A 288,358-nucleotide genomic window follows, 5' to 3' on the forward strand; every position below is an offset into this window, starting at 1 on the left:
TCTATGTCTCTGGGAACTGTCCACAGTCGTGAGACAGCTAGGGAAACGTTCTCACTTATCTGTGGGTGCCAAAAGATTTATGCCGTTCCAAGGACTCAGAGACACTGAACCCAGGGTGTCCTCCATCACTGGAGATTGGAGGAATGATAAATGGATGACAACACCCTAACTCCTACCAGATGCTGCCGGGCCCAAACCCAGTTGCTGGACTCTTCTCTGGGCCCTTCTTGGGACAGGAAGCCATCAAGTGCTAAATTTCCTCTACCCAGTTTTTGCTGTCTCATCCACAGTCCTAGCAGAAAAGTCCACAAGCTAGAAGCCACACAGCCAGGCTAAAAACTAGACATGTTTTCTCATTTTACTACGTGGTCAAATGAAACAACTAGGATGCTTTGAATCTGTCAATTTCTAGCATTCCACTCCCGACAGACATTTGCTTATAACCACAATAACTAGACATTGTTTTTTGCAGGCTTTCATCATTTTCACATTATTATAAATTATGGCAGGAATACCAGGCAATCAGACTTTCCACCTGTCAGCCCCTGACATTCTGTTTCCAATCTACAGCCCTTTTACCAGCTTTCCCACTCTCCCGGTGTCAGGCTGACCAGGCATCTATTGACTGAGCGTGAGTTCCCTGGAGCACTTTTTAGCTCTTTGTTAAAGCCGGCTCTTGTCTCTTCTGGGTTCCTGGGTCACTATCTGCTGCTGGTAGGTTTTTTTTTTTTTTTTAAGCTGGAAGAATAACAGTTCTGAGAGCCTCTTCAGGAAAAAGCATCCTCCAAATCTTCCCTGGAGGGAAGGAGATCTCAGAAGAAAATCATCTTTGGATTCAGTGGTCATAGGGAGCGTCTTAAATTTTCAAAGCCACAGAAGGTCACAATGTCACTGTACGATTCTAGGTTTGTTTGCGCTCAGATAATGATTTCTCCCTCCCCAAACACAGGAGGGACAGACAATATTATCTAAATGTACTTGCTACAGTTTCACCCCAAAGGCAGGGAGAGTAAAATCGATTTCCTGGTGAATTAAGCCATTCTAAGTGATAGTCAATCAGATGTATCAATTATATACTGGAAAGTTCTTAGACACTTGAGATTTTTAAATAAGATAAAATACAGATTTGAAGATTAAATGTAGTGCCAATATTAAAAGACAATGCAAATGGTATATATTAATGGCATTAGGAGAGAAAGCAATTATCATTTACCATCACCAACATTCCCTAAAGAAGAGACATTTTTATATCACAAAAGGTAGAAAATACATGATGATAGTGTTATCAAACAGAGGTCCAAGGCGGGGGGGTGGGGGGCAATACTTGGCCCACCGAGGGATGCCAAAAAACTGCTACAGAACAACAGGGGTCCCTCCCAAGGAGGGTATACTAATACCTACTGGGCTCGTCTGTCCACCGCCAATTGGAAAGACACCTCTCAATGCCAGAGATTTGTGAAAAGGAAACGAAAGGTTTATTTAAAGCTATTCAGGCCTAATGCCTCCATTAAAATATCAAAGTCCTTTAGGGTATACAACTACACTCACACACACACACACACACACACAGCGCTTCCTCCTCTCACTGTCCCAATTCCGGGTACCGTAAATCAGGAAAAGAGCACATGTCCATTTTTCAGGCCGCTGGTATGGTCAGCTGTGTTGATTGACATCCAGGCAGGATCTCCAATTAATCCACAGTCATGTGACACCTTCCACTGGCAAGAGTTCTTTGTACCAAGTTCCAGTCAAAGTCTCTCCCACTTTCCAGGCCACATGGCCAAAGGGAGCACCCCAAAGCCACGTGGGCCTCTTCTACCAAAGCTGCAGGAGTCTGTACTCCACCAAAAGCGCATGTCTTTCTTTTTCACCTGGCCGCAGGGATCTCCATTCTGGCAAAGCTGCGTTGTCTTCCCTTTCACCTGGGAAAGAGGGAGTGGTCTGCACTCTGCCAAAACCACATGGCTCTGTCTTTCATGACTGCAAGAGGGTGTCCTAACTCTGCTGAAACCGCATGGCTCTCTCTCTCTTTCACCTGGGCAAGAGGAGGTCTTAACTCTGTTGAAAACACGTGGCTCTCTCTTACATGACTGTGGGGGTCTGCGCTGTTCCAAAACAGCGTGGCTCTCCCCCTCACCTGGCCAAGAGGCCATCCTCACTCTGCTAAAGCCACATGGCTCTCTTTTTCACCTGGCCAAGAAAGGACCCTTACTCTGCTGAAGCCACATGGCTCTCCTTCTAATGGCTGCCACGTCTGGGTTTAAATCCCCGCACCAATCTTCCTTTGCTGCCCCATTTTCGACTCCTCCCACAATCAGTTACACCTGCCAGTATTTCTGTGTTTTTTCCAAGTTTACTGGGCTGCCATCCTGAGTCTGGGCAGGTATGGCCCATGTCCTGGAGCCAATCTTCTCCAAGCTCCCATGCAGGCGCTGTAACTCAGGGGACCTGCTCCTAGTTACATCTTGGGTGGAAGTCACTCCCTTCTCCCTGGCTCAATGAATGGCCACAGCTATTTAACATATCAATGAAACCAATTAAAGACCATTCCAGAGGTTAGCTGTGAAACTGTTGCTATGCAAAACAGCTCTCAATGGCCCTGCTCCATTTGTCCCTTCCCCCAACTGACACCTGGGGGTTGGTGAGGACATCTTAATATTTCATGGACACCCAGAGCTCTGGACCCCATTCCAAATCTTTTTTAGGGCCCCTCTCCTGACTGCACCCTGTTACAATAGTGTATTAAATTATGTACAGTTGGCTTTCTCAACATTGTTCTCATTTTCCTCATTTTGTCACGGATAGCTTAACATGTAGTCATGGATCACAAGCAGATCATGGACCTATGCTTAGGAAGCAATACTGTATATCTGTAACAGGGTGCAGCCAAGAGGGGGCCCCCCAAAAGGGATTTGGAATGGGGTCCAGAACTCAAGGTGTCCAGGAAATATTCAGATGTCCTCACACCCCTCCCCCCATAGGTGTGAGTTGGGAAAGGTACAAATGGAGCAGGGCCATTGAGAGCTGTTTTGCATAGCAACAGCTTTGCAGATAACCTCTCCAATGGTCATTTAACATATCTATAACCTTTAACTGGTTTCATAGATATGTTAAATAGCTGTGGCCTAGCTCTGAGCCAGGGAAAGGGAGTGACTTTCACCCAAGATGTAACTGGGAGGCAACTCCCAGCCCCGTTACAAAGCCTGTGTCAGAGCTTGGAGATGATTGGCCTCACACCATGGGGCCACACCTGCCCAGACTCATGATGGCAGCCCAGTAAACTTGGAATAATACAGGAATGCTGACCAAGTGTAACCGATTGTAGGAGAAGTTGGAAATGGGGCTACAAAGGAGGACTGGCACAGGTATTTAAAGCCAATGTGCCCAACATGGCAGCCATTGGAGAAGAACCACTCAGCTTTGCCAGAGTGGGGACCCCTACATCCATGTAAGAAGAAGAAAGAGCCGAGTGCTTTTGGTGGCGTGTAGACCCCTGCAGCTTTGGTAGAAGAGGATCACACAGCTTTGGGGGCTCCCTCTGGCCGTGTGGCCTGGGAAGCAGGAGAGACTTTGCCTGGAAGAAGAGTGAAAGAACTCTCTGCCAGTGGACCATGAGAAGGTGCCACATGGCTTTGGAGTAATTAGAGATCCTGCCTGGATGGTGACCCACCAGACGATGGCAGGAACCTGAAACATGGGCGTGTGCTTCTTTTCCTGAGTTACGGTACCCCAAATTAGGGCAGGGGGAGAAGGAAGGACTGTGGGCATCTGTAGTTATCCTAAAGGACTTTGCTATATGAATGGAGATATTGGGTCGCTACTTTTAAGTCTGTATAGCTTTAAATAAACCTTTTCCTTTTCACAAATCTCTGGCATTGAGAGATGTCTTCCTCTGGCAGCGGACAGATGAGCCCAGTAGGTATTCGTATACATCCTTGGGAGGGGCCCCTGTTGTTCGGTAGCAGTTTTTGGCATCCCTGAGTGGGCCAAATATTGCCCCCCTTGGGCCTCTGCTCTGTCACATACCTTGTCCATTCACAACATGACCAAAGTCCCTGCCCTCTGAGTTGAAACGGCAGCAGGATTTAGAAAATGGTCATTTTCATCTCTGCTGACTCAAGCGAAAGTACACAATGACATTTTTTATTCTGTTAATTAGCGAGTTAAAAAACAGATTTGGCTCTAAAGGTGTCATTAAAAATCCTCCTTTGCACTCCAATCTTCTGTCAGAACCCACCCTTGCTTCCCTGAGTTCTCTTTTCCCTCATGTATATGGGTTTTTGAAAAATCAACTTTCTTGGTTTAAAAAAAGATAAGAGAACCACCCAATCCATTCTTACTCTTTCTACTTAAAAGCAAGTTTACATTCCGTGGAGCAGGGACCCTCATGTTCTAAATTTGTTGTTTTTTCTTTTAGAGGAATGTAGAGTTGCTATCCAAACAACCTGGTCAGGCTAAAGGGCAATCTTACAGCTAGAACTTGGCTGAGTGCTTTGAAAATTTCCTCCTTCTTGATTTTCTCAGTAGGTTGCCATTTCCCCTGTACCAGCTCGCTTTCTTGGGGGAAGAACACCTGACCTTTCAGGAAGTATAAAACCCAAAGGACTACAGATAACTTCTTTCAACTAGTTGAGCCTCTTTATCATCTCTTTATTAGGATCTGTTCTTTAAAAAAAAATTATCTTTTGCAATGTTTCATTTGGCAGAAAATAGGTATTCCAGATTTGTTACAAATTACCCATGAAGATAAACAGACCGAAAGCATTTTGTTTAAGGTGCTACCTTTCATGTTTCTCTTCTTGGGCTGGTGCTTATAGGAGATGAGAGAGCTGAGAAAAGGTTTGAGCACCAGATACAGAGTCCCAGACCCCAGGAGGTTTAAACATTTAAAAAGATGTCCTTATTATTCTCATGGCTAGTGCATTGAAAACACGGCCATTGTGCCTCAAAGTGTGAGGTGAATGCTCTTAAAAATGCATCAGTGAAAATTTTCAAGTTTCCAATTGAAAAGAACACGGAGGCTGAAATGAGGAGGGATAAGGTACATTTTCACACATGAAGATTTTCATTTTCATACCACATTGTTAGAAAGCAAATGAGGTTAGCTGGTAAAGTTGTTCCTGCTTATGCCTTGCATCTGTTCTTTGAATGGGTTCTGAGGGATCTCCGAGCAGGCTCCCACACTATGTCACAGAATAGAGCCGCCCATTGAGGGCCTGACACAGGACCTGTGCTCCTGCTATAACTTAGCACTGTCATTGTGACCCAAGGAGAAGGTGGGCAGGGGATGAAATATGGAATTTCAGTCCCCAGATATCACACCCCAAATTATACAGACCATGGCTAAGTTAACACACCCTCTTTCTGTTAGCAAATCCTTCCTTTCTCCTTTGCATTCACTCCATGCATGGTGCACAATGTCGCAGGTAAAATTCTGAAATCATCTGGGCTGCCCGAGGTATCTCTCTGCTTAAAAATAAACTCCATAATGACAATACTAACAAGGGGCATGCATTGAGTGTTTTTTTAGGTGCCAGGCACACAACTCAGTACTTCCTGTGCCTTAGATAAATTAACCCTCACAGTTCTACTATTACTGTCTTCCTTTTACAGATGAGAAGCCGAGGTTCAGAGGAATTGATATCATGGGATTATTCTCCATCTAGGAGAAAGACCAAGAACAATTTTGAAGTATGCATTTTTGACTTTTGTAGTCAAAGTGAGGGTCTGCAGAATTTACATGTATAAGCACAAATCTACATTTACATCATTTTTTCCAGGTGTTTTCTGAATGCTATTGGGATCATTGGAAATGGGTGGGAAAAACAGAAAGTTCTGGTAGACAGAGAACATCCTGGCCTCCATGTTAGCACGTACACCTACTGCCCAGATCACGGTGCCTCCCCTTCAGCTCCTTGGAGCTATTCAACTCCTTCCACAACATCTTTTAGCCTTCTCAGCCTAACTTCCTCTAGGAGACTTCCCTGTCTTGCAAACTCAATTCTTTACTTTGCATCCTCCTTGTTCTCACTATAGCCTAAATCTGCACTTGAAATGTGGCTTCAGAAATGGGTTTTTGTTTATTTACCATCACTTCTAGTTTCTCAGTGGGAAAATATGCTTCTTAAAAGCAGTGTTGAGATCTTCAATTTCCATTGCCTTCCCCTTGACCCCGACCACACTCACTCTACTGTTTAGCTCTGGGCTGAGTAGTAATTGTGAAATATGTACTTTTGTCATGTGATCATTTTAAGTCTTAACCAAAGGGAAGGGACTTGAATTTTGGCAAACTGCATGTAAGTTGTAACTCTTCCATTGGCAGTGTAAGGCAGTATGTGTTACAGAAGACCTTTCAGAGAAGACAGGACCCATTCTGGACTTTTGTGCAGATTCTACCAAAAGGCAGAATAGTCTCCACCCAACAAAGAATGTGGGGTTTTCTTGTTCAGAGATACATGGAAAATCAACTTGTACAAAACCATTAAGCCAATAGAAATGGAAATTTTAAAAACTTCTGTGCTGAGGTCTACCTATCACTTTGTGAATTTGGATAATACTGATTGTTTTAATCAGGCTGTTTTATGTTAAAAATCTAGGCAAATTTAAACACCCTTCTCTTATCTCCTTTTTGGCTCACAACTAAAAAAAATAAAGTTTTTTTAAAAGAAAAAAATCTCCATTCTATCAGGACCTGTGCCAACAAAAAAATACTCAAATAAGAAATATCAACATCATGAAATACTGAAAGAGGGATTTTATATTTTTGGAGAAGTGTTAAAGTGTATGTTTTACTTTGAAATGAAGTTGAGCCAGGGCTCATGCGATTAATCTGCTGAGTTTCCTGAAGATATCCTCTAATATCTGGGGAGTGAAAAAGTATTTCCTGTACCAAAAGCATTTTTAATAGCTCTTCTCATGAGCAAAGAATGGTCACCCTTAGTTCCCAGTTCAACGTGCCAAAATAGCTGGGAAAGTTCTTTCCCCTTGTTTCAGCGTTAAGTCGAGATTTGAAAAATGGAGACCCCTTTTTTTTTAATCAAAGGATTAATATCCAGGTCATGGGTAATAGAAATCTCACCAGGTTTGGTGCATTGGGCTTATGAAATTGAAACAAGTGGCTCTATTTATTATTAATAAAAATAGATGGTTGTGTTTAAACTAAATATCAAAGTCCTGGTTGAGTCTTAGGGATCATGATATAAGGCCCCCTCGCTGCCCTTTTATGATTTTCTGCAGAGCTCGTCCCATAATTTATAGCGTTGTAATCAGCAGGGTCCCATAGATCAAGGAGTAAGCAGGGTAAAATACGTTTTGTTAAACAAAAATTGTGAAACACTTCATTGTGGAATATAAATTACTATTTCTCTTTTACTTTTCTGGTTTCAGATTTATAGCATTTATCTGACACCCATTTTTTCAGGCGGAGGAAAATCCAATTACTTACCTTTATTAAATAGAGAGCTACGGTTTAAAAATATTATTACTGGATGTTAAATCCTTGAACCTGACACGAAAGTTGTCCTTGGGCAATGTGGTGTCCATTGGTTGTTAGTACATGTAACAGTTATTTTCCCACAATGTGTTTGTATAGAAATTGGCAAGGTAACAAGTATCATTTAGTGACTGCATCACAGAGCTAAATAGTTAACTTTCTTTTATTGCAAAGGAAACTGGATGCTACAAATAACAAACTTTTGGCTATAAACCTATTCTTTTAAAATGCTACAGCAGTTTAAATGGATGAATAGATAACAGGCAGACACACACTAAGTTTAGAAAAATTCTTGGGCTGGTTTTTCCCATATTTATCAAACTTATTTAGAGTCATTAAAAATCTGGTAAATTATCTGTGCAATGCTTTGCATTATTGGATCCAAATGTTCAGAGATGTCATTAATTCTAGGCTGTGTGAACATAAGTCTTGAAAACATGAAAGGAGTATTTTCTGGCTAATTCAGCATCCTGGATCTCAGCCTAACATGGGATGCCACAGTGACATTCACTTGAATGGGTGCCACTGGCTGAAGGAGTAGATAAGAAACTCAAGAGGAGAAATTGACAAAGACGTTTTCATTGCCGTGAACCAATTACTTAAGGTCTGGCTATGAAGAGACTGAACTGTGTGACGGTGAGAGAAACCTAACACTCTAAAAAGAATCGAGACACTCTCAATTACTTCTGAATCATTTCACATTCTTAATCAATATGGATACTACATACATAAAAACAGCATTTGTATGTCTGTATTCTCCACACAGCTAAGTGTTTTATTTGCATCATCTCATTGAATACTAGCAAATTATTCTGTGAAACAACTATTCTTATCCCATTTTCCAGATGCGGGAACTAAGTCTTAAATGATCATAAATTGCTCCTTGAGAATCCCAAAATTGTTCCTCCTCAGAGCTGGAGCTGTTAATTCCTGCCTTGTGACACCCTTAGCCCCAGAGCTTCCTCCTTGCACAATTCTGTTAATTGGGTTTTCCCACAAGGTTTCTAATAAACAAAAGGAATTCTACTTTTGTTATGGCTTTTAGAAATTCACCTAAGTGTCTTTGTATCTTTCAACAGAACAATGCCTGTTAATGGTTAACATTCGTTTTCTTTCTTTTCAGAAGATAAGCTGATCCCTGTGGATCAAACTTGCCAAAACTTGTGTAAGTTCAGTTACATTTTTCTTAAAAGAGTTTGAAGGTAAGTTGGAGTAAAGTGGAATCTTCGGTCAGTTTTAGAAGGAAGGACGGGAAGGACCTATGAATCTATGATTTGCTATCCTTCAATTCCAGTCACTGTGCTGGGCACTGTGGAGCGTTTAACCTGCAGAAGAAGTTGGTTAGAAAGACTTCGTGAACCCCATTGAAGAGAAAGCTGACATTCAGAAAAATGAGCTAAATGCTCACTTAGTTAAATGAGGCCAAATCCAGATCATCTGACAATGAGGCTCCTCTGTATCCTGTTCTCCTTCAAAGTAAACCCACAGACACATTTAACATTGACTATTTCTCTTTTTCTTTCCTCAGACATTTCCAGTATCTTGTCAATCCACTCCATACTTCAGCACTGCAATCTTGCTTTCTTAAAGGGCAGAGGAAAATATCAGGAATTTATTATGAGAGAAGGATTATAATGCTTGAAAATAAACATTCATAAATTAATTTCACCAAATGAGCCTGATTTGGTGGACGAGGTTGGAAGTTATTAAAGGTACAGAGACCTGACTGAACCGAATGTTGGGAAGGTAAAAGCTATTTTGTAATTCAGCCATAATGCTTTGATTTGCTGTTAAACAGTTTAGTGAGAACTGAAATGCATGGTGTACCAAAATGTATCTTTTTCCCCTGTGCTTTAGCTTATGGTGTTTTAGTATTATTTAAGTTTCAGGTAGTGAAAGAAAATGAACAGAAAAGCAAATGTACTTCATAAAGATTGTTTCTCTTTTCCTTCATATATTTTCAGCCTGTTTGTAAAACAGCACAATTTCATTAATTAACACACTCCTAAAAACCACCATTTGTCATTGTGTTATTCCCGGGCACTGTGTCTATAGTGTTATGCAATGTGAGATTTTTGCACAGTGTTACTCAGCCAGGACTGTCAGCCGCTGATCACCAAGTATTGGCTGTGTCTGTCACAACTAGATCAGTGTATAAGTCCTGTGACTTCAGATGTATAATGCATGCGATATATAAAAATGTCCCTTCTTAGATAAAATACATTTGCTTCTCGCTTCTGCTGTTAGTAATAGTATTTAGCCTGTCTTCCGGTTATTTAAATCAATGCCCAGAGGCACAGAGCAGTCAGGTATTTCCTTACATTATAAAGAATACCCCCGAAGTATTTGTCTTTTATGCCTCCGTGGCTTTCGCTATTTAATCATCTTCGTTAAAGAAAAAGTTACTATGCAACATACCAGTGGGTACTAGAATTACCAGGGGGATCACCTTATAAATTATATGCTTGTCTAACCGGTGTGGTATATACCTTAAAGTAATATAAAATACTATGAAATGTCAGCTGTAACTGAAAAAAGAAGCTTTTAAAGAAAATTAAAAAAAATAAAAATCGAATGCCTTGGTTCATAAGATGTCTATGGGAGCCGTTAAGGATATCTCAAATTTATGAAATTATTGTTTCCAGAGTAAGCATGAATCCTCTTTACCTCAAATATCATTCTCCTCTTTGCCAGGAACTCTGACAAGCTGAATAAATACATGAAAGGGGGATCGTGGCAGCGGGTAGACAGACTGGTGACTCATGATGGGGTCAGAGCCTTTGTTATTTGCTTAGAAACAGAGCTCCTTCCCTGGCTGCCGTGGGGAGGAAGTGATGATGGAGAATGGTTAGTTTCAGAACGCCGTGGTCCGGGCAGCTGGAAGGTCGGGGGTTAAACATGTGCTGTCTCAGCTAGGCTGGGTGCAATAACAACACCAGGCAGCAGGAGAACGATCTATCAGGGCAATTAGTCAAACCAGCCTTGTGGTAGCCCAGATAGGGCCTGGCTCTGTTTGCATCTGTTAATCAGTTTGAGATAAGAATCCTTGTGAACCTTTCTGTTACCTTGAGAAAGTGGACACCTGGAAGGTAAACAGAAGACAACGGGTGTCTTTAATGTTGATTTTTAAAAATGACTTTGGCTCCCAGATGGGGTTAAATAATTTTTATTTCTGCCTGTTGAAAAGATGAGGAAGAATTTCTTTGCTTCCTCCCCTGCCCCCCACCTACTTCTTAGGCTGTTCTCTCAGAAATTACAGAATGAACTTCATTTGATCAGTGTGGAACTTGGCCCAGATGCCCTAGGAAGTGGGAAAGATAGTTTGGGTTCTTATGGGTTTATGTTTTCTCCAAGGTTTTTCTGTAAATGCCACATTTGGTTAGTCCATAAACTGATGTAGACAGTCAAACATTTACTTTTCTTGGTCCAGATTGGCCTGATTTAATAGTTCTTTCTGTTCTTCTCTTGCAAACTCCTTGAGGAGACTGAGAAAACCTTCTGTTTGTCCTGATGCTATCATGACAAGTCACACAAGAGGCAGAAAATTATGAGGGGATTTTCATAGCTACCTGTGACTAATTTTAATCAGAGCAAAAACTCAGAATTGGAAGCTTTCAAGATGGTAGTTGAAGCTTTACCTTAAACAACAGTTTTCTGTGCCCTGAATATGCATGGCCACACCTCTATACCTGTGTTCACGTGTTCTCCTGTGCCTAGATTATTCTATTTCTACCCGCTTGGGCAAGGGGAGGAGTGTGCCTAGGTCTTCAACAGCAGCAAGAAAATGGAGGGGTACATTTGGGTGTATCTTTTTTCACCGAATTAAAGCTTACTTCATGATTTAATTATTCCATCTCATATTATAATTTCTGATTATCTTCAAATTCCATTTCATAAGCTATACTCACATTCCTTTTTTCCAGGAAAGCAGAGCATATTTAGGTAGGAAGGAATTCTTTCTTCTAATCTCACTTGTCCACCACAAGCCTAAGAGGCAACTACCCAGCTGTGTGAAAAAATCATTTTTATCCCTCCAACAGAAGCTATCTGTGTGATTTGGGGGAATTTAACTTCTCTGAACCTCACTTTTTTCCCATCTGTCATTTGAGAATAAAAGTGGGACCTACGTCATGTACTTCTCATGTGAAGTCAATGGAAACGCCCACAGAGGCAGTTCACACGATGCTTAAAATATGGGAAGCACGGTCTACAGGGCCCACCCACAGCCCTTGCTCTGCACCTCTTTAGCAGACACATTGAACTAGAGGTAGACGAACTTTCTCGTGCTGCCGATATTCTAAACTTAAACTTACACGACGACAAAAAAAAAACAAAAAACTCATGGTTTCCGTGACAAGATTATTTCACCAGATTGAATGTTTCAAACATTTTTACTATATTTTTAGAGCGGTTTTAAGTTCACAGCCAAATTGAGTAGAAGGTACAGATTTCTCCCATGTACTTCCTGTCCGCACATATGTATAGCCTCTCCCATTAACCACATCTCGACCTACAGTGGTATACATGTTGCAATGGATGAACTGAGTGACACACCATTGTCACCCAAAGTCCATTATTTATGTTGGAGTAGAACCCAAATTAAATGTTTAGGGTTTAAGGTACACTCCAAATATCTAGTCACTCATTTAATTAGTCAAGATTGTGTCTATTTACTTTTCTCTAAATTGCGATGTTTATTGTGCCAATGAGAGATGACCTAGGCCTGCGAGGGCCTTATGATCTAGTTTTTACCCTAATGTTATGCTTATTGTGTTTTTGTAAAGGACATATTATTCTGCCTCCCATACAAGGCACACTTCTGCCAGACCCATATTCTACAGCTGCAGGTTTCCTAGGGTTAGGACTCGTAGGTTTCTGCCAAAACATCGAGGGATGTGTTTTCTGAAACCTACTATTCATCCTTACAGTAAAAACCGAAAAAGACAATTTAAATCCCAACTCTGATCATTTTCCATAGCAAAGCAATTTTTAATTGAATTTATTGGGGTGTCTTTGGTCTGCAAAACCATAAAGGTTTCAAGTGTACAGGTCAATAAAACATCATCTGAATACTGACTCATGTGCCCATCAATCCAAGAAAAATCTCTTTTTGTCCCTCTTTTTCCCCCTTTGTCCACCCTCACCTGCACCTAACCCCACCTCCCTTTTCCTCTGCCTATTACCACACTGTTGTCTGTGTCTAGTGTGTCTATGTGACATGAATGTATGTGTGTGTATATATACACAGTTTCATTAACAGTATACACACACACTCATGTGCATACACACACACATATATTTTTTTCTCTAAATTCCTTCACCTCCATTCATCTAGTCCCCCTCCCCTCTGACAGCTATCATTCTGTTCCATGTATCTCTGCCCCTGATTCTATTTTGTTCATCAGTTTATTTTGTTTATTAAATTCCAAATGGAAGTGAGATCACATGGTGATCCCCTTCTCTGATCACATGGTTTGTCCTTCTCTGATGGGCTTACTTCACTTAACAAAAGGTAAGTTTTTTGTCTTTTTTTTTTATATAGCTCTGTACTATTCTATTGTGTATACGTACCACAGCATTTTTATCCACTCATCTACTAATGGGCACTTGCACTGTTTCCAGAACTTGGCTATTGTCAATATTTCTTCAATGAACATAGCGGGGCACATATTCTTTTGAATTAGCATTTCAGGTTTCTTCAGATATATTCCCAGAAGTGAAATCACAGGGTTAAAAGACAGTTTCATTTTTAAGTTTTTGGGGAAAACTCCATACTGACAACCCAATAAAAAAAATGGGCAAAGGACTTAAAGAGACACTTCTCCAAAGAGGACATACATTTGGCCAATAGACATATGAAAATCACTCAATGTTATGAATCATCAGAAAGATGCAAATTAAAACCACAATGAGATATCACTTCACACCTGTCAGAATGGCTATAAACAATAAATCAACAAATAAGTGCTGGCAAGGATGTGGAGGAGAAGGAACCTTCATGCACTATTGGTGGAAATGCACATTGGTGCAGCCTCTGTGGAGAGCATTTGGAATAAGAACTTTTACAAATTTATCTAGATAGATGCTTGTTTCATTTTTAAGTTATGTTTAGATTCTGAGAACCCATCAGAGGCCAGCTACAACACACTCTGCTTGAGCACAGAATTTGGAACAATCGGATTCATTTTGGCCCCCAAATTTTCACTCAGTTCTCTTTGCAAAACAGGAACTCTTGCAAAATCTTGTGCTGACAGCTCCATTCTGGGCTAGTCAAGGGCCCTGCAGACACTGAGAAAGTGAGCCCGCTGAGGACAGGGGCACTTGCAGGGATGAATAGCAGTTTTCATGTCTGAATCTGCCAGATAATCTGTGCAAGCCTCACACCAACAGGAGACTTGGTACCTGTCTTTTCAGAACCAGTTCCCTCATTGGAGAGTGAGGAAGGAGTGCAGCAGGTAGAAGAGAAGCTGGGTAAAACGGGATCAACACAATGCGAACTGAGCCTCTCTTGCCTTCTTTACTCCAACCACTCTGCCTTTCCCAGAATGCCTCAGTGTGGCGGGCTTCTTTCTACCATGGGATCTTAGACACGCTCACTCTGCCTGTAAAGGAAGACTTCCCTTTAATTGGATTATAGAGTTCTCTTTTTCAGTTCTCATTCTAATGCCAGTTAATTAAGAATCTCCTGATCTCCAGACTAAATCTAGTATCCCTCTGTCTTTCATAATATGTCATAATATGTTAATGTGATTATTCAATAATTATTTTTTAAGGTTTTATTTATTTATTTTTTAGAGAGAGAGGAAGGGAGGGAGAAAGAAGGGGAGAAAAACATCAGCGTGTGGAGGTCTCTTGTGCACCCCCTACTAGGGACCTGGCCAGCAACCCAGGCATGTGCCCTGACTGGGAATCCAACTGTTGACTCTTTGCTTTGCCAGCTGCTGTTCAATCCACTGAGCCACACCAGTCAGGTCTATTCAATTAATTCTTGGTTCGTCCTGTAGAGAAGTTCTCATGGCTCAATCTTGAGGTTCCTTGGCTTCGTGTCACTAATACCTGGTATGTGGGAGATGTTCTTTAAATGCTTGTTGAATAAATTATGANAAAACATCAGCGTGTGGAGGTCTCTTGTGCACCCCCTACTGGGGACCTGGCCAGCAACCCAGGCATGTGCCCTGACTGGGAATCCAACTGTTGACTCTTTGGTTTGCCAGCTGCTGTTCAATCCACTGAGCCACACCAGTCAGGTCTATTCAATTAATTCTTGGTTCGTCCTGTAGAGAAGTTCTCATGGCTCAATCTTGAGGTTCCTTGGCTTCGTGTCACTAATACCTGGTATGTGGGAGATGTTCTTTAAATGCTTGTTGAATAAATTATGAAATATCCATTCTGGTAAATTTAATAGGAAAAGAAACTGTAAGTCATTAAATATTTACATTGACTTTTAAAAGCATATAGTTACGTGATTGAACCGGATCTTAGAAACTTTAGTTTTGATACAGTATAAAATGAAATGAAAATAAATAATTTTACCATGGAAAAGTGACTTCACTTGTGATTACAAACTGTATTCCACTTTTGGTAAATTAACAAGGTTAAAGTAAATTTAAGCAGTGGGAGTCGTTCCTCTCATCATAAAAATATAATTATCTGGCTTTTATGATTAAATAGAGCATCAGACAAGGTTCTCCTTTAGTCTTCATTTGTTTTCTTAAACGAGCCAAAATAAATCCAAATTTCACTTGGATCTGGACTGAATTTTCAAGAATAACAAGTATGAAAGTATTCTAAATGCTTTAATCTTTACCTATAAACTGGGCAAAGTACACATACATTAATTCTTGCTAATGGTTTCTGTTTTACAACTATGGAATCAAGAATCTATTGATCAAACATGACGTGTCTTTTGTAAACACTTTCTGTCCAAAAAATGACAGTGGTGCAAGAGACTAATGAAAATTTGAAAATTTGTAACCCCTGATAATTTTCAGATAATTTTTGGCTCAGGGTCAGCGCAGTGGTTCATTGGAATGATGTGGAAAAGTTGCTGAAAATCAGACTTCAATGTTGGTGGGTGGAAAAAAAATGTGTAACTCAGAGATTTAGGATGAATCAAATTATTCTGGGGAGAGAAGATAAGTTCGAGAAATCCTTATCAAAAATCCTGACCTCTGAAATGATTTATCAGGTAGAAGACTCTAAGATAGCTTTTGATCTTTATTTCATAGCAGCTGTAGAGTGTACCATGTTCTGGGATGAGTTATCACATCTAATTTCTAAGCATTGCCATGTATGGGATGAGCAAGAGCAGAAAGTATAGGTTCAAAGGAATAAGAACTATTGATAGAGTAAGATAGGAAGACAGCTGCAATATGAAGCTGGTCAGGTAAAATGTGATGGAAGAAACCAGTGTCAGGATGGATGAGTCAGCTAATGACCATAGAAACAGTTGCATCAGGAGAAAACCTTGCAGATATAAGTCTGTTCAGCAGGGTCAGGAGTTAATCCGACAGGGGAAGGGTCAGCCTGTCCACACACTCCTAGGACAATGGATCAAGAGGCTTTGGGAAGCAAGCTGCTGACACTGTAACTCATTATCACCTTTCTTTATCTATTTGCCTTTAAGAAGATTAACAACCGTGTTAATTTTTAATTGGCTAATTGCTTAAATATATATACACACATATGTATATGTATATATTTGCACTTTAGATTAAATAACACAGAGAAATGTAGTTAAGAACATGTCTTTTTTTATTTTTTGCTCTGAGCGTGGGTTGCTAGATCTCCTTGTAAGAGATTAAATTCCAACTCTAATATATTTCTGAGATTTTCGTTTTAGATTTGGACATCATTTAGGTTTTAATCTTGTCACTTGCTCAGTGCTGTTCATGTATTATATAATCCACGTCCTGTAAGGCAGTTGGCCTTGATAATTCAATATTGGTTGTGAAGAGGAGCTCCCCAAGATGGTACTTTTAAGTGACTAATATAATATAATACACTGTTTTTTAAAAAGATTTTTGTTAATTTATTTTTAGAGAGAGGGGAAGGAAGAGTGAAAGAGAGTGAGAGAAACACCAGTGTGTGGTTCCCTCTTGCCCACTCTCAACTGGGGGCCTGGCCTGCAACCCAGGCATGCGCCCTGACTGGGAACCAGACCAGTGAAGCTTTGATTCACAGGCCGGTGCTCAACCCACTGAGCCACATCAGCCAGGCCACCATATTTCAGTATAACAGAACTTTGCAAAATGTTTTGATATTTCAAATTTTAAAGGGCACAAACTCATCATCGGGCACAGATAGTTATACTTCTGGAGATCAAAGTAGCTGGGTTATAAGACACTAATGGTNAGCGAAAGAGAGTGAGAGAAACACCAATGTGTGGTTCCCTCTTGCCCACTCTCAACTGGGGGCCTGGCCTGCAACCCAGGCATGTGCCCTGACTGGGAACCAGACCAGTGAAGCTTTGATTCACAGGCCGGTGCTCAACCCACTGAGCCACATCAGCCAGGCCACCATATTTCAGTATAACAGAACTTTGCAAAATGTTTTGATATTTCAAATTTTAAAGGGCACAAACTCATCATCGGGCACAGATAGTTATACTTCTGGAGATCAAAGTAGCTGGGTTATAAGACACTAATGGTCTCAGTAAGATTCTAGGGTTAGGAATTTGCATAAATTCATATCTAGCTGCTCTCATGAGTTTCAAAGAAATCTCCAAGGACTGAAACTTGAAATACATGTACTTTTTTTTCTAGGCCAGTTGAGAAATGAAAACAGTCCTAATTATTTCAAGCCCAAATAGTGGTATACAGTGTAATTAACTCTGATGTGTGTTTCACACCCAATTAGAGGGTATTTTAGCACCAAGATAATTAGGCCCAGCAGCACCTGAGAAGTGTAATCAAACAAGTTTATCACCACATAGTATTGTCCCATGATCTTCTGCACTTTATGTTGTGCATAAAAAGGATGGTCAAGACATCTGGGAAAATGTTGCTCATTATCAAAATTTACTAAAGCCTCAATCCAGTTCAAGGTACTTCTGTTTATTTAACAATCCCTAACCTTTTGCTGTGACTTTATAATCCTTGTGTTCTTTTTACTAATGATTCCTTCATTGCTTATCAGAATAATACAAATTCATATCCCTGGGTCATCTGTATCCTGTAATATTTTCTTAGTAATGGGGATAACCTATTCCCCCTTTTCCTTTAGATTACCAAAGAATAAAGTGCAAAACTGGAGTTGAGGATATAACCCCTATTATGGAATTTTCAGACGCCACAAACCACAGGTTTGAAAGATCCATGCTAGATGCTTGTGTCTAAGGGTGTGGTCTGTGGACTGGCAGAGTGGAAACTCGGATTGGAAATGCAGATTCTTAAACCTTGCCCTAGGCCTACTTTCTCTGCACTTTGAAAAAGATCCCCCAATGATGCTAAGCATATTAAAGTTTGAAAAATATAGTCTAAGTGAATCAAGGAGTCCTTTAGAGCAGGGGTGTCCAACTCATTTTCACCAGGGGCCACATCGGCCTCATGGTTGCCTTCAAAGGGCTGAATGTAATTTTAGGACTGTATAAATGTGTCGACTTCTTAACAGTTAAGAGAGAGCTTGGCACTGCCACCAGGTAGAAACAAGGTGTCAGGCCTGGATGAAACAAGGTGGAGGGTGGGATTCAGCCTGTAGGCCTTGTGTTTGCTGCCTGTGCTCTGGGGTGAAGCCCGCGTGTCAGTATGTCTTCATAGTCCTGGTAGCCCAGAACACATGACGACATATGTGGGAGAAGGATAAGAAGGAAGAAAGGTGTGGAAGAAAGGCAAGAAGGAAGAAAGAAAGGCAGGCAGGTAGACTGTGTATCTGGTAGGCATGGGTCAGATGCTTCAAAAGAGATGGAGCCTTCAAGTACTATTTGAACACAATTGGTGTCAAAGTTCACCCCTCTTACCTTGATCCCTATTCTTTCTAGTCCTGATGTTTCAACTTGCTGCTAACTCAAGGCTGTATTTAGATTCTTAGCTCAGCACTCAGCCGTGCCTTGTGAATTCTGACCCTCCACCTTCAACACTGTGGGAACCTGGCTTTCTAGGTTTAGACAAAGACAAGGCCACAGTCATCACTCACCTTTATAGGTTTGTCAAGGAGCAGTTGCAACACACTTAACCCTGCCAGTTTACATAAAGGCAGTTTTAACTTTGTGGGTTTTGTGTTGTTGTTGTCATTATCGAATGTAAAAGATCCATAGAGAGAGAACAGTGAAGCACAAGATTTTTAGGGCAAGCACCATCATTCCTTGCCTGGAAATTAGGTGAAGGATTTGCTTGTTGTGGCTTATACTGAAAAAGTTAATGAATGAGCAAAACATGAATGTAGTCATTTCTGAGCAGCAAAGACAAGCTACTGCTTTAAAAACCACCACATTCCTGGACACTTGAGATAGATGTATTGCTGGGGGATAGGAAAAAAAGAAAAAGAAAAAAATCTCCTATGTACTTCAATAGAGTCAGACAGCCTTATAGTCATGGTGGACATAAAATAAGGCAGCAAGAAATATGTTTAAAGTTATGTTTACTCCAACAAAGTAGCAAAATCTGCTTTGAGGAAAAGAAGTTCTGTTCCATATGACAGCCAGGAGCTGAGTGTGTGCCTGTTCATATTTCATACAAAGTCTCAGTTTTGGGGGGCATAAAATGTTTACTTTTCAATACATATAGAGACACATCTTTAGTATATTTATTACTCAGTAGCCACAGGTTTCATGTTTGGCAAATTCTCGTAGGTGACGTAAGTGGGGAGAAAGGTCATGATCTAGTTCCTAGTGATTTGCCTACTGTTGCTGAGTTTCCAGGAAACCAAAATGGTGGTTTCCAAGCAGTAGTTTAGCAGTGGTTTCCAAGCTTTAGTTTCAGTAGCCTATTCTACTTCTCAGTAGAAGAAGGAAGAGGAGGAGGAGGAGAAGAAGAAGAAGACAACAGAAAATGCATCCAAGGTTTAGGGCTTTGAGTCTTGTAGACATTTCCATAAGAAGAAATAAAGTGCCTAAACATTGATCTTTAGTGTAAAACTTCTAACCTGATGTCAATCTCCCGGTGAGGAGGGCACAGTATGCCATCCTGGGCAGATCTTGGCAGGGATTATTTCATAGTTAATAAGCGTTTTGATGCAGGGAAGTGTCAAAAGCCCATTGAACATCTCCCCATTTCCTCTACCATCCTGGATGGCTTTCTTCTACAACCATAGAGATACTTGCAGTTGAATTTGCAAAGCCTTTGGAAAGGTTTCCTCTTTGACTCTTTTGCCTTCAGTGTGTTCGCGCTCCATCTCTTGACTTCCCAGATTCGTGAACAGCCGGAGCAGGTTTTAAAAAGCCCAACAGTCCTTGGCCAACGTAAACTAATTTTCATGGAACATCAACACACTTACTATGAGCTACAGTTTCTCTGGATCTGACATCTCCACTCCCCTTCTGTGCATGACTCAAAGCATAGACTTAATGCTTTGGGGCTCCTGGGAAGCCATTCTCAGAAGCAGATGGGCTAATAAATGTGCACAATATCTCAGAATCCAAACAGAGAGGCGGGTTTAATTTTAGAAGCTACTCCCCAGGAAAATATAGAATTTTAAAACATGACTCAGTGAAAGCCTCTTCAGAACTTTAATCCTTGAAATATTTCCGTGGGTGTGTTGGGAGGGTGTACTGCCAGTAATAGAATATTCTAGAATGAAACATTTAGAGTAGAACGTGTGGGGAGCTTAGATTCTGATCTGAGTGATCATGGTTGTTTAACACAATAAAGAAACATTTTATACCACTGACATACAGAGAACTACCCGATTTTTGTCTTGCTGGTGCAGATTAAGTATGAAACGCCATGACATTTGGAGACTTACTCTTCAGTAGGCTCACTGCTTACAAAGCCAGAGTCTGGGTGCTTCTATGGCTCGTATACAGCTGTTTAAACAGAGTGGGCTTAGACCAGTGACCTGGAGGAACATTTGCACTTGAGCTTGCTTCCCCCAAGATTCAAATAAAAGTTTTGCTTTTTAAATGGTGGAAAAGGGCACTGGGACTACTGCCTCAGCCGAGGGAATAGAGGAGAAATAATAATAATAATGTTGCACAGATGTGAGCATGAGCTTCCAAAAAGTTTTAGAGCATTTCTTCTCCTGAGCTATCCTCTCATATGCCTGTCTGATCCAGCAGGTGCTGTGCTCGCAACAGTGGAAGACAGTTCATCAAATTCCTGTGAAAATAACCTCTTTCTCTCCTACTAGCACGGATGCCCTTAGATTTTTACCTGCAAGGACAATCTTGGCATTTACTCTGGGTCCCTGGAGTTAGTTTAAATCTTTGTTTTGTATAGATATTTTGCTTTGCCTACCAATTGTTGGTGTTAAAACCTTCAGAATGGGTAGGGCAACCAATACAGTTAAATGCAAATGAAAGCCAGCAGCACTGTGCTGAGGCTTCTAGTTCCACCTGTGTTGTTACCTGTCCATGTGACAGAGAACAAGCCAGCCCATCTTCTGTGGGTCTTAGTGTCCACAGGTTGCTGAGATCCTGCAGAGGTTTACAAGTTTATTCTTTGCTAGGTTTAGGGGCCCAAGTGACCCTAGGAAGTTGTCTACAGGAAGTAAACTTTCTTATGGGCCCCTTGCTGTGTTGTATCTAAATCTTCAAGCTTCTTAATCAATCCTTTCCTTGCCAGTGATTTTTTTTTCTCTGCCTAGAAATTTCTGCAGATCTTCGTACCTCTGCATACAGTGGGGCCATGTTTCAAGGCCAATGCTTAGCTGTTAGCTGACTGGATAACCCCTCTATTCCAATGAACTGGGAAATGCATGAAGGCCGGCATCTTATACCTTCAAATGAAACAGTTGTCCTCTGAAGATAGAGGCTTCGCTGGCTCTAAGGTGGAATTTAGAATATCCCAGAGGAAACCTGGAGTGGTTGAAAGCCCTATGGTGGTTGAAACACACTGAGGTGGGCCGCCTCCTTTAATATTGGCAGGAAGGCACAGTAATATGGCCATCCTCAGAAGCAAATGTAAGTCAAGAGCCCTCAAAAGGTTCATTAACTTTGGTTGTTATTTCACTTCTTGCAGCTTATCCTTGAGAAATGACCAAGGACCAGATAATTATTTATTTGGTAACAATGAAGAAAGAAATAATAACCCTTTTTGATAATATTAAAGCTAAGTTTGTTGAGTACCTGCTACGCGCAGCACTATGAAAATTACCTGCTCTACCTTATCTCATTTAGTTTTCCCAGCAAGATTCTGAACTAAGTATTATTTCTCTCCTAACATTAACAGCAGGGAAAAGAAGACTAGGGGAGATTAAAATATCACGTTTAAATGAACACAGCTAGAGAGCTAAAGGTGGTGGGGTGTCTGACCCCGGATCGGAGCTCTTGGGCAACGCAGGGTCTCCGCTGCGCATCGCAGACCCCGACTCTGATGCCACACCCTTAACTCCAACAGAACTCTGTTTTCAAGAACACTCGCGGCCACATTTATCCAACAGCTCCTCCGCTTTGCCCTAGTTAGATGTCACTCGAAGTCCCTTAAAAACAATTAAGGTCAGCACGACAGGAGGTACTTGGAGGAGGAGAAGACGAGGGAATGGGGCCCCAGAGTGTTACCTGCCAGGCACATGGTAGGAATGGATTTCCTGATCCTCTTCTGAGAGCTCTTTGCCTAGTTATGTCCAGCATTTGTGAGTGGAAGTGATGTATTTCTCCTCTGGGCTAGCATTTAACTGCCACAGGAAACCCTTCAGAGTGCTCTGTGCACTGCAATTGCACAGACCATGGCTGCTCTGTCTGTCTTGGTCCCAGCATGAACATGGCAATGATGTTGGACAGAGCCCCAGTCAACCCATGTGCAGAAGAAGTAACCCTTGTTTATTCAAGCCACTGGGATTTGAACTGGCTTCTCCTACAACCTTACCTAGCCTATCCCAATGCAAAATAGCAACATTCTCCTCCACAGCCTGCTCGTAACTGGCGTGCTGACTGAATGTTTGAGCTTCTGATCTCTTATCTATAAAATGAGGCCATTAAGACCAGCTCATCTTATAGATTTGTTGCTAAGGCCAAATGAGATAAAGTGCTATATAGATAGAAGATGTTAGTCTCTGAGATGTTTTGGTCCTTTGTGGTCTCTGGAATTGCATCATGCAGGAATGAAATTAGTAATAATTTAAGGTAGCTTTGCAGCTATTTAAGGATTGTGGATGTGTTTTAAGGCCTACAAACATTTTTAACACTGAACACAATGACAAGGGATTGTACTTCCTTTTATAAAATTATATTCTTTTGAGACACACTGAATCAGATGATGGGGTCTAGTATCCAGAAAAAAGTTCAGAAAGAGGTGGGCTATTGTCCACCCTGAATGGTCCCATGAACATCTGACTATGGTCTGAAGTGACAGCCTCCTGCCAATCAAATCATAGTTAAAATTAATATGCATTGGAGATACGGTATTTTAAAATAATAAAAAATTAAAATTATACTCCAAAGATGAAGTTAATCAGTTATCTGAGGGTGCACTTTGCATCTTAACGGTATTGGTGGGCATAGCACTAAGTGACTTGATTATAACTGGAAAATAATTGAGCCTTTATTTTTAAAAGTCCATCTAAGATGGTTTTTCCATCCTGTGATATTGTGGATGCATAGTCAAAAGTTGCTTTTAAAATAAGTTACAGTTAAATCGAATTCAACAAATAGCTTTTATGAAGAATTTTCCATGCCGATGAGAATATGGATTCTTTCCTCCCCCAGCTTTTTAAAAATATAATTTATATATAACCTTGTGTTAGTTTAGGATGGAATACAATGTAGTGATTTTATACATGTAGGTATTAGAAAATCCTTATCACGGTATGGCTAGTTAATATACCCATTACTTCACATAGTCACATCTTACGTGTGTGTGTGTGGTGAAAACTTTTCAAATCGATTCTCCTAGAAACTTCCAAATGGACAGCACAGTATAGTTGATCATAGTTACCATGCTTTCTGTTACATCCCCAGAACTTTATTATCTTATAACTGGAAGTTTGTATCTTTCAACCACCTTCACCCGTTTCTCCCGCTCCCGCTCTCCACCCCTGGTTATCCCCAATCCGTTCTCTATTTCTGTGAGTTTGGTTTGTATAGACTCTACACATCAGTGAGACCATGCAGTATTTGTCTTCTCTGTGACTCGTTTCACTTAGCATGACGTCCTCAAGGATGGCCAGATTTCCTTCATTTTTATAGGTGAATAACATTCCATTGTGTATACACAGCTGATCCTTGACTTACTAAGGTTTGACTTAATATTTTTTTTTTTTACTTTACTATGGTGCAAGAGCAATATGCACTCAGTAGAAACCACACTTTGAATTTTGACCTTTGATCTTTTCCTGAGCCAGTGATATGTGGTACAATATTCTTTTGTGGCGCTGGGCCATGAGATAATTTTGCCCAACTGCAGGCTAATGTAAATGTTCTGGGCACTTTTAAGGTAGCTTAGGCTAAGTGAGGAGGTTTGCTGAGTTAGGGGTTTTAAGTGTATTTTTGACTTATAATATTTTTAATTTATGATGGGGTGTAAGCCCATCATAAGTCAAGAAACATCTGTACACTGCATTTCCTTTATCTATTCAATCCTCAGTGGACACGTAGGTGGGTTTTATATCTTGTCTATTGGGAATAATGCTGCACTGAATGTGGGGTAGTGATGTCCCTTTAAGAGAGTGACTTCAGTTCCTTGGGTCATATACCCAGAAATGGGGTTGCTGGATTGCAAGGCAAGTTCTATTTTCAATTTTTTAAGAAACTTTTATAACTGTTTTTTTTTATAGTGGCTACACCAATTTACAGAAAACCTTGGCCTTGATTCTCAAATTTTAAAACAAACGGTCCATTTTCTCTGCTCAGCTGGCACTTAAAATTTATGGGTGTTTTAAATATATAACCTTGAATTGCATGTTATAAAACACTCCAATATTAGAAATTATATCCATTATAGATAATCCTGGGGGTCATTCTACTTACTTTGCCTTTTAAATACTTTCATTATATCTTTGCATAAAATTAAATAAATACAAAATTATACCCATTGACATGGTTAGCTTAGGTCCCTCTTCACTTGTTTGTGCTTCAGTGCCATGGTGCTGGCCTTACCAACCGCCGATCCCAGAAACAGCCAGATGAGGCTTACCTTCATATTTCCTATAGAGCTAGAATTAGTGATAAATCTATCTTGCTAATGATGCCTCTGTGTATCATTACATGTAATGAAATAATTTCCAACATTTTTTTAAACCAAGGTATTAAGAAAATGCATTTCTGGAAATAATAAAAATAATTTAAAAAAGGACAGACTGACAGGTATGGGGGAGTTGGGAGTGAGGGATTGAGCAAAAAAGATAAGGACAACAGTGTGGCGATTGCTGGGGTGGGGAGGGACGCAGACAGAGCTGGAAGCGGTAGAAGGGAGGTAAAAGGTAAGAAAAAATACAATAAAATATTTTACAAATTAAAAAAATGTGTTTCTGGCAAGTTGGATCCGTAATTGATACGATTTTTATATGTATGTTTGGAATACACTAGATTTGTTTATACATTGTGAGTAAGATACTTACTTCCTGTGAAGGTTGTTTTAGAATATGACAGTAGAGAGTATTTCATTGAAATGAATGCTATATTAATTTCCATGGAAGAAAATCTGTGTAAATTATTATATATTTTCTTATCCCCCAGCTGCCAGGAATTTCCAATTCGAAATTCAAGTGGATGATATTATTTCTGTCACCCCTGATGGCTGAAGCATTTACACCACTTTTTAATTTAAGACTTTAAGTTACTGTTTTTATTCTAATGAGAGTTGTCTTATGAAATATGCCTTTTACTGTGTATCTTCTCTCAACAATTTTGTAGTGAGAAGAGTCATAACAAAAGAAATAAAATAAAGTCACACTGTCCCGAACATCTCATTTTGTCATTCAGTAGTTTTTATGCTGATCGTTAACATCTGCACCAGCGCTTGAAACATTTCAACACATTGTGTTGTTTAACATACATGGTCCTCAAGGCATCTTAACATTCAGTAAACATTTAATGTGCAATCATTTTGTGAAATGAATAAGGGAAGTCACAGATGAGCAGCTTAGACAAAGGTAAGCCAGAGAAAAATTAATTCCTCAAGTGGTACGTTGTCTTTTAGTGAGAGAAAGAAAAAGTGCCACAGATGTATTAGTAAATCATTTACAATGACGTATGGTGGGGGGCTCTGCTGAAGATGTACATTTCACATGTAAAGATGAAATAAATCCTCTCAGTTTGGGATTTATACATCAGCTTGAGTGACTCCCCCGCCCAAAAAGAAAAGAAAAACCACAACAGCCCAGCATCACAAACTGAGTCTCCAGCTGTTGGCATCTCACGTAGCAATCAATAGTCCAGCTAAACATTAACTTGGAGTAAAGCCGTTATCTAGGTACCTTCACTTCTGCAGGTCTGAGGAGGTCAATCTTGTTCTAGGGAGGACAGCATCTGTTTTCATCAGCGCTCTCATTAAAGCAAAAACAGCCACCTGAGCAGCCTGGCACACTCCCCGTGGGTCCCCTCCCCTGCTGACCAGACCACCGGTTTGACTCTGTTGGCTCCCTGAGATCTCTGAGACTCACAGGTACTTAGGGTCAACTTTCAACTCTTCAAGTACAAATTTCCAACCCTGGAAAACACCAAGTAGCCTATTTCTTATTAGATGTCTCCGGTGAGGCGATTTATAGGGAGTTAAATGGATTGACGTTTCATTTTTCAATAAAACAAGACCTCAAAGATGAGACTGAAACGTGAATGAATTTATTGATTTTTTGAAAACACACCCTGAATCTCTCTCTCTCTCTCTCTCTCTCTCTCTCTCTTTCTCTGGAATTTCTTAAAAAAAAAAAAAAAAGACAACTGTAGAGGATTTTTAGTCATTAGTGCATAAGCAGTCAGATACACTATAATTATTGTCTTAATTCTAATATAATCTTGTAGTTTCTGCCAGAATCTACCATTCACAGTAATAAACATCTACCCACCCTGCTAGTGGGAGTTTCAGTACAGAGAATTAGCCATCTTTTGACTGTATTAAGAATTTTTCAAAGTGTAAATAGAAATACCAAGTACAAAAGGGATTTGCTAAGCTATTTCCTTGAGACTGGTGCTTGAAATAAAACTCTTGAAACTAGAAGCATATTATTGCTCTGATTAGTCATTTGTTTAGTGATGCAGTTTATATTTTCTCCTCTTTATCCTTTCCTTCTTCTGGTTTTGTTCCCCTCATAGTTCATGAACCATCTGGGTCCAGCTAAAAGTGAATTCTGCCATTCAAAGAAGCAAAGCTTTTGCTAAAATCAGCTGTGCTTCTGGTAATAAAGTTTCTTTTGCTAAACCTCTTTTCATTGAATGAAATGCAAAGAAGTCAAAGGATTACATAAAACTTTATTCTATATTGTCATTAAAAGGCAAAAGACCCTCTACTTTTTAAATATGCTCACAGTTTTTTAAAAATTAAATTTGTTTGGGTGACGTTGGTTAGTAAGACTATATAGGTTTCCAATGTACAATTCTATAACACATTATCTATATATCACATTGTGTGTTCACACTCGAAGTCAAATCTCTTTCCATCACCACCTATTGGCCCCCCTTCACCCTTAACTACCCTTCCCCCCTTTCCCTCAGGGAACCACCATACTGTTGCTTGTGTCTATGAGTGTTTGTTTGTTTGCCTTGTTTGTTCATTTGTTGCTAAAGTTTTTTCTTGGCACTGTTACTCAGCTAACTGGTGACAAGTTCAAGATTTCTCAAGTTTATACCCAACTACCCTCTCCCCTCACACTGCTCTTTAAACTGGAAAATAGAATGGATTCAGAATTCTTGTCTGATTTCTTAAACTCTAGATCTTTGGTAGCTAAGGAATGGCATTATTATTTCTGAAGTAAATAACTGAGCCATCCAAAAAATAAAAACAAAAACATGTAGAGAGACATAGAACAATGTAGCACTTCCTTCCTTTCCACTTCTATAGTGACTCTTAGTAGATTTATGCCTCTTTTTCCATAAAGGATATAATGAGAAGTTTTTAAAGCAGTCATTATCTTTATTTTTTCATTTTCATTGAAATACAATTTTCATACTATAAAATTCACATGTTGTAAGAGTACAATTCAATGATTTCAAATAAATGTACACAGCGTGTAACCACTATCACCATAATCAGAGTTTAGAATACATCCACCATATTCCAAAGTTCTGTGGAGTCTATTTCTAGACAACTCCCCAGGGAGCGAGCGTAAGGCTAAGGGGGAAAAGAAAGGTGTTTCTGGTAAGTCCGTCAGTGCCCTTTTGAGGGGTGTGTAATGAACAGTGTGAATGCTTGGACAGTAAACTTACAGTGAACTGGGAGCAACTGAAGGGTCTGAGAAGCAGAATTATTTCTGATTCCTAATGAGTAACCATGCAGAAGATAGCAGGGCCTGAAGCTTCATGGGATTCCCAGAGGCTGGAAAGGAGCGCTAGTTTCTGCACAGTGCTAACACTGGACTGGACACTATCCTAACCACACAACATGTAGGTTCACTCACACGGTGCATGCGCTGACCCTGAGGGATAGCACCTCAACCACCCCTGTGCTGCAGATAAAGAACTGAGACCCACACAGAAAAGGAAACTGAGAGGAAAGGGGTGAAATCGAGATTCAAGCCCAGGAAGTCTTACTTTAAAATGCTCAGGGGCACTACCTACTCTACATTTCTCATCAGTGTCTCCTGGCTTACACAATGTGACTAAGTAAGGGGTAAACATTGTAGAAGTTGGAGCCGGCTGATTGGCCATAGTTAAGGTTCTGGGACCCAAAACAAGCAGAGCAGGAAAGAGGTGGCCTTGTGCAGTGCTGAGGCTGTGTCACCCTGTCTGCACGGCTGGTTATACTAGCAGGGGCGTTGGTCTACAGTGAAAGGTTTTGGTGAGTGTGAGAGCAAAGCAACTTAGGCAAACACAGTGCAACCGTTTCGTGCCTTGGGTCCAGTCTTTGGCCAGGACCGTGGTCTCCATTTCTGAAAACAAAGCAATAACCGCGGATGACTGTGCATCCATGTTCACTTGATATTTTCATCTACCCCTTTTCTCCTGATCTGCTCAATTAATATTTTCCTTTTCCTAGACTCCCCCTCCCTACCCAGCCCACTCTACGCTCTTTTTCCAGATGTGTGACAACCACTTCTTGGTCTCTAAACAGATTTCAGGCTAATTCGTTTAATGGCTATGGGTTCTCTTTTTTGCTGATACTGGAAGATTTTAGAAGTCTAAGGAGACTGCTAGGGAAGCCGTTCCATGGGAACTCAGAGTTCCAAGTTTCTGAATATATGTCCTGGCGGCTTTGCAAACTCAAGTACTTCCTGGAGTCTGGGGCCAAAATGGGAAATGCAGCTGGGGCAGATGTTCTGGACTTAGAGTGGATGTCTTCATTTTAAAAGCTGGGAGATTCAGATCATTAATGGGTCTTGGAAAAGCGAAGCCAGGCAAAGCAATGGGAACACCACCAATAAATGAATTTCCACATGCTCGCTGCTCTGGCCCTATTAGGGTTGTTTTGGCAACAGTGTGTGAAAGGGCAGCACATTTGACACCCGAAAAGCAAGAGGAAAAGGAAAGGGAGCTGGGGTAGTGCCGACAACTGCACACGTACGTTACCAGTGTCCTGCTGGAGTGACATGCCTGCTTGGAAGAGCTGGTTCCGGGAGACGGAGCCGCCCGTCATGAATGATCTAAAAACATCATAACAAAAGTGTGCTTTTCAGGAACAGAGGGGCAGTAATATTCATTTCCGTGTTACTTCTTTCCAATGAAGTAAATACCCAGTTCTTATTAAGTTTTTCAATTAAAACACATCACAAAATATTGTTGCTTTTCTGAGATCTCTAAATCCTTCTGTAGGAAAAACAGAAGTAAACTGTTCCCCACTTGACAACTGTATAATTATTTTTCAGCACATTGCTTAGTTTTAGCCCTTACTCTGTGAGATAAAATGCATATTTTCTGAAACACAAATGGTGTAGGACGAGTATCTCAGATTTGGGGGGGAGTGGTTCTTAGATTTTTAACCATAATTAAAAAGTTTACCAAATTTTTTGTTTGAAAATTGTACCATACAAGGTAGGAACAATTTTCTCAACCATCAATTAAAACCGTGACTCTGTGAAAACAACGATTTGAAAAGATATAACAACAACATGCAAATAGTCACATAAATTAATGTTTATTGGGGGTTTTCACTGTACCGGGCTGTGTATTGAGTACGAAGCTCTTTGAACCGGGATCGCTAAATCTGGCTTCTAGTTCTGATTCTCTTTCTAGCTATCTAACTGTAAGCACATTAAATACCTTTCAGTTTCTTGATTGCTTCATCTGTAAAATTAATTTATTTTATTAAGGTGCCTCCAGATCAAAGCTGGAAGCAGCAGAAACCAACCCTGGGTCATTTAAACGGAAAAGAAATGGCGTTAGAGGGTACAGATTAGAGATAGTTCACAAATCCTTAGGGATGGCCGCAGAGCTGAACTTGGACATCAGAAGCAGAAACAACACTGGTAATCAGGCTGGGATGCTGCCCCTTTGAAGATAACATCCCTCTGTCTCTTGGCATGAATTCTACCACCCTGCATGACCATGGCTGCCTCTGGAAAGAGTGTAGCTGTGACAGCTGCCACCACACTTGTCTCCAAGGATACTGGACAGCCCCTACTTCCTGTTGTCTCTGGTTTGGCCCAGGACTGCCTCATCGGTGGGGCCAAGGTGCCATGACTCTGCTTCTCCTGCAGAAAAGGGAGGGGAACGTAATGCGTATATCTTGTTTTGCTTCCTCCAAAAATTAAAAAAAAATGGTTCCAAATATTTTTTTCCAAAGGAGTCCAGTATTTCACAATAGAAAATATGCTGCTAAAAGAAGCATTTCAAATTCTGGCTTCTTGTAGAATACTCATTACAATTTGAGAAATGGTGTTTCTGAAGAAATTCTGAAAATTGAACATCATCTTCTTATATTTAACAGCAACTCATTCCACTTTCATCTATGTCCTGGTTTATAAGATAAATTATAAAGTCAACATACTAACAATGAATAACATTATGAGTATTTCACATAGGTGGAGTACATATTTATGATTCATTGTTATATTCATATAGAATTTTATTTACCTCCACTTGGGTTTATCTATGGTGTATGCTATCACCCTGGCAGTAGTCCCCGGGACAATCTCAGCTCCTTTTTATGAGTAAGAAAATTGTTCCTTGGCGAGGCTGTATTGATGTTAATGTCTCGGTGGTAGAGAGGGCAGAGACCATGTCCCTTTCTGATTACCCCAACCCATGAAACGGACTCACCACCTTCACATTCATCGAAGTGGAATCTCACCTTTAAGTCGTGAGAGCAGCCTGAGGGAGACAGAGTGAATGTGGCTGAAAAGTAAAAGGACATTTCATCTGTCATATCCTGGGCTCTAAACCAGAGCTTCTTAGTTGGGGGTGGGGGCATCCCTCCATGCTTGGGTGTAGCAGATGGGTGCTCTTTCAGTTACCCAGCTGGTGGGGAGCTGCAGCCTTAGCCTCAGGTGGGCAAAGTGCCCACCCTTGTGTCTGTTGTGCTCTATGCTCTGATGGGCAAAAGCTTGGGAAGCAGGGTTCTAAGCTATCAAACAGAGATGTGTCAATCCACTTGCAAGATGCTTCTCACTCATTTATTTTTTCACCTCGTTAAACGTTCTGATGTTTCAGATGTGGTGTCAGATGTGACAACAAGATGAAAAGACCCAGCTCCTGCCCCTGGTTAGTTTATTGTCCACTTTGGAAGGCAGGCAAGCACAGGGGTAAACTCAGATCAGATAAGGCTGTTCATTGAAGCAGCTACAGAGACGTGGGGGGAACCTAGAAAAGGGCCTTAGGCAGGTTTCATGGCAGGGGGTACACGGGAGTCTTCTTGGAGTAGATACCATTGTAATTGAACCATAAATGTGAAGAGAATTTTCCAGGCAAAGGGACATTGAGGGAAGAGGAGACCATGTTCTATGCATAATGAGTAGCTTTGCAAAAACTTGAAGACCCTAGAGGCCTCCCACTGTTTAGGGCATGCAGATACTTCAGTACAGCTGAAATGTAAGTTCAAGATGATTAGAGCTCAGAGACCAGGCAAGCAAGGACAACGTCACGTACGGACTTGTACACCATGAAGGGCCTTCTGTGCTAAAACCACAATCCTGTAGTAATAAGTTAAAAAATAGATTTTTCTATCTTGTTTTCAATAACATTAGTGCTAACGGTCTAAAAGTTGTCTCAGTTTATTCCAATGGAGATGAAAATAATAGCTAATACCTATTAACTATTAGCTACATGGCAACTACTATCTTCAGTACTTAGAGCTATTCAGTAATTTAATCCTCTCAACAACCGTGTGAGGTAAGTATTGTCTTCATATTGCAAATGAGGAAATTAAGACAGAAATTTCCCCCTAGGTTATATAGCTGGAATTTGAGCCTAGGCAGTCTGCTTTCCATATCTTTGCTCTTACAGGTAATACTACATCCAAGGTACAAAATACCGCTCAAGACATCTCTGTGATTAGAATAGACTGGCTCGATGAGTTTGTATGAATTAGGTCATTTTGAATTGTTTGGAATTGCAGGCGGTAGAGAAACATAACTCATGCTTTGGAATTCTTGGGCTTCCTATGATTATAATAAAGCCATTCAATAATGAACCATATATCCCTGTTTCCTAGAAAGATTATCTCCTTCATGGAACATAACCACATTAAGCTTGAGTTTATCATCTACGTACACACCAAAGAGGATAATTGTTGGGAACTGCCCTGCCTGGTTTCAGAAGCTGTAACCCACTATGGCTAAGGCTGAGTAAAAAGGTCTTGGGACCATGAACCACTAAAGAGACAAAGCTTATCTCCCTAGCAGAGGCACTGCCTCTGCCCCCTTTGACTTCACCCAGCTTGGCCCAGGGAGGATGACTGGTTAGCCAATGATGAGTAAGATTTCTCAAGGGAGGGATGACCTAAGATAGGCACAGTCATGAAAGGGCCCTCAGGGAAGGACTTGGGGGACTATAGAAAAAGGGAACCTTGCCTCTCAGCTTTGAGATAGCCTGAGTCCTCATTCTGTCTGCAAGAAGTCTCCTAATCTCTTGGCTGCCTCACTTTCCCTGCCTGACTTAAACCTGAAACAATGACAGACGGTGGTGCAGCCCTGGGCAGGAACAGGAAGTTCCCTGGGGCTAGAAGGCCTAAGGAAGAATATATAAAGTCCTGTGAAGCCTGCTTTGCTAAGGATGTTCTCAATTTTCTGATAAGGGTCCAAACATAAAATGAGTTTGTTTCCCAAAGTTTTATGGCCCTTTAGCTATCTGATCTTGACTCAGAATAAGCCCTCTTAGTTCTCTCAGTGTTATCTATCGTTTGATCATTACTGCCTGACAGTGATGAATGAGGACCTTCCTTGAGGTAATGCTCCCAGAAAAGCAATAAAAGCTCATCTAGGTAAGGGGGGGGGCGCTCTCTCACTCAGAGAGTGGCCATGCCAGCCCCTTTTCTCCCCAGGACTTCTGCAATCCGTGTGAATTTGTTCGTCACATCCACAGCACTGCGGACACCGCTGGATGGAGTCTGCAACAGATAATATCTTGTTAAATGAGATGATTTGGGGGCAGTGTCATGTGCATTACTGAGAATGTAACCTATGAACCAGAATCTACAAAGTGAGACAATTTCAACAATCACATGGTGTAAGTTGATGGGACTTCTACTGAAGTTTACTTGTAAAACAATGGGAAATGTGCTATATTCTCAACAATTTAGCCTCAAGTTGATCTATTCATTCCTTCATTGATCCTTTTTTTTTTTTTTAACTAAACTTATTTTGGGTTAGCTTGTGTCTGCCACCACCCTGGGTCTTGGGGACAAAGTGATGAAGAATAAAAGGTCCCTCTCCTCAGAGGACTTTCAGTCTCATGAAAGAGCCAGAAAGACATAAACAGAAGTTATAATACAACATGTCAAACCTTCTGACTACGCAATGTATAGTTGATTCAGGAAGCCCCAATGAAGGAGACCTCTTCTAACCTGCAACTTCAAGGGAGAAAATTATAGTCATGAGGATGCCTCCAGATTTTGCCAAAATAAGCACTGGCAAAACTTGAAGCTGAATAGAATTGGTTACTAGAGGAGGACTCTAATCCTTCCCCTCTGCTAACATATCCCACTAATTGGGCAAGTTGATGAGGCCATCTCTAATTGTTTTTTTTTTTTTCTCCCTCTGGCTACCCTCTCCAGATCCATTTCCATAACATTTAAAAGCTGGGTCAAGTTCAGTCTGGAACTGCAGAAGCCCCTGCATATCTTCCAGGAGCAGCCTTTCCATGGGTCGTCATCCCAGGGATGTGGGTCTTTGTTAGTTCATTAGTCCTGGCATGGGGGCAAAGAGAGTAGGGCCTCTGCCTGTGTGCAGGGGCCAACACAAAGCGTGTCAGCATTTCCCCAGATCTTCCTTTGATACCATTGCTGGACACATACTGGAGTGAGGTGATTTTCCTGAAGAATTGGAGCTAATATTTTCCCATTCCACTGTTCCTTCAGAGGGTTTATATAGCCCACTGAAGGCTCCTAAGACACACGTGTTTGGTTCACTATCAAAAATGTTATTTTAGAAACACGTGCAAAGAATTAGAAAAAAGATCGTAATAATATGTTCTCATCTTGATGGTTGTGGAGGTTCTAGCTTTGTAGATTATTTCCAACAATGATCTTATGTTCATAAAAGTGCAGTTATTTATAAGTGGGCCTTTTAATATTGAGAAGAGATATTACAAGTAAGTTCCCATTTTACTGTCTCCACTCTTGTAGCTCATTGCTTCCTAAGTTCCAATTGCTTCCTGACAGTTCAGATTTTTTGGGAAGTATCTTTATGGTCCTCCAAATAAAATAAAATAAAATAAAATAAAATAAAATAAAATAAAATAAGCAAGTGCATTAGACACATGATTTGTCCTGGAATTGCAAATTTCTCTTCTCTAGCCAACTTTCCAATCATTTAAGGCCTGAGCCTCATCCCAGCTCCATCGTGAAGCTTTATCTGTGCCCCTTGTGATTTGGCTTTATGATGCTGTCCTTACTGGTGGGCTCTGTTACAGGGCAGAGTGAGTTTTGTGGTCTTCATCCATCAGGGTAGGTGAGGTTGAACCGTGGGAAGGAAAAGACCCTACATGTCAAAGTTTATAAAACAGAAAAGTTTGTTTTGCTCCCATGCTGCATTGCAGGTGGACTGGGGACTCAGCCCTGCTTCATTCCACTTGAGGACTCTGGTTGACAGTGACACTATCACCTGGGACCTTGCCAGTTGCATGGGCACAGGGAGAAACAGCTCCTACACTAACACTGATACGCTATATTAAGGAAGGGGCACATGTCGCTGTGCTTACAACGGATTGAGTAACACTAGACCTATGATACGTCCCAAACACAAGGGAGCCAGGAAGCGCAACCCTACTGTGTGCCTGCAAGGTGGAAAGCCAGAAATATTTGGTGAACTGCGCCAGTGACAACCATGGAGCCTTTTCGACTGGGGTTTCTTGCACACTTACTAGTGACACATCTTACTCTGGGCAACTGGCTTAGCTGCTTAGCCGCTCAGTGCCTCGCCTTCCTCCTCTATAGCAGGAGAGACTTCATTCTTCTCCAGTGGTTTCTTAAAAACCGTGGGCCACAGAACTCATATCACAGATATCATTTGCTGCTATGTTACCCTTTGGTCCTAAATAGTAACGTGAAGTATCTTATTTCCCCCTAAGAAATAAGCTTGCTCTCTTGAATTGCGCTTTTGTATCATTAAAGAAGCGTTAGAAGTTAACCTTCCAAGTTGTCAACAGAACTGACAAATGAAATTGATTCTCTGCTCTTTGTTCCTTAAGGGAAGAAAGAAAAAATTCAAAGGGGCATGGACTGAATTCTAGGGATGACAGTTAGAAACTCACCCTTTTGTCTCAGAAAAAAAAAAAAAGTGTCACGCAAATATCTCACAAAATGTCCCTTACGGTTCAATGTTTTGAAAGGGTTATTTCAGATAGCTCATTCTTCTCAATAAAGTAATTATGTATGAATCAATGATGGTATTGGGTACTATGTATTCGATAATCACGTTCCAGTTTCTGCTCAGTCATTTTTAATTGACATCTTCATTGCATCTGTTGCTGAAGAACAGATTTACTCACTGTTTGTTGTCAGATCGATGAGCTTTACAAGCAGTCAGGGTAAAGAGTTACAAAGCCCATGTTATTCCTCCCTGGGCATAAAACAGTCGGTTGGCTTCAAGTCCAAGTGGGGTAAATTATTCATTTTAATAATGTTGATTTAGGCCCACCTGAGGAGACGGCCTTGCTGATCTACCATAAAAATGGTATGATTAAAGATTTCTTCCACCCCAAATCTTTCTGCAGTTATTCAGGCTTTTGTGTGCCACGAGCTCAATAATTTTGTCTACATCCAAAGAGCAGGCGGGGTCATAAATAGTTGTCACTAATTGAAGCTCAGTTTATAATTTCTTATCCCCATATTTCAGACACTGGGTATTCTTTAACCAGATGTGAAATTTACGGCACTTCATGGCACTATTTAATATTGAGTTTTATTTTCAACATATTATAATGGTCCCTGGACGAACCCTTTGCCTAGTCATCACTGCTAAGCACGTTACAACATTTTCGAGTCCGGGCGAGATTAGTTTTCTCCAGTATGAGTGTATTTTGGATTATGTCTAATTAACCATGTCCTTTCAACTGAGATCATATTGACCTGATCATTTATTGGCATATTGATCCAATTTAGACGAGGCAGAAGTGTTATCATGCTTTCTTTTCCTTGTAGTCAGAATTCAATGATTGATTCCAGAAGAAAGGGACCGCCATGGTGCTGAAGAAAAGTAGGAATAGTGAGATGTTGTGGGACCAGTTTTTAATTCTCAGCTTGGTTTCCGCATAGAGCCCTTATGTCAGCTCATATGCTATTTGCAACTATATTTAGTTTTCCAGCTTCTCAGGCCATTATGTCTTTGCCACGCTGTTTCCCCTGCTAGGAAAGGCTGTCTCCATATCCTCTCCTAACTCACTCTGAGTCATCAAAGTTGCAAAACTCAGCTCTTGCAACATGCCTTCCAGAACTTGCTTGAATTTCCCAGTTCCACGTCCTAATAGATAGCTCAGGAGACAGCATCTATTAACAATTTATGTGTCTAGAACCTAGACAAGAGCTCCTTTGAATTATTTAACTGTTTACAGCCATTTCCTGGCCATGGAATGGACCTAATAAATATTTGTTCAATGAAATGGTGAACACCAGTGAAGTGTGACTTTAAGTACAACGTTTATGGGAGACATTCATTGTTAGCACATATAGAACACTTGTGTGCTAGGCAATGTTCTTTGCATTAAAGCTGTTTTAACTCACTTAAGACATAAAATTTTCTATGAAATAGATACTGTTATTATCCCATTTCGCAGACAAGATAAGTGAGGGACTGAAAGAAATAGTAACATGTTCAAGGTCACTGAGGCACTAAAAAGTAGAGCCAGTCTTCACACCCAGCCTAGCACAAGAGTTAATAACAGAAACCTCCATGCTGTTTCTTTTCGGAGTATAAATGTCTAGTGCTCAATTAAAAGGCAAAGTGAAAACAAAGTTTCTCCTTTCTGTACTTGCTTATTCCTAATAGCTTTTTTTTTTTTGGTATCGCTCATGTGAAAAATAAAGCAGTAACATGTTTCTGTATTTGTAGTAGCTTTAGTAATTTGAGTTTGTAAATTTGCTTGGAAATCCCTAGTGATTAAATATTAATCAAAGCCATGGAAGCTTCCAAGCAACTGCTGTCACTGAAAGATCAACATTAGTTACAATTTTACTTGCTGACAAGTTAAAAATGAGTTTATAGAAGCTTTTCTACCTCCTGGAAATATGTTGGCCTCAGAGCCCATCCTGGGATTCTTAAGAAATTGTTTGCACTCAACTTTAAAGTAGAGATACCTAAAAGTCAGCAAACAAGCAAAAAAAGTGATTTTCTTCTTTACTAAAGATTTACAAAAATAATCCTTTAACTATGTAATCCTACAATTATTTTCAAATCCAAACAATTTCCTTCATGTTTAGATAAATGTATTTAATGGATACAACTCAATGCATCTCTATAGTAATTTTTTTAAGGAATGTTTTTATTTCCTTTTGTTAGATTTCCAACATATTATGTTGGAATATTTATGAACAAAAAGCGCTATTAAACTGTGGAAAGTTTAAAATGTTCACATTTGTTAACAAAATACTTTTAGACACAATACTTTTAAACACAAATGTGCCGCGATACACTTGTGCTGACAAGATTCATAAACATGTGTTTCTGTAGCTCACTTTATTAGTTATAACTACTTCAGAGTATGTTACTTAAACTTGGATCAGTTTCACATCATGACTCCTTTTCTTATCTGTACAACAGGGGTTATGATATGACTTTATAACATTAACATGTTTAAAACAGCACCTATTAAGAGAAAGAAATAAATGACTGCTATTGTTATTATTGGCTTCAAGCAAGGTGATTTCATATATAGACAAGCATTTGAAAAATGACAAACATCTCCTTGAATATGTCAGGTTATCTCCTGTGACTGCAGGACGTATTAGTCTGCTCAGGTTGCCACAGCAGAATGCCCTTAGGTGAGTTAAACAGCAGAAACTGTATTTTCTCACAGTTTTGAAGGCTGGACGTCTAAGACCGAGACCACAGAAGGCTGTTTTCTGATAAGACCTCCTTTCCGCCTTGCAGAGGGCCGCCTTCTCACTGTGTCCTCACGTAACCTTTCCTCTGTGTGCCCAAACTCCTGGGGTTCCTTCCTTTTTTTTTATGAGGACACCAATCCCATGGGATGAGGGCCCCATTTTTATGACCTCATTGAACTTGCCTTACATCCTTGAAGGAAATACCTTCAAATACCACCACATTTGGAGTCAGGGCTTCAACATATGAATGTGGGGGGAAACACAATTCAGTTCATAATAAGGTAAAACATTATTTGGGGACACTAATAAAAGTCTAAATTGGGAGGCCTGGGCTATGCCACTAGGGTTCCTAAGTGGTCATCTGATGTCTGTTTTAAATAAATGACTTTAGCTCCTGTTTCGAATTCCAGCCATTGATGTCTCCCTGCCCCCAGCACAGTTCAATGAAACGTCCATGGTATTTTCTATGACATCATGACATTTTTGCTCGGCGCTAGGGAGTTGGATTTCTACTTGACACCAGGAAGTAAGCAATTCAGAAACTGGAGGGTGTAGGGAACAGCGGGAGGTCTGTCTGAACGTGCCACAAGCTTCGAGAATGTTGTTGGAATGGCTTTGCCAACACAGGAATGGCTCTGGAGCCGCACGCCAGGCCTTCATTGGGGTGAGTGTGAAATTCCTAAGCATTTAAAAAGAGCAGAATGATATAATGAGCTCCCATTCTACAAACTGAGTCTTGCACACAATTATAATAAAAAAGATTTGTGTGAGGATGACTTTGAAAACGGAGATTAAAGTGTCTTTGACCAGGAAGCAATAAGGACTAATTTCCGTTGTGCAGAATTATCCATTTGTCAGTGAAATCCTAACTCCCATGCTTAGATTCCCATTGTTCATGTTGTAACTTCCCAGAGTCTCTGTTTAGTTATGATGGCAATTTGTTATTTCATGTAATATTAACAACTCATCACATAAAAAGAACAGTGAGATGAGTTTCTGAATGTCTGCAAGTAAATGCTGAATTATGGTGAACTCCTTATAGTAATCTTCTTTAGAAAACTTCTATTTTTCCTTCTCAAGTCTCTCTATATTCAATATAATGTTCATCATCTGCTTGTGTTTATGTTAAGCCTCAAATGAAACTATCATTTTTATTTTCTTTATGATGACCAGAGATTTTATTTTATTGTCATTTTTCAATTACAGTTTATACTCGATATTATTTTTGCATTAGTTTCAGGTGTATAGCATAGTGGCGGTACAATCATATACTTTACAAAATGGTCCCATGGATATTTCCAGTGCCCACCTGGCACCTTACACAATTATTACAATATATTGACTATATTCCCTATGCTATAATTTACGCCCCCTTTACTATTTTGTGACTGCCGACTTGCACTTCTTAATCCATTTGCCTTTTTTACCCATCCTCCCAAACCTCTTCTCTTCCAGCAACCATCACTCTGACTAGAGGTTTTATTTTTATTTTAAGTACTGTTATGTCTTTATAAGCAACGTAATCTACTGGCCTTAATGGTATCTTACAGCCATTAGTCCTGCAGGTAAATTAGAAAAAGCATGAACTACTTGTTATCTATAGGAAGTCCCTGGCGGACCACATTTCATAAATACCGAAGAGCTCTATTAAAATAACACAGTTTGGTCAACTTTATAAAGCAAAGACATCCAAGTTGGTGCTCTAGTTAATAACAGATAAATGTTACTGCATAGGCATTTAATGAATGCGAATGCAGTGCTTGAGCATCGTCATTGATTGCTGATTTTCAACAGTGCTTATGGCCCGGCTCTTTCCAACACGGGCCCTCTCTGCGACCCTCCTCTGCCAGACCTGACAGACCCAAGCAAGTAGCGCAGAACTTGCTCCAGAAAGACCCTCCGCCAGCACATTTCTAGCGGCTGAGTTTTCTGGCAGAGACCTGGGGAAACGGAACCTACATTTCTCTCCAAGAAAAGATGACTAGGGCCATTGGGAGAAGAAATTGAGTGTGAGAAAATTCAAGTAAATGCCAGTGTGACTCTGGCCTAGTGCAGTTCGGTCTCTGGCTGTGGAGTCAGGACTCTTTGACTAGCATTTAAGTGACAACGGACCCAATGGTAACTGTAAACTTTTTTGGTTGTTGTTGATGTACTTTCTGGTCTCCTGGGCTTTCCAGCGCCTCTACCCCAAAACTGCGTCTTTGTTCTAGCCTCTACCTTAAAGGCCACTTTTTCAAGAGAGCACTCATCTCCCCAGCATTTGGAATCATTGTTTTATGACACAATAGATGGAAAATTACGTGTATGCTTTATCATGATCTTTGAAAGAGAGCGAGCAAAAAGAGGGATGACTAAGCAGGGGATAGTCTGGTTTGGGAAAACCACCCCCCAGTTGGCAATTGTTAGAGAAGGACTCAGCCCTCTGGCTCTACCTTTCAGACACAATTAGGTGACCTAGAGACAGATCACACTGAGGCTTAATCACCCACAAGCATGCCTGGATCAGCCAAATCCAAACAGTATGCAGGAAGAGCAAATATCTATGACTGCGTCAAGCAAATTCTGCCTTTTTTCCCCTTTGAAACGCTATTCATTTAAATTTCCTATGAAAAAGCATTTAAGACTAAATAAGTAAAATGCACTTCTTTTAGCTACATATTTTTATACATTCATCTGTGCCTGTTTTATTCATTTATTAAATGCCTTCAGTGTGACTGGTGCCAAAAGAGGCACTTGATGATGAGTTAGGAATGTTTATACTTATTTGCAGATGAGCAAGTAAAGGCCAAGACAGATTAAAAGGCTTTCTGTGAGCCACACTGCTGTCTTATGCTAAAGGAAGTACTAAATTTAATACAGTGTCTGTACATTTTCCATGAAATTTTTACTTAGGCCTTGCCCCCTACTTTGACTATTGTTCTCTAGTATTTGAGAACCTTGTTCACCTTGCCTATCATACAGCTCCAGTGTCTGAGATTGAGAATAACCCATGTTTTCAATATCAGAGGAGAGGAATGGAAGCCCACTGGGTCTTTGATCCCAGCCCTGAGCCATGCACCAATCCTGGGAGCCCTGATCCCAAGTGTCCTTCCTGCCGTGCAATAGTTGCATCTTTATCATTTATTTAAATCAATTCTTTTATCTCTAACAAAAAGTTCTAACTGCTAGACTGAAAAAAATAAAGAGAGTACAATGATGGGAGAAATAAAATAAAAGTTTTTAAAAAACCTTCCAAAGATAATCCCACGCTGACCATATTCTAGGTAGTAAGACCCAGGTATGAGGAAGCTGTGATGGCTTTATACAGTGTGATTTACTCCCAGAAATGCTAGGGGACTTGTTATAAAACTGTTCACTTCACAACACAATGTCAAGTTCAGGTACTGGAAAACAGAGTTGCAAAGGGTCCAAGGTGGAGGTGTTACGAACTGAAAATTCTGTCGATCAGAATGTATAACTCAGGCTGTCCTCAGAAGGCATCGCATGATATGACTGACTTGGGTTTCAATTTCCCACCATGGAACAAGGGGTGCAAGACTAAATCCCATTGCATTTGCTATATCAAGAGCAGCTTGTAGACATCTGTTTCCAAGGATACCAACATTAACACATAAATATTAGGTTTGCTCCATAAAGAGTTTTCATAGAACTCAAAATAAGATGTGACACTCTGTAAACCCATCTATTGCTACTAATGAAAGCTAAAGTTTTTTAAGCACTTACTATTTCCAAAGACTGCTGAATGTTTTGTAATGTGTTACCCTATGAGAGCCTCACACCTTTGTGAGATGGGACTCTTAGTACCCCCTTTATTCCCATGAAGAACGTGTGGCTTGAAGTTGGGAAACAACTGGTCTAACATCATTGATCTACTAAGTAGAATTTAGCCAGGATTTGAGATTGGGCAGGGTGACTTCACCTCTAGGCTCTGCTATCGGTTGTAACTATTATACTACATATACGCATTTCTGTGTTACTTATACAACAAACAGATAGCTTATCTAATGATTCGTTGTATGTTTTTGGGAGTGTTGCTAAAACTGGAAGATCTGGGCTATCTTATCAATGAAAGAAGTTAGAGGACACCATAATCGTGACTGAGATGGGAGGCAGGGAGGAGTCAGAGGTGGGAGCACTTCGTGAAACAGCTGAGGCTTTGCTTTGGTGTCTTAGTCACAAGTTATCATGAGCACACGCGCAAGCCTGGGCTAAAGGAAAAGGAATTAAAGAGAAACCAAGTTGGTCTTTCTCCTTGGCACCTGGCATACCACCCATGAACCTTTGGTGATGTTGGAGATAGGACAAATGAAATAGTTAGCAGCAGATAAAGCACAGTTTAAATTCCATTCTACCATTTTCTAGCTAAGTCTTGGTTTCGTTATTTATAACATTTTGATAACAATGCCTACTTCATAGTGTCATTTAGGGGAGTAGTATATATTTCTGTTTGTGTATTTATCAAGTAAATTGCTTGGTACAGAGATGAAACAATAAACAATAGTTACATTGCATATATGCTCATATTAGTCATAATTATGCAATGGTTTTTTTATCAGGTATTAGTAGCTACTATTTGCTTGTTAATTACCACTTTATTGCATCATATGACTTTCCAATCTCACCTGGATCTTAATGCCCTCTCTATGAGTTCAGTGATGTCTTTTCCTCCATTTCCAGTTAGGGGAATGTATTAATTGTAAGGTCATGTAGTAGCATGCTACTATTTCCCCTGAAATATTGCCATCTCTTCTCAAATTGTGGCTAAAAGAAAAGGCTATGATATTTATCTAAAGCTGTGGCTTACAGTCCCAGTGAAGAGACTCTTAAACCCTCCTGGTTTTTCTTCTTACTACAGGCAACCTGGAGAAATGCTGGTTTAATAGGTTTAGCTTTAAGGTAATGGGCTTATAAAGAAAGAACTGGACTAAAAAATAGCTTAAGGGAACTTTTATCATGAGATGCATAATTTTAATCAGTTTAGATAATTTTTCTCAGTTCATGATGATCCCCATATCATATGAAGTCTTAATGATAAAAATATAACATATATACAACATTTAGCATAGAATCTAGCATATAATAAATGCTATTCAATGCTAGCAATTATTAAACTTTGTCTTAGTTAGAGAGCTACAATTATAGTTTCTTAAAGAGTAATGATATATGGAGGACAACTTAATGCAGGCTGTTTTCCTTCTGTACCAGCTTTTAAGCTATTGTCTCCCCTAGGTTGAAACTTATCCAGGTCTATTTTGCTTTGTTTTTCTGGGGAGAATTATACTTCTTTGCCAACAAGTTTCTGTTGTGCTCTGCCAATATGGGGCCCAGGAGGAAGATTGGAAGGCAGAAGGAGGAAGAAAGAGTATGGTCTCATCTGTTGTTCTCAAAAGAGTCACCCTTGAAATAGCTCTTCCCACTGGCATGGAGAGTAGGTCCAATAGCTGCAATCTGTGAAGCAGTCCTAGAGCATCCTCAGCTATATCAGAACCATCTAATCTAGGCTCTGAATCCACGTTGTCCCTCCTCCAAGCTCCTGATACACCAACACCAACCAAGCAGGGTCCCCTCTGCAGATCTCTGGGTCCAAGCTCGGCAGCACCCTCCCTAAGCTTCTGCATTTTAATAATACCACCCTCTTCTGTTTCCTCATTGAACCTAGGGGAAACAGTGGCTTGCCTCAGTAATTACTTTTATGAATGCACAGTGTCCATATTTTGCCTCTTATTTCCACAATACTTGGTTGACAATTCCTCATATAAAATCCCTCTGTTATAATAAAGAGTGGAGTTTCCCCTGACAACACCCTGACTGATAAGCCATCTCATGTCCCTCCCAGGGTGTGATGTCCTTATAGCAAGCGTTGCATAGGGTGATAAAGTCCTGTATTATGTGCAAGCTAATTCTAAATGGTGCCCTATCGGTTATAGAATGTTAGAATCTTTAAAAGTTACATCTGTTTTTCTCACAATTGTGAATGGGAGAATGCTTATCTCAAGATCCTTTAAGAGTGCTACTACTTAGCACCTTACGACGTAAGACAAGTTCTCTCAGGTTTACAGTGCCCCACAATACTCTTGGGGTGAAAAAAGGCCATATTCTAACTTAAAATCTGCCAAGAAGAGGAAGGTGAAGGTTTTCTTTCTTTTTTCCTTGTAATGATTTCACTAAAGTTTAATATATAATTTCTAAACGATTGTGCTAGAGACTTAGGGTCCTTTCTGGTATGTTTTCCTATTTTTATTTGTACATTGTTTGGAGTTTATTATTGTCTCTCTCACTTCCCCACTTCCCACCCCAGTTTAATTTAGAGTCACAGATTCTTTTCTTTTTTTAAACTATATTCCTGGTATGGGCTTTTGTGTTGTTAGAAACTAAAAACCTAATGTTAATCTGGCAACTATAGCAAGAGTAATGATTTCAGCATTACAAATAAAAGCATAGCAAATGTTGGAAGACATTATGGAGGAAAAAAGTGAGCCAAAAGCTACCCACATGAAGAATGACTGATCTTAAAATCAAATGGGATTCTCTTTTCATAAAATTCAAATAAAACCTAATACTACAAGAGTTTAAGACTACCCTAGGTACGCACTAGTTAGTTCATACTTAAATAGCTTATGTACAGAATTAGTCAGAAAACCCAAATCTTTCAAGTTGAGCCAACTATGGGATGGAAATGTACTCTTCATGTGTCATGGGTAAAAATAAATTAGGGGTAGACTGGGATTTCCATTTAGTGTAATCAGTTGAGATGTGAATCTAATCAATAAATATTTGAAAAATATTTAAAACTAAATCTTGTGGAAAATATCAATGTTTATCAAGGGAAATAAAAGCTGTAATATCACTTACTTTGGTTAAAAAAAAACACATTTGCACTCCAGTGGGGACTAAATAAGTATAATTGTAATGGGAAACAGAAATTCTTCCTTATGTGATATCCCAGTTTTAAGTCAGAGTAGAGCCAAACAAAATTAATTACAACTCTTTGGCAGACTATGCAAAGTCACATTCTGTACTTTCTATGGATGTTATAAAGAATGACTATTACTTGGCTTCTTCTTGAATACCTTCATGGAATGTTTGAGTTTACTAGTCAATTAGTGGTAGGGCCCACCAAATCACCTACCCACTGGTTAAAGTTATTGATGTACTAGTATGTTCCCTAGTATAGATAAGGACGTTCACTGAGATTCCTGGAATTACCCTATTCTTTTTTTAAAATATATTTTATTGATTATACCATTACAGTTGTTCTATTCCCCCCCTTCATTCCCCTCCACCCTGCACTCCCCCTCCCCCACCATCCCCCCCCCTTTAGTTTATGACCACGTGTCTCAAGTTCTTTAGATTCTATATTTCCCCTACTATGCTTGTCCTCCCCCCTATTTTTACCTACCATCTATGCTACTTATTTTCTGTAACTTCTCCCCCCTTCTCCCCCTCCCACTCCCCTGTTGCTAACCCTCCATGTGTTCTTCATTTCTATGGTTCCACTCCTGATCTAGCTGTCCTCTTGGTTTGCTTTTGTTTTAGGTGTGGTTGTTAGTAACTGCGAGTTTGCTGTCCTTTCACTGTTCATATTTTGTTATCTTCTTTTTCTTAGATAAGTCCCTTTAACATTTCCTGTAATAAGGGCTTGGTGATGATGAACTCCTTGAACTTGACCTTATCTGAGAAGCACTTTATCTGTCCTTCCATTCTAAATGAAAGCTTTGCTGGATAGAGCAGTCTTGGATGTAGGTCTTTGGATTTCATGACTTGGAATACTTCCTTCCAGCTCCTTCTTGCCTGTAAGGTCTCTATTGAGAAATCTGCTGACAGCCTGATGGGAACTCCTTTGTAGGTGACTCTCCCCTTATCCCTTGCTACTTCTAGGATTCTCTCCTTCATTTTAGTCTTGGCTAATGTAATGATGATGTGCCTTGGTGTGTTCCTTCTTGGGTCCAACTTGTTTGGGACTCTCTGAACTTCCTGGATTTCCTGGAAGTCTATTTCCTTTGCCAGACTGGGGAAGTTCTCCTTTATTATTTGTTCAAATAAGTTTTCCACTTGTTGCTGTTCCTCTTCCCCTCTGGTACCCCTATAATTTGGATGTTGGAACGTTTAAAGATGTCCTGGAGGTTCCTAAGCCTCTCCTCATCTTTTTGAATTCTTGTAACTTCACTTTTTTTCTGTTGGTTCATTTCTTCCTTCCTTCTGGTCCACCCCCTTGATCTGAGTCCCAGTTTCATTTTGATCACTATTGGTTTCCTAGACATTTCCCTTCATTTCAATTAGTTTAGCCTTCATATGTCCCTCTAATTTGTGACTATAATCAACCAGCTCTGTGAGCATCCTGATCATCAGTGTTTTGAATTGTGCATTTGAGAGGTTCGCTATTTCCTGGTCACTTAGAGTTATCAGCTCTGGGGCTTTGAGTTCTTGAGCCATATTTTGGACTGTTGGTGCCTGTTACATATGAGGAGCAGAGCCCTAGGTGTTCACCAGGGCAGGGCCACTCAGTTGCTGGCTTGTGATGCTGTATGTGGGGGCAGGGTCAGAGGAAAGCAATGGGGACCGCTGAGGCCTGTGGGGTCCGTCCCACTGCTCACTCCTCTGCTGGTTTATCTATGCATGAATGTGTGATCACAGCCAGGCCACTGCCGCAAGCCTTCACTGGGTCTGCCTGACACAGGGCTGCCTGGGCGCCTGGGGTCGGGGGATCTTTCTTGCCTGTCCCTGCTGCACTGCTGGCCCTGCCCCCTTACTGGTCCGGTTGGATGGTTGGTTGTTGTCGGACTTCCGTATAATTCAATTTTTTCTTCTTTGGCTGCATCTTTGTTCTCCAAATTTTTGTTCTATTCAAACTTGGTTGTGGGAGAAGGCACAGTGTTTCCACCTAGGCCTCCATCTTGGCGGAAGTCCCCTATTCTTTTTCATTAATTGATTAGATTTTTGTCAAAGAAACATGTTCTGGTAAAAGTACAGCTTTTTGGGGGATTAAGATAGGTTGAAGTCATGTCTCCCACAAAAGAAAGGATATACCAGAATTATTTAGGGTCTCGAATGAGATTATTCTCTAGAATATAGTCTCCATGAGGCAGAGATTTTTGTCTCATTCTGTTACAAGAGTCTGTAACAGTGCCTGAACATAGCAGGTGCTTGTAGTTATTGAATGTGAAGTCTAAAGATCTATGAAAATATTATTTTCTACTAAGATACTATTATGACAAATTTGTCATTGGCTGTTACTGAAGTTAGATAGATCATTTCTATGCTTTCTTTTAAAATAAATCCTACCTTGAATTTGCATTCTGCTAGGATATATGAACATTTTGAAACAAAGAAAAAAATGCTGTGGTATGGAAATAGGTTATTCCCAGACTAAATCACATTAAAGCACAAAAGGGTACTAGTTTTCTGTGTTTGTCCATGTGTTTGTGTGTTGGCATGCATGCTAGTGAGTGTGTTTGTGAGAATGGATTGCTGCTGTTTTGGTCTTAAGTCTCTCAGACAAGTTGAGACACCAAGCTGTGGGACCATAAGAACCGTAGGACCATCCAAATATATAGGACTTGACTTCAGCAAGTTTTAATTCAGCAATTTCCAAGATCACCTGTTACTGAAAGTTTAAAACAGAAGGGAAAAGTAAAAGAATGAGTAAAAGCAAACAAACAAGAAAAAAACATAACATTTGTGTGTTAGGTAGAACCACGTTCTCTAATCCTGAGGTATAAACAACGCAAAATGAATTCAGTTAGCCTTCTGTTTTTATGGTTTGATGTTAACTGAATCTTTCATCTTCTCAAGTTTCTATAAGTTATATTCTGTATTTGGGAGCACCGAACCTCTCTTCAGTCTAAGAATTCTTCTCTGTACACTTTGCAAGAGGTCATATATTTTGTAAGTTTGTTAGTGGGAGGTACTGATTCCTTTATTTGATCTTTGTATATATGCAACTCTCTCTAGAAGCCTAGTATACTACTTTCCATTAAGTAGGCAGCTAGAAATGAGGGATGAAGTCTTTAGAGTCAGACATAACCTTCTGAAGATAAATTGAACTCTTTCCTCTCAGCAGGTCGTATTTTAGGAAAGTTGATCAGGAATGAGAGAGCTGAACAGAGTCAAACTTTGAATGTATCTAAGCATAGAACCTGGGATGTAACTGAACCAGTGATCTGTATAACCATACAGATTCAGGAAAACTTATTTTTAGATCCAGACCCCAGATTCAGGGGAGCTTACTGGATGGAGGTCTGAAGGTCCTAATGGATTCCCAACTTATACATTATGACTGCTTTGCTACCCCTGAGGCAAAGCGACCCAATGTTTACATTAAACTTATTACTGCATTGTTCTGTTCTCAGAGTGCCCAGCAGTCTCTCAAGAAGTCTAACTTAACCTCATGAAAGGTATTCAGTCCAAGAACATCCATCTAAGTAGTTGTAAGAAGGTATATTAAAACCATAATTTGTAGTAGAGGTTAAGAAAGTAAAATAACACAACTTCTTGGAACTGGGTTGAAACTGGTGTCACCCAGGATATTATACACTAGTCTGATATCCCAGGTATTGGCAAGAGGTTAATTAATTAATTATGTTTTTACCCATGCAGCTGTAAAGGTAGACCATTTTGTACAAGAAAATTCAAACAAAAATCTAGCTTTAAAAAAAAAATCCAACCTTTTCCATATCATCCAGTTTTATACTCTGTCTTTTAATTATGGCCTTCTAATGGATGCAGGACTCCGAAGAAGATGGAAATCAGAAGTGGAGTCCCCCATTAAAGTTTTAGAAACATGTTGCTTTACAGCTTTTTTATTCCTAATGTGTATTTGGGGCACCGCTTGCCTTGGTGTTGTCTTAGTCTGTTTGGGCTGCTATGACAAAGTAGCACAAACTAGGTGGCTTGCAAACAACAGAAATTTATGTCTCGTAGTTCTGGAAACTGGGAAGTTCCGAGTCAAGTCTTTAGCCCAAAGGCTGCATCTCCTAATGCTGTTATCTGAAGGGTTGGGATGTCAACATGAATTTTGGAGAGACACCAATATTCAGACTTCAGTAGTTATCATCTGTGGTTTTAACTAATAAGTTAGGTACCTGACCCCCAATGCATTCTGCAGAATTTGGATTTTAGGGATGTACTAGTTTCAGGTATACAGCATAATGATTAGATAATCATATACTTCACAAGGTGGTCCTCCTGTTATTACCAGTACTCGCCTGTCATCATCCATAGTTATTACAATATAACTGACTACTATGAGTTACATTCCCATGACCATTTTATAACTGCTAATCTGTACTTTGCAATCCAATCACCTTTGGCAATCATAAGTCTGTTTTCCGTATCTGTGATGGACTCTCCATTTTTAACAAGCACTCTGCCAATACGTTCATTAACATTCAGGGACCAACAAAGAAGTATCTGTTGCCCTTAAAGCCCGGGCAGTAGCTACGAAAAGATCTGTTGCTTCTTTGGCCCGCAGTTATTCTACCCCTGTGGATGTAATGGATATATGTTATCTTTTTCCTTTTCTCCTTTTTCCTACTCTTTTCTAAAATTATCTGTAATTTTGATCAGAACCCTTTGCCACTCTCTTCCAACAAGATAATGGCACCATGCGGTCAGTTGTAATATGAGGCTTAAAGACAATTTAAAGATGAGAAGGTTTACTACTCTAATTGCCTGCAATAAGGAAAAGGTACCTAGAAAGTGACTAGGATCACTCACCACACCTGGTTTGTCAGGATGCATTCAGTTACAAGGGGAAAAAAAAACAATTCGAATGAGCTCAAGCAAGGGGAATGTTATGGGAAGAAAACGGGGAAAAGTCACAGAATCCAAAAGCAGACAGTAGATCCTCACTGTCTGGAGAATGGCCAGCCAAGCAATTTTTATCATTCTGCTCCCCTTCCTTTATTCCCTCCTCTATTTTCTGCTTTCTTCCTTATTGCTCCCCATCCTTTCTTCTTTCTTTCAATATATCTGTATTGAAAGCCCTATTACTGCTCTAGGTGTTGGGAATACACCAATGAACAAAGCACAAAAATCATTTTTCTTATGGATTTGATCACTTCTTGTGTGTGTAAAAGACAGTAAAAAGAATAAATAAACATCTATACTATAACATGAGGTTACTGATGGGTTTTATGGAGACAGGAAGACAAGGAGGGGAGTAGGAGGGCCAGGAGATGCGTAGGCAGTCATCAATTACAGTCTGTCAGCTGGATTTCCGTCCCTTGATTTCTGTGGCCATTAGCACTTGTTCTCCCTCCCCTACATCGTTGTGTTTCTCTCCCCACACCCTTCCCTCAGTTCCAGCTGTGTCTGTGCATCCTTCTATATACTCATCTTTCATCCACTTGGCTCTATTCCGTGTGGTCTTTTAACTCAAGTGTCTATCGCTTACTGCAGTTAACCTGGGTATCTCTCAGTACACAATCCTGAGAGGCTCTGACAGCTTCAGTTGGGCTCTGTCTGGACACAGCCCTGCTACACTGGCATCTGTCCACAGGATACTATTCAGCCAGTGGATGGATTCTTCGCTAGCTACGTATTTTTACTTCATCCGGTGGATTAATCTACTGAGCCTTGGAATTGCTCGATATAGAATACTCTGCTTGAGATATATGCAAGGTACTCTTTTTATTCTGTGTGGCATTTATTATTTTGGAGATGAGGATTACAGATAAGAACCAACTCCCTTTTTCTTAAAGGGGAGCAAGACAAGGAGGCAAGAATCACACATAAGTGTTGGTAGACTAAGATTTATAGAGGGGAAGGAACATGGAGAGTATTTGGAAATATTAGTGCATGATAGTTCCTTAAAATGTCCTGATACCCTTTAATTTAGGATATAAATGTTTAACAAAAAAGCCAAAACTTGTTTTTTTTATTTTCAAAGAAAAATCTTAAAACTTTATTGTAGAAATAACATAGGGAAGGGAATTTCAGTTTGTGTTTGCAAGTCTCAGGGTTTTCATTGTATCAAAAGCCATGGATATTGTTGACTTGGGTTTTAAGTAATTCAGTTGGAGATAAAAGTGCTCTCTGTTTTTGTGATCACAGAGGAGAAGAATCTGTTTGGGTTGGGGGGGAAGGGAGGAGTCAGTGAGGACAGCAGACAGTTGTGGGGGTAGTTGAGAAAGGGCTCTGAACTCGGCTCCTTTTTCCCCTTAGGGATCACGTCTCGGAGAGCTGGTGAGGACCTGGAGCCAAAAGGTCATCCAAGAGTCCATGCCTCACCTCCCTGGATGAAATGTGGAAGATGAAAGCCCACTAGACTCCACTTTCCTCAACTGTTATCATGCCCGAGTGATTGGTAGTGGTAGAGTAGAAAAAGTGGCCTCTTCAATTTAGACAGACATTTCTGTACTGGTCCCCGTGTTTCCATTTACCACAGAGTGGAACCAAAGAACATCCAGAGGTTTCTTGGGGATTTCCACCATGCTGAGGGATGTGAAAGTAGCTGATAAGAAAGATTTCAAGCAAATTCATAGAGAAATAAAGAAAGCTACATTCTCGCCACACCTGATCATGAGACCTGGGAGGTTCATACCCAAAACACACATCCAGTTCTACATGAGCTTCACTTTGAAAAGAAAGTGTTTGCTATTGTTTTATCAAGGTTGATTCATCACATCTCTCTGACAAATGGTGCATATTTGACAACTCCTGCACATGGTCCCAAAGTTACTAAAAGCACAGTAACTGGAGAAAACCCACATTTCTTTTCAGCTAGGTTTTATTGGGGATTTTATTTTTATGAAATAATTCTGATTATGTATCACAAGTTTTTGTAAGCAGGTGTTTTAATACCTTAGCCTCTGAGCCTTCAGTACTGATTCTCCCATTACTTAGATTCTCACATCTAGAATTTAGTCTGATGGGCTCAGACTAGAGGTTAAAAGAAACGCTCACACCTCTTTTCTTCCACGCCATCTCTTTTTATTCAGATTTTGTTTAAGTTTGGATGCAGCTAGACTACACCTGCCTGACAAGATGCGCAAGCCAGCTACTTTATATATCCAATTTTAAAGTGCTACATACATGTTCAAACTTTGCAATAAGTCTTTAAACATTCCATCCTCACCCCATTCCACCAAACCCACAAAAGCAGTAGGAGAGAAGGTTGTGCCTCTTTTCCAGTAATTATGTCCAGGCAAGACCTTGCCTGGCCCCCGGGATACCACGTGAATGGGAAACAAATGCATTCCAAATTTCTGAAACATGGTGCACAAAGCCTGGGAAGGGAAAGAGGGAGTGCGTTCCATCCCCATCCAGTTAGTTCTGCCAGACCTTGCCTTTGTTCTATTTTCTCTCTCACTGAGATTAAAGTGCTGATAGCCCCCTTTTAAAAATGATGTCACTTTCTTTCTTGCTTCGTCAGAGAGCAGCCTCATTACAAATCTTCTGTGCAACTGATGGCTTTGAAGATACAAGGCGAAGGGGAAAACACATTTGGGGAAGGTATGAAACTCAAGAGACATGTTGATTGTGAAGCCAGGAGAAAGAGAAAGGACCAAGGAAGGAGGAACAGAGCCTGGATATAAGTATCTCTTCCACATTCTCCCTTACACCCACTGAACAACTGTTTTTATTTCCTTCCTAGTTTTATCCTAAAGTGATGGCATGGGCTAAAACTAATTTTGTGCTTTCTCTTATGGGATCCATACATTTTTGTAACATTATTTCAGGCAGGTCACTGTGGGCATGTTTGATGTCCAGGGCGGGGAAGGCATTTCCTTGGGTAGTTAGGGAAACAAATATATTTGGTGCTAAATCTGATTTACTATAATTTCTGATCACTGGATTATGTAGCAGTTTACAGAAGAAGCATTTCAGATGTAAAACCAGGTTGAAAGCATAATCCAGATTCTAATGTTATTTACGTTGTTTAAAATTATCAGTGATGAATGCAGAGCTTGGGAATTCAAAGACTTCTTATCCCAGATGGAATCACGGTGAAGGCGTGACACATTAGGGTTTGCTCACACGGGCTAATTTACTAAAGTGTTTGACATCTAACAATTCAAATCGTATACCACTCTTAATGCTGATAAGAGTTTGTGCAAGTAACAATTTTATCTCTATATGTCAACTGGGTTTCCGCTTTAAGAAGCCCTCATCTTTCCTACGGATGAATGTTCCTGAACAGATCAAAAGGTTTTAATTTTCCAAATGTGTTTCTGGATTAGGGATGGAGTGAGAAGTTGCAGAAAGGTGAGTAGTGGGTAATGGGAGAGGGCAGGACCACCGAGACAGCGTTTGCCAGACTGGAGCACAGACGACAAGGCGGGATCCTTTCTTTCTCGCCTGTGGATCTTCTGTCCTCTCCCGTCACGGTCACTCACCTCCCGCCTTCCCTTTGAAGTAATGACAGAAATATTTATGATGATATCCTGCATGCACACGGGGATGGGATGCACGTGGCAGTTGTGTTTTTCCTTTTCCACCCCTCGTGCCTGCAACATGCCAGTCATCACATTTACACTTTTTAAAAGTTTCTCATTGGTCTTGAAGAAGCCATTCCCCAAAGCAGACACAATGTTGTTATGCCACTGTCCGTGCCTCCTCTGTGATATCTCCATTGGCTCCCCACGACCTACAGGTTAAAATCCCAGACACTTACGCTTCCACCTTTCGGTTTCTTCTGCTTCTTCACTCTTGCTTTTTCCCCACGTTACCGCTCAGAGTTTACTTGAGTCCTCGTGACTGTCTGCTCCCTGAGTGCACTTGGCTCTTTTGTCCCGTTGTTTCTTCTTCTTTCTTTGACTGGGTTGCCCCCTTGGCTCTTCCACATCTAATGAACATCTCCATTTCCTTTCGGTCCGTAAACACGCATGAGCTCTGCCGTGAAGTCTACCTCGCCCTGGAGAAGAATTGACGACTCTCTTTTCTGGCCACACCTTACTTTCTATTTGTACTTTAAGTTTAGTATCTTTGCTGTACTTTTTAAAAATCACCAGCCATGATTCGGGTGGTAGAATAAACCCAGTAACTGCAAGCATGCCTACTGAAAAGTCAGCGATCACTTTTTGGAAGCTTGGTGAGTAAACGAGTATATAGAACCTGGAATTTGAATGCAGGCAAAAGGAATTCAGGGCTGTATGCCTGATTTCTTAGTTTCTTAGGTAACGAGGTAGCCCTTTCCTTAGAAATACAAGCCTAAAGAGGCTTGTAATCAATAGAAATTCATACATAATAAATTATTTTTTGAAAAGACCCAGATAGAAAGGTTTGGGGAATGCTATCACTTGTGATAACAACAAGTCAATGCTCAATAATTTCTCTTATTGATTATTGTTCACGGTCTGTGACCAACTTGTTTCTCAGAGCTCTCTGCCCCACCTGTCTGATTCTATGTGTTAAGCATAAATAAAACATATCAATGCAAAGCAAAAGTAGCAATCAAAATGTTTTCAGTGTACATGAATAGGTTCATGGCTTCAGATTTGAAAATGACTCCCTGCTGGCAACGCCCTTCTGCCTTTGATGCTCTGTTTCTGTTGTTTGCTCTTGTTTTCTTTTTGCAGTAATTGACGGAGTGGCTGAGTCAATCCTGAGCCTTCAGCTGGCTGCAGTTGAAACTGGATGTCCCCATGAAGCGGGTGTCCCAAACCTGGGCAGGCGCACTGTGCAGAGTTGAACCTCTTCTGAGATCAGTTGCGGATGCTGTAGACCAAGGTAGCATTCATATATTTTTTATATGTCATGATTTTCTCATTCACTCAAGCATTTTGCCTATCTACATCTTTTAGGACTTTCTGACTCTCATGGGGCATCTTGTATTAGAGCCAGAACAAGCACACAAATGACTAGTGTCACATGTGGAATTTCCAAAATCAAGGTCTCCCTGAAGTCTGAAAAACTAAAGAGATCATAGAAATCCTCAGACTGTTGCTAGAAAAATGATAATTATTTGGTGATCCTGGTATTAGAATAATGTAAGTGCCTACTCTAGGCTCTATATTTTTATAAGAAATGTCTCTTTAAGCTAGAAGAACCTTTTGACAGTGGTAGATAGTATCACAATTTTTATTTGAGGTCCAGTAAATTCTTTCCAAGTACAGAAGTAAGGGGCACAGGGGTTCAGGGCCAGGGAAGATGGAATCCGATTTATACTGCTGTCCTGGGTCCAAGTTTCTCCACTCATCAAACAAACTTTAATAAATGGCTGTCCAAAAGTTTAGGCAAAACAAATATTGGCCATGCCATTTGCCTGTTAAAAATAGCAAACTTTGGCTGACAGAGTTTGAATGGATCAGGGTACTTTCTAAGTGCTGTGTTAGAATTTACTGTAGTCTCCCCAGTTTCTCATCTTTTATCATTATCCCAGGGTGTGTGTATCTGACGAAAGAAAACTGGTTAGATCCTCAAGCTCTTTTTCCATTTCATTATCTGAAAGAAAAAGAAAATATAATTCAAGGGGTTATGTAAAAATAAGGTGCAATTCGTAGAGAAATGAAGAATGCCACATACTTAGTTCTCAGAAAATATTTTGGTCTTAGTCTGGTTTCAACAAGTTGCAGACCAGATCCAGGCGAAAAGTTTCAAGTGCGAGTTGTTTATTTGGGATGTAGTCCCTGGAAATACTGAGTAGTGAAGGGAGAAAGTGGAACAGGCGAGGGAAGGCCAGGAAAAACAAAGGAAATGTGCCTCACAAAGCAATTCCCGACGAGATGGAGCGCAGTATAGTTCCGACCAGTTCTCTGGAGGGCAGTGTAGTGTGAGAGGCTCAGACGCAACCCACCTGGGGGGATGAGGCAGCTGGACTGCTTCACACCAACTCCCGTCAGTCACTTACCAAGGGAGCTCCCAGGGACTTCCCTTTCCTGATACGTCTACAGGCAGAATAGAATGGGCTCAGAGGAGACACAGAGCCCTGGCAGTTAGAGATCAGCCCTGCAGGCACCAGCATGGTAAGACCCAGGGGCACATGGGTCTGACTTAGACAGCCTTGGTTCCATCTGCTGACAACATACATTTAGTCAACATTTCGTCAGAAGTCACCTGAGTTTCTCAAATCCTAATTTGTACTGTGGTGATGAGTGCAATTGCCCCCAGGAGAAGGTGCACTGCATTCCAAACAGGGCGGCCAGCAATATCAAGATCAACACCACCATCGTCACCTCTTACACAGTTCAGGGTGGTTCAAAGGTGCCGATAAGAGCTCACAGTGAAGTACCATGGAAGGCACCGAAATCATAGTCAACTCCTGAAAAGCAGAAGCAGCGTTTGCATAACCGCCTTAGAAATTTATCAGTTATAATGCAATTATTACAGAGTCTTGTGACTCAAGTTGAAGAATAGAAAATAAGTGTTCAATCTGTATTTGTGAAATAAATAAATAATAATAATAACATTTCTTGAAGAATAACCTGGGCCACTTTATTTCTAGAAAGCTTGAATACACTCTTTGGGCCAAGCTGCATTACCTGTAGACTTACTAGGAAATGTGTATCTTGACTTCACTGCTAGAGTTCAGGAGATTTATAGGCATGTTATAAGCAGCACTTTTATCACAATAGGCTCTTTAAATTTCTGTGATGCTGTGGTGAAATTTTCTGGCCAGAGCTTTTTCTAAGGCCATTTTGTATGCTAAATTGCAGTCACTCAGGAGGTGGTATTTAAGACCGTTATGAATTTCACAGGGCTAATAAGACAACCCATTAGCCAAGAAATCTTGGGGAAGTCAGTATGGAGAGAGGAGTTCTGGCGCATCAGAACAGGCAAGAATTTCCCCATGAGCTCACTGATTTCAATGGCAAATTTTAATTGAACCAGTAACAGAAAGAAATGATGTTTGATGCCTTCAACAATTACACAATTTCAGTTTCCCTTTGTCTTGTTTTTTTCTCATTCACATTCATATTGTTATATGCACTTCCAGAAACCATGCCAGATCATTTTTTAAAAAGAAATAATAGTTTCTTGATCTGAGAGTAGTTTATTATAGCAAACTTAGGGATTCACAAATGTCAAGAGAAGGCAACGCTTGTCTTCTGTGATCTATATTTTCTTCTCTTTTTGAGATGGGTTAGTACTAACCTATGAATTGCAAGAAAGATATAACACTTTTTAATGTAAACTGAGGTGATTGTTCTAAACACATGATTTGTTTATTTTCAAAGCATAGCCCATTCATGTTGCTTTATGCTAGCTTGGGAGTAGATTTTTACTTCCTGTTCTTCTACAGATCTGTTACAAAATTCTAACCTCTTCATCCGATGAGAAGGTGTTGTTTTAGCAGCAGGAGAATAAAGGTAAAGCGGCTCCACTTCAGTTTTTTGTTTTGCTCTTTTCTGTTCTGAAACTCTTCGGCTATTTCTGTTCATGGAAGATGGAGAAATGTCTGCTCGGTGCCTGATGACAACTAAGTTCCAGAAAGCACTTGGACATTTTCCGGCCCGTTGCCAACTTCTGGTGGCAAAGAGAAATGACTCTGATGAAGGCAGGAGTCCTCCTCAGTTCTCCACCCTTTTCAGTCTTTCACAGCAATACCTGCATGCCTACCCCTCCCAAAAACCAAACAAAGATTGGCAGCATTTGGAATATCAGAATAGAACAGGAAGCGAGATTTCTAATAGTCTCTCCAAATAGGCACTTGACAGATCCAGCTTTCTGATTAGGAATTTTAATTGAATGGAACAGAGACATGCTCCTATTGTCTGCATTGCATCAGTAAATCTGCATGGCAAGTGACATTTACAAAAGAAACATTTGTTTATTGATCCATCTCTTCTTTGTCGTTAAGCCATAGAGTTGGGTATTTGTATTTTTGAGCATTAATTTAAGAAGCTCCATCTGTAAAACCATGTCATTTTCCAAAGAGTGTTACATTTCTCTTCTATTTGTACTTTCAATGTTTGTCACAGATGGAAAGCTTCATTTTTCAGTGGAATTCTTATTTATTATCAAAGACAACTTTTAGGAGGAAAACAACACTTTTTTTAGACAAACCCAATTTGTTTGCATATAAAATATGATGTTAAGATTAATATTGTACTGTGTTTGCAATACTGTGAAAATACTTGGATCTTATTTTGACTAATTATGTATCTCAGCTTATCCTATAATAAAACATTTAGCTGAGACATGTTTTTGCTTTGCACTTTTTTTTTTAAAAAGTAGAGGTGTGAGTTTTCCTTTCTTAACTGTGTTTGAATTTAAGCGATAAAATTACTTTTGTTAAAAAATGTACCTGCTTTGAAAGTACCTTCCCTTTTCTTGTTTGGACTTCATATTTACTCTAGAGATGGTTGCAGGTCAGATAAATAGGATAGCCATACAATGGGCTATGAGGTGCTTTGAGATAAAGGTAATGGTTGGTAATTATACATATTGTTTAAGGCATAGGAAATACACTGCATAGGCTGAATATGCCCTGAGAATTCTTTCTGGATGGACCTCAGGCTAAGAATAGTTTTTTTTTTATGTTTTTAGATGATTGAAAAAGAAATACTTCATGACAAACATTGCATGAAATTCAATTTTACGTGTCCATAAATAACCTTTTACTGGAACATAGTTATACTCACTTATTTACATATTGTTTAATGACTCTTGTAGTATAACACAAAAAAGCTGAGTAGTTATAACAGAGACTATATGTATGGCTTACAAAGCCTATAATATGAACCATCTGGCCCTTCACAGAAAAAGTGTGCCAACTCTGATATCTCTCTCTTTCCTATCTATACATACATAGATATAAATACATAGGACATACATCTACCACTATATGTATCAGACATCTAAGTAATCTACCTATGATCTGTTATAGATCTGTCTATACCTACACGTCCATGATTTATTGATGATCTATCCTAGATATACCTATGATCTTCATCTATATATCCATGACCTAAGTATCACACTTATATACCTCTGTGACCTATATATTTATACCTACATTGATACCTATTTATCCACAGGAGACAAAGAGAAGAGAGATTCATCATTCAATAAACACATTGTACCTATCATTTAATCTCAACTGTGCAGGGACATTTTTATACTAGTGTGGAGAACTAAGCATACAGTGATCGATATTCTTGTCCTAACTTACATTTCATGTAAAAAAGATGCACAAATTGGCAGATAAGAGTCTCTATCCTGTAATCACATGACCCCATCACTAGCCCGTCTTCATCTAGATAGACGCCAGCAAGGATGTGGTTTGCACCACTAGCCAGACACTGAAGCTTAAATAAACTCTTCTCAGCATGCCTTTTCTCCCGCTACCGCACAGACTCACACAGTCTCCTAGAAAACCTGAAATCTGCTACTTTTGTAAAAAGATACAATTTGTGCAGTAGGCGTACTGTCACATTCTATATAGACATTGGTGTAATACATTCACAAAGATAATCAGTTATTTCTCTTCTTTGCCCAGAGATGGAAATTTATTTGATTCCATAAACACCTTCTGATTTTATATATATTTAAAGATTTTTATTTACTTATCTTTAGAGAGGAAAGGAAGAAGAGAAGGAGAGAAACATTAATGTATGGTTGCCTCTCGTGAGTCCCCTGCTGGGAACTGGCCTGCAACCCAGGCATGTGCCCTGACTGGGAATCAAACTGCGATTGTGTGGTTTGCAGGCCTGTGCTCAATCTACTGAGCTAAGCCAGCCAGGGCTGATTTTAGATGTTTATAGTTGAGAATACAAAGCTAACTGGTGAGTTGGGTGTTTGTTACTTTTAAAATGCCCTCCCACTGCTTCTAACAGCAGAATAGCAAATGTTTATGCAGAGAATCATTATTATTTGCTGCATGGCCAGAACCACTTTTCTGAACTTGGAATGTCACAGAGAATAGATTTTGGGGGGTTCCTGCTCTGACTGCCTAGTAAGTACTTTTTGGAGAACAATTCAATAGAAACATTTCATCACTTAACTTACAAGTAGTTTGAACTAATAGTAAAATGTGAGAAGATACAAATTTTGGTGGTTAATTTTAAAATCAATGTTACTAAAGACCTGTAATTACAAATATTTAAAGTGACTGGATGGTACTTTTCAAAATTAATGAGAAAACTTACTTGGTTTTCACAAATAATCATCTTGCTAGATAGTTCGGGCCAATAACAAGATCTGATTAGTATAGACATTGTGCTATCGTGTAACAATTTTAAATACAATGATGTTACAGAGTTTCAAAGGCAAGAAAGTACACATTCAAATTCTGCTAAAATAAATATTTGAAAGTACACATTCAAATTCTGCTAAGATTGCCATAGAGGCAGGTTTGTATGTTCAAAATAATTTTTCCGTGTTGAATGAGTTGAAGGTAAAAATCTACTCCTTAGGTCTGAGAGTTAAGGGTAATCTTTCAGGAATGTTAGCAGGAGGCAAGAGAGGAAATGAGGGGATTTCAAAATATTGCCCAGTCCTGGGAAGACTGAACCAAAGCAAAGACAGAGGACACCCCTCCAGGAGTTAGACTGTTCTTCCCCTACAGTCCCTTCAACTGATCCGATGTGGGGGCCGAGGCACTCTCTACATTTCATCGCCTTGCAGTTTCTCTTCCTACTTTACCTTTTTACCTACAAACTCTCTAGAACACTTTTAATGTGAATACAGTGACGATGACTCTTGTCTGCAAGCTACTGGTCCCTCGCTGGTGAAGCACTTTGTCCAGTGCTAGCCAGGCCCTTTTGATCATTTTGCCACAGGATATCAAACTATTTGACGTGCTGTCAAAAATGATACTTACTGGTGTATAGAACAATCTGTTCGGGCACTAATTTTTTTTAAGTGAAAACTGGTTATAGATTTATCTTCCTAAAAGCAAAATTAAGTGTTACAAAAAGTAAAGTTTAGGAGAAATATTACCAAACAGTATTCTTTGAATTCTCACAGCATTCGTATCTCTAATGTCTTTTTAAAAAAAATACTGCTCATTTTTAAAAATAACTTTTATTATTATTTTTTAAGATTTTATTTATTTATCTTTAGAGGGGAAGGGAAGGAGAGAAGGAGAGAAATATCAATGTATGGTTGCTTCTCATGAGTCTTCTGCTGGGAACTGGCCTGCACCCCAGGCATGTGCCCTGACTGGGAATCGAACTGCGATTGTGTGGTTCGCAGGCCCGTGTTCAATCCACTGAGCTATAGCAGCCAGGCATCTCTAGTGTCTTCTTAAGCATAAAGTGTATATTAAAATTTTCTTTCAAAACCAATTAATTATAAGAAGAGCAAGTCACTTCACAAAACAGTGAAAAACGTTGATTTACATATATCTAAAAAATCTGCTTCTTTGAACCACTTGTATGCATGTGTTTTAATACCGTGTTTGTATTTTCTTATTAAATCCTACCTATGTTGTTTCAGATATATACAAATTATATTTTTTGTCCTATACAGTTAGGATAAGTTATCCTATAACCATGCACACACAGCTACCTTCTTTTCAAAAAATATAAAATTCAAATTGACTTGGAATTAAAAATTCCAAGAATTCAAAATGCTTTGGAGTTAAAAGGCAGTTTTCAATTGCTACTTGGATTTGAATAATAAATTCTTTAGGTTGATTAGGACTGAAAAACCACAGACTTCTAAGATAAATCAGTTTCATATTTATTTTTATTATTGTTATCCCCAGCTTCTCTTCCAAATTACGTTTTTAATAAATTTGATCTATAGCCATTTTGAAGGGTGAAAGCCATAAACACACCTTTCTGCCTTAATTGCCTTTATAAAGCACTTACTCAAAAGAGCAGTTTTTCTCCCCAATTTTGTCAGCAGTTTTTATAAGTGAATGTGCCAGCCTCCCAGGACTCACTGAAGTCACTTCAGAAAATTAATCACATATACTGTAGGGCATTAATGTGTTCTCCCTTGAATTTCTATTGAAAAATAAATAATTGCCTTTCGGGGGAGGTTGTACGAAAACCACAGGTAGAATTAACAGTCTGGTTTCTTTATAGTAACTCACAGATCATCTTCTGTAAATCGTGGTCATGCTTCCAGGTGGAGGACTGAGTGCTGCTGCCCGTAACTTCCAGGCAGTGAAGGAACCACACCTTTTGCCGTGGAAAAACAGGCTCGAGCAAGTTTTCTGCCCCTCCTGATGTCTGCACTGCCCCCTCAGGTGATCTCACCTGGAGTCATGAACTCACATTCCGTCTGCGTGCACGTCACTCCCTCATCGGGATCGGCACCCAGATCGCCCCCCTGAATTCCAGTGCCCACAGCGCTGCCCTCTCTACTTAAATGTCTAACTGGCTCCTCAAACTTGGCACAATCAAAGTGAAACTCCCGAGCCCACTTGAATCCTCTCTCCCCAGCGTGCCGCAGTCCACAGCCCCAACATCTAGTACTCAGACCCCAGATCTTGAAGGCTTCCTGGACTCTTTTTTTTCTCATACTCCTCATCTAATGCAGGGCTCCGATGGACTCTGCCTTCACGGTACAAACGTGTACAGGCAGAATGTGACCATGTCTCAACACCTACTCGGCTAACACCTGGACTAACCCACAAACGCCTTTCACCTTGACTGAAACAGACTACTGGCAGATGCCCCTGTCTACAGTCAATTCTCCGAATACCAACTATAGTAATTTTGATGATATTTTTAAAGTAGGCAATTCCACACTCTTACTCAGAACTTCCCAGTAGCCGTCATCACACTCAGAATAAAATCTAGGCACCATGTGCGACAATGCCCATGGGAGCCAACCGCAGTCTCTGCCTTGTGCTCACCTCCTTCCATTCTCCTCCTGGCTCATGTGGCTCTATGCACCCTGACCATTCCTACCTTGGTCTACTGGGTGCAGGGTGGGGTTTCTCAGGAAGGCAAACAAGGTACCGATGAAGACCACAGGCTATGCGGTGCGGGTTTGGGTGCATGGGAAGAGGTAAGTGCAGGTCCAGACAGAGGGGCAGGGAGAGGATGAACTGGATACACTGAGCATCAGGGGCAGCTCAGAGGATAGTGGCACTGGGCCCTAAACACTGCTGCCTGGACCACCCGGAGGAAGCCTGATCTCTTGGGATCTAGGGGTTCCTAGGAGACAGGCAGAGGAGTCCTAGGATGAGAAATATCTGGGTGCTCAAGATTCTGGGAGACCCTCATGCCAGAATCATCAATAGGTAAGGAATGCAATTGATGTCACCTGTCAAACGAATGCTAATCCTCATGGACACTCCCTTTTTCCTGTTTCCATTTCTACTGTCTGGAATGCTTTTCCCAAGGTTTTGGGATGGTTCACTCTCCTACTTTCTCTTTTAGCTGAAATGTCAATTCCCAAGGGAGGCCATTTAAAATCTAATTTAATTTAACCCCCCTACCTATTCTGTCATGCTATGTAATATCACCCTTCTAAATTTTTCCACATAGTTCTTATAGTTTACTTGACATTTCATTGTGTGTATTTACATTTCATTATGTATTTTATTTTATTGCATGTTTTGCCTCTACTGGTGGAATGGTGGCTCCTCCCAGTAAAATGGGAAGTAGGCTCTTTTTTCTCCATTGTATCCTTTCTGATCTCTTGGTAAGAACAAATCCCCCCATGTGGAAATGTTTGATTCCACTACCATGGAGATGGCCCCTGGATCCCAAGAATGGAAGTATAAATTAAACCTAAACACCTCAATACTAGGCCCAAGATGGCAAATGTACTTCTTGCCTCAGTCACAATTTCCCCAGAAATTACAAGGACGCAAGAAGGTAAGAGCAAGGGAAAAGGAGGGAGAGAAATTTTGAAGTGTTGGTATTCTAAGGGCTGTCAGTTTTGAGAACACACAGATTTAAAAAATCAGGTATGAGCATTCTACCTTCAATGGCACATGAAAAATGCAATTGGACTAAACTGGAAAGTGAAGTTGGGGAATCTCTTTATTTATAATTTGCATGCAAACTCAGTAGTGGCAATGCACTGAATGCTAATGCCCACCTAAAATACTTGTGTTGGAATCCTAACCCCCAAAGTGATTGTGGAGAAGGTGGAGCCTTTTGGAGATGATCTGGTCATGGGGACAGTGCCCTCATGAATGGAATCAGTGCCCTTATCAAAGGTCAGTGAGTGGGCTGGCTATCTTTCTACCACATGAGAAAACAAGGTGAAGTCAACTGCCTGCAACCTGAAACCGGGCCCTCACCAGAGCACCTTGACCGTGGACATCCAGCCTCCAGAACTCTGAGTCATGAATGTCTTTTGTTGATAAGCCATAACATATGAAACGTCCTCATAGCAGCCTGAACTAAGATAAGTGATCATATCTTAGCAGTAGTAAAAGTCCCGGGGGAAATTCCTGCCCTGCTCTGTTCCCCCCCTCCCCCGCCCCAGTTCCAGAAGATTCCAATCAAGGGAACATATTTTGGAGAATGGCGATAGGGAGCAAGGGATTCTCTATTTCATTGCAGTAGATGCACAATTAAAAATTATTTTTAGGATTAGTGATTAGTGACCAATAAGGTGTAGGAAACACCAGTCCTACCTTATTATTTGTGTGTTCTCAAGGCGTCGTGTTTAGGAACTTACTGCTCATCCACTGGGGGTGGGGGGTGGGAGGGTGTTCAGACACTCACAGCAATGCCTCAGCTTCTCCGCTCACGGAAACGGGACAGTCACAGCATCTACATCACATGGTTGTTCAAACAGTTAAAAGGTGATAGGAAACACGTTAGAGAAGTATATGGTCTGTAGCAACCTCAGTAAACATTAGGGATTAGCATTATTAATACATTAATATAATTATAGATAGTGATACAATATTAATAGAAGTAGTACTTTAGATAGCTTTTAGAGTTTTGTTCATGATTATTTGCATTCCTAATTTGCTTATATTCGTTTTTGCTTGGGGTATTAAACTGGTGTTTAAATTTCCATAACTTCTGGGTTAATTGGTACAAAACCATTCTGTATTATACAAATCACTGAAAGTCAGCTACAGTCAGTGTGATAATTATGTTAATTTCAATCTCTAAGAATGACTTGAAATTGGTATTTACTTTTGATTTCAAGCTGCTTATATGTAAATGTATATTTATAAATATTTACATATTTTCATGGATTTTTTTTACTCTAGAAATATCAGAAAATGAATAAGGGAACACATTGCCAATAAGTATTATTATGTGTCTCATTAATATTTTTCATGAAAGAGCTCATTTTATTTCATAAAAAACTTTATGAAAGTGGACCTCAACAAAAGTCGCATCATACCTTACATATTACTTGTTCATTGATTTCTAATATGATATATTTAAAGTTTTTATGTTAGTATTTATAGTATCGATTTGACTGCTTATTTATGCGCCCCTTGGAACTTACAATGATCACGTGTCTTTACAACCAAAGTAGAGGCACCATCTCATCACGGGGGAAAAAAGGATTGGCCTTAATGGAAATCCTCCAAAGTGACCTTCCTGGATTTCTCAAGGAATGAAAAGATTCCACAGTCACCTTTCTCCCAGTGATCGCTGCGTGAGGACAGTGAATGAGTGTTACCTGGAGCTGCCTGATGGCGTACGTTAAGGATAACTGCTTCTTTAATTATGCATAGTGGCAGTGATATATTTGAAGCGCAGCAAAAGAGAAGTCAAGTAACACTTCATCTACTTTAATTATGTATTATTCGGGAAGAATTATGTCCCTAACTAGAACTTGAGCTCCAAATTACAGCTCCGCGCCATCAGCATGGGTGCTTAACCCCCAGCTCAGCTCCCAAATGTTCAGGTGGTCAGAGTGACACTTAGTGTAATACTGTAAAAGATCCTTTTTTAACTGACAAGTGAGGGGAAATGGTGCCAACATTTCTTTCTTTTTCTTTTTTTCTAAACTTGTTGCTGTCTCATGCTCCGCAGACAATACACTCATCCTTCAACTATATAGCTTCCATATAATTGTATTTCCCTTTATTTCTCAGTTTTATGTCTTTGTTTTGAAAGGCAGTGGTGTGTAGATAAAAGCTTAGGAGTAAAAAAGACAGTGAATTAAATTTTACCTCTAAATTTGTTTGCTGGGTGACCTTGGACAAGCTACTTAACCTTCTTAATTCTCAATGTTCTAATTTGTAAAATGGAGATGAAGACTTTTTAAAATAATTTGGTTGTGAAATTTGAACAATAGCAGATACAAAGATCATCTGTCACTCTGTGCAGTTTCAATACATCTTGCTTTCTTTTTCTTTTATGGTGTTGTACTTTTCGCCATGTTTGGCTGTATACTTGTCACATATTTTAAGTTTACTCATCTCTTTTGCTTTCCTTATTTCCAGAACAATCTCAGTTGCATAAGATATGACGGGGCCCATCGAGCTTATCTTTGCCCTTTTTTCCCATCTTTATATTTATTTTCTTTCAAATCAAACATGTTTTTTTCTTTTGGAAAAATTCTGAAGATATCACAATAGAAATGAGTAAAAAATAGTTTCACCCCAAGACCTGATTAATTTACTTTATTTTCCACCTTCCATGGGTGATGGGTTAGAGACCCGATGTATATCATGTTCTTATTCATTTTCACCTGAATGGACGTCACCTCCCTGCAAGGTTTTCTTAACCTAAATGGTGTGAAATAACCTTAGCCGTGTTGTCCTCTGCTGTGAACCAGACTGCAATTCACCAGGCACCTTATGACCCAGGAATGCAGGGGCTGTATCACGCCTCCTGTCAGACTCAGTTCTCTTCCAGCAAAACTGTTTTCATCATCACAGCCATGTTTGCCATTTCCAGCTTACGGTAACTTCTCAAATGTATTTAAATGTATCCTCTTAGGACTCTTTCTTTTGTTACATTAGCCGTTTCTCTTTGACTTGTAGGATTTTTAAACTCAACTAAGACCTCCAGTTTAAGGTCAGACGTCTGAGTCCGGGCACATCTCTCTTTATCAGCTCCCTGATTTCCACGTGTCCTGGTTGTGGAATGAGGTCTCATACCGAATCACTGAGTTCTTTACCTTTGATCTCTTTCCTGGTAGAAATCCACGTACTTCAGTAAATCTTTCTTTAAAGTTGAAACAGTTTATCCGATTTCTCTTACCACTTTTTTTTTTTGCCCATCCACTTTGATCTCCAAATTCAATACACTCTCCTCTCTTCATGAATGCCATAAGACGTCTGTGAAGGGAGTCCTTATTTTAGCCTTGACTTTCTTTTCTTTTTTCTCCACTTTGACCCTGCCAATACAAATGACCCTCACTTTGCTCTCTGATTTGTGCTCCAACCTTGCATCCTTATGTTCTCCCCACTGCTCTCTTTAAATAGATTCGAACTGGGAATGTCTTGGCTGCTATTCTTTCTTTCAGCCTCACTCATTCTCCTCGGAGAGCTTCCTCCAGCACTCGCTTCTCCGCTACAGCCTGATGTCCTCACGAGGGAGGAAATGTGTTCTCACCTTGATTTCCCCCTGGTGTTTGAACCCCCTTTCTGTTCCGTGAGAAGGCCATCATTGTGCAAATGGAGTTCCTCATGTATCTATCCAGCAGCTCTCGGGGAAGCTATTAGAGTAATGATTTGAGGAGGCAAGCTCTTCGGTTTTCTCTTACATGTAAACATAACCGTCCTGTGGTCCACCCTCTATAGGTATTTTTCCAATTTTTATGAATGTGTATGTTCATGTAAACATTTTAAAGTCTGTGTCCATTTCAGCCTGACTCTATGCATTTGTATTCTTTGTTTAGTTTTATTTTTTTTTAGTCTCATCAAATTATTATTTAAAAATGAATCTCTTGTTCTCCCCCTATGCGACCATTTTTTCCTTTTTAAGGAAAGTAGTTGATCTGTCGTGTTTCTCAGTGCCACTGGCAGGAGCGAGAGTGTGGCCGCAGCGGAGGAAGTCAAATTGGAGTCCCCTTTTCAACAGTTCATGTCCAAAATCACCAGACTGTCTGCTTGCCCTGTTCAGTGAATGCAATGGCTGCACCTGTGGTTACTTTGGGGGCCTGTCTTGCCCAGTCCCTACACATACAATAAGACAACTTCGTTTACTCTAGGCCCTGAAACTGTAACTCTGGATTCTTCGTTTAATTATTTACTCTCATTATTTGTTTGGCTCTGACATGCTCACATTCACCCTACTTGTCTTTCATCATTTACACAAAACCTCTTACCCCCTTTCCATGTGTGACTCCTTGTAACCAAGACATCCCTCACGTTTATGAAGAACAATATCTTTTTCTAATTTCTTTTTCTTGTTTTGGATTTGAGTTTCATTTATTATGGGCTTACCATGTTTTTGATTTTCCTTTCTTTTATTTATTTAGTCATAATTTTGTTTCCTCTCTTATTTCCTTTCTTTCTTTGTAAACATCCCCCAAACTTATTTCTCTGCCATGAACATTCGTCCTCCCTTGGAAGAAGCTTGGCTTTTTCTTTTTCATTTTCTTTCTATACCAGTTGATCATCACTGTATATTTCTTGTGCTTTGTTTTTCTTTTTTCTTTCACCAATACAGCTTGAAATGATTCTCTTTTAATATTCTCTTCATCTTACCTGAAGTTACTTGCTTTCTCCCTCTAAGAGTTCCTGAATAATTTGTCAGTGTGTTGAAGTCTGAAACTGAGATTATTCTAACTATATATACCTCCCTTTTATTACAATGTGCTTCTTTGAGATTTTGCATAGATCTGCAAAAATAATCTTTCATCATAAAGATTATAAGGTACAATAAGAGCAGCAGCGGGTAATATTTATGGAAAGCTTACTAATTTTACTGTTGACTAATATTTACTGAGCACTTACTCTATGCAAGTCATTCTGCAAAGTGTTTTACCTGAAAAACTTCCCTGAAGCACAGACTATCAGCCTGTCAAATTATAGAGAAGAAAACTGAGTTTTTCAGATGAAACTGGGCAAGTTAGGATCTAGTTTGTTGATGGTCACACATGAGTAACAGACTGAACTAGAATTCAAACTAAGCAGACTTTAAAACCTCACAGGAGCAAAACTCCTAACCCCACCCCACCGAGTGAACTTCCATTAGGCACCACTATGGTGCAGGGCAAGGCACGACATAAAAGTCTAGTGGCGATCATTCAGGTGGAGAATTTGGCAGCGTGGTGAACGCACTCATGAAGGTGGTGCAGTCGCCCCCTCTGTTTCAGCTGAGAGCTTTGTGTGATTCTTGGGAGCGGCTTGGTGTTTGTCAGAGTTTCTGCTAAGTCAAGACAGCTAGAAATCTGAAGGTTTGGAGTGTCAAATTTCACACTAGAAAAGTTACATCTAATATTTAAAAAACAATTAAACGCAATGCCAGCAAACAAAGACATCTACATGCGTAATACAATGTATGGATTTTTAGGGGAAGTTTCTCAGGTAAGAGGAGGTGCCGTCCTGGAGACGGAGAGCACAGCTGGACCAGCAAACGAAGAGAGGCTTGTACCTCTTCCGATACTGCTCTCCCTTTTCACAAAGTCACAGTACACGTTGGATGAAAGTGATCAAACTATTTAACTACATGCACAGCCAAAGGTATCAGTCAGTGTTCTTTCCATCTGCTACCCTCTTCTACTCGGTCTTCAAGCTTAGATATTTTTTCCAGACCTTTTGTTAACTTTCTTCTAGTATGTGATATAAATAAAAGAATATAGGCAAAATGTAAGGAAAGAAACAGAGTCGCTACAACTGTGAACTCACGTCCTAATTTAACTGGTAGAATTTTACAAAAAACTATGTAAGCTAACTGTACAGCAGGCTCCCATTTCATGCTTTCCTAACACACACTGAATATACTGTATACTACATATTAAATTTTTTACATATTATTTCTTAGTTATTTAAAGCTAGTTTTAAATTTGTTTCTAATATACTGCCTAGTTTTATTACTGTTTTTGCCTTACATATAAAAATGTTATTGTTTATGTAGAGTTCTGCATTGTTTATTTTACCCTATAGGTACATTTATGTTATCAATATACCATTAGTTTTCACTGCTGCATACTATTCCACTGTGTGAATATGCCCCAAACTGTATTCGACTATTACTGTTTTAACAACTATTAAATGATTCTTATTTAATGATTTATTTTATTTCTACATTTTATGTGTACAATGTTGCTAAGAATATTTGTGTACCTGTCTCCTGGTGTCTATGTACAAAGGTTTTTCTTCGCTATGTATTTTGTAATGAAAAGGCTGAATCTTAAAACATTGTTACTCAGAGAATGTTCTGCAGGTCAACAGTAGCATTATCACTCTGGTACTTGTTATAAATGCAGAATTATAGGTCCCGTCCCAGACCTACTGAGTCAGAAACTACATTTTAACCAGGATGCCAGCATAGGTTTCCTAAGACAGTCTCTTCATTTTATACAACTATCTGCTTATGCAACAAAACAGTTTAAGGAGGAATGTCCTTTTCAAAATACTTAAAACTGAGAAAATTCAAGACACGATTACTTCATTATTTTGCCATCTTAATATAAAAGAGGTCACCTGTGTTTCTTTTTTTTTTTTTAACTGGCACCTCTGGATACTATTATGTAAATGTAAACCAGTTTTCCCACCGGCCACTCCATGTGGATGACATCTTGACCCACGTTTCCAGCAAAGCCTGAGCTGCCCTTTAAATCAGCCCAAATGAAAAGCATATAAAGGCGATGAACTCATTGCTCTTTAGACACATTTCGTGTTTTTCCCAGCATGTATCTTTTGGTTATAGATAAAGTTAATGTGCTTTTAAGAAAACTATAAAATAGTTAGATTATTATCAATTCTAACTTACATCTGGGAAAACTGAGACATAGAACTGTTTAATACCTTTCAGAGGTGACAAAAATAGCTACTGACTGGCTAAGAGCAAGAAGTTAAATTTTATTTATAATGGGCTCTCTTGCTGAGATGCCATGATGTTTGAATTGAAGTCTTTTCCCCACTAACTGCGTGACTGCGGAGAGTCTCCTGAATGTCTTTGAGGAAGCAAAATATCCCATATTTTCATTTTTAAAATGATGGCTTATTATTATTATTATTTTTAAGATTTTATTTATTTATCTTTAGAGGGGAAGGGAAGGAGAGAAGGAGAGAAACATCAATGTATGGTTGCCTCTCGTGAGTCCCCTGCTGGGAACTGGCCTGCAACCCAGGCATGTGCCCTGACTGGGAATCGAACTTCGATCATGTGGTTTGCAGGCCAGCGCTCAATCCACTGAGCTACACCAGCCAAGGCCCCATATTTTCATTTTATTAGAACAATGTCAACTCCTGAACTTGGTGTTCTGCACAGTAAAAGGGTGATCATCCTGCAGGCAACCAAAAGGCAAGACAAAGTTACAGGATCTCGCTCCACCACTGACCTCTGTCACCCGGGGCCATCTTCACAGTTAGTATCTATGGTCTAAGTAAAGCAATGGGAAGTCACATGGACATGAGCTCCTGTAGAGGGCCTAGCACACCAACTTCTGTCAATGATGTGGCTATAAAGGAGACTAAAGTGGTTCTGGCCAAATATTAATTAATGAGTAGAGCTAATTTAAGTACAGAAAGAAAAGGCACCTTAGTAACATCTGTGAGCATATTAGAACTCCCATGCACCAATCACGGGGAGAAACGTGGTAGCCTTAAAGAGCAAATTTGCTGAGTCACAACTTGCTCTTGACATTAAAGATCTGGAAAAAATAAGTATTTCTCTGACACATGTGTATCTTAGACAACAGCAAGATTGTGCAGAGGACATAGTTTAAAATTAATCTTAGAATAACTTCTACGTTTATTGATCAAAAACTGAAACTGTTTCTTAAAAAGGAACTGTGCCAAGTATGAAAGTTGAGAAGAGAGAAATCTTCTAGGTGTAGGTGAGCCAGGTCAGCCAGGAATATATCTCGGCAGAGCAGCAGGAAGAACACGCTTTGTGAACAAGACCTTCCCTTGCTGCTCAACGACTTCATAACTTTCAGAGTCCTCCAATGGCCTGCACCCTCTCTTTGGGTATTTTTTGCTTCCTATTACAACTATTTACACATCTGTCATCAGACGGTGAGCTGTTTCTAGTCAGAAACTGTGTGTTTCTTCCTGAGTTTCTCAGCACTAGCTAGCACAAAGTCTGTTTCTGTGACATAAATATACATGTTTACTGGATGAACGAAAGTATCTTTCTACATATTTATGTTTATATTCACTCCAAAATATTACCTACTTAATTTCCACTGATGTCAATATATATTTCAGTTTATACGAGTCCACTTTTCTCTTAGAATAAATCAAGCCCTGTTGTTTACTTACTTATTTATTTAAATGTTTTGTTTATATATTTTTAGAGAAGGGAATGGAGAGAGAAAGGAGAGAAACATCAGTGTGTGGTTGCCTCTCACACACTCCCTACTGGGGAACCTGGCCTGCAACCCAGACATGTGCTCTAAACTGGAAATCAAATGGGCCACCCGCTGGTTCACAGGCAGGCACTTAACCCACTGAGCCACACCAGCCAGGGCATAATGAGTCCTGTTAAAGGCTCAACTGGAGGGGAAGTGTTCCACACACACAGCCACACACACTCAGACTCACACTTTTCTCTCCATGGAATTAATCAAATACAAGTTCACAGTGACCAAAGGAACTAAAAGTTTATTTAATTTCAATCTCTAATTACTATTCATAAATCTATTGTATTTGATTATAAGGTCCTTTAAAATGTATTAACAGCAACAAGTAAAGCATTATGGCCAGTACCAATGTACACCTACCCCTCTCCTGATTACTGGTTGGACTGCTTGGAAATCTTACCTTCTGTCTCAGCATGTATAGACCTGGAGACTCTTGTGCCGGGTGAAATATTCCAATCAGAGAAAGAAAAATCCTATATGATCACACTTCTGTGTGGAATCTAATGAACAAAATAAACTGATGAGCAAAATAAAAACAAAGGCATGGATACACGGAACAGATGGACAGCTCTTAGAGCGGAGGGGTTGAGGCGGACTGGATGAAAGAAGGTGAAGAGATTAGCCAAAGACATGCATAAACCATGGATGCAGAAAACAGTGCGGTGAAGGACAGAGGGAGGGGGAGCAAGGCCTGGTGAAGGAGTCAAAGTGGGGGGAAATGGGGACCTTTGCAAGAGTGTCAACAAGAAAAATAAAGGGAGAAAACTTCCCAGAAACTCGATTGCCTACCTATAGAAAAAGCAATGTTGAACTAAAAGTAAAATTTCCAAGTTGTTTTTTAAAAACGAAACTGTCCATGTTGAACACTAATTCCCTTCGATGGATTTGCTGCCTGTAACAATGGCATCTATATGCAAGAGACTAAAATAAAAACGTATAGGAAAGAAATGACGAGTGAAACCTTTTAAAGGAATTCTTTTTTTACAATCCCGTTGTTACTAAATCTTGTCAATAATTGATTTTGGGCTCAAAATGCTCAAGAATAAAAAGTTTCCTTAAGCATTCTTGAAATTCTCAGTGTTGTCAAGGAAGTCGTTGGGATTAGTGGATCGGATGTGACAATCTAAGGCATGATTACTCTTTACAATAGAAAGCCAACAAGAGCTTGATACTATTTGAATGCTTCCTAAACCCTATTTCAACACGTCTCAAATTGAACTCACTTTTTTTGCTTCAGACATGTTCTCTTCCTTTATGGTTCTTGTCCCCATCAATACATTACCGTTCTCCTAATCACTAAAGCGAGACAGTCCTGGATTATCTTTGATACCTTCTTTCTCATCACCAGCCACATTCAGTGGATCAATCATACTCCGAAAATTCTCTCTTGGCTTGCCTTTCTGGCTGCCACTAGCTCGAGTCTTTGTCATATTCTTTTCTACTGCAGTAATCTCCCAACTGGCCTTCCCCTGTTAACTCTGTTTTTTATAAAACTACTGGGTTTATCTTTCCAAAACACTAATGTGCTCTCATTGCTTTGCAGGTGGAAACATTTCAAATGAACTATTTTTAAAAGCACTTGTGTCACCCAATTACAATCTGGCACCCACTGGTTACATCTGGTCAGCAAGCATGTTTTGTTTGGTCCATGGTGCATAAAAAATATATTGGTCAACATTTCATAATTTGGAGAATTGTCAGCTGATGTTTACTGCTTATCTTAGAAAAAAGAGCAACTGGCAAAACTGCATTGCCATTTCTCCTGCTGAGTTAATTGGCTGTCTCCACATTGCTCCCACTGTAATTCTTTGCTAAAATGCAAGGTCTATCCATTTCACTACAATCCTCACCCTTCCCTTTTGTATGTCTCCAGAGCAATGAAAGTATCACTCAGCTATTAGCTCTCTTAACAGTTTTACTGAGTTCTCTTATAACCAACCTACTTCCTCCACTAATGAGGAAGTATTCTAATGTCCATGTCTCTCTCAGCACAGTCCTCCAGGCCCTTTCAAGCTGGCTTCCCCCTCCTCTTTTCATTCAATCTTTCTCTATTGCCCACCTTGTGCTTCAGCCACATCAGATTGCTTTGTGAGCCTAGAACACACACGGGCCAGGGATTTAGAGTAAAGGCTAGACCCAGACAGCTCAGCTATTTTGGACAAATCACCTAATCTCTCTCTGCCTTAGGTTTTTTTGTTTGTAAAGTGGAGATGATTGTGCCTACCTCCTGTGATCATAACAAGGATTTAAAAGAGTTAATGTGTATGAAGCTTTAAACACTTCATAGTGTTTAGCAAATTTTAGCAGTTGTTCATGTTCCACCAACTATTTCACTCATGATTCATTTTATCTTTTGAGTCTTGAGCATCTAGCAGAGTGCTGTACAAATATTCAATGTTTAGGAAAAGATGATGACTTAAAGGAAAATGAATTCTTTGATGAACCAAATAATTATGAGTCGAATTAATCTTAAAGAGCGTCATGCACAATCTACTTGCTGAAAAAGTAAACAAGCCAAGCTACCATGACAATTACAGAATTTCTCTAAGGACAATTACTGTGCCAGGGCAAGGGCCAGGCTGCCAACATGGTGACTCTGAGCTTGGGCTTTTTTCCCTGTTTTATACACATACATTTGTGAGGAGCAACTACAGTCAGATGACAGTGCTGTCACAAAGGCAGGGCTCCCAGAGGTAATTGTCTGGGTGTTGTGCTGTACACATGAAGCCACTGCCACCAACCCACGTGGGAGGGAGAAGATGGTGGCAACAGCCATATTGTTGGGGCCTATAGTTCATAAATTCCAGCACATCTTTGGTGTGGGGGAGTCAGTAAGTCATCTTTCTGGTATTATCCCATCAATTCCTCTTCCCTCCTTATCACTGCATCATCTGAGTCCATATGCATGCAATAAATATTTGCTGAATGAGTAATCAAGTACAAGTAATATGTATAAGGTTGAACAGCCACACAGAAATGCTATTTGAAGGTGGTACCTTCTGAGTTTTCTTCTTGGCATCCATTTAACACACTTCCTGATTGGATGCCTTCTCATCACTGATGAACACAGGTTTGCTTCAATTCTACAGAGTCCGTTAAGTTTTGTGAAGTATCTCTTAAAATTTGGATCTTACATGTTCCTCTTTCGTTCCTGAAAATTGTTTTTTTCATTTTTCTGCGACTTCTATTCATCTTTTAAAACACAGCTGAAATGTCTCACTTTCTAGCACCCTGGCTTTTAGTAGGTGCCTTTGTCTTTGGTTTCATAACCAGCCTATCTGTATACCTTTCTTATATCATTTCCTGCTATTATCTCCACTCATAAGACATGTGGTCCTTGGTGGCAGAGAGCTTGTCCCACTAGGTTTTATGGCCCCAGGACCTAAGAAGTGTTAGCAAATTATAAACACTCAGTGAATATTTGTTGCACAAATGTGTGGGCCAAAAGACACAACGGTCCCCAAAAGTTGGAACTATAAAGATAAATTATAAGGTAAAGCAACAAATTTCCAGATGCAGGTAACTCCTTATTGCCAAGGACCCATTGTTGCCTGTTTATACACTTATCTTCTTCTCTCTACACTCCCTTCTGGACCCAGTAAACAGAAATGACTACTTTCCAGTATAACTTTTCTACCTGTGCCCTAAGCTATGTTTTCTACTTTCTATTATAAACTTAGTTTGCCACCACCACTTCTAATGTTCCCTTTTTTAGCACTAAGCATTTTTTTCAGGAAAAGAAAACTTTTACTTTAAGTGGAGGTTTGTAGTTTCTCCCAAAACTAAGAGCCAGTCTTGCACGACAGGCAGTATTTCAACAGTATTTGGTCACAAAATACATCTAATCTTGAGACCACCTCAATATTGTCAAGTGCTCTTATGAGCATAGGATAAAAATGCTTCTGTGTGGGAGGTTTGGATCAGAAGCCTAGGACGTGCAAGTTGAGAGAATCTGTGAGTACGGAAACATTTAAAACACCCAGGGTTTCCATGTAAAACCTATTAGTTTGGAGAAGGGGAGGGGAAACGCTCTTCATTTCCAGCATCAGATTATCTCATAAGAAAGTAAACCCAAGACTAGGTGAGAATTGCGTGGCTTCCTCTGTCAAGACACATTGCTGCTTATAGGCTTAGAGATGCTGCCAATAAAATATTTCTTCAACCCCGGAGGTTCTGCAAGAATAGACTCTTGGATAAGATTATTGTTAACAGCACAAGTGTTGATATAGCCACGAGTTAATAGCTGCTGGCGAACAGCAGACCTTTTTGTTCTGTATGAAGTTCTTCCTTTACTAGTTTGCCAAACTAAGCACATTTGGGGTGTTTTCAAAGTGGCACACAGGACGCTGATTTATTAATCACACTCCAAGAGTGGGAGGCAGAGACTCCTGGCTTGGAAGCCCCTGGAAATCCAGTCCTTTCTGTTTTCAGTTTTAAGCTACTGGGTGATATTTCCCTGCCTAGAAATTCCTTCCTTCCTCTTCTTGCTTCCTCAAGGGCATGTACAGTTCTCATCTCTTTGTGCTAGAATTCAAATGACTGTGTCAACTAAGTAGACCATTGAGTGAGATTGGGAGAAAAGGGGGCATTTAAAAAATAATAATAATTTACTTTATTCCAATTTAGTATACGAAATAGTTAAAACTTACCTTCCAAACTTTCCCCAGTGAAGAAAACCTCCTCTTTGGGTCCACTTGTGTATGCTCAGCTTTTGGCATCCACACACTTATCTTTGGTAGTTGGGACATAAATGAAATCACTTAAAAATTCCCCCTGGTCTTATCTTGCATGAGTGCAGTTTGGCGACAGATTGACTTGGGTGGGAGGTCCGGCTGTAATTTTGCTAAATAGGAGACTGTGGGCAACTTATATAACTTCCCGAAGCCTTGTCCCCCTCTTCCCTAAAATGCATGTAATTACAAACCTACCTCCCAGAGGAGTTGTGAGGCAAAACTTGATAATATATTTTTAAAAATCTTGGCATGGGAAGGAAATTTCTTTATAATCTTTCCTCTGTTCTCCACCCCCTCTCCTGTTGCTCACTGTTCTACCTTCTCTTCCTTCTCTTCTTCCTCTTTTCACTCCCCCCTTATTTATTCTCATTTCCCACACCTGAAGTAAATCCCTTTGAGGTACTTCCTTGTATAAATTCCTCTGGAAAATGATTCTCCTTTTGGTATATATGTGTTTCTAAAGAAGAGAAAAGCAAGAAGCTTTTTCTTCTAGCCTGAATTCTGTTTTCATTGACAATACACTAATTTTTGGTGTGATTTTCCTGAGGCTTCTAATTGAAAAGGGCTCCAGGTTTTGGATGACACAGAGGTGGCTGGCTTTTTTGCTGGACAGAGGGACTCACACAGCTGAACACCTAGTGTAATGTCAAATGGAACGATGGCCATTCCTCTCTATTTTCTGGACCTCTATAAAACATCCTGTTTGTTTTGAAGGTCAAAGCGTGTTCTAAGCACTAATTGCATGCAGACTATATAAGGTTTGCCCACTTTAGATTTGAGGCTTCCAAGGTCAATCAGGTGACAGAATGCTGACATTCTGTTTCTTCTGATGCATGTATAAAACTCAGATATTTCATTAATTTCAAGCCTCCACAATATGCAGTTTTATTTTCCTTTATAAGCATCTTTCTCTCCAGTCCCACCTTTGCTTTGAGTGTTGAGTTTTCCTTCTATTCTCAGCCTTCTTCATCCCTTTACATAAGCCCACATAGCCCTTGGGTGATCCTTAGTACACTCATTGTTTAAAACAAACAAACAGAAAAGCAGACAAATGGGCAAATAAGGAAAAGCACTTGTGGAAAGGGTCTCCTTTTATTTAATTCTATCCCATTTCCAGGACTCTGTTCTGAGACTCTGCTTTCTCATATTTCCCAAACTCCTCTCATCTTACCTATTTGATGCATGGTCATGACTCCCAAGTGCAATTCTGGCTTTAATATTTTTTTTTAAAAAAAGAACCTGATGTTTCTTCCTGGTTAAATTACATCCAGTCACTGAACTAAATGCCCTAGGTCTAGCCTGACCCATGTACAAAGAACATGAACTTCCCCATTTCTCCAGGGCCAGCATACATACCAGGTGTGGCTTTATCTTCTAAGCAGGAACTAAATACCACGGTCAGTACTTGACCCCACAGAGACCTGGTTGGCCCGTGTGTGATCCCAATATCCTGTCCTCTTTTTCAACTGAGTTTAGATTTCTTCAAACATTTCCTATATTTGCAGTTGCTTTCTTTTCCTTTGTCACAATTACTTTTTAAGGCTCATGTCTTTCCCACTCTGTCACTTTTTTCTCATTTCTTATGGGTATGTATGCTTGTACTTCTCACAAAGTCAAGGTGAAAGACAGAAACACTTGAGATCCATACAAAAAGAATTGCAAAAAGAATGACAATCCATGGAAAGTATAGCTCACTGTAAAAATAAAAAATATACTCTTTTATGACACCAAACACCCTTGTGGAAGGCCTCTAGTCATATGTCCATCTCTCCACTGACACAGGGTAGGAGCTTCGAATCTGATTACCAGATGCCCGGATGGACTCTTTTGCTTCTCTTAAAATTGTAGCTGGACTCAGGCACAGAATGAGGTTTGCCATGCATGAAATGATTTCACACCGGGGCTTAACTTGGGCCAGCTTATGGGACATTTCTATCCTTGTGAAATGAATTAGATATATTTTCATATATCACAATAGTCATTTGGATCCACACAATAAAAGTAACACGTTAATGGATGGGTAAGAAAATTACATCCACACAAGGCTGCAGAATTTTGGATTCGGCCTCCAAGGGAAGCCCGGGAGGTGAAGCAACTAACCAGGTCAGCACTGGGGTCTTCATCAATAGCACTCATTTGAACCCACCGATGTGGGATTTTATGCTCTGGGTTTTTGGTTCTCACATCCACTAGCTGCAGGGCCTTGAGAGGAAGACCTTTAACCACTCTGAGCTTTAGTTTTGTCATTCATACAACATTAAGTACTAAAAACTACCTCAACTAGGTGATTTCTTTGAAAAGTTCTTTGTATATTAATGTTTGATTTATTGAGCCGTGTGGGTTAGTGTATGCAAAGCACCTACAACAATGACTGGCAAATAGCAAACAAGTCACAAAATATATCAGTTTTCATCATCATTAGCAGTGTTATCACTACTGAATTAGCTTCTTGTCCATGCTGTCCACAGAAGCAGAGGCATGCTTTGAAAATAGCGCTGCTCACTAAATAGGAAGAGGTCTAACTCATACACAGGATTTTATTTCCCTGGCTCACAGTAATTCCACATGTTTTTACAAGAAATTGTGCTTTTCCCTTTAGAATTGTTTCATAACCTGTGAGGAATCAACACAGTCCCCACCTTCCCCCCCCCACCCACATTCTTCCTAAGAATAGAAAATAGCTCTTAAATGCTCACTCAACTTCCGAAAATACACAGAGACTAGATTTTTCATGAGAGATCATACGTTTTCTTGGAACTTTACATGTTTTCTAATAACTGCCTCAGAAATAACTGCCAGATTTAAGGACATTCTTGAAGAGGGCGCAGTAGGGGATGAAGCTGGAATGAAAGTTCCTGAGTGTGGCTGCCTGTGTGTGGTCTCCCCTCTCCCTGGGGCCCCACCCTCCTCCTCCAGAAGACTTGCCAACCGAGTTCTACCAAGGGGAACTAATCTCCCGGGTGGCACGCTTTCCCCAAAATGTGAGAAAATGCATGCCTAGGAGAGAAGAGTTTCGGTTAGATTGGCGAGAAGAAATGGGACAGAGTTGAACTTCCTACCTTTCCCAGAGCACCTCCGCATTCTGGCATTTGATCAGACTGGTGTGGTAGTTCTTTTTTTTTTTTTTTTAAGATTTTATTTATTTATTTATTTTCAGAGGGGAAGGAGAGAGGGAGAGAAACATCAATGTATGGTTGCCTTTTGTGCATCCCCTGCTGGTAGTTAGCCTGCAAGGAACCGGTTTGCAACCCAGGCATGTGCCCTGACTGGGAATCGAACCGCGATCGTCTGGTTCGCGGGCCCGCGCTCAATCCACCGAGCTACGCCAGCCAGGTGGTAGTTCTAATAAGAGCAAACTGCATCTATTCAGCCACTCACCAAACTTTTTACTGAGGATACACTATGGAGCAAGCAATAAAGCACAGGGTACAGGTCCCGAGGCAAAGAAAGCATGCTATGCCGTTGCTTCTCTTAAAGATGGTGGAGAAAGGCCGAGCTAGAGAAATGAGGCATAATGGTAAATCTTTAAAATGCGTGGGATAAGGGGATGCAGAAGAAGAAGTTCTAGCAGTTTCTGGGTGAGGCAAGATGATGTGAAAAAGAGGCAAAGTACTTTTAAGCAAAGGAACATAAATGCAAAGGTGAAGACCCCAAGCGGCGAACACAATAAAAAAAAATGGAAATAGAAGAATTATCACTGGGATCCTGATCTGTGCCTTCAGGGAGCTGGTAATGCTCATCACCTAATACGGGAAGGAGGAGTTGGGCCGGAACATAATAGCTCCATTTTGCTCTTGTTCAGTTTGAGAAAATGCTGGAATTTCCACGCAGTCAGCAGAGTGGAGTTCATAACAAAGTATCAGGCCAAATATTGCATTATGAGGATGGACATACATGGGCCAGTCTATATGCCCCAAGTATACCTGTAGAAGTCAAAATCAAATGACCCCTGAAACCATACTGTAGGTAGTGCAGTGCAGAGGATAAGAAATTAGACCTTAGTGTTATTCTGTTTGAGTTCAATTCCCATCACCGTAACTTACTGGCTGGTAACCTTGAGCAAATTATCTAACCTCTGTGAGCCTCTGTAATTTTATCTGTAAAAGGGGAGCAACGTTGCTGCCTACTTTATCTTACTATTGTGAAAATTGAATAAATTCATACTTTCAAAGAGCTTGGACTAGTGTGTGACCCAAAGGTAAGTGTTAGTGTTGATAGAGATTATAATAATGAATGAGAGACACCAAAAATTGTCTGTAGTGGTAAAAACAAGAGCATTAGGAAAAGAACTCTGGAGAGCCCCAACATTCAAAAAATAGGAAAAAGAGCAGACAAAAAAAGTGTATAAAACAGAAAGAGAAGAATAAGGAGACACAGTTACTTGTGCTACTGAAGCCAGTGGAGAAGACCTCTTCTGGCAGCGTTTAATGGCGGCAAATGCTGATCCACAATTTAAGTACGATTAAAACCTAGGTATGTCTTTGGATTTTTCAACATTTATGTTTTCAGTGGGATTCTCATATTTTCATCTGACATTACACCGTGGCCAATATATACACTTTGTGTCTCCCTGTAGTCCTATTGCTTTAGTCTGTGCTGCCCCATGGGATAGTCTTATGTGGACATCTAAATTAAAATTCAATTGAATTGAATTGAATTGAAACTTCAGTTTCTTAGTCACACAGGCCACATTTCAAGTGGGTATGTGGCCCTTGGTTCCTGAATAAGGAGCATAGACACAGAACATTGTCCTTATCACAGAAAGTTCCTTTGGACAGTGCTGTTCTAGAAAATCAAATAAACTCCACTTCTCTCCGGTCCTCATCACAAAAAAGAGCTCCTGATGCTGATCGTATCATCACCCTATTGACCATGGACCTAGTGAGCACATTCTTCAACAGCTTGCTTCCCTATGTGGGTATGGTCTTTTATTAGTTCTCACTTTGGGGTTCCTGTCTTTTAATCTGTAACAGCACTTTAGGTCACCGTTCTTGCTTCTGAACTCCTCTTTTTTAAAAGATTTTATTTATTTATCTTTAGAGGGGAAGGAGAGAGGGAGAGGAACATCAATGTATGGTTGCCTTCCGTGCATATCCTGCTGGGAACTGGCCTGCAACCCAGGTATGTGCCCTGACTGGGAATCGAACCATGATCTTGTGGTTCGCAGGCCTTTGCTCAATCCACGGAGCTACACCAGCCAGGGCTGAAATCCTCTTTTTGTTTGCCACAGGTCCACCCTCCCTTGAGGAACTTGGAAACACTCCCTTGCCCATTGGTTTGGGAAGCACTATGCCCATCTATTCTTTGATGAGTTCTGTATTCTACCCCTAACATACAACCCCTTCAGAGTCTACCTCTGTGCTGCTTCCACTTTACTGTAAGTCAAGGTAATATGACAAAGAAATTCAGCATGTGGGCTTTGGATTTAGATGAAGCAGCTGCCACTGCATTTGACATGTGTGAGGTAGACAAGATTCCTAACTTAATTACCTCATCAGTGAAATGGGGATGGAAACAGTGGGTTTTATGAAGATTGAATGACACAAATCTGTCAAATTAGTGTGATACATGCCAAATTGCATACTGTTCTTTTTTTCCCTTCTTCTTCTTCTTCCCTCCTTCCTCTCCCTCCATCCCTCTTCCCTTCTTTCTTTCTCTCCCTCTCTGTCCTTTGCTCTCTCTCTCTTATCTGTTCCCAGGACAGTGGCAGAGGTTGTATTTGATTTCGAGTACAGAACGCTTGAGTAAGCAGTAGCTTAAGTGAAGAGAGGTTTGCTATGTGCTCCACGCCATGAAAGTTGGAGGTAGACAGGGGCTCGCCATAGTCCCCGGGCTGGCTGACTTAGTCAGAGCCATGACCTCTGATTACTTGGCCTTTCCTTTATGCTTGCCTGATTGCTGCTGCAAGGCCAGCCTTGCAGGCTGAGGAGGACACAGGTTTTCCCAGAAATACCCAAGGAATCTGGAAGGTTGGCTTTAAGCTACCCTCACCTTTCATTGCAGAGAAGGGAGGGGAACACTGGTGAAAAAGGAGCAAGACAACCTATAGACTCTATGAGGCTAAAATACGAACTCTTCTGTGTCCACTGTTTCTCCCTGTCCCCACTACTCTGGCTCCTCTGTGACTTCAGTTCATAGAAATTTGTATTACTCATCTATATGGGTTTCCACAGCAAAAATTTGAGTAACCCTTTTCCCCGTCGCTTTGGGAACCTCACTTCAATTTCTTGTAATTCATGCTGGTATTTTTTACCTCCACCACTCAGGTTCAACAATATATAACTGATTACTTGATTTAAGGAATGTTTCCATCTGAATACAATTTTTAAAATGTTTTATTTTATTTTATTTTATGAGAGAGAGGAAGAGAGACAGAAAGAGAGGGAGAGACACATCAATGTATGCTTGCTTCCCGAGTGTCCCCTACTCAAAACCTGGCCCACAACCAGGCATGCACCTTGGCTGGGAATTGAATCAGTGATCCTTTTGCTCGAGGGCTGGTGCTCAATCCACTGAGCAACACCAGCCAGAGTTGAATATAATTTTTATTAAAGCCTCTGGAATCAACAACTAGTTATGTCTCCCTCAAAATATGTGACTAATGGCCATGTCATTAGTTCCTCCCCGTGACTCTGACTAAAATGTGCAGATTTAACCTGTTCAACTTAGAATATAGTTTTTAACAGATCATAACACAATAGCACAAAAGGCCTTTTCATAGACTCAATATCAATAGATTCCAGTTTGTAATAATTTATCTTCTTTAAATCTTTTTCAATTTATATGTTTGTTGTGTCCATTTTCAAACTCAGACCTGTGTATAACTGTTTTAGTATTATATGCATATATATGTGTATATATAATTTGTTGATATATTTGTATATCATATCTTGGAAATGGTGAATACCAATAACCTTATTAGATATAATGTCTTTATTTACTCTCATAACTCTATTTTTTGCTATTTTTAAAAAAGAAAAATATATATGGAGCTCAGAGACAGCTTGATGTATTAAACACTCTCTAACTTGGGGACCCTGTGCATGCAGTACCATTAATAGTGTTGTGGTGCTGAACATATATATTACACATGAAAAGTCAAGACCCTTGAGCAAGGCACTCTGAAGAATGTTCAAAGACACACCGTACTTTAACTTCAGCGGTACCAATGCCAGAGTTAAAAACATCTGTGCAAAACAGTTTTCCACCAAGGACTGTTGCTTTCACAAGGAAAACCTGAAGAAAACATCATGTGCTTATTATGATTACAGCATGCTGCAGAATTTCTACACTTCTGTGAGGTCAAAAGTATGTAAATTTAACTTCCTTCCCGATAAGATGTCATTAAAAGCTGTCCCAGTTCATGCACAGTGGACATTCCCAGAGGTTTTGTGTTGAAAGAAGGACATCATAGGCAGAGCCATACAATACAGTTATATTTTTACAGTTTTTAAAAAACCTGTCTCCAGTTAGGATAAAGTGGGAACTCAACCCATTGGCTTACAATCAGAATTTCAGAAACTATTCTTTTTCATACAACAGAAAAAGTGCTTTAGAAGAAACTAAATTTTAAAAAGTAAATAAAAGAATGTTACCACTTTGCATGTCAAGGCTCTATCACAGAGTAACTGGGTTCCCTTCCCAAAACTCTGTCCTCATGAGGTCACAGAAGATTTGGGGTCTTATGACTAAGAATGTGAATGCAATAATAGCCCTATAAATTATTACTCCTAAAAGGGATGAACTCCCATAATAATCTACAAATTTTATTGGAATGCAACGACTAATCTTGCGAGATGCATCTGGCTTGATGCTTTTCTAAACTCTAGTCTGTGCTGTTCCATATTATAAGCACCAGACACGTGCTGGTTTTCAAATTTACCATTTTTGAATTAATTCAAATTGGGTAAAACCCAGTTCCTTAGTTGATATTCCACTGTCAATATTTCAAGTGCTCAATAGCCATCCATACATGACTACCATATTGATTATTGTTATAGGACATTTTTGTTATTATAGAAGGTTGTGTTGGGCAGTGCTGGTCTAGCATCTGTCCACTTGGTTCATGATGATTTTATCTTAATAATGAGTGAAATAAAAACAAGTATGAAAAACACTCACAGAAACATAAAGTTTAGGTCTTGGAGGAACAGGAAAAATGCAGGGTTTGCCACAGATTTATGACCTTTTGCAGGTGAGGTCATGTCATTTGTACTTGTAAGGTGAAGTGACTGAGGTCAAGAAACATCAGGTCACTGGTCAGAATTCACAGAGTGAAAGGGCATCAGATGAGAGATTTGAACTTGAGACCTTTTTTTCTTACACAGTGTTTCTTTTGTAATTTTACACTGCTTCTTTTTCATCCCTCATAAACTTTTAAAAGCCGAAACCCATTTCATTGACTTACTTTGATAATAATTATTTGTGAAATTTAAAGTGAGTAAGACCATGTCTATAAAAACACATTCACATGAAAGCCATAAACAAAAATACAAACTCATTATCATATGTAAACCATAAAAATAATTGTTAAAATTATCGAACATTATTGCTCTATGCACCTCAACACATACACTTGAGCATTTCATTTCACTAACATAAATAATAACCATATAAATTAGCATTATTGTGTCAATTTCATTGATGAGGAAACAAATTTTAGAAGGTGAAGCATGCCTGAGGCCACTAAGCAAGAAAGCAGCAGATGTTCCAAGATTTAAATCTAGGAGTGTTTGACCCTAAAACCCATTTTCTCAATCAAAGCACTTTATAGGTAATCCCCTGTGAAGACTGAGTGTGCGTGTGAGGGAAAAGGTTCTCTAAGTTTTCACCCATCTCCAACACTGCATAAAGGGTGTGTGTGTGTGTGTGTGTGTGTGTGAGAGAGAGAGAGAGAGAAATATTTTCCATATATTTCTGCTCAAATTTCCATTTAGATCGACTTGTTTCAGGGGAACTAATTCATGCGTTAAAGGTGATAGAAAAGGAGAGGAGGTAAAAGAATAAGGATTTATTAGTTCATTAAGCAGGGGGTTATCAAATATAAAGAGCAAACAGCTCTTCGCTGGTCTCTCCTCTCTAACTTCTCCTATCTCTCTCTCTTCCTCCTCTGTCTCTTGTTTGTATGTATGCTGAAACAAAATTAGTTTACAAGGTGTGGGAATATTTATATCCAACAGAAGATGTCAGATTTTATGAATAAGAATGTGAATGCAATATTCATTTTTTTCATTCCAAAATGAAACAATGAAAACATATTTATGGAGTATTCTTACATTATAGGAACTGTGTCACGCTTTAGGTATACTAAGAGAAATTCAACAGTAACTGTGGACTAAGGCATACCTAGCATTTAAGATAAATGATAAATTTAAATAATCCCAAATCAAATGATAATTTAGTAAAAACTCTTAAAATTTGAGACTTCTGGGATGAATGTATGCTGAGGGATTACAGTCAGTATATGGACCATCAAGCTGTTTATTAAAATAAATATTCATTCTACTGAGACAGCCATTGTTGTAAAAGGAACAAAATGACAACTCATTTTCAGTATGTACCTCATTCTATCCTGACTCATCCTGGGTTAATGCAGGAGAATATACAGAGAATGGCAGTACCCTTCAACTTCACCATATGTTTCCTACGTGTACTAGCTAATGTTGAGTTTCCTTTTGATACATGAATAATCTAACTCCTACCTCAAGTTATCTTGAAACATAATGAAATAGATATATATGTTAGCATGTGTCCAAACACATTGAATAGGCCCATCATTTTTCTCAGTACGAAAATATTAAAATAGCATTATGGAAATATGAAGAATTTTGCATTTGAATGCAACTTTTTTGTATTAAACATTCCCAGACTCAAAAGTTGTCTCTGGCCTAATTGATTCAAGCAACAAATGGGGCATATGATCCAGACAAATTTATCCATCAATATCCTTATTTCTAGGTCAACTGTAAGCTGAGCATGTCTGCCCTGTTTTCCAGATGACCACTGAGAGAATTCATTCCTTTAGAACTATTTTTCATACTGCTGTATCTTTCAATGTATCAAATGTGGAGACGTGATGCTTTCAAACCATGTGCAAGCCATACACCACTGGCTCAGAGATGGTGGGGATCTTCTTTTAGCAACTAATTAGCGGGCCTGGTCTCCCACCCCCCCCCCCCCCCCATGCTCAGAGGAGGAAGCAAGGACCAAGATGGCAGGGAAATGTGTTCTTTCTGTTTTTACCTATTATCTTTTCATAAATCTATATTACAATCCAATTTTAAAACCAAGTTTACGCTATTCAATTTTAATTTAAAAGAATTTGAGGAAATTCATATTATACCTTCGGAGTACATTTAGTTTAAAATGTTGAAAGCGAACACTTTCCTTGTACACTGCTTGCCATTCTGGAAACAGGAGCATGCAAACCAACTCTTATTTTTACTAAGTGACTACCTGGAATTGCAGGTTTCTCAGAGAGTCAGAAAGTGAAGCCCACACACCATAGGAAAAGATGTGTTCTTATGACGTGACAATTTATCTTCCCAAGGCTTTCTAACCATTTCATCTCTATAAAAAATCTAATACATTTAAATATCATCTTCCCCTGCAATATTTCATGGATTTAAAAAGAGACAGCTCTCAAAATAATATTCTGAGAAAGACGAAGAAGTATGACAATCAGTTAAAGTCACTCTCAATATTTAAAAATAAATAAGGAAGGAAAAACTCTATGAGCAATCATTGGTATTTATTTCATTTTATTTTTTCTTTGTTTTTACTGTTTTCATTATTTTTACCATAGCACATTTAACAGTATTGTTTATTGTATTTTTAAGTAATTCTTAGGCAGTGTGATTATATGGATTTCATTTTATAAATACTTTTTCTCTTTTTTAGGGGGTGGGGAAGAAGACTCTTGAAGAAGGGACAATTAATTTCAGTTTAAAGGACTTAAGTAATGAAGAGATTATGCCTCAAAACACACACACAGCTAATCTGAAGGAGGCTGGTATGTGCTGTCTAGCGTAGTCTGGTCATACAGAATGTGATGACCACAGTGGTTTCATCAAACCCTTCAAATGGTTGGTACAGAGCCAATTCTGACTGACCACTCCAAACCCATCTCTGTTCTCTTTCAACTCGCTACTCAGCCAGTAATGCAGTGACCACTAGTGTGTTCAAACTTTATAGTCTAGTGAATGAGTAGAATGAATACTAGTGAATGAGTATTTTTAAAGTGTTTCAAATAATCATGTCATTTGGTTAACAGTCCTTGGATGTTTCATGATCTTGATTATCTTAATCTTTGGGATGACCTAAGTTAACAGTGTAAATCCCTCCACTAGTTAATTCATTTGGGTGTAGTGTGGATGGTCATCATTCTCCAATGTCATAATGGTGAAAAGAAAGTTTTACATCAAATTGGGTGAGTGAAATCTAAGGAGCGATAAAGGTTAGTAGAGCAGTCAGATTCATTTAATAAGAATATTAAAGATATGTAGCCTTAGTTTGTACTTCAATTTGGTGAGTATGTAAGAAGAAATTATTTGTATGTTTTTGTGAGGCTTTCTCAGTTCAATACAACACTCTAACATGCGATGGCTTTTCATATTCTTCCCAAAAAAGTGAGAATACCTCTACTATTTCATTTATCTTTTTAGCATCTTTTAGTGACTTGATAATTAGATGCAATTTACATATTAAAAGTTAATTTTATAAGCATTAGTTTCATTTTGTACTTTGATAATTATTTAAAGATAATGTATCGATGAGAATACTTGTTATTTGATTTATGTAAAAATATGTGAGGGGATTATAATTGATTTGCAAAATTAAATCTAAAAAGTCAAATGTTTCTAGTATTTTATTTTTTAATGCTACTCAGAAAAAAAGATAATTGAAATAAAGCAGTTACCACGCCTTACATCTGAGGTCTAAATTATTCTTAAGTGTGTTAAGTAATCAATTTTTTTGACTTTTAAAAATCAACTTATTTCCTTAGTGCTGGGAAATCTAACAAAAAAAAATAAGATTTGTGATTATCCCAAGCAACATTGATAAAAAAGATCAAGCAAAATCTTAAAAACTTCAAATTTTTATTTTAGAATCTTTAAATGAACATACAGAATCACTGATGAATTTTCTTGGGACTTAGAATTTAAAAATTATTTTCTAGGCTTTCTTTGGATTTCATTTCTGCATGTTCTTATTTCAGGATAGTTACACCATTCTTTTCATTATCCTTATATTTATTTATCTTGTACTGTGTTTCCTCTTTGGGCTTTTGACTTCTTCTTTCATACCCTGAATACTCCCAATAATGTGGCTGCAAAGAAAGGGCTCTTCTTAGAATATATAAGTTATTTTTTTCAGTTGTTTTTCAGTGAAATGCAGGAGACAGGAACAATTGGTATCAGTCAGGATATATATAAAAACAGCTTAAATTAATAAGCCCTTTGAACTTTTTATTTTAACATGAGTGGCAAAGCTATACACGTGAACCAAATTTTTTATAAGAATGACACGTCTATTTTAAGTTGATTGACTAACTTGTGGGACAATGGCACAAGTACTAATTCATATCTATAACAAGGTCAGTGAAACTCTTTCCGGAAGGGCTGTTAGGCTCATCCTGTAGCAGGAGAGGCAACATTACACAGCAGCCCCCGAATGTCCACCTTGCTCTGCCCCAAAGCAGTTCTAGTATGAGAACTCCACCCAGGCTAAGAAAAAGAGCCCAAAGTGCTTGTCGTTCCATAGGGCCATGTTGGAGCACTTTGATGATGGGATTCAGCCAAAACTCTTTGAAGGATTGTGGCTCTGGGTTTCTATGGTAATGAGAATTCCAACAAGGCAAGAAAGGCATTCACCAACAATTTTATAATACTTCTGCCTCTGGAAATTACTTTCTTTCTCTCGAAGAAAGAGACCCTGATTCAAAAAAAGAAAAAGAAACTGTTGTTAGTTTTAGGGAGAAGATAAAATATATTTAAGATTTGTTTAGACATTAACATGGATGGGATGGAAAGTTCAAGGATGAGTAGGTTAGTCTAGGACAGCAATTTTCAACGGGTGTGCTATAAAAAATTTTAAATCATGCAATACCCAACTATCTAGTCAGGAGCACTGACCTCTTTTCTCTCCCATTGTCAATTTTTAAAAAAATGACAGTAACCGACACAACAATAGCTGTCCAGTGTGAATAAATCCAAATTATACCTATTTTTTCCAAACTGGCAAGAAATATATTTTTGGTGTGCTGCAGGATTTTAGCAACTGGTTCATATGTGCCATGAGAAGAAAAAGGTTGAGAATCACTGGTGAAGAAGAAGAGCCATGAATTTCAGCCACTAAAGAACCACTTAATACCCATCCACGTTCCTCAACCACTGATGCCAAGTGTTTTAAAGGTCAAGAACACCTGATCTGTTTATTTTAAGAAAATTCTCATCTGGATTCCAGAAGGGAATTTAGGAATAAAAATGCTCATACTTAACATAATTTCTATGGTGAACACTCCCAAACACTTTTGTTGGTCACAGAGACCTTGCTACTTAAAATCTCTTTGCAGGCAGTCCAGTGAAATTAAGGTCCTCAAACAAAATATCATCAATTCTGCTAACATTTATAGATTGCATTAACAGTACAGTGCAGTACAGATACAGTACAGTATCACTTTCAAATTCAAAAACCAAATGGATGTGGAAACAACCTTCTTAGGAGACACTTAACTGCCTTAATCAACCTTAAGAGTTGAGTTTCTGATACAGATTTTACTTCTTATGAGTATTTTTTTTTTTTTGCAGGCCAAGGCAGGTTTCCAGTTCTTTGTTTTTGTTTTTGTTTTTGTTGTTCTCTTGGCTGTGACACAGCACCAGGCTGCACCTCAGTTCAGTAACCTTGGTACTGGCGTTCTGGCTAAGAAAGAATTCAGAGCCAAGACTCAAGTACAAGAGAAAATTGAGTTAGAAAGTCACAGAGGTAGAAGAAGTGAGCTGTAGAACACGTGGGCTTAGGAAACAAGATACAGAGGCAACAAAGGGGCCTTGGACCTTTGGAGAAGGAAGAAGGCAAAGAAAACACATCTGAAGGAAGAAATGGAGAAGGGCTCAGCAAGCTCCACAGAGAAAGCCATCAGACCTAAAATGCCTTGTAAGTACAAATGCCTTTACAATGAAGCTCTGTAGGAAACTCTGTAGGGAATTTTAAATTGCATTCAACTTTAGAAAATACTTCTGTATATTTATTTTGGTGGAAGATAGAAAGGGAAAAGAGGAAGGTATAACAGGGATTACGTGGGCTCCTGAGGGTCGTAGGAGGATTTGAACACACGCAGAGTGTGACTCCAGGTTCCACACTATCTGACATTTTGAAGACAAACTTGACAAGAAATGATAATGGATCCAATATCAACGAGAGCATGGAGGAGAGTTAGTGATCTGGATGGATGTGTCCTGGTGCTTTCTCCAAGGTGGGAAGACCTAAGGGTCAGAGTAGAGTAATTAGCACGCGCTGAGTTTGCCGTACCTATAAGACATTCAAGTAGACATTAGGAACTCAGAATTTGACACAAGTGAAGTTTCCTTACAAAACCACGATTGTTACATATTTGAATGCCAGACTAAAATTTCGGACGATTTAATAATATCTCTGAATTAACCAGAGAAACACATACTTGTTGGTTAAATTCTTAACTTATTTAGCCTTTGAGCTGAATAATTCATGGACTTACACATGCTTGCTTATGTCGTTTAGTATTTTTTCAAAGGCAATTCAATTAGAGAAGAGCCTAAAACTGACTGCTTTTTAAATCCTATTAGTGTGAGGTCTGTGCTGTAATCTGAATGTTTTTATTTTAGTGGAATTTCAGTGTAACTGGTGTATCATATTTCTGACATACACAGCCTTTCCTCCTCACTCTCACAGTCTCTTGCAAGCTATCCAGTGATCCATGCTGAATTAGCAAGTGACAGGAAATCCCCTCAAAGACTCAAGACTCCGTGAGTGCTATTGCCTGACAAGAAGCTGTCCCCCCCAAAACTGAAAGCTTTTAATCCTGCTGGGTTTGTAGACAGTGTTAGAGAATGAGGAATTGGCCAACACTATGCAAGCTATGAATTACATTTTTTCTACCTTCATCCTTGCATGCATTTTGGTGTTTAATTATATATTTTTATTATGAGTGCCCTGTGTATGAAAGAATATTTTTGTAACTTTTTACTAAAATATTTGCGATATCAGGGTCTAACTTTGGGATTGCATGAGGAAAGATAACAAGAAAACAGATTTGGAGATTTAAGAGTATTTGGGAGGGCCAGGAAAGTATTGTATTAATCAGTTTATTTTCCTGAACATTTTCACTTCTCTCATAAGTACCTTTTCAATTCCGAATATGAGTAAAAGAACCAGGTGAAACATACAAAATACTTCATTGCAATCAAATCAAATAAAACACCAACAAAAATGAAAAAATCTCCTCACAAAATTGTAAATACATTTATATATAATCACCAAACACGCCCACTCTTTCATCTTTTCATTAACTTCCTTGTGCAGGTGCTCATGCCTGGTCCATTCCTCGCACCCCAAGCCCAGTCTCAGCATCTACCTGTGACAGCATCACACCTTGGAGCCCAGTATATTATGAATCCAAACAGCATGAGGCTTTGATGCTAAACGTTAGCAAAACCTACTGCGGTTAAGTCACAATACGGGGGCTTCTGCCCTCCCTAGTGAACTATGCCCACCAGACATGGAGTTTGGGAACCCTGTCTCCACTCCATTTCCCTCAGGGACGAGAGCGGTCGAGGGCCTGGAGGGTGTTAGTGACCCTTGTCATGCAACATATGGATGGGGTCTGAGCTCATGGCCTGTGTTTCACTGTGGTGCTTTCAGGTTGCTCCAGGTCCACCACATGTCATCTCTCAAATCCACTCAAATTTAAGTCAAAATCATCTAAAAGAATTGCCATAAATGCCATGTTTTGAAATTTGCAACAAAAGTGCTGATTCATTTTCCTAATTTCCACTCCTCAATGTCCCATCCACTTCAATTTCCAACATAGCCCTCCCTAATGGATCCATGAAGAGGAGTTTTATAAGCTAGATGAAAGCAGACCGGCTCTGTCAAAGAACAAGGCTTAGTCTGGCTAAATAATCTCTCTTGCAACTTAATAAAGCCCATTATGGCCCTGGCTGGTGTAGCTCAGTGGATTGAGCACAGGCCTGTGAACCAGAGGATCGTAGTTCGATTCCTAGTCAGGGCACATGCCTGGGTTGCAGGCCAGTTCCCAGCAGGGGACACACGATACATTGTGTGTCCCCAGCAGAGGCAACCATACATTGATTTCTCTCCTTCTCTCCTTCCCTTCCCCTCTAAAGATAAATAAATAAAATCTTTAAAAAAATAAAAAAAATAAAACCCATTATGATGGGACTTTGGGTCTCAACAAAAAGGAAAATCTTCCTGTATTTGTGACTGACCAATGGGGTCTTTCAGATGAGCCCATGTCCTCAATGAAAGGATTTAGGCTCCGTTCTGAGCTTAGTCCAGGGTTGCTGAGGTTTGCAGCTAAAGTTCGCTGACTCGAAGTGATTTAGGCTTTAAAATATTCTGGTCCTAAGAAAGTTATACATGGTCTGCCTAAAGCTGTGGTTCCCAACTCGGTGGTAATTTTGCCTTCCAGGGGACATTTGGTAATGTCTGGAAACATCTGTGTTTTTTGGACTGGCATGGAGTCGGTAGAGGGGAGGGATGCTGCTAAACATCCTACCACTCACAGGACAGACCCCACAACAAAAAATCACTGGTCCAGAAATGTCAATTGTGTGGCTGTTGAAAAACACTGGTCCCATGTCATCATCCTGCTGATTTATTGGAAGCAGCGATTGGCACTGGAAGGAGGCCCGGGCCAGGAGCCCCAGAAGTGAGTGTTGCTGTCATGAGTGAGTTCCTCCCACAGAGGTTCTAAAGAACGTTTTGACTTGCTAACTGTGCTTGGTTGCTTAGATCTTAATGCCCCTCACAGGCTGATCTCACCTGGGCTAATTAGCTGAAACTCCAGCTCACGCACATGGGTGTTCCAGGAGCACCAGGGGGGAGAGGATGACGCCATGAAGAAATGAGGCTTGTCAAATTAGTTGTAATTAAAAACAGCTTAGGCGCCTGTGCCCTGTTGAGATCAAATGCTATTTGAGGTTGAAATGTTATTTAAAAGGGGAATCTGATATACAAAAATAGCAGCAAATGAACTACTTTATGCTTTCCAGAAAGATTAAAACAAGCATGAATTTTTAAAAAATTTCCCCTTAGTTTCATTCGGATCTGGTATGTTTCATGAGATTCCTTACATATTGCTCCTCATTTTATTATTGGGAAAGAACATGCCATGTTGGTAATGTCAGATGGGACACTGGCCGCGACTTCACATTCTCCCTCGAATCTGAAATGCTCAAAGAAACACAAAGGTACCACCAGCAACCATCCACAGCCCGGCCCCTCTGTATTGTCTATCCTCAGAGTTTTCCAGAACATGGACTTACATGTTCTAGACACAAAGTGTGATGTTAGAGGGGAGAAGGGAGGTATAAAATCAGAAAAGACCATCATCTAACTCAGAAAGTGGTAAAAAAAAAGCTGCTCAAAGTAATGATATTTCAACTGAATTTTGGAAGTTAATAAGGTAAAAGAAGAATGTGAGGGGTGCGAATGAGAAAGAATGGATTCAATTCAGCATGTAGGCAAATCCTATGATATAGATATTTCAACAAAAAATTCCAAATGTATTTTAACTTGGGCTAGTTTTCAAACTTGGATTCAGGCACCGAATCATACAGTCTTAGCTTTGCTCTTGGCTCCTATCAAAATAAGGTTTTTTATTCTCCCAGGGGAATGGTCTGTTACTACTGAAATACCTTGTGCTTTATCGGCTGACTTTTTTTTTTTTTTTTAGTGCATCAGGGTGAGTTAGTTCGAACAATATCCGGAAGGTTTCAGATGGATTGGAACGTATTCATTTCTGAGTTAAAGCTACATATTCTTTTCTGTTAACCAAAGTTTTAATTATATTCACATTTAATCTCTTGTAATGAACTGATAGAAAAATACTACTTTGGTTGAGCCAAGGAGCTAGTCACTGCGGCACATTCTTAGAGAAGACTTTCTCCTTCGCATTAAGGAGCCACCTAGGAACTGTTTATTTGCTTCCCTGACAGTCACCCAGCTGTTACTTCCATTTGTGGTCTTAGTGCTAATTGCATAATGTCCCTAATTTATACCCGCTGGTAGATCTGATCACCACATTACCTGGAGGGCAAGCTTTAATTAGAGAAATTTCTGAACAAATGGCCTAAAGTGCTTGTTTAGCATGATTAAATGCAAGAGGATTCACCACCCCCATTTTTAAAAATGAGCATTTACTTTATTCTAAAAGTTTGCAGATAAAAAGCAACATCAGTTCTAATTAAAGCGTATAAAATGAGCAGCCACATTAGCCATGAAAACCAATTGGATTTTGTTGTTTGCAGCTGAAATGTATGGGACTCAGTGCTGCATTTATTAAATAGCTCTTGGCATTTCTACTTTGCCTCTGTCAGAACTAACAAGGTGAAACAGCAAACTGATTGAAAAAGGATAAACTGTGAAAAGATGACACACTGATGTGTAATGCTAATTCAACCGTGGCTTATGAAAACAGATTAGAATCCTGTGCATTCTCACCTGCGCATCTCCAGGCACTTGAACAAGGTAACATTAAATTAAACCTTCCAAGTTGTTAATAGGTAGCAAGATGCCATATGAATTAATATGCAATCATCTCCCAGTCAACTGAAGTGCAAATAAGATAAATATCATAATAGGATCAACAAACTTGGAGAATCCAAAAAATAATTAAGGTCAACTTCATTGTTTAGATGGAACACTTTGGCTTAATGTCAATGTCATAAAACAGTGCAGTGAAACAAATCTGACTAGGAGAGTTTAGAAATCTCCATCATTTTGTATCAACCTCTGTGAAAAGAGTATTATTCTTAATAATCAGCCAATTTTTTGATGCCTCCTTCTGCTTGATCTCTTTTGGAAAATACATTAAGTTTAGAAATTGTATGCCCTTTTTGAATACACAAGCAGGACATAGTAAAGTATGATTGATTATCTGATTCTTTTGAGAGAAGCTTTAGATTGGCTTTTTATTTTTGTTCTGGATCCTTGACATCAACTTTCTTAGTGAATATTAGCACTGGCTGCAAATTAAAATTAGTTTTTTAAAATGTCAATGCCTCAACCCAGACCAAGTAAATCTGATTACATGGAGATTTATTGTAGACATAGGAGTTTTTTACAGGTGATTCTTACATTTCCGATGCACAGTGAGGGCTGAAAAACCACCAAAATAATCACTGGCTAAATTGCACTTTAAATAGTAATTTTCAGTCAGGAGTCTGGATTGAGAGCTCAAAGGGCCAAGGTTACATTCCCTCTTAGTCACCATTTTATGACATGACCCTGAGCACATTGCTCAATTTCTCCTGGATCCAATGATTGATAATCTCATGTTTCCAACGAAGCCAAGAAATTAAATTAATATTATTTCATTATATGTTCATTATCTGTAGCATACAGTGCCCAAACTAGTAGAACAGATAATTTTCTTGCTCTCTGATGTCTCTTGTCATTAGGATAGTTCCTATTATGACATGATTTCAATAGTGAATCCATCTACTGGGGAATAACATGTAGTTTATTGTGCCTGATGGGGGGCTTAAGATACTAAGTGCAGCCTCTGTCTTTACCATTGAATGGCTCCCTCTTTTGTCCATCATGGAAACACCATGCGTATCACCTGATGTAGCATTGTGTTCCATGTTCCCAGGGTTGTAAAAGGACAGTGGAATTTACAATAAACTAGACTTGGGTGAAAATTTAGTCCATAAATAAATTCCCATTTATAATATGGGCATTCACTGACTTACTCAAAGACTAAGTAATGGCTTTATGAATTCAATGATTCATTGAATCTCACTCATGGCTTTATGAATTCATGATTGATTGATTCACTCATTCATCCATTCAATACTTTGCTGATTCATTCATTAAACAAACACGTATTTGCCTGACAACGGATTAAATAGTAGGCATACAGTGTGAGAAGCCCCCAGCTGCCCATAGTAATAACCATTCATTAATTTTATACTCCCTTTATTTGTTTTGTTTCTTTGCTTCTCAGGTTTTCCCAGATTATTCATAATAAAAAACAAGAAGCCATATGTCACCAGGAGAAAAAAGTCTCCTGAAATGGAGTCAATAAAGAGGAGAATCGGGTAACAGAAAAAGGAAGACTGATTCCATATTACATTAATTGAGCTCCTGGATTTAGCTGCATCTATAGCTACAGCTTGTACTTTTCATTTTGGGGGCCAACAAATTCCCACGTTTGGCTTAAATAAGTTGATTTATCATTTGCAAACAAAAGTCACGACATATACTCTAATATCTTACTCTTAAGAAGTTACATTTTTACCATTTCTTGCTTTTTACTAAAATTTATTGATTTAGTCATTTATGCATTTTAACAAGAGATGCGTTCAATAAAAAAAGATACTGACTTTCTTTACAACTTACGATATATCACGACTATCTGAAGACGATGTTTTACTCAGGCTGCCATACCAGAGTACCATCTGCTGGGTGACTTAAACAATAGAAATGAACTTCTTTGTTCTGGAGGCTGAGAAGTCCAAAATCAAGATGCCAGCCCATTTCATTTCTGGTGAGAGTTCTCTTTCCAGCTTGCAAACATCTGCTTTCTCATTCTACCTCCCTCTTCTGATAAGTCCACTAATTCTACCCTTATGACCTAACCTAACCCTAATTACCTAATGACCCAGAGCCCCAACTCCAGGTACCATTACACCAGGACTTCCACCCGTGAATATTCAGTTCATAATACATACATAGATACCGTATTTTTCAGACTATAAGACACACCTAGGTTTTAGAAGAGGAAAATTGGAAAAAAAATTGAAGCAAAAAATGTGGTGAAATATCTAATAACATAAATAACATAACATTTCACCAATGCAAATGTAAACAGGACTTAACAGCAGCATGAACAACCATGATTCCTTCCAAATTTGGGGAGTACACCTTATAGTCCAAAAAATGGGGTAATATTAAACAAAGGGTAATTTTTTTTAAACTCAATTTTGAAATTTCTGTATGTGTATCAGTTATGTTTTTTTTTCTTTTAAATATTTTGCCCTTTCCCACAAAAAAGACAGTTTGAGAAACTACTCTAAAAGAAATTTAGAAAATATGGACTCTTCTTATACATTTAAATTTCTTGTCTAATAGATCAGGGGAAGTTTGTTTATTAACTTCATATCTCTTTGTTTAATCTTTTTCTTTTGTCAGGGGTCTTTTTTTGCTAAGCAAAATAGGTGTTTGGAGTTTTTTATACCTTTTGTTGATTAATAACATAGATGTTATGCTTAAGTAGTAACTTGAGAAATTTTTTAAAATTCATTATCTTGTCTTGGTAATCATTTACAACCTATTAGATTTGGTTATTGTGTCCCTCAATTGGTTACCAGAGGTTACATATTTAAGTTATTTTTTATTTTATTTTTTTTACAATAATAAATGACACGGAAAATGAAAGATAAAAGCTTTGTATTTGGATTTGTCCATTTTCAGAATAATATAACTTTACTAATCAAAATATGAGCTTATTCAAAAGACATAGTTGTTCTAAAATCATCATCAGCAAGCCCTTATCATATGAAATGTTAAAGGGACTATATAAGAAAAAGAAGATGAAAATATGAACAGTGAAAGGACAGCAACTCACAGTTATTAACAACCACACCTAAAACAAAAGCAAACCAAGAGGACAGCTAGATCAGGAGTGTAACCATAGAAATGAAGAACACATGGAGGGTTAGCAACAGGGGAGTGGGAGGAGGAGAAGAGGGGAGAAGGTACAGAAAATAGCATAGACAGTAGGTAGAAAATAGATAGGGGGAGGGCAAGAATAGTAGGGGAAATACAGAATCTAAAGAACTTGAGACACGTGGTCATAAACTAAAGGGGGGAATGGTGGGGGAGGGGGAATGTAGGGTGGAGGGGAATGAAGGAGGGAATAGAACAACTGTAATGGTATAGTCAATAATATATATATGTATATATATATATGTATGAATAAAAGTGAGAGAGAAGTTAAAAAAATAAAAATAAAATAAAATGGTTAGCTAATTTATTTATAGTGCAACTAACAAAATGTTTGTTGTTTTTTATATCAGCTCTAGCTGTTAATTTTAAGATATTTTGCTAATTATTCAACAACACACTTACAGTCAATGATGTGAAAAGCATACAGAAGTATAAAGAACTAAGTAAAAATTGTCCATAATTTTGCTACTTATGCATTCTCTTTTAACTGCTTTTTTGTAAATCTGGTTTTATAAATTTTGTATCTCCTTCATTATACAATATTGATTTTATTTGTAAAAACCTTAATATACTCTTTTAATTAAATTAACTACTTTAAAATTTATCTTTAAACAGCTATAATTGTTAAATTTATAATCATGACTGAGGCCAAAATTGAAACAGTCTTTAATGGTAGAGGCTATTTCGAATTCTCTGTTACAAACGTTGTCACAAGAATTTTTTGTGTATATTTTTCGTAGCATATTTTAATTTTTATTGACTATTTTCTTAGAATTGAATTACTGTGTGTTTGAGTTCTGAATGTTATTAATAAATTATATCAAACAGAAATTATCATTCAGAAAATCTTAATATTCACTATTTTTTGACAGTCATAACCAACTCAATGGCAAGTAAAGGATAGAAAAAACTCTAGTCATTAATAAATAAGACACACGTATACACACATTAAATGGCTTTCTAGAAAGTCTCACATTAATACACTTTTATTTCTGTTTTAAGCACTAAATCGTATATGAACATATGGACACAGAAAATACATGAGAAATGAACAACAGTGTTTATCAAAACAAAGGGTGTCATATGTGTCTAATTATTTATTCAATCATTAGATTTAGTGGTCATAGTAGAACCAGTTATGAAATGTTAGAGCATTTGGTGAAATTTCACACACAAATTAATATGAAAATATTTCCTATGACAAGATGTCAAATCAAATTATGTTGAAATAGTTTCTGATTAATCAAAACAGAGACACTTTTGTAACCAGCTAAACCATTAACTAGGTGTTTGATTGCATAATGATCATTTCCTTGTGTTATCTCAAATTTATTCTTCACTAACAGACAGTGCATGCAAACAATTCCAGATCCCACTTAAAAGTCTCTAAAGGGACATTCAAGATTAATAGGGGAATCAGCTGAGACTTTTTTAGAAGTGACAAACACGCCATTCACATTTCAGGTAAGTGAGAACTCCAGGAGTGTTGCCAAATCCAGGTGCTCCTGCATCTATTGCAGCATGTGATGTCATTGGGACCCCTTTTTTCAGTCAGTGTCTTTCTCTATGTTCTAATTTCCTTGGTGTAAGTTTCGTTTTTAAGCAATCCACACACCTTGCTCCCAGGGTGGTAGAAGAGTGTATTCTTATTGCTGAGCATGCAAATACCTCGTGCAAACAGCTATTGGCCTTTTCATGTTCATGTGGTCCTTGGTATTCACTATCTCATTGAAAAGGAACATTGAAGATCTAGCACCAGTTTTAGCAAGTGATGACTCCAGTTGGCCCAACCAAGGTGCACCAAGCCCCATCTCAATCTCTGTTTACCTTCATAGGCCGTATCTGAGTCACCTCTCAACGTCCCACAGGAAATGAGGTAAGGCACAAGAAAGTGGTGAAGCTATCCCTTAGCACATAAATGGAGATATGGTTTCTAAAAGTCAAAATTCATCAGTTAATATTTTTTTCTTTCTAGAAGTGGGAAAGAATTCAAAAAAGGAATACAGCACACAACCCTACACAGGTCATTGAATCCAAGGGTGCTGGTCTAGCAGAGTTTGGCATGATGACTGTATGATCCTCGTTGTCAAAGAGTGAGTTAATACTTGTATACATTTTAAAGTGATTGTTCTTAAAAACGATCTGCTTTTATTCCAACATTATATAATTAGCCTACCATGAAAATAGTATTTTTATTCAGAGACTGGAGTGATGACACCTGGCTAAAGAACACTTAGGGAGCTTGCTGAATGTCTCAGTTGCCGGGTGCTAGTTAGAAGAACAGTGTGTCAGTGTATACAGGCCCTTCCAGGAGTGAACTGCAGGCTCAGTGGACCCTAAAGAGAGATGGAGCGCGAAGCAGCCTAAAGTGGTCACGCTGCAGAGATCAACAGTAAGTAGCTCATTGCTGACTGACTGCCGACTTCAGGTGACGGTTCTTTTGAGAAAACCAAAGGCTTGAAAACATTAAAGTGAAAACAACTTGAATTTGATTGGTTTTGTTTCTCTAGTTAATGCTGAGAAGTCCACTAGAATTAAGGGAAGATTTAAGGAATGAACTACATGTAAAATTTATATATATATATATATATATATATACATATGCAAATATACACACAAACATATGTTATATAGGTTAAATCCTGTATATAATAAATAACATATAGGATATAAATAATAAATAAATCTTATATACATAAAATAGTAAGTGTATATATACACATGTAGACATGATTTATTTTTCTATTTTTGTGGGAACGAAACCCCCAAATCATTTAATGTTAATCAGTGAGTAATTCATGAGAAATTACCCAGACAGTAGAAGGGAATAGAACAGAAATGTAAGAATAGTCTAAAATTGAGAATTTTAAAAAAGTGGAACCAAGTCTATATGAGGAAGCTCACATTGAGCTTGGGTTCAGTGACAGACATAATAATGATGGAAAGACAAGGGGGGAAACAGTGGTGGTTAGGATACAGCTGGAGGTGCATGGAGGGCTTGGGCAGGAGGAAGAGAAAGGCAGTAATTCCTGGAGAAATGACGAGGTGGAAAAGAGTAGAGGCAGTTGAAAGAGAGCTGGTGGGCAAAGAGAGCTGGAACTAGGCAGAACCCTGTTTACAAAGTTTATTTTAGAACCGGGACCAGCACTCTTTCTCTTATTTTCAAGGGCTCCCGGGTTCCAGATGTTTGTTTAACTTCTCCCTTTTTCACTCCTAATTTACCTGCTTTTTTCCCAACCCACACATTTAGGGTCCTACTTTAGGGTAAAAAAAAGATCTAGAATAGGAAAAAGACGTATTAAGTAGAGGGAAAGGCAGGCAACGCAGACAGAGCAGAAAGTGCCCGGTATTCAGCAAAGTTGGCAGATGACATTAGTTGTGGGTAGAACCGGTCTGATGAAGCGCGGTGGAGGAGCCATTGGGGCAATTTTTCAATGACCCCTTCACACCCAGAATCTAAAATGGTGGCCCTTTAAAACACTTAGGATAATTTTTTCTACAAAAACGATATCTAGAGCAGGGTTCAGCAAACTTTCTGTGAAGTTTCTAGACTGCATGTATCGAGGTCCCTGTCACAACTCTGCTAGCAGATAGTGAAATCAGCCGCAGACAATATGTAAATGAACGGGCATAGCCCACATTTACATACACTTTTACTTACAAGGAATTAGCTAGCCTTTCACAGCCCCACTCAGTTTTTTTCTTTTCTGTCTCACCATCTCCTGTGGCCAACCTAGAAAATACGTTCTAATAAAACGTCACTTTTTTCTATGGTAAAGATGTCCTAGGTTTGCGTTTTATTCAATGGATATTTTCACCACTTCTTTTTTTTTAATCTGTGCAGAATGACTAAGGATAAAAATAGAGCTTTCTGGGAAAGAAGGCGTGAGAAGGTTATGTGGCAAAGACATCAATGAAGCTTTCCCTAGAGCTTCGTGGGCAGAGCACAGCGATGCAGATAGATAAGCCCCAATACGTGTCAGAGGGAGATTCAGGCTGTGTCGACACAATGCTATCACAGTCCGGGACCCTGGCTTGATTTTTTTCACACACTCAAATAACTACTTTGACAAATTTTCCCACTCAATTGACCTTTGTTTCAGGTTGTAAAGATGCAACCCGAAGCCCCTTTGAGACCATTTAGTTTTTGATCCATTGCTTTTGTCCAAACAATAGCAATTTCACTAAGGGATTTATTTATTCTACTTGTCCCTAGTGACTTTCCTGTTCCCATTTAGATGTTACAGCTTTTTCTATAGGCCTCTTTCTACCTCTTCCAACTGCCACTTCCCCCCAAATAGTCTCTCTTGAGATTTACAAGTGGCACTCTCTGTTAGTCACATGGATTCTTCTACATTCCACTTTACTTTGTTGTTGATTTGCTAATTTTCCCATGTACAAAGAAAGAACAGGAGTAGTTAAGCCTAGTTTCTGGGACTGCAATATCCAAACCAGTTTTTTTTAATAGTTTAGAAAATATTGTCAGATTAACATGAGTGAGTAGTTTTGAGACAATGGTGCCATTGCTGAACTTTATAGATTTAAAGAGTCTACTGAAAATTTTTAGCTAAGAAAAATTTGTCATTGAAACTTTCCTAAGCATGATTGGTGCATTATTTAAGTTTTTCATAAGAGGGTTAAATCTTACCCATGAATAACACTGCTTTTTTAAATGTTAAATTATTAGAAATTAATGTGCTATAGATATATGGTCAATCAGAGTAGAATTTTCCCTACCTATTACATGTGAAAAAAAGAGTTTTTCTGAAACACACATTTGCCTTTTCCACCCTTCTCCTTGTCAACAAGCAAATAATCAATCTCCTTCCTCGTAGAACCATTTTGAAGGTTAATGAAAGAGCTGGTAGTTCTTTCATTCTAGGCCATTATTTTAGAGTACCTTCTCGATTTCTCTGATCATCTCTCTTTCCTTTGTGCTCCCTTTGTAAGACATAATCAGTCCTGGAATTTCTATTTTGATGATTTGTTTATGTGTTTCTATACTCTTTAAATGGTGGGCTTTTCAAATGCAGGGGTCATATATTTATTAATTTCTGGACTTTGGGTACCTAGAACTGTACCTGGCAACCAGCAGGCAATTCAATTTTTTCCCCAAATGTACATATATTTACTATAATGCATTTGGTCAAAACACTGTATAACATTTTCCAGTCTTTGGGGCCAGGTATTAGAATGTGGTCCTTTATTTGTAATGTATCTTTGCCTGTAGGATACAGATAAGTGGGAGAAGGGAAGGTATTTCTGTAAGGAAATGGTACTTGGTGGCTGACATGTCATTTGAGGGGCTAGATTGCCCAAGCTTCATTAACTGTGAGGATACGAAGTCCTTCAGATTCTCTCCATTGCAGATTGTCAGTGGAGAGCTACAGACTGAAAGATTTCTTAACCAGCCCACCATTGACTCATTCCCAGACAATCAAGTAATTGTGAGTTGACTTGTACAGAACTGACCTTAACAATAGAAAAAAAATGTAATTCACCTTATTACTGTATGTTTTGCCAACAGATTCGAATCAGCTGGTTAGAAGCAAATAATTGGTTGTTGAGAGCAGAGGACTGGGCAGTTTGAGTTCTGAATTCAAATTCCAAAGCTCACTCATACTAAGTGTGTGCCCCCTGGGTAGAGAGTTCATTAAAGTGACTTGGTAAAGTGAATTAATACCTAGGTGAGAAGGTGTTGTAAAGATCCAAGGTGAGGTAATCGACAAATACCCATTGAAGTCTTCTCTGGATACAAAAGGAAACGAGAGAAGACCCACAAGATCTTTCCCATGAGGGAACCTACGTCCTGATGACCCTCTAGAGTGAATACATCTGAAGACTGGGACAGCGCGCCATGCCCTGTAACTGTTACTGCTGTTACTAGTGTGAATGATTAACTCACCTCCCCAACCACGGATTACAGGTCACTCTTACAGAATAGGTGCCTCCGTGTGGTAAATAGAAATCTGCATGGCCAGCGTTTTGGGCTGTGATTCTGAAAGGAATGTGGCCAGTGGCTGCAAAAATTCAGGATTTCAAGCCAAATGGAGGTTGAAATGCCAGGAAATATTGGAAATATCAACTCCCATCCTTTCAACTTACTGACTTTTTCCCCCATGGCTATGCTATCTTCATTCCCTCTACAATTCTCCAAAAGCAGGCCCTCCCCAGACACAACTGAGGCCCCCCCCCCCCCCCTCCGCCATGGAGCTTCTCGTAAGGAGCAAAGCGGTTCCTCACCACAGACTGGAGAAAGCTAGTGAGCAAAGGGGTAACATTGCACTTTCCTGGACCACAGCCTTTCTTCATTTGGCAAAGAGACTCGGTTTGCATTTTTGAGGATGATGGGAAGCGATGCTTAACGTCAGAACCTCCATCTATAGCCTTTCTTTTAACGGCTCTAACAGGAAAACTGAAACTTATATTGCCTGATTGAAAAGAGGCTGTATTTGCTGCAGGCATGTATTTAGCCTTCAAATACTTCCCGAGTCTCTGAGCCATAGACAATTAAATGCCTAGGATTTGTGCCTTACAAGATAAAATAGAGGAGATAACACTCGACTGGTAAAAAAGCAATAGTCTCTTTAAAAAATCCTAAAATATTATTTTTTTGATTTTTTTTTAGAGGAAAACGTTTTATTTTGGTCTTTTAGGATTTTCCAGTAGAACTGAAATAATTGCAGATTAGATTTGGAAGTAATGTATTCAGGAATAAAATCATGCAATGTGCAATAACTCAACTTGATAAATAGGCTAATTGCAAAATGCTTGGTATATAGATCTTTTTCTACCAAGACTTTCAAAACTCATAATATTTATGTTTGCCACTTAAGAAATTTAAGGGGATTATTAATATTCAGAAACACAACTGATTTCCTTTGAGGAGGGATAATTTAGTGGCTATGAAATACACATTGCCTTTGAAACTGGGCAAACTGTGTTTAAATTTTGGCTCTTCCACTTACATCCTACATAACTTTAGATGTATAATTTCATCTTGATTTTTCTTATCTGAAACATAGGGATAATGATGCCTGATACTTTAGTAGTACAAAAAGATGTTCCATAAAAGTAATGGTAAGCAAAGAAATTAGACTGCACATAATTGTTACCTGAGGACCTTTAAAAATAATAAAATTCTTGGGTTCCCAGCCCCATAAATTCTGATATGATTAGTCTTGGGCCAGCACTGGGACTGCAGCATTTTTTTTTTTGTTTTTTGTTTGTGTGTTTAAACCTAGACAGCTAGACCCTATCCTTTACGGAGTGGGTTTTAGAGTAGAAGATGTAGGTGATGTGAATAATAAATTAAATTGGATATGAGTTTTAGAGTCAGATCTGTTATGACTTACTGCCTGTGTGTCCTTGGTTAATAATTCCCCCAACCTCAGTTTCCCCATGTTTGAAGTAAGCATTAAACTTAATGCACTTAACTTTAGCATAGTGATTTAGGACTGCCATCTAGTATAGAGTACCCAAATAGTATTATTCCCTATAGCTCAAAAAGTATTAATGTGTCCTGGCTGGTGTAGCCCAGAGGATTGAGCGTGGGCTGTGAACCAAAGGGTTGCTAGTTTGATTCCCAGTCAGGGCACATGCCTGAGTTGTGGGCCAGGTCCCCAGTGGGGGCCACGTGAGAGGCAACCACACATTGATGTTTCTCTCCCTCTCTTTATCACTCCATTCCCCTCTCTCTAAAAATAAATAAATGAAATATTTAAAAATTGAATAAATAAAAAGTATTAATGCTTATATCTGCCTCAAAAAGGTGCTATAGCTATGACTGTTTGAGTCTACAAATACCCAATCACACCGATGTAATAATTACTTTGAAGATGGATATCTCTCAAAGGCTAAGAAAATCACACTTCCGTCTCATAAGTGTTGTGGTCAGGTGACAGTCTCCTTCCCATGCCAACTCATTATGACTATTACTGCCTGTACACCTCTCTATAAAATATATCCGTCAGTCATAGACTTTCTCAGGTGTTTAGAATTGATCTATACTTCAGGGTAAAATGCAACTTAATCAGCATCTTTTTATGATTTTGTTTTTTAGTTTTCATCCTGCACATTGTAGAGTTTCATCATATATCTTGGTGTATGTGACAATATATAGGTCAAAAAGCATAAACTTGAAGGAGAGATGGACAAATTGATGCTGCATTTATTTGAATGTCAATCCAAATTCTATTTTATATCGATAAAATAGCTTAATATTGATAAACCTAGGATTCCTTCAGAGGCCCCTAGTTCTTAATTAAAATCTCTACAATATTGCGTTGAGGGAAAGTCTACTTTTTCATGTTTTTCTCTTTTTCCACAGAGTTCCAGAACACTGAGATTACAGCTTGTGGCCCAAGAATTTCACCTTTATACAATCAGAGGGTGATTTTCACCACATCAAATCTGGAATTTATCATTCTTGGCAGTCTCAAGTTACAAAAGAAATCTCCAGGAATATCGTGAAAGAAGGACAGTGGTACATAGAAGTCTCCTAATTTATGGTTCAAGACCTTGGCTTTACAATAATCTTTTGGGACAGTGCAGTTTCATCTCATTTTTCTCTTGATTTTATACCTTAGTGTAGTTAAAATAAACACTTTAATTCGAGCAATCAATAAAAAATTAGGAGCTTGTCTATTCTGTAAGAAGGCATAATTAAGGGTGCATTTCCTCAGTTCTTTTCCTCATTTCGGCTTCTTTGATTTTGGCCCAAATCAGAACACATGTACAAATACTAGAAGAATCCTCTTTATCATGAAAGTATAAGATATGATTATGAATTATGAAGTCTATTCCAAAAATTATACATAAAAGTCAGAACTGCAACCTACCATCAAGTGAGCTAAGAAAGAAACCCCCACCTCAGAAGTCACGTTCTGTTGACCCTACTTTCAGGCAGTAGAAGTTGAGCCTCACCAGGTAGGAGCTGACGTCATTTCACCCAGAGCCCCCACCCTTCTTTTCATTTTCCTCCTAAATAAAACTATTCTAAATTACTTCTCTATTAAGGACCATTCTTCTTTGAATATCACATTCATCACGTGACTACTACCCTGTTCAATCCCATTAAGTCCGGAATGAACTCAATACCCTGGCCTATCTGTCCAGTCCCAGCTTTTCACCCACATGATTTTTCCACTCGAGACGGGCTTAGCTGTTCACAATGTCCTAAATGTACATCGTGCATTCATACCCTGTACCTTTATACATACTTCCCATTGTTTGGAAGTGTCCTCAGTCTCTCTACCCAGGAAATACAGTCAAAATACCAGATCTTGCATCTAGCCATTCCCGATCCTTAACTTCTATAATTTTTTCTTGTTCCTTTAGCACTCATGATGTGTTAGGCCCTCTTCTAGACATTTGGGATGCAACAAAAACCAAAATGGGCCCATTTGCAAAGATGTAAGAATGGCTGCTTTCTTTCCACAATGTGCTGACTCTCATGTGAATGACAGGTTTAACTAAGTCCTAATAGACAAGTAATTATGATGACACTCAGTAAACTATTCAGTTCATTGTTGGTGAGCCTTTTTAATTTGACTTATTATTCCACACCCCAGGAGGGAAAGGAAAAATAAAACTAATAATTACTGAACAACGCAATATAGTCATTTTCATTTAAACTTCATGACAAATCTTAAAAGGTATGTTGCCTTTTAGATGGTTCCTTTTTAAAAAGATTTTATGTATTTATTTTTAGGTAGAGGGGAAGGGAGAGAGAAAGAGAGGGGGAGAAACATCACTGTGTGGTTGCCTCTTGGGTACCCCACACTGGGGATCTGGCCTGCAACCTAGGCATGTGCCCTGACTGGGAATCAAATCTGTGACCCTTTGCCTCACGGGCCAGTGTTCAAACCACTGAGCCACACCAGCCAAGGCAGAGAGTTCCTTTTCATACAGTAAAAATATAAGTACGCTAGAGTGTAGGTAGCCTAACAGAAAATCCCTGGTCTGTCTGTAATATTTAAACTACTTTCTTATTCACAGATAAATAACATTTCTGTCTTCTTTAACCAGTTCTGGACATATGAAACTCTTTGTGTGAGGGGGAGATTTTGACCCAAGTGACACTCTTAATTTGTCTTTTCAATCAGTTGACCACATTCTTGATGGAACATTGGCACGTTGTTTTCCAACTATTCTCTAACTCACTGACATCAGCTGAGGGGGGAGGTCATGCAATTCAATCCAATTCTTACAGTAAATACCTGGCTTTAGAGCAGACCCCAAGAGTTAAGGGTCAGCCTTTCCATACTGCCCTTACTTCAGGTACCAGCAACAGATGGGGTCCCAGGCTACCTGTACTTCTGTTTAGCTGACTATGAATCCTGGACTTTGCATGGATCCTCTCCCCCACGTTTGAAATTCACTGGAATAACTCACAGAACTCAGGAAAGCTCTGTATTTACAATTACAGTTTTATTATAAAGGATGCAACCCAGGAACTGCCGATTGGAAGAGATTTGTAGGGGTCAGTTATGTGTTTGTAGGGGATAGTGGCCATATGGACCTTCCGCCTCTCCCCATGTTAATATGTTCATCACCCTGGAAGCTCCCCAACTCCTTTGTTCAAAAGTTTCTATTGATTATTTCATGATATATGCATGATTAATTAAATAATTGGTTTTAGGGACTGAACTCCATCTTTGTAGTCTCTGCTTTCCCCAAGGTCAGGGTTGAAAGTTCCAAACTTCTAATTAGGTGGTTTGTTTCTCTGAAAACCAACCTCCACACTGTAGTTATCTAGAAGCCCACTAAGGGTCACCTCATTAGCATAAACTCAGGAATGGTCAAAAGGGGCTCATCAAACAACAACAACACCCTGTCACTCAGGGTATTAAGATATCTAAGAAAAGAACTAAGGAGAAAGACCAAACATATCTATACGTATTTATTAGACTACAATTATAAGTACCCAAGGAGCTTTTAAACCAGTACCTCGGCCCCTCACCTAAGGTTTCTGATTTATCTGGTCTGGAATGAACTCCCATTGTGGGCACTTTTTAAAAGATCTCCAAATAATCCAGCTAGGGTCGAAAATTATTCTTGAAGTAAGAGGGGAATGGAATGTTAAATATCTGATAGTCTTCAAAGGTTTATTGAACTGCGTAGTTCAGGTACTATGCTAGATGTTGAGGAGACAACAGTGAGCAATTGAGACGTTCCGTTTCATATGGAGCTTATAGTCCAGTAGGGAAGATAGAAGTTGCATGTAAGGTCAACCCTGAGGGAGTGGAGAAGGCAATACACCAAATGCAATGAGAGCACATAGCAGGGGCCCTGGGATAACCAGGAGGGGAGGGGCCGGGTCGGGGAAAGCTTTTCTGAAGCAAAGACATGGATGGGATGTGTGAAAAAATGAGTTAGAGTTAGTCAAGAGCAAAGATAATTGTTTTTCTTGGCGTTTGCTTCTCAGTGGGGTCCATGGAAAAATAGCATCAGCATCACCTAGGAGTCATTAAAAATATAGAACGCCAGGCTCCTTGAATCAAAGTCTATTATTTTCCTAATGCCAGGTAAGTCTTATGCTCATCAACTTTGAGAAGTACAGCTCTTGGTAATGCCCCTAAAAATAAGCTGCTTATAAACACTTCCAGGACGTCCCCAAGGCAACTTTCCTTCATATCCTTGGGGCAACTAATCATACAGATATTCCTATAATTCCATAAGCTACCCTAGGAACTTTCCAATAAAACAGTTTTTGCTTAAACTGATGAGATTCACATTCTTTTGTCTAGAAGAATACCCTAAGTAATACACAGAGGTTTTTATTTTCGAAAAGCTAGGGAAAAAATGACCGAAAACCAAATTATGTCGTATTTTTTCAATTCAGTATTTAATGATATATTTATAACATTTAAATGTGATCTGAAATATTGTTCCTTTTCTTCATTATTTAACACATACATAGTTTAAAGCTAAATAGTTTTGATTGATGCTAAGAATTTTGTGCTTCATGTTGGCTAAATGATTTCTATTTTACTCTCAATTGCATATATTTCGTTTATGAGACTGTTAGTTACTTATTTTTGTAAGTCAAAATACTCCAGAATAATAGCTTCAGACAACAACAAACACTTACTGTCTCCTAGGTATTCAGGAGTGGCTTAGTTAGGTCATGCTTATCCAGTGTATCCCCTGAGACTGTAGTCAAGATGCTGACTGTTCAGGATGCAGGCACTCAAAGACACGCCTGGGGTCCGGGGGTTGGATTCCAGCAAGGCTCACCCCCATGCTTGGCATGTCAATGCTGGTTGCTGGCAGAAGCCTTTAGTTACTCACCACAGGGACATCTCCGTAGGTGTAGTGAATGTCCTCATGCCACGGGAACTCGTTTCCTTTGAGCAAAGTGATTCATGAGATCAAGGTAGAAGCGACGTCTTTCATGAGCTAGCCTTGGACGTCATGCTCTTCTATTACCAGGTCAGCCCTATTCAGAGGAGGTGAGGAAGACTCATAAAGGTGTGAATACCAACAGGGAATCACTGGGGGCTAGCTAAAACTAGGTCCATTTTTCATATTATTTCAGCTTTCTTCTCCCAACTAATTTTTAAAATAACGAGAATCAAATGCAATAACCTATCAAACATCCCCCACGTAGACAAATATAGTGACTTTCTTGAAACTGACAGGCAGCAACACTGTCCATTGCATAGTTTAGCATATGTAATAATAATGCTAATAGTATAATACTTAACAGTTATATAACACTTAACATGTGCCAGCACTCCTTAAAGCCTTTTGATATATTAATGTATTTATTTATTTTAAGATTTTATTTATTTTTAGAGAGAGAGGAAAGGAGGGAGGAAGGGAGGGAGAGAAATGTGAATGTGTGATTGCCTCTTGAGTGCCCCCTACTGGGGACCCAGCCCACAACCTGAGCATGTGCCTTGACTCAGAATCGAACCAGCCACCCCTTGTTTCACAGGCTGGCACTCAGTTAACTGAGCCACACCAGCCAGGGCAATATATTAATGTATTTAATCTTCAACAAATCTATCAAGTAGGTACTCTTTTTCTTCCTTTCTTTATAGATATGAAAGCTACTTAACAAAGATATTGAGTAAGCGGTGTCATTGTCTCTCCTAAATGCCCGTATTAACACTCCTAACTACAGGGACTGAGTATAGGTGGCAGGAGGGGAGGACTGATGCACAAAAATGAGGATGGTGAGAAGATGGGGTGTTTGAGGACTGAGGATCATTTGTATTTACTGACATCCTTGTTGGAGGCAAGGCATACAGCTATAGAAAATAAAAAAGAGCATTGTTTTAGCCTTCAGGATGCTTGAAATACAATCAATTAAAGAAAAAATTGGAAGCATTATTTCATGTCATTTTCAAATATGCTCAACATCATACTACATATTTCTAGACTGTTTTTTCAATAAACCTCAATTAAGCATCTATCATGTATCACTCCTGTTAAAAAATACAGTATAGTAATGAACCAAGCAAACAAAACCCAGGCCCACATGCAGCTTCTGTTCTAGTGGGTGAAGGCATATACGAAGCCAGGTAAATCAGTAAAATGTAGAGTATATCAGACAATGATACACACCAAGAATGAAAAATTAAACAAAGAAGAGAGTAACCCATGATAATATGGGGGAAAGGAGAAATTGGAGATTTAGGGAAGATCTTACTGGGCAGGTAAACACTTGGAGGCAGTGAGAGAATTATAACTGGAGTAAAAACATTTGCCAACAAGGGCTCAGAGGTATGCACAGGTAGGAACAGTACAAAATGATCACTGGGTTTAATGCAGTGCAAATAAGGAGGGAGAGCCAGGAAGTGGGTGTAGAGAGCTAACAAGTACGGGAGTGAGCACAGATCAGGCAAGACATTAAGGGTTATTGGGATCACTACTGGGATCACTCCAGCTGCTGTGCTGAGAATATACTGAAGGAAAATAAGGATAGAAGTACCAAGCCTAAATTATGTTTGTGGCAATCCATGTAAGAGGTGATTATGCTTGGTTTAGGGTGGTAGCAGTGATGTGGTAAGGAGTGGGAAACTATATCACAGAGAGAATGGAATACCCATTTTAAGATAGCTATCTATAGCTCTGGTTGGTATGGCTCAGTGATTGAGTGCCAGCCTGCAGATCAGAGGGTTGCAGGTTCTATACCCAGTCTAAGCACATGCCTGGATTGCAGGCCATGTCCCCAGTAGGGGGCACTCGAGAGGCAACCACACATTGTTATTTTTCTCTTCCTCCCTTCCCCTCTCTAAAAAAATAAATAAATAAAATCTTTAAAAAAAGATAGCTACCTACAAAAATTGTGATAGTGATGTTTAAGGGAGTGATCTGAAAGAATTAAAGACAGCAGCTATAATGGAGCAGGGTGATGGCATCCTGATAGAGGATCCATGTATATCTGAGAGGGCTGTTTGATGGTTTTGGAAACTACCCAAGCCTGCTACCTACAAAAAGAAACTGATTTTAAAGGAATTTTTATGTCCTATTGAGTTACTGGCAATAGGTTCATGAGTATAAAGATTTAAAAAAGCTACTATGAAGGTTTAGAAGAATGTTCTTTTAAAAAAATATGCTAACTGACTGATGATCAAAGAAAAGCTTGGCAAATTCTCCTGGCAGGCAAATAAAAAGGAAAAAAGATCAAAGAATAGATTTGTTAAATAAGGTGAACGTATTCGTAGAATTTTCTACTAGCTATTTATAGACACATATTCAAATGTCAAGCCAAAACCAAAATGGATATCAATATTTTCTCTCATGAACACAAACAGACACAATTCATGCCCCAAAAGAATGGATGTCAATAGTCCATGACCCCAGGCTAGTGAGCGAGTCAGTCAAAGCCTTACTTCGACATCTCCAGCATGGTCAACACAAAATATCTCAACAGGGGAAAGTAGACTCTTCCAAAATGATCATTCTTTCTACAAACATTTGGGTGCCTATTGTGAATCAAATGCTAGTAAATTATCCCCCAAACTTTTTAAGCACTCTTTCTTTTTCAACATATGCAAACAATAAGTCTAAAATGGGATAACATTCTAAATTTAGTACTCTAGACCTGGAAAGAATCACAGCGATAATTTAATCCATCTTCCTTAACTCCACCCATTTGCTAGATAAAATAAAAGATATTCATAGAAGTGAAGCAATTTGCTTAATGTCACATGGCTAGTTAGTGTCAACGTTGGTATTGGAAAGCAGAAAATTCTTTCACTATTTATGTCTTTATCTCATTATGTTCTAACCACAGTAACTTTCAGAATTAATTCCTTGTTTTTTTTTTCTTTTTTTCACTAAACCATTGGAAATGCATGTTTCCTATTTGGATTCATATTGGCGTCTATTCACGGTTCTGTGAAGACTGAGGAAAGGGAGGGTGATGTTGCCCTCCTCTGCTTTGGAAATGTAAATCCAAAGCCACCCCACCGCTCACAGTGTCCCATACAAGTCTATTTCATTCCTATTGGTACTCTTAGAGCCAGAGTACCTGCCTGGCACACAGAGTACACTCGATGCAATGTTGCTAAATCATTGAGTAGATTGGTCTTCTCTTACTATCTACTGAACCTAGAAACCTTGCAAAGGGCAAATCACATGGATTAAACAGGAGCTGCAGCTTTCAGTGTCTTCTGGATGACTTGTCTACCTCTGCCAAGCTGAAAGTAGAGGCTCATAAGACAGACGACCACCTCTGTGATGGCGCCTGGCTCTACCCTAGCCTAGGCTAAGACACGGGTAAAGGAAGAGATAGAATGTGTGGCATTTAGTATCAGAAAGATCTAATTGAGAGCCCAAGAAAGATTGCCCAATCCTAGTAAAAGTTTCCCTGTATTTAAATTCCACTCCAGTAATTATTCAGTAATTATTGTGTGTCAGGCATGGTGTTGGAAGTTCTCATTTTATTTCATAATTCAATCATTTTAATAACAAAGAAAAGAATGCATGGCCAGAATCCCCTCCAGATGTAAGAAGAAAGAAAAGAAATGGGAGTGCTGATGAGAAGAAAGAAATGAAATACTGCAGGAAAAAAATCAAACACGATTTGTTCTTTTCTTTCTTTCTTTCTTTTTTTTTAATGCTGCCTGCAATGCTCTTTCCTCCAATCGTATGTAGGATACAAGTGCCTTTTTAGGCCAGGGTCTTTAGAAATTCTGGTTCTTATGAAATTTTACCTCCTAAACCATACTCCTAATCCTTAAATTAGATGTAAGACTCAAAACCATCAATTTCAAGAAGGGGAAAAGGAAGCAGTATAAGTGGGGCCCTCTGAGGAAATAGCAGAACATGTATAGACAGTTTAGTTCCCTATGTGAATACACACCGGCCATTTCTCCTTTCACTGAAACTTGTTTTACAACATAAAACTTGGCACATACAGTGGGTCGTAAGACTTGGAAATCCCTTCACAAGAGCATTCAGTATAAAGTTTGATACAAAGAGACTTCACTGCAAAACTGCTGCTGCCTGTCTTTAAGTGATTGCCAGAATGTGGCTGATCACCAAAGTATTGCGCAGTCACCTACATCCTTCTATTCAACCACGGACAGGACATAATTTATAGCCAACCAAGTGACTGTAATAATGTCCTTTTTAAAGACAAATTTTCTAAAAGTCAAAGTCATATTTTATGTGTGGTGCAAGCTCAGCTTATTCTTGATCAAAAGGCAAATGGCTGTGTTCATGAAGGAAATGTTGCCAACTTGAATCACTGGAAAACACAAGAGGATGTGTGAAGAAATGTATTCACAAGTGTGCACATGTGGGGGTCAACTGCTTATCTCTTCATTTATGTCTTTGCGTGGACCCAGCATTCGATGTAGCAAGGGAGGGACTTGCTCTGGGAGCCAGATTTAAGGGAAGACCAAAAACATGTCCATCAACATAAGGATCAGTGTGTTGTTCTGAGCCATTACAAAAGTCTATGGTAAAAGGAAAAATTAGTAATGCTGCTCTTGTTTTTACTCCAAATGGAGACATTTCCTTTGTCATGGATTTGTTTGCACTATGTTTGATTTTAAAATATTGTATTAAATATTATTTATTGTGATTACTGAGTTTTTGACCCTTCTTAAATTTTGCCTCTGAAACAAATGCCTTGCATGCCTCAGGCCTGAAAGATTCTGCTTTATCAAAGAGAATGTTAAGAAATATTCAGGGAGTCAAGGGTTCCATCCTATGATCTCAATTCCCCAATGAACATTAGGAAAGTTTCATCCCTGAGCAACCTCCAGAAGTATAGCCATGTGGGATTTTAGAAGGGCAATGGATAAGTTAAGAAGAAAATAAACAAGTTAGAAAATTATTAGTATAAGAATCTAAGGCTTAGCAAGGACCTCAAGGATTAGAAAGGATACTCATGTTCTGAACCTCAGTCTCCTTTATAACATGCCCCCTGGAGCACATCTAAATGCCTGCAGTAAGGGACAATATGCTCCTTCCCAACACAGCCCATTCTAACTGAAATCTGCTAGAATATTCTTCCTTACACTGAGTTGTATTTGAATCCTTCTTCCTGAAGTTCCACACTTTGGTTCACTTTGAACACCTCAAGCTATTATTTAACAAGATTCATTCCTATCTCACATTACTGAACCCCTTTGAAATGTGGAAGCAGATTTAAAAAAAAGTCTCCTCTTGAACTAATTTTTCTTTGAACCTTTATCCTAAGGAGAGGATGATTAATTTCCTATTACATGTTGTTTTGGAACTTCAATTTCGTGGAAATATGAATGAATATCCTGGTAGCCACACACATCACAACTCAGCGCTCAGATTGTGTCCTTAGTGTGCTGATCTCCTCATCCCCAGCCGGTCATTGGAAATTTCTTAGTGAGATTAAACAATATGAATGTTCAGAACTAACACTTCACTGATTTGTCGCCTTCAATCTGGAGTGATGCCCAGGCACCCTTTTTCTTTGGAAGCTCTTCTGAAAGTTTTGAACGTTCCTTAGGGTTGAAAACTACTGCACTTTGACTACTCAGATCAGGAGTATCCATTTACCTTTGACTTCCTCCAAGTCAGGCAAGAAAAACTACAAGTTAAGTACTCTATTTACTTGTATAAACTAAGTTCCTTCCCTTTATTTAAGATTCTCTTGAAAATGCAATAATTGTTTTACTGTTGAAAAGAGATTAAGTAGAGATTATCTATCTTTCTTGGATTGCTCCTAATGTAGAAAAATTAGATAAATAGGGTGATTCCTCTGAAGCAAGGATGACAGGTGTTCTAGAAGCCAGAGAAAGCTCAAAGAATTTTCTAGGTTTTCACTCAGAGAAAACAATTATCTTATAAATCACTGTAATTAAAGATAACAATAATAATACTTTACACCAAAAGTTTTGTGCCTATGTTGTTATCTCTTTGACGCCTCAGGAAAACTTCATGGTAAAAGAAAGTAATACTTCAGTATAACTACTTATGTCAGTGACCTGTCCCTGGTCACAATACGAGTGTCCAATGTGAAAGAAAGACATTTGAATACTAATGCTGTTCGTTTAATTTTTGTAAGAGCTATAATAATTATAATTCAGTCTCTATGAAATATGCTACAATGTATTTTCTCAGTTTAAAAATATATATTAATTTAATAGAGGAAAGTTAAAAATAGTACAAATTAACCATGTTTATATAACCTAATATTTCTATTGGCTTTCAATTTGGCTAAAAGATAAGAAATTTTTCTAATTATTATTTTAATATAAACATTCATGGGCTTAATGAAATTTTACTACACCTGATTGACTGTTGATTTCAGACACAAAAGCAGAGTGCTGGAATGAGAGACAAAAGTATGTGTGGTCTACCGGCTGTTTATTTGGGCAGAATCAGAAACACTTTTAGGTCTGGCAATATTCCTTATTTTTAATCTATTTTCCATTTATAAGCACATAATGGCCACACGGAAATACCTTCAGGTTTTGTATGCTATTCTGAGTTGCTCTTTCAGGAGAGGACATGCTGGAGTTTGAAGGCCATGTCTTTAACTGAGAGCGATTTCAATTCCAGGATTCATGGTACTTAGGAGCAAGGGTTGTGTGCCAATCATTGTTGCTAAAACTCCACATATAGAGTAGAATAAGACATGATATGTATTCTTATGTATCTTTCCTCTAAGTCTTAGAAAGCTGAAAGGTATGCAATAGGGCTGATCTACTCCAGATCTGGGTGGCTCCAGACTACAGCTCAGGTTCCTACAGGCCTCAACCACAGGTTCTTAACAGGCATCAGCCACAGTTCTCTGGTCATGTGTATCAGACTGAAGCCAGAGAACTGTGGTGTCCAAAACAGGGAATTCTAATCCTTGACCATTAAAGAGAAGCATCAACCTTTTAGAATAAGGAATATTGCCATCACACTGTCTGAATATCAAGCTGACGTCAAACATCACCATTTGTCAAATCATCATTGGCCAAACAGGGTCAGAAGAATTGTGCCTGGGAACAAAGCAAGGTGGGATGTATCTCTGTATTCAGAACAAACTTTTAAAAAAGTCTCTCATTCTGAACTTGGTAGACTATCTTAAATAAATTACTACTGATTTGATCCCTTTTAGGCATTATTGAATTTTATTGTCAATGCAAGTTATCCTTGTTCATTCCCATTGATCTAGAGAGGTAGACATTGTCAACTCAACATATCAAGTTATCAGTAAATAGGGTGAAAAAGAAGTATGAAATGAGGGAAATTTTTACTGAGATCCACCATGTCATAGTGGTTCAGCATGTCACACTGGATTCATTTAAGTAAAAATGGCTTTCACAGAATGCCCACCAGACATGTTCCCATGGGCTGCTTTGTTCTTAATAGTATTGCAGAGTATCAGTTTTGGGGACTTGAACTTAATCTTTTAGAATTGATTACAAAGTGTTTGTGATACATTACCCAAAGTGGAATTATTGGCTTTAATTTTCAAAAAGAAAAGAAAAGAAAAGTCCAGCTAGTTGCCTTACTAAATCATATAAACAGTATAGATTATGTTTTATATTTTACATATGATTAATAGAATTATGCACACACACATTTGCTTATGATAGATCTCTGTTAATATAATTTCTTTGACTAAATAATGGCCATAGAAAACTTATACAAAATATAATCTATTCAAGATATTACTGCCTCCTTGATTTATTTATCCAAAATGGCACATCTCAAAAATACAAAAGCACCTAACTCATCGGAAAGAAGAGGTCTGGTCTTCCTTAAGTTTGCCATTCAGACACAGTTGAAAATATGGAAACCAGTCAATGTGTTCTGAAAACCTGTGTTATAAGTACAATGTTTCCTCCCAATTTAAAAAGCAGAAAGTAAAATTCATATGAATATCTAAAGTTATTTTCTTAAAGTTGTAACACTTCACCCCTCGATATACTGATAAGTAGCTTTAAAGCAAATTTTATTTTTGTAAATTGATGTAATTTTATAACCCCTAGAGTTGGAGATACCAATGTGGTTGTACAGCCAGTGCTTGGAATTACAGCTTTAGGTACTCAATGAGCATAAAGAAATCCTTTTAGTGGCTTCCAAAGTAATTGCTCTAGTGTTTTACTTTTTCTTTTATGAAGTGGCTTTGAGTTCTTCAAAAGCACAATTCTGAAGACATATTCTCAGCCTCAAATGACAAATTATGTTCAAATATGTTATCAAGAGAAAATGGAATAACCGTTATGTCAATCAGATGCTTAATTGCTGTCCTCTATCACTCATAGAAGCTTGACTTGGAACCAGGTCCAGAGACCATTCGGTCATTGAAGCATCTCCCACCCTGAGGAAACTATGGCACATATCCCACCAGGCTTATCACAAGCATACAAGGTCTGTCCAGAAAAAGTCCAACCATTGCTAATATAATGAGAATGGTTTGCAGGATATCAGTGAAACCTGGTAACCAAGGAGAGTGGACTGGAATGTGCATGTGCGAACGATGATGACTTCACTGTACTAGTCAGTAGGGGTGGTAGATGCCACTGAGTGAGCATATATATTAGTGACTGTCACATTCAAAAATCACTGACTGAATAGAGCAACAAATCTGTCTCAAATTTGCATTGTTTGGACATTCCTCCATGAAAACTATTCGAATGATTCAAGGATGCCGTTATGGGCAACTGCTGATTGACAGCTTCATGGTGACGATGCATGCACTCACGCACCACATCTCCTGCAGGGTTTTGGGTGGAACATCAAATCGCCAGGTGACTCAGCCCCGCTACAGCCCAGATTTGATAGCCCGTGACTTCTGACTTTTCCCCCAAATAAAATCACCTTTGAAAGGGAAGAGATATTCAGTCCATCAATGAGATTCAGGAAAGTACCATGAGGGCAATTGGGAGAATTGTGTGAAGTCCCAAGGTGCCTACTTTGAAGGGGAGTGAGGTGTCATAGTCCTATGTACAATGTGTCTTGTATCTTATACCTTTTCAATAAATGTCTCTATTTTTCATAGTGCATGGATGGATACTTTCTGGACATGCCTCTCATATACATGCAACTTATTTCATGTTCAAATGAATTAAATGTCTTCCATAGAAGACCAAATGATCCATTGGGTATACTTTCAACAGGTCCTTCTACTTTGGGACTTTTCTAAATGTAGGAATTATTTTTTCTTTGAGGTGAATGTTTATGGGTTCTCTGCCCACCTGATGTCCATCTCCTTTCCCTAACAGAGAATGCTTTTTCTCTCTTGTTGTTGCCTGGGGTCCCATGCAACTGCACATGGAAGTCCTCTTCAGTCCACTTCAGAGGCTGTGGCAGGTGTCCTTCACCAGATGTTTCCTCTCCCAGCCTAAGGGAGAGGCACGTGGCGTGACCTCAGGACTTACTGTTTCAGGACTCTAAATCTGGTGAAGGGCAAAACAAGGATGGAATGGTAAGACAGATAATTGGAGTTCTTTAAGGCCATTCTAGTATGGGAATACTAATCAGATAGGTCCTGCAGTTTTCTGCTGTGGGCCCTAAGATTTCCTTGCATTCAGCCTTTGACTAAGGCATCCTGTAGCCTACCTTTAGATTTTGTAGCTGCTGATATCTTTCCAACCTAACCTGTTTGCTTAATCAAGCAGACTCTTTCTATGTAGCCCATAAGCAAAGCACTCTCTCCGTAAAGTTCCCAGTATTTTCTACCTTCTGTTCCTAGATTTACTTTTTAGAATTTGTCTATATCTATAAATTCTGCTTTTAAATATAAAATTCCACCTTGTACTTAACTCCCTTACTCTGGTCCAGCAAATAGGCTTCCTACCACTGCTACTCAGATTGTTTGAGTTCTAGACCTTAGACAGCCCTGATCACATGTCTTCTCTGGAGATTAGGCTCCTGTGGGACTTGTGATTAAATGAAACCTCTGAGTCCCCCTCCCAGCTTTTGTAGTTACTTATTTTTAGTTTGAGGGGGATGAGCTAGTTTTACTATTCCTACCTTCATAACCCTGTGGCCATATTTCGTTAATTTCCAAACAAGATTTAGGACAATTTTTACCGTTACATTTTGTCTAATGAGCTCCACCCATTATTTGGGCACCAAACTGTTATGGTTTAGATGAAACATGGTATAATTTCATCCAACTCTTTGTTAAATTCACTGATAAAACATGAACTAGTCCAGATCTACTATAGAGATCTGGACTTCGAACAGCATGCTGTTTTTGACAGTGACTTAATCAGTGGCTTTTTGATGACAGTTGTTTTAAACACTTTGGGTTATTTAACATGCTCAATCACATAACCAGATGTAAATAACTGTCTATACATTTGTTAAATTTTAATTCAGCCCTTACTCCTCTGTAATTCCTCCATATGATACAGAGTGCTTCTGTTTGACTAAGAAGTAGCATAGTTATTAATGGGGAAATGCAACATAGTCACTTAAATATACATGTAACATACACATATAACCCAATCGAGTTTCAGAAGCAAGATTTGTCTCTAAATACGACACATTGTGTTAGTTTCAGTTCTATTCCAAACTATTGCTTTGTAAGCTGTTCATATAAGGTTGGGGGACTGTACTAACAACAATATCAACTTCCTGGTTGTGATATTTTGTGATCAACATACAAGATATTACCACCGGGAGAACTATGGTGACGAGTGCTAGAGAGCTCTTTGACTTACTCTTTATAACTGCATCTGGACCTACATCTATCTGACAAATTTAATAAAAACTAGGGATGAACTACCAACTTTAGGTTGTGATCAGCTAATATTTGCGCAACAGAAATTTATAAGACCCCACAGTAGACAAACTAACAGAACAGCAGCCAGCAAAACAAGGGTGACCAATGTCTCCATTGTTTGTCAACATCGTCGCAAAAGCTCTGGTCACTGAAATACTGTCAGAAATAGAGAATGTTGCTGGAAAGAGGACAAAACTAGAATTACTTTCAAATTAGAGGAATATTTATGTGAAAAAGTGTTCAAGGTATACTTGGAAAATTGACAAAAGACTGAGAAGAATGACCCACAGAGGAAAATATTTTAATAACTAAAGAAGTAAAATTGTTACATTTTACTGTAAGTAAAATAAGACATTGGCTTTTACTCTCAAATGCATTTTAAGAAAAATTGTTAAATATAATATATCTGTGAGTTTGGCAGATACTATCTCAAGCGGCTCCCGTGAGAAGAAATTGGTAATCTTTTATGAAAGAATAGTAAAGTGTTAACTTACAAAACTTCATTTCAAATTCCTTTTCTCAGTAAATATACACTTTGGACTCTATTCTAAGACTCTAAAGAATTTGTGCAAGAATTTATACAATAAACTGACTTTTTTCAGCTCAAGTTATAATAGTAACATAGTAAGCAAATAATAAACGCTTGTCCTGAATATCCTATACTAACATTTGGTTTAAATATATTTATGGATGGATTATTTATGGCCTTAATAATGCTTTTTACTAAGAATATTTAATACAAGAAAAATACTAAATTGTATCATTGAATAGCCAGAAGAATATTCATTAAAGTGTTAATAGTTGGTATTTCTGGTCAGATGCTGATAGTTAATTCTTTATTCCTTTTTGCACCAAAACAATTTATACTACTTGAAATAGTTGGTTCAAACCCTTCTGAGTGAAGTCACTTCTACTAGTTAGTTAAGGCTGTCAAAACAAAATACCGCAAACTACATGGCTTAAACAACAGAAATTTATTTTCTCAGTTTTGGACACTTAGAAGAATAAGATCTGGGTATCAGCAGAGTACATTTCTCTCTGAAGGACTGATTTTTGAGCTTTTTAAAAAGTCTCATGACACACATAAACTAGTTACTAAAATTCTGTGGCACACCAATATACATCATCATCATTGTTTCCAATCTGACAAAAAATAGGTATCATTTTGACTCATTCACATTGGACATCTATTGTTGTGTTGGCTGTTGTCATTTTTTTGATTTCACAATCTAAGGGAAAAGATGTCAGTGCCCATGACTAAATATCAATAGTCAGGTATCTATTGCTTGTTTTAAAAATTCTTGCAGCACACCATTTGAAAATTGTGGATCTAAAAACTCTGTCCTTGGCGTGTACATAGCTGCCTTCCCTCTTTGTCTGCACATGGCCTTTCCCCAGTGTGTGTCTGCATTTTCCTCCTAAAAAGACAGCATTCGTATTGGGTGATAGTCTACATTCAGGACCTTGTGTATCCTTAATTACTTCTTGAAAGACCCTGCCTCTAAATATAGTTATTTCTGAAGGACTGGAGTTTAGGACTTCAATGCATGTATTTTGAGGGCACACCATTCAGTTCACAACAGTGCTCTAGAGACATCAGATGATGCCATCCACATCCTAACCAGTCTGCTCCTATGAAACGGAAGATGACTGGACTCTGTTTGACACAAAAGCATCAAAGCTTCTATGGCCTATTAACTTGGAGATATGCTATCTAGGTTCATTGTAAGCTCCTGGGAGACACTCTCCATCAGATCCCATGTATGTGAAGGGGTGAACTGTATGACAGAAAGCTGATATACAGGTTTCTATATGTGCTCCTAGGAAAGACCCATTCGTGTGTATCACCCACATATGTTGCCCTGTGAGCACTGCCAGGTTGGACCAGTTCAGTATTTACTGGATTTGTAATGAGAGAAAAAGTAACCGTAACAAATAGTGATGACTGTTAGGAGCAAGTCATTCTCACTACAAGGTCATTACCATGAATATAAGATCAATACATAGTGCTTAGGTGAATGAAGACTGCATCAACAACACAAGAGTTTCCCAACAGGAGTAGTTGGCCAGACTATACAAACCCTCGCTGTTCACAAGGATTCTTTCCTGGGGGTTCTGGAAAGCAGCTATTGAATCACAGATCACATGAGTTACACATAAAGGAAGACTATTGAGTACCAGTGAGCAGAGGGAAAACTATTTCAGTGGTCCCAAATGTTTTTAATCACCTTCTTCTTCAGGAAACACCTTTAATATACAGATATATATATTCATTGTTAAATACTATACAGATACTAGTATCTTGGGCCTATTATAATGTATTAAAAAATTAAGAATATGAAAATAATGTGACTAAATAACAAATAGAAATTTAGTACTTAATTCCTCAAACTTTGTGATAAGAGTTTGAACACGTTCCTCAGGGTGCATATAGCCCACTTGAGGGACTTCTGATCTATATTCTAGGTGGTTAGCACTTAAAGACATGTCCTTTCCACCAATGGCAACCTACATAGAAATACCAAGAAAGGACTTATTATAAGTGGGAGATATGGTTCCTTTTATCTTTATTCATTTTCTCATCAGTCATAGTAGTATTCAGCTGTATCATTAAAATATAAGGCATTTTATGACATAACTGTCATACTGAATCTCTCTTTTAATACATTTATTGTCAGCTTAAGTGGACATAGAAATCATGGAAACATTATACAATAAAAGGGTATTTTCTCAACTCTATAGGTTATAACAATTATTAATTAAAGGAGCAATTTGCAGCTCATCTTAATTTAAGGCACATTTCACACATACACAAAAATTTCTAGATCATACAGGCATGCTTATCTGTCTGAATTAATTCATTTTAAAAATACAGCAAAATTGCGGCTTGTAATCTTTAATCCTATGAATGCATTAGGCTCTCCTTTAGATTTTGTATGTCATTTTCTTTGATTTTTGTCATGTGAAGTTATTTTATTTTCTTCACTTCCATTTTTGGTTGTTTGTTAAACATGAGATACTAGTGATGGCCTGATTACAGCCAAACTTCCGAAGGATTGCCTGTGCTGTCCCAGCTGGCGAGTCACCCCTGGCTGTTGAACGGCAGTCCTGGTAAATCAGTCTGCAGCAGAGGAGGCAGGTTTCGCTGGAGAAGAAGCAGCAGCTCACTGGGATGTGCAAAGACCTTCCCTAAACCCAGCCGTTTCCCAGTGTTGGCAAATTTCTAATCGGAGCTTCCACTCGGGGACCATATCACCACTTACACACTCATAGCGAGGAGGTTTTTAACTCCCTGATGATGGGACAGTTCAGGGAAGCCAGAATGGGAAAAACAGTGGGGTCTTTGGCGAACAAGCGGCCCAGCCTTAGATGTGCCTTTAGCCACCAGCTCTTGGTACCGGCAGCCCCATAAAAGGCAGCATCTACCTCTTCCCGCCATGACTAGTTTAATTTGTTGAGTCAGGCTGGCAGACTGTTTCAGGTGAAATAAAAGCCATTTTTTGCGATCACGTTTTACTGCAGTGTACTCACAGAATCTAGCATTTATTTCATACTCAATTTACTAAGGCAGCATGCATCCGAAAGTGAATGTTGTGCATATACTTTCCAGTCACCACTGAATAAGAGCTTTTGACAAATATATGAAATTCTTGTCTTTTTAACCTCAAGAGTAACAGTTTGTGAAGAGATAGAGGTAATGCTGTGTAATGGCGAGTGACACCTCCACACCCGTATTGGCATCAGGGAAGATGAAAAAAAATCTTTATTTTTGTAAACTTTGCTCCCAATACCTTACTCAGATTTGCCGTGGAGTTGGTAAAAGTGTATGTAGTGTTTATGATAGGCACACTGGTCTGCAAAGCACAGAGGGACACTTAGGTTAGCTCAGGGCTTGTTGTTAAACCATAAGCAGACATAACCTGGGAGAAGCAGGACAACCCAGCTTGAGAAAGCCGAAAGCAGGGCCTGTAGATTAGGCCACACAATTATTCACTTCGAAACTCTGGCACTGTATTGACTCAGCTACTCATCTGCTCCCCATGATCAGTTTCCAGTTGTGAAATTCAATTTGTCCTTCCAGCTTTATACTCTACATGGAGGACATTTGAACAACTCAGGCTATATCGTGTTGGCCAAAAAAGTGCATTTAGTTTATTCCGTAAAATAAAAGACACATTTTTCATTTTCACTAACAACTCTATGGATTTGGATATTTTGAATATGCCGATTATCTCCTACGTGGCATAATGCTGATTTTTCTCAATTAAAGTTTTGATTCGATCACTATCAGCTTCAATTGATCTATCCAACTGTGGAGCATTGTCCAGCGAGAATCTTCGCAAACCACTTTTGACACACTTGATCGATCACAGCACCTTCCCCATGCACTGCACAAATCTTTTTTTTTTTAAATTTCAGGTGTGTTTTTACCTTTCTTGAAAAAATAAGGCGTAATATGCCAAAAATGTTGTGTATCTTCTTCCATCTTCAATGTTAAAAGGCCACACAAAAAATACCAAAATGATGTGTTTTTTTTTTTAACGCACACTGATACGACAGCTGTCACAATACGATCTGACAACTGTTTTGAATAAGGTTGAAGAAAAGTAGGCACTATTAGAGCCACTTTATAGGGGAAGATGAACTTTTTGGCCTTACAGGAAAACAAACAAACAAACTTTTTGGACAAGCAAAAAGTATTTGGCCAACCAGTACCTTTCACAGCCTCCACGACAGGCCATTGGAGTTTCACGAAGCAGAGAGTGCTGGGTGAAGTGTTGGGTAGAGCGTGGAGTTAGAGACTGCTGGAACAGAGATTGGGGATCTAGCTTACCTGGTTTCCCATCAACTAGGCTGCATCCAACCAAGGATTCAATTCCACCGGTATCCAGAGAGTTTAGGTTTCAACTTCCTTGGGACAAGACAGACACCAAGGCTCACCCCACACCTTTCCCAGGGAGTCTCATTGTCTGCCCCTAATCCCCGATGCCACACATCCTTTTCGTTGCCACCTTAAACACACAGTGGTCATTGTGAGCTTCCCTACGATATCCCTGTGAAGTAACTGGCTTTGACTAAGGCACTGTTGTTAGGTCATTGATATGCAGATGTTTACAGCTTGCCAGCCTGAAAGTGGTTCTCAGAGGGATGGGGGTACTGTTTCCCAGGGGGCATTTGGCAGTATCTAACGACATTTTTCATAACTGAGAGGGTGCTGCTGGTGTCTAGTAAGTAGAGGCCAGGGATGCTGTGGAACATCCTGTGTTGCACGAAACAGCTCCCATTACAGAAAATCACTGGGCCCAAAATATCGACACTGTCGTGGTTGAGAAACCCTAGTCTAGAGGCCTTCTGAGACTGACATCCCAGGAGAACACATATGCAGGCTAATTTTGAACAAAACAGCCTGTGTGTTAGAGCAAATTTTAAGACCTGAAGGCAATCCCTACTGTGAGCACTCACTCTCATGGTATTGGCCATTCAAGGTGACTGTCACCCTCTGTTGCATTCCTTGCCAGTGTGCGAAGGTTCTGGCACCCATACCTGTGCAGACTCCGTGGAACTAAGGAAGTATTCCCCTTGCCCTTTGTTTTTGTAAAGGCCATTGTGCAAAGTGGGGTGCCCAGTTCTGTGTCTCCCCGAAAATCTTCCCTGTTACACTCACACAAGCTTAGAAATCTGGATACAAATAGGATCCCTCATGGATACAAATAGGATTTGTACTCTTACCATAATAGTAAGAGTTTGCAGATCAAGACCCCCATTAACCCTTGGCTTCTTTTTGGTAAATTCAGGGACCCTTAGTCAACTTGATCTTCACAGGTGCTCGGGATTCAAATGAAGGTGGTGATCAATCTAGGGAGGAGCTAGCAGTTTTTTTCTGGGTATCTGCTATATGCTGGGACCTGTGCTGGCTTGGAGTCAATTATAAAGTTGAAAAATATAGCATTTCACTGATTATATACAATCGTGTCTCTCAAATAAAGTTTATTTCCCTTTGTGAGTGTATTTTTTCCTTTATGACAATGGTAGCACACAATACCAGACCTATCCTTGGTGCTCACTAAGTATTTCCTGAGCATGTGAGTTTTTCTTAACACTTTTCCACAACTCACATGAGGAACACATTCACATGCCCACACTCCCGTCAATAACAATAACCTTTCTGTACTTAAGTAGATGTTAAGTGTGCTGTCTTTATGTAGTAGGTATTGGGTGGGAGGGAAAAAAGAGATGTGAGAGTTTGACAAACCCTTTCAAGTATATCTGATTCCCTGGACCTTCAGCTGAAAGTGGCTTTTTTAATACTTTCTTAGAAACATCTCAAACCCAGTAAAACATTTAGTGGTTTCGGAAACATCTTGCATTTCATTTTTGCCTCAATATCTAGTGCATCTTTTGGTTATAAGTTTTCCTACAATCAGAATTATAATAGCATTAAATGGCCAACAATTGTGATTGTGTATTTAGGTACCATACACTATTGAAATGCATGTATCTATGAGTTACCTACTGTTATGTTCCCCATAATACAGGTGAAACAACTGAGGCACAGAGGGGTCTTGGAAGGTAGGATTCCGGCAGACTATCTCTAGAACCTGAGCTACCCCAACATTTCAACGCACCCAAACTTTTTCAGTCCTATTTTGCTCCTCCGCTATGAATCTACTCAGCTTTATGCCTCAGGAATCTGTTCCTAAGTCCATAGCATTATTTTACACACTTGGGAAATTCACTGTGCATGTGCTTATACTTTCTGTGGTATGGTGGTATTGCAAATTGGGAGGCGTGCATGTGCATTGGACAGTGCCATCTTGGAGGGTAAACCTTCCTATGTTCGCTTGGCCTGTATCTCTCTAGTCAGTCTCCCATTATCCTGACCACTAGCAGATACATATTCAAAATCCAATAGCTTGTGTTTACAAATAATCAAATGGAATCCATAATGTGGATTCCACAAATAAATGTCAAATTTATTACAGATGAAATTATTTTTTAATACTCAGTTTTGTGAAGTTGAAGACCCAAGGCGCCACCCCACATCATAAGGCGGAGTCTACCCTCAGGGGCAGGGAGCCCAAGCAGCCCAGATGACGTGGAGCAGAAGGGATGGACCCCTGGTTGGTCAGGCAAGTGCACAGAAAGCCGCTCCTCCAGGGGCTTCTGGCTCAGCCATGAACCCTTCATCTCTGACTCTACTTCCATGAACTTTTTGTTCCCTTATCATAATCATAACCACCATTGAAGGAGGACAGTTTGGGAGAATTTCCTCAGAGAAAGCAGAACCGCAGCCTTTACTTACTCTATTCCACATCCCTGCTCCCATACCAATCAGTGTTACCTTTTTCTTCATTGTCACGTTTATGCTCCAAAATGAATAGAATTCCTGCCCAGGGTTCCCTATTTCTGAAGATACTGTATGTATTTCATAACTTTTTCCAAGTAAATGAATATATTTCTTGAAGCTTTTTACATACTTATTAAAATTAATAAAACATTTTTAAAACATCCTTAAAAAGAATATATTTTATGTGTTGAAATCAATAGGCATCTGGTTATAAATAAATATACATGTGACTTGTGAATACTTGTGAAAAATGAGGTACTGCACTTGAATTTCCAGAAATTATATCTGTGATGTACTACACACAGGCACTTCATGTGGCCTTGTTCACTCGATATTTCACAGTTTCTTCTGGAAACTAAATTTGCAATTTAAGCACATTAAAACTTTTCATATTGTACAGAAAGGAGTCCTCCACATGTTGTAATGACTAGATAAACTTGAACAAGAAGGATGTTGATATAATTTATAATTTACTCAGTGCATAACAGAGAGCAAAAACAACCCACATGATGTGACATTTGTAACAAAATGTTGCAAAAATAACCAAATGGCTAGAGGATAAAGCAACTATATCAGCAAGGCTGTGAAAAGCCAAATACGGGACTCTGGGTACAAACGTTGGACAGCATATGCAAATTTTATAGCTCACTCTTCCTGAGTAAGAAATCCTGTGCATGATTTAAATGTCATAAACATTTGACAAGTCTTCCCTAACAGCAGATTTCCTGTACTGGGAGTTAAAGGGCAAGTGCAAACCTGAGAACATGGTCTACATATGTATGACAGAGATAAAAACATGCAGAATGACCTTTACAAACATGTCAGGCTGACCACTCTTCTCCTGAAGAGCAACGGCCAGACTGCATTCACACTGTGGCAGAGTCACTGATATTTCACGAAATCCGTAGCCTTGAAAATATATTGGTCTCCTTTATAATTATATGGAAGACTAGCCCATGCTGTGTGAGCTATGTCAACTTTTAATCATTCAGGATTTCTCCTCTTTTTTTTAGCTCCTAACTGAAATACAATAAGAGACACCATTTATCCAGAGAAAATAAATTTTCCTGTAATTGGTTTCTAATGCACTGCACTGATATGGTTAATGTTACAAGTTGATTAGGGCCTGCAGAGCATAATTGCGGAAGCCAGGAGCTTCAGATTAGTCCCCTGCCCTCAAATGACGCAATCTACTTTGTATTACTTGAGTACGGGTTCGGGAAAGAGGGACGAGGGAGGACATCGTGGGGAGAGTTGTTTCCCCGTGAGGGACAAGAGGGACGTGGTGGAAAGACTGAATGATGGATGGACTGCAGATTCAGTTAGCTTCTTAGTTTCTCCTGGGACCAGATCAAAGTGTAAATATCAAATAAATGCGTTCTCATGTTTGCCTTCCTTTTTGTCTGCCACCCTAAGAGAAACTTCCCAGATGGTTTATTTATCCACAGAGTAGGAGTCTGGCTCTATAAACTATAATCATAGAAACAAAAGTTTCAACCCCAGGAAAGGAATCTGGAATTTTTTTTTTTTTTGGTTTGTTTGCTTTGTTTTGTTTTAAATTCAGATTATGGTCTAGACCAGTTTATTAGCAGCATTAGTGTGTTCCACTTGGGAAAATTAAAAGTTGAACAAATCTTAAGAGGCCAAGACAAAAAATCCAACCAATTTGAAATGGCAGTCTTGTGCTTTCTATGCCTTTTCTGATGTCATGGAAACACTGTCTTCAATCTAGTATTAGAGAAAGAGGCAGAAAACGCAGGGCCTGGGAATACAACATGGTCTCATATCTGCACCATTTCAAATACCTGTGAATATTTTTCCTTTGAATATCTGATGTTTCAAGTGAGCTTGTTGCCTCCCACCAATTCCAAAGAACACGGTCAGCAGGCAAAGGAAAGCTGTTAGGCACTGTTCACTGGTTATACAGTCACAAATCTCAACAATAAAAGTTGTTGATATCAACTATTTTCTTCTCTGCATCAGATTGAAAGCCCAAAGAATGGGAATCTTAAACATGCTGAATCTTGAGAATTATGCCCTTGCATATCTGGATACTCAAGTTATTTATTTTTGTAAGAAACATTTTACAAGGTTCCCTTTTAATGTCTGAGCCAGTAGCACAGCTTTATGTGTGCTGAGAAGATATGAGCCTCCGCAAAGTACCATTCCAGCACACTAAATGAATTAAGGTCATCAGACATGCCCCGAGACCACTGTGGAATCTAATATGTAACATCAGGAGAGTTTATTTTTCCATGTATCCTTCTTCCAATTACTGTGTATTTTAGCTTTGCCACTTTATGTAACATTATGTAAGGAATTCTCTATTAAAGTCTAGCAATAAACTCCAGTGCTTCTGGTCCACTTTGCACGGAATAAACAGCCCACACATGTTATTCATTTCAAGTGCATTTTGTCTGGGGTTACTGTCACTGGGGCTAGATAACAAATATAACAGCATGGGAAGTTATGTGATGCAGAATGTATCATTAGTATTATTGTATCTGGATTTTTAATCCAGCTCATGAGGATGGTTTTCATGTCGGGCAAAAAAGGGGACCGTAATCCTATCTCCGGACAATCTGTGTGAATAGCAAACATCAAGCAAATGTAATTCGTCTGCTTTGAGAACTCTGTTGAGGGAGTTTTAGAAAGTACTCTGAAAATTAGCTGTAATGCACTTAGAAGAAAAGATGTGATTACATGAGAGAAAGGAATTTTCCCACTGGGTATGGCTCCTTGTTTAAGCACAACCATAAAACATTATGAAATTACATTCCTTCAACAATTTAAGTGAAATATTAGGTACGTGTCTTCATCAGAATACTGAAGTTTTCAGTTTCTGTGCTGAGCCAACTTTTTATTATTCCATGCTCTGTCTCTCATGAAGAAGTTTTGCAGATCCTATTAGTGTGATGACCACTTTGCATGTACTGTTTGCCTTGTTGACATATTTAAAATAATACGTCTTCCATTTATCTATTAGATTAGAAGGCTGCAAAAGGAGCTATCTGGTTAAAGATTTCAAACTTAAAATACTACGAGACACCCAGAATACCTGACAGTGCATATATTGTATCATGCTACTTTTTGCATTGGGCCACACAGCTCTCGGTCTCCTGTTTCTGACTTGATTGTGTCACTTCTACTGATACCAAGTATATTCCTTGGACATAGTGTAAAGTAAGTGGTCAATAAACGGTGTCGGATTAAAGTATCATCTAGTTTTTACTCATTTAGCGATATACCCATCAGTATAAAAAATTACAATAGCCCCATGAATTTTAATTTACATCTATTTACGATACCTAGATCAGGGGTGTCAGACTCATTTTCACTGGGGGCCACATCAACCTCGCAGTTGCCTTCAAACCTTCAAAAAGGCAAATGTAATTTCAGCTCCTTAAGAGTTAGGAGCAGTTACACTGATGAAGTCCTAAAATTATTTCAGCCCTTTGAAGGCAACCAAGAGGGTGACGTAGCCCCCAGTGAAAATTAGTTTGACGCCCCTGATGTAGATAATAACTTATTTAACTGGTCAAAGCTGGTCCAATGTAAACTATTATCTGAAGTATTATAGCATTTATCTCTTTTTTAAATTATTTTTTATTTCTTAAGATTTTATTTATTTATTTTTAGAGGATGGGTAAGGGAGGGAGAAAGGAAGAGAAATACCAATGTGCGGTTGCCTCTTTCATGTCCCTCACTGGGGACCCGACCTGCAAGCCAGGCATGTGCCCTGACTGGGAATCAAACCAGGACCCTTTGGTTCACAGTCCCATTCTCAATCCACTGAGCTATACCAGCCAGGACTGTCATAGCATTTATTTCTTAATATGGAAGATAACATTGCTTTATTCAAGTGTTAGTCTTCATTAACTCTTTATTTACATCAGAAGAGAAAATGAAGTAGTATCAATGCTGAGTTATTGAAATACAAATTTGGGGTAGAGTAGGATTGTTACCCATATTATACAAGGACTCTTCTGAAAGGCATTTTAAACTGAAGTAAATGTTCACATAAAGAAACGTATAGATATCAGTAAGTTGTTTTTTATGTGATCACTATTCCTCAATTCTTCTTAATGATGCATTTTTTACTGCATTTTTTAAGATTCACCTCTTGGAAAGAGTATATATGTATGTTGAATCAACAGGCAATAAATATGAAAAAAAGTAATATAAATTGGCTTCCTATTCCTGAGTTGTTAAAAGTAAAAAATATACTTCACTTTAATAGTGTTTCTTCAATTGAAAGTTATAAATTATTATTTGATGAGACTCTGTACCAGAAAGATGAGAACTCCTTTTTCTGGACTTAGAAATAGGGAATCAATAGTAAGTTATGATTCATGATGGTATTATTAGAAGTAATTGTCTACTAAACAGGTAAAAACCTCTGGTCTTAAATATACATATCTACAATATGATTTATAAAGCGAATGCCGTTGAATTTTTATGTCTCTGCCTTCGTATTGAATTGTGTTCCTCTAAAGTACGGGTGGTACCCCTCCCTGGCGCTGACTGCTGTAGTGATGCCACAAATACGATGCTTTATGAGTTCGACATAACGCATGCAGCGAGCCCTGGGCGTGTGGGGACCAAGCTAAGTTCATTATATTTTCACTACCACCCTATAAAATGCATTTCAGTTCCTGCCCGAGTTATTTATGTGTTAAAATTAGATGGGATCTTTTCAAAGAAATAAAGTGAGATAGTGAGGGGAAAAGACCAGCTGTAGCATTTTCAGCTTTTCTCTGCGAAGCGTGTTCTTGGAGCCCTGGGACGTCAGCCCCGCAATCAAGGCTGTATCGACCTGCCGCCTTCGTTACCTAGTGTAGACAGATAGACTGGGGCTTTGCAGTTTACATGTTGACGTGACTTCTCCTGATTTGGGATTGTGTTTAAGTGAATCTCCGGTTTCAAAAAGGTGTAAAATTGACGCTCTCTGAGGTCCTTCGGGCTTTTGTGGAATGGGAGTAAAGAAAATGGGGCTGGACCGTCCCTGGGCAGTTCGAAGCACTGCAGTGAGACCAAGGCAGGGCAGAGGGAGACCCCGGACTCCCTCCACCAGGAGAGCGGCAGCCTGCAGACACGTTTGCCGATGGCAACGCTGGCTGCCATGTCCCTAGCTCTGGCTCTGCTCTAGGCTCTGGGCTACAGTGCTTTATACCCGTGCTTTACTCTGACCGCTCACAACAAACCCAAATGTGCACTGTACTCTCCATCTTGCCGACAAGAAAACTGCGGCACAGTTTTAGGAGCAAAAAAAAAAAAAGACCAAAACAACAACAAAAAGTAACTGGCACTGTAAACTAGCTCCGAGCCCGAAGCTAGTCCTTTTTTCTGCTGGACACCAAGTTTACCGTTTGCCAAATGCAGCACTTGATTCCCCTTCAGTTTCTGGGATTTCAAGCTGCGTTACTCCTTCATTAAATAGACCTTGGTCTCCTCTCAAAAGCTCAGTTTTAATGCATTGAATTTCCCAGGTCTGTAGGCAAGTGGATCCGAACTCAAGTACATGGCAGAGTCCTTCTCCCACTGTGGCCCAGGAACTTTGGTTCCTGAATTCCCTGTCACTTTAAAAACAAATGATGATGATTCACAAAATCTAAGAGGGAGGTTACAGTGTGACCAGAAGACAAAACTGGTCAGTGGAAGGCAAGGCTGTTCAGCCGTCTAGAGAGCTCTGTGGAACACCCTCAGAGCACCCCTTCTCTTGACCTGGCCATGGTCCTCTGGGTCCAGTTCCTTCCCCAAAAGGGCTGCCAGAAAGGGGATTTCGGACACTGGGCTGTTCCTTCAGGAATCAGACCAGTCAGACTTTACACCCTAACTGAACATTCACAAGCTCTCAGTTTTGAAACAATTTAACGTCTTTAAGCTTCTATTTCTTTGTCTTTAAACAGGCGTGGGGATTGTACCCGTGTCTGTCTCCTCCTTCCCGGCTCCCAATCTTCTCATTGCATCAGACCGTGGATGCCAGCATTTGAGATGGAGCCTGCTTTCCTCACCCAGACAGTACGAGCCACGTGAAGCAGTCGGTTCTCAGTCACTACTGGTAAGAAAGAGGCGGGGGCCTCGGTGAATGGCTGAACTTAAAGTGGTGGAAAACTTCGGGAATTTTTTGAACCCCTGGTTGTTGTCATGAGTGGTTGGTGCTGGGGAGTGTGCTAAGAATCACGGAGGAGGGAACATAATTTTACTTCCACCCCCTAGGCTGAACCGTAATATAATAAAAAACAGAGGAACGAGAGAAAAACAAATAGACTTAAAAACAATAAAAGTGTTTACTTGCTGTGTACGTGTCAGATACCCAGGAAAATTGAATAACTCCCCAAAGTGTTACAGGCCGTCATCTTAAATACCATCTCTAGCTAAAGACAAAAGAAGTTGGGGGAGACAGTTATGATACGTTTTGGACCAAGTATAGCAAAGAAGGGTAAGGGCTGTTCTGCAGATTTAAGCCCTTGCTTTCTCCATTCCTAAGAGTTTCTAGGTATTCAGTCATCTTTGTCTTCCTGGTACCTCAAGGAAAACATCAGTGAAAATGTAAACTCATCCCTTATAAAGCAAACTGCCTTTTACGGAAGGGGGTCTTCTACTTGGTTTTCAGAGCTTCTCCTGGGAGTGCTGTTTTTTAGAAATAATCGGCCTAAAATGATCTGTATGCCAAAGAGACATACTTTGGGGTGACATAGTCTGCTCCCCTTCACAGTTGAGCTCACAAGGAATCCAGGTGACCTGAGTAATGCTCTGTTTGGCCCCAGATCCATTGGAAGTTTGAGATGCCCGGGGTCAAACAGAAGCCCGATATACATACGTGGAGTACATGGTAAAATGGATCCATTAAAGCTCTTCAGCAATTTATTCTGAAGACACACCTAGAGACACACCTGCAAAACTTCCTTGAAGGATGCTCTTGAGGTAACACATTCAATTTACTTTGGCATCCTGCCAACCAAGAAAAAGTCAGTTCCCAATACACCTGGGTAGAGGGTGGAGCCCAGCCATCAAATACCTGCAAATTATAGCTTGCTCATCAACAGACCTTGTCACCTGCTGAATGAGGCTCTCCTGTAAATTCTCTTTTGTCATCCACAGACATCTCCTTCTCTGAGGCTTCTCCTATCACCCCAGTCTCTGGAGAATTGCACAACCACCAACATCCACACTTATTCTAGCATCTTCATTTTCAAAATGAGCACTCTCTTTGAAGGCTATAAGGACTCAAATTCAAATATCCTTATAAATCATTAAGGAAATAAGTCCACATGAATGTAAACAGCTATCAAAATAGCAAGATACAACACTATGTATTATTTCCCAGTCCCCCAAACAGTGATTAAAAGATTTTTAAAAAAGATTTTATTTATTTATCTTTAGAGGGGAAAGGAAGGAGAGAGGGAGAGAAATATCGATGTATGGTTGCCTCTCTTGTGTCCCCTGCCGGGAACCAGGAACAGGTCTGCAACCCAGGCATGTGCCCTGACTAGGAATTGAACCATGATCGTGTGTTTCACAGGCCCGTGCTCAATCCACTGAGCTACACCAGCCAGGGCAAATTAAAAGATTTTCATGAGCAATTCTAATTTTAGTGAGATGGGCCAGAAGATGCATGAGAGGACTAATACTACCCACAGAGAGCTGAAGGGAGTAGTTTTTATCTCCTTGTTATCTGCACAAGATTCCTAAATCTAATTGCGCTCATTTCCTATTGCTGCCCCAACAATTTCCCACAGACTTCATTTCCATGTCATCTCACATTTCTGGAGGTCAGAAATTCTAAAATCAAGAATTCAGCCAGATTGCATTCCCTCCGAAGGATCCGGGGAGAATCCATTTCCTCGCACTTGCTAGCATCTAGAGGTTGCCCACACTGTTTCGTTCTTGGCCCATCTCCAAAGTGCAATCCATCTGATTCTGCCCTCACACCTCTTTCTGTGATTCTCCTGCATTCCTTCCAGAACACACGTGGACAGCGAGTCCATGCGATAAATTCAAAGTCATCTCATTACACGTTCCTTAACCTAATCAGATCGACAAAGTCCCTTCGACACACTTACAGGTCAGAGATTAGGGCATGGGCATTTTTGAAGAGCCACTATTCAGCCTATTACTCTAATCACCTGTGTTTATTGAGCACTTGCAAGTCATTCTTTCCTTCCATTTAAAAGTATTGATGATCTCTTATAATGTAAGTAATTTGTTAAGTTTTACTGATACAAAAACGAATAAGACTTTGTCCCTGCTGGATAAAAAAAAAATTATCTAGCCCTTATTAAACTCTTGATATGTGCTAAACATTCTGAGTGTTTAATGCTTCTTTTAATCTTACATTAAACCCATGCTGTAGGTGCTATCAGTTCTTTCATTGTACAGCTGAGAATCCTACAGCACTGAGAATTTAAGTCCTGTCTTCGCATAATGAGGTTTTAAGAGGTAAAGTTAGGATCTGGACCTAGAGAGAATGCTGCCAATTGGTCCCTCTACAGTTCAGCATTTACTTGGCCGTGTATATTGTGCAGATGTCTGCTAACCCTAGGAACAGGTCCTGGCAGAGCATAAACGCTCTGTAAATCAAAAGGATGGCATTGATGATGGCGATGATGGCGGTTTTGATAATGATGGGTTGAAGAACAAATTGGCTACCTTTACTAGGTATAGGTTTGGCACAGGAAGGCTGAGTCTAATGTCCATGTACTCATTCACACTGCCAAGACATATTTGAAGAGTAGAGTACAATGTAGAAGAGTCGTGTACCTGGGTATTCCAGAAGTCAGGCCCTGGTGAGGAAAGAGAGTAGCCCAGTTCTTGGTTGTCATTTTTCTCTGAAGTCTCCACTATCTTGGAATGAAACAATGGGTTTGTCCTGTGGCTTCCCTCATGATCAATTAATTAAGGAAATGATGATAACTACTGCCTCTTCCTGGTAGAACAAAGTAGGTGGGCCAGGGCCGGAAGCAGAGGGGTGTGGCGGGTACACAGCCTGGCATCTGCCATTAGCAGCGCCGTCTCAGCGCCCAGCACAGCAAACCTGGCCGATCTTTTAAACTCTCCTGTGATGAGATTTCCTCTAAGTTATGCCCCCTCTCAGATGTCCAAATCCAGGAGATTTGATATCATCTCACACATAAGCTACAAATATTGAAGTATACACATTAACATCTCAGTTTGTTAGCAGCAACAAAATGAAATGTGTGCAAACTGAAACTCATTCATGATCATTGAATTGCTATGAAGTTTCCTGGGAGGTATATAGTTTTACTAGCAGGGATGGAACGTCATTTCAGTTGCTCCCATGACAGAATAGACGCCCACAGAGGTTAATCACAACACTTCGTTTACTTTGTTCATTTTGTTCCTCTTTTCAGCTACTCCGCCTTCACCACGATAAATCCAATGGTTCTGGATTTCAACCCGCATATCATTGCACTGGCTTTCTCTGTTGCCACATTAGTTTTTGTTGGTGAGTCCATTAAAACTAATAATATTTAAGCCATTGGACAAAGGTACTGAATCAAGCCTAAATCTAACCACTTATAGACCAGATGATAGGGAAAATCACTTTAGCTGCTAAGATTTCTGGATCCAATATATGATTTAAAAGCACACAGGAAATCATTATGATAGTTGTACAAAGTTCATGTCAGAAAGCTCTGAAGCTTGTAGCACCTAGTTTGAAAAATTTGGGGACACGACTCCAAAAACCTTTCAAGCGAATTTGCGCACAGGACCAGCACTGCACCAGGCCATTTCTGTGTAGGGCGAACTCCTCCCAGGTGACCCCTGTGTCAGAGATCCATTGGGCTTGCTGGGGCTTTCTCCAAGGTGCTCCGCAGTCAGGGCCTCTTTCCAACCAACCTGCCTTCCTCCCCTTTCCTTTTTCACAGGTGTCAAACCTGCAATGGTCGGAAGGCCTCCTTGCCAACTCCTGCTCTCTCTGTCCCTTTGTCTTACAGAGGCATTGCCCTCAGTGCTGTTTATTTCCTTTTCCACTTCGGCACCTGATTCCTGCAGGACCCGCCTGTCTGACAGGCGTGACCTGAGGGACTTTGCCAGGCTCTGCCAGTCACAAACCAGGGTGATTGTGTCTCTTCACATTGGTTCTTCAATCCTTCCCATGCTATGGTTCCAGGCAGGCGCACTCCAGCACATGCTAGCGATGCCCTCCCTACAACAGGCCTCATTTATGCAGGCCCTGGCTCATATCCATCCCATTGGTTGTCCTTGGTGATTCCATGAACTTAAGTCCTAATAGCTCAAAATTCAGTTTGATCCCACAGACTTTGTGACACCGAGGCATTTATAAAAGCTCCAGAATTCTATTGCATTTGGAAGGAAAACCTCATGGTTCATCCCTGAAATATTTCAACAGATTATTTAATTTTAACATTCTTAAGGTCAATGAATAAATCTTTTATATCCCTTTTCTTCTTTCATCAGCTAGTAGATTTCGGGGTGCATAGTACAATCTTAAATTTTTGTTGTTTTTGTTGATGAATTGAGACCTGTGCACTAATAATTAAAATACTTCAAGAATAATTGCAATATGCTAAGTCTAACAGTGGCTGCTATCAGATATTAAAAAAAAAAAGAGCTGGACCTCAGAGCGCATAAGGAAGCAGTCATGTTTCTAATTAAATTTTAAACTTGTTAGGAGGTTGTACTGTGATTCCGTGCTAATGAGAGGTCTGGCACCAGGAAGAAATGTACTATTGAAATGACCTTATCATATAAATCGGGTGTACCAACCTCCCTCCCCTCGTGCGTGGATGCCGCCTGTATTACCTCCTCTGGGGTGGGGTCAGGAATTGTCTTCCATGAAACTGATCCCTGTTGCCAAAAAGGTTGGGGACTGCTGAATTATCAGTCACATAAAATATATCTAGAAGTAAAATCAGATACCCCTTTGACTAAAGCAGTTTTATTAACAGGCTCTACTAATGAAACCCGCTTTCTGGAAGAAGGGAGAAAGAAACATAGTTTCTGTCTTCTATATTTTTGTAAGTCATGATTTATTTAATGAGTTTGAAATAGGATCTTTTTCAGGAAGTAACCTTGACAAACACGTGCGTGTCCCCTTTGACAGCAACAATAAACTGAGAGTCCGGAAAGCAGGGATCAGCAAGGGAAGATGATAGGGAGCCGGAGGGGGCGGGGTGTGGCTGTGCAAACCTGTGTCTACAAGCTTCTGCGGTGAACGAGACCGGCCTAGTCGGGGAAAGTAGGGTGCATCACCCCCAGTTAAAGAAAGTGGAGGTTCTTTTGTGAGTCCTAGATGCCTTTTGGAAGACGCGTGACTCAATCAGACGGCACTTCCTGGACCGGTGGAAAGGAAAACGGAGACTGTTTGAAACCCTGGCACCCGACCGTAAGAGATGCACCTCCTCCCCAGAGGCTGGTGAGACAGAGGTCGGGAATCTTGGAGCCCTGAGCTCCCTCAAGTGAAAAGAGATGATGAGACAGGAAGGGCACAAATAAATTTCAGGGCAATGCTGTAGGTGCTCCATTTCCTGATGGTTGGTTGACCTTTCTCTTTTTAAATTGGAAATGGTGCACCATGGGAAAACTCTTTCTGAAAGAGATAGTTCGGTCCAGTTCTACACTTGTAATACTGTGGTGATTCCCAAAGATGCAACGTAATTTCTTTTGAGGGTCATTTGGAAGGTCGCCGTTTTGCATGACAAAGCCAGTTCCGTGGCAGTCAGGATAAACTGCATTTCCTACCGCTCTCATTTTTTCATGTGGTCCTTCTGCTTCATATTCTCACAACCTATCCATGACGAGGATCTCTTTCCAAAACAGAATGCGTTCATGCAAATTTCTGTCAAAAATAAGTAACGGAATTACTTTTTTAGGATGATGTTATATACATAAGTGTATACAAAATTTCTTCATCCAAACACCTGAATTTTAGTTTCTCACAAAGATATGGAACTTTTTGAAACTTGCCTATTATCTTTTGTGGACTCAAATCATAGCCATAACCCAATAGTGTTGGTTTGAGACCCTTCTTTACCTACATAGAGTTCATTAATCCAGGGATTAGGTTCAGGTTGGAATGAGAGAATTCAGGGTGCACCCTTCTGATCTGCAGTGACTGACTCTGTTTATTCAGAAATCATTGTCAAGGTTTGTAGAAAACATGTTGGTAAAGAATAGAGACTTTCCAATTATCTTCAAGGAGGCGTTCCAAAGTCAAGTTCAGCAAACAAGAGTCCACACCCCTCTGTGTATGGAAAGCAGAAATGAAAACATTCTTACCATTCATAAAAGATTTTCTTTGAGTAACTGCCACAAAGCAGTGAAAGATGCATGAAGCAGAACTTCTTGCCCCTCCTTCTAAAAAAACCCCGCTTATGTCTTTTTTACATTTATTTTTGCTTTACTAGAACTTTATGCTACTTAGAATAAGTCCTTTGTTAACCCTGTAAGTCAGGATTTTTTGATAATTTATGCAGATTCTTAAATTTACAATGTCACATTAAATTTCTAAGTATTTAAAACCTAAATGTAAAGCAATACCATCAATGAGACTCAGTTTCAACTAATATTCCAGAATAAACAATGAATTAGGTCTCTGAAAATACTACAGAGGATTAAAAAACAGTGATGCTTAAAATCAGGCAAGTTCTTATCAAATGTCCTGATTAGTGATAAATATGTCAATAAATATGTCGACATAAAAAAAGTCCATACCTCTAGAGAATGTGTATGAGTGTATTTGAGCCAATCTGATGACACCTACTGGGGAGCAAACATCTCAATTGCTCCAGAGAATAATAGTGTTGCAGTTTCTGATGCGCATTGGAAATTAAGGAGGGGCATGTACAGAGGTGAAAGAAACACCAGGCAGGGGTCACATTATAGGATAATTAAGATTACATGCTCTCTTGAGGGTGATGATGACGTTTCAAAGGTGTGTTAACCCAGATGCACGAAAACAATGGACGGGACTTGCTCAAAATGAAGGTAAATCCTGAAAAAGTTATGTGCCTGGGAGGTGAGTACTTCCCTGTTAAGAATTTGTCATCAGCTCAGGCCACTCTGTGAGGGGACTTCCCATAGAACTTTTTTCATTTACAAACGTAGTGTAAGATAATGTAAGCTGTGTGTGCTCCTTAAGAAATATATTCTAGGGGATGACTGTGAAATGATTTCATTTTCCGGTACTAGTTTAAAAACTTTTTTTTTTACATGCTTGACTTTAAAAATAATAGTCACTGTTAAAGGTCATCTCTCCAAACCTTGACCGTTTGGGGAAATTTAACCAAGTAAGTTTTTCTGAGCAAATGTTATGTCTCTAATAATAATGATGTGGCACAAATTTAAAATGAGGTCAAAACAAAAACGAGTAAAGTTTTCTAGAGTATTAGGATCTTAGAGGTAAGGATAGTGATGTCCTAATGTACAGCTTTGGATGCAGAAACCAGTATCTGGCATGCGGCAATGATACCCTAGGGTCAGGGCGTCCTGCTCTGAGGAACTTAAGTAGTTCGTTCCCAAAGCCTTGGCCGTAAGCCGAGTTATGCTACAGGCTGACTCAAATAGCACTTTCAGAATTGTATTATATCTGCCAATGAAAGCTGTCAATGAGCATTTATAAGAGTTACAAGTATTCCTATTACTATACCCCATGCCCTTAAAAGGTGTTAATTCACTCTGACCACTGAGTAGGACAATTCAGCTACTCTGTGGTAAGATTAATCTTTTAATCCTTTCTAAATGATTCACCAACCTGGCTTTGATCATTGTAGTAAAATAGAGAGAACTGTTTTATTAAAGTTAAAGTGTGCCTCAAACACGACTGTACAGTCACCTCCTTGTCCTGGGGGAAGGTTGGAAGATGAGGTAAGACCCAGAACATTCTGTGTATGGGGAATGGAGTGAGAAAAAGACATCTCCCAGTGTTTCTTAAAATGTAGTGTTAATCAGCCCTGGGTGGTGTGGCTCAGTGGATTGAGAGGGGGCTTGCCAACCAAAGGGTTGCTGGTTCGATTCCCAGTCAGGGCACACGCCTGGGTTGCAGGCCCTGTTTCCAGTAGGGGGTGTGTGAGAAGCAACCACACATGGATGTTTCTCTCCCTCTCTTTCTCATTCCCTTCGACTCCCTCTAAAAATAAATAAATAAAATCTTTAAAAAAATCAGTGTAAGTCAGGTGCCATTCCTTCCAGGGTGTGTGCCCACACCTTTCTTTCTTTTCAGGTCTCATCTCCTGAGCTCTAAGGTTCCTGCAGAGACTCACACCAGAGGAGGAGTGGGCAACAGCAGCTCATCCTGGGCTCACGCCCTGAAGCTGCCTGCAAAGGCCCCTTTTCTCTAACTTTTCAGTGAGCCAATAGCAGCCCTGCTTAGGCTCTCTCTGGTTGCTTCTTCTATCCTAGGCTCTTCCTTGTTTCACTGTCCCCAGTTTCAATAAACACACTCTCAATTGTTTTTAAATAGTGTTAATCAGAATCACCCAGTGGTTCTCAAGAATGCCAAGTCTGGGTCTGTCACCCAATAATTCTGATTCAGAAGGTCAAGGGTAAGATCAGGTTTAGGAATCTCAAAACCGAAGGAGGACTCCAGGACTCACTAATTCCCCTGCCAGAGGCTGTGGTCCATCCCCTTCACGAGTTCAGCTTTATGTAAATGAATGCTTTGATCTTTTTAAGGTGACCTTTGGGTGAGAAACCCTGTAAAGCCATTACCATGTACTTGAAGACAGTAGGTAGTCGAGTCACCTCCTGTCCCATGGGCACTAATTGAAATTTACCCTCAGCACAGCCACTTCCACAGCACACACACTTAATGATAGCACAACCCTGTGGTTATAAGCTTCATAAATGGAAATATACACAACAGCGGTGGCCTTTTATTTATACTCTCATTTCAAAGAGAAGTCAGAGCAGTTAGCTGTGTGCAGTCTGTTTACTAAACAGAGTTTAAGCAATGGGCGCAGACAGAGACCTTTTCAGCTTAATGTCTACCAGATGATTTAAAAAGTTTCCAGTTAGCTTCCTGCTCACAGCCTAGCCAGCAACCCTGTAATACCTGTAAAATAATTAGGGTACAGCGTGTGCTTAATTTACTCCAAACATTGCAAGATTTCCACATTAGCAATAATGGCTTGCTTATAGTGGAACCCTAGAGGCCACATAAAATAATTGGAGGCTCAAAAGTTGGAGCTGAAAGGGGGGGGTGTCCAAAAAATTTGTGCATGCTGTTTGTGGTGGGCTCCACCAAAAAAGATTGTGGTTCAATGTCCACATTGTTCTCTCCAGACAGTACTAATTTGTTTCCAATTAAAAGAAAATGGATTGCAAATGACTTCACAGAGCAGCCGGTCACAGGAATCAGGCCTCGCTTATAATGTTGCCTCGGGAGCCATACTTTTGCTGCAGGGCACACAGCGAGGCGGCCTGGAACAGAGCAGCAGTGTCTTCAGAGAGGCGTTTGAATCACTCTGGTTCTGGAATTTATACTGCTGTTGAAGCTCATTATTAGTCTCTATTTAGCTAGTTCGTAGAAGCTTGGAAGTCTTGGTGGGGAGTGGAGATTAATAAACTTGTATTGCAATTCATTTTGAGCAGTTGTTCATGTTCACCCCCATTTTTAGCGGTGTGAAGCTTTCCCCCCTTGTCAAGAGAAGGTAATTGTTCCCTTACGATCCTCATCCCATCTGATACCTGGACAGCGGAGCTGTCTTCCGAGCTGGAAGGCAGGCCTCGGAAGAAGGGAGAAAGGAAGAAAGAGCTTTCAGTCACGTGATAAAAGATAAAGAACTGGGATACCCCTCCCAACCCTTAACACCAAACACTGGGAAATTCTTTTTACTCCTGTGCTTGCCTTACATTCCAAGAAGCAACAGGAATTCGAATGTTACAAGGAAGGGGAAACATGCTCCTTCAATTCGAAAATTAAGACATTAAAAAAAGCTTAGCTCACCTACCATCTCTTAACCTCCCTACACAGTTAGCAGTAAATGGGACATTGACAATGGTTAATTAGAAGCACAGAATTCTTACACATATTCTCCAGAGACAAGCTGAGTCTCCGAGGTATGATTTTGTCTATGTGGACTTAATTAGCTCAATGCATTAAGAACTACTGGTCAAAGTAAAGTCTTTGAAATAAGAAGTAAATTGTTTCTAATAAGAACAATCCATTAAAGTAAGTCAAACACTGGAATGCTGTCTCCCTGAGCTCGGAGGATTGTGCTTGAAGCCAAAGAAACAAATTCCAACTCCAACTTGTTTAAACAAAACGAAGGAGATTACTGGAACAAAAGGGAGTATTGGGGGCGGCGGGGGTGGGGGGGGTGAAGGGAACTCAATCTGTCTAAGTTTTAATGAGTAAAGATTGAGGGGGAAAAGTTTGCCACCCCTAAATATGCCTTTTGTAATAGTCACTATTTTAAGCTGGCTATTTTCAAGAAAGGAAAGACTCAGGAAAAACCTTTGACCTTCCCCCTAACTGTCTGAAAGAATTTAGATGGACCTCCTCTAGGAAGGGAGCTTCCTGGAGAGCTATAGATTAATATGAACTAAGTGTAAACAGGGAAGAACTAGCAAAGAACACTCGCCAGGCTAGATTTGAAGATCTCAGTTCTTAGCATGCAGATTTGTAACCCAGTGGAGAGGCAAAAATTTAGTCTGGTAAACACGTAATTCCAAAGTTATGGTTTATTGTTCCTAGGACAATAGCCACTTTCATATCTAATCCACTATCTAATGCTAACTTTTCTTTATTAAATTGATTAGATAGATTTAGATTTCACAATTTTTAAGGACCTGATCTTAAAATATTACTGGCTCTCTGATGAACTGAAGAGTCGAATAAAATTTCCGACGAGGCTTCGCGGTTCGTTTCACACTTGCACAGGAGTCATGATTTCACCTTTTGGACCTTTCTACTGTCAAAAAAATAAGCTGAGGCATGTTAAAAATCGCATGGCTTTTTTTGAACAAAAACTGATTCAAACTGGGCAGCATCCAATCTTGCAGATAGAAAGGAGGCCCAGGGAGCTATACGAAAATGAAAGACTTTTATAGGCAGAAGAGAGAAGAAACAAGGAAGATAACCAGGCCGAGGTGAACTGGTTATTTATTGCAAGATTGCTTTCCTTTCCAAGGTGTCAGGGGTCTCTCAAACAGACAGCCTAACTGGTGCTGATCAGGAAACGAATGATTGACTGGTTTAAGATTTCACTTCTGGGAGAGGCGAAACCAAACCTAAACGAAGTCTTGGGTTGAGGATGCGGGACTCAGCGTAAGCAACTTCATGGGGGGGCCTGTTGTGCTATTTTTTGGCAACACTTGAGCAATAACTAAAGTGCATATATAGTACAGTCACTGATAAATCATAAGCTAATCTTAGTGTGCAAATGCTTTTTTGAATTAGTTTCCTACTAAAATTTCCCTAAAAAGGGAAAATAGACTTTCTGGGAAAAGATGGAACATTTCTATTCGAAAAAGTAGGCTTTATACCACTGTCTAACAATCTCAGTTGTTCTGTGCCTGCTGGATCATCTGCTGCGTTATTTCCTGTTTCCGGCCGCTCTATTCCCAAACGCAAACACGACCTCTCTTCCTCCTTAGTTTTCGGGTCTCTGCTGAAATCTCGTCTTGTGGGAGAAGTCTTCTCGACGACTCAATCTAAAGTAAGATTTTCTTTATCCCTTAACCAAAGGTATTTTTCCTTATATAGCACTATCTTTTGACATGTATCTATTTGTTTATTTCATGTCTTTCTCCATTAGAATATGCACTCTATGAGACCAGGGACATAATATATCTGTGGCCTATCTACATTGCTGTTTGTACTGGTTTCCTGGTGAAATTTGTATTATTTGGCACGATATATACACACAGCTAGTAGTGTTAGCAGTGAAAAAAAAAAAAAAAACCGACACCAGGTGTTAGAAATCAGTTAGCAACCTTGGTGCCTGAGTTCGGGCTAAGAAAAAATTCAGAGCCAACACTCAAAGCACGAGAAAGTTAGAAAGTCCCAGAGTTAGAAGAAGTGAGTCGCAGAAGAAATGGGCCCAGGGAACAAGTTGCAGCAAAGGAAACGCTGTGGAGCTTAGGAGACAAGGAGAGATGCACATGCCTCGAGGTGAAAGAGAGGTTCGGGCATGCTCTGGAGGGGCTGAGGAGAGTGAGAGAGAGAGCAAAGGGTAGAAAAGGAGTGGAGAAAGGCACAGGTGTTCTCCAGAGAGAGCTATTTCTGGATCCTCCATGCTGAGGGCTTTTACAAGGGGAAGATTGCAATAAAATATTCAACATGTCTCCTAGGGTGTCTCCTAGTATGGTCGCCACCCATTGGTTGGCACCAGGGGAAGAGGTCATTAGTCAGTACAGCTGGGCCTGCTGTCAGTCATGGCATCGTTCTGCCTGGTTTTGCTGCCTTTCTGGCCCTGGAGCTGTAACACTGCTGAGGCCTAGATGTCATCTCCAGGGATTAATGCTTAAGGGAGTGGTCCTGTAAAGGCTTATCGTTTTGCTGTGATGATGTTCTGGACCTTTCTGCTCTGCTCATGCTTATCTATCTGCCTCCTATAGTAGGGAGGCAGATAAGAAACCTTACTTATTGGTGTAAGGAAAGGTTTATTGATCGGAAAGAGGCCAATTGAGAAAATGTGGGCCCTCATGGTTCCTCAAGTCAGTGTTAACAAAGTGTAGAGTTCAGGCTTCTTTTAGGGGAGGGGAAGGATAACGGGAGGGGCTTGTAAAGCCCAAGCCATAGAGCAGAACTCCCCTAGTGATTAGCATGTCTATAGGCAACACTAAGCCCACTTGAGAGCAAAGCAGGCTGGGGTTGTTACAGAGTCAGAGAGGTAAAGCATTTCACTCTGTTACAACAGTGCCTGAAACCCAGAAGACTACCAGCAGTCTGGCTAAAGGTTCTGCATTAGTGGAGCTATCATTTTAAAAACTTGCCCAAGGAGCACGACGTAGGGGCCTGGGGGAGTCACAGACAGTTCTTGAAACAGGTGGCACTGGAAATCGAGGAATAGACAAAACAGAAGTGAGAGAGTCGAGGGCACCTTCTAAAAGGGTTATAAAGAATGTGCCGTATTTAAAAAATATTTGCCGCTGACACTAATCACACGGATGTGTGTGTGTATTCGTATATTTAGAAATCACCATATTAAGCTTTGCTTACACATTATCCCCGTGCAACCTGTAGGAATGCTGGCAGAATAATTAGCACCTGTATTTCTGCGTTAAAGAAAAAACAAAAACAAAAACCCTTCATTCATCGGATTGATCATCCGGTTTATCTTCCCTTCCTTTTTCTTAAGGTGCCTCTTCACCCCTACCACGCACAGTAAGGGATCAAAATGAATCCCAATGAGGAGAAACAGTTTTGTTCTCTTTTGAATTCTTAGGAAGAGCTAGAGTAATGTACAAATGTTGGCTTGAAAATCTTAGTGTTTTTAGGTTGCAGTTAAAAATGTCAATATCAGTTCAATTTACTATTTTGAAGTTTTACAAAAGCATTTTCATCAAGGGAAGGGTCATTTGTCAGGCTGAGAAACAGCATTCGAGTTGACCTCAAAATGGAATAAAAGCTTTGTGTTTCAGAGAAGGATGGGAAATTTGTATTCTCCTCTTTGTTTAATTGAACAGGAGACTGAGGTCCAGAAAGGTTTAGAGCTGAACTCATTCCTTTGCCTTCTTAGAGGCAGAAGAAATGTTAGGAAAACGAATCTTTCTCTTTCATCATACCGCAGTACCCGAAAATTTCAATGTGTGGTCAAAAATAAACAAGGACTCTTAGGTAAGTGCTTCAGAAAAGAAGTACAGGCACTTAGAAAAATACTTCTTTCTTTATTATGGTGAAATACATTATTAAACCGTATGCTCTAATAGATATATCTCCAGAACCTTACATAAGTATGGTTCATGCCAAAGATCAGGGTTAAATATTGTCAAAGATAAGCTGATTCTGCTGCTTTTCCTAGCAACAGAATAATTATATTATAACATAATTACATTATGATAAAATAAATTCATGGTATGGAGTCCCTGTGCCTCCATGTGTTTACATCTCCATGTGATAAAAGAAGCCAATTCTCCTCTAGGCTCTTTTTTACCCACAAGAAAAATTCTAGGAAATGTTTGAGAATCTTTTATCCTGTTAAGTTAAACTACTTTGGGCAAAATATGTGTGAAGAGCTTTTCTCTGGTTTAAATGGACAGGGATGCTCAGCTTTAGAGAAACAGAAGAAGGGAAGGGCAAAGGCATTCTGTTACCTAGATTTGGGTGGAGAAAGGAAATTAAATGTACAAAAATGGGTAAAGAAAAAGGCTAGAAAACATGAAGAGAGTCGTAAAATATTAGAGAAGCTGAAAATAAGACAACAAAGAATGGAATGTATGTTGAATTAAACAGTGACACCCCAAAGGGCAGGTACACGTTCTAAATCCCCGAACCTGTGAATGTGACCTTACATGGCAAAAGGCATGATTAAGCTAAGGGTGTTTAGGGAAAGACGTTATCCATCCTGGGCAGCTCTAAGTGGACTCATAGTTATCCTAATAAGACAGATGCCCAGAGGAGAAGACAAAGAGAGAGAAAATGGCAGTGTGACCACGGAGGCAGAGATGGAGTGATGTGGCCATAAGCCAATGAATGCCTGGAGCCCCCAGAGCTGGAAGTGCCCCTGGAGAAATTGTGGGCCGGCCTACACTTTCCTTCAGACTCTGTCCTCCGAACTGCGACCAAGTAAATTTATGTGGCCTTTAGCCTTCCGGTTTGTAGTTGCTTGTTACACCAGTCACAGGGGACAACCACAGACTGCAAGGCTGAACAGGGGGCGCCTGTACTTTCCTTCTCCCTCACCGTCACGCACGCAGCCACAAAGCTCTCAGATGGCATGCTGATGAAAGGAATGGTGGTAAGGTTGTACATCGTCACACGTTTTTTTCTAAACATGTCAAATAGTTCAGTGTTCTGGGTATGACTACCAAGCAACTGTCAACCTAAAATATGGTATAAGGATTATTTTAAGTTAATTATTTTTAAGAAACAGCAGACACAGGAGAAACTCTGAAAACCAGTGAAAGTTACCTTTTCAGAGGAAACTTTCTCATTAACAGGAAACATTTCCATTTGAGAGGGAACCTCCCTTTCTGTACCAGGAAGAGGATGACTGCACCTCTAGAAACAAGACACATGAAGAAGGCAAGAACTTAAATCTGTGTAATAAACACCTGCCTGTTTACTGTGCTTTGCTTGAAAACCTCCCACCACTGCCACCACACGAACACCTTTCTTCTCTAGTTGGAGGTGGTATTTAAGGTGGTGGCTTGGACCACCTTCCCATTTCTAGAAGTGATTCCATTTTCTTGGGTGTTTCTCATGTATACAGAGTGCATACATGTTATTACATTTGTTTACCCCATTAATCTCCCTTTTACTACAAGGGGGGGGTCTCAATAAAAAACTTAAAAGGGTAGGAGAAAATTATTTTTTTCTCCTCTATGTCATGGTTCAGAGGGGTTTTTTTGCCTTATTTTAATAGGGGCAATATGATATGGTTATAGTTTGCTTATGGATTGAGTGAGTTTGTGAGAAGAGTATAAATAACAACAACAACAATAATACTATTTATTGAATACCTACTGTATCAGTCTGTTCCTGGCAGGGAGCAGAATGTAAACCAAATGGTTCATATTAAGAGACGTTAATTACAGTAGTACCTACAAAGGCATTGGCGGAGCTAGAGAAACAGAAAACCAGACAAGTGAGGGATGGTGCTGCACCCAGAGACGACCAAGTGTGGAAAGCCACTCACATCTGTAAGGACGCCAGTGTAACTGAACGCAGGACCAGCTGCCCACTGCTGTGAAAGCCAATACCTGAGAGGCAGGTGCTAATGTAAAGGAAAGTGGCTTATTTTCAGGTGCAGGCAGCCAGGAAGATGAGAGACTGGTGCCGGAAAGACTTCTCCTGGGATGATGGGGGACTCACGTCTCAGTCCATTTCCTCTTCTCAGTGGAGGCAGAGGTTTTTATAACAACAGAGAGGGGGACAGAACAAAAAGATCAAGGGAGGGGGTTGAAAAGTTCTCTACATGCGGACTAGCACCGTCCATTCCAGTAAAGCAAGTGATGGTCCACTGTGCGTCATCCTGGTTTAGTCATTCTGCTTCATGTCATCCCGACCTTATGACATCCTGGCCCCAGAGTTGAAGGTCAGCACATCTGTCAGAGCTGAGATGCCTGAAGGTTGGTGTCTGTGTCTTTTGAACTAATTTCTAGGATTCTTATAGTAGCGTGTTGTTCATCTCCAAGTGACATGTAAGTCAAAGTGGCACTTACAGTAACAATGTCAAAAGAATGGTAAGGTGGGTTACAATTGCTTGTTACAATTTTTCACTGTTACCAATCCCCATTGTCAATTTTTCTTCCATTTCTATGGAAGTTAGTTTGTTGTAGCCAAACATTTCNGCTGAAACCTCGTGTCTCTCCCTCCTAATGGCTACAGGGGTCTACATCTTTCTAAATAGCGTGGCTCTCCCCCTCATCTGGCCAAGAGGGGGTCCTCACTCTCCTAAAGCCACATGCCTCTCTCGCAGGCCCTCTCTCCGAGAAGCAGCTCCCAATTCTAGCCTGGGTTTTTTTTCCACCACTCACTTCTCCCTGGCTCAAAACTTGGCCACAGCTATTTAACATATCGATGAAACCAGTTAAAGGTTATAGATATGTTAAATGCCATTCCAGAGGTTAGCTACAAAACTGTTGCTATGCAAAACAGCTCTCAATGGCCCTGCTCCATTTGTCCCTTCCCCCAACTGACACCTTGGGGTGGGGGGGTGTGAGGATATCTTAATATTTCCTCCAATATTCCTGTACACTTTGAGTTCTGGACACCATTCCAAATCTTTCCTGGGCACCCCCCTTTGGCTGCACCCTGTATCACTAGTTTCTAGGATTCTTATAGTAGCGTGTTGTTCATCTCCAAGTGACATGTAAGTCAAAGTGGCACTTACAGTAACAATGTCAAAAGAATGGTAAGGTGGGTTACAATTGCTTGTTACAATTTTTCACTGTTACCAATCCCCATTGTCAATTTTTCTTCCATTTCTATGGAAGTTAGTTTGTTGTAGCCAAACATTTCAGAAAGCCAGAAAATATTAGAATGCAGTCTTGTTTATAGGTGAAAAATAAAGTTTTACAGACAATTTACTAAATTAGTTTAATATTCATAATTGTTTATAATAGATTTTGTTGGAACCTAATTTTTCTCCTAAAATCACCCTCATTTTCATCAAAAAGCCAAATTAAGACCAATTTACTGCAGCCAGTCCAGTTTCTATTTGACCTGATTATTTGTATGAATACAAGAAGAACAACAATTGATCTTACAGGCTTTCTTAAATCTATTTTGATTGAATACAATACTTATCTTTTGAGGGTAATTGTAGAGCAAAAATCTTTAAGGGACTTACTACATAGCTGATTCAAGGTAAATGGGCTAGTTATCCTCCACTTTTATCCCCTCCCTGTCCGCCCTCCTGTGCCAGGCTCTACAGCCTGGGAGCCCCACCACCATGGACCACCTGTCCCAGGCTCCCTTGCCAGCCTGATCAGAGAAAGGTGGGGATATTTTCTTTCTACTTCCTTCCCACTTTTGGTGCTACATTTCTGTCAGTAGCTGCATATCCCCTAAGAATTTAGCTTTGCAATATTGTGATGTATAATAGTAAATACACACTTGGTTTTCGTCCTCCTTCCTGGTCCAGAGCTTCTAAAAGTTTGGGGATTTCCTAAGTGGTAAGAGCAACAAAGCTGTCTTTTGTTATTCTTAACAAGCCCCCTCCTTTTTAAATTTAATCTTTATTTCTTTCCATTACCATTCGGTCCCCTTATACCCCACTCCTCCCAGCAATCACCACACTTATTTGCATGTCCATGAGTCCTTTTCTCCTTTTTACTCAATCCCTCCACCCTCTAGTCACCCGCTCCTCCCCGGACAGCTGAGTTGCTGTTGCTGAGATGCGTTTTGGAAAGCCCCTTCATAACCAAAGGATGGGGGCTGGCTGCCAGGAGAACCGACCGTATGATTAGAGGGTCGACAGTTTCAGTCTCACCCACTTATCACACGGGGCAGGAAGGCTGTTGAGAAATTACAGATTGAATTAATTCCCTGTGGCCAAGGATTTTAATCAGTTAAGCCTGTATGATGAAGCCTGAATACAAACCTAAAAGCAGAGGTCAGACAGCTTCCAGGCTGCTGGCCACGGAGAGACTGGGGAGAGCCGTGTGCTCTGAGAGAGCACGGGTGCGCCACACCCTTTCCCACATACCTTGCCCTATTTATCTCTTCTATCTGGCTGTACCTGAGTCATATCCTTTCATAATAAATCAGTAATCTAGCAAGTAACATGTTTTCCTGAGCATGTTTTGTGAGCTGACCTAGTGAATTAATAGAACCCAAAGAGTGGGTAATGGAAACCTCGGATTTACTGACTGCTGATCAGAAGCATTGGTGGCAACCTGGACTTGCTGTTGACATTTGAAAGGGGGTAGTGAGGTGGTCTTGTGGGACCGAGCCCTTAACTTGTGTGGTCTGACAATATCGGTAGGTAGACACGAGTATGTAACAGTGGAATGCCCAGTCTTTCTGACTCCAGCTTGCTCTAGCTTGTTCTATCCCCATGAACTTCAGGCTGATAGCTCCTGCTTAGTATTGCATACAGACATACTAATCATTAGGCCAGCTCTGCTTGTGGCTTTTTATACAAATGGCTCCTCATATTTCCCCTTCTCTTGACATAAAAAAGTCTGGACTTTGTATTTTGGTAAGATGGATTTGAAATACAACTAGGACTTCCATCTTCTCGGTTGATGCTTTCCCAATGAGCCTTTTCTGGCTTCAAACTGACATTTTGAGCTTTGGCCCTTTTGAAGCACTGGGCACAGGGATCGGTAACATACAGCATCAGAATTGAGTTCAAGTGTAGAATGTTTAGCTGTTGTCACAGAATTGTCCATGGGTTGAAACCCCGCATATTTGGTATCAGAAATGATGTCATGTTGCAGAGAAGTATTCAAAGTAAAGGAGCCCGCAGGATGTGATTTTTTTTTCTCACATTAGCCCCTCACAAGAAGTCCTTATGTCTATACAAGAATCCTGGGAACTAATTTCAAAAGCTATGGATACCAACCTTTAAGCATCCCAGTTCTGGGAGGTTTGCAGACAATCAGCTGTGGAACCAGGATGGTGTGAATCCAGGATGACTCGCACCACACTGTCACTTGCTTTATTGGAATAGACTGTGCAATTATTCTGCACATAGAGAACTTTGCAAACCTCTCCCTTGTTCTCTTTGTTCTGTCCCCCTCTCCTTCCTTTTAAAACATCTGCCTCCACTGAGAGGCAAAGATGGGCTTTGGGACCTGAGCCCCCAATCTTCCAAGAGACGGCCTTCGAGACATGCATCCCCTGTCTTCCAAATGGCCAGAAGCAGTAAATACACCACTTTCCTTTACATCAGCACCTACCTCTTGGGTACTGGCTTTTGCAGCAGCAAGCTGCTGGCCCTTCTTGGTTATGTTCTTATTGCCATGTTTGGTTAATGCTAATGCTCAAAGGAGGCCATCTACCAAGGTGACCTCACCTTGTGTACATCCCTCCTTGCTCAATCCTCTTGACCCTGTTGGCCTTTTTACTCTTCAGTAGTACATCGCATGCCTGGCCCCTGCACTTGCCAGTTGCTCTGCAGAGCACACCCTGCCTTCAGAGATCTGTATAGCTCACTCCTTCTGTCAGCTGTCTGCTCAAGTGTCATCTTATCATCCAACCTTCCTTGGCTACCCTTCTCCCTGATTTCCTATTCTGTAGAGCTCTGGACTCCACACGTCGGGTGGCTTTTACTTAAGCAGTGCCGTTATCCCCCTCACAGTGTAAATGTCATGAGTGTGAGACTTGCACAACCATGTAATTCAGTGTCTGACAGTCAGTGCTCAGTAAGCGTTCTGGAACGATTGACTGATAATGCAGCTGGCTCAAGATCTGAAGCCCCGTGTGTGTGATTCTGAAGCTCATTGTCTGTCCATCGTCTCGGGTTTGGATTCCATGGAAATGAAATCTATGTGCCACATGTCCTTCATGTAACAATTAGTGGAAATTACAGAAACAACAGCAAAGCACCACATTGAAAGAGGTGATGAGTATCTATCATCAACCTAGTACAGTAAGCAAAATCATTGGAGTACAAATGAAAAAAGTCCAAAAAATTGACAAGAACCCTGTTTCATCAGCACCAGAGAATCACACACTGCGTCACATTTACACACATACACTATCACTTCCTACAAGCTCTCCTTCCTTTCCCAGAGGAAAAGCTGACACGCATATACCAGAATCCACACATTCATATCTGGCCTGGGCAGATAAGCAGATGCTGCGCCCACACTGTGGACCCGGACGGGGGCTTTGACACCAATCAGAGCTGTTTGAGCAGATCTCGCTGCCAGCTCCGACTTGCCTTCGAGGCCTCTCCCTGAAACACTTCTCACTTCCATTTGCACAGAAAGAGAAGCAGCCTGGGGATTTCACCCAAGTGCAGTTGCTATAAATACCAGCGTTGACAGAGCGGGTTCGAGTTGTACTGGGCTCATTCTCAACTGATTGCTTGCCTTTGGGGGGTACATGTTCCCCTCTAGACCTCCCTTTTTGGGTACTTGTCATGCAATATGTCACATGGAACCTAGAACAACTAAAAATATTTGTGAAAAGTCACTTCTACTTGAAAGGGAGTGGATAGGTTTTTCCTCACTTCTTAAATCTGCTAAGATTGTTAGCAATGAGAATGATAGCTGTGGCCACTCAGGAGACCTGGACATAGATAATTTCAGATGCTGGCTGACTGAACAGTTAATTTGTGGAAGGAAAAAGATGGTTTGGGGGATTAAGTGGCGGAGGCTTCCACTTTCAACAATCATTTCTCAGGATTTTGATTGGTCTAATAATACTTAATAATTATTGATGAATGAGCACCTTTATCACATGAGCTAGGGTGGAAGGGGGGAGGGATGTTTGCTTTCCCACTGGCCTTCCTCAGGTAGAACTCCTGTTCCTTGTCTCCCGTCACACAGAGTCGCAGCTGGACCACAGTGGCCAGTCCTGGATGTGATACCTGTTGTTCCATATGGTCCCGAGGACCATTTATCCTGCTCTCTCTCTGCACAATATTTGTAACACTGAGACAGCCTTATCAGGTCTCTAATGACGCAGACCAGCCAGTGTTAGCCCCACACCTTTGCTTGCTCTGTCTCTTGTATCGTCCAGTCGTGAAGTTACTTCTTCTAAATGTAATGCTTAACTTTTCTTCTGCTCTTTGCCTCTTTTATGACGTACACATTTACTTTTAAAAATGCTGGAAAATAAAAAATTTCTTCAGGGAGGTTAAAGAGTTAGGAAACAGGCAATGTCTTAATGTGTCTGTCAGGGAAAATTGTTCTATTCAAGTAGTGAGAATAATTTTGTTTATTATTTTAAAGGCAAAGACATTCTGTAGTCACCGTTTAATTATTGACCTGAGAAAGCAGCACTATTCAGAAGAGCAATTGTGAAAGTAGACCCTGGACTCAGACAACCTGACTCGGAGCCACAGAACACTGCTCACTGGCCATTTAACTGTGAGCAACTTATGCTACCTCCCTAAAACTTGTCATCTCCATGTTACAAGTGGGGGTGCTAATGTTTCTGTAGCACAGTATTATCGGAGAGATGTACCTGAGCCCTTAGCATGCTGTACCTGTTGTGAGGACTCAGTGAGTATTAGCAGTCAGCATTAAGAATTTTAGGTAGACATTATAATCCAAATGAAAACTTCCAAGGAAGTACTTCTGGTCACATTTATGAAAGTTTACAAACCATAATGCTGAGAATGGGTCTCGTTTCTGTCTTTGAATATAGAAAGCACATTTAGTGTTCTAAAATTCTAGCCGTCACTCTGAACATTGTGTCATTTCCCATCTAAAATGCAAGCGCTCTGAGAAGGATCACATCGATTTAAGATGCAGGTTCTGACACAAGCACTCCTAATATTTCCCGACGCCCCTGTGCTCACATTAAAGCTGTGAATCGTGTAACTGCATTTAAACTGGGAAGATTCCACGAAGCGTTGTGCATAAATGGAAATAAAGTACAATTTTTATTCCCTATTCATTCTTAAATCCAATTAACATCAGTGAGAATTATATATTTATATAAATAAAAATAGGTCATATTTTCAGTCTACTGTCCTGAAATATTCCATATCTTTCCTTCTAAGCACATAGTAGGTGTGTAAACTGTGCTCAATAAATAATGCATGGGTAGCTGACACTTATTGGGTGTCCTTCAGATTCTGACCATTGCTGCTTGTGCCAGTCAGTTATATGAAGGTGGCAATGAAACAAAACCATTTTCCACGTCTTACATTCTGTTTTAAATTTCTTAATGTATTGATTTGGGGAGAGAGAGAGAGAGACATCAACTTTTTGTTCTACTTATTTATTCATTCACTAGTTGACTCTTGTATGTACCTTGACCAGGAATCGAACCCACAACCTTGGCATGTTGAGACACTGCCCTGACCAATGGAGCTACCTGGCTAGGGCATATTCTATTTTAACTTCTAGCCTAATCTCTAGCACATTAGCCCCTTCTTCACACACACACACATACACACACACACATACACACTTTAATGTTGCAGAGCTCTCCTAGGAAGGGAGAAACATAACCTTGGCACATAGAAATGATGATAAGCTCCAATCTTGAAAAATAATTCTAAATTGATATTACTAGCTCTGTCCTGTATCCATAGCATTAACTTTAGCATGAATCATATGTGGCTAGGGTATAATGCATAATATTGATTTTGATTTTTTCCCTCCAGGCTGTGTCTTAGTTCTTGGCCTTGATCTTAAAAGTAAGATAGATGTTAGGCATTATTATCTAGCAGAAGAAGTAAAAAATCAATTTTATCTCCTGGCACCTCATATTCGTTCCTTGCAACGGCCAAGCGGTAATGCTGGAACAGCTGTAAGCTCGTCTTTACTTATTAAAGTTTGTGATGCTGATCTTTGCTGAGAATCCACAGGCGAGGCTCTTTGTTGGACCCAATGCATATTTTCAGATGATAAGTCTATAATAAGTATGAGAATCAATGAACTTTAGGCATTTTCATGGTAACATTAATTTTAAGAAGGCATCCCTGTAAGGATACCATTTTTAACACTTTATTTTAAAATAATTTTAGGCCAACGGTAGAGTTGTAAAGATAATAGGGTTCCCGTATGCTCCGCACCCAGCTTTCCCGAATGTTAACATCTTGCATAACCGTGACACATTTCTCAAAATTTAAAAATTATCGTTGGTCTAATAGCACTATCTAAACTACAGACTTTCTTCAGATTTCCACAGATGTTTCTCTAATATCTCTTTTCTGTTCCTGACTCCAATCCAAGATACTACATTGCATTAAAAAAGCCCTATTTTTAAAAATATGTTATTTATTTATTATTAGAGAGGGAGGGGGGAGGAAGAAAGAGAGGAAGAGAAACATCAATGTGCCTTTGCTTCTCGAGCGTCCTTTCCTGGGGATTTGGCCTGCCACCCAGGCATGCACCCTAATGGGAATCGAACTGGTGACCTTTTGGTTCGCAGGCCGGTACTCAAGCTACACCAGCCAGGGGAGAAAAAGCCCTTATTTTTAAGGAACGTGTATTTGCTAATAGCAGGATGTAAATGTAACTGAACACTAAGTCACTGAGATCCTTTTGGATTTCTTTACATTGTAGAAGGTTGCCAGTAAAGAAAGAAAAGACACTTGACAAGCTGATCACTAGTCTAATGGGCTGGTTTCTGACTGTATTGTCAAGGCGCCCGGGGGCATTTTGAGGAGGAGAGGAGGATATTCACAAGCAAAGCGCTGCTAGTAATAAAGTATCTTGTGACTCAAGCATTCATAAACCGGACGGAAGGACAGGTTTTCCTAACAGTAACCTGATTTTCACTTGCATTTTAAATGCTTCTTGGAGTGAGAGGAAAGAGGTAGTAATGCAATAACCATGGGCTCAGAATTGCTCATAAATTTCCTTCTTCTCCTTAATTGCTTTGTTATTCACTTCCTTCATCTTTGGAAAGGGTGTGCATCCCCGAGAACTTCTCTAATGGAACGGAAACCAAGACCCTCAGAATAAGGAAAGTAGCTACATGAGTGTTCAATATCTTGAGGAAATAATTGAAAAATCATGTATTCAGATCTTTTAGTCTTCTGGTTGCTCAGGTTTGATGGTCACCCTCTCGTACTTTATCTAGCGCTTTGGGACTGTGGTCACATCAAAGGACATGTTCTATAGAAAATGTGCTAGCTAACTTCTTCACTGTGTGTGTCTCTGTGTGTGTGTGGAAAGGACCATGCTGGCTGCTGTTGGCCTTTTCAGACCATGTACATATTTTCACATTTGCCTTCGTTGCTTCCTTCATTCTTTCGAAAGTGTCTAATATGGCTTAGGCACTGCGCTAGGCCTTAGGGGAAAAGAAAGTTAATAAAGCACAACTTCTCTCATTTAGCTTATAGCTTAGTGGAGGTGGCAGTATAAAATTAATAAGAGGTTCAAAATAGTCATACATGAAAGTAATTTTTGCAGAATAAGTGCCTAATCCTGCCCAGTGAAACAAAGGAAGTTTTTAGTAAGAGGTGATATTTTAAATAAGCTTGGGAAGATAAATAAGTAATTCCCAGAACCCCACGTACTAGTAGGAATAGGAAGCCAATTCCTGGCAGACAGAACAGGGTGTTCAAGGACAGATAAAAGGCATGTATGAATGTGACTTCATTTTTCAGAGAAATTCAAGTCCTTTGAAAGGGCTGAAGTGTCTAATATTGTGTGGGACAATATCGATAAGTGAGATCAGAAATTATAGCTATTAGGCCGGGGGCACTGATGTCTGTCTGATCTAAGCAAGAGATAATGGTGCTTGAACCCCAGCAGTGGCAAAGGTAGATGAGAATACGAGATGGATTCCAGAAACAAGAAGGAGAGGACCTCATCGGGAATGGGAGCGAAGTCCACTGAAGGACTGACACAGATTTCTGATGTGGTTTACTTGTTTGTGCGTAATACAGGAACATAAGTAGAGAGAGGAACTCAAAGGAAAGGGAAAGAGAAGAATAGGGGGCAAAACTGCATTGAATACGGGACAGAGAAAGAGGAACTCTGGCAAGAGAATGAGATGGAAATACCCGAATGGTAGGCGTTAAAGCCAGAGGCTAATAAGAACATGTCAGACAACAGGATGAGAGAACAATCTCATGCATCAGAAATAACACCCGATGTGGCAGGCAGGTTCAGGAAGATGAGGACTGACAATCAGAGTCCTCATCAGAGGACTCAAGGTGAGCATCATGATCAGATCAGAGTTGAGATCATGAATGATGAGCATCAGATCAGAGTTGAGCATCATGAATTTGCTGGTTGCATTAACGAGAATAATTTGAATGAAATAGTGGAGGAGACAGGACAGCAATCAGTTTACAATAGATTGTGGGCTGAATGAAGAGGCAACTGACCAGCTACAGAGAGATTAGTTTATACCCTCTGGAAGCTGGCTTGTGAAGAAAACCCTGAAACAAGGGCTGATGCTAGAAACACACAGAACTTGAGGACCAGTTTTCTTATTGTTGTCTACTTTTGCTTGTTTGCTAACAAAGGAGGAAATGATTCTGTTTGTGAGATAAAGGGGGCCTTCTTGGGAAAAGGAAGATTGATGATACAGAAAAAAATAAATCAGGGACTCACTGATGAAAGGAGGTCCCAGAGGCACCCAAAAGTCCTGTGCATCTAGAGCATATGTGAACAGGTTAGCCTTGCCTATCCAACGAAAGGAGGTAAAGAGAAGAATCGATATGTATACATTTGTAAAGGGTCCAGTGTAAGGATAGGATGGGAGTCCCAATTAAAGATTCCAATGTTCTCTGTGATTCAGGAGGCATGTTTCAATGTTGAACATAGTGTAGGGACATGTACCACAATGCATGAAGAAAGCTTTGAATATATGCTTGGCAGATTGGTAAAAGAAGAGGCTTGCCAGAAATGTGGAAGATTCAGGAAAAGCTGGAGCCTGTATATATACAATGGTCATGGCATAGATTTTCCTGTGTATGTGGAAATCAATAAAGACAGAGAAAGAAGGAAGGCAAATTACAGGATTGGATCAGAACCAGGAAATTTCTAAGATGTGGAAAGATAGTGAAAAAATGTAGCTCAGTGTGTTATTAACAGTTTAAATAGAGTGTGAACCATGAGATGTAGAAGAGATAGAAAAGATAGTAAATCCAGAAAAAAGTAAATGGGTTGTAATAAAAGGAAGGGGTCAGTCTGGAGGACAATCAAGTCTAAATTGATTAACTAGATTGACCATGTAATTGAGAAGTAATCAAGGTTGTTTAATCTCATACATGCTCTCTCCACTTACTTTTCAACCTGTCAATCTTTTGACAATAGTACAAAAAAATAGGAAATATTTGTACAAAGGAAAATATGCTTTACTGTCTCATGAAAAGTAAGTGAGATTAATAAAAATATCTTTGTACTATTATTGCTCAGGAGTGGGGTCCATTGCAGGAACGTGCTGGGAATAAGCAAAGAACTATTCATTGCTTCTTTAAGTGAAAACCCAATTTCATCTTCTATCAAGGATCAGGTTAGTGCTATTTTATGGTAAACAGAGAAACTGCCGTAGAGAAAGTTATGCTTTTAACAAGTATAGTACCCATTTATTTTATTTATTTATTTTTTATGCTGTTACAGTGGTTTCCACTGTTTTTCTCCTTTTTCCTACCTCCATCCATCCCTCCCTTCTTCCCCACCCAAGCCAATCCCTGTGTTGTTGTCCATGTCCATGGGTTCAGTATGAATGTTCTTCGGCTAAACCCTTCACTCTATTTCATCCTGTCCCCCACCTCCTTTCTGGCAGCCATCTGTTCCATCTATGCTTCTGTTATTATTTTGTTCATTAGTTTGTTGTCTTCCTTACATTACACACATCAGTGAGATTATATGGTATTTTTCTTTCACTGATTACCCATTTAAATAATCACCTTCGATATACAGTAATACAGAAGCATCACTTTTAATCACAAGGTAGTTATAAAACACCTCTGGCCAGATAAACTTTTACCACTTAAAGTGCTTTATCTCCCCCGCCCCCAACACTTCATTCCCCTCCACCCTGCATACCCCTTCCCACTATCCCCGCACCCTACCCCCCTTTAGTTTATGTCCACGTGTCTCAAGTTCTTTAGATTCTGTATTTTCCATACTATTCTTGCCCTCCCCCTGTCTATTTTCTGCCTACCATCTATGCTACTTATTCTCTGTACCTTCTCCCCCCTTCTCCTCCTCCCACTCCCTTGTTGCTAACCCTCCATGTGATCTTCATTTCTGTGGTTCTGCTCCTGATCTAGCTGTCCTCTTAGTTTGCTTTTGTTTTAGGTGTGGTTGTTAATAACTGTGAGTTTGCTGTCCTTTCACTGTTCATAGTTTTATCTTCTTTTTCTTGTCTTCCTTTAACATTTCATATAATAAGGGCTTGGTGATGATGAACTCCTTGAACTTGACCTTATCTGAGAAGCACTTTATCTGTCCTTCCATTCTAAATGAAAGTTTTGCTAGATAGAGTAATCTTGGCTGTAGGTCTTTGGATTTCATGACTTGGAATACTTCTTTCCAGCTCCTTCTTGCCTGTAAGGTCTCTTTTGAGAAATCAGCTGACAGTCTGATGGGAACTCCTTTGTAGGTGACTGTCCCCTTATCTCTTGCTGCTTCTAGGATTCTCTCCTTCATTTTAGTCTTGGCTAATGTAATTATGATGTGCCTTGGTGTGTTCCTTCTTGGGTCCAACTTCTTTGGGACTCTCTGAGCTTCCTGGATTTCCTGGAAGTCTATTTCCTTGGCCAGACTGGGGAAGTTCTCCTTTATTATTTGTTCAAATAAATTTTTCACTCATTGCTCTTCCTCTTCCCCTTCTGGTACCCCTACAATTTAGATGTTGGAACATTTAAAGATGTCCTGGAGGTTCCTAAGCCTCTCCTCATTTTTTTGAATTCTTGTTGCTTCATTGTGTTCTGATTGAATGTTTCTTTCTTCCTTCTGGTCCATTCCCTTGATTTGAGTCCCAGTTCCCTTTCCATCACTATTGGTTTCCTGTGCATTTCCCTTCATTTCACTTAGTTTAGCCTTCATTTGTTCCTCTAATTTGTAACTAAAATCAACCAGTTCTGTGAGCATCCTAATCACCAGTATTTTGAACTGTGCATCTGATAGGTTGGCCATTTCTTGGTTGCTTAGAGTTATTGGCTCTGGGGCTTTGAGTTATTCTTGAGCCATGGTGTTTTGGTCTGTTCGTGCCTGTTACATATGAGGGGCAGAGCACTAGGTACTCACCAGGGCAGGGCAACTTAGTCACTCAGTTGTGATGCTGTATGTAGAGGCGAGGTCAAAGAGTGGCTATGGTGGTCCCCTCTGCTGCTTCCCACTGCTGGGGCCTATGCGGTCTGTCTTACTGCTTGCTCCTTTGCCTGTTTTATCTGTTCACAAATGTGTGACTGCGGTCAGCCTGCCACCTTGCGCCCTCACTGGGTCTGCCAGTTGCAACTCCACACCTGGGATCTTCCAACCGCCACCCGTGCACCTGGGTCAGTCTGGCCGAGTTTTCCTGCGCAACCCCGCTCTGCCAGCCACTGGCTCTGCCCCTCTTACTGGTCTGGCTGAACAGTTCCTTGTTCTCGGACTTCCATATAATTCAATTTTCTGGGCTTTGGCTGCGTTTTTGTTGCTAAAACTTTGTTGTCTTTAAACTTGGTTGTGCGAGGAGGCACAGTGTTTCCACCTATGCCTCCATTTTGGCCAGAAGTCCAAAATGCTTTATCTTGTTTGTGTTTATTGTTCATTGAGGCAGCATAGAGAAAAAATGACTTGAATTATTCTACTTAGAGAAAGGAAGAGATCTATGACAATATTTTCTGAACGTTAGGGATTATTTCTACTAGGGTGTGAAGAACAGCTCTTGTCTCATACAAGACATGCTTATCTAATATCTGCCGAGCACAGCAAGGCTTTGTACTAGGTGACACGTAAAGCATGTGTTTATAGTGCAAAAAATTACTCCGCTGTCACAAATCTTTTAATGGCAGTTGTAACAGCAGGAGCAATTTGTTGATCCATAAGATGACCTTTGCCAGAAGGCGTGCTCTGAAAGAGCAGGATGTTGCCTGTCCAGCTCATCACTCTGTTCCCGGAGCTTCAGATACTAGACACATAGCGACTGACCATCGTGGACATCCAGTGTTTGGTGGATGTGGATATAAATGGTTTGAATATGGATCCCACAGAAGCAAGAGTTCCATGTACTTGGATTACACTTCCTAGTTTGGGCATGCAGGGCGGCACACACATGTAACAAGCCACTTACTTAAAGTGCAGCATTTCCCCCGGGTCCGTGGATGTCAGGGGCCTCATGGACTTAGATGGGAAAAACTTATAGATTATTTTCTCTAACCTTTGACTGAAGCTTTGCATTTCCTTGAAATGATTATATATGTCGGAGACAAACCGCAAGAGTATGAGTTTGTCACCAGTCAACAAATATGTAGTTAAAGAAAAACTGCATTATGGTTATCGCAGGTATCTCATAACATCAGTGTTCATTACTAATTTGAGATATGGTAGTTACTACATTCATTGTTAGATAATCTATACTATTTATTAAAATAAAGAACTTCTATTACCACATTAAAATACAGTTGTGAATAGTTTGATACCTGGATTACTTTACAGTTGGTTTCCTTTTGTAATCTTGTACAGTTTATTTTATGCTTTTTTCTTTTCCTTTTCTAAATTGTGGTCATAGCATATATTCATTTTTTTAAATTTTTTAAATTATTTAATTGCTGTTCTATTATAGTTGTTCCAGTTTTCCCCTGCCCCACCCATGCCCTGCTCCCACAGCCAGTCCAGACCCTGTTTCCCATGTCCATGGGTCATTTATACTTGTTCTTTTAAAACCATTACTCCAAGAAATGATGTTGATGTAGGTGGTTCACCAAGATGGTCTCAATTCCTCCCATCCTTGGTGCATATTTTTACAGTGTGACTTTGTCACAACTCTCATCAAGAGGTGGATTTCTTCTCTCCCTTAAATTTGGCTTAAAATTGTGAGTTGCTTTGACCAAGAGAATGCTGCACATGTGATCTGGCTTCTGAGCCTTACCTTGTGGAACTTGGCAGCTTCTATACTCATGCCCTTGTTGCCCCCTCCTCTCCTCTATAGGCACCAAGTCTAGTCTTATTAGAGTGGGGTGCCATGTGGAGAGATCAGCCCTGCTGACGGCCAGCTCTAGCACCAGACTACATGAGAGAGGCCAGCTCTTACCATCTCATACCAGGTGAGTTTCTTGATGCCTGCCTCCTTATAAGGGACCCCAGGTGAGATCAGCAAGAAGTCTGCCCAGCCGAGCCCAGCCCAGATTGTCAACCCGCAGCATCTTGAGCAATTAATTGTGTGATTTGGGGGGTCACTACATTTTAGGTTGATTTGTTAGGCAGCATGACACCACCGAAAAGGGATGGGCCCCAAAATGTGTCCACGGCATCGCCGATTAAGAACCCATGCCCTAACATCGTGGTTTCCCTGGCCTTCTGGTTTTATGCCTCATGTATCAGTATCTACACTGCTTGACAGTTGGGTACCTCTGGTCCAGATATTTTTCTTAAAAAATTCTTGGTCCAATTTGTTGTTTAGGGATTCACAAAACAAGAAAACTATTAATTACATTTATGCTAAGGAGTATGGTCTTGAGATAGCCATTAAAAAAACTTGCTGTATTGTTCAAAAATTTTTATGAATAATTTAAGGTTCTATTACTTTTAAAATGTATTCTTTAAGTGATGTTATGATGTTATTTACAAATAATAAATATTTTACAGTTTATAAGAATATAATATACTTTCAGGCTTATAATAGTTATTTTACAGAACATGTAAATGGAAATGAAATATCACATTAAAATCATATTAAAATAAGATAACAATCTTATTTCAAATAAGATTTCTACGTCTAGTAAGACACATTGAGAAGAGTCAGCAAGAGGTATGATTTAAGTAAGGAAATTTTTCAAAGTAATTTTTTCAAGGCTGCTGAGAAAGTAAATTAGATGAAAACTAAAAAGTGATCACTGAGTTGAGGAACTTAAAGATCATTGGCAAACTTAAGAAACATTTTCGTGAAGTTTTGGAGGGAAATACAGAGTATATTCCTGAGGTACAAAGAGGTGTACGGGCATAGAGATGGCACATGCAAGTCAACTATTTCTGGAAATTTAGCTTACAGATAACAATTATAAATACCATTTAAAACATTTGTTGTATCTCAGGCAGTACACTCAGTGGTTTATGTGCATTGCCTTATTTAGTCCCTACAATAACCCTATGAAACAAGAAGTGTGTGTGTATTCTTTTAGAGATGAGGAAACTGAAGCTCAGACAAGTTATTATTCCAGGTTATTAGTGTCAGAACAAGATTTGAACCATCATTCTGATTCCAGAGCTCACACTTAAAGCACAAAACTGTCTCTGCTGCCTTATGAAAGTGAAGGTAGAGGATATGGTAGAGAAGGAGAAGGGAAGTGACATAAATCAGGTTTATTTTTTGAGAGATTTGCATTTGTCTCAGCTGATGAGAAGAGAGTTTATTGAGCACACAGAAGAAATAATAGTGAGCTTACATCAGAGATGATTGACAAGGTAAATTTCCTGAGAGAAGCTGGTAAATGTGATGCAAAATACCCACAGGAGGAGACTAACCTTGTACTTCAGGAAGGAATCTTCCACTGAAGAGCAGAAAAAGGTAAGATGAGAGCAGATGCAGGCAGGTTTGAACATTTTAGTACAGAAGTCAAAAGAGTTGCCTTAAAAATTCTATATATTTTTTGCAAAGTAAGTTATAAGATCATTTGTTGAAAGTTGGTTAAACAGTGTAGAGGAGTTGAAAGTCATCCTAGCTGAGGGGGAGAGAGGGAGCGTGCTGATGGGAAACACATAAAGACTGGAAGCAGGCCTGTTTGAGGTTGGACTCTTGTTACAGAAACTCAGCTGGTACTGTTTTGAAGCAGCAGTGTGTCCGATTGCCTGCCACCAAGAATTGTGACTTCCAAACAGTATGGAATTACCTGAAAAAGCTAAAAATGAAAATGTCTTTTGACTTGATAAATCCATTGCTGGGATTATACCCTAAGAATCCTGAAACATCAATTCAAAAGAACCTATGCACCCCAATGTTCATAGCAGCACATTTACAAAACTCAAGTGCTAGAAACAGCCTAAGAGTCCATCAGTACATGAATGGATCAAAACACTGTGGTACATTTACACAATGGAGTACTCTGCAACAAAAAGAAAGAAGAAGCTCCTACCCTTTGTGACAGCATGGATAGAACTGGAGAACATTGTGCTAAGTGAAGCAAGCCAGGCTGTGAAAGACAAATGCCATATGATCTCACCTTTAACAGGAACCTAAATAAAACAAACAAGCAAGCAAAATATAACCAGAGACATTGAAATAAAGATCAAACTGACAGTAACCAGAGGGGAAGTGGGAGAAGGATAATGGGGGAAAGAAGAAAAAGGGTAGTCAAGGAGCATGCATAAAGGACCTATTGACAAAGCTAAAGGTGTGTGGGGGGATTGAGGGTAGGAGGTTGGGATGGGTGAGGCTGGGGAAAGTGGAAACAACTGTACCTGAACAACAATAAAAAATAAAAAATAAAAATAAACATAAAAATAAAGTTTTGGTGAAAAAGCAAAATAGTTTATTTAGAGGTTATACAGATTTAGAAGAATGGTGATTTCTGCTGTGAAATCCCACTCCCTTTTAAAACGCCCCAAAACACATAGTCCTGCCTCCTTTGCCAACCCAACCCAGTTTCAGAACTCACCGGTCAGAGATACCCTCCTTCAGGAAAACAGAGGTTTGCAGCTCAGCATTCCTGGTCACAGACCAGCATTCCAGGTATCTCCCATTAGTCAGTGTTTTTCTGGGCAGGTCCCCTCAAATCTTTGAGCCACACCACAGTGTTCTCCCAAGCAGGTTTCCCAGCAGCTGTCCTCTTCCTTCCTCCAGCTCTTAATCCACAACCATGTAACACCTCCTTACACACCATACCTCATGCAAGCTGGTGGATGCCCCCTCATGGCTCCCTCCCATGACTGTCTCCTCATGGCTGGCCATCCTACTTTTTAAATGCTGACCTTCCTATGTGAACTCATACAGGGCACTCTCCATTCTGAAAGTCACATGGACCTCTTGCTCAGGTGGCAGCACGGCTTCCCTTCAGGGAAAATAAGGTGATAACACCTTGCCATTATTATGAAAAGTATATTAACCTGTATCATCAGCTTCTCCCCTTTCTCCAATCATGGGCTATGGGGGAACATGCTCTATATTGGGGTCCTTTTGCTTTGTGCCCCATTTTACTTTGACTTTATAGAAGTATCATATCATAATGCTATGTTGTGAGGTTTTCTCAGCCTTAGTCCCACAGCCTGGGATTGAGTTGAAAGAGCCCAAGTTTAATTCATCCAGAATGGGAGTTTTTGTAGACATGTATGGCAAAGAGTCAACGAAGCCAGGCAATTGAAGGAATTGATAAGAGGAGGTTGGAATGAAACTGAGTGTGGAGGAAAGTGGCCCAGGAGGGGCTGGTGAACAGGAGAATGTGGGGCAGTCAGCAGACGAGGGGTCCAAAGGGCATGATCAGCAGAAATGCAGCAGTAGCCAGAAGGCTGGGATTGTGGAGTTGGAGCCTGGTGAAGTCAAGGTGAGGTCCAGTGAGCAACCTGAATGGACTAAGAGGTCGTGGGATAGGAAGTAAGTGTTTGGGAGACAGAGAATGTTGATGTGTTGTTCACATTGGTACTAAAGCCAGAGTTGAGTTAGAGAGACAGTATGACAGATAACAACAAGAGCCAGAGGATGAGAGGAGTGAAGAAAGAAGGATACAGTGGGCATGTACCAAGGACTGAGAATTCTCAGGAGGGAGGGTAGGGACCTAGACTAGAAAGACGACACGGACCCATCTACCATCTTTCAATCCAGAGTACATAAGACATGATGGACTAAAATGCAGGAGAAGAAGTACAGATTCAGGGAGTGTCTGTTTCAGTTGACAGGTGGAGGTTGGAGTGATTGGGGAGTCTTCTGGCTAAGTGGTGGGTGTTCAAAAACCCAATGAAAAGATTCAAACAAGAAAGGAAATGTGAGAGCGTGAATCAAAGTAGAAAATGCTCAGTGTATCAAGTCACTGAAAGTCAAGTGAGCACAGATGATGAGATGGGCATAGGGTTTCAGCAAAGACTGTGAGGAAAAATTCCACTTTGGTAGTCTCTAGAAATATTAGTTAGTCTCAGAGAAGGAAGTGGTCACCTGGATGAGAAGGAACTCACCGTTGTATTGTGGGACCGGGCATGGCCTTTCCTCTCACTTGGTAAGAGAAAGGGGCAGCTGTGCTGTAGCTTGCGTGGTGGCCGTGGTGTTGGTGGGCAGCAGGAACAGGCCAGCTCAGGTCACCTGCCCTTCCTCATGGGTGAGGTTTCAGAGCCAGGGACTGAACGACCCGATGTGGCCGAGGCCAGGCTCTGCCTTCGGTTAGCTGGTGGCGGGTTCCCTGTCAGTGCCCCAAGGGCACTGGGTGGCCACCAGCCATGAGAAAATGGGTCACTACACACAATCTTCCAATTCTCTGCTTGTGTACACTTATAATAACTTTACTTAGGATGCATTTCCAGAAATGAAATGGTAAAGGAAGTGGATACTTTTAGAGTTTGGGGTACATATTACAAATTTCCAAGCACGAGGTTTCTACTACTTTCCATCCCCACTTAGAGTGAGAGAGAGCAATTTGCACATCCCCTTTTTACATGAATTTTCAGAAGTTTAAAATTTCTGCCAATGTAAAACAGAAAACTTGGCACCATATTATTAATTTATGGTTATTAATGGGGCTCTGAAAAAGGACCATTTGTATTACTTTTGTCTGTATGAATTTGTCACTTACATACTTTCCCCATCCTCTTGTTGAGATTTTGTCAACAAAATTTTTGTTGTCAAATTTTTTTTGTCAAAAAAATCTCTGTTGAGATTTTTTTTTCTAAGACCTCTTTACATAAAGATTAACATCCTGTCTCTGGATTACATGTCTAACACTATTTAGAGGTGTTTTTATTTTTTATAGTTTTGACTAACAGATATTTTACATTGTTAGTGTAAAAACATTACGTAACTACTGCACCAACTTCCTCCTCAGACTGCGTGCTCTGGAAGGTGGGGAGTTTTGCTACAGAATTTGATCCACGTAGTTTAATGCCAACGACTCTACTGGCTAAGTGTAGAGGACGGCCTCCAAAAGGGAACAGGAAGCTGCTTCCTCAGCAACCCCTTTTAGTACATCTTTGGATTTTCAAAGTTAAGGCTAGAAACTGATTTGAAATCAGTTACCTGCTTTGAATGTAGCCAACACTTTGTACAATGTAAACAGCCATTGACCTTGATAGAAGTCTTTTCAGTCGAGTGCAACAAAAGCCTGTTTGAGAAGGTCAAACTCACAGTGGAAGCAGGTGAGCGCCAGTCACCTGGTCTTCCATGGCAAGGATTTATGCTAGCAAAGTCAAGAGACAGGAAGAAAAAGCAGTTCTTGAGGAGCTTCCCTTTGAAGAGTTGCTATGAAACCAGCAGTGGCTGGAGAAAGATGAATAAACAATGGACTTCCCTTCCAGACGCTCAGACCTGCATAGTTCTGTGCTGGCCATCCCAGTTTGTTTCTAAAAGCATGCATTAATAATACCTGTTTTGATAGGGGAAAGCCCCCTCCCATTAGCCTAAGAACGCCACAGGGTAATCTAACTTCCGCATTTGCTTCAGTAACCTGCTTCTGCCACGGAGCCTAAAAAGAAAGACAGGAGTATAAAAGAAAGACCTCTGCCACTGCTCGGGGCTCAGAATTTGGAGATCACTCTCCTCTGGGCCGTGCACATAAATAAAGATCGTGCTCCTGAACCCCTCGGTGTCTGGTCACTTCATTTCCTATAACAGTTTAAGTTAAAATATAAGGTGTTAAGTTTTACTTTACCATTAACTATTGATTGACTTAATAATTTTAAGTATGTACTGTACTGTATTTCAAATAGATGGATGGTAAACATTTTAAAATCTCTCATAATCTATGTTTTGAGTGTTTTCCCAAAGATTAGATGAAAATGATGTTAATAATTCACTTCAAGTATTTTTTTGTGTTTATTTTAAATTTTTGTCATAAACCATGGCCCTAAATATTCTAGTAAGGCAAAGAAGATGTGATTGTCATTATAAATGAGCCCCAAGGGCCTAGGTTAAGCTTGATCCCTGGCTTCAGGAACTTACATTATAAGAGGAAACTTCATCACCTACTGGCAATAAGTCAACGTGAGTAATGACAATTCCCCTCTGACACGATAGCAGCAATATTCGATGTGCAGTACATATTTGTCAAATGAATACAAGTGGGTTGTATAAAATGGTGCATTTGCGCCCCCTCACATTTCCGCAACTTCATTTCCCTGGCCTGATTTTACACTCTCCAGGTCACTCAGCTCTGCTGTTGGCCCAGGATTAGTAAATCTCTTCTTGATGGTTCACTTGCCACACTACAAGCCACTTCAGCTAACCTGCCGTGTGTGCTACTGGGTATTGCAGCCAGAGAGGTAAGATACATTTTCCCCCTGGAACTCACAATCTGTCTGAAGTGTCAGATGAGTGAGGAAGAAAGAGAAAACCGAAAAAATAGATATCACAATTATTAGCATCATACCTCTGCTATATTCAAAGTTTATGGAAATGCTAGAGGTGGGGGAGCGTTAAAGTCATCTGTTGATATTGAACCATAGAGTCTTAATATGTTGCGTCTTTACGCATTGTGGTTGTAGGGACGCCTGGAACTATTCTGATTTCAGTGCCAGGAAAATTCCACTCTGCTCCACGCAAGTGGCCCCTGCAGAGAATCTCAGCTCTGGCTGTGTCAGAAAGTCCTACACATGATTATCCTATTCCTCTGTTAGCGCCTCACCTTCATTTCTAACCTCTTGGCCTATTCTGTTTCTTTCCCTGGATTTATACTTGCCCCTTATTCCTAAAGAAAAATTTGACTTACTAATTTGATCTTTGGTGTGCTCTTCGATGTGAATCACTTTTGACCCTCAGTTTCTCTTGTTTCTGACCAATCCAGGGCCTTGCTATGAAGATCATCCTTGATGCCCAAGTAAAGTCTGGCTTTAGGCCATTTGAGTCATTTTCCTAATGTGCTCCTATGACCAAACTGAACGAAGATTGAACAGTTACTTAATTGCATCTTGATAGTATATAAAAATAATGAAACACAAGCCAGATGAGATTTGATGAGTCGATACAGGTGTCAGGCATATTTCAAATCTCTACATGGCGCTCAGGAAGAGTAATGTGTGCACAGGTGGAGGTGCCATGATATAGGCAGTCCAGAAAGAAGATGGAGTCCAGCCAAGCATCTATGTACTGGCCCTCAGCTCAGTCTGAGGCCTGGAACTCAGGGTCAGACACTTAAGCTCATGGATTAACTGAACTGGAAGATTAAACATTTGCAATGAACTGTGAAGCTTGAACTCTTTAACTACTAGCCACAGGTTCTCTTGTCTTACCTACACCAGAACAGAGAGAGGGAATTGAGCCATTGATAAGTCAATCAAATCCTCCATGTTCATTGGTGTGAAAGAGATTTCAGAAACACGATGTCAACAGGGCAAAGTGAACAGCGCTTCCGCAACACTGCTTCAGGGTGGAATTGAAAGGGTCTGTGAAAGGGGAAATGATTTTCTATTTTCCAACAGGAAAAGGACGCTTTCAGTGAGAGGGTGACTAACATTTACAAGTGAAGTTTCACTGTGTTAGAGGTCTCCAAGTTTAAAAATATATGCTTCTTCAGAAAATCATAGGCAACTACTCTATAGTAACCCTAGTCTTTGCTAATAAATGTTACTTCCCAGCATATATCATGCAAAACGAGACAAGTCTATTTCCTTTATAACATGTGCAGTTGCATGCAAGTGATTTTTTTTTTTTTTTTGGTGGGCTAAGGCTCCCTCTACTCAGGCTTAATGAATCAAGAAGGAGAGAATCTGAGTTCCCACAGTTGTGTGATAAATCCAGCCCACACCTTGTATTCATGAGAAACAAATGGTGCTCTCTCCATATTAGCATCGTGCCGCGTTCTGCAACTCTTAAAGGGATTGTGAATTTTGAAAGAACCCCTGTGACAGGGGTTCTTATACATTCTATATAAACTTATGGTTTACTAGGCTAAAACATATGGCACCTTCTTTACACTTAACTTGGCTATTTAACAAAAAAGAAATAACTACTAATTTAACTTGCATTTGGGTAAATTCAGGAGCAATGAATTTGCCAAATAACGAAGGCAAATCATTTCAAAGCAGAAATTAACTAATTAGTATCATATGTGCCAGGACAGATCCTAGACACATTTATAATTATCATATTATTTATAGCCTGTATCACACCTACTAGGTAGGTACCATCATGGGGACGTTATAGTTAAGGAATCTGTCTCGATACCTTTTAAGCAACCCACATTAATACAACCATTTAACGCTAAGTCTTTGCAAGAAATATTAGGTATTTTAATGGCATCATTCAACAACACATCTTACACTTTAATTTAATAAGAGATAGTAAATGTAATTAGACTTGTTTTTGATGGCTTAACCTATCACTTCAAGAAACCGCTATTATGTTGTTTGTAACACATGATTAGATTATTATGTTGTTTCATGCATAAAGATGAAAGAAGAATGTTCATGGTAACTAATCTTGTGCAAAACCACCTAGCTGCTTTCATCTGGAAATTCTCAGACTTGATTTTAATGTTTCTCTATCAGATCATTAGCTGTCACTTCTCTTTGCGTTCAAAATTTTGCCCATTAGCAATAAAATATCCCTTACCTGATAATCTTATTTATAATCTCCTGTGTACTAAGAAACTAGCTAACTAAAAGCATTAAATTATATAATAGAAACCAGGGTACATAGAACCTGTGTAAACAAGACGGCAGAGCTCTTCTCGGCTTCAAATACCTGAAGGTTTGTGCGGCAAGGCAAACCCTCAGAGGTCCTTTTCTTTACTTCTTAACTAGGTTTTGCCATATGTGATCTGTGGATAAGTTAGGGTTTATAGTTTGGCTCAAATCGTAACTCTTGCATTTGACCTTCCATTTCTCTCCCTCTCTCTCCCTCCCTCCCTGCTTCTGTAGTTTTTCCTTTATATTTTGTACATGCAATTCAGTAAGCATCACAGCGTGCTTTGTCTTTGAGTCTTGGTGTGGTAGATTTTGTTCATCTTTGTATTTGCCGTATAACTAAGGCATAGTAGGTGTGAATTTTATTATGTTTTCAACATCCTTTCATCTTTGATCTCTAGTGAGAACATCCTGAGAGTCAAATAAAGTGATTAGATTTCCTACAACAAAATGAAAATGCCTATTGTCTGTTCGGTTTCTGTGTAAACCAGCTATTTGCATGTAGCATCTCATTTAATCCTCACACAAAATGGTAAGGGGGACACTTATTATCATTGTAGAGCAGAGAAGGCTCAAAGAGTTTAATTAAGTCATTAGATTATTTTTACAGTTGTTAGGAGCTAAAATTGGGATTCAAAACCAGAGCTGTCAAACTTCAGAGATCATGATGTCTCCCCTGGGCAAAACTTCATACACACACACGTTAGACACACAGGGTACAATAAACCATTATATATGTATACGATTAATTACGATGAACTTATAGTACATATACGCATATGTATAGGAATAGATATATATGTATATGTGATTTTAGATAGATAGATGGATAGACAGATACTGATTATAGCCCTACATATGGTCTTGAAGACAAGCTAGTTATTAAATTTCTCTTACAGTAGGTGCAGTTTCCCAGACGGCCGAGTGTAGACTGTCTGGCTTGTGTCCTGAAAGGATCATGTACTTCACCGATGCACACTAACTCTGGAAAGAGCAAGCCACCCAGCTTGAGTAGTTGGTCTGGACTTCATCCTTGATGAGCAAATGGCTCAGAATGAGGTGAGACAAAATGAGGAGGAGAATGACATTGCAGATTTGACTTTGACTTTATTGAAAAAAATGCTCTTTGAGAAGACAGTCTTTTTTCTCTCCCAACCCCTCAATATTTCCCTCCCCTTATCCACCTCTTCCCCCACCTCTTCTTTATTTCCTGAGAGTTTTCTTTGGGTGTTTTTGTCCCGTGACCACTGTGGAGATGTAGAGGAGGGTAATTTGAAGAAAAACCCTATAGGCTTGCTATAAACTCACAGAGAACTGTGATTTTCCAACCTAAATCTTAGGAGTTAGACAACATCTAGAGATTACAAAACCTCCAAGATTTTTCTGAACACGTAATCAGGTCTGTTAGGTGCAGTAACATATTAGATACAAACTGCATGTCTGGTGAAGAAAAGTATATACCTGGTGGATACCAACCACGTCAGGCCTTTCCTCTCCATACCCATTGCGCCTGCCTTGGTGAGGTCCTCACCATCCTTCATCCCAGTTGATATACTGGTATCTCATCCTCTTCTCTGCTCTTATACTTCATTCACACAATTCTCCACATTATTGATTTCCTTCTTTAAATGTTCTAGCATCAGTTAGAAAATGCATATGCACTCATGTATGTTTGTTAATTAAAAATGAAACATGTGCTGTTGTATTTATTATATAATAGTTGAACAAATATGAATAGATATATTAATACATAAATTGAAGCTGTAAAATTTTCTGGCCATGCCCCACTTTGAAGATCATTCAAATGCATTCTTCCAAGGGATCTGCCTGGTGTATTGAAAATCCTCTGCTGGGACCTCAGTCTTTGAAGTAATATCTCAGTCTTTAATATGCTCAGTGTGTCTTTTCATGATATGGTACTTAGCATGCTTAACATTGTCAGGCCTCATCTTAGGTTATTCTCTTCTTTTCCTGTACTTTAACTTGATATTTTACTAATCCACAATTATTTAGGCTTTTGGGGATTCACAAATCATGAAACTACATGCATCTCTATATTCAAAACTATTTCCTGCGCATTGAACATTCTTCTCTCCTCTTCTTAAAAAATAATGGTAAGACTTAAATCTTAGACTATGAGTCACTTTCTGCAGGAAACCTTCCTTTAGCAGACACAATTCTCCTTATTAACCTGATGATCCTTCATGTCATTGTTCTTCAAGGTGCGGCAGGTACTCAGCAGGTAAGGAAGATGGTTGATTTGGGTGTGAAATAAAATACCACTTGATGTTGATGGTTATCTCACCTTTTTGGTGTTATTGCGTATTTCAGTGCAGAAGTAAATTGTGTGTGTATTTAAATATATTGTGTGTATGTACTATATACACAGACATCAAGGAAGGTTTCTCATTAATTTTATATATACTACAAAGTAGAATATGCTCAACTTGTATACTTCTATTATTTTTTAGTATAATAATTTATTGATTTACAGGTACTTTATCCAGTTTTTTTAAATTTTTAAATCTTTGTAGCCCAGAAGTCAAAGTACTGCTTGCCAGAGTTTATAATTAATGTATGTGTGTTGACCAATAAAGAAAGCATAATTTAATATTTCATGTCTCTTCATTGTTCTCTCCCACACATTTATTGTGCCAAATGCTTTAGGCCCACAGATTTCATGTATTTAGAGAGTTTTCTGAAGTTGAATACCACTATAAGATTCTTTTCCCCTGGAATCCCTAGAGAATTGGAAATACAAACGCATCTTCTAAGTCACTATGGAGTGACTTAGATATTGGGGTAAATATGACCTAATTATCTAAAATATTATTTGCATTTCTGTACTTTCTTACTCTTCCATATTTTTGTGTCCCTGTTAAAGAATCACATAAATGTCAGGAATGCATTTGTTCTGAAGAACCCATCTGGCTTGCTGAAAATTAAGTTTAAAAGCAGCTTTCTCTAGAATTTTAATGTGGTTTAAAAAAATCAATATAATAATACAAGACACTACTGCCTTAGGAACTACATATTTAAAATGTTCTCATCTCTCCCATATTTCCTGTTTTCAAATTTATTAATAGAGGAAGGCTTGGGGTTTGAATTTTATTCATAAGGATTATTATGAAACACTTGAAATTTTTATCAAAATTGGGTCCTTAACATCTTAGGAAACAAAATAAAGCACTGCTTTGATTCTTGTTAATTCTAGAAAGAACCCACTGGAGTAAAATGCAATTTGAAATTTGGGTAGCAGGTATCCCTCAACAATTATCTCCTTTTTGTTTCTTTGGCTTTAGATTGAAAACTCTTGTATGCCTTCCATTCCATGTTATTAAAGAAATCCTATCTCAAGTGAGAAATAAAATGAACAAGTTAAAGAAATCCAGTGCTATGAATTAATTATGTTCCTTTTCAAAGAATTTAGATGTACAAGTGAAAAACCCAGATCCCAGATGACAGCTGGTGGGGGTGGAGGGATTGAGCAAAAAGGATAAAGGATTCATGGACATGGATAACAGTGTGGTGATTGCTGTGGGGTGTAAAGGGACTAAATGGTACTAGAAAAATATGATAAAGATTATATATATATATATATATATATATATATATATATATATATTTATTTATTTAATTATTGTTCAAGTAAAGTTTTCTGTCTTATATTTCCAACCCTGCCTACCCTCCCCAATGCTCCCCACCTCCCTTCCACTCCCTCCCCGCCTTAGTTTTTGTCCATGTGTCCTTTATACTTGTTCCTGTGAATCCTTCCCCCTTTCCCCTGTGATTCTCTCCCCTTTCCCCTCTGGTCCCTGTGAGCCTGTTCTGTATTTCAGTGTCTTTGGTCATATTTTGCTTGTTTGTTTGTTTTGTTGTTTAGCTTCCTGTTAAAGGTGAGATCATATGGTATTTGTCCTTCACCACCTAGCTTATTTCACTCAGCATAATGCTTTCCAGTTCCATCCATGATGTTGCAAAGAGTAGGAGCTTCTTATTTCTTTCTGCTGCGTGGAATTCCATTGTATAAATGCACCATAGTTTTTTGATCCATTCATTTACTGATGGGCACCTAGGTTGCTTCCAACTCTTGGCTATTGTAAATTGTGCTGCTATGAACATCGGTGTGCATAGGTTCTTTTGGATTGGTGTTTCAGGGTTCTTAGGATACAATCTTAGCAGCCAAAGGTTTCTTTTTTTTTGGTGTATGTGCCATGCAGTATTTGGAAAATAGTTGTATTTACAAATATTTATTGTTCATCAAGCATTCATATTCAATTGAGTATCCTATATTTTTCTGGCATATTTACTCTAAGTTAACATAAGTATATGAAAAACCATTGAACAGACCTTAAAAGGGCATCCTCTGTCATCTGCAGAATATGATTATTTTTGCATCTAAATTCTGGAAATAACATGCTTTCATTTTTGCTCCAGCATCCTGGTAGTTCAGAATAACACTTTGCATCAGACATCACACCGTGCCCATCCATTTCTGAATCAGTTGCTTGAAACTCAGAGGTGCATTTTAAATCTAATTAAGCAAAGTGTTCAAGAAATTACACATTTGTCCTGGCTGGCGTAGCTCAGTGGATTGAGCACGGGCCTGTGAACCAAAGGATCACAGTTCAATTCGCAGTCAGGGCACATGCCTGGGTTGCAGGCCAGTTCCCAGCAGGGGACACACAAGAGGCAACCATACATTGATATTTCTCTCCCTCTCTCCTTCCATTCCCTCTAAAGATAAATAAATAAAATCTTTAAAAAAAGAAATTACACATTTATTTTGAGCAATAATTTAACCCTTGCTTTAACTGCTTTTCCCATCCTTCTTTCATCTTTACTCTAGTTTTCTCACTTATTCCCCCCCGCCCCTTCCTAGGACAGATAGATATAAAGAAATAAGTTTAAATATAAAGAAATAAATGTTTAATAACATATAGATAAAGGCCTGAATTAACGTATGTTTTCTTTTCTGTGGCCCTGAATTTTCATTTATGCTTTATTAATCCAGTTAAAAAATGCTATTGAAATGTTTTGGGGGGAAAAACAGGGTAAGTAAAGTGTTTGTCTATGTTCATTAAATGTGGGTGCAACACCCAGCATTGGGAGAAACAGGGAAATCAGATAAACATAAAAGAAAGATGTTAAGGAATCTGAATGCACTTTAAAATAATGGGTCTTTAAACTTCCATGGACAATTTCTTGCTTTAATTTTGTTTCAATCACTTTCTCTTTGCTTTCCTCTGGATCTTTAAGCTTAAAAAAACATTTGCATGCCATTAAACTAAAGGTAATGCCTTCTCTTATTCATGTAGCAGCATTCTTAAAACAAATATTTGAATTTCTATTATAGAAAAGAAGTATGTTGAAGTATAGAAATAAAGTTACAAATAAAAAGAAACTTGCCAAGCTTATGTTTCAAATGGAGGGATATTATAGCACAAAAACTTTAAATTAATGTATCTGGACTTGCTCCCTAGAGATAATAACATTTAACTATTTTAGAGTTTCTTTTTATAGTTACCTCTGCTTTTCTAAATAACATACTGCTCTTTCTTGGGCTAATCAATTTTGGAAATTAACTATAGATTTTGTATTAGTTTATATAAGAAGTTACTTTACTTAAACTCAAAAATCCAGCCCCACCAATTCTCCCCTTCCACCCATCCTCGCACAAAAGTTATATTACAAGTTTTGGTTCAGACAGTACATGTCATTTGCATTATTATGCTTGTAATAGAATAAATAATTCCATTGCTGATTCAAGTAATAAATTACGGTTATACTTCTTTTTTTGTCAGTCACTCTCGGACAACTACGGAGTGGTAAATATTTGATTTGATTTGTTTTGATGGGATTTCAGCTTGCACTTGGCTTGATGAACCAGCAAACAAGCAGGACAAAGGCTATATTTATGATTAGGATATGAATAAGTGGATACAGATTCCTTTGTCTCCGCTGCAGAAGGGTACACAAAGTTAAGTGGTCACTGACCACAGGGAAGTGCTTTTATAGGTCAGAGGAGTCTGGCCATGTCTCACTGTATTTTCCACCAATCTTCTTAAATTTCCAGGAATTAACACTTATTTTTTTGTTTGTTTGTTTTAGATTACTTTCTTATGCAACTATTTTTTTACATGTTCCGCTAATGGCATATATTTTATTAAATAATTTCTGTCAGTCAAGTATTTTAGATTCTGCATCAATTACATTGCTTTTCTCTGGAACCTGTTTTTTTTTTTTTCCTGTTCCAGATTGTATGGAAGCTCTTTAGGCTGCTGCAGGTTTCATCCTGCTACTTCCGTTTGCTGCTCTCTCAAAGATCCCTCTTCTGAGGACCTATCTCTGTTTGTTTCTTCTCTTCCCTCATTTAGCTAGAATACCTACACTTCATGCTTTATACAAGGAGCATTGAAAATTAAATATTTTTACTTTTCCGTGTCTAAATGTGCCATTGGTCTACATAGTCATACTCATTTAATCATTGGTGACATCATCATTTCTAGGTTGCACGTCATTTTCCTTTAGGCTTTTAAAGGCATCACTTACTGTCTTCTTGATGTCAAAGTTGCTGCTGTCCAAAGCTGTTATGGTTATAATAGCACTGAGTGAAAAACACCTGCATGTAAATATCACACCAACGCTTAAACTTGAAAAAGTTGAACATACAAGTTTGACAGCCATCCATTTGGAGAAGGCAGCAAAAATACAGTGACTACAGTGCATAGATGAGAACTCACTTTAGTAGAATTCCCATGGAGATGATTAAGGGTGTCTGAGGAAGGAAGAAGGAAGAATCGAGCAGTAGAATCAGATTATTCGGTATGAAAAAGACAAAGAAGGGACAGGTTTAAAAAAGAAAGCCGTGGTCAGCAATGTTACTAGATGGGCATTAATGACAATGTTGATAGTAATTGGGATAGTGAGGGTCAGCGGACTGTGAAATGAGGGTCAATGTACACAGTCTGAAATACCCCCGCACCCGGTCTCAAAAGAACTGGATTCTAGCTACTAAAAACTTGGCTGTCCTCAGTTATTTCATCAGTGTCTAATCCACGGCTGCTTACTATAACCTGAGCAGACTGGACATCCTAACTTTAAATATATTTTTGACTTTTAATGTCATATGGTGTGTACTTTACACACTCAGATGTGCATTCATATGCAAGAAAACATTTGAGTCTTAAAATATTATGTGACCAGCGGGACAGAGATGGTCTTTCTTGTGTTATTCTCTCTTTGATAATCATTTGGTAGAGGACAAAACAGAGGAAGTTAAATCGATTGTTTTTAGAGACAGATTTAGAACCCATGGGTCTCACCCAGGTTGGTCCTAGTTCTTTAGAACATGTAGTGTCTGATACACAACATACAATGTTGCTCTTTGCAAATGCATTAATGTTTCTGCCAAAATCTAAATTTGTATGCATTGATTTTCAAGATACTGCTCATCATTTTGTGGGACCAGAAAGAACTCCTTCATGGAATGTAAGCTGATATGAACTTTTAATTCCTTTCCTCTGGCTTTATAGTCAAATTATGAAAACCAGTTTGACAGTGTGCCTAAGAAAAAGGCACGGTTTGTGTCAGCTATGCTGTTGTTTTTTAAATATAAATGACTAGTTTAGCCTTAGCATTGTTGATTTAATTTTGTGGCTTTTGGTTAACCCCAGAGAACATAATGATGCATACTCTTTTGCATGCAAAACATGTTTCCCTATAATTTTCCAATAACTAAATGTTCAGATGTGTTTACAATGCGGTTCAAATGTAAATCCCACAGCAGGTTATTGTAAAAGCAGATGGACATAGCAAACGCGTTGCCCATTCATTTTTTTTAGATACTACTGTGACCAATCATTTTCCTCACTGAGCCACATTTTGCCAGGTTCCACTTTGAATATTTTTTAGAGGAGTCAAAACACGAGTTAAAATGTATTGTTCTTTAGGGTCCATAGCGCAGCTAGGAACTTCAGTTGACATTAGCCTTTGCTTGTAACTCAATGCAGATATGTCCTGGGAAATAGAATGTTTCTAATCGTACTATAGTTGGTTAGAGTACTTTGGCTGGAAGACCAACTGGCTTTTCAGTTAGATTAAGTCAGCATACTGAAAACAACACAAATCTAATAAATGATTATTTTTATATTCAAGTCATTTAAACATTAATTTGGGGGACATTTGATCTACTAGGGACAAGGGGAAGCTTACAAAATAAGCAGCCCATGGTAGTAGCGGTGCATGCAGTGGGATAAATGGCTCTGGGTAGCTCTCCTGCTTGTCATATTCCCATGTTCAGGCGTCCCAATGTAAAGTGTAAAACCTCTACACAGGCTCTCACAGGCAAATCTTCCTCTAGCTCAAATCAGATAACTCCACTTGTTTATAGGCTCAGCTAACCAATTGTAATTTATTGGATTCTTTCCAAATCTAGCTTATTGGAAAATGGCAAAAATCGAGCTCTTATACTATGGCAATAATTTAGTGTTATGGAGATAACACCAAAAACACGGCATCTCTGTGCAGCCCCAGAAGACGTAAGAGTGACTTTGTCCTACACTCAGATTGTTTTACTATAATTAAGAGGCCACTCTCCTCACACCATCCCTCTTCCCCAAATAAAAGCACTAAAGCCTAGTGGTTGTGTGGTTTTAACAGTCCTACATTTAGGATGACATATTATATCAGAAGAGCTTATGGAAGAACGAGTTTTTTACTTTTCTGTTAGCAGACATTTGATTTACTTTATGTAAGTAAGCAGACCGTGGGCTAGATGTTTTGCCATTACAAGCTGTCTCATTAGGTTTAGGAGATGGAAGGGTTTCATAATTCTGGACAGTATATATACTAGAGTGTTCAAGTTAATTGACCACCATCATCTATGACATTGATTGCTAGATCAGAGAGAAGCTCAGATTATAGATAAATTTCAAATCTTATATAAATCATCTTACCTACTGAGAAAGTAAGGACTTCTTTTATCTCAGATGTATATAACTATAACAGTTTTCAATGTTTTTTACTGGTTTCACCTAAAGTAAAAGACTTTTATATAGCATTTTGTTCTATTTTGTTCTAATGTATCAGAATGTTTGGAACTCAAGTAACCAGGTATCTCATTTCCCTTTAATTTTTTAAAAAAATTTAAATTAATTTTTATTGTTGTTCAACTACAATTGTCTCCATTTCCCCCCACCCCTCTCTCCCACACTACTCACTTCCACCTTCCACCCTCAATCTTATCTCCCTTTGGCTTTGTCCATGCGTCCTTTATACAGGTTCCTTGTCTAGCCTTCCCTTTCTTTTCCCTATTATCTCCCTCCTCTTCCCCTCTGGTTACTGTCAGTTTGTTCTTTATTTCAATGTCTATGGTTATATTTTGCTTGCTTTTTTCTTTTGTTGAGTAGGTTCCAGTTAAAGGTGAGATCATACAGTATTTTTCCTTCACCACCTAGCTCATTTCATTTAGCATAGTGCTCTCAAGTTCCATCCATGCTGTCATGAAGAATAGGAGCTCATTCTTTCTTTCTGCTGCATAGTATTGCATTGTGTAAATATGTCAGTTTTTTGATCCACTCATTTACTGATGGGCACTTAGGCTGTTTCCAGCACTTGGTTATTGTAAGTTGTGCTGCTATGAACATTGGGGTGCATAGGTCCTTTTGAATTAGTGATTTAAGATTCTTAGGGTATAATCTCAGCAGTGGAATAGCCAGGTCAAAAAGGCATTTTTGGTGTGTTTAGGAAATTCCATACTGTTTTTCATTGTGACTACACCAGTCTACGTAATTCGCACTAACAGTGTACTGGGGTTTGTGGCAGACCCTGTCCCTCAGAGTCCGCCTGTTGTCACTGATGACGAGAATCAATGCACAGGCGACAACAATCCTGTGTGGAAAAAGGGAACAGCACGGCTGCTCTGTCAAGGGGAGGGTGCCTATGGGTGCCTCTGCCCCTCCCTCAAGAGGGGAGCACCTGACCCTTGCCTAGACAGGCTTTTAGTATTTTCTTGGGGTCTTACATCAAAGAGAGATTTATTATCTATCACATAGAACATTATTGTCTATATTCTAGGTACAATCAAGGAAATGAAAATAACATGCAGAGGGGGATGGCAATGAGCTGATTAGCTCTGTCCTTGGGAGAGCTCACACAGGCTTTGGAAATTACCTTGAAGATAGACAATACACATTTGTTGCTTTAGACCAAGGTGAGGGAGTTTTAGCAAGAGCAAGCTATAACAATCTGTAAGCATTTTCTAGGCCTGATTCCCACAGGAAAACTCGGTTTGCAAGTCTGGCTCCTGCCCACCACTTCACATCTGTAGGTTTTCCATACAGATCTGAGTCACATTTTCCAGGCCAAGACAAACCGGTCCCCTACAAGGGTTCCCTTTTTCCTACAGCCTTGCCAGTACTTATTGTTTATTGATTTGTTTTTGATGGCCATTCTGACTGATGCAAAGTGTTATCTCATTGTGGTTTTAATTTGTACCTATCTGATGGCCAGTGATGCTGAGCATCCTTTCATATGTCTCTGGACCCCCTGTATGTTCTCCTTGGAGAAGTGTCTGGTCAGTTCTGTTGCCCATTTTTTAATTGAATTGTTTGTCTTTCTGGAGTGAAGTCATGTGAATTTTTTATATATTTTGAAGATCAAACCCTTGTCCAAAGTATCATTGGCAAGTATATTTTCCCATACAGTTGGTGGTTCCATTTTTGTTTTGCTGAAATTTTCTTTAGCTGTCCAGAAGCTTTTTATTTTGATTAAGTCTCATTTGTTTGTTGTTTCCTTTATGTCCCTTTTTCTAGGGGACATATTGATGAAAATATTGCTGCACGGAATATCTGAAATTTTCCTGCTTATGTTCTCCTCTTGTGGTTAAGTGAATTGTATTTAAGTTTTGTATCCATCTTGAGTTTATTTTTGTGTATGGTGTAAGTTGATGGTCAAGTTTCATTTTTTTCATGTAGTTGATATCACTGATGAACATAGACATTAAAATCCTCAATAAAATATTGGCAAACCACATCCAACAATACATTAAAAAGATCATACACCATGATTAAGTGGGATTCATCCCAGAAATGCAATGATCATACAATATTGGTAAATCAATAAACATAACACATCATACAAACAAAAGGAAAGACAAAAATCACATGATCATATCAATAGAGGTGGAAAAAGCATTTGATAAAGTACAGCACCCATTTATGATAAAAGTACTCAGCAAAGTGGGAGTAGAGGGAGCATATCTTAATGTAATAAAGGCCACATATGAGAAACCTAGAGCCAGCATCATACACAGTGGGCAAAAACTGAAAGGTTTCACATTAAGATAAGGAAAAAGACAAGGGTATCCTCTTTCACTACTTCTCTCCAACATAGTATTGGAAGTCCTAGCCACAGTGATCAGACAAGAAAAAGAAATAAAAGGAATCCAAATTGTAAAAGAAGAAGTAAAACTGCCATTGTTTGCAGATAATATGATAGTGTACATAGAAGACCTTATAGACTCCACCAAAAAACTACATAACCTAATAAGTGAACTTGACAAAATAGCATGATACAAAGTCAATATTCAGAAATCAAAGGCATTTTTGTACACCAACCATGAAATATCAGAAACAGAAATCAGGAAAAATTCCATTTGCTATAGCAACCAGAAAAATAAAGTATTAGGAATAAACCTAACCAAGGAGGTGAAAGACCTATACTCAGAAAACTACACAATACGGAAGAAAGAAATTAAGGAAGACACAAAAAATAGAAGCATATACTTCTTTTGGAAGAATTAACATCATCAAAATGCCGTACTACCCAAAGCAATTCATAGATTCAATGAAATCCCTATTAAAATACTGATGACATATTTCACAGATACAGAACAAACATTTCAAATATTTACATGGAACCATATACAACCCCAAATAGCTGTAGCAATTTTGAGAAAGAAGGACAAAGTAGGAGGAATCACAATACCTGATATTAAACTATGTTATAAGGCCACTGTAATCAAAATAGTCTGGTACTGGCCTAAGAACAGACACATAGATCAATGGAACAGAATAGAGAGACTGGAAAAAAACCCATGTCTCTTTGGTCAGTTAATATTCAACACAGTGGGCAGAAGCATAAAATGGAGTAAAAATAGCCTCTTTAACAAATGATTTGGGAGATCCGGACAGCTCATTTCCCTATTTATCCTCAAAAAAGGCGATGGACTTACAAGTTCTCTGTCTGAGAAAGTCCAACTCAAAATAAAAGTGGTCAGGCTATAAATAAGAACTGTGGAAACTGTGGGATTATTTCTTCTCATCATTTCCCTGGCTTCATTTAAACACATCCCACATCTTTATTTAAAATAATTGATAGGATTGTGTTAGATGTCTTTGATAATAAATTATTATAAGTATTGATATTTTGTCACATAAAAGTGTCCACTAAGAGTATATATTACAAGCTGCCATTCAGTTTGCAGACTCTAAAATAACTCACATGCTTTCATTGATTAAATGAGGTATATGCAGCATATTTCAACATCAGCAACACCTTATATTTTTTAGGGTTTTATAGTTTATAAAGCATTTTTATGTGAATTAACTCATTGGATTAATACTGACATATCTCATACTTTTGGTGGATACAGAACTTCTTATAACAGAAGAGTTGGAGATAGAGTATGAAGTTGAATTCAGAAACTAAGAAGAAAAAAGCTGGCAGAAGATTTTCTAGAATAAATGCAGAGTCAGCGACAGGTGAAAGGCAAAGCAGGAAGAATCAAGTTTCAAGTAAATAACTAGCATGGGGACCAGAATCTCAGGCTGATCTGAGGACAAAGCTGACAATGTTCAAAGGAAAGGCAAGGCTGTCTTTCCCACTAATTAGCCACATGACCCCGAGGACTGTTCACATATTGGAGCCTCAGTTTCCTCATCTGCAAAATAACAATGGTAACCGGTATACTCATTTTATAGAATTGCTGTCTGTGTGCTTGTGGGGGAGAGTAAATTTAAAAAAATTCAAGCACCAACAGCAAAATTTTTCATATAGGGAAGATGAGTTGTTTGTAGAGAAAGTCCCTCACCGGCAGCTTTCCTGCCAACTGCTGAAGCTCCCAGGGAATGATCTGGAATCAGAGCTGGACAAGCAAGAGCAAGCTATATGGCTTCGAAAATGACTTTCACGGCCATTGGGGTTTCAGGTTAGAGATAAGAAAGAGGATCAGAAGTCAGAGCAGAAAGAGAGGGTAAGGAGCCCAGCAGAAGCTAAGCCTGAAAAAAAAAAAGGCAATCCTTGAAATTCTGGTGGTACCACAGCTAAAGGATTTCTAAAAATGATGTAAAACAGCAGGTTTTAAACTGCTTATGGTCCAGTGATTTCAGGTACTCTTGTGGTCCTGATCTGGAGAGCCTAGTATACAGATTTCTTCTGTATTAGAGGTGTTCTATTTGGGATATGAAAGGGCCAGAAGAATTCTCAATATGGATTCATGTATGTAAATACTGGGATAATATATTTAAAAAGTAGTTTGTAGCTACACATGAGTTTGAGAAAAACCTCCTCTAAGAATTCAGTAGTTATTATCCAAGGTGCTGCATGACCTCAACTAACATCTTGGTTAAATGATATGAAGGGTATAAAGTTTTCTCCACCATTTTGTCATATAATAAATGATAGTGATAATCATCATTTTATAATTAACAAGTACTTTCTCCATATCCAAAGAAATTTTACTTTGCAGAATATTAGGATTTTAATTATTCTGCAAAGTCAGGCCCCAAAAGCTAATATGTGATACACCCCTATAATATACACATTATTGCCCATATATTATGAAGCAAAGTGATTCTCCAGAATCACAGATCTCAAGTAGCGAAACTGAACTGGAATTGAGGGCTCCTGATTCTTATTTCTCCTTGTACATGAAGGATAGCCTCAAAAATATTTTATAATGAATAGGAAATTAAATTCATCTCTAGAAGTTAGAGTCATGATAATATAGAAATTTAGCCATTTAACTGACATAAAATCAAGTATCCTTAGTTTTGTTTGTACCTGTACAGAATATAAAATAGAAACAATGTTTAACAATCAGGGAATAGATTTCACAGTACTGGTTAACCACAGGGTAATGAAAATGATGAGTTCAGACTAACAGTGATGTTTATACTGATGATAGTTTCTAAGAGCACCTATGACCCCCTGTCTTGGGTAAAGAAAGGTTCTCCTCAGTTTTCATTGGAATTTCCTCTTTTAAAACACTAAATTTCCTTAAACTGCTTGAGTTTACCTTGTTAGATTAATAGACTCTCAGATTCTCTAAGGGTCATTGAGTCATAACTATACACTTCTATTTTATTAAAGCAGTATCTTAAAAAATGTTGGATAGCTTTTTCAGTTACTCATTTTGTGAAAAATAAGACCATTAAATTCAAATATTAATTAATTTATTTTATTCTCAAAGCAATTAACTTTAGAAAGAGTCATCTACTGTGTGAAGACAAATAAAACCAAGAAAAATATCTTAATTAGAGACCAACATGGAAAACTAGGCAGGTGGCTTTTATTTACATAGTCTTACCACATAAAATTGCCTTTTACTTCAACATCATTTCGTTGGTCTATGTTGATTTTGTTTCGTTTGTAGGAATATGAATTTGCTCTTTCTCCCAACAATGAGATAGGGCATATCTGTTAAACTCACTGTGTCAGCTCGAAAATGAAATGATATCCCCATGTCATTTTGCATTCAAAACTGTTGTAAGAGTTAAAGTGCATTAAAAGACACATAGGATTATAACATTAAGAAATAATAATTATGCTGATAATAACGGTGCATGCAATGATAATATTAATAGAATATGCATGGAGCATTTGTAAGCAACACTCCAGATGTGCACAAGCAGATAGCAATGCTCTTTAACCTTGAAATGATTAGCAAGGCAGAGGACAAAATCCCTCACAGACTGCCAGCTCTCATCTCTAAAGGGAGAGCCATTTATGTGGCATCAACAGGCAATGATTGTGGTTTTTGCTTTTTACTGGGAAGGATGAAAGTGTTGTGCTTAGCTTGTTGATTAAGTCAACAAAGAAACCTGCCTCTTAGAATTCAAAACATTCGAATGCAAGCAATCTTACAGTCTTCCCTAAATATCTAGAATCATTTCTTCATAAAATAAAAATATATAGCTGTTTATAAAAATAAAATATTGATTAAGTGGGAAAGAAAAGCCCCATTTTGACAAATAAGAGACCACATGTTTCATTTTGATACGTTTTACAATAAGCTATATTCACATTGTAATTGTTGTTTCCACATTATCTGTTAAGAGCTGAATCCCAGTGTGTTTTAAATGAGGTTGGTGTAGACTGGTTTCTCTGTGGGGGGGTTTGCAGCTTTGGCTAAATTCCCAGTGGAATATACTTGAGCTGATTACATGTATTCCTCTTGCATTTAAAGGAAAGAGAATCTTTCACTTCCTGTTTCGTTAGAGATAACTGCTTTCAATGCATGCAAATTAACACCCCATAATCATAGGCATTCTTAGAATTTTTAGCACAAGGCACAATTGTTGAGATTGATTTTTAAATAGAAATCATGAAAAATACTTTAAACACACTGAACAACTCCTCAGAATTTAGAATAGAGCTAGTTCATAAGTTTCAAAGCCTAATGGGAAAAAAGAAATAAAGGAGAACATACCTTTTAGATGTTACCCTAAAATAATTATAATAATTGCAAAAATTATAAAACCTCAGCTCTCCAGACCCCATAGGTATATAAAATAAAGGAGCCAGATTTCCAGCAAGGTTAGAGTTTACCTACTTTGTAAACGAACAAAAAAAACCCCAACAAAATTGCACATTTTGAAATTTTCTAAAAGGCATTATGTAACAACATTCTTCTCTCTCAACTAAATGCCCTAAACATAATACAGAATTGCACAGGAAATTCATGTTTATTCACACATTGTTCTGTGCTGCAATACAATGTCGCCCTAAAGGACATTAAGGTTTGTATGCTGTTCTCATCCGTGTGTTCAGTCATTCAAAAACCATACATCAGCTCCATTCACTGCCTTTTGCACTGGGGATAAAACGATGAACCAGGTAACATGCATTTGACCGTCATGGCCACATAGTCTGAAAGGGGATAAAGTACTAATCATATATAATTAGTTATATTTATTTAGTAATCACATGTATACTTACTACAAAAAGTATACAGGCTTCTTTGACTTTGGAATAGCATGTCTCTTACTCATGTTTTTCTGTTTCTTCCTCTCCTGTCCATAGTGTTTTTTTCTCTGACTTATAAGATCAGTTTATCCCATGCATAGACATTGAAGAACAGACAAAGGTTCTGTGCAGGTTTGGGGATACAGTAAAAGTAAAATATGAATCTGATCACGTTACTGTCCTATAGAGCATCACCCAGTGGTTTTCCCTTATCCTCATTATATATTCAGCATTCTTAAGGCAGCTGGCAGGGCCCTTGACGAGATGGGCCTAGCTTCTTATCAGTTTTCAACATTTCTCACACTCTGTACTTCCATTTTACTGACTTTCTCTAGTCTACTTGTGTGCTGTGCTCTTTTCTCAGTGATCTTTGAACATGATCTTCTTTTGCAAATATTCTTCACCGTTTTCTGTCTGAAATGAGATTTCTAAAACATGCTAAAATTGCAAGCAGATTCATTAGTTTCAGAGGCACAAAAAAGACAGAATGGGCTGGGTTCTTTTCAGCTCTCTCCCGTATGCTATCCCGGGTAACAAGAGGAATAAAATCAAAACATCTCGATCGATATGTACACATGTATTACTGCTACTTGAAAAGGCACGCTCCACTAATGGTGAAGGAAAACAACACATTGGTGAGCAGAAGGGGCATGCACTCTTTCTCTAAGCTCTGTTTTTGGAAAATTACAGATTTACAGGAATTTGCAATGAAATGCACACAAGTCCCATGCATGCTTTATCCAGCGCCCCCCTCCCCGCCCGTGTGTTAATGACTTGTGTAACCATAGTGCAATATGACACCTAGGGAACTGACGCTGGTAAATCCACAGAGTTTATTCAGGTTTCACCAGCTATGCATGTAATCATGTGCACATGCAATTTTATCACATGTGTAGCTTTTTGCCACAAATCCACAATCGAGACCCTTAACTATACATCACCACAAGTCTGCCTTGCTCTGTACCTCCTTAGTCATCCACTCCTCCCCCATGACCCCCAGGAACCACTAATCTGTTCTCCATTTCTACAATTGAGTTATTTCATGAATGTCATATAAATGGAATCATGCAGTTTATATCCTTTTGAGATTAACTTATTTTTTACTCAGCATAATTTCTTTGAGGTTGATCCATGTTGCTGCACATACCAATCATTTGTCCCTTTTTATTGCTGAGTATTCCTCCATGGTATGTTTGCACCACAAATGGTCTAACCCTTCATCCACAATAGGACAAGAACAGGTATTTTTAATTAGAGCAATTAGGAAATTATAAACTTTGAGATTATCTAATCTGACTAGAATATGTCAAATCATTAGTTAGACCAAAGTCTCTTTGAAAGATTGTTTAAGCATCTCCAACATATTTTTCCCCAATGTATCGATAAAAAACATAGACCTTGAACCCTAAAAACCATGTTTCAGAGTTGTGTATTATATTTACGCATAAAATAGTCAATAAAAAGTATAATTGACTTTACAAAGAGTATGCTTCTAAATGCTCAATCCTGATCCATTAGCTTTTCATCATTAATGGGCTCAGCATGTGTGTCAGTGCATGTGCATGTGCACCACGTAGGTGTGTGTACATGTGTGCCAGTGTGCACACACGTCCCCGTCCCAGTGTGTACATGTATGCCACTGTGTGCACCCGTGGCAGTGCATGTGCAGGTGTGCACACATATGAGTGCATGTGAAAAGTTAACTTCCGGATGGCAGGAGCTGGAGGGAACCCATCTTTCTACCTCCAGGATGTAACACATTGTCTGACTCTGAGATTGTGTCTAACGACCTTTGTTAAATGCAATACAGTACAAGAAGTCAAATGCTCTTGACAGAAATTATTTTCTGTGCCCCCATTATGCGAATAGGCCCTCTGATCCAGATTTCTACCCAGAGAAGTAGAAAACCTGTAAGTGATTTACAAAGGCCCCAAGCTTCCACTGGGACAACGTGCATTTCCCAGTAAATGTTGCAACCTCATTCCAACTTTCCCTACTGAACTTTTAAAGAAATGGTTTTTAAACTGATAAGGAAAAAACTGGTTTTATTTTGGACAGAAATAATAAAAACATTGCTGGCTTCTATTACTTCACTTGGTGGTATGGGTTTTTAAAAGACTTTGCTTTAAAAAAATTTTAAACTATTGCATTGAACTATAACTAAAGTTGCTTGCCTCACTAAGGCCATTTTAGAAGTAGAATTGTATTTCATCGACATTCTGAAAATAACTAACCCCTTGGTCTAACAAATATTCAGTGTATTGCCTCCCTTAAGCATTGTATGAACATTAGATATAAATAACACTAATATCTGCAAATTGATTTGTTAAATATCTAAAGCCTATGAATATTTGGAGCAAAGAAAGTTGCCATTCCAGATAAAGAAACCTCATAAAGTTGTATCCCAATGTTTAGGGAAAGCAAGCTATGACATCTTTAGCATCTTAAAAATGAGGGTTTCCAGCACGCTTTTTGGCTGCCGAATATGGACCCTAAAATAAAAATGGCTACTAACTTGAAAACTCAGAAGGCCTTTCCTACTAAATTTTGTAAAAGCTTGAAATAGTCTGCGAATGCCAGGCCTGAGGAAACGAAAGGCAGAGAGTTCACTTCTTCTGTGCAAAATGCTTAGTTTACTTTGTTCCATACGGGGAATGCAATGACATAAACTAGCAGGGGTGTCTAACCTGTGGCCCACAGGCTACATGTGGCCCAGGATGGCTATGGATGTGACCCAACACAAAATCATAAATTTACTTAAAACATTACGAGATTTTTTCATAATTGTGTGTAGCACTGTATTTCATGTGTGGTTCAAGACGACTCTTCTTCCAGTGTGGCCCAGAGATGCCAAAAGGTTGGACAAGTCTGGAGTATTGTGGGTCCCTCCAAAGCTTGTATCCCAGGGGAAAATGTTCCATGAGCAGTAAGAGAACATGGACGCTTTGCATGCTAGAAAGGCCCTGATCAGGGCTGGTGCCCTAGACAATGGGCATAGTCAGAGTTCGCAGGATAGAATACACTGGGAGGAGAAAATTGTCCCTGGAGGAGTGCTATAGCAGAGGTGAACTCTCCTATTGGTGGCTTTTTATTCCTTGCCCGATTTCACTGCTACCCAATACCAACAGAACTTTAAAACTTTGAAAGCTACTAGAGTATTGATACTTAGACTTCCCTGCCATACTCAAGTCCTTTCTGTGTCTTAAGATTGCAAATGCGGTGGCGGGATTTTGGAAACTTTCTTTTCCTCCCTTCTGCCATCTTCTCAAGAAGGTTGTCAGCCTTATCCAAGCTGAGCTGTTATTTTTGACATCAACCCTCTCTTTTTAAAATAACCTTTCAAAGAACTTAAGTGTAAATGAATCACATGGGTTTATCTAAGCATACAGATTATATTTTTTTCCTTCAAAAATAAATAACACGAGTTGGAAAGATTAAAGTGTTTGGTTTACATTTCCTCTAGATGATATCTGGTCCAAAATGCTTAAAATTAATTCCAGCTACCAGCCATCTGACAAATTTTTACATGTTCTCCTCTAATTCAAAATTTCCTTTTATTGGCACAAACGTTGGCAATGACTCTTTGGAATGAATTTCTATGAATGGATTGGCATACTTTTGAATGGCACCTATTGGACAGGGCAACTCTAAGGGTGTGAGAGCCCTGCACCTGTGATGAACTCTGCTGAACTGTGATGAAATAAAAAAAGGTGATAATACTGAGTAGGAATGAACATTGGTAAGAGGTGTTAATATTTACAGTCAGGAAATCCTCAATCTAGCAGGTGTCAGTACATTAAAGAGTTAACTCATACAGATCTAGCAATTTATCATCTTGGAATGTATCACTTTAGATAAAAAGAGAAGCTTCTCTAAGGCCAGAAACCAATTAATGTTCCTATAGTTAGATTTTAGATCTAATATCCCTAAATGATTCTGAATAGTCTTGCCAGATACATGTAGAATAAGTCAGAATAGTTAACTTCCTGTTTCAATTAAGGGTAAGTAGATTGATGTCATTCTACAGAAAATGAATATATTATCAGGATTCTGCCACATGACATTTTCTATATTGTCCTAAATTTAAAAACATGATGAACATGCATTTTATAAAAGGTTAAAAGCTTTTATACAATGCAGCATTTATTTCTTACAGCTATGAAAATGTGGATCCCCCCCAAAATGGTTACTTGTGGACCATTTCAGTGTGTTCTACTTGATCCTACTTTCTAATCAGACTTCAGATCACTGCCCTTCTCTCTATCCTTACTTTTGCTACCTTATTTCAAGCTTTGAATATCTTCAAAAGGATTATACCAATAGCTTTTTGTCTTTAGGGCTGCCAAAGTATTTTTTGTAAAATTAAATTGTGTCTCTTCCTGCATTATATTCTTTAATAGTGTCTCCAGTGTCATCAAGATAATTTCTGGACTTAACTTATTACCCTTTGGGTTTGAACGATGCCGATGGTGATGGTCAACGTAACAATCCACCCTCAGAAATGTCCACATTCTGACCCCTAAAACTTATAAATATGTGCTACCTTGGGGTGTCTAGCCCATGGTCCATGGACTGCATGTGGACCAGGATGATTATGAGTGCAGCCTAACACAACATTTTGTGTAATGTTACTTCCAATATTATGAAATTTTTTGGTTTTTGTGTTTGTGTATTTAATGTGTGGCCCAAGACAACTCTCCTTTCAGTGTGGCCCAGAGATGCCAAAAGTTTGCATAGCCTTGCAAGGGGATTTGCTGCTATAATTAAGAATCTTAAGATAGGAACATTTTTTTTCTGAATTATCCAGGTGGGTCTAATGTAATCTCCAGGTTTCTTATTAGAAAGAGGCAATAAGGACAAAATCAGAAAAAGAAGACCCAGCAATAGAACCGGAGTTTGGAGTGATAGATTTTGAAGATGGAGGGAAAGACCAGCAGTCAAGGAATGCAAGAGGTCCCTAGAAGCTGGAAAAGGCAAAGAAATGAATTCTGTACTGAAGCCCCAGAGGAGATGAAGCCCTGCTAACACCTTGACTTTAGGCTTCCGACCTCTAGAACTTGCAAAGAATGAATTCCTGGTGTGTTAAAACACTAATTTGGGGATAACTTGTTACATCAGCAATAGGAAACAAATATAATGCCTAAGTGCTGGTATACAGTAAGTATTCAATAAACAATTGATAAACAAACTAGTGAGAGAGTAAATCAATAGTCACAGTTTTATTCTTTTATGGTTTTGGGGGGTCCTGTTGGTTTATTGGATGTTAATCCCGTGACTAAGATTATAATGATGAAGAAGCCCCCAGCATTGGAATATACGTGCTTCCAAACTGCAATGTGAGTATTTGATATCAAAAGTGTAGATTATTTTTTCACCATAGATAGTGAGGTATATAAATGCAGTATTGCGGTTAGGAATGCATGCTCTGGTGGCTGCCAGGATTAAAATCCTGGCATCCTTGCTCACTGGCTGTATGACAATGCACAAGACTTTTAACCAAATTATGCCTGAGCTCTCACATCTACTTAATTCCTACTAAAAGGATAATGTGAGGATTAAATGAAGTAAAACATGCAGAGAACATGGAAGCGTATCTGGCTGATAGTAAGCACTCAATAAATTCTAATTATTGTTATTGTTGTTATTGTTATATGTTAGGGTTTTTGTACAGGATTCTAATCACAGATACAAATATATTGAAAGTTTCTGGCTCTCAAAAAGCGGTAAGAGCTCAATTGGACTAATTCAGCAAACACTCCCACTGGGTGTGAGTTTATTTAATGTCTTGGCAGCATGGGCCGTATTCTGATATTATGTTTTTCAATAATAAAAGTGATGTCATTTTGGCTTTTACAATTAAACAGTTACATGCAGTAAAACAGGAATATTTTTCCAGTAATCTATTTATAGTTTTTGTGGTCTGAATGATTCAAAGAAGAAAATGTTGACTAAAAACTAAAGCTTAACTAGTGTTATTATCTCTATCATATATACTGACTTGAAGCAGGATTTTAAATTAAAAAATGCAGTGAGACAGTATTTTTATTATTGTTTTGACCTTGTGTTTATGAGTTTAAGGCATGGCAGTTTTCCTAACTATTGTTCTGTTTCTGATTGAAAACCTGGAGTCCATCTGCTTTGCACAAATTGTTCTATTCAGATATAACAGGCTCTGAAATGTTTGATTTGACTAGTTTAGGTCATTCCCAGTGCCGCTGGTCGTGCCGGGTAGGATGACATAAAATGAACATATGACTGACTTTTACTAAGTTGCCGACATAGAGAGTGAATTGGAAACCCTCACGAATAACTCAGGTTCAGGTGGTTAAAGAAGACTTCCTAAAGATAGCTCATGTTTGTTGTCTGTTCTGTTTTATATGGTTTTGTTTTTCTTCAATAAAATAAGCACTTCTAAAAACACATCATAAACTCTATTATATACGAATATGTTTATGTGCACATATTGCTCTTCTCATAAAGAAAGACTATTCCCTCCAGCACATTGTCAAGTAACAGGTATCTGAATTTGAAGTTTCCATATTTTTCTAGTATAGAATCATGTTTGAACTTCATGTATGGAGGACATAAGTGAGTCTGATATTTTATACAATACTGTGTTTGCATGGCTGCTCTGTACACCTATTAGTTAGCAGTTCATTATTTTTATGAATGCATAAATTTATTGCTAATTTTGTATTTATTTAATTAGTCATCAATTTGCTCAGTGAAAAATTTTGAGGCATTATTTTTTTCAGTTTCACACTACATGTTAAACATTCACTGATTGTGATATGCAAACTGGAACTTAAAGATTCAGGTGTCATACATAGTGTCCTTTTTACTTAATTACCAAAAGAATTATCAATGCCATGTAAATTTTGCTTTTGCCGTACATAGTCAATATGCGTCCAAGAGAAGCCATTTTGAGAACACTTGGGTTAAAGCAATTTTAGGTTCTCTGATCTGTTGGGCACCGAATTAAGGGGGATGGTTTATTCTTTGCTTCCTGTGTATTGTGGGGGGCATATTTGTCAAAAAGAAAAAAGTTAGCCAAATGTTTGAAATCCAGTTATTGCATTGATCAGCTTGAAATAAATTTTGTTCATATTCTCCTCAGTATGAAAATACTCGATGTCCACTTATGTCTTAAAAGATATAATCAATAAATTTCAATAAATGTTGGCCAGCATCTGTTCCATGCAAAGCCATGTGTTGTTACATGTCACAGCCATAGTTGTTAGATTACAGCAAAATGTAATCTGTATGCAGAGTTTTGAGGAAGAGAGGGCTACAAAAAGTAGAGAAAAATAAAGATTAAAATATAGATATAAGCTAAATGCTTTGTGTTTTCAAAGGATTTGGGGCTGGACGAATCTGGAAAAGCATCTTAATGATATTGGTCTTTCTGGATAATTAGCAGTTTGGTGATAGATATTGAAAAGTGTAGTAAATAGTATTATAGTAAATAAAGTCATTGCCTCTATCTGCTGGGCCAGTCCCAGGAACTAATTATACTTCCCAGCCCAGTGATGTGAGATTTCCTCAGATGACTTGCTCTGGGTAGTAAAAATGTGTGCCATTCCCAAGAGGAAGTTTTAAGAGCCATTTTGTGGTCCCACTGTCTCGCTCTCCCTCCTGCCCAGAGACTGTTGTGCTCTGGACAAGAGTTGCCCCACTAGCCCTATACTGAGAATAAAGGAGACAGGAAGAAAAGCCATAGGCAAAACATGATGGACATGCATGTGAGTGCTGTTAAAATCACTAAGGTTTGGAACCTATTTATTATTAGAACAAAAGTGTAGTTTAAGCTGACAGGACATTCTGGAAGAGGATACCATACACACATGGCACAGAGACAGACACCGTAAGGAGCAGTTATGAGAGCCTACAGAAATAATACATTTGGTACAGGAACAAAGTCAGTAAGAGGTGTGCGTGGAAAATGCAGTCTGTGTCAGTATTATAGAGGACCTCATGGCTTGGATGCTAGAATTAGTAGTAGTTAATATTTAATAGGCAATAGATACTTCCTAGATGTTTTGACTTGCAAAGGGACTTATTAGAAGTAAAAGAAATAGCCTTTTGACAGCTGCATGTAGGAAGGACTAGAGTGAAGAGGGAGGGGAGGTAGATGTTTTAAAATAGCATTTACTTGGCATTTACTGGGCACATTTCCATTGTCAGACATTGAGAAGGACGTGAACGATAGAATGGAGAAAACATCTGCACTTTAACAGTGGGTATATTTTGGTTTATGGCAGGTAATAAATGATAAAATGAGTAAGCAAAGAGACTTCAGTTTATGCTAAGAAAGGAACAGGATGCTGTTGTGATAGTGAATGACAGAGATTCACTCAACGTTGCAGAGATAGCTATTTCAATGGACCTTTAAGTGCGTGGAACTGAAAGAATGTCTGAATTAGGAGGTGATAATGGGAAATGGTAGAAATTCCAAGGATGTAATGAGTGTGAGAGACATTGTGAAGGTAGGTGCTGCAGATGGCGTGTTAATTTATGAAGTACAAGAGGGCAAGAGGAAAAAAGGTGCCCACTTGAGTGATTTGGGAGACTGGACTACGGAGAGCTTGGTGTGCCCTGTAGCAGAAATAATGAAGTTCAGCAGGAAGGAATTTCTAAGAGAAAAAGTAGACTATTGGGTGCCAATTGTTGTAAACTTAAAATACAAATATGGTAGCAAGATGGAAATGCCTAATAAATGATTAGAAATGTAGGTTTGAAACTCGGAAGAGATTGTGTGGCTAAAGAAACTGACTTAAAAGTCAAAGCCTTAATTAAACACGAAAGGCCTGAAGTACACAGAAGCTTACAGCTGAGAATTTGGTGGGTTGGAGTGGGATGGAGAAGAAGTATATTAGGAAAGTTGCTAGAGAAGCAAAAGAGAAAACCTGCACGATGAAAAACAGGGTTCATCTTTGTTAGTCCGTTATTGGAGAAGCCAGTGGCAGAGCCCAAAGAATATGGCTTGTTGCCATTTGGGTTCTGACACTCATGACCTTCATGATCTGAACAAGATACTTTACTTCTCACTCAGTTTCATCATCTGTAAAATGGCGAAAGTAAACGGCACCTTGGTTGAGATTTGGAAGGTGAATTAAGTGGCGTGACGGACTGAAGCATTATTCACTGTGCTTGGCACATGGAAGGGACCAGTGTCAGCTCCTGTCTCTAGCATTATTATCCAGGACTTCCCTTGTTTAACTCTTTATACCAGCAGGGTTCTAGTGGTTTACATTCAGAGCTGAATCTCGTCGAAATTCCTTTCATAATATCCAGTTCCAATCCTGTCTTTACTACAAACTATTTCCTGTCTCTCTCAGCATCCTGCAAATTACTTCATCATATATTGTCCATCTTCATCATATGGCTCACAGCTTAGCTTTTGTGTCTGGATTCCCTTCCAGACTACACATCACTTGAGGACAGATGTTGTCTCTTATATTTGGATGTCCAGTACTTTTTCCAATCTCCCACTTATAGTGGGAAATTAAAAAAACATTTCTCCATTGATATTTGTAATAGACTAGAAGTTCTCTCACCTGATATAAACAAGACCCACAGTCAGAGAACTGGAACAGACTGTTACAGGGGAACCCTATATAAAATGTGACATGTATAGTTTAATTTTTATGTCAACTTTAAACAAAGCACCTGGAAGTTAGTCCCCAGAAAACAAACCTAGCATGTGCGCTGTTAGTCTTGCCAGAGTGTTGTCTGTGAGCTCTGGCTGAGTCTGATCATCTAAGATTGAAATGTATAAAGTATATAATAGCATCATCCCTATCATTTGTGCTTAAAACTTCAGCATGACTGTCAAATCCACGTTTTTTCCTAATCCCTGTCCATATCCCATTATCACAACCTTTTTTTATTTTCCATGTCAGCATTCATTTTCCTAATGCAGACACTTGTTACTTAACTCTGGGACCATCACCACTGCAAAGTGCCTGGTCTTTCTCCTTCCAGTATGTTGTATTTATAATTCATTCTCCACACTGAGAATTTAAAAGTCTCTAAGTATTAGAGGTGGTGTAGCTTCCCAGCTCTTCGTCATCTTCCCTGTTTTGAAAACTGGCCCTTATACAACAATGTGTTCATACCATGTATCTTTGGACCCTGAGCTAGGAAGGTTAGTAGTTCAATGGTGGACCCTTGATCCATCTTGGGGCCACCAAGTAACCTCTCCCAGCTTCTTCAAATTGGACAGTCATCACAAGCAGGAACCATTGGCAGCTGTCATTTCTGATGACTGCCCCCTGGGTGACAAGTTGTATTAAGGAAGTTCTTCACTATCGATGACAGAACCTGTCCAATTCCTTCCCTTTCCTAGCCTTAGTATTTTAAATATTTGTTTTTCTTTTATTCTAAAGCCAGATTTTTAAAAATCTGCCATTTTCAACCAAAAGGATACCAAGCATTTATTTATACTGCATAATATAAATATAGCTTTTATTAGGCTGTTCTCATCCAAAGGGTTAAATATCTGTATTGTGACCCTATTCCCTTCACTCACCTTCACATTTTCCCTTTAATTATTACTATGTGTGAGTCTAATCCGACCCAATAGGGATGCAGCTAAGAGTGTGAGTCTTGGCCTCACATTGCCTACATCCAGACCCTTGGTTAACAACTTTCTAGCTGAGTGACATAGACAGGCTACCACAATGTGCACCGTTTTCTATGGTTCCCATTCTTAATCTCTAAAATCGAAATAATAACGATGGCTCCTATGCAGAGTGTCATTATGAGGATCAATAGTTAATATCCACAGAGAGCTTAGATGAATTCTTAGTACATAGTCAAGATTAAATCAGTGTTACTATGATTATTATTAATTGCGGTTCCTGATTTATATGTTGTATTTTCCAACCTCTGAATTTCCTCTTGGCATTTCTTCCTTATTTCCAGAAATCTTAGTAGCATCTATTGATCAAATCCAGCGCACGTGACATCTCCTCCACACAACCCTCGAGAGCCCCAGAAGCTAAGTGAAGCTCTTCCCATGCCACTCCCATTGCACACCACCAGAGTACATCTTCTGTTCTTGCCCCAGAACAATTAGCACACTCCGCTCAGCTTCTCATTACATATGGATATGCCTGTTTTTACTCTGAAGTCAGAGGGAACCAGGTCTATATGTGGTCTGTCTTGTGTCTCCACACTTAACCTAATGCAGCCAATTTAGCAGTCTCGAAGGAGATGTTAGCCAAAAGAAAAGTAAGAAAAAAGTCCTTCGTCTTTTACTTTTAGTCCCATCAAGCGAGTAATAAAGTATATAAATAGCATCTCCTTTTTACAAAGGAGGGAAATGGTTTGCTCAAATATGCCCAGTGACTTAGTAACACATCAGGGGCTGGAGTTCTGATGCTGATATCACCTTTGAGTCTGTTTTTCTCTAGCTCATCCTATTTCTGAGCTTGGCCTCTGGTCAGCAAACAAAAGACACACTTAGATAGGGAGAAATTGGGAAAGCAGCAGTCATTGCGATTGGTATTCACCCTTGAGGGTAAATTTGGAATTTTGAGTGTAAATTAGAACACAGTAGAAGAGTGCAGAGAGTGATGAGTCCTAAAAAGAGAATGTGATTTTTCTTTCCTGAAGAAAGTTAAAGTAGCTATTCCTCTTGAACCCTTCCCTCTACTGTGACCCAAGTTTGCACACATGGTAAAAGGCCCGGTCACAACCCTGGGAGATCAAAGAAGCTGTGCCAATTGGGGGCCATTAGTACAGTTGCTTAGTAACTAAGATGGGAAGAGATTTATAGGTCAAAACTGAAGCTTGAAAGAGGGTGACAAGACGAAAGCATAGTCTGTGCCCACTGCACATTAAAATTGCATAAATACTTTCTTTCCCTGACCACCAAAATCAGTTTTTTGATAAGAAAAATAACACTAAATTTAAAATCTCTTCAATTCCTCAGGTGACATTTTTTCTAATGAACCTTCTTAGTGGGAGTTGAAGCCTGAGTGTAATACTTCATTTCCCTTTGTTTTGTTTCATTTAAACATTTTCAGGTATGTACTTTGAAGTAAAAGGAAACTATATAGAAATATCTCACTGCTCCCAGAATTCAGTCATGGTTATAAAAAAAGCTGAAATTAAAATGAATAAGCTAGAGACTGGATAAAACTTACAATCAAATTAAATATAAATAGACTGCTAGACTATGATGTTGAACTTTGACCCTGATTGACTGACTCCACCAGGAAAATGACTTGTGCCTTCTATGTTTGTTAATATATTCTTATTATTGAGTTGCTAATTTTTTTTTAGATTTCTAATTATTTTTACTCTCCCTTTTCTTTTCCATAAGCCCCACTTTGCCCTCAACATTTCTACTTAAATATTCTTGGCGTATTTTATTATAATTAAAACATCATCACCCAAAGAAATTTCTGTTGATGAAATTTTATATGTCACGTGTTCTGTTGCGAATCCAAGAATCTTAACCATGCAGTTGTGGAAGCAATCAGCTTGGTGAAATCATTGTGTAGTGATAAGACCATGACCTGCTCCTTAAATTGTGATTGAATAGGAATTTGTCCCACAGATATCACTGCTGTGGTACAGCAGTCTCTAACTGATTCATAAGAGAGCTGGAGCCCCCTCAATTCTTGGCTGTTCATGACAACAAGGAGGACATGTCCTACTAGAGAAGCTACAGAGAAAGGACATCTAAAGGACCTTATCCTGCGATTACCCTATTGCCATTCCACCTCAATTTTCCTTTTCCTGGGTTACCATAAATTACAATCACTTGCTGACATTCTATCTAGCATTGGAATAGACAGAATCTCATCTTCTTTTTCCTATCCACTTTCCTAAAATTGCTTAACAGGACTAACCATTTGTGTTCTCAATAGATCAATATTTTTACTACAGTTTTAACTATAACTCTAAATTCTAGATATAATAGAGAGATATGGGGAAAAGATGCATCACAACAATCCTAAACCTATGGAAGGTCAACCAGAAGCAATGGGTTAATCCACTAAATTGTCTCAAAGAATGTTCGTGTCATTAACATATTTATTTACATTTTCCTTGGAAAATGATTTGGTACATGAGTATAGTTACAGTTTTGCATGTGGTCTATGGCAAGATAAGGAGTGACACAGAGTGGTATGGGTAACTACAAAGGGAGCCAAGGCGGAGTCTTCAGCCCAGATGATGTATTTATTGGCCAAATGAATTTAGAAAGCTATTTATAAGGCCAGATTCATACGGTTTACATTTCTTGGGTATCTAAACTAGGAGATTATTTCAGAAGACTCTGTGGAACCAGCAGCATATGCTTTTAACTTCTGTCTTTAAAAAGACCACTCTGTCTGTGCTTCTTAGACACACACCCACACACTCAAGAAATAGGTCTTGGATTTATTTTGTTAATACTGACAGAAGAATGGTATTACACAAATAAACCAGAGCATACAGCTCCCAGGCAGCTGAAACTAATCATGGGTGCTGCCAGACTCAGTAATAAATAAATAAATGGAAGCCAACAGAATAGCAAGTGGATGCTCAGTGAGATATAATCAAACCATGGAATTAAAGTTAAAAAAAACCCAACACATTACCTTAAGGCGCAGGTGGCAAACACAAGGCCTGCAGGTCATAGTTGGCCCTCCGCCTTGTTTTGGCACTGCACCTTGTTTCTGCCCAGGGGCAGTGCAGAGGTCCTTGCCCCTAGTTCAAGAGCAGTTACATTTGTATGGCCCTAAAATTACATTCAGCCCTTTGAAGGCAACCAGGAGGCTGATGTGGCCCCCAGTGAAAATAATCTGACACGCCTGCTTAGGGTAAATTTATAAGAAAAAGTAGCTTTCCTTCAGGCAAATTTATAAGGGGAGAAAAGAGAATCTTTTTAGACTGTAAGCTGGGAGTCATCACATTTGGGAATTTGCTGCAACCATGGTTCTAAATCCTGGGGTTTTTTTATAAAAAAAAATCCAGTTTCCAAAGCACTCTCAAGACTAACTGAACTTAATCCTGAGTCCCAGAGTTCTCTGTAAAGAGCCTATTTGACAGCTCCATTTGCAAATTTAACAAAAGCCTCCGCCTTAGCAGCTCCAGAGAGATTTCCTGTCATTACCAAAAACTTCCAAAACCTGGTCTTACTCGGGTACCCATCTAGATCAAAAACCACAAGCATTCACCTGGTTGCTCATCCTCATACCTAGGAGTTACCTCCTCTATATTTTTCAAACCTCATATCCAATTACCACCTAAACTTACACCTGTATCTTCCAAACACCTAAAAATAGTCACTTGTCACCATCTCCACTGCCATCATCCAACTCAAAGTCACCATTTTCTCATTCCCAAAATGCCAATTACCTAACTGGTTTCCTTCTGTTTCTGAGTTATCAAAAAAGTCCTTGCATAATCTGCCCATTTCTTCAATCTCACTTCCTTCTAGTCTCCTATTCACTTGGGATTTTAGTAATAAGGAACGCCTCGCCCATTCTCCGCCGCCTTAGCATTGGCTGCTCTCTCTTCTTGGAAGTGCTCTGCTCAAAGAATCACCCAAAGATGCTTTCTCGCAGTTTCTTTTTACTGCTCTCTTCTAGATCAATACACACTAAGTCAATTATCACCACTTGAAATTATTTTAAAGAATCTTTCCCTTTCCTCGTCCCTCCCACTTCAGCATTTAGGCCTGAGTCTTTGCCTTGTTCACTTTTGTAGCCAGAATCTGAAATAGTGTTTCACCCATAGCAGAAGGACAATAATGACTTCTATTTTGTGTGGAATATTTGCTAAATGTATCGTTTTAGATGGTCTAAGAGGAAGTTAATGTTTTACTTCATTGTTTTTGACGCAAAGGGATATTTTCATCAAGAGTATAACATAAAATTGTATTTTCTATCTTATTAGAGTGTTAATTTTCAGGAAGGATAGACACAGACCTGACATGACTCAGTATTGGCCAAACGTGTTCTTTCGGATAATAGACAGCACACTAAACTGGGAGGCTTTGGAGGGGCAGACAGCTGGGGAATAAAAGTGCACAGGGAATGCTAGGAGTTTAAATCTTGATTCTTTCCCTTGAACTGTTTTTCTGACCCTTAGTTTATTCATCTATGAAGCAGGGCTATTAAACTGAGCTCTCAGGATTATTCTGATAATTTAAAAATATGTGCAAATATGCATTTATTTATTTTAAGTGGAAGATTCCTGGGACCCTCTTCTGACTCCATGTATATATACAGATGTACAGACACACATGCACAGACACTTACACACCATGCACACACAGCTTCAACCGACACCTGAAAGGCATGCTGCATGCTGGGTTCCTCTAGTCCTTCCTTTTATATTTCTTCTAAAAACGTCTTGAAGGTAATTTAATAGTGAACAACATGGGAATAAATGCATAGGGGACCTCTTTATCCCTACCCCTTTCCTTCCCACCGTTCACACAGGCCTCTGGTTTCCCATGGCTTTAAGAACCCTTGGTTAGTACAGTGGTGGTGATTTTACAAAGTCGAAATATTTAAATACGAAAGTTAACTTGCAGAGGCACAAGATGGATTTCCTGGCGAAGAGAGTCTGTAACACTGCCTTTCACTGGGAGATGTTATCGGCTTTTCCCTCGGATTTGTCTGGTACCATTTTTACAGTGAAACCTCTGATGGGCAGTTGGAATGCAGAATGAGATCCAGCATTGTGCTACTTTTTCACAGGTTGTTGGTGCTGAGGGGTGTCCCTGTGGGCACCGAGTGAGGGATAGGGTGTCACAGATGTCACCTTCAGAGTGAGGCATGGCACCCTGTGTTGTTGTTAACAGGAGGCCTGTTGTAATAGCTCCATATCTCAGTTAGAATGGCGAAACCATGCACAATTACAGAATATTTTAGCTAAGCAGAAGTGCCTCTTCAGTGTAACGATCACTCAATTCTTTGAAAGCTCAAGAGCAGAAATGACTTTCTTATAACGTTAGACTTGGGAAATCAAGGTGGTATATCAGCGTTCTTGCCCTGAAAACTTTTTGCCAGTTTATTAGTCTGCAGTGGGAGAAATTTTCAGAACACCTCACAGTGCTATTCCTAACAGCGGAGAAAATGGTGTAGGGAATGGGCAGAATGGGCAGAAGGGAGGGGCTGCTCTCCCTGGAACACATGTCCAGAGGAAGAGGGATGAGGTACCCACTCACGAGATCAGAGCCTGTGATCCTGAAGCCTGGAATGTGGGGAGAGAGCCACTTCTGTGGCTATAACAGAGAACAGGGAGTGTGCCATCCTGGAACAACGGCCCTGGAGTCTAATTCAGTGTCTGGAATTTAGGGTTTAGACTGGAGTTTCATACAAAAACTTTGCTAATGACCTTAGAGATACCTTCCTATATGCCCCTTTCTTTTGTGTATGACACGGGAACTCTGGCTTTCCCATCACTTATCACTTAGCACCTGGTGCCTGTGCTTCTTGCCTGTTGCCCTCCACAAAAGCAGCACGCCGACTGTCTGGTTTCTCTCTTAATGTTGGGGGCGGGTGCTGCAGCTGGCAGGTTGTATTTGGTAAGCTTTTGCTTTGAAATGAACACAACTGCTACCTTAATTTGTGCTTCAATGCCCAGTGATCTTCCATGAACTTGGCTTAGGTATGTTGCAAGCATTGAATGAATAATTATTATGGGATTGCCGTTATCTACTTAGAAATTAATGGTTTTCTCACAAGAAGGGGTGAATGTTTTCAGCCTAATTGTGTCCCTTCATTATCCGTGTTTAGGGCAAATGCTTCTGAAGCACTTAGCCTGCTAGTTCAGGATCCATTAAGAATATGTTTGTCTCTAAATCCTGACAAAATGTATTATTAGTGGAGCAAGATTATTTGAAATGAATGAATAAATTCCTAGGTATTACTTTTTCTTTTTGTCTTTGTGGCTCTTCTCTTTAACCTGATGCCCAGGAACTGTAGCAGGCCACTATTGAAGTCAAACATAGGAAAGAGTCAGTTAGTTGAGTCCCAATGAAGAGAACTGTTTAGAGGTAGATTTATTCATTGATTGATGTGCTTATTTACAAAATAAATAAATAAATAATAAATGCACCAGCACCTCCTCCATACCAGGCAATGTTTCAGGCATCAGGGAAACAATGAAGAAAGTAACCAAATCGCATGCCTTGGTAGAATTTACATGCTGAAAGATCTCTTCACGGGTCTACACCCATGGTCCTCAGTGTTCCAATATTTCAGTTTTCCCAACAGAAAAGTTAAGCTAGAGACAGGTATTGCTTTCTTTTTGTTGAAATGACTGATCTCAGGAAAGTTAAAACTGAGAGGGATGTGATACTAAAGCACTTCAGTTCCTTTATAGGCGAGCACAAGGAGATTTCTGGGAAGACACAGAACGAAGCCAAGGTCCCAGTGCTGCTCAGGAGCAGATGTTTTAGCAGTCACCAGGGTTCTCTACTCTGTTTTCTAGAGCAGCAAAAAACAAACAAACAAACAAAAACCCCAAAACCCCCCACAAAGTGTGTGGCTTAGAACAAGACAAATTTATCCTCTCCATAGTTCTGGTGGCTAGAAGTCTGAGATCAAGATGTTGACAAGTACCTTTTCAAAGGTACTTGGGGAAAATCTGTTCCATGCCTCTCTGATAGCTTCTAGCGGTAGCTCTCACCCTGTGTCTCTATCATCTCACGGCATTCTCCCTGTGTGTCTCAGTGTCCCTGTGCCTTCATGTGACATTCTTAAAAACACATATGTTATTGTATTTGAGACATACTCTATTCCAGTATAACTTTCATTTGATTATATCTGCCAAGAGTATTTTTAATAAGGTCCCATTCATAGGTATCAGGGGTTACAACTTCAACATATCTTTTTGGGACACAGTTCAACCCAAAACATGGACTAAGTCTGGTGTTCCTTATACGACACCACAATGCTTCCAGCTCTGAAAACATTTCTGTTATCATTGTTACGAATTTTTGTTGTGTTGATATTTGAAAAGAACTCTTAGAGTTAAAGGAAATAATCTGGATTTAAAAATCACCTATTATCACACATTAAAAAAACACACATGAAACTGATTACAATTTTGAGCAGTATATGTAAAATTTTTGCAAAGCAGACAAGTAAAATAATAGCATATTTATTTCTACTACACCACATTTTCCTTAATTATGTAACTAACAGCAATTCTGCCCACTCTCCTAAACAACTAAAATCTACCAACTAAAAAAAAAAGGTGAAAAATCCATAATGCTAATTAAGATTAGTGGCATTCACTTCCATCCCCCCAGGGGAAAGAATCTTGGTTGCCACTTGCCTGTGCTTCCTCAGCTTTGTAAGTTCTGGGACGGCTAGCTTCCTGTCCTGGAAAGACAGAACTCACTCTGGAGCTCCCAGCTCATTTGTAAGGTATTTCCAGAACAGAGTAAAAGTTGTGCCAAATGTTGCAAATCATACATGATCTGGACCATGAGACCCCCAAACGATTTCATTTACAAGCACATAAAACATACTGTAACTTGATCTGCAGTCTTGTAAGGAAGGGGTCAGGGCACCGTTCACTCTGCTATGTGAAGCTGACCTGGCATAGCCTTTTCCAGTGTTTTCTCATTGCATTTGCCAAGAGTTTTTACTGTTTTTTCTTTCTACTTGAAAAAAAAAAGGCCTTTTTAATGTTTAATCAGAATGACACAGTGACTAAAATATTATCTACTGACTGCCATAGAAAATGAGCTTTAAATATTTGTATTGTAATTTGATTTACTATAAATTAAGGAAAATAACAAAAAAGTTTACACTAATTGAGAAAAAGATTCAAGAAATTATTAATAAAGTATATGTTAGGAAATCTGACTATCTTAGAAGAAATAGAATGAGAAAAGCAGATTTCAATAAGACAAGACAGATGTATTAAAGTAAGACTCTTTTATTCAAAGACTGAATCAGTTTTCAGGGAGAAATTAAAATACCAGTTTAGACCACTTTTATGTGTCATGTTATGTCTTCTTAGCCTCCCCAGTCTTTGTTCTAAATGTTGCTGAGATGACTAGATCTCTGATTAGCTTCACAGAAGTACCACCTCTCAGTGTCTCTATTCCAATACCTGTTCCCCAGCCTGAATGTTTTGAGATAGGGCAACCAAATTGCCCTGGTTTACTCAGAACTTTCCTGCTTTTCGCAATCTGTGAAACCCCTCACTCAGTCCTAGCCCCATCAGATCAGGTGGTTACCTAGCTGGACCCTGAGGCTTGAGACACCGTGAGATCCAGGTCAGTGCCCATGAATGTGAAGCCTGCCAGGGTAGGGGCTTAACATTTCATGGGGTAAGCTTTCTCCTAATGGGAGTTGGGAGATGCTGGATGGATACTTCCTTCTTTCCTCTCTGGGGCCGATTGCCCTGACATGTGGTTTATGTGGCTTCTCAGAGGATGGTTCCATAAGATTGAGCAACAGATTGTATTTAGAAGAAGCACTCAAATTGCCCCCCCCCCCGTTCTTCTTTACTCTCTTTTCCCTGGCTCCCATTCCCTGGGAATAAAGTAACAGCAAAGAAGCTCTTTGCCTCGAGCTTTACTTTGAGTGAACAATTTAGAGAAATTTAGAGAAATTGGGATACACGTTAGGGGGTTTTACTTTAGCAAAAGTAGGCACACAAAAGTGAATCCAGAAAATAAAACTTCAGGATCAGATTGTGGAGCTGGGTTGCTCATGGCAATAGCCCTTCACTGCTGGTATAACTAGGGCATCTATAACCCCTAACACGCACCCCCATTTCTCAGGCATTCATCTGGGGTTAGTTGGGATAAAGTGCAGGAAGAAGGTGAGGCATTGGGATATGCTGGAGAAAGGCACTTGGAATATATGAAGACAATAATAATTATAAGGATTGTGGAGTGAGCTGGTCTCTATTTACTGCATTGAAAGTCTTAGTGATAATGATAGGCTCACAGCACTCAACTGTCAACTCACACTATGCTTTGAAAATCAATATTCCTCTATGGCAACGTTTAACAATTTTTTTATTTTCTGCAATCACTGGACATACTATGCCAAATGTCAACATCAGGAGGTAATTCCAAGGGTGGCAGGTGGCAAAAAAGACAGAATGCCTATACTTAATGGGACTTCTATGCCCAAGTCAGGAATCAGACAAGGGCATATAAGTGGTCCACACTGAAAATCTTGAAACATATTTTTCTATATCCTCTGGATAGCCTAATCGACTCCTTCCACCTGACAAAGGAGGGAAGCCTCTCGTTGTTTTGAGACTTGAAGCAGATGACTTGCAGGATTAAGCTCGTTTACCTGAAGCCCTTGCTGTCCTGTCCCTCTTTGACATGCCAGGGTTAGGTCCTGAAATTTCCCCACAGGCAGGGAAATAACCTTTCTCTTCCAAAAGGGAGCTACTTATATGCTAAAAATCTTGTAGCTTCCATCTAATATGTGTCAGCCAGAATCAGAATAGGCCAAGGAGTGTTTTTTGAGGGCATGGGAGTAAGAAGCAAGGAAAATAAGGCTGAATGGGGATATTCATCCATGGCTGCAGATTCAATATTCTGGTGAAACCACCAGGTAGTCTGTTGGAGTGGCCACTTGAAGCATAGAGCTAATGATATCTACCCAAATAAATGAGGTGGAGAGATGGGCACTTGCTTGGTATAGGCTTAAAGAAGTAGTCAGAGCTTTTCCAGCACTGAAGGAGCCATGCACAGGTATAACCCAGCAAGGCAGGTTAATCTGCACTCAGAGAACTCCACTAGTGTGGGTGAAAGTTGACAGATAAATTATTCTTGTGATGGGATAATCCATGGTTTCTCAGAGCATGCCCAGTGGGACTGATGCCTAGGTACCCACAGTGATAACTCACAAAGACACCATTCAGTAGTACCTCTCCCCTCTGATTTACACGACTTCATTACGTAGGGCTTACTTTCAGAGCACACAATGTTGCGGCAAACATCCTGAACATATTCTTCTTTTGAGCATGTGTCTGAGTCCACCAGTGGATAATTTCCTGCAAAGTAGTACCAGAGGATTAAAGGATAGTTCATTTTTTTCCTATTAATCACCAGTTGGTGTATTAGAACACTAATTCCCAGGGACTTTTTCTGTGGCTCACAGGTTGTGATAGCACTTCCTTCTTCAAAGAGGACAGATGGACATTTTCTGGTGGCAACGGGATACAGAATGTTTGCAGATAAGCACTGCTGTTGGGAATGATGGCTCCTGGACCCAGTTCAGTTCCTGTCCATCCCCTGCTCATTGTTCTCCTCCTGAGCTGACCCAGGTGCAGGAGAAGGCACAGAAACACACTCCAAACACTGCAGCCTCTCTGTGGGGTGCAGCGGACCACTGCCAAGGACCAGGTCAGTTCAGGAACTGGACACATTCTTTCTGGAGAAACACAAAACCTTATATCTACAGCTTAGCAAGGAGTTAGAAATTTAAATATCTGATTTGTGTTTGAGACAAAGCAAGCTAAGAGAATTTGTTTTCCCTAGATACCTTTTAATTAAAATGAAAAGAAAAAACCCTCAAACGTGAAAAGAAAGTGCCAAATTTTGATATATCTCTTGATTTCTAGGTAGGTTCAAACTGGATTGCTAAGAACAAATAAATATATTTAAGGAATTTTGACTCAGAAATAGTACAGTGTTTTGACTTTGGATTTATGTATGGGATGAAAATCAGTGCCCTAGGCACCCCCACTTTTCTCTTCTCCCTTTCTGTCTGTTTGTCTGTCTGTCTGTCTGTTTCTCTCTCTGTCTCTCTCATCCCTCTTAAATCCAGGGTCCTAATTTCCAAATGCGTTCGAAATACCTAGGCTCCTTTACCTGCCCATTTCCCCTCTCTCTTTCCCAAAAGCTGTGGGGAAACCATGTCCAGGAATGTTCTACTCCTTCGTTTCTCCCCGGGCCACCTTTGCAAGCTCTCCAAAAATGCAGAGTGAAAACTTCATTAACGAATTGTGAAACACTTTTTTTTATTGTTTATTCTATGACAGTTGTCCTGATTTTTTTTCCTTTTTGCCTCACTCCACCCAGTCCATCCTTCTCTTCTACAGTTAATTTCCTCTTCATTGTCCATGTCGATGAGTCATTCATACATGTTCTTTGACTAATACTTTCCCCTTAAAAATAAAGCGGAAAAAAGAAGAAATACAGATGACTAAGATACAAATGGGAAAACTGAACATTAAACAAGTGCAAAATAAAATATTATTAAATCATGTTAACTGGAAAAATTGTTGTAAAAGACAATTTGGCAAAAGGCAATAAAGTGTATTACAGACTTAAAAATTTTTTTTGTGAAATTCCTCTTTTTCAATTAGTAGCTCTGTGAAACTCAGGTTTCTATTCCACAACCTTACCAGATGTTGCCAAATGGTTCACTTCCAAGTCCAGCAGTGAGCTGTCCGCTTAGTGCGTGAAATAGTTCTTTTACGCAAGTGAAGGTTTCCTAAGTGCCTTTATTTGGTTTGAGTCTCCTTTGCTGATGTTGCTGGTGCTTCCTCCCCTTTAGATGCAGACTCATGTATTCTGCAGCCAGTCATGAGTGCATCCTTGCAGATCCCATGTGAGCTGGACAGTGGGATGGGTGCTGTGCAAGCTCCCCCCACACCTTGTTCCTAGCTCAGCTCTGACACTCTTGCTCCTCAGCTGTCACCACAGGTCTGCCAAAGTGTCTCTGGGCAGATATGTCATCCCAGGGAGGCACTGCCAGTTCTCAGGAAGCTTCGGAATTCAGAAGAACATCTGTGACGTAGACAAAGCTGAGCATTTTCTTTTAGGGGGTGTGGATGATGTGATCTTGACAGGAACATCTGCACATTGACTTGTCTCTGTTAGGATTCCAACCAACGCTCAGTAGACAGATAGTTATAAATGTTTGGATTGAAATTTGGACTGTGCACTGACAACCGTGACACAAAAAACACACTCTTCCAGGGGTTTACCATCAAGATACATTATTATATCCATTAACTTATGTATTCAACAAATATACCTTGTACCCTCCAAAGTATGTGTCAAATTCTCAACACACAGTAGGGGCGGTTCTCTTTAGCACTTAGTGGGGATGTGACCTGGAACTAAAAATTAAAACTGGAACTTGAGGTTCATTGGCAGGTAATTTGTGTGTGAACGTTGAAAACAGATGAGCCACATTAAGTGTGAGTGTAAATATTGGATTATATTTGTCATATTCCATTTTATTATGAAAGGGGTTTTGTAAACTTATAATTGAGAAAACGTGTCATGCATGCATAAACATAGCTTGTATGACTTAAAATTGTTTCAGGTTGATTTCACACATGGTGGTCAAAAAGTAACCCAAATCTCTGAAATTTTTGCCATTATTGATCAACTTGTCTAGGAGGAAAGTGAAATAACTCATAGTTGCTGAAAGGAATGTGGATGAAAAAGGACTTCTGTGGAAAGTGACTTCACAGGGTGATCTGATCATAAATTTCTAATGGTGCAGGTCATGGTGGGGAGTCACAACCCAGGCATATGACTTTTTACTAAAAAGTTTATCATTGCTCTATGCAAACCCTGGACATTTAAGAACAGACACATACATCAATGGAAGAGAATAGAGAGCCCAGAAATCAATGTAAGTCTCTATGGTCAACTAATATTTGACAAAAAGGACAGAAGCATAAAATGGAGTAAAAATAGCCTCTTCAATAAATGGTGTTGGGAGATCTGGACAGCTACATGCAAAAAAATGAAACTTGACCACTAACTTATACCATACACAAAAATAAGCTCAAGATGGATAAACTACTTAAATATAAGTTGTGACACCATAAAAGTCCTAGAGGAGAACAGACAGAAAAATCTTAGATATTTCATGCAGCAATATTTTCACTGATATGTCCCTTAGATCAAGGAACATCAAGGAAAGAATAAACAAATAGGACTTCATCAAAATCAAAAGCTTCTGCACAGCCAAACAAAACATCAGCAAAATGAAAGGCGAACCAATCATATGGGGAAATATATTTGCAAATGATACCTCAGACAAGGGTTTGATCTCCAAAATGTATGAAGAACTCACATGACTCCACTCCAGGAAGACAAACTATTCAATTCCAAAATGGGCAAAGGGGCTGAACAGACACTTCTCTGAGGAGAACATACATACAGAGGACCCAGAGACACGTGAAAGGATGCTCAGCATCACTAGCCATCAGAGAGATGCAAATTAAAACTACAATGATATATCACTTCACATTAATCAGAATGGCCATCATAAATATATCAACATACAACATATCAATAAACAATAAGTGCTGGTGACATTGTGGAGAAAACGGAACACTGGTACACTGTTAGTGGGAATGCAGACTGGTGCAGCCACTGTGGAAAACAGTATGGAATTTCTTCAGAAAACTAAAAGTGGAACTCCTTTTTGACCTGGCTATTCCACTGCCGGGATTATACCCTAAGAATCCTGAATCACCAATTCAAAAGAACCTATGCACCCCAATGTTCATAGCAGCATAATTTACAATAGCCAAGTGCTAGAAGCACCCTAAGTGCCCATCAATAAATGAATGGATCAAAAAAATGGAGGTACATTTACACAATGAAATACTGTGCAGCAGAAAGAAAGAAGGAGCTCCTAGCCTTCATGACAGCATGGATGGAACTTGAGAACATGATGCTATGTGAAATAATTCAAATGATCAAAAACAAATACCTTATGATCTCACCTATAAGTGGAACCTAATCAATAGAAGAAACAAGGAAGCAAAATATAATCAAAGAATTGAAATAAAGAACAGACCAACAGTGTAACTAGAGGGGAGTGGGAAGGGATATTGTGGGGGAAAGGGGGAAAGATCATCAAAGAACATGTATAAAGGACCCATGGACAAAGCCAAAGGAGGGTAGGATCAAAGGTGAGAGGTGGGGATAGGTGGGGTGGGAGAGAGTGGTGGTGGGGAAATGGAGTCAACTGTAATTGAACAGCAATAAAAAAGAATAAGATTAAAAAGAAGATAATTTCAAAACTGGTGACAGGACCATCCAATGAGTTGAGGGGGTCCTGGCTGGTGAAATTGTGCACACAACAGCTTTAGGCACTGGGCTTTCGTCCTTAAGGACTACTGGGTCCAGAAGTCATTATTAACTGCAATTTTCTTTCCAGTTCTTCACAAATATCATTGTTGTTTAATAGAACAAAATAATGCAAGACAAAAGTGAAAAACCATCTCCCTGTCTGTGTTCTCAAGAAAAAGTAAGAACAGAAAAAGAAAATTGTATTAAAATATTTTCATCTTCTTTTCTCATTTTCAAAAGTGTCTTGTTCCACCACGTGGAATCTAAATGAGAGAGAGAGAAAATGCAGTTCGTAAAAATAAATTAGAATAAATTGCCAGAAGTGGCAGAGAAAAAACATATGGAACTCCAAAACAAATGAACAAAAACTAGAGAATTGCTTTTCTCCCCACCCCAAATTAACAGAGTTATTTAGGTGATATTTCAATGTTTTGGGGTTGGCTAATTTTTTTTTTTTTGTAGAGTTGGGCAGACCTGTGCCAGTGACCCGCTGTCAGCCAATTGTGCGGAGCCATCCAGGCGGCTTTGATGTAACATAAGTTGGAGAGTAGCAGGTGGCCTCCCATGCCGTTTATAGTGCAGCTTGGGGAGCTCCGTCAGATGTAGCAGCTCCTCTTTATCTGCATGGAATCTGCGTAAATCACAAAGGAACAGATGGAAAAATAGTCACAGACCTCTGTTCACCTCTTAGAGGCAGCTCATAAACCTCCGCACACCACTCGCCCTTTTTCAAAAACCAACTGTTGGTGGGTTGCTCTCCCAACTGCTATAAGGCAATCATTTTGTTTATAAAAACATTGAACTATGTGAATTAGGCAAAGAAAACAAAAGCGGCCAATGGCTTAAATGATCACAGCTGCAATATATATATATATATATATATATATATATATATATATATGTATGTATATATATTACCATTATAATGCAGAAAATCTAGAAACTATTTCTCATCTCTCAGTAGAACATCTTGCTGATATCAGATGAGACCAGTGGGTTAATATGTTTGTTCATTTGATTGTTTCTTAAGTACAAGTATGAAAACATTTGTCGATATTTTTCCTGAAAACTCTAAATAACTTCCTAAGAGCAAACAACGGGCAGTTTCATATTGAAAATCATCAAAGAAAAAATGAAATGCTGAACAAATTGATTTAAAAAGTATTTTATGTGAATTCTATGTTATTCAAGGAAATAGTTTTGATTCACACAAACATTTACCACTTGCGTTTGTATTGTAACTTAAAATATGGTGTGAGGTTTATTTGCTGTCTCAGATATATATTATTGCTTTGGGTTTTTTGACCAGTGGCTACTGCTTTGTTCATAAGGCGTATATGCGAGGCCATGTACCTAGTCAAGTTTGTGGAAGAAAAAAAGTTCACTTTATTTATTTTAAAAAGTTGTTTAAAATTTAGCTGGGGAATGGAAAGATGTTTAAAAAAAAACCCCTCCTGGTCCCGAAAGACAGGAACAAAGGCAACAATGAATAAGACAGAGTAGGACATGCATCCCACCCAGATGTTTGCAGAATGTAATTTGTAAGACAAGGAGTTGAAAGGTTGAAAGAGATGAAACTATAGGCTGGTTTGGTCTTGACCACAGAGGACCTTAAAGGTCTCATAAAAAAAACAAGGGCTTTGACCTGGATGTGACCAAAGTTGACTACTGAATGTTGACTTTAATCTATTTATAAATTTAAAATCTGTACAAGTAATACATTTAAAAGCATTTAAATTGCCCAGAGACCTAAAGGGCACAGACATTGTCTGTTAGCGTGCACTTCCATTCAGAAATAAACCAATTTCCATGTTCTTAGGGATTAGTATATAGTGTAGAAATATTGTTATGAGAAATCCTTTTTGTATAATGATAAACATAAATCGAGGATAACCAAGTGTTGAAAACAACACAATATAAAGTTCGATGTTAGTAGAAGTCAATACCCTTACAAAAGTATTCCAAGAGTCTTTGTTTTTTCTGTAAGCCCCAAGAAAAAGAATTTTTTTCCAGAACTCCATAAATTACCTTTTTATAAACTCATGTCCAGTATAAAATATATAAGTGTCACTGTACAATATATTAGACCATGGGGTTGCAACTGGGGGCAGTATTTCCCTCCAGAGGACACTTGGCAGTGTCCAGGGACACTTTTGTCGTTATAACTGATGGAGGAGTGTGTTATAGACATGTAGTCGGTAGAGGCCAAAGAGACTGATAAACACGGGACAGCTCCACACACCAAATATTTGCCAGCCAAAAAGTCACTAATTCTGAAGATGAAAACACTGTTTTAGATATCTCAAACATTAAATATTTTCTTTATTCTCAAAATAGACTCCACAATTTCATCTTATCTAATCATGTACACTTTGGAGCAGTCAAGAAGTCCTCAAGGTCACTGAACTACATGACCTTCCTATATAATGAAATCTTCCTCAAACAGAATCTTTCAGAATCTGATTATGATTTTTAGTATTGAATTTCCTTGGAAAGTTGCTAATGTGAAATGGTTGTTTTATTAAATTATGCTTTAAATAAAAGTGTTATTTTTAAATAAAATTTCAACAGAGTTCTCCACTTATAAGTCTTTGTTTTGCATTTGACTGATCAAATCATTTTATCTGAGGAAGTTAAGCATTATATTTCTGGATAACATATTAAAATATCTTTTGTACCAAAACATCAGTGGAGACAGGACATGATTCTCATTATATGAGATTTAGTTTCTCTAAATAGTTAACTTTTGGTAGTAAGACATATTTTTCTGGTGTATCTTAGACCATCGGGAATACTTACTTCATTAGTTCCCTGTGACACAAAATTGAAAGAAAATTTTCAAAGTGAAATTTTCTTTCCTTTTAGGCATTCATTCACTTTTAATAATCTGTGTTGGGGAAAGCTCTCTTTTGTCACAACAAAAATTACTACAAGGAAACCTAGATTTCCCTGTTTCTAATGAAAGGTTTTGAGATGACTTTTCATCATTGTGTTAAAATGTTAAAAAAAAAAGACAGGAATCTGTATTTTCTTGTAAATACGAAGTGATGTTAATAACTGAAACACCAAGGACCAACGACTACACAGAAGTAATTATCAAAGGTTAAATGGTCTAAAATGATGTAGGGTTGGGGTTTTGGCTTCCCAGACTTCCTTTTACAGTTGGTCCTTGGGGTTGGTGAGATTTTAATGTCCACTCTTACTTTCAGATCTCTGACAGGGGATAAAATGTAACAGCATCTCTCAGATTTAATACTGAATCTGCACCTCCTAAAGACGCCTCATTGAAGCAACACTGAATCTCTAATAAGTGAATAACTTTTGGAATACTTGTTTGTTAAGGGTTGACAAATGTGGTGCTTTCTTTAACATGTAGCTGTGTGGAAATATGATGGTTACTCGGAATCTTTAAAAGCTGATTATCCGTAAAACTAAGTTATCCATTTAGTTATTAGAACTTTTTTAATGATAAAAAATCATTAGTTTTGCAAGGTGCTTCCTAGAAAAAAGATTCCAAGATTACATGGATATATACTATTTGGAAAATCTACCCAATTTATCGATCCCTTAGAACGTCTCAATATGCATAATAAAAAGAAACCAATAAGAACCTATTTGATTTTATTTATGCCAGAATGTGTCAAAGCTATTAACAACTTGTGAATCTAATGTTCCAAGTAGCAAATTTTAGAAATAAATAATTTACAATGTCTAATCCTACTCTTTATTTGATTTTTGTTTTAGTTTAGTTGCATCATAAGTCTTGTTATCTACATACTACTTTATTTCTTTTACCACTTCTGTCAGAGGTATGAACAGGACAGGAGGTAAAATTTAGATTTTTCTCTATTATAATTTTATAAATTATCTAGAGAGGATAGGTCACTGGCAATTTTTTCTTACTACCCCAGGACTTATATACTGAGGAGGAAATGAGGAGGAATCTGTACAATCAATAGCAACTAGTGCAACATTTCAACCTCTTTTGTGTAAAACTAGTAGAGTACGTTTAAGGTTTGAGCTGCATTTCTCTTTTAAGAACTTGGCACTTCAAGTAGAAGGTGCATTTGTTGGGCACCTTTGCGATTAGATTTAATGCTTACCTGTAGTTACACCATTGTCATCCTTGATGGACGAAGGCCATACTTATCCTTTTATTCAACCTGGATTGTCAGATTTGATACTGCATTTGTAGTCTTTCCTACACTTTCTTCTGAAGACCTCATTTTAGAGCTCTGTCTCCTTGTCTAGCAAAAAAAAAGTTGTGGAGAATGGAGTCTCATGGGGCAAAATTAGAATGGGAATTGCTCTAACTCCAAATGATTCTGTAGGTCTGCAATCCAATCTCCCTCCGTTGGAAATGATGAACATGTTCTGCTGAGTGTAAATTGGCATGAACCTTCCTCTGAAATGCAATAAAGTTAGAGAAGATTAGATGATTTTTTTAAATGTATCATTATTCATATTCAGTGCTTCCTCTGCACTTCTGTGTACCATCTGGTCCTGATGGTCGAAGTGCCAAAATACCATAAGGAAAGTTGTTTTCGTGGTATTTCCAGTCCAACCAGAATCAGAAAATACCAGCGATCTCTTGAGAAAAGCTGCTGTCATAGGACACAAAGCCCAGTTTGTCAAACCAGAGAGTTTCAGAAGGAAAGTAGCTGAAATCAAATTACCATCCAAATTTAAATACTGAACAACAGAGGGTTCCGGGTTTGGGGTTTACCAGATATGTTGCATGATAGTAAAAAATTATATGCACTACCAACTGCTCATAAATGTATCCTGTTTCTTTATAAACTACAATTTTTTCTACTTCTTAATGTATCTCTATTAGCCTTACACATTGATTTTTCAAGAGAATCTTTATGAATAAATAAAGTCATAACATTTTCAGTAAGAAATGATTGAGGAAAAGAAGCATTATGCAGAACCATTGGATGAATGACACAAAATTTAAAAGCCCTTACAGGGTACGTGTTACATGGTCCTGTGTTTGAGATCATTGATATCTAAAAAATTTCTTTACATGCCATTCTATTTCTGTACAGGACATCACAGCTTGTCAAATACATGGAATCTTGAATCTTAAAAGACTCAATCTGTGCTATAAACTAACTGCCCAGAAGGTTTAAAATGGGCTGTTAAATTTGACAAGATTTCCTCTTCCATTCAATCCCCAAACCTTCTGAGATTTATTTGACACTGTGTTTTATTCAGCTTAATTTAGTTCAATTGAGAAAAAACCCTCAAAGTAGGAACATTGTTTAAGTGATAAGTATATTATGGACATCATTCATTGATAAGGTCACTAAGTGTGGGAGCCAACTCAACGGCAACACACACACTGCTGTATGACAATTAGTATGCTAAGGAGGGAAATGACATGCACATTTCCTGCTAAGGCAAGCGTCTCATAATGCATAGAACATAAGCTTTTGTGTCGTACACATAGATTGAAACCCCGATTCTACACCTGTCAGTTGTGACCTAGAAATACTAACTCACTGTCTGGTCGTAATTTTTGTCATCTAGAATATAAAGCCAATTATTTTACTAGGTTGAAAGGATCAATGAGCTATTGAATATAAAGTCCCAGACCATAGCAGATGCTCAGTCTTCCCTTTACAGACTCTGGCTCTATATGAGGATCATAAAATGATAGACAGCTGCAAGGCAGATGCTTAAGGGGCTGCCTATTACAAAAGCATATTGCAATTTTTACGTAAGTTTTTTTCTCCATGGAAAGAGGAAAGAGGAACTCTAGGGATGCAGTTCACATAAACTTAGAAGGCAATGATGATGTTCTCAATTAGGAATACTCAGTCCCCGTAGGCAATATTCTGAAATCTTTTACTGCATGAAATAGTAATGCTTTGAGAGACTCATGATATGAACTGAGCTTTATCTGAATTCACGTAAAAATACAGCTTTTAAATGAGCATTATCAGATCACCTGTTATGCCCTGGACTGACCCATTTCCAAGAAGAATCTTCTCCCAAGACAATTAAAGAAAGTCAAACAATTCAGGCCAATTTTTGACTGAAATTTTATTGAATTTGATGACTATATTATATAATAGTCTGTGCACTATTATATGATTTGCTACATTACGATATATATTCTAAAGACAAATAGTTCAATTAGTTATTGCTTTTTTTTACAGGGGGTCATTTACTTGCAAATCGCAGTCCCCAAAAGAGTGCTGTAAAAACATAAGCTTCATGATTTTTCAGGGAAGCTAGACATTGACATAACCAGGATCTGGCCTTTATATCCAAAGCCTTTAGATCCCAAAAGAGGGGGATCTAACCTCAAAGGTGTTACTGTCCTGGATCTGATTTCTTTCATTACGAGAATTTAATTTTTCTGCTCTCTTCTTTGAATCATTAGAATTGTCTCACTTAAATCGCTCACACTCCCTTGAAATGTTTTTTTTACACATAGACACACACACACACACACACACACATTATTCCCCCATAACTCCCTTAAGAAAGCAATTGAGGTGCCATTCTAGGAAGCACAAAAGGAGTCCTTTCAGAGAACTTTGTGCCTTCAACACTGTCCAGTGGGGCAGCTGACAGTTGCTCTTTTAGCCCTCGTCAGTCGGCACTGAGGTTCACTGCCCAAGCACTAAAGTGAGTGATTTTTTAAAACAAATTTTGAATGACAAAACATGTATACTGTTCTTCTGCCCTAAACTTTGAGACCTTGTATTATTAGGAATGCAATCTGGCAAGAAAAGCAAAGTGTATCCAAAGAGAACTCAATTGTCTCTGTGTTATGTTACAAGACTCATATTGGATGGTGACACTCCCGAGACAGCACCTGCTGTGTGGCTTTGGGCGGCTGGCCAGAAATGAAAGGGAAAAGCAATGTGTGGTTTCAATCTGAGGGGTGCAGCCTTGTGTCGCTGTAACGAACACCGCCACAGATTGAACAGTTGGGAGGGCTGAGGGAGTCTCAGGCTGTGGACACCGGAGTTCAACATGCACACGAGTGCCCTGGTCATTGTCAGACATTTATGAACAGGCAGGTAGTAGAAACATTTTCCTTTTTGCTAGGGGCATGTTTTGACATAATTGTGTATACCTTCCCTGTCCCAAACATCTACAGAGATGGCCCTTTGGACATTTGGGGGAGTCCTTATGGCTAGCGACTTCAAGTACAACCTTAGTATGAAATGAGTACTAAAATGATGGTATTGGTGAAACTTGACATTGAATAAGGTAGCTAAAGAAAATTAATTCACACACACACAGTTCCTATTGATGAGTTACTATGGGTTTTTTCTCTAGATAAATATTTTGATTTTTTGCATCCTCCTCTTCATTAATTTTTGCTGCAAATATTGTAGACAATACAGAACATAAAACCTCTTGAACTTATTTTTGAGATGGCCAGATGGTCAAATTTTATAATTCAGCTCACTGTACCCTTTGATGCCTCAGGGCCACAGAGTGAGAAGAAAGGAAAAATAAAACTAGGCGATCTAGAAAACCAATCTGATAGTTATGGCAGTGGCTAAATTTGTGAGCTGCTGTTTCTTGATAAATAAATGTCAGTGAAGTAGCGCCTGTTTGGGAAAATCAGTGGCATCTACTTGGGAAAATAGTGGCATCTATTAAAAGAGAAAACTATGAATCCAATTAGGCAGTGCTTCTTTTTCATTACAGCAAGGCCATTATTCAGAAATCAGACACTGCATCTTTTTTTTTCTTTGTAACTATATTGATGGTGCACTTCTGTTGACTTTTTGGTTAGAGACCTTAGTAAAAAGGCTTTTTTGGCCTTTTCTCCATATATCTATTGACCTCAGAAAGTGATGACTTTATAGGATGTGACCACATGGCTCGCACCACTGTGAGCTAAGTGCAGAGCTCCCAAAAGTCCCAGTGGGGGAGCAGAAAGCACCATCATTCAGAAAGAATTACTTTGTCCCCATTGACCATGATTCCATAACCTTTCTCCTTGGACTCAAATGAAAATTCAACTTGTTTTGTGCAAGCTTTTGAATATGTGCCAGTACTTACAGTTTAGGTTCCGCGTATGTATGTGTGTGTGTGTGTGTGTGTGTGTGTGTGACTTTATGGAAGAAGAGAGATTTATTTTTGTCATTTGAACGTGCAATCTTATGTTTTGCATAACTTTATCTCCTCAATAGATCAGGCTTGAGGGTATGAAAAAAGGGAGAGTTTATGTCATGAATGTGGAATTCAGCAAATGCTGAATGTGGAGCACAGCAAATGCTGGGTTGCTTTTCTTCTGGGAATTCTTATCAATCTCATGGATTTGTTTATGGACCCGAGTCAGAGTCTTAAAAGCCTCTATGTTGCCTTACTGAAACACGGAGTGCTTCTAAACTTAAAATCAATCTCATTGATTAAATTGTAGAACATAAGTGAAGACTAATGGTTTTTATGTTTATTAACTTCTAATTTACATAAGATAGAAGATGTTAATATGGTCCCAGAGTCTGTGGGAAACCATTTGGGTTGAGCGAGAGAATAGTACTTCAGTTTTCATTTGCAACGGATCGATATTGAAAAAAAAAAAAAAATCCTCTTCAGCTCAAGTTCTGTGACCCTCCCACAGTTTCTGCTGTTGAAGAAAAGTTGGGGACTCTTAGTCGAATCAGAATAACCTCTTTATCAGCTGCCCAGTTGCTTTTATAAACAACATGGGTTTTCACTTAAGCTTTATCACAAGTTAAAAGGGAAAAAGTCATGAAACTTGGATTTTTCTGCAGTACGAAAAAGTCAAAGAGCCAAAATCAGGACCAAAGATAAAGACAAACCTTGACATATTTCCAATTGGAAGTACATTCAGATAAATCCTAAATATTTTTGGTGTGCATTTGTGTGAATGATAGTTGCTTTATTTCTGATTTCTTTTTATCCTTTATTAAATGCCAGAAATTATGTTAATGTGATATGTAATTAGAAATAATACTGTTTGAGAAACATCTAAACCTCAGTGACAGTTTGCTGGGGTGTTGGAATAATTAATTTAAATTGCCATATTTTTCGGACTGTAAGATGCACTTCCCCCCACCAAATTTGGGAGGAAAAGCGGGGGTGGGGGGACGGGTGGCGTCTTATAGTCTGAACGTAGCTTACCCGGGTCACTGTAGGGGGTGGGGCAGCAGACTATGTTATTTATGTTATTAAATATTTAACAACATTTTTTGCTTCAAATTTCCCCCTATTTTCTCCTCTAAAACATATGTGTGTTTTATAATCCGGCACATCTTTTAGCCCTAAAAATATGGTATTTTAAATTATTTTAAAATCAAGTCCTGGATGTGATTTTCTTCTGGGGTGCTCATTTTCTTTGGAGATTAACAATTCCATTTTCCTTGTTATTGTTGAAGTAGAGAGGTGGTAGTATTTTTTAGTAGTATGTTTTTCATTTATAGACTGGTTTTAGACACATTCAGAATAGTTTACAAACAAATTTGTACTTAAATTAAAACTCTAACCCTGGTTGGTGTAGTTCAATGGATTGAGAGCGGGCTATAAACCAAAGGGTCACCAGTTCAATTCCCAATCAGGGCACCTGCCTGGGTTGCGGGCCAGGTCCCCAGTGAGGAGTGTGCAGGAGACAAACATACACACTGATGTTTCTCTCTCTCTACTTCCCTTCCCCTCTCTCTAAAAATAAATAAATAAAATCTTTTAAAAACCCCTCTAGTACAGTTTTGATGATTTTGGTCTATTTGACCACCCAATAGTGTGGGGACAATGTTTTTACATCTTGGTATTTTTTTGTGAGGTGGAGCAGAAATTAAGCCTAATATTATTTGTTATTCAGCTAGTTCAACGACTGATATATAAAAGGTGCTTAATAAATGGTGGAATCTAATTAATTGGCCCAGTTATATCTACTTTTGCCCTAAACCCTATATTCTATACCCTGTGTATTATTCCTTACATGGGAAGATGAGTGTTTTATTTTCACTGTGTATCCTCTATTCTTAGGATTAGGTCTGGCTGTGTGTCACATGCTACTGTTCCCTGGAACTACAAATACAGTGAGGTATAAAATAGGACTCCGTAAATGAACCCATTTTAAAATGGGGGCTGGTAGTGGAAGAGACAGTGTCCAGAAGAGTTCAGTTTAAAAACAGAAAAAAAGGTACAGAATGCAAATTTTACTGTTCCTTTATGTTCCATTTATTATATTTGACATTATAATATAGAGGGGAATTACAATTTTAAATATCTATGATAAATAGAGTAACCCAGTTTGCCACTTGTCCAAAATGATCTCATCCATTATAGTATTAATATACAGAAAGCTATATACATTCATATTTTTGAATGTTTATGTCATTGTTCTTTGCCAGCTCTCACACAGTTGCTTTGATAGATGATAATCAGGTTGCTGAAGAGCTTTCAAGCTCATTACTTACAGAAACAAGCTTGCCGTCTGAACATGAACCTCACTGTCAAACAGTAAGAAAACACGTTAATTTTGTTCACTTTGTTTCTGATGTGCGTGGTCAGAGTCAAGCTGAGAAAAGTCACGTTTCTGAGTCTCCGATTTGCTTTGCATGTGAGAACATTTTGATTGGAACTGGTTCTGGGGACCCCAGACATATCTCTAGGACCAAGGAAATTAAGGGAAATAATTCAAGAAAGGATTATGGGCTTGCACACATAGGGTGGTATTGGAGACTTCCAAACTTGAAAAAAAAAAGAGGAAGAAAAAACCAGAGAATACAGAAAATTCAATGAGACGAACATATGCATACGGCAGGTATTCATTATAGGTTTATGAGGTAATGGATATGAGAAGGATTGCTAAACTACCAGAGAGGAAAAGATGGAGGTCTGAGAAAGAGAAGGCTTCCCTTTGTCATGGCTGCTCCCTTGTCCTTAACTAGTATGACTGTAGCTTTGGCTGCTGCTACTGCCACTAACCACGACTACAAGCCCCTCTCTACCTTACACTTAGGAGTTTATTTACTATGTTACAGCACTATGATAAGCTCTTTGCATTCATCTTATCACTTAAATCTCCAACATGACTTTGAGGTAGGTGTTAGAATCCCAGTTTTATTGATGAAGAAGTATGGACTTAGGGGAATCAAGTAGTTGTCTATGGTAATGTGATTGTGTGGTTATTCTCATACAGGTTTCTTTGACCTCAGAAACTGATGTTCTTGAAGGAGAGAATATGAGAAAGAAAGGAGAGGGAGGAAGACATGGAGAGGGAGAGAATGAGAATGTGAACAAGTAAGGAGAATGTGCACACTGGGATTTTAGGATTAAGTTCAATAGCATATAGCAGAAAATCTAAAATAATAGTGGCTTAAGAGTAAAAGCATTTACTGTCTCACACAAAAGAACGGTGACGGGAGGCAGCCCACGGTCATCAAGCATGCACACTCTACAGTTTTGTCTGCTTTGGCTCAGCTGTTACTCAATAGGCTGACTACTGGTCCAGGCAAAATAAAGCAAAACAAGCAGCGTCTCTAGGGAAAACGGAAATTTGTGTAAGAAAGATACCAGAGTTGAAGTATATCACTTGGCTCAGCCGTGGACAGCATTTCCATAGTTTAAAATTACAGACACCTAATATTGATTAAATCAATATCTGTGACTTAAACATTGGGAGGTGTGTGTGCATGTGTATTTTGGTACTGTTTTTTTAAAGTAATATCTTCAAATAATTTAAAGAGATATATTAAGAAACACCACTGATGTAGCAATGTAAGTATAGCACCCGGGAATGTGGAAGGAAATGCCAGATGAAACAGGTGGAAGTATTGCAAGTACATGGCTGTGGGCAGCAGGACTGGAACAAGAGTTAAAGTGGATGAACAGGTTACAGTGTTTTAGCATAAGCCTTTTCTGTTTTTTCTTTTTTCTTTTTTAAAAATATTTTATTTATTTATCTTTAGAGGGGAATGGAAGGAGAGAGGAAGGAAACATTAATGTATGGTTGCTTTTGGTGCATCCCCTGCAGGGAACTGGCCCCTGCCGGAAATTGGCCTGCAACCCAAGCATGTGCCCTGACTGGGAATCGAACCGCGATTGTCTGTTTTGAAGGCCCGCGCTCAATCCACTGAGCCACACCAGCCAGGGCTCTTTTCTGTTTTTTCTTAAACTATAAAAGTAACAACTGTTTTAATATGAATACACATTTCAATATAAATTATTAAAAAAAAACAAATACTAAAGTCTTACAATCCAGAAAAACATTTATTTACTTTTTGGTGTATTTTCTTCAAAATTTAATCTATATATTTTTTTGGCATAGTGCACCCATTCATTCACCCAGAATTGCTAAGCACCATCTATATGTCAGACACTGTACTGGACATTGGACACAAGGATAAACGAAACATTCCCTGACCTCACATGAATCCCATTCTATGACAGGAGATGGTATTGAAGTAGATCATACAATGAGAACTCCTTCAGATAAGATGTGGGAAAGGACAGAGGAGAGCAAACTGGAAAACTCTCAAATATGTGGAAATTAAACACTATACTTCTACATAACATGGCTCAAAATAAATCTCAAGGGAAATTTAAAAATATTTTGAACTAAGTGAAAACATATTTTATCAATTTTGATACATCAAAATTAGGATGCAGAAAAGCTTTGCTTAGAGATTTAAAGTATTGAATGCATATATTATAAAAGAAGAAAAATCTAAAATCGATCATCTAAGTTTCTACCTTATAAAACTAGAAAAAGAAGATCAAAATACATCTAAAGAAAGGAGAAGAAAAGGAATAATAAGAATTAGAGCAGAAATCAATGAAATTAAAAATGGGAAATAAGTAGAGAAAATCAGTACAACCAAAAGCTGGTTCTTCCGAAAGATCAATAAAATCAATAAACACCTAGTCAGTCTAACTTGGGAGAGAGAGAGAAAGAGAACACAACTGCAACTATACATTTATCTAAATTAATTTTTGTTCACGTCCATGTTTAAAGACTGACTCATAAAATTCCTAAAAAGTTAATAACTGTTACTCATGAATTCATTAGAGCAGCATCAACACACCCCTGGTTGTCCTGTGGATTGGTGACCCTTCCCAGGGAAGGTGACACTTCAGGTGACTCTTAACAGGTAAGCAAAAATCAGCCACCAAATGGACTTGGGGATGGAAAGAGAGAGAAACGCATCAGGGCACAGGGTCATACAGTACTGAGGGGAACATAGTGTGCAAATGGAAATATGAAAATTTCTGTGCTCGATCTTGGGATGAAATTCTCAGAGAGCAAGGCCCGTGATAATGAAGATCCTGCAAACTATGTTAAGGAACTGGGAATCATCTTACAGGCCAAGGGATTTAAAGTAGGGGAGTGAAATATTCAGATTTACAACTGAGTAATGACCTCCTGGGCAATCCTTGTAAAAAAGAATTTGAGAAGGAATCAAGGCTAGAGCCACATAACCTAGATAGGAGACGGTTGCAGTGGGTTCAAGGGAGTGATGATACTGAGCTGATTCAGGAGAGCTGTATTTAAGTAGAAGAGGCGACAGATTCCAGAAATATTTAGGAGGTAAAATTGGCAGATCTGGTGATTAATTAGTGGGCAAGGGTGAGGGAAAGGAAAATCACAGAAGGCTTCCAGGGGGCCATGACTAAAAAATGAAGTCAAGAAGAATTAGATTTCTGTGGTGTGGGAGGCTGAATGTGGGTTATTGTCAGTTATGTAGAGATAACTCACAGGTCCAGCTAAGGATAAAATCTAGAGTACTGTTATGGCAGACAGGTAGTTGGAAGGGCGGGCTGAATGGGGGCTGAGCAGAGAATGTGGGCATGCTGGGACCCAGACATGCCCTGAGAACTCCAGCTATTCCCACCCAGTTCCCCAAGATGTGCAGGAGCCCTGTCCAGCACCAGGAGGTGGGCTGAAGACAGCTGCGTCCCCAGGCTTCCTGACTGCACATCCTGCAGCCTGCTACTCCCCTCTGACCTTCATACTTGTAGACAGTCAGGGAGCACAGAGGACTCTCCCTCATTGGCCAAGATGGCACCCAACCACACCGCAAGCTAGCAAGATGGTTGGGTAGACCACAAAAGCCCTCCTCTTCCTATTAGAACCTGAGGTGTTGTCAGGGAGGGGGGATGGTCTTTGAGACAGGAATCTGCCATTCTCCCACTTTAGCACTTGAATAAACCTCTTTCCTTTTGTACTAGCACCTTGCCCTCGAGTTTGGTTTTCACTGCCACGGGCAGTCTAACCGACCTTATGAAGTTTAGCATCACTAATATGAGGTCTGTCTAGAAGGTATCCAGCCATGTACTATGAAAAATAAAAGTATTTATTAAAGAAGATACAAAATCTGGGCTGTCGAGGGGCTTGGTCACCTGGGTGATTTGATGTTTCACCAAAAAAACTGCACAAAGTATGATGCACGAGCAAGAGTGTTGTTGCAACGAAGCTGCCAATCACCAGCTGAGTCATTCGAATACTTTCTGCAGAGGAATGTTCAAGTTAATGCAAAAATTTATGCAGACTCATTGCTCCACTTGCTCAGTCACCTTGAAGGCAATGGCCGCCCAGTACACACGCTCACTCAACTGTGTCTACTGCCCTCACTGGCTAGTACAGTGAAGTCCTCATTGTTCATGCATGCGCATTCTGGTCCACTCTCCTTGGCTGCCAGTTTACATCAGTGTTGCACAAACCATTCTTGTTCTATGAATAATGGCTGGACATTTTCTGGACACAGCTCATATGTAGGCGTTAGTTATAACCTCAGCAGTGGGTGAAGTCTTGAGGGGAGTGTGGGGAGCAGTAAGAGATACGGACAAAAGCAGAACCTAAAGATACATCCCCACTAAAGGACTGGCAGAGCAACAAGGGCCAGTGTGGAAACAGATGGACTGAGCAGAGGTGGGGAGCAAACAGGAGAGCATGAAGTACTGAAGCATGCCCTCTGGGAGGAGAGACCACCAGCAAAGAAAGGATTCAGAAACGATGTCAGTCACACCAAATAAAATGCAGTTGCTGTTTTGTATTTTTTACCTAAAATTAAACTAGTATATTTTTCTCATGTTATAAATTGTGGTTTAACTATCTTGACTGGTGTTCTTACTTTTAGAAAGTTTTAGTGCACAAATAGTATGGACTTTTTATGAAATAAGTATACAATTATAGAAATAAGAAGGAAGAAACACACTTCATCTCACCCCTCTGAGTTGCGATGAACATTTCAGAATTACATGATTTTACAACTTTTCTGCATACATGTCCATGTACACACACATATAAATTAATACATATCTTATTGATAAGGAAATGCACCATATGACATGATATTTTAACAACCATACTATTTAGCATGTGACTTTATTATAATTTGTACAACCAATACTCAATATTGAACACTTCAAATTACTATAGTTATTTTCACCTATTTTGAGAATCGCTACAAGAAACATCTTTGTATTTAAAACTGTTGTAGTTTTATTTCCCTTAAGGAACATAGTCCGGAAGTAAAATTAACCGAGTTAATGAATACAAACATTTTTAAGGATCTTGACGCATTTTGTCAAAATGCTTTCCAGAAATACAGTCTGACAGATTTCCACCAGCCCCGCGAGGGGCCTTATTTCGCTGATACCCCAGCCGTGCTGGGTCCTCCCCAATGTTATCTGTATTTGCAACTAGTTTGCATAGATCTTTTATTTACAAGAAAACATAGATTTAAAAACCAGCTGTTTTTATACCATGTTGTAAACTAGCCGTAAAACCTGAACGAACCAAATGTAGCAGGTGATCCGTTATTTTGGTAGGCAGATGTTCAAGGCTTCCTGCACGCAGCCTTTGTTGCTGAGTTGTTTCGCAACCGTGCCTTGCTCCTGCTACTGCGCTTGCGCATTCACACTGCTGTACAGTGAACGTCTTCCAGTTATTTCTGAAAGCTCCAGTGCCTATTACACAATACGCAATTTAACATTCAGTTACGGCCTTACTTGGGCAGCAAGATCTTTAAAGTAAAAACCATGCCACTCAGTCCTGGTTTGTCATCTGTGAAATACATAAATGACATTGGGTAGGTCCTGTGGAAATAAGAAGAGAAGCAGCACAATCATAACCCCACTGGCTTTGTCCTCCCTAGATAATTGCCTATTTTAAGAAAAAGGAGAAGTTGGCTGAAAAAACTTCTTGAAATTTTATAGACTATTACTTTTTTTTTCAGTTGGGCAGCTTTGTAAATATTTTTAGAAAGAAAAGTTGTGCCCTATGATGCTTGTGTGTGTGTTTTATGTTGTAGAGTTGTGGAGATACGTGCGTAGGGAAAGGGGACGGCTCAAGATGGTCTGTTTTACAGTATGAAAGTTTGGGTTGCTTCAAATACCAAGCTGGAAGGAGAAAAGTCTGGATTAATAATTAGATCTGCTGACTGTCTGGTCAGGGCTAGTTCCACAACACTGGACTGCATCTTTGCTTTTTATTTATTTACATATTTTTTACTTTCTTATTTTCATTATTCTTTTTAAATTTTTTAATTTAATTCTTGTTCAAGTACAGTTTTCTGTCTTATATTCCCAGCCCTGCCCCCCACAGTGCTCCCCACTTCCCTCCCATTTCCGCCCCCCACCTTAGTTATTGCCCATGTGTCCTTTATACTTGTTCATGTGAGTCCTTCCCCTTCTCCCCTGTGATTCTCTCCCCTCTCCGCTCTGGTCCCTGTCAGCCTGTTCTGTATTTCAGTGTCTTTGGTCATATTTTGCTTGGTTGTTTGTTTTGTGGACTGCATCTTTAAAATCTCTCTAGTTCAATTGCATATGAACTAGATCTCATCTAGTTCAATCTCATCTAGTTCAATTTCTTCATATACTATGTGTTGAGAAAATATTTATAAAATATATAACTTAGTACCAACCTTGAATTACAAACATTTCAGTAATCTCAAGTGATTAGAGCCACAAAGAAACTTAGGGAACTTCACACATTTTCAAGTTTTCATTCTTTCTCCGAAAACAAATAATTTCTGTATTTAAATATTCATTATGTTTTCTTCTTTGTGTTTTCTTTTTTATAGTCATCTTCATTTGAAAATGTGATTTCTATTTAAATACCTAATAAATATGGCTTTGAGTTATCATTACATTCATTTCTTTTAAAACAGCATATTATATTTGCTATGGGTATTCCTATAATATATTTCTGTGTAAATAAAAGTAACAGACACAAGCGTCAGAAAATCTTTTTTAAAAAAAGATTCCTCCATAGCTTCTCTAAGTAGAACTTAATGTATGTTTGTATGTGAATGTTGTAAACTCTTATGTTGCAGGTTATAGAATTAAAGATGTTTTAATTCTGTTAGTAGTGATGGGTGAAGTTATCCTTCAGTGTACTGGTTATAATTTTACAGGCTTAAGTAACTTTGTTAAATGTCTGCCTATATGTATGTTCATGTTGGATATATATGGACATGGATATATGTGGATATATGTATTGCATAAGTAACTATGTATACACATACATGCATGTGAATTTCTGGATGTAGATATGATATGATGAAGATAAAGACTAAGGGGTAGCCCTGGCTGATATAGCTCAGTGGATTGAGTCAGGGCCTGTGAACCAAAAGATCGCAGTTCGATTCCCAGTCAGGGCACATGCCTGGGTTGCAGGCCAGTTCCCAGCAGGGGATGCACCAGAGGCAACCATACATTGATGTTTCTCTCCCTCTCTTCTTCCCTTCCCCTCTAAAGATAAATAAATAATTAAAAACCTTTAAAAAAAGACAGGGGTAATTTCTGTCCCTTTTCCTACCATCATAATCTAAAAGTTTCACATCAAGAAATCTTGGACTTCCAAGTTTGACCTAACACAGTGTGTTCAGCTCACAGTGTGTTCAGCTCTGTAGGTTGTGGGTTCAGCTCCGAGGCCGATGCCTTCGGGAGCACTTTCCCACTCTTCGCGTTCTAAGCGCAGGCACACACGTCCACCGCTGCCCTGGCAGTGATTAGCAGTGATTAGTCCAGGCTCCATAATTGAGTGTAATTTGGACGTCAAGGGTTTTTCAGCCTGACCTCCAACCCCAGCTCTCAGTGGGGAAACACAGCTCCGACCACCCCCACCTGCCTGCTGGGATACCTGTTCCCTAGCGAAGGAGCCCTTGTCACAGGAAGGACTCCCATTTCAAGCCGGGTTCTGTTTCCTCCTTTGTATCCCGGGATGTAATTATCTCTTGATAAGCACCTTTGTGTCTAATGACTTAATTAGGTAATCACATAAGTGGTGTTTTGTGTGATGAAAATGTGTAGCATGTAGTAAATCATCAAAGGTCCTCCTTGCTGGACAGAAAGCATAAATACCCGGTCTAGGAGTTTAATTTATTTGCCCCTCCTCCTCCTCCACCAAGACCCGCCATTTGGGGGAGGGGGGAGGCGTGGGGGTTAGGGAAGGGCTGGGGGGAGAAACTTCTTTGTACTGAACAGACTTTGGAGGGGGGCGCGGACAATGCTGTTTTCCTGAGCTCTGACACTTTTTAATCTGCCCTACACACATACACGCAGCGTTTAATGTGTAATTGCAGCTTTTTGCTCCAAATAGGGCCCATTAGCCGGAAAGCAGTACCAGCTGTTGGAGGGCTGTGGTTTCTTTTTCCCTTTCCTTCCCATTTTCCTTTGTGTAGTATGTGTGCAAACGAGCGTGTTTAGCAGGTACGAACTGGCAGTTTGGGAACCGTAATATTTCAGTTTTGCTCTTGCAGTCAGAGCACACACTTCAGTGAAAGTGACTCAAGATGTTATTTTGCCAAAGGTCATTAAGCAATTTGAAGTGACTTTCTCTTCAAGGGTAATATGACTTCTAGTGAAACAATAGACCCATTACTGTCTCGTTGTCTCCCTCAATTGGTTTATATACGAAGGGTTTTGCTGTGAACTTTGACAAATGATGTTTTTAAAGTGTTTACCCTGCCACACTGTGTTAGCCCAAAAACAAAATTAAGAAAAGAAAATGTAGGTTGAAAAAACCTGTCTTTGCCGTTTTCTAATTCTATGCTCACATTTCCTTATATTCAAGTGTTAAGTGATTATTATTTACCATTAATTAAATAAGTGAACACTACATGAAACTGGTCAAATATTAACTAGCCCTGTTATTAGTTTCCATATTTATATAATATTTTAATCTTTCCAATATAAATATTTTGTATTTTTTAAAAATTACATCTTTTGCCTTTTCCAGAAAGCTTTCTGGGATCATGCCAGTCTAAAATAATAGTGTCTTAGTTTAGCATTCTATAGCATCATTTATACTATTATTTGCCCACTTATCCCCAGTTATTCATTCATGTATTTATTTATTTTCATTTAATAAACTTATGAAATGCCTACTATACTTTTGGCTCCACATCTTCTTTTGTTATATAGAATTGTTATTAGCTTTTTTGGATAAAAATGCCATTGAATTTTTTTGTTTATTGATTTATCTCACAACAAGATTCTAAACTTCTTGAACATTGATGAAGTCCTCACACATCATGGGCATACAATAACTATTAGATTTATTAAATTTAATTTGGCCAGGAACCAAATATCCAACAATTTCCTTTCATTGTTGTAACTACAAACATCAAATTTTACACTGAATATTTGTACACTCTACCTATCTTTCTTCTGGAAGAAGTCTGAAACTAGACTCAAATGAAATGTAACAAAGCACCATGTTCAGGGTGTGTGGCCCAAGCCCAAGACTTTGCATGAGGCAATGAGGGCAAGATGTAGACAGGGATTTACCATAGCAGCACAGGAGAGACTGGCATTTTTGCATACCCGATTGAACCAGAGGAGCAGCGATTTCTGACAGCAAATGGGATACCCTCAAACACGGCTACAAAGCATTCCAAGGTAGCTTCCATTTAGTTGTCTATAAGAGGGCTCATGATCAGCAAGATAGGTAGCCTCGGTTTTTTAAGCCGTGATGATATTAGTACTTCCTAGGAAATGAGGATTGGAGTGCACGAAATTTCTTGAAGCACAGCAGCACTAGTTGGTTTGCTTTCATGTATTTTCTAGAATAGGGAAAGACCTTAGAGACAGTGGGTGTGAAGGCAATGTTAAGACTAAACCTTAGCCCTGGCTGGTGTAGCTCAGTGGATTTGAGCACGGGCCTGTGAACTAGACAATCGCGGTTCGATTCCCAGTCAGGGCACATGCTTGGGTTGCAGGCCAGTTTCCGGCAGGGGCCAGTTCCCAGCAGGGGATGCACAAGAAGCAACCATACATTGATGTTTCTCTTCCTCTCTCTTTCCCTTCCCCTCTAAAGATAAATAAATAAAATATTTTTAAAAAAAGACTAAACCTTGTAAAAGGTTGAATCCATTTGACAGAGTTGGCCTGGGTCCTTAGGAGGGAATGGCAGGGATTAAAATTTAAAGAGGGGGGCATTTTTAACTATGGAATAGGAAAATGGGAAAAAAGGTTGAGCCTAAATAAGGCAATCAAAGGAAGCAGAGCTTTAAGGTACATAAACAAGAAGGCCCACTCTGAGCCCTGAGCAAGACATAACTCGTGATCCAGTCTGGCAAATGTTAGCTGATAATCTCCAATCTGCTACGTTGGGGATTGTTAGGGCAAAGATCCATTCTGTTAGCTACAGACCTGTTATCAGGCAGAACTAGAAGAGACATGGGCAATACTTTTAAAAATTATAATAGATTTAACTAGAATTCTGTAAAAAACAAAGCAAGCCTTCTGGTAGTGGTGAGCAACAGAAGAAGAGCCTCTCTATATGGTAATGAACTAGTCACCACTTTGACTCGCCTCGGTGAGAGGGACCATTACGTGCCTTAGGAGTGCTAGAAAAAATATCAGCATTATAGCGCAATCTACCTAATGGGTGATACTCCTGCAGGTCACTTAGGGAAATAAGTTTTACTGATTTCTGAAAGCTGGCTTGATAGGTAATCTTTATAGGTAATTTTGAAGAAGAGAATGTGCATATATCCGGCCTAGTTTGCAGATGCCATAGGTGATAAATATTAGATAACTATAAACCCCCAGAAAGATTTTATGAATTCCCATGAATTGAAGAAAAGCCTTTGTACGAATAAATGTATAAATACATACATAAATAAGGAGTCTGGGAATATTCTTCTGTAGAAGTTGGGCATCTGCTAAATTTGGAGTTACACCCCCAAAAATGCATATAAGTTTATATAGAGTAAAAATAAAAAAATAAAAAATTCGCATTGACACACTTAAAGAATGAAAAACACCACAACTTAATATGTTTTTTATTAGCACTTTAGAGCACTGTGCCCAGCACCATATGCCTTGCTTGAGGAATATCTTTTAAAAGAATAAGTGAAAGGTGAAGACTATCTTTTAAATTTCTGAATGAAAGATCCATGATAGCATAATGATTTCCATTTATTTATTGTTTTGCAATATGATACACTTAAAAATAAACCCTGTGTTAACTGGCACCAACAAGAGATACCCCATATTATTCAGGTCTTACATTCTCACAGAACATGAGCACTGGGAGCAGAAAAGTGAAATAATACAACAGAGGAGGCGTGGTGAAATGATGGAGAAATGGGAGGTACCCATGGGAAAGTTCATGTACGTGAACTTTCGAAGAGTCTGTGTCAGCTCCAGTCTTTATTCTTATCCCTGGAAAGCCCACACAGACTGTTGCTGTGAGCCAGTTGAATTCCTGAGGCACTTACGAGTTCAATATTCCAATTCACACAAAGGAAATCAAAGAGATGAGACTGAATTCATTTTATGGCGCATCTTCTGCTTATACGGAGACTGCTATAAGCAAATTCCGCCAGGAAATTCTTTACGCCTAACCCTGGTCTCTTGTGCCATATTGACACTCATATCCACGACTTCTGTCCTCAGTAGAGATTAAAAACAGCTGGTTGCAATTTGCAGCACTGAGATGCTAACAGAACTCTCAGCATAATTAGAGCCCATTATTAAATTGTCCCTCAGACTCACATTCCCAGGTTGAGTAATTTCTGTTCTTTAACCTTCCTTATTACTCTCATTCTTTAATCTGTAAACCATCTCTGTGGTTCTCTGAAGGGGTTTACACGAGGTATGATACACGGCAGGTCAGGATCAAGGCTATTTCCACACATGCTCCTTGAGTCAAGCTTCCATTTGAGCCAGGAGAGCAAAACTGACACAACCATGGGCCTAGGAGCTTTGGGAGGAAAGAGTTGGCATTGGGGAGAGAGGACCCAATCAGAGTGGCCTAAGTCTAGAGGGATCAAATCAGAGTGGACTGAACAGAGTCGTGTGTACTGGGAAAGCCTGTCATTTGAGCATAGTGAAGTTAGATAGCAAACTACAAAGTCCAGGGAGGCACAGAGATGTCAGGCGGGGGTTCCTGTCACTTGTTTTGAGCTCAGGAGCACAGCCAAGAAGCCTGAACATCAGAGGTCTGAAGCTAGCCAACTAGGATTGAAAGAATGGCCAGAAAACAGGAAGGATACACTGACCACTAAGAGAAGAAGGAAAAGCTTATACTGAACTAGAGTTGTGCTTCTTGGAGGGTGGTTCTCCCTACTTTCTCTCCGGGAGCAGGTTTAAGGTGTGCTCAGTACACTGGGTCCCCTGCCCCTATCTAAGTAGTTCGCACAGGGACTGGAGGTAAAAGTGTGAAAACCAGTTGTCAACATCTTTTAAAAAGTACATAAGCTGATATGGCTCAAAGGGTTGGGGCATCATTCTATAAACCAAAAGGTTCCAGGTTTGATCCCCAGTTGGGACATGTTCCTAGGTTGTAGTTTTGATCCTGCCTCCAAGATGCAGCCAAATGATGTTTTTCTCCCTCTCTTTTTCTCTCCCTTCCCCTTTAATCATGTCTTCCATGAGGATTAAAAATAAAAAAAACAAAAACAAACAAACAAATAAATAAAAATTGGAAAGCACACAAATCTATTAACAGTTATTATTGAGTATTCTTTTAACAAATACCTATTATATACCTACCATGCACTGAATGCTAAACAATTATTTCAATTTGGACTATTCCCTTCAAACCTTGTTCATTTGTCTAATGAGAGCCATAAATAGGTAATTTCATGGGAGAACATGAAGGGAATGAGAGGGAAATACAGATGTCTTGCTAACAAGATAAAGTTTTTCTTTTATCTCACATATATTATTGATTATTTGTTATAGTCTATTACCAAATCAAACTTGATATCTGAACTCAGGGAATTTACAATCTGAAAAGAAGCTTGAAATTAAAATCAGGTGGTAAAACTATGTAATGGGAAAGGAAGAAAAAGAATTCTTAAATAAAAGTTAATTAATGCATTCTTAATCTCTTGGCCAAGGCTAAATACGCACCGGGAGATTTTATGGCCTGCACTGATGGTGACATTTAACTTTTTTCTTTATATATCACCTTACAACTTAAAATTTTTTTTACATTACTACTCACATACTTTTCTGAGGCTTGGGTTTAAATAAAATAAAAGGAGAGGGTTGGATGAAAAAGAGATAAGTAGAGTTGGATTTTCACAGTCCAGCTTGAACCTTCTTTCTACTAGTATTTTTTTAAAACTGAAATGTCAGCGAGGTATTTTTCAGATCAGCTTCCATTTTACATGCAGTCTTCATATAGTCAAGAGTGAAATCAGGCAGTATTTCCATTTCTAAATTCTATAACTTTAAAAGTGGTTAATGAAGTACTTAACCAAAGCTATTATAGGATAGTATGTGTTTGTTTATTTACATCTTTCTTCTCTTCAACAATGCTTTTAAGGCAATTATGTTAATAGTGATCTTTTACTATAAAGGTATTTAACATAGGACAAATGAAGGAAAAGATTAGAAACAGTAGAAAGGGGAAAAAAGAGATTTAAAAACGTGAGATTTCAGGCAACATCGCTTGAAATTTAACAGTGCCAATTAGGAGAACAGACTTGGAAACTTTTGGTTTAATTCCACCTGGTTTTGGAGCTTTTTCAAATATATAATCAAAGGTATACTCATAATATTATGGACTTTAAATTGTCAAAGGTAACCATTCTTAGGGAAAAATGAAATTTAGAATAACAGTGTTTGTATTTTACCGGTTTAAGAAAACTCAGAAATATTGATGCCAAGAGAATGTTTCCTATTTTCTTTTGAGTGACAGACTAAGATATCAACATTGTCATACTAACAGTCAGGTCTGGGATTAATTCCTTGGCCGGGATGAACAGACACAAAAGACTTTTCAGAATATGTGTATTTAACTACTTTCCCTGTGGTGCTGGTTTTTAAAACAAACAAACCAACCAAAAAGAAAGAGGGGGAAGCATTCGGAACACATGAAAACTGAATCAATAAAAGCCCACAGTTATTCATTTTAAAAAGGAAATGGGCAAACTATTTAGTAATAATATCTGTCTATTCTATGCCTTATATTTTCTTTAGGCCACAGTTATTTAGTGATTATTTCCTTGCTTAAAAGTAGGCAATCAAAGGCTATTAAAGAGTATTGTTTTGTTTATTAGAAGAGGCATTATGTTTAAGTCTAATATCTAGTATTTTTTCGTGGAATATTGGTGTAACAATTGATGCATGTTAATTTATTTTTGCCCAGCATAAGCTATTTCCAGTGTCAAAATGCAAAATTTCAAGTAATTTTAACACAATTTAGTACATCAACTAAGAAGCCCCACTTCCCCTCATGCTCCCTCTCCCTATTCCCAGCCCCAAACCCAGACTGGAGCAGGGTATTTACTGCCTTGAAAGATTCTATCCCTCCTCACTTAAATCTTCCAGTCTTTGAGTTAATTGGCCATTTTTTTTCTTTTTCTTTAACAAACACACACATGCACACACATATACCATTTTAATGTATGTTAATATAACCAGAGGAAGCCTGATTTTACTGAAATCTCTTCAGAAAAGGCCTTTGTACCTTTACAATTGCTAGTCTAATCTAATAATTTAATGTAAAAATCAATTTTCTAAATTCTATTCAATCTCCCCTTAAAATAATTTCACATTAAATAATCAAGCAGGCCAAGGTATACAAAGCTTACCGACATCAATGAAATGCAAAATCGGGGAAAAGAAGGAAACTATAATATGTACTGATAAACTATGACATGAAGTTTGGTAACATTTAAACATTCAGATAGATGCCCTGATCCAAATGACAAAGATGTAGATATTTTTAGGAAGGGTCGACTACTAAGTATAATCTGTGGTGTAGAATGACAAAATATATAATTTTAGGCCTACCTTTTAGGATAATGGCATCATCATCTTATTTACTAAACTTTAAGGCCAAATTTCATAATAAAGAGAAATGATTCTGGAGTCAAAGTCACCTGGGCTCCAATCCTGGCTGCACAGTTTAGGAGCTTGTTTCTTGGGCCAATTACTTAACCTGTCTGTGCCTTACTCGCTTCATACATTAAATGCAGATAGTTACAGTACCCATCATTATAAGGCTGTTGTAAACATTAAATAAAGCAATACAGGTATGGCTTTAAGTATTGTGGGTTTGGTTCCAGATCACTATGATTATATCAAAATAAAGTGAGCCATATGATTTTTGGTGTTCCAGTGCGTATACGTAAAGGTTATGTTTACACTATAGTCTATAAAGTGTGAAATAGCAGTATGTCTAAAAACATGTACATACCTTAATTAAAAATCACCTTATTGTGCCCTGGCTGGTGTAGCTCAGTGGATTGAGCACGGGCCTGCGAACCACACGATCCCGGTTTGAATCCCAATCAGGGCACATGCCTGGGTTGCAGGCCAGTTCCCAGCAGGGAACTCATGATGAGGCAACCATACATTGATGTTTCTCTCCTTCTCTCCTTCCCCTCTAAAGATAAATAAACAAAATCTTTTTAAAAAATCACCTTATTGCTGAAAATGTTACCCATTACCTGAGCCTTCTGTGAGTCATCATCCTTTTGCTGATGGAGGGTCCTGCCTCAATGTTTATGGCTGCTGACCAGTCAGGGTGGTGTTTGCTGAAGCTGGGGTAGTTGGGGCAATTTCTTCAAATTAGACAGCAGAGAAATTTGCCTCATCCATGGAGTCTTCCCTTCATGAGCGATAGCTCTGTAGCGTGTGATAGCACATGTCGCACATTTGATAGCACTTTACCCGTAGTCGAACCGCTTTCAAAATTGAAGTCAGTCCTCTCAAACCCTGGTACTCTTTGGTCAACTAAGGTTGTGTAATATTATAAATCCTTTGTTGCCATTTCAAGAATCTTCAAAAAATCTTCACCAGGGGTCTATTTCATCTCAAGAAACCACTTTCTTTGCTCATCATAAGAGCAACACTTCATCCATTAAAGTGTTATCATGAGACTACAGAGACTCACGTCTTGTCTATTTATCTTCCTTCCACAGAGAGACAAAGATAAAGAGAGAAAGAGAGTGATGCAATGCTTTGTGTGAGTTCCTTTAAGAAAAAATTGCTGGATAATTGAGTTTGCATCAACATTCCATATTACTATAGTATTGCAAAGGTGTGTTCTTGTTTTATTTGCCTCTCAACTCATTTTTCTTAAATTCGAGAAAAGTTCATTTTATGTTTTCTATATATGTAGCATTGGCTACAACATTTAAAATTAGCTGATGAACCCTTCTGTATTGACCTTCATTAGAAACCACCAAGGGCATGGTGTGTAACTGAGTTTCCTAAATTTTCCTTTAAGGTTTTTGTAAAGCAGGAAAATGAGTCAGTTTTCAGAGATGCTTAATGAATTGAGCAAACACAATAAAGTTCATTCCCTTTAAAAAGGTTGAGAATTTTAAGTAGAAAATCTGAGCTGATCTCCAGAATTAAGAAAGCAAGTGGTCGTTTTAATTATTATATAAAAGAACACCAGAAATGGAGTCAAGAGATCACGTGTTTAGGATTGGACTTAAAATCACCAAGCGTGACTCAACATCACTGAACCTCCATTCACTCATTTATAAAGCAAAGCTATCCAGAAAGGCTTCTCAGCCTAGGTACTACGGTCAGCTGGGGAGAACGCTTTGCTGTGAGGGCCTGGCCTGTGCATTGTAGGATCTTTAGCAACATTTCTTGCCTCTCTACCAACTAGATGCTACTGTCACCCCTACTCAATTGTGACTCCATTGAAAAATGTCTCCAGACTTTGTTGAATGTCCCCTGGAGGACAAAATCAACACATCCAGTTGAGAACCACTAGACTAACAGTCTCTAAGCCCCCTTCTATCTTAAAGTTTCTATAATTCTAAATCAGTAAGCCCCAGCCTGAAAGTACTCACTCAAATCCTACTCTTCTCTTGGAACTATGTTAAAAATATCGATATATTCTGATGCAGAATTTGAGGCTGGAAAGGACTGAATTAAAATAGGGATTTTCCACAAGAATCTGCAAAGGAGAAGAATAAAAAACGCTTTACAGTTTGAGGTACTTTTAGTTTCTGTAGAAGAATGGAAAACATGAACATAAAATGACAAGCACCTTTGTATCTATTGATCTTCTCTGATAGGTATCAGCCCTAGCAAATGCCTGAGAAGTAAGAATGTCTTTTTCCTTAGCTCACTGGAATCTACTGAAGAGCTCATTAAGACCCCAGCCACCAACTCCTGCTCAGAATCTTTTTAGAACAAAGTTCTTTGCATTCAGCACCCAATCACATTTGCATAATTTTGACTTCGTCTTAGATAATTTCTCTGCTTTGTCAAAAGAGAAGGTCATTCTGTTCTAGGTTTTCTGTCTCGTATTTTACCTCCAAGGGCTACCTTTGCATTTTCTCTGTCTGTGAAGGTTGTTTTCTTCTTTTTGTTGCTCTGATTACTTTATATATTCATGATACTGGAACTTTCAGTTTTAAAGTTTTCTCTTGTTTTGTTTTTTGAACAGACACTTTTCCAAGGAGGACATAGAGAGGGCCCAGAGGCATATGAAAAGATGCTCAGCATCACTAGTCATCAGAGAGATGCAAATTCAAACCACCATGAGATACCACTTTACACCATTAAGAATGGCCATCATAAACAAATCAACAAACAAGAGTTGGAAAGGATGTGGAGAAAAGGGAACCCTAGTGCACTGTTGGTGGGAATGCAGACTGGTGCAGCCACTGCAAAAAACAGTATGGGATTTCCTCAGAAAACAAAAAATGGAACTGCCTTTTGACCCAGCAATTCCACTGCTGAGATTATATCCTAAGAACCCTGAAACACCAATTCAAAAGAACCTATGCACCCCAATGTTCATAGCAGCACAATTCACAATAGCCAAGTGCTGGCAGCAACCTAAGTGCCCATCAGTAAATGAGTGAACAAAAAAACTGTGGCACATTTACACAATGGAAAACTTCACAGCAGAAAGGAAGAAGGAACCCCTATCTTTCATGACAGCATGGATGGAACTGGAGAGCATTGTGTTAAGTGAAATAAGCCAGGTGGTGAAGGGCAAATACCATATGATCTCACCTTTAACGGGAACCTAATCAACAAAAGAAAAAAGCAAGCAAAATATAACCAGAGACATTGAAATTAAGAATAATCTGACAGAAACCAGAGGGGAGGGGATAACGGGGGAAAGGGTTTTCAGGAACTACTACAAAGGACACATGGACAAAACCAATCAGAAGGGTGGAGGCAAGGGAAGGAGATGGGTTTGACTGGGGTCGGGAGAAGACACGGAGGGGAAAAATGCAGACATCTACAATTAAACAACAATAAAATAATTAAAAAAAGAGAAAGCACTAGGCAGGGCCTAAGTAAATTAGGGGACACAATTCTGGGTACTGGACTAGTCGATAAATAGCTACTTGATTCACCTTAGTGTCCTCCTTTAAAAAAATGCTATGTTTGGACTAAAAGATCTTAGTCTGACTTTACTGCATGTCCAGAGTTCTCTGGCCTAATTCTACATTTTCATATTCTGATTGTGAAGTTACATTTAACACACCATACATCCTAATTTTAAATTAGTAAAGCATGGTCAGCATATCACCAATTTATTTTCCCACTCAAGTCAAAACACATAACATTTTGGGTATGCAAGAATGGTTGGGAGATTATTTTTGTCCCATTTTTAAACAAAAAGAAAGCATGCTCACCTTTGGGAACAGGGGTGCTTTACTGTTTTGTTTTGTTTGTTTGACCATCACCTTTGGTGCATGACGGTTCTCAGGAAAATGTTTTAGGATGTGTTAGAAGGAATTGGGATAGCGTTGTTCTAGCGCTACTAAAGCTAATTGGATAGTGGTTATACCAGCCAATACCTGTCTGCAAATCCTCCTACATTCAAACATGGAGTGTTGAGGTCTGGAATGATTCCAAGTAGGAGAGGAAACTCCCTTCCTTTAGACAAAACCTCATTCTGTTGGTTTTAATGGTAAAATCCACCTAGTTAATCTATCTGTCTCCCACTCCAGGTAAGGGATTAATCTGTTTTGTAGTAAATGGATATGTTTTGGGGAGCCAAGAAGTTGAGCCAAAGGTTTCCTTTTCCAATTTTAATTATGAAATATGAGTACAGTGATTGAAGCCATCTAGTAGCATTTGGGAAGCCAAAATACTTTTTTTTTTAGAAAGAAATACCTGTGCTGCTATTACTTTGTCCACCTCCTTCCACTAATTGAATGTTTTATTCATTTATTACTTTATCATGCTGGTAAACATATCAGTATAGTCAGTAGATAAAAATGGAAACATCAATCTGTTTGGCTAATCCTTGCTTTCTTTCTAGTGAAGAAAATATACACATGTATTTCCCCCTGTTTTATCAGCAATAGAACAACCTGTCTCTTAACAACTCCTCCCCAGCACTGATTTCTCTACACCTCCCTCCTTAATAAACTGACTCAGTGTTGACTACATGGCTGTTATACCTCTATTAATCTTGGCAGTCTGTGAAGATACTGAAACATGTAGGCTAGAGGAAAAGAAGATGACTCTTCATATGGCCTTACAAAGCAAACATGTTGGGAGTGTACGATTCCTCTGTCACAAGCTCATTCTTATTGCACTTCTAATGGCTTTGTTTCAGTAGGGGAATCAAAGCTTTAGTGACAGACTTCATACATGGTAAAAACATTTAAGAGGGTTTTTTTCCCCACCTGGGGGAAACGAATGAATCTACTTTACAAAGGATTCATGTGATTTGCTGATCCTTTTCAGAGAGGGCAGATTGTTGGTTAGAAATTTGAGGTTAATGCAGTCACTTAAACCAGAAATGTCTGTCATGTGACATAATCGTAAGGTTGAGAAAAATGAATGAATTTACTAGGGAAAACAACATGAGCTTCCTAAATCAAAATTATGAGAATTTTTATTAACTAAGGTGATTTTGTAATTTTCCATCCAACCTAGGACTTTTGAGAATGGGAGGGAACGCTATGAATAAATATGGTAAGACAGTAAGTGTAATCCAAGACAAGCCTTGGAAAACCTGAGATAGGACAGCCCCAGAACGTTTTATTCACCACTGATGAGGTAGAAGCACTCCTTTTGCGAGCAGTGAGCTGAACAGACTTTCAAGGCATGAGAGAATTCTTCAAGGCGAAGATAACGTACATAAGTTGTTATGGTGTGCTTTTGTGTTCCAGTCATATTCTTTCTCTGAATAGTATCAAACATTTAATAAAATAAATCTTCAGAGCATAACCACCTCTTAAATGTGCAGAATGCTCTTCAATTGAAAGACTCACAAGGGATATGAAAAACTTTATAAAGAATTTTTTATGACTAAATACTGGAAAAATCACTTAAAAATAAGCAACATTTACTTTGAAGAATAGCTTGTACCTATCACCACCTATTTTCCTATATAATGTGTTTTTCTGGGTGAAAGTATAATTTGTACTTAATGGCTACACAGAGCTTTAAGGGAAGCTGAGAAATATAACCAGAGATAGGAGAAAATTGAATGTATGTAGAATCTAACATGAAACCTAACTGAACACTCTGGTCCTGTTACCATTGTACTTGTAATAGGCTAGGAAAATAAATTACCTACTTCATTGGAAACAATTTCCCCATTAAATTCTGCTTCCACATATGGCTAGCCTATTAAATCATAAAATATTTTCCTCTTTATTTTCTACCATATAAGAGAAAGACCATTCATTTGCACACTTACTCATTTATTTAACTAGTCAGCCATTTATTCAATGACTCATTGCCACAAGTATTTAGTGAGCACCTACAATGTTCTTGAAACCTATGAATATAAGTGTGCAATCTCTTCCTTGCAATTCCAAAATCTATAAAGTTCTGAATGTTACCTGCTTTTATAACCTATGTGGGGTCAAATCTGACCTGACCTGAAATTGTTTTACAAAAAAAAACAAAAAACCTAACAATTGGTATTGATGTAAGAGTATTTTAAAAAAGATTTTATTTATTCATTTAGAGAGAGTGGAAGGGAGGGAGAAAGAGGGGGAGAGAAGCATCAATCTGTGGTTGCCTTTCATGTGGCCCACACTGGGGATCTGGGCCTGCAACCCAGGCATGTGCCCTGACTGGGAATCGAACCAGCAACCCTTTGCTTCACAGGCCCGTGCTCAATCCATAGCATGAACAGTATACAATCTGAGAAATTCTGTGTTCTAAATTACCTCTGACCTTAATAGTTTTGGGTAAGGTATTATGGATCTATAGCTTTCATAGTGTTAGGAATTTGAGCTCCTATAGAAATCGCAAGCAGCAATACATCCCCCTCTTCAGAAGAAAAAAGTAACAGGAAAATATACCTCGTTTAAAAGTTCTCATTCCGACTTGTATCCCTGCGAGGTGTTGTCTGTGTGTGTGGCTAGTATTTTTTTTTTTTGAGTGAAAAAGAAATACAATTTTCTCCCTTTGAAGGGCAGTGGACCCCTACTGAGAAGACACAGCAACATCCTGTCAAACAGCGGTGAGCAGTCTCAGCCCATGTGGTCTAAAATAAAAATAATTGAAACACGGTGTTACTGAAGTTTCCGGCTTCCCGTCCCAGTTCCAGAAAGGAAAAGGACAGTGAACCGGGTGGGGTTTCAGATTTCAGGCTTCCTGCCCCTGAGACATAAGTCAACTAAATAATCTAAAATCAGAAGAGGAAAAACAAAAGGACTCAAGATTGTTAGGCTGAGAAGAATGTTATAGTTGATGGTCAATAAATATACCATGAAGAGGAGCTTCATTCAAACCCTGTTCTCTACCCAGAATTCTCCAATTTCTCACAGCTTCTTAAGGGTCTCCAGTTACTGAGGTTGCTAAATTAGTATACTAAGTCACCATTAGGAGATAAAAATGAACTGCTCTTTTGAATATATCCATCATGGCTGGAAATATCTTTAATATTTACACATTACAAAAACATCCCCAACCCATGAATCATTTTGTCATCTTATCCAGTTTTTGCCAGGGTGCTTTTGAATGCAGTTGGCAGAATAAAGACAGGTAATGCACGTCCTCCACAGCATGCCCATGAAAGCCCAGGTGCCACGTACAAGTACCATGGTGCTCTTCCAAGCAAAAGGCCAGAGCTGGCTCCCCGGGACCACCTCTCAGTTCCAAAGGTAGTAGGTATGTGTGGGTTTACAGAACCACGGCAGGGTGACATGAATGACTCTGGAGCGAAACACACAAATAGTTTACATGGTAAAGTAAACTTTCTTGCAAATAGAGTATACAATTTGGGGGGGGGGCGGTAAAGATTGAAGTAGCTTAACATTAAAAACGAGCCTTCTAGTTCAGGAACTACATTTCTACATATGGATTACAGCAAAGGTATTTAAAGTTGAAATAAAACAAGAAAGTTTTTTCATGTCTTGTAATTTAACCATTCTCTTATATAATATGAAAAAATAACTATGAGCCCAAATGAAATACATTTTGCACTCCTGAGACCCCTTCAGCAGCCCCAGTCTTTCCATTTGGGCCTCTTCTTCTTCCCTCAGGTGTGATGAGAAAACAGTCCATGTACTTACTTTACTGTTCAGCCTCCCAGTCTCTTAAGGATTTCACTGGGTAAATGGTGTCATATCTTCCCTAGAGTTAATATTGAAAATAGATACAAAATATTTGACCCAGGCAAAAAAAAATCCTTTGACATTTGCCATGAGTGGGCAAGGTGCAGGATTAAGGTGAAGAATCTCAATTAGTTTCACTGGGTAGTTTTATGCCTTTTAATAGCTTCTCCTGACAGCTGCGGTCTCCCCAACTCTCTTCTTCCTTTTTCTCCATGAAAATGCAGTTATAATCTTCCTTGAGTTACTCCCTCCATGGTCCTTCAAATGCTTTTTTAAAACAAAAAGATAATATTAATCGAGACATTATTGTGTGCTAGGAACTAAGTGCTTTTACTATTAACTTATGTCTTTGAGGAAGGTACTAGGCAATGTTTTGCAGATGAGGAAACTGAGGTTTAGACTGATTAACTGAAGCATATATTTGTTAAGTAAAGGAGGTCTGGTTAACACTAGAACACTAAGTCTTTCATTGCAGACTGTTTAAAATAAAAATAAAATTCATCCCCATTATCCCATTATGGTTTTAATTTAATGTCCATGAATGCTAAGATTGATTTAAAGTTTACTAATATAACCCAGTTTACACTCAATTTGCTGGTATATTGCACCTCTTATTCCTAAATACTTGCCTCTTTTTCTCCACCTCAGCCCTTTATAGGTCCCTGCAGCTAAATCTGCTCATGACTCTGCTGGCCGCCTCATCACTCCACCCTTCTTGTAGAGTTTCCTTTCCTGGGTCTGTAGAACCTGCTACCACTATATTCTCAGACTCCATGTTCTTGTGTTGGGTCCTAGGTGTCTCTTTCCCACTTATTTTTATATGCTTTATTTGACCTAGGATCTATCTAGGGCCTTATAGGCTAGTTAACTGGGGGAAAAGTATCTCACAACTAAAATGCATGTCTCCCACAAAGTTAGAATTATACCACAAACTGTTTTTACTACTTCTCTAGTTCCCTCAATGAAACCCAATGCCTTATTTTGAGACTTAGCTCTTGCTTGTTCCGTTCCATGTTTCTATTACTGTACTAACTACAACCCTAAATCTTAGTGCCTTAAAACAACAACTGTATTATCGTATTTTATAATTTTGTGAAGTCAGGAATTTGGGCTGGGCTTTCCTGGACGACTGTCCTGATCCTCATGGTCTTGACTTGTGTTTAGCTGGTAGCTGAGTGGACAGGGAGAGTCCAAGATGGCATCATGTATTTGCCTGGTACATTGGTAGAAATGGTTGCCTGGCTGGAAGGCTGGGCTGAGCGCCTCTTTTTCCTGTGTCATCTCAGACCTCTTCACATGGTCTCTTTAGGAGACTAGTTAGATTTCCTTCATGGTACTTATGACTATGAGAATAAGCCTTCTAAGAGGTAGTAAAAGTTGCCAGTCTCTTAAAAGTGAGGGCTAGAATTACAGGCCATGATTCCTGCTGTATCCTGTTAGTATCCAGAAGAGCCTGCTCAGATTCAAGAGGAAGAAAGATAGACTCCTCCTCTTAAAACAAGGCAGTCCAGCTAATTGGTGGCCCTTTTTATCCCACTACCCTGGAGCAAGGTTTCATTCTTTGTCAGCGGGCTCTTATGCGTAGTCACATTTTCAGTAACCATGACTACTGCTGGCCTGTCTTTGACATGTTTCTTGGCTGCCTAGAATAATATGCCATGTGGAACTGATTAGATATCTTGATACTGTATGTTATACAGAGAGATACTGTTCCTATTCTCTCCAATTACGCCTCTAGATTTTCCATACAATTCAGCTTTGGTGGTGATACCACACATTGCATTTGGGTAAAATGCTTATTTATAGAAGTTAGAAATTGCAGTTCAGAAACAAGATAAGACATTTATTTACCTCTCACACAAAAGGAATCCAAAGGTAACTTTAGGGAAGGCAGATATGATGGGTTCAAAGCTCAGCCATTTCATCTGTTCTATCATTCTTATTACATGGTTTTGATCTTCAAAATTATTTTATGGCTGTTGCTGCTGCCGCGATGACAATGGAGTTCCAGACAGAGAAGCAGGAAGAGGGTGATGAGAAGCACCAACGTGCCTGCTCATTCTCCCCGTGAGGCGCCTTCTTCCATGGTCTCACCTCCTGGTTCTATTTAGTACTTCTTGTCCACCTTCTTGTCCACCAGGGAAGGTGGGAATGGTAGGTTTTTATTTGGGCACATAGAGAACTAGTATAAAATCAGGGTTCTAGTCACAAGGATGGAGGAGTAGAATGGGTTTTCGGGAGGGGACTGTAAACCTTTCCTACAAAGTACTACATTGGGGTCAGCATTATCTGAGGTCTGAACAAGTGACTTAAATACCAATGACTTTAGGTTTGAAGAAGAGCTCTCCTATAATACTTCCTCATTTGACTTGCAAATGGCTCAATGGGATGGCTAGAATTTGAAACTTTTAGCTTAGAAATGTGTTTTTTTTTTAATTAAAACTAAGTATTCTGGGTAGGATTGTGTTGTGACTTTCATCATTATTATATCTCCTGAAGAATTATTTGGTCAAATTATTTTTCTTGGAGGAAGGATTAAGAAATTCAGAGGATCTGGGTACCCAAAGAGAGAAAGGGGAAGGAGAGAAAGAATGATAATCACAGACAATTTCCTAACTTTTTATAATTTTTTCTGAGGGATGCCCCTGTACCATACAATAGCTTGACCATAGGCTGAAGTGATTCTTCTGAAATATTGTGTCTCTTATTCATCCAGCAGCTTTCAGTGCTTCTGGGCTTCGTAAATGTTAACTTACAAAATATACATTTCTTTTCCTCAGTCAAGACTAAACCATTAATACTTGGGTTTTGAAGGCATGAACTAAACCCAGGAACCTCTCAAACCCAGGTAGAATTTGCTGAAACTAAACAAACTAAGCATGAACAACGCTTTTCAAAATTTTATTCATAATCCGTAGAACAAATTGCCTTAAATTGATGTCCCCGTTCTTTGAAGCTTCACTTGCTAAACTCAGTATGATTTTTAGATTCTAATTTTTAAAAAGACCCCAAATTTTCTTCCTAAGGACATTTTCAAATTACTGTATACACTAAAAACAGTACAATTATACTTGGTTAAATATTTAATAATTAAAAATTTTCACTTACTCTGACCTTCACTCCAACATGGTGCTCTGATTTAGGCACTTAACTTTTAACAACTTTTTTTGCTTTATTTTCTTAAACTTTCTATAGCGCCACAAGATGTTGCAAAAAAGTCCCTAAATTTCTAAAGACACTTGCATTTTAGTGTGAACATAGTCATTGGAAGAACAATGTATAAATAGTTTTATTTGGTGGGTTAAATAGATTTGATATTATACTTCTGAAGTCATCAAGATGTTAAAAACATTTCTAGTGCTAATGTTTTATGTAGTTTCTGCAGTAAAGCCCTAAAATTACTTAGTTATCCTTGAAGACCAAGTCTTATCCTGTCATTTATCACAAACTCACAAAGAGCCTCAGGGATATTTCATGCTTAAGTAGGAGAAATATGTAGAGTACAGGAACACAGTTGCAAGAAAATTTCATGCATGTAAAAAGTGTCTTATAGTAAAAATTTATAAAATGTATATTTTTATAGATGATAAAACTCCACAATTTTATGGTATTATAGAAAACCATAATAGTAGATTATCAGAGACATATATTAGCACATCTTCATAGATCTGGCTCAATAACTGAAATGCTCTACATATTAATTTTTCAAAATAAATCAATGATGTCAGAGTATCTTTCCAACTTTGAAATGAAGTTGTAGCAGCTTAGAAAGTGTGTGTGTTTCATTGTCTCCTGTGTAGCTGGTTTCTGGCTCAGCCCAGACCGCATTCAACCACACTACATGCACTTCTTTTTTATGTTTTGCATCATAAATAAGAATTTTTTAAGTCAGGTGGGTTATACTGGTGGCTTTTTAACTGTTAGCACTGGGTGTGGAGGTTACATTTGATAAACAACTTTAAATGATAGATATCTTGCCAAATATGACAGATAAGTTTTCGAAATTAGCCTTGATGAATACTTCTATCTACAACTGTTAGTCCTTTCTTAAAAGATTAATTCAACAAGTATTGAAAAATATCTGGGCAGAAAAAAAACATTTATAATTAAATCCAAATGGAATTAGACAGGCTCTTTGAACCTTCACGTTTTGGCAGATCGTTGCTGCAATATTGCCTAGATTTGGTTAATACAAGTGGTACATCAAAGTCCCTGTGTTATTTTTATTTCACTTTTGGGTAAAGCAAAGGTTTTACTGGAGTACTTAGGTTTATTTATTTTTTTAGTGTGCATCTCAGACCATGGCATATCAATCTTGCAATATTTTATAATAATAAAAACACTTTTTACAGTTTCAATACCTTCCCTTGTTTGTAGTCTTCTTTCTAAACAGGTGTTCCATTTAAAGTAATTTGGACAAAGAAACTGAGTTTTCTTTGTTCTCAGATAAGTTTATCATACTTATTGGTGTTGATAGGAGGGTTACCTACTTTTGCCTCAAAGGTCACCTCTAAGAGTCAACTGGCTATTTGTAATGCCATGCTGATGCTTGCTATTAGGGAAAATTTAGGAGGTTGATATGAATACCTGGTTGAAACATATAAATGTATATCTTGGTTTATTGGTCAGAAGAGATTGGGAAAGATCATTAAATAGCTTAATTCCTTGTCTCTTGCTAAAAATAGAATATCTATGTTTAAAATCTTTTCATTCGGAAAAGCAATGCAGGAATCATTCTCAAACACACAGAGAGAGTACTTGCCTTAATCAGATCCATATTAGCCAACTCAAAGCAAAGTGCTGAAGGATGGGCCACAAGGCAGTAAAATTTTGGTGACAACAAGGGAAAAAGTCATGATTAAATTCTTGTTCTCCAAATCGTCAGTAATTACATGTTTCCTGTGGCGTTATAGTTAACCTTTGTTGCTCCCTAAACGACCGTATCCAATGTGTACAAAGCTACTTCCGTTGACTATTCAGATCGTTCAACGAGTACACACGGCCCCCCAGCTATGGAAGAGCACAGTGGGGAATAAAAAGAAACAGTGTACATGTCCAAACATTTAGGTCAGTGTTTATGCAAAACTGGTGGCCCTCTTTAACCCTGTTCCCATGTAGCATAACAAACAAATACGACTGCCTCGCAGGAGAGAGGCAATGCCACATGGACATAATTTATAAGTTAATTAGCATAGTCTACTGTGGCCAAGTAGCGACAGATGTGACACCTGCTTTCAGTGGAAAATGAGAAAGAGCAAAGAATAGCAGAGGTCAGCTTCTTCTCTAGGGAGGTTTTTGCTCACACACAGGTCACATTGGCTGGCAAACGAAGCAACATTTTTAATAGGCCAAAGTATCTCTGAAAGGCAAGTTATAAATACGAATGTAATTCCAAAGCACAAACTAAATTATTCAAACCAAATGATATAATTAGTAGGGGAGGCATTCACACACCAAGAGTTGTTTACAACATTACAATACTTATCATATCGTTAATTAATTCATTTGCCTATTATATTACATAAGTTTCCCACAAACTTCCTATGTTTCGATGAAAGAGACCAGTTAATCTAGCTAAATCATTATACAGAATAAAGTCAGTTGTCTATAGTAATATGTGAAATTTATTTGGTTTCCCCAGAGCATATAAGATAAGTTAAAACAATGCTACCCTCTAAGAATTCTGACTTAGCCTGCTTTGAGTCAAACTAGAATAATCCGTGAACATAAATTCAGGCAATATGTTATTCAAACCAATTGCTTCCTGTCGGCGTGGTAAGAACTCAGGGTCCGTGCAACTTTAAACACCAACCAACCAACACATAAAACCGTCGCCACCCATTCAAGGGTTGACCTAGTTTCATCCCTAGATTGAGGCAGATATTCCCACGCATAATGCGTAATGCGGAGTACTCGTCCATCAGCGTGTGGGAGGGAATGAAGAGACAGGGAGGGGCAGGGGGAGAACTGGAACTGGAAGCCGCTGTAAGTAGAGAAGAAACGAGTTTTCTTTAACCCTCTCAGGGTCTCTAGCATCCCTAACTGGATCTGAAGATGAAACCGACACAGATTAACAGGAGAAAAGCATACGCATTTAGGTGATATACGTTTTACGTGACACTGCAGCGTTCATTCAGAAATGAAGACTCAAAGCAACAGACCACCTGTTTTACGCCAGGCTGGCTTCAGAGTGTGCGGTTGGGGAGGACTGGGACCAATGGGTTGAGGACTACGAGATGATAGCAGCCAACTCAGGCAAACTTAGTAAGGCCTAGTTGCTTCAATGCTTCTGAGGGTCTTTGGCTTGAAGATAAGGATGCTTCTTTCCCCTGGGCACGGTGAGGGAGGGCATCTCTCACAGGAAGGTGTTATGACCTGTTTCAGGCAAGAACAGAGAAGTGGAGAGTAGGGTAGAAACCTTTGTGCTTTGGTACGTTTTTCAATTCCTACAAAAAATATCCAGCATGTCAAATATCATAGTTGGGGGCAGCATGACCCGGACCCCATCACAACCTCGGTTCTAGCGGACACACAGTGAACTCAGAGACCCGGTTGGCCCTCCAAGTTGTTCCAACGGAGACTGGACTTTTGCCTTTTCACCACCTGCATTTCCCAATGGCATCCAGTCACCTATATCTTTTTCGAGGCTATAACCTTTGAAAACTTACCCTTAGTAAAATAGCAAAATTAAAGCTTCCATCTCTGCCTTTTAAATAAAAAGCTATAGCTTCAAGTGACTTATTGAGGACAGTAGTCATCTTCATCTCCGTGGCATCAACATCATCTGGGTTCTTGCTAAAATTGGCTATTTATCCTTTAGTCTTCCAGGGGATTCCAATACCCTCTGAAGTTTAAGAGATTTTGATCTAGAACTTTTAAAACATAAATCATTGGGGAGAAACTTATTCAATTTTTTTCAAATTTATAGAACTGTGCTGGGACTAGGAAAGAACAAGTAGGAAACACATTCATGAGTTAGAGTTCAGCGTATGTGAAGTTTCCTTAGGTTTTCTTGATGGTCTGCCTTTTTCGTCTGGTTTCTGCTATGCATGCAGGTGAGATTTGGATGCCTAGTCGGAGGGGGGTGGGTGATGCACCTGTGGCAAGTACCGTATTTGTGGTTTGTGTGACTGTGTTCTGAGTAAGTGAGGAGCAGGGGGAATGCATTATGTCACTTGAGTTGATAAAATAAACTAAAGAAGCCTTAAGAATGGCAAAGATTCCCCCTCAACAACTCTCAGTAAGATCAAGAACTAGCTTATCAGGGGTTTTATAATGGTGATATAATAAAGATGCTTATCTTATGTAAATTTAAGATCACCCAAAGTGTAACTGAGGGTGGGAATTTTGTTCTATTGGTGTATACCCAACACTTTTTTTGTTGAAATCTTGCTTGCTTGTCAGGTGAATTATGTTTCTTCCAGTATAATGTTACTAAAAGAAAGAGGACTGAACCTACTCACTTCCACAGAGTAGAGTGTGGCGAACACTGCCTTAACCAAATGGCCATGTTCAACATCACCAGTGGTAAGCCACACTGAGTGTATGTCCCCAAATCCTCCTTCCATATAGAAGCCTCCTTATCATTCAGGATCTGCTCAAATATAAGCTCTTTAGACAATACTCTCAGCTACCTTATTCAAGGTTACCTCTTACTTGACTCTAGTACCTTCTGGTCAAATATCAGCTTTATTTCCAATATAGGGTTCAATGCCTGAAATTATTCTATTATGTGTGTGTCTCTGTATGTTTTGTTATTTACTTTTTTCCTCACTAGATGGGAAGCACCATGAGAATAAGACACTCATTTATCCCACTCTTCACTACATGCTGAGGATGAGTTCTTGTAACATATCGTGTACTCAGTCAGTACATTTTTCTTAAAGGAGCTTGTCCTCGTCTCTAGGAAGCCACACATACCAAATCTGGAATTTGAATTCAGTTTTACTGCAAAATCCATCATTTTTCCCCACTAAGCTGTCAGGTACATAAAGAATACTGTTATCCCTATAAATATGAGCAGCTAGCACTTAATGATCTGCTAGGTGCTTGAGTGGTTTGAATCCCACATACCATCAGATCCCACTGTTGTGGGAGAAATTTGGGTAATTGTATCCTGTATTTATCACAGGAGGAAACTGAGGCTGTGAAACAGCGATTTTCCAAAATGCACACAGCTAGCAGGTCATAGCTCTGTCTGAATTGGACACTAAATTCTTAACCATTCCGCCAGTGGCCTTTGGAATTTGGCTGCATCAGAATTACGTGAGGAGTCTCTCTAAACTCCACAGACTCAGACACAGTGAGTATAGACTGGGGCTCAGTTGTCAGCATTTTAACTCATCTCACATTTTCCAACACAGATACCAAATGTTGCATTTTATTCTAGATTCCAGTAGAGCAGAATACACATGCCATATGGTGACAATGGTGGGGAGGTGAAGGATGCAGGTTTTTGGGAAAAAGAAAACACAACAACTCTCTGCTGAAGTCTGGATTGCCTACAAGGAAAGGCACGATTCAGGTAGTGAGTCATAGGCAACACTCGCTCTTCCACATGGCCTTTAAGTTCACGTCAAGTCTGGTTCTGATTAGCCTGTGGGGCCAGATGAGATCAGAGCTAGAGAGTGTCTGGCTCCAAGGCCATTAACACACCTCTCTGATGGGAGGAACGGCTCTTCACTTGGAAAGGTGACGAGAGAGCTATATGGGTGACTGTGATTGGTGACTCTGTGCTGTAGAAACAGAGGCCAAGTTCTCATCTTGGTAGAGGAAGACTTCCCGTTGGCGTGCCTCACTTTTGACAAGAAGGCTGCAGTTGCTTGTACTCAGACTTTAAATGGGAACAAGGATAAGGCAGATGATGAATTGGCTATCACTGATTGATGATGAATTTTCATCAGCTCATAACAAAACTGAATGCTTCAAACAACCTGTTGAAATAAATTTAATACTATTTTATAAGAAAAGGTCACGGGAGAAAGAGTAGGTTCATTTCTGGCAGCTAAATTCAGCCCTGTGTGAAAAGTAAAGTTCAGGTAATTTAAAGCACCACAAGTGCCCTGACCGGGAATCAAACCGTGATCCTCTGGTTTGCAGACCCGTGCTCAATCCAATGAGCTACACCAGCCAGGGCTCTTTCTTTCTTTAAAAAAAGAGTTTATTTATTTATTTTTAGAGAGGGGGGGAGGGAGGGAGGGAGAAACAGATATGCAAGAGAGATATCGATCAAGTCTCCCCCAGGATTTCTTCCCTCGTCCTTTCTTCTCTTTCTCCCATCCTTTGTCTCTTTTCCTTCAGGGAGCCTGGCTTCCTACTCACGCAGCTTTGGCCCTTTCCTGGACTATCTCCATGTCCCTTGGACATTCATGTAAGCTGCTTGTGTCTAGTACTCATTTGCTTCTGTCTCTCCTAAGGTCTCCCCTTAGGATTTNCACGGGAGAAAGAGTACGTTCATTTCTGGCAGCTAAATTCAGCCCTGTGTGAAAAGTAAAGTTCAGGTAATTTAAAGCACCACAAGTGCCCTGACCGGGAATCGAACCGTGATCCTCTGGTTTGTAGACCGGTGCTCAATCCACTGAGCTACACCAGCCAGGGCTCTTTCTTTCTTTAAAAAAAGAGTTTATTTATTTATTTTTAGAGAGGTGGGGAGGGAGGGAGGGAGAAACAGATATGCAAGAGAGATATTGATCAAGTCTCCCCCCAGGATTTCTTCCCTCGTCCTTTCTTCTCTTTCTCCCATCCTTTGTCTCTTTTCCTTCAGGGAGCCTGGCTTCCTACTCACGCAGCTTTGGCCCTTTCCTGGACTATCTCCATGTCCCTTGGACATTCATGTAAGCTGCTTGTGTCTAGTACTCATTTGCTTCTGTCTCTCCTAAGGTCTCCCCTTAGGATTTCATCCCATTCCCTGGATGGAAGGTTAATTAAACTGAAAGGGGGTTCATGTTTTTCCAGGTCTTTCTCTGACCATAAAGCAGCAGACAGACACACAACTATCTAGTCATTCCTTCGGGGCAAAAGTTGATCAAGCCAATTGGCTTTTCTATTTTCTGCTGGGTTAGTGATTCTGATGTCAGTTTGCCTTCTGCTTCCCTCCCACTTGTACCAATCTAATGCCTACTCTGCAACAGTGTGAAAGATACCCGAGTGAGGTGAAAATTAGTTCTATTCATTAACATGCAAAGAAAATCAATCTCAAGTCTAAAAAAGATATTAAATATCACTCATAATTTTATTACTCAGAGATGACCATGGCAAAAAAAAACCTTCCAGTGTTTTTTTCTCTCTATTAAGTACATACATATGTATACTGAGGAGAGATCCCCAAATGAAAGGAATGATAATTCTAGAGGATGCGCCCCTTGTAGTACAGGCTTCCCACTAGGTGAGTGTTCTAGGAACCCATCTGTATCAGTGTACCAGCTGGCGTTGTTGTAGAGGCTACAATGAATTTTTTTTGAAGCCTCTTTCAAAGTATTTGCCCATTTCATGATGGGTGATCTATGAGCGCACCTGCTCACACCACACTGAGTATTCAGCAGTTTTTGAGCAAAAACGTCATGACCCCCACGTCCCACCCTCCCCATTTACCCAATCTAACCTTGAGTGACTTCTTTCTGTTTCCCTGGATGAAAACATTCTTCAAAAGGAAACGTGTTGCTGATGTGGATGAGGTAAACCACAAACCGTGGAAAGCACTCTTTTAGTGCATGAAAATCAACAAGCTCAAACACTGTTTTGAGCTGCGGGGAAGAAATACCTCGACAGGTGTATTGCATCAAATGGAGAGTCACCTTTGAAGGCCACTGAAGTTTAAGTATGTCAGAATAAATACACAATTTTTAATAAAAAATTTCAATTTTTTGTTCCCCCCTTTTATGTGTATACAGATACAAAAACGGACATATTTTTGCAGTCTTCTCTTATATCCACGGTATCCATGGGGTTTTGGTGTCAGGATCCCTGGCAGATACAAACATCCATGGATGCTCAAGCCCCTTACATAAAATAGCACAGTGTTTGCATATAACCTATCCATATCCTGTTGCATACACAGGTTACTTGTAATACCTAATAAAATGCCACTCTATGAAAATAAGTTGTTTCATTGTATCATTTAGGAAATAAGGACAAAATAAAAGCCTGTACATGTTCGGTACAGACACATCATTGTAGGCCTCTCTGCGATCAGTGCTTTGTATCCACAGGTTCCACATCCACAGACTCAACCAAACATGGGTCAAAAATATTCAGAGAAAACTGTTACGTTGTTGCTGATATGCGCTATGTAGGTGGACAACCAAGTGTTGATTAGGTGAATTATTTTTCTTGTTTCATTGTTCTTTCTTCATTAAAAAATCAACTAAAATTGTTTTGTTACATGGAAAGCAAAGTTGAGGAGAAGTAACCTAGCTATAAAATAGAGATGATTATAATGAAATAATAATGTACGGCTGGAAATGGGTATTTATAAGTGTTGTTTGCAACCCTCTGCTTCCTACAAAGGACTTTACCAGTTGCACCCTGCTTTACGTGGGGAAGTAACTGCAACATTCTTCCCCGACTGCCGGTCCCACTCCCTTCTCTTTCTGTTGTTTATCAAGTTTTACAGCCTCACTTATCAGCTGAAGGTGCACCAAGACATCAAGAAATGACTATTTCATCACTTTTTTTTTTGCTCACATGGGGGAAATGATCAATCTCCAGGAGCTCATTAAAACTTTCAGTGGAGGCCAAAAATGTTGCCTCCCATATTATCTAGTGATAAGGGGCAAAAGGCAGACACACGGTGGTACTTGAGGCATTTTAATATTGGAGGAGCTTATCCACATCCAACAGTCCTTTAAAGGCCTCTCTGTACAAGGTTTCCACAAGTACTGCCTGTGTCTATCCCAGGAAGGGAAGATCTCATCACAAATTAGAAAGCTGGATGAATTTCATCAGTATGTTTTCCTGGTGAGCACTGCTTAAACAGAAAACACTTAATAATCCATATTTCAATCTTAAACAAGACTCTCATAGGCCAGACTCAGAAAATGAACATTTAGGAAGACCTTTGAAGAGCAAGAAGGCTACTCCCATTTCCGCTAAGAGACAGTAAAGAGCCCTGCACATCCCACTTCTTCAATGACTTAGCTGTGCTTCACGTGGACACAATCCGGGGCCTTAGTAAGGAATACAGATATGGATTGACATAGTGGATGTACTCATTCAATATATTGGTGTTGGTTATTTATCTATTTAAATGATTCACCGGGATCTGCTCCATACCTAGCACTCTTGTAAAAGCCAGGGAAGTGGTGATTTACAAGCCAGTGAAACCGTAGTCCTCACGGGTAGGACAGATAATTAAAAAGTAAGCAAACACAGCATTAACATTTCAGAGAGTCAGTAACAGAGGAAATAAAAATAGATAGTGAGACAATGCATGCCTTGCCTGTAGCTATTTTAGAAAAAGACGGTCTTTTTCTAGAAAGAGAAAGAAAAAGACGGTCTTGCTCTCAGGCATCTTACAATCTAATACAGGTAGCACCTTCAGCAAGCCAGTGGAATACATTAGTTTTACCTGCGCAGGTGGTTGTGAAACTAAAAGGAAAAAAAAAACCTTTAACCTAATTTTGGGAGGCCAGGAAAGTCTTTTCCAAGGAGAAAAGGGGTAATGTAATAGAATACTGAAATAACTGGATGTGGAAAGAGAGAGATGTGGGTTTGAGTTTGGCTTTCCTGTGTGATGTTTGCTTGTCACACATCCTCCCTTATTATTTTCTGTCCTGGACAATGGGGTGCACAATATTCCCTCAAGGGAAGGGACAGAAAGAAGCACAGTGGGAAAGAGCCTGGTATATTTCTAGGAAAAGAAGTGGTTCACCGAGGTTGAAGGCAGAAGTGAAAAGCATGAAGCAGGAGTCAGATCACGCAGGGCCGTGCTAAGAAACAAGGAGTACATTTGGGGTCAGTTGAAACACCCTGACCCTTTAAAGGGGCCAAGGCAACTCATTCAACTTGCAACAGAAAACTCAAAGGATTTTAAGTTTGTTTTTGTTTTACCTCTATTTTCCAGAATTTTTACAATGAACTATAGGGATTTTAAATTCCCAAATCAGTTGGGAAAAAGAAATAAAATTAAATTGTTTAAGAAACGGAAAAAGCCTGAAGTTAACAACATTTCTGCACAAACACATGAGATCGGTGTGTAATATGCTCCAAATAAGTGCACTAGTCCGTTGCGTCTCAGGACTTTAGAACACACAAGTGGATGAAGAGATAAACTTTTTTTCCCTGTAAGTTTTGGGATTGTTATGTTCAATATTATCTTGGTGAGGGAATTGAGAAGCAATGATGTAGACATTCTGGGAATTCTGCTACGCCAATTAATAGGCGAGTCTGCCTACTCTGGAGGGTCTGTGTACAGATGTACTAACGTGGAACATACACCCATCCTACCCCCCAGAAATCCACCCCTATGTAGGTGGCCTATAACAAGTGTTCAGATGATCCCCAAGAAAATACCTGGGCGGCACCAACTATAAGCTGCCCCAAACCCTCATCAATAGCTGAATGAAACAAGTATGCTTTGGAATATTTGCACAAAATAAAATAGCACACAGCACAAAGAATGAACAGACAACAACTGCACGTAATAATGTGAATAACTCACAGATATGTTGAGTGGAAAAGACGAAAGAAAAAAGTAGGTACTGGAAAATTATGTGTGTGTGTTGGGGGGTGTAGTTACCCTAGTAAAATAGGAGGGCTGGAAACACCCTGATTCCTTATCTGAATTCATTGTCTTTCTACTCAGTGATGACAATTTAATATTCTGGTACATTTAGGTTATGACTACACATTAGGGATTTTTTTAAGCTTTTCAGAAATTTCTAGCTAAAGGTAATTTTATGACTTTATCAGTTAGAAGATGTCAAAACATCTAATGCATATATGAAAAAAGAGCATAGTACATCCCATCATAATTGTACAACCACAACAAATATTATACTGTCTGTTATGCATTGTCTTTTTGCCCAAATAAAGGGCAGCTACAGGCCAAAGAGCTCCCCTGAGCAATCCATGTTTCAGAGGCTGTGAATCAACCTTTTCTTCACGCCAGTAGAGCAAAACCCTAAGATCACTGAAACTCTGTTTGGCGTCTTCCGTACAGAGCATGTTCTGAAACCAACAAAAACCACATCTCCAGAGACGTCTGAGTTACCCTGCAACAGAAGGGGTGATGGTTTGGGTAACTCAGGTCAGATCACTACAAAATACCAAGGGACAAACCATTTATAGGGTATTGTTCCAGGTCCTTTCTTGAAAGTGTTGCAAAGTCATTTTTAGAGGCTCACACCTCTGAAAAAGTGGAACACTGTAGTCCCTGTGGGAATCTCATAATATCTGAAGGATATTGAGTCTATTACTTTGAAAAATAGAGTTGCACAAAAATATGGCTTATATAGAGAGAATCTTAGACAATTTTTACGTGCCTTCTGAAAAGCAATCCCAAACCTTCCCTTCCACCAAAATCACAGTGGTGCCTTGTGGTTTCTGCCTTTCTTTCAGATAAATTGGCAATTATTGGATTATAGCCACATAAACAAATAAGTAATGAGATTTACTCTATGGACCTCATCCCCCATCCCATGTCCATTCAGCCCCCAATTCCCACAAATCCATGGTATAAATGTATTACTGAATAGAAAGAAAAAGAATCTAAGAGGATTTATGTATAATCTATTGCCAAGTAAAAGATAATATTTTAATGGATTAACAGTTCTTATATTAAGAAATGAATCCAAAAGCAGTAAACAAATTATGTCTCTTATGTAACTGTCTTTTTATATTCATAAAACTTCCTGTATTTTGCTGACACCACTATTAACCATAAAAATAAAGTAAATAATCCACCCTCATTCCATATGGCTAATATTTCCTTGATATCTTTGAAACTATTAACAGATTCGGTAGCTTTCTTGTATTCCTTAAATACAACTTTTGGCACTTTACAGCAAAAGCTAATGGAAACTTTTGTCAAAAAATTCTCCCTTTGCAATCTGTTAAATCTCCCCCCTCCTCCTAAAAACCCCCCAAAACCTTTTCAGTCAAGAACTGCTACACTGAATAGTTCTCACAGGTTTCCTGCCCCCGCCCAACTATCTCAAAGACAGCCCCTCTGTCTACCTGGTTATTTACCAAGGACCCTGGGACCTCAAAGTCAAGCTTTCTCACACTGTGTCATATTCAATTCTCAATCTACCAAATGTCAATCAAAGGCCTCAACTTGCACAAATAATGTCATGCCTTGATTATTCACTTGTTAATTTGAAAACAAAGTGTTATATTTCCTACTGCAGGAAACCAATGTATTCAAATGACTTGTATATTGTTTTCCTTATTTTGAACAGGCAGAAACTCAGAGTTTTAGAGAAAATCTTTTAGTGTTGGGCCTAGTAGGTCTAACAGGTATATGGGACATAGGGAAGTAAAAACTTGAAAATATTTTTTAAAGCATAAAAACAAAGATGGGAATACATAAAACAAAGATGGGAATTAACTCTCAGACCTGAAATGTTTTAGGCCAAGATTATAATTATTTGAAATCAGGTGCTACTTCTGAATCATTGTTATTGTCCCAAAGCACAACTGAGTATTTCCCAGTTCTTAAGGAAAAATTATTTTTAATGTTAGTCTTTCACCTCCATGCGGACTCTGCTCTCTCTGTTCTGGTCTATGTTGTTTTCATCTTCCTGCCGTCCTCTTCCTGTAAGCCCTGCTCCCGGGGGCCTCTTAAGCATAGCGTGACCATTCCTTCCCACCTACAGGTATGGACTAGTAAGCCAACCTTACCCCCAAGTCCACTGGCAATAACAAACTGGTTTAAAGTGTGGGCTCAAGGACCAAACAGCGTTACTGAGCTTGCGTGCCTGGTGTTCCAAAAGGCCGAAACTCAAAACATCAGAGTTTAGAGTATGGAGAAGTTTATCAAATGAGAAGGCCCCAACAGAGACGATGGGAGACTTAATGGTGCCTCAACTCCATCTAAAGAAGGTACTGAGTCTGGCTTCTTTTATGTTGAGGGGAGGGAAAATGAGAAGTGCAAGTGGTAACTAAAGGCAGCACATGTCTGGGTGCCAACAGGGGTCCCTGGAAGATAGTGCTTAGTCTGTTGACTCTAGCTGAGGGAGTCCAGTCACAAGGTCCCTGAAAGTCTTTAAAAAAATGTATGCTTTCCATACTTCCTCTCAGAGCCACTCTCAGATAAGGCACTATTTTTGTAAAATTCAAACCCCAAGCATAATTACTCTAGTGATTAGCATGTCTACATGCAAAACTGAAAACTAGCTTTTGATTGAAGCATGCTTACAGTCAGAGAGTCTGCACATTTTACTCTTACAGCAGGGGCTGAGGGGTTTACCTGGAAAGAAATATGGACACTGGAGAAAAAATACACACTCTCACAACTGGACAGTTATGCTGGGCTTGCGGCAGCCATATTCTCTCCCACACTGAGAGCTCTGCTCTGCATTTAGAGAAAATGAGAGAGAAACCAGGCAAGCAGAAACAAAAGCTGGGCAGGAGCCCTATTCAGATTCATTTGTTCTTTAAATGTAAGAATCTCTGACAAGTAGTCTTTCCAAGTCACGGGGCTGAAAACTTTAATGCTGACAAAGTGTAGTTACAGAGGCAGCATATGGCATTTTTTATAGCTCTGTTTTTTTTCTTATGGTCAAATAAAAATTTTCTCCCTGTAAATTGCATTTTGGTCAGCTTCCAGAATCATGGAATGAGGCCCTTCTATCTATTGCACGACAGACGTTTATATATTTGAAAATATCCACACTTCCCCGAGCCTTGTTTTCCTCAAGCTAAACATTGTCACTTAGCTCCATTAAGAGAGACAAGGTTGGCTGGGATTGAACATGGATCTGATCATCAGGACAAACCTTTTATTCCTAGAGGATTCATGGCTAGGTCAAGGGTAACCACTAAGCAGATAGAATCTTAGAGGCACTCTGAGTACAGAAGTGTGAAGAAGGTAACACATGTAAGACAGAAAAGAACATCATATATTGGATATAAAATAATATAAAATGGCCTCAAGAGCAGTACTGTTCTCATTTTCTATAGAGTAGGTGGAATAAAATAACTGAGAAAAGACTTAAAATTTCAACAAAGTTCTGTCAGGAAGTTCTGGAAGGAGTTAGCTGGGAACACATATTCAGTGGCAAATTAAAAACAGAAAGATAAAACATATTGGAAAAATAGTGGTATTTCAGGATTTTCAAGTTAATTTACTGACAGGCAGAAAATCCAACTTGTTCTAAAAATCAGTTTACAGAGAAGAAATGAGATTAAGTTGAAAAAATCAAAATATGAAAATCAGCTGAGATAAGACGATTTTATTTCCACTGATAATTTGGATCCAAAACAAAACTGAATTACTGGGGGGGGAAGTTTGTTTTCTTTCTTCCTTCCTTCTTTCCTTCCTCCCTTCCTTCCTTCCTTCCTTCCTTCCTTCCTTTCTTTCTTGGAACTCCCATTGTTGGAATAGTGGTTTTAAAGAATCTAATAAGAATTTCCAGTGTAGATTTTTAAAAAGATAATCAAGTTAAGTTCATTTGAACAATTACATACCTGTTGAGGTTAAAAGGGAAATTTTTGAATTTTTAAAAATTATATGGGCCAGTAGTGCAGTGTCATAAATCAAAGTCTTTCAGATGGTAAACATCAAAGTGAACATGATTTAATATTGTCTTGCTTGGAGCCTAGTAAATGAAAATTTATATAAAACCCCTGGGGGACATTCTTAATGTGAGTGTTGTTTACCCCTGACTTGTACATTCTCACACCACAGGGACTTGAGGTTTTCTCCAGACTTCAGTCTGCAAGTGTCATCTTTGCCCTGGTTTATACTGTGAATCCCGAACAGTCATTGTTTGGCAATAAAAGCTGCATTATTAAAGTGTACATGTGTACAACAGAGGGGTTCTGGGACGCAGCTTTGAAGTCAGATGAACCCTGGGTTCAAATCCAAGCTCTAACTCACAAAGACCTTCTGAGCCCCCATTTCCATATGTATACATTCAAATCACATTTATCAACACCAGAAAAAAAACAACAATAAGCAATTCAATTAACAGTGAGCAAATCTGAAGAGATATTTTTTTCAGAGACATACTGATAGGCAACAGGTACATGAAAAGATGTTCAACATCACTAATTAGCAGGGAAATGCAAATCAAAACTGCAATGGGATATCAACTATACCTCTTAGAATGGCTATTATCAAATGGACAAGAAATAACAAGTGTTGGGGAAGATGTGGGGAAAAGGGAACCCTTGTGTACTATTGGGAATATAAATTAGTGCAGACACTGTGAAAAACAGAATAAAGGTTCTTCAGAAATTAACAATAGAATTGCCATATGATCTAGCAGTTCCACTTCTGGATATTCATCCAAAGAAAATAAAAACTTGAAAAATACTTGCATCTCTATGTCCACTTAAGCATTATTTACAATAGTCAAGACATGCAAGCAGCTTAAGTGTCCAATGGATACACGGATGAAGAAAATGTTAGGTGTATACACATACATACAATGGAAATATTATATACTGGAGTATTATTCAGCCATAAAAGAGAAGAAAATCCTGTGATTTGTGACAATACAGATGGACCCTAATGGCACCATATTAAGTGAAATAAATACTGTAAAACTCACTTATCACTTATATGTGGAACCTAAAAAAATCATAGTGTTTGTTTTATTGATTTGTCATGAGGATTTGGTTATTTTTGTAAAACATTTAGACTGTTTTAAGTGCTAACCTAATGCAAAATTCTTTCATGAAAGTGAGAAGTTGGTATACAAACCCTTGTAAAGAGAGTTGAATTAATTCCAGTTACTACAGTGGAAATTCATAATGAATGGAACCAAATATCTATGAATCACCTTCAGATTTTTGACAACCCTTCAGGATAACTTTTTGCTCTAGAAACAATTTTTAAAATCTTTGTCAGGTACTGTGGTCATCACTGGGCATATGTAATGGGATAACACAAAACCCCTTTCCTTGAAGAGGCCATAAAGGTAGGAACAGATGTGGAAACCAAAGTTGTGTGCTAATTGCACCATTAGACATTAATTAGCTGTTATCAGCACATGCAGAGAATGCTCCAGTTTCAGACTGGGTGAGAGAAACCACCTATCTAAGAAGGCTTTTTGGAGGAGATAGTGCAGAGGTTCGCTTTGGAGGAGATACAGAAACTAACCAGGGAACACCATCTGAGGCAGAAAAAAAGTCTGAATAAAGGTGCTGAGGCAGGTAACCGTGACCAAGGAACTTTAAGCCACATGACCCACTAGACTGATAGCTTTAGAAACACATACTTTCAAATTTCAACAGCACATGGGATTCTTATACTTTGCTCTTTTCCCAAGACAAAGGAGTGCAAAGCATTTTACTATAATTATTAAAGTCAATACACCAGATCATTTATAATTTTGAAAAGACAGCAGCGGTTCCATTAAAACAAGGCAAAGGGTGCCCACCATTACTCAATATTTTTATGGGTTGTCTAGCAATGCAATAAAGCATGAAACCGAATTAATGTGTATGATTAACATAGGGGAAAATACAGAATTGCCATTATTTGTTTATGACAAAAATTTCTTCCTGAAAAATTCAAGAGAATTAAACTATTGGAACTAAGTGTAAATTTGGTTTTATTTACATATATAATAAAGGTACAACCCTTGAAGTCTCATGTAATCAACAATCAGTTAGTCAACACAATGTGGGAAAAGTTTCCGTTCATAACAGGAACAACAAAAACAAAAATGCTTCATAGTCATCGTAACAGGAACTCTTCGACATGGAATTAATCTGAATATTTTTGCTGAATATTTTAAAGAAGATTTTAAAATTATGAGAAATACCAAGTCCACAGATGGGAAAACTGAATATGATAAGGCAGTTCTTCCTTTTTTAGATTTATGCAAATGTAGTAAAAATCACAGTGTGAATTTTTTAACTTAACAATCTGAATTTGTGACTCATTTAGAAAAATACTTGAGTTGCACAGAAACATTTTGTAAGTATAACTACTGGTTTGCATTCAGTTTACCATTTATAATCAGTTATATACATTTATAATAAAACTTTAACAACAAAAATATTTACATATTGAATGAATAAAACACAGATTTACCAACTAACATAGTCACAAACTAGACAAACATATGAACTTATTGTGCAACAAACTCAGAGGCAGACTCAGTAGACAGGCAAAGCATTGTTTAAAAAATAGTATTCCATGTTGCTAAGTTCTTTAACTATAAGCCTTATAAACCATACACGAATATAAATGAATTACAGAGAAAATGCACCATAAATTAAATCAAAACAACTAGAACAAGATAGGTAGGAATTTACCTAATTTAAGGACAAGTAATGGTTTTGAAAGAATAGCAGAAATCATAAAGGAGACGTTTTATAAATTACCTCATATACAAATATAAAGATATTGTTTCAGAAAGTACCTCAAATGCAATTAGAAGTTAAATATTAAAAATTTTGCAAAGATAATATAACAAAAAATATCAATAGCCTTCATTTGTATAAAGAGCTTTTAAAATAAAAGAATAAAGGCTTGAAAAATGTAACAAAGGTTCATATATTTCAATGTGTAGCTATCCTGAATGATAAAAGACGTGATAATTAACTAGAGATATTGTTTCTTTTGCCAGTGAAATAGGACAAAAAAGTTTATTGTTGTAATATCTAAAGAAAATATCTATTATAAGGGTGATGAGAAATGCATCCATACACACTCTGTGTAAGTACAAGGAAGTGTGAATTTGGGCATAATAATTTGTTAATATACATCCAGATATATAAGCAAGTTCAAAGCTTTAGACCAACTGATAGTCTTTCTATCAGTTTTGGTTAAGGAAATTAAAATCTTGAAAAATATTTATTTAGAGATGTCTTCATCACAATATTATCTTTAAGACAAGCTTTTGATTTGAGAACAGTTTTGGACTTGAGGAATCGTTGCACGGATTGTGTGGAGAGTCCCTTTCCCCCCACATCCGGCTGCCCTACTACTAAAACCTTAAATCAGTGTATATTTTGTGACAATGAATGAACCAATATCCACACATCACTGTTGACTATAAATCTGCACTTAATTCAGATTTCCTTAGCTTTTACCTGATGTCTCTTTTCTTTTCCAGGATCCATCCGTGGTGCTACACCATTCATTCGTTCTGTTTCTTAGGCCCCTCTGAGCTCTCACAGTTTCTAGTCTTGCTGTTTGATGATCTGCTCAGGTTTGAGCATTGGAGTCAGGTAGTGTATAGAATGAAGCTCAATTGGATGTGCATGATGTTTTTGTAATGATTATGGTGGTGGACAGTTTTTTGAGGAAACCAGCAGAGGTGAAATGTCATGCTGACCACATCCTGTCAAGTGTAGGTACTATCAGCATGACTTACCACTACTGAGGCCAACTGAAGTTTGAAGGGCATTCACCTGCACTTAGTTCATACTTTTCACCTCTTTCACATACTCTGCTCTGGAGGGAAGTCCGCAGGTGTGGCTCATGCGTGTAGAACGGGAAAGATAACTTTTGGAGAAAAGTTAACAGTCTTAATTCCAGAAATATAAGACTGTTTAATTCTGGTATTTCTGGAAGAGAAGTCATTCTACAAGCATTACAAATAACCTTTGAGAAACAATTTTGTGTCAAATAAAAACACTCATGACAGAGTAAGTGAAAGAGGTGCTGCAACACATATGCATATGTAATAAAATAGTATAAACCAGTGTTTGTTATGTCAACTTACATATCCTTCCTTTTGTATCTCTAATTTTTCAAAGTTTCTAGAAGTATTTGTTGCTTTTATAAACTGAAAGGTGATTTCAGTGTGTAATTTTCAAAAGCTAAATTAAGGCTCTTTATTCACTAAAGAAATATGTGTACCAGGTGGCCTGGATATATTGATGTTGGCTGGACAGTGCATTCATTCCTCTGGCCAGGGCTACAAGTCCACAGAACTTATTTTCCTGTGTGCTTTTTGTGATCCAATAATAACTGACCCCAGTCACACGCCCAGTCACACACACAAAGAAATACACGGTCTTTCTTTAGATTTGTTCACATTGGACAAGTACAATACTTATGTTCATACCTTATCCAGTATTGTCATTGGTTATCAATTTATAGACATGAAATAAGTCAGGAATCTTGTCTATTTAGCACCCTTTTTTAGCTCCTCCTCCCCATTTATGACAGTATTAGCATGTCAATAAGTTCAGAGTTGGCCATTTGCTATCAACGTTTGAACATTTTATTTCGAGAAAATGGTCAGTGCACAGGCTGTTACAAGAACCCAGAGAGCTGATACTCCCAGTTTCCCCCAGTGGTGACATCTTGGAGGACCATAGCAGGACATCAACTTTGATACAGTCCACTGATCTTATTCAGATTTCATTTTTTATTTTACTCCTTTGTGCATACATAGTAATTTTATTTTATTTATTTGTTTTTAAAATATATTTTATTGATTATGCCATTACAGTGTCTCAAGTTCTTTAGATTCTATATTTCCCCTACTATGCTTGCTCCCCACCCTGTCTATTTTCTACCTACCGTCTATGCTACTTATTCTCTGTACCTTCTCCCCCTTCTCTTCCTCCCACCCCCCTGTCGCTAACCCTCCATGTGATCTCCATTTCTATGGTTCCACTCCTGATCTAGCTGTCTTCTTGGTTTGCATTTGTTTTAGGTGTGGTTGTTAATAACTGTGTGTTTGCTGTTCTTTCACTGTTCATATTCTTTATCTTCTTTTTCTCAGATAAGTCCCTTTCACATTTCATATAATAAGGGCTTGGTGATGATGAACTCCTTGAATTTGATCTTATCTGAGAAGCACTTTATCTGTCCTTCCATTCTAAATGAAAGCTTTTGCTGGATAAAGCAATCTTGGCTGTAGGTCTTTGGATTTCATGACTTGGAATACTTCTTTCCAGCCCCTTCTTGCCTGTAAGGTCTCTTTTGAGAAATCCAGTGACAGTCTGATGGGAATTCCTTTGTAGGTGACTGTCCCCTTATCTCTTACTGCTTCTAGGATTCTCTCCTTCATTTTAGTCTTGGCTAATGTAATTATGGTGTGCGTTGGTGTGTTCCTTCTTGGGTCCAACTTCTTTGGGACTCTCTGAGCTTCTTGGACTTCCTGGAAGTCTATTTCCTTTGCCAAACTGGGGAAGTTATCCTTTATTATTTGTTCAAATACGTTTTCCACTCGTGGCTGTTTCTTTCCCCCTTCTGGTACTCCTATAATTCAGATGTTGGAACGTTTAAAAATGTCCTGAAAGTTCCTAAGCCTCTCCTCATTTTTTTAAATTCTTATTACTTCATATTTTTCTGTTTGGTTATTTTTTTCTTCCTTCTGGTCCACTCTCTAGATTTGAGTCCCAGTTTCCTTTCCATCACTATTGGTTTCCTGTGCATTTCCCTTCATTTCAATCAGTTTAGCCTTCATATGTTCCTCTAATCCCAGGTATGGGGTGGCGACTGGTGAACCCAGTGAGGGCACAGGGCGGCAGATTGACTGAGGCCACACATTTGCGTGCAGATAAACCAGCGGGGGAGCGAGCAGTGAGACAGATTTTGCAGGCCCCAGTGGCGGGAAGCAGCAGAGGGGACCGCCATTGCTCCTCTTTGACCCTGCCCCCACATACAGCATCACAACCCAGTGACTGAGTTGCCCCACCCTGGTGAACACGCTGGGCTCCATTCCTCATACATAACAGGCATGAACAGTCCAAAATATGGCTCAAGAACTCAAAACCCCAGAGCCCATACCTCTAAGCAACCAAGAAATAGCGAATCTCTCAGATGCACAGTTCAAAATACTGGTGATCAGGATGCTCACAGAATTGGTTGATTTTAGCCACAAATTAGAAGAACATACCTAGTGATTTTAGACTGCTATGTAGTATCCCATAGTATGAACCTATTAAGATTTAGTTACCTATTCTCTCCTTACACACATTTCAGTTGTTCCCAGCTTTTAGCTATTGCATATAGCACGTGCATGTGTCATTCTTGTATGTGCCTCTTTGTGAACAAACAGAAGCATTTCTTTTGAGTGCATGCTTACGAGAATAGGTAGTTTGGGTGACTTGCCATTGCTACGATGACGTATGTGAATAGAGAAAGGTTGAAGAGAACTTTATTCTTAATTTAAAATGTTCTTATTATAATGATTATAATGCATATGATTCTTGTTCTTTTGTTTTTAAAAGGTAATTAATGAATAAAAATTATTCACATCAGCCAGTTATCTTTCTGGAAGTGCAAATACATCCATTACCCACACCCATACTCTTACACACACACACACACTCACAGACACCCTTTTAAAAATACAAACACCTTGAATTTAGATAATCAAAACTAAAGAAACAAACCATTAGGTATTCCTTTAGTTGCTTTCAAACCCAAACATGTACATTAATTTTAACATGAAGTGTATTTTTTTCCCAGAGGCAATAAGAGAATATGTGTACATAACATATAATTATATATGTATGTTTTACTGCTTATTAATATATATTGTCCATATGTAAAATATTCTTATTGCTTGATAACTATTTGTATGGACACCTATATGCACATATAAAATTGCCTGCTTAAAATAAACTGGGACCAAGAATCAGAGTGAAGATTTACTCGATCAGGATTTAATTGTTCTCAAGGTATGGTTTTCCCACACATATCTGTCCACAAAGAGCATGTGGATGAGAAAGAGAACTAAAGGAAGTGATGAGCCACAGTTAGTCTTCATTACCTGCCATTGCTGGTCTGGTTCTCTAAAAGGGAACACAGATGGAAAAGTAATTAATGCATAAACTAATTAGTTATCTAATTTGCCGATTGTACCTGATAAATAAAACAGATTGCAGGAGAGAATCAGCAGGTTGAAGTAAGGTGAGGCCAGCCTGGTGAGATGAAGTGATACTTATGTTTGAATTGGCAATAGACCATGAAACACATTATGCATATCTTTGAATATTATTATTTGGGCAAGGAGGCAGCAGAAAGAAAGGAATATCTTACTGATTATTTTAAAATAAAAATGTAACCCAAAGCATTTTATACTATGTCATTTTAGCAACAAATTTAACTTAGTGTAGATAATTACTATGCATAAATCCATTTTTTAAAGAATCTGTTCAATCTGCCAATGTAAAAACAGCTACTGATTTTCTATAAAATGGCAGACAAATTTTAGGCAGTAATTAGTTAATATAAAATAAAACGATTTGAGTTGTACTTTCTCTTTGGACTCCTCTAGTCTAAATTCATCTTTTAGCCTAAAATCTTTTTTTAAGATTTTATTTATTTATCTTTAGAGAGAGGATGGCAAGGAGAAAGAGAGAGAAATATCAATGTGTGGTTGCCTCTCATGTGGCCCCCACTGGGGACCTGGCCTGCAACCCAGGCATGCGCCCTGACTGGGAATCAAATAAACAACCCTTTGGTTGGTTGACAGCCCATGCTCAATTCACTGAGCTATGCCAGCCAGGCTGGTCTAAATTCATTTTGATGAGAAAGTATTTATTTCATAACTACTGGAAGCAAGACAGTGTGCTAATACTGGGAGTGGGGTTATATACTTTACAAAAAATGAGCAGAACCTAAAAGAAATGAAAGTATGAGGTGAATATCACCTTCCTTTCAAGGTTGATTACAGAGATTTGAGCTTCTGAGTTCTGTTTAATATTTAAGTGAGAAAACTTAGGAAATGTGGAAAAAATACCAGGATAACGAACAACTGAGACTTGATCGTTCCTATGCGGTGTGCACAATTAAATGAATATTAAAAACAGAGAAGATATTAGACACTTTACAGTCAGTTTTTCATCTTATTTCTTGTCATAGGGAATCCAGCAACATTAAGACATTTAATATTACAAACATTAAGTTAGATGGTTCACAGGGCCTACTTCCTTGTCTTTCTCAATAACATCTCTTTGATTGATCAATTGGTATATAAAATAGAGAACTTTACTGTGAAAATTACATGTAATCCAGGCATTAAGTGCAAATAAAATAACTGCAAAGAAAGAAAATTTAGAAAGTTATATGTTATATAATCATGAAAATGGATGAAATAGACTAAATGAAGATTTGGCAAGATGCACACCATATAATGTAAAGTATATAGCATGTGACCCAATTTATACAAGCACATAGATACATAAAATTACTTATAGTACCCCTGGCTGGTGTGGCTCAGTGGATTGAGCACTGGACTGTGAACCAAGGGTGGCTGGTTTGATTCCCAGTCAGGGCACATGCGTGGGTTGCGGGCCAGGTCCCCAGTAGGGAGCTCATAAGAGTCAAGCACACATTAATGTTTCTTTCCCTTCTTCTCCTCTAAAAATAAATAAATAAATTCTTGAAAAAATATATAGTGAAGTTCAGGCTACAATATATTGAGTTCTAGACCAACAACTTTGAGTCAATTTCCCGGTTTTCTATTGTGTTGAAGTTCAACTTGCTTTCGTCTGACTCCTCTCTTCCTTCTGTTTTTCCATCATTTTGCTTTATTTCAACCCTCCTTCCCTCTCTCTTTGCCTTTCTCTCTTCTTTCCTTTCGTTTCTTCTTTCTTTCTGTCCCATTGTCTGTGGCCAGTAACATGATACCAAAGGCAGATGCATCAAGAGGCTGTGAGGTTTCCATTTCTACACAGAACAAACTCTTCTGCAAATTCCATAAACCCACTGGGTGATACAATATTTTGAGAAAATCTACAGAATATAGCAATAAAGTGAAGTTATTTTTCAATAGCAATGGGATGGTTGATTCTGACATTTTTTGGTGGGAAAATAGTCATTATGTGGGACTGTTTGGTCCATTGCAGCACCAGTGTTCTTGGCCTTCAGCTCTAAATGCCAGCAACCCTCTCAATCCTGTGACAACATAAAAAGCCCTGCACAGTTTAAATGTTAGGCATCAAAATGACTGTGCCTTATTGTGAACCACTGGTGCTTTAAAAATAAAAGTTTTTGATTTGTGCCCTGGCTGGTGTTGCTCAGTGGTTTGAGCTCTGGCTGGGGACCTGAAAGGTCACTGATTCAATTCCCTGTCAGGGCTCATGCCCAGGTTGCAAGTCAGGTCTCCAGTTGGGGGCGTGTGAGAGGCAACCAACTGATGTTTCTGCCCCTTTCTTTTTCCCTCCATTACTTCCTCTCTCTAAAAATAAATGAATAAATTAAGAAAAATAAGTAAGTAAAAGTGTTTGATGTGTGTTCAGGTTTTACCACTAAATGGCCATTAAAATAATGTTTTTCTTTAACTATAAATAAACTCATTTTCTCCGCAGAGTTCTCATGAATTAAATGTGACAGTGTGTAAAAGAATTCTTTCCCAAAAGATTGTAGAAATGTGCCCTGGCTGGTGTAGCTCAGTGGATTGAGTGCCAGCTGTGAACCAAGGGGTTGCTGGTTCGATTCCCAGTCAGGGCACATGCCTGGGTTGCGGGCCAGGTCCCCAGTGGGGGCCACATGGGAGGCAACCACACACTGATGTTTCTCTCCCTCTCTCCTTCCCTTTCCCTCTCTCTAAAAATAAATAAAATATTAAAAAAATTATAGAAATGTGAGATGTAATTCTTAATCACCTAAACTTTGACTATAAATTTACATTGTTATTCTGTTTTGTTTTGTTTTTAGTTGTCAGATTAATAGATTAATGCTGAAGGAATTGTGATCTTCAGTATTCTTCTAAAGAACTCTTTTGAAGCAAGCCATTGTTTTCTTTAGGAGCCACTTACTTCTGTGGTTTCCAACAGTATCCCTCGGAGCCCAGAGCCCAGATTTCCTCTGAAATGTGAAAGCAGAGTTAGACCAGATACCTAAGCTCTGTGCTTCTCAGCTCTGCTCAAAAAAGAGCAGTCCTGTTACAATCTTTTATAATACTGTACTTTTCTTATCTTGGAACAAAAGTTTTTATAGCTTAAAAGATTCTAATATATTTATAGAGCATATATTTCATATAGTTTTAGTTTCTGATTATAGTGCAGGCTAATTATAAAAGCCAGCCAGGCTCTACTTTTGTTTTATATATATAGGAACATCCCCCATTACCCCAAGATTAAAAATAATCACTGTTGAAATTTGCTATATTCTTCCAGAGACTTTCATGTGGATATGTGTTTAAATAAAAGGGATTGCACTCTGTGTATTTTACAATATCGGGTGTATACCCTGCTACATCACTCAACAGTCTACTTCATCCATTTCCATTATTGTATTGTATTTAATGTTCTATTTTTCTTTGCATCAATTTTATTTGAATTTAATACTCCATAGTACATATAATTAGCACAGTATTTTGTATACCAATTGATCAATAAAAGGCATTGCTGATGGCATAAAAAGACAAGGAGCTATTCTCTGTGAATCATACATTTCGGTGAAAAAGAAATGTTTATGTGAAAAAGTTAAGAAAATTACAGCTATTGAGCAGTTTGTTTTGACTAATAATAGAACCCTATATGAGCAAGACATTTTATATTCCCAGAGTGACTTCACATGCATGATCTGATTCGGTCTTCAAAACTGCCCTGTGTGCTTTGCAGAGTGAATGTCGCTGCACTCGTTTTACAAATGAGGAAACTGAGATTATAAGAGAAGGTGGAAGCGGCCTATGTGGAACCATGCCTCAGAATTGAAACTCCTTCATTGAACACCCAACATTATACCAGTCTAACTGTTAAAAACATCAGCTACCATTTGGTTTTGACATTGACAATGAATATCCAGAACTTACAATTTTGAAATTCCAAGATATGATCAAAGTCAATTAACTTATTCCAAAATTAGTGTGTAATGCCACAAACAATGGTGAACGTATCTGCGTACATACCATATTTGGAGTATGCTTTTCAAAGGGGTTCCTCGCTTAACTCAAAATGATAGTAATGCAACTGCTTAATATCTTTATGCAATTAAAACAGTTCTATAAATATGCTAAATACTCGTGTGTAGTATACTAGTATGTTTTAATCCTTACAACAACTATTTGAGAGAGCAATATTACATTTCATACTTTACAGATGAGGCCCAAGGTTGTTCAGTTAATAAAGAAGTGTCTGTTCCATTCTACACTCATGGAACCAACCCAATTCTGTGCTGCTGCTCAATCTCAAAGCACTGCAAATTATTGACATATTTCATTATATAATAGAGCCCTTCGTCCGGATTCTAAGGAAAACCTTAGAATTGAGGCTCTAGTTTAGTAGTTTGTTATTTTTACTGGAGCAAAAAGAAGATAAAGAAACAAAACAAAAAAAAACATGAAAAGAAAAACATGAATGTTTTATCAATACAGTCATTAAAGTTTATTTAGGATTTTCTTTGCACTAAGCATCTTAGTAATGCAAATACTGTACTAGTGGAAATCCTGTCCTCAAGGAGCTGCGTCTTATGCATGTTGTTGAGGTTCTAACAGGTGGGGTCACTGACCACCTATGCTCTCTTTTGCATGAGTGTGGATTTTTCAGTTTACCCCATTTGCAAACAAGGAGGGTAGTATCTCCATCGTTAGGGCTCTATGGACGCTTTTGTGTTTGTGATGGGCTGTGCTGTCTTGGATACCAGTACATGGACAGGACTAAGTGCATTATACCATTCTTGTTTATTGTTTTGTAGTGAAAAGCATTCTTTTAAAATCCAGTCCATTTCACTTTTATTTGTTTAAGCTCTAGTCCATTCCCTCATTTTCTTCAACATTCTCCTTTCACATGCATTTTACTGTTAGGAAGTTGATTCAGAGAAAGGCCCATTTAGCCTCACAGGAAACTTCTAATTTAATAGAGGTCAGAAACAAAAAAAAAAGCCAGACATTTTCTCTCGTTTTTCATGAGTGGACTACAGGACCTTCTGGGGAATATTTCTTGAAATGCCAAACCAGATGTTGTAAAATGTCTTCTACCCAGTGCTAAAATCTTTTCTCCTAAAACCTGTTAAACTTTAATAGCAGAAATATATCATATTAACGTCCAGACTGCTACATTAAAGTAATGTTACTGTTCTTGAGTTACACCCTCCATGATCTAGTAAATTCTGAGAGGGAGCTTCTACTCCTGGCCTGAACATCAACACACAGTATTTCAGGTTTACAAAGGTGGACACTCAGCACAGGAAATAACTTATATGAACCCGTTAGCACTGACAGATTGGGTCCTACAAGGTTATATATTATATATTTCAGCAATTGTCAGGGATATTTATTGAGGACCCATTGTGTGTAGATTGGTGAACTTCACTCTCTGTGGGGGCACACAAAATAAAATGGATGGTGGGGACCTTTGCCCTAACAAACTGAAGAGTTTTTAGAAAGAATCCATAAATCACGTTGAAGATTGTATTAGGTGACTTTTAACATTTTCTCCAGCCCTAAACTTGTAATAGTATTCTATATTATCCTCTTTTCATATATACTTAATTGTGTTTGACAAAAAAGTATTTGAAGTGGTTTATCATAAAGACCCATTTATTTAGTCTAAGAGACTAAAAATAAATGGGTAATTGTAACAGGAAGCTGGACAAGATGGCTACTTACTTTGAGAATTAAATTACTTTTGCCTTTATTTATGGAAGTGGTACCTGAGAAATCTTCACATTCTGCACTGGAACAGTAAGAAGAAAGAGAAAAAAAATCACTTCTGAAGTTTTCCCAGCAAAGACCAACTTGAATGCAGTTTTGAGAAACAGCTCAAAGATTCTTGCAATTCTATGTAACTTGATTCTGCCTTAAATCAGGAGAAAATTTGTTTTCTACTGTTGGAAAAAAAAAATCCCTGTAGATTTCCTAATAGTGGAGGGAAATATTTTGAATTATATTCATCTGTCCATGCAGAATGTCCTCAGTTGCTGAACAAATGATTCAAAGACCAGTGAGCCAGAAATGCTTTCAAGTTGCATTTGCCTAGAAAGTAGTTTTATCTCAATTATTTGTTACAGATGAATAGATTACTCTGAACCAGATTTATAAAGATGCAATTTTTAGTTTTTGCAAGATGCTGAAGAAACAAACATTTTCCATAGGAGGTGCTACCATCAAGGTTGTTTGGGGAGGGCTGACTTTCAAAGGGATGGAGTGGATCCTGGTTGTGGGCCTGGAGGATAAAGCCAAGGTATGGCCACCCCCTGCAGCATCCTCACCCTTCATACCTTTCTCCTCTCAGACAAAGAGAAGTATTTCAGGTCTTCAGAGCAGACAGTTTCTTGGCATTGAATTCTTTAGGTAATTTGTAGATGGACATTAATGTATGGCACTTTGAGAGACATAATAGAAAATCAACAGCAATTTGGGGCAAGATACAAATGGAATTTTTATATAATTGCTTTTTTTCTTTTTAGTGAGGTTTGTGAAGTGTTAAAGGTAAGATAGCAAATTGTATTTCAGCTAAAGAATATCTGCGTATTCCTTTTCAGTGTGAAAGAGAGTTTAGAAAATCCAGAGAAATAAGTTCTTAAAAGGCCTAATAATTGTCAATTTAAGTATTTATAGGGTCAACTTCTATTTTTATTTGTTTTACTTTGTTTTGTTTTGAATTAGAGGAGAAAGGAAGAAACAGACATTTTGAGGAGGCTTGCGAGCCACGTCAAGGGGAAAGTGGTTTCCAACTCATCTTCCAATTTGAACTTATTTCATCAGCACAGTGATCTCTGAGAAAAGTTTCACTCTTTAACTTTCAGATGCGAAGTTACAGGTTCCAAGAAGTTACATGACTTTCCCCTGATCAGATCACCACTTGAATAATACCCATGTCATAGTTTCACTCCAAAACCACGGGACTTCAAAGTTGGGCCCTTTTCCGCTTCGGAGTAGCTCGTCTTGGTGGTGAAACGTTTTCTCCTTTCAGGTCTCCCAGGACGCCTGCCTTTCAATATCATCCTGATTGTACGGATTTGGTTCCTCATTGCAGAACATGAGCCCTTTTGAGAATGGACTATGTGTTACTGTCATGTTCTTTTCCCTAGAATTTCTACTTCAATACATGGATGGATAAGATAATGTAATCACTGTTCACCTGGAGAATCTTCCCTCTTTGCCAAGGTGTTCCAGATGTGATTTTTCTGAGGGAGGCTTATAAATATTTGTCTGTTGAAAACAAATTTTGACATGAATTGTACCAGAACAATTGTAGATCAATATGTCAACCAGTTTCAATTTAAAGTAGTTGGAATTAGTCACGTTAATACTAATGGGGGAAGGGCTTTATGAAATAAACACATTACATGACAGGCTTTGAGTAGATGGATGAAAATGGATTGCTCGAGAATGTGGGAATGAAGTCTGATGAGTTCAAATTCAGGCCTGACAGTATGGAAAGGCTGATTCTTTCCTTTCCTTTTCTTTCCTCTTTTTTTTTTTTTTTAAAGAAGAAGGCAGGAACTGTTCACAAAGCTTACTGCGGCAATCAGGAGGTGTCAGGCCATGGGCACGGGTGACAATAGTTACAATTTACTGAATACCTTCTCTGTCAGACAGTGTGGGGTGCCCTTCGCCAACTAGTTTTTGCTTATCCCTCATAACAACCCATTTTACAGATGAAAAAATTAAGGTTAGAGCCTATGTTGTTTCTCTCCAAATTTCAATAATTAATACATGGTAGAAGCAGGATTTAAAACTAGATCCGTTTGACTTAAAAATCCAAGCTCTTGTCTTACAAATCAGTGTCATACTGTAAATGAGAACACTGGCTTGGTAGCTCTGCCTGGCTTCGAATTTCAGCACTGTTCCTCCAACCCACGTGACCTCCCAACTCCCAGAGCTCTAGTTTTCTTTCTTCAAAAATGGCAAATGTTGAGAAGATTAAAGTGAGTTAATATATTTAATGTACTCTCTAGCACATAGTGATCAATAAATACTACTTATGATGATAATGATGATATGGATATAAAATTGATAATGATGAACTTTTAAACTATATATTAATATTTATATTCATAGTATTTTGCACAAAGTTTGGACTAGTTTTTATTTTTAACCTTTGCATAGAACAGGGCTAAGCTAAGTACATATATGGTCAATAGGTGCTTGCTAAATGAATACTGCAATGATGTAAGGAGGTTAAGAATCTTATTTGTATCTTATGCTCCTTTCTCTAGACAATCACGTTCGTATCTTGGGAACATGCCCGTAAGTTCATTTTAGGTAGAAGTCCCATGAATGCCATTTTCTAATTTTTGAAGGAAATAATTCTACATGTTTTAAGATGAAAATAATGACTGTGGCTCCTCACTTTGGCCAGGAGCATAGGTACTTATCAAATTTCTACAGGAAAAAAGTGGGTAAGTGGTTTATTGGATTTTATGGAGAAAGTCTACCTTCAGATACTTGGTAGGGAAATGCAGAGTAGTTTGGGGAGATGAGATACAAAAGAAGAAGGAATAATTTCTTAGATATTTTCTGAAAGTTTCTTTGGAAGATCTTTTTGGAAAAATTTTGTTTTTACTCTTTCTTAGGCTTTGTTAATAACTTTTCTTAGCCTTACTTAACTTCATTAAAACCACCAGCTTCATAACTCCTCTCTGGAGAAGACCTTGAATTTTGTTTTGAGAACAAAGCAATAAAAAATATTAAGGTAAAAACAGAGCATTTTTGCCACTTAATTTGACATTAAACACTCCCCCTTCCAAGTGCTGAAGGGATTTTGAAAGGCCCCACTGGACTGACCCTTGACTAATCGTAGTGCTAACAGGGAGCCCTTATAAAGTAGATAACAAATGGCCAATTGCTGGAAATCAGGACAGTTTTCCAGTATGTGTGTTGCTCCTATGACATTCCCTTTTCCCTGAAGAATTCTCCAGATGTCTCACTGCTGTGTAAATTGGCTTAATGCCAGTGTAGGGGACAAACCTACTTTTCCTTCTTCCCACCTCCCTTCCTTTATTTTTTATCTCTTCACTCCTCCCCACTGCCACCATCTCCCTTCCTTCCTTCCCCCTTTTCTCTTTTCCATATTAAATACCACAAGGCCTTACTTGATCCGACTGCATCATTATATACAGTTCTGGTAAACAAAGATTAATGTTGCCCTAGTTCTTTTCTCAATGGACTTATTGCCTGAACAGGAAGATAGACACTTGAGCAAGTAGGTAGAAGGGAAGGATCAGGATATAGTGCCTAAAATAAGTTATCTGAGAGGAAAATGACATTCCAGAGAGAGGCAGGAGAAAAGACAAATCCCCTGACATGCTGGTAGAAATCTCAGACAGTTTACTACCAAAAGGTACATTCTCCTACGAAACTGAGCAAAACTGCTGTTGCCTCAGGTTCAGTTTGGTGTTTTCATCTTGTTATCCTGGGCTCATGGAGTAAGCAAATTGGTATTAAATATAATTACAGCAGGTTATTCTCTCTGTGAGCTTTGTACTCAGTGCATTTGACCTCTGCATGACTTCTGACACAAATAATCACTCCCGCCACCTCAAAACACTTTTATTGTTGATTTCTAGGAAACCACACTCTCTTATTTTCATCCTAGCTTACACTTTATCAGTCTCTTTTGGGGGACCCTCCTCATCTCTCTTATGTCGTACATGTTAAACACCCCAGAGCTCATTTTTTCTATTTTCTATAGCTTCTATGCATCTTGGTGGTCTTATCAGGTTCAAGGCTAAATTTCTCTGATATAGCTAGTCCAGAATTCTTATTTAAAATCTCTTGTTCCGGTTTTATTTTTCCTCATAATTTTTAATTCTTTCTAACATACTACAAAAATTATTTTTCTTACTTTCTATCTCTTCCTACCTAAAAGCTTCACAGAAACAGTGCTTCTTGTTACTAATTCGCTACTTCTTATAAGGCTTAGAATAATGCATATTCAGAGCATGCATTCAGTAATGATTTTATTCATTTGGAGCTTATATAAAAAGAGCTAGAATTCTTTGAGATACACAGATTTCATTCCATTCTAGTTTTATAAGTCCAAGAGTTGGAGAAAGTCAACCACCTCACAAGGGTAATTAGTGTAGTTCATATTCACAGCTGCAACCAAGTCCAGAATAAACTTTAAATTCAGGAACTTTCTTTCTTAAATTCCTTTAAACGACTTTATTGTCTAACAAAAAGTTGCTTAGGGGAACAGCTCCCTGTGCTGTTAGCAGTATTTGCTAGAATTGAGAAATTTGTCCTCCATTTCCTTTTTTGCGTGTTCATTTATTGCACATTTAAGAATTACCATATGTTTAACCCCCAATGACATTCTAGAATGTGAACTAAGACAGCAGATATGTATGCACCTCACAGTGGCAAAACTGTATGTTTTTTTCTTTATGTTGCTCGGATACTGCGATTGTATATGATATATACCGAATAGAACGTGTGGACATAAATTATGCCCTGTTGAGTTGGTCCAGTATTCTTCTAGCTCACTTCTGTTCTAAGGAGCTCTCTTAACTAGGAGGTAACCCATTTGTGTGCCGGTGAATACGGCAGCGCCCGAGGTGGGCAGTTCATAATCTAACCAGTGGGACTCCAGATTGACTTGCAACTGACAACTGAGCAGAACAGAATATCTCTGTAGGGTCAGATGTGAGAGCGGTGCTGATTTTCCTGCTTATTTTCCATCTTATTTCCTTTCTTTTTTATGAGTATTATTATTATGATTCACTCACCTGGAGTCTAGAGAGAACTAGAAACTAGTTCTTATACTCAATCATGAAAAATATACAAGACCGAGGAAGTGGTCCAAACAATCACACTCAGAATCCAGGGCTTTAAACTGCCACCCGAGGATCTCTCTCTGCCCATTATCAAAAGAAAAGTCAAAACCAACAAACATTTGAATGAATAAAGAGGCACTGTATCCTTGTAGTGTTTTACTTTCTTGCTTTTTAATGGCAAGTCTGTGACCAAAGGCGGATTCGGCTGTCTGGTGCTACAAAAGCCAATACCGGAGAGGCAGGAGCTGATGTAAAGGAAAGTGGTTTCTTTGCAGATGCCAGCCATCTGGAGGTAGGGGATGCTTGTCTCAGAGCCCGTCTCCCTGGGAAGATGAGGTACTCATGTCTCTAAGCCCATCTCCACATCTCAGTGGAAGCAGGCGTTTTTATGAGGAGGAAGAAGGGAACAGAGCAAAGAGATCAAAGGAGGGGGTTGAAAAGTTCTCCATGTGCCGACCAGCACAGTCCATTCTGATAAGACGAGTGATGGTCTGGTGTGCGTCAGCCTGGTTTACTCATCCTGCCTTCATGTTATCCAGACTTTATGTCATCCAGGCTCCGAGTTCTAAAGTCACTCTGGAGAGCAAGACCAATAAAATGGCATTGCTCCAATCAAGATAAAGCATATAAAATGAAGTAGAGTCTCTCATGTCAACCAAAATGGCTGTCATCAGCCATGACACTTTGTTTCAAGAGGGAAACTACCCAAGTCAGAGCAGAGACACCTGGAAAGGAGACACACTTGTGATATCTTCACACGTGGTCAGAACAGAAGTATCCGACACAGAGACACACCTAAGATAACTGCACATGTGATCGGAACATCCATGTGTGCAGAGTGGGATAACCCCTAGACAGGTGCTTGGGGAAATTTCACACCTGCCAGCAGGGGTGCCAAGACATTTTTCAAAAGACCTGGAAGGGTGGATCACCCTACTTTCGAGGTGTGACTGAGGCAGATTCCAGACCACTGCTGAGAGAGCCGAGCCCCACACACCAGAGTGCCGCTCCACACCATGTGTGTAGGTATCTCACATGAGTCTTCTTGCCAGATGTGTCTGCTCTGACTTGGGTAGTTTCCCCCTTAAACCAAATTGTCATGGCTGACCGACAGCCATTTTGGTTGACATGTGTGACTCCACTCTGTTTTATATACTTTATGTTATCTTAATTAGACCAAAACCATTTTATTGGTCCTGCTTTCTACAGTCAGCAAATCTGGAGCTGAGATGCCTGAAGGTTGGAGTCTGTATCTTTTGAAGTTAGTTCCTAGGAGTCTTATACAAACATGCTGTTTATCTATAGGCTGTATGTTAGTCAGAGTCAGCACTTACAGAAACAATGTCAAAAGCACAGTGAGGTGGCTTACCATTTCCCACTGTTGCAATTTTCCATCGTTACAAGTCTACAATTCCTCATAGCATTCCCTATACCTTTTGCATTGATGAAAATTCTTTTAAATACTGCACATAAAAAGAGATGGTGAATGTACCCCACTATTGCTAATTTTCATAAGTACATGTTGCACTAGCAACCACAGAGTTATCTTTTTGTAAATGATGGTTAAAAAAAGCAAATCCTTAAGTAATTATCATTGGAAAACTGGAACTTAATTAACACCCCATAATTATCACTAGTTAAGTGAAAATAGAGTGAATAAAGACAAGAAGTAATTGCAATCATTGGGTTATCACATGCTTGCAACTCACTCTGAGACTGATAGCTGTTCGAATGTCCTTTTTAAAAGTTTTATTATATTGTGAAGTTGATTTTTTAAAACAGTTAATAGTATAACTTAATAGCCAAAACCTTTGTATTCTCTTTTACACGTTGCAATGGATCTTTAGCTTTTGTTCGACAGAGTGTAGGTAGTCATGTAATTGTGCTATCTGGCCCTGGCCAGTGGCTCGGTTTGTAGGAACGTCGTCATGTACACAAAAAGGTTGCAGCTTCAACTAATGGTCACGGCAAATACCGAGGTTTGGGGTTTGATCCCCATTTGGAGCGTGTACAGGAGGCAGCTAATTCATGTTTCTCTCTCACATCAGTTTCTTTCTCTCTCTCTCTTCCTCTTTCTCCAAAAGCAATAAGAAACATATCCTGGGGTGAGGATTTTAAAAAAAAACATTGTGCTGTTTTATTGCTACTATTTCACACTATCTCAGATACTTGAATTTTTGAGACTAATACTTCACTATTAAAACAGAAAGCTCAAAAGCCTTTGGTTAGTGTTCAATTACACTTCAAAGCTATTCCATGTAATACTCATTCAACATCTTGTATGCTACTTTGATAATCTGACATCAATCTTCTTATTTAAAAAATCTAACATTAACTGGAAGTAACAATTAGAAATATCTCTCAATTATAGCCCTCAAGCAAGGAAAAAAGAGCTTTCAAGAGTAAAATATTGCATGTCCACTCTCATATTGAGGGAAAAGTTTTCTGAGCCCAGTCATACTTCTTTTGCTGTTGGTTTCCACCAGAAATTTTTTTTCCCTCACTTCCACCTCCCAGGGTAGAGTTTATCATGTTTATTGCCTTGTTAAATATTTCCTTCCTAGATTATATGGTTCCTAGTTGAATGTCATGGACTATTATAAATATTGAACTTGGCTTTCCAGGCTCACAACACATTCGTTACTATCGTGTCTAATTCAGCTGATGGCCAGGTCTAGGGAAAAAAGTAGAATTTGAGTACAAGGTTTCCTCTATATCAAGACATTACCATCTAGATACCTTCCTCTCAATAAGTCTTTCTGGAAAAAAATGAAATACTACTACATTGAAAGTACAGAAGGATATAAGATATAGTCTAATTTCAGAAAAATTTTAATTGAAAAACATGTATTTTAAAATAAACGGATTCAGTAATAGTTGTTGATAATCCCCGATTATTTGTGTAATATTAGAGAGTTGATTAAATATTTTGTTTTTTTTCCTGTCTCCTTTCTTTATTTCTTTACTCTATAACCCATTGCTTTCTTTTCCACAAGTGAAGTCCTGAAGATACTTAATGAACAAAGATTGAGTAAAGTTCACTCCCACAATGTTGATATATTACAGAAGAATTAAAATTTTAAGACTTGTTGCTCTCTTTCCCTCTTTCATTACCCTCCCCTGAGGGCATATTTTCATTGCTTTTTAGAAAGAGAGGAAGGACAAGAGAGAAACATTGATATGAGAAAGAATTATCGACTGGTTGTCTCCCGTACTCTCCGTAACCACGGACCGTATGTAACTGGCTGGGGATTGAAACAGCACCTAGGCATGTGTCTTGACTGGGAATCAAACCTGCAACCCTTTGGATACGAGATACTGTCCAACCCACTGTGACACACCTGCTAGTGCTTATTACTCTCTCTTAAACATCTTTCTCAAACACTAAGCAATTGTATATGATGAAA

Source organism: Sturnira hondurensis, unplaced genomic scaffold (genome assembly GCF_014824575.4).
Source record: "Sturnira hondurensis isolate 20B ecotype Veracruz unplaced genomic scaffold, ASM1482457v3 Scaffold0021143, whole genome shotgun sequence".
In the NCBI taxonomy this organism is placed as follows: domain Eukaryota; kingdom Metazoa; phylum Chordata; class Mammalia; order Chiroptera; family Phyllostomidae; genus Sturnira; species Sturnira hondurensis.